The sequence below is a fragment of the Nycticebus coucang genome, chromosome 2, assembly GCF_027406575.1.
Source record: "Nycticebus coucang isolate mNycCou1 chromosome 2, mNycCou1.pri, whole genome shotgun sequence".
NCBI classification, from domain to species: domain Eukaryota; kingdom Metazoa; phylum Chordata; class Mammalia; order Primates; family Lorisidae; genus Nycticebus; species Nycticebus coucang.
In genome coordinates this window covers 104,405,898-104,694,255 of record NC_069781.1, presented here as the reverse complement: position 1 = coordinate 104,694,255, position 288,358 = coordinate 104,405,898, and the positions used below count along the sequence as shown (strand labels likewise).

General features: G+C 38.5%; 4 protein-coding genes, 1 non-coding gene and 3 pseudogenes across 8 annotated transcripts; 5 read left to right on the top strand and 3 right to left on the bottom strand.

Annotated features, from left to right (window-relative positions):
• Positions 1–36,213: 36,213 nt before the first annotated feature.
• LOC128563480 (mitogen-activated protein kinase 6-like) lies at positions 36,214–40,120 on the bottom strand. Its single transcript, XM_053558803.1, is given in 4 exon segments — positions 36,214–37,123; positions 37,126–37,600; positions 37,603–39,015; positions 39,307–40,120. Coding segments are annotated over 4 exon segments (2,166 nt in total). The 5' UTR covers positions 39,454–40,120; the 3' UTR covers positions 36,214–36,992.
• Positions 40,121–163,565: 123,445 nt separating this feature from the next.
• ZNF484 (zinc finger protein 484) lies at positions 163,566–190,361 on the top strand. 2 transcript variants are annotated; one of them, XM_053578075.1, is made up of 5 exons: positions 163,566–163,951; positions 166,856–166,900; positions 175,913–176,039; positions 176,565–176,657; positions 186,713–190,361. In XM_053578075.1, the coding sequence occupies exons 2-5, from the start codon at positions 166,886–166,888 to the stop codon at positions 189,127–189,129; spliced, it is 2,652 nt and encodes an 883-aa protein (XP_053434050.1). In that variant the 5' UTR covers positions 163,566–163,951; positions 166,856–166,885; the 3' UTR covers positions 189,130–190,361. The 2 variants fall into 2 exon arrangements, with proteins under 2 accessions (XP_053434050.1, XP_053434058.1); XM_053578083.1 differs by lacking the exon at positions 175,913–176,039.
• Positions 181,357–185,809, top strand: LOC128576077 (adenylyl cyclase-associated protein 1-like; annotated as a pseudogene). Its single transcript, XR_008377233.1, has one exon. The product of XR_008377233.1 is annotated as an adenylyl cyclase-associated protein 1-like (transcript).
• An 11,007-nt stretch (positions 190,362–201,368) lies between the features above and the next one.
• Positions 201,369–215,415, top strand: LOC128576061 (zinc finger protein 420-like). Its single transcript, XM_053578061.1, has 5 exons — positions 201,369–201,821; positions 207,002–207,060; positions 208,579–208,705; positions 208,971–209,066; positions 209,439–215,415. Exons 2-5 carry the CDS (start codon positions 207,040–207,042, stop codon positions 210,566–210,568), a joined length of 1,374 nt encoding a protein of 457 aa, XP_053434036.1. The 5' UTR covers positions 201,369–201,821; positions 207,002–207,039; the 3' UTR covers positions 210,569–215,415.
• On the top strand, positions 214,115–215,415 carry LOC128598061 (procathepsin L-like; annotated as a pseudogene).
• Positions 215,416–229,283: 13,868 nt separating this feature from the next.
• Positions 229,284–229,416, top strand: LOC128580271 (small nucleolar RNA SNORA72). The gene has a single exon (XR_008378577.1). It is a non-coding gene; the product is annotated as a small nucleolar RNA SNORA72 (small nucleolar RNA).
• Positions 229,417–230,687: 1,271 nt separating this feature from the next.
• On the bottom strand, positions 230,688–287,306 carry MFSD14B (major facilitator superfamily domain containing 14B). Of its 2 annotated transcripts, XM_053578023.1 has the most exons (12): positions 286,837–287,306; positions 271,898–271,993; positions 258,644–258,706; positions 251,570–251,697; positions 250,522–250,636; positions 246,456–246,674; positions 244,350–244,463; positions 239,516–239,587; positions 238,021–238,133; positions 235,921–236,018; positions 233,478–233,620; positions 230,688–232,424 (listed from the first exon to the last, which is right to left on the bottom strand). In XM_053578023.1, the coding sequence occupies exons 1-12, from the start codon at positions 286,942–286,944 to the stop codon at positions 232,173–232,175; spliced, it is 1,521 nt and encodes a 506-aa protein (XP_053433998.1). In that variant the 5' UTR covers positions 286,945–287,306; the 3' UTR covers positions 230,688–232,172. The 2 variants fall into 2 exon arrangements, with proteins under 2 accessions (XP_053433998.1, XP_053434005.1); XM_053578030.1 differs by lacking the exons at positions 271,898–271,993; positions 286,837–287,306 and adding an exon at positions 253,034–253,091.
• On the bottom strand, positions 269,700–270,861 carry LOC128576058 (proteasome subunit alpha type-1-like; annotated as a pseudogene).
• Positions 287,307–288,358: the final 1,052 nt, after the last annotated feature.

The following is a 288,358-nucleotide window of genomic DNA, read 5'->3' as shown; positions in this document are numbered from 1 at the left end:
TTTATGACCATACTTTTCTGATCTCTTAGTTTCCAGGACTGCAGGGGGCTAATTTTTCACACTAGAAATTTCCCACTATCAAGCTACATAGTGTGGATTCAATCCCAAACCTATGCAGCTATTGTCTTGTACTTAGGAATTTTTATAGAAAAAATTTTAATTTTTTTTTCCTTTGACCTACTAGGAAAGTTTTTCATCGTCCTTTTAGCATTGGGATTTTCTAGTCCAGACGCTTACCATGCTTTTCTTAGAGACCCTAGATTTATGTAGGAGGGAGTTAGCCTCTGTTCTTTCCTGTGGGAACATCAGTCTTGTCTCTTAAATTAGGTGCTTGTATTAGGATTTGGGCCTCTAGGTGTTGGGAGATACCCTAAGAAAAATTCCAGTCTCGGCACTCACACCTCTGGATTCAAACTAGTTTGTTCTTCCAGTTCTTCTGAAGAATTTTCTTATTATGACTCAGTCATGCACAAAACCAGAGGCTTTTAAATATTTTATTATGGAAGTTTTAGGAAAGGGTTTTTCTGAATAGTTGCATCTTTTCTTCCAAGTTGCATCTTTTATTTGATTCTCCTATATACTACCCTAAGTATTAATATATTCAAGCCATTTATGCCAGGTAGTGCAAAATTTCACTATCCTAGTCATTTTTATTATTTCATTTTGTTCTATGCCCAGATTATTTTGAAATGTTTCTTTTAGAAATTCAAGGCCTTAAAGGATTCATCCTCAAGGAGCCTACTGTTTCTACTTAGAGAAATGCTCACTTGTTCAATGTTTAATTTTCATATTATTTTCTCATCATTTTAAGAACACCTTATCCTTCCTTCTTGGGTCACCCTCTGTGATATCTATGACCTTATAGAAAATAACGTCAGAGGGGCTACATGGAAGCATGGATACCTGCTTGCTCCCTGGATTTTATTTTCTTAATGATTTCAAAATATTAGTACAGTGCCAGTACCAAATATGTATCGTCAGAATGTGTTCATCACTTACCAATTTTTCTGAGACGTTTTTGTGTCCTAGTTTCTTTGGTACCCTAATGCTTGGGTAAATGTACTCTAAGGAATGGATTTGAAAGTGGTGCAAAACACATGCTGGACTTCTATATCACCTATAGATACATACTTATGGTTCACTTCATTAAAAGATATTCAAGATGGGATATTCTTTTTTTTTTTTTTAAAGTCTTATTATTATTATTTTTTTTTATTGTTGGGGATTCATTGAGGGTACAATAAGCCAGGTCACACTGATTGCAATTGTTAGGTAAAGTCCCTCTTGCAATCATGTCTTGCCCCCATAAAGTATGACACACACCAAGGCCCCACCCACCTCCCTCCTTCCCTCTTTCTGTTTCCTCCCCCATAACCATAATTGTCATTAATTGTCCTCATATCAAAATTGAGTACATAGGATTCATGCTTCTCCATTCTTGTGATGCTTTACTAAGAATAATGTCTTCCACGTCCACCCAGGTTAATACGAAGGATGTAAAGTCTCCATTTTTTTTAATGGCTGAATAGTATTCCATGGTATACATATACCACAGCTTGTTAATCCATTCCTGGGTTGGTGGGCATTTAGGCTCTTTCCACATTTTGGCGATTGTAAACTGAGCTGCAATAAACAGTCTAGTACAAGTGTCCTTATGATAAAAGGATTTCTTTCCTTCTGGGTAGAAGCCCAGTAATGGGATTGCAGGATCAAATGGGAGGTCTAGCTTGAGTGCTTTGAGGTTTCTCCATACTTCCTTCCAGAAAGGTTGTACTAGTTTGCAGTCCCACCAACAGTGTAAAAGTGTTCCCTTCTCTCCACATCCACGCCAGCATCTTAAGTTTTGAGATTTTGTGATGTGGGCCATTCTCACTGGGGTTAGATGATATCTCAGGGTTGTTTTGATTTGCATTTCTCTAATATATAGAGATGATGAACATTTTTTCATGTGTTTGTTAGCCATTCGTCTGTCGTCTTTAGAGAAAGTTCTATTCATGTCTCTTGCCCATTGATATAAGGGATTGTTGGCTTTTTTCATGTGGATTAATTTGAGTTCTCTATAGATCCTAGTTATCAAGCTTTTGTCTGATTGAAAATATGCAAATATCCTTTCCCATTGTGTAGGTTGTCTCTTTGCTTTGGTTATTGTCTCCTTAGCTGTACAGAAGCTTTTCAGTTTAATGAAGTCCCATTTGTTTATTTTTGTGGTTGTTGCAATTGCCATGGCAGTCTTCTTCATGAAGTCTTTCCCCAGGCCAATATCTTCCAGTGTTTCTCCTATGCTTTCTTGGAGGATTTTTATTGTTTCATGCCTTAAGTTTAAGTCCTTTATCCATCTTGAATCAATTTTTTGTGAGTGGGGAAAGGTGTGGGTCCAGTTTCAGTCTTTTACATGTAGACATCCAGTTCTCCCAACACCATTTATTGAATAGGGAGTCTTTCCCCAAAGGTATGTTCTTGTTTGGTTTATCAAAGATTAGGTGGTTGTAAAATGTTAGTTTCATTTCTTGGTTTTCAATTTGATTCCAAGTGTCTATGTCTCTGTTTTTGTGCCAGTACCATGCTGTCTTGAGCACTATGGCTTTGTAGTACAGACTAAAATCTGGTATTCTGATGCCCCCAGCTTTATTTTTGTTACAGAGAACTGCCTTAGCTATATGGGTTTTTTTCCGGTTCCATACAAAATGCAGAATAATTTTTTCCAAATCTTGAAAGTACGATGTTGGTATTTTGATAGGAATGGCATTGAAAAGGTAGATTGCTTTGGGAAGTATAGACATTTTAACAATGTTGATTCTTCCCATCCATGAGCATGGTATGTTCTTCCATTTGTTAATATCCTCTGCTATTTCCTTTCTGAGGATTTCATAGTTTTCTTTATAGAGGTCCTTCACCTCCTTCGTTAGGTATATTCCTAGGTATTTCATTTTCTTTGAGACTATGGTGAAGGGAGTTGTGTCCTTAATTAGCTTCTCATGTTGACTGTTATTGGTGTACACAAAGGCTACTGACTTGTGGACATTGATTTTATATCCTGAAACATTACTGTATTATTTGATGACTTCTAGGAGTCTTGTGGTTGAGTCTTTGGGGTTCTCTAAGTATAAGATCATATCGTCAGCAAAGAGGGAGAGTTTGACCTCCTCTGCTCCCATTTGGATTCCCTTTATTTCCTTGTCTTGCCTGATTGTATTGGCTAGAACTTCCAGCACTATGTTGAATAGTAAAGGTGACAGAGGACAACCTTGTCTGGTTCCAGTTCTAAGAGGAAAAGCTTTCAGTTTTACTCCATTCAGTAGAATATTGGCTGTGGGTTTGTCATAGATAGCTTCAATCAGTTTTAGAAATGTGCCACCTATGCCTATACTCTTCAGTGTTCTAATTAGAAAAGAATGCTGGATTTTATCAAATGCTTTTGTGCATCTATTGAGAGGATCATGTGATCTTCATTTTTGCCTCTGTTAATATGGTGGATAACGTTTATAGACTTGCGTATGTTAAACCAGCCTTGCATCCCTGGGATGAAGCCTACTTGATCATGATGAATGACTTTTTTGATGATAAGCTGTAATCTATTGGCTAGGATTTTGTTGAGAATTTTTCCATCTATATTCATGAGTGAGATTGGTCTGAAATTCTCCTTTTTGTTTGGGTCTTTTCCTGGTTTTGGTATCAGGGTGATGTTTGCTTCATAGAATGTGTTGGGGAAGATTCCTTCTTCCTCAATTTTTTGGAATAATTTCTGCAGTACAGGAATAAGCTCTTCCTTGAAGGTTTGATAGAATTCTGGAGTGAAGCCATCTGGACCAGGGCATTTTTTGGTTGGAAGACTTTTTCTTGTTTCTTTGATCTCAGTGCTTGAAATTGGTCTGTTCAGGAGCTCTATTTCTTCCTGGCTGAGTCTAGGGAGAGGGTGTGATTCCAAATATTGATCCATTTCTTTCACATTGTGAAATTTCTGGGCATAGAGTTTCTGATAGTATTCAGAGATGATCTCTTGTATCTCTGTGGGATCAGTTGCCATTTCCCCTTTATCATTTCTGATTGAAGTTACTAGAGATTTAACTTTTCTATTCCTCGTTAGTCTGGCCAATGGTTTATCTATTTTATTTATTTTTTCAAAAAACCAACTCCTTGTTTCATTAATTTTCTGAATGATTCTTTTGTTTTCAATTTCATTGATCTCTGATTTGATTTTGGATATTTCTTTTCTTCTACTGAGTTTAGGCTTAGATTGTTCTTTTCCCAATTCCATAAGATCTCTTGTGAGATTATTGATGTGCTCTCTTTCTGTTTTTCGAATGTAGGCATCTAAAGCGATGAATTTTCCTCTCAAAACTGCTTTTGCAGTATCCCACAGGTTTTGGTAGCTTGTGTCTTCATTGTTGTTATGCTCAAGGAAGTTAATGATTTCCTGTTTTATTTCTTCCTTCACCCATCTGTTATTCAACAGAAGATTGTTTAGATTCCATGCCTTTGGGTGGGGTCGAGCATTTTTGTTAGAGTTGAGTTCCACCTTTAGTGCCTTATGGTCTGAGAAGATACAAGGTAAAATTTCAATTCTTTTGATTCTGTTGATAATTGTTTTGTGTCCCAGGATATGATCAATTTTGGAGAATGTTCCATGGGGTGATGAGAAGAATGTATATTCTTTATCTTAAGGATGGAGTGTTCTATATGCATCTATCAAGCACAATTGTTCTAGGGTCTCATTTAAGTCTCTTATATCCTTGTTTAATTTCTGTTTAGAGGATCTGTCCAGCTCTGTAAAAGGAGTGTTAAGGTCCCCTGTTATTATGGTATTATCAGATATCATATTGCTCAGACTGAGTAAGGTCTGTTTCAAGAATCTGGGAGCATTTAAATTGGGTGCATAGATATTTAGAATTGAAATGTCTTCTTGTTGTATTTTTCCCTTGACCAATATAAAGTGACCATCTTTGTCTTTTTTGACTTTAGTTGCTTTAAATCCACATGTATCTGAAAATAAGATTGCAACTCCTCTTTTCTTCTGAATTCCATTTGCCTGAAAAATTGTGTTCCAACCCTTTACTCGGAGCCTTAATTTGTCTTTTGAAGCCAGGTGTGTTTCTTGCAGACAGCAAATGGATGGCTTGTGTTTTTTAATCCAGTCAACCAATCTATGTCTCTTCAGTGGGGAATTCAAGCCATTAACATTTATTGAGATAATTGATAAGTGTGGTAGTATTCTATTCGTCTTATTTTGTGAGAGTCCATTGCTTAGTTTTATCTTTTGCATCAGTGTGGAGGTTTGGTTCTGACCTTTGATTTCTGAGTTCTTACTTTGCTGCTGATCCATTGTGGTGGTCAGTGTGCAGAACAGGTTGAAGAATTTCCTGTAGAGCTGGTCTTGTTGTGGCGAATTTTCTCAATGTTTGTATATCCATAAATGATTTGATTTCTCCGTCAGTTTGGAAGCTTAGCTTAGCAGGGTACAGAATTCTGGGCTGGAAATTGTTCTGTTTAAGTAGATTAAAGGTAGATGACCATTGTCTTCTTGCCTGGAAAGTTTCATTAGAGAAGTCTGCAGTCAATCTGATGGATTTGCCCCTGTAGGTCAACTGGCGCTTACTCCTGGCAACTTGCAGAATCTTTTCTTTTGTCTTGACTTTGGACAGGTTCATCATAATGTGTCTTGGAGAAGCTCGGTTAGAGTTGAGGCGACCTGGTGTCCAATTGCCCTCTGAAAGCAGTGTGTCAGAATCTTTGGTGATATTTGGGAAATTTTCTTTTATAATATTCTCTAGTATGGTTTCCATTCCTCTGGGGCATTCTTCTTCCCCTTCTGGGATTCCTATAACTCGTATGTTGGAATGCTTCATAAAGTCCCATAATTCTGACAGTGAACGTTCTGCTTTCTCTCTCTTCTTTTCTGCCTCTTTTACTATCTGGGTTATCTTAAGAACTTTGTCCTCTACCTCTGAAATTCTTTCTTCTGCATGGTCTAACCTGTTGCTGATACTTTCCATTGCATCTTTAAGTTCCCTAATTGACTGTTTCATTTCCTTCAGCTCTGCTATATCCTTTTTATATTCTTCATATTGTTCATCTCTTATTTGATTCTGTTTTTGGATTTCCTTTTGGTTATTTTCCACTTTATTAGCAGTTTCCTTCATTGTTTCCATCATTTCTTTCATTGTTTTCAACATGTGTATTCTAAATTCCCTTTCTGTCATTCCTAACATTTCTGTATAGGTGGAATCCTCTGCAATAGCTACCTCATGGTCCCTTGGTGGGGTTGTTCTGGACTGGTTCTTCATGTTGCCTGGAGTTTTCTGCTAATTGTTCCTCATGGGTTATTTCTTTTATCTGTTTCCTTGCCCTAATTTTCCTTTCACTTCCTCTTGCTCTTTAAGTTCTCGTGCCTGTGGACTAAGGGTTACAGGACCAGAAGGGTGAGAAGGTTTAAGAGCAAAAAAGGGATGAAAGAAAGGAGGACCGAGTGATAAGGAAAAAAAAAGAAAAATAGAGAAAGGAGAGGGGGTGGGTAAAAGGAATATTGAGAAAAAGAAGAGAGGCACAGAAAGAGGGAGACAGAGCAATATAGGTGTACAGGAGGGTACTTTGATACAACCTTAAAAAAAAACCCACCTTCTGGGGGTGCCCAGTTGGGTGGTTCCCTTGAGGTCCGCAGCTCTTTGCTAACCTGGTCAGACACAGTACCCCACCTCCACTAAGTAGACAGGAAAGACAAAAATGCTACAAATCAAACCAAAACAAGCAAACAGAAAACTTTACAGGATAAAATTGGCTGGAAAAACCAAATAATAGCGGTAGAAATACTAACAAAAATGAAGTTCTAATTATTGAAATAGGCAGCAATGGAAATTATAATTAAACTAGAAAAATTGAGAAAGAAAAAGGATCTGTATAGAAAAGGTTGAACTTAAAAAACAAAACAACAATCGATAGCATCAAAATAAACAAAAAAAACAACCAAACCAAAAAAAAAAAAAACAAAACACAACCAAAACCAAAGCAGTTTGTATATGTTATTGAATATTGTCTGGGCAACATGTGGTCTTCTGGGGTATGAGATGTTAATCACAGTTCTGATACGACTGGAGGCTGCTAGTTTCTCAAACCCCAGCAGGTAGACACCCTAAATCTCTCTTCAGCCCACTTAAAAGGCACTTTGAACTTGTTCACATACTGAGCAGAAGCTTTCTCAGGGAAGTGCTTGTCGCTGGAATCACTGCTGAAGTGGCTATCCACTTACCCTGTGTGTCAAAACTGGTCTCCCTCTGCCCCTGAGGGTTAGGGCTGCAAGGCGGCTCAGACCCCGCCCTTAGGCTACTTGGTCGCTGGGTTACCAGCTCCCACCCAATTCCAGCTCTGCGACCCTGAGGGCGGAGCTTGCCGGGGCAGATCGCTCACAATGTCTGCCTGTGACCCAGAGCCAAACACTATTAACTCCGTCTGGCTCAGCGGCTCAGACTGGGGCCCTAGACAAAGGCCAAAGTTCTCCGCACTCACGCTCAGGCTCTCCCCAAGGCAGTTCAGCTGAGTGCCAAGTCCAAAGACACCAAAACAGTTCACAGGTAAGGCCTTTCTGGTTTGCAGTCTCGCTGCTACTGAACTTACAGTTGCGGGCGCGTTTAGATGGATTGAATACACGCGACCACTTGCCGGTTTTCCACTGTTTTAGTCCTCCTCTTGGGGTCCAGAAGTCTCTCGCTGACTCCCTGTATCCTCACAGGGGTGATGATAGGCAGATCCCACCATCCAGAGATGCCTGGAGTCCTATATCCCCAGACTCACGGTGCCCAGATGCAAGGAAGTTGCTACTCGGCTGCCATCTTGCTCCGCCTCAAGATGGGATATTGTTAATACAGATTTTGGAGTGCCATCTCCTTCTAGAGTAATACATTTTTTTTTTGGTATTTTGTGAACTAAACAATTAATTAACCATATACTTCCAAAATAACTACCAATTTTTCTCATTTGCTACATCTTTCAGAATTCATCTTCATTATCTAATCTTTCAACACAAATGCATTAAAAAATGAAACTGAATTGACGATGTTTGCTCAAATGTTATTCTCACCACAGCTTCTTAAATATCACTCAGCTATTTGATTAAAAATGAAGAATTGCAGCTTTTTTTTTTTTTTTTTTTTTTTGCAGTTTTTTGGCCAGGGCTGAACCCACCACCTCCGGCATATGGGGCCGGCACCCTAATCTAATCCTTTGAGCCACAGGTGCCGCCCAAGAATTGCAGCTTTTAAAGTGTGGTTCTCAACCTTCCTAATGCCGACCCTTTAATACAGTTCCTCATGTTGTGGTGACCCCCGACCATAAAATTTTTCATCATGAAGTAGCAAAAAATAATTTTATGATCGAGGGTCACCACAACATGAGGAACTGTATTAAAGGGTCACAACATTAGGAAGGTTGAGAACCACTGTTTTAAAGCCTTTCCAATTTATTTGTGATATTTCTCTATATTAGAAGAGACAGTACTCTTGGAGTTTGATGATGGTTCTGTTGATAGGGTGGTCATACAGTTACACATTAATAGTAAGGTTATTGAATGAGTAAAATTTCTCCCATATTGTACATTCAAAAACTGCAAGTATAGTTGTCTGATAAGGCGCTCCTAACTATAACTGGTGATGCCAATCACAGAAAAGAGAAAATATTGACAATCAGCCTCTTTAAAACATTCTGTGGTTGAACAGTTTGTTGGAAATTTCTGAGTCATAATATAAATTTGAAAAAATAAATGTTAATTTTAATTGATTTTATTCTACTATGGACTAAAAGGAGTTTTACCTGAGCAAAACACTTGCAGGTTTATTTAAAATCTTCCTTAGATAATGTGAAACTCATTTTTGTTTATAATAAGAATGGCACTTCTTAAATAAGCAGAACATAGAGCCGTGTCTCGTTCCCTGGCTGCTTTTAGGAGCATATTTATGTTTTTCCAAAAATTATAATTTATTAATATCTGGCTTTAATTAGATGAGTTGATTACTTTTCATACCCTGTTGGCTCAAAGAAACCTAATTTTATACAAATTACCTGTCCAAGATATCTAATTTATCTAAGGATATCTGCAAACAAGAAAATTTAAAAATGAAAACAACACATGTGCTTAAAATATCAAACAGTTTTATGGACAAAGATGAAAACAAAAAAAATTGTTTTCTATCCTTCTATAAACTTTTTTCCTGGATTTCAGAGATGTGCTCTTTTACTTGAACTCTAACTAGGATACACAGTTAACCTAATTTGTTTTAGCAATTTTAAGTAATATCTATTGACTTATAAATAATACAGAATTTAGCTCATTTCTTTCACTTTATTCTATTCACTATTTGATCTTTAACCTATAATATTAAAGAAGTGTTTTTGTTTGTTTTTCTTTTCTCTAAATAATATACTTATGGTAGTTAATACTCTGCTCCAATAATATATTTTTCATCCAAATTGAACAACATTGATTGGCTCAGTACATTGTGAATATAAGTGTCCAACTTCCTTTTTTTTCAGACAGAGTCTCACTATTTCGCCCTTGGTAGAGTGTTGTGACATCACAGCTCACAGCAACCTCCAGCTCTTGGGCTCAAGAGATTCTCTTGCCTCAGCCTCCCAAGTAACTGGGACTGCAGGCGACCACCACAATGCCTGGCTATTTTTTGTTGTTGTTGCAGTAGTCATTGTAGTTTAGCTGGCCCAGGCTGGATTCGAACCCACCAGCCTGGGTGTATGTGGCTGATGCCATAAACACTGTGCTACAGGCACCAAGCCAACTTCTGGCTATTTTTTGTTGTTGTTGCAGTAGTCATTGTAGTTTAGCTGACCCAGGCTGGATTCGAACCCAAGAGCCTGGGTGTATGTGGCTGATGCCATAAACACTGTGCTACAGGTACCAAGCCAACTTCTTTTTCTTTTTTTTTTTTTATTTTCTTTAATGGTATTTATTTATTTATTTATTGTTAAATCATAGCTGTGTACATTAGTGCAATCAAGGAGTACAATGTGCTAGTTTCATAAACAATATGAAACATTCCCATCAATCTGTTCAATGCAGCCTTCATGGAATTTTCCTAGTTATTGTATGTAGACATTTGTATTCTACCTTCAGTAAGCTTTGCCTGTACCCATTCTAAGATGTACTGTGGGTGTGGCCCCACCCATCACCCTCCTTCCACCCTAAACTACCCCCTTCCTTCCCCTTCTTTGGCCCCTTCCCCACAGTCTTGTGACATAGTTGGGCTATAGCCTTCATGTGAAAGCCACAATTTAGCTTCATAGTAGGGCTGAGTACACAGGATACTTTTTCTTCCATTCCTGAGATACTTTGCTAAGAAGAATATGTTCCAGCTCCATCCATGTAAACATGAAAGAGGTAAAGTCTCCATCTTTCTTTAAGGCTGCATAATACTCCATGGTATACATGTACTACAATTTGCTAGTCCATTTGTGGGTTGATGGGCACTTGGGCTTCTTCCATGACTTAGCAATTATGAATTGGACGGCAATAAACATTCTGGTACAGATTTCTTTGTTATATTGTGATTTTTGGTCTTCTGGGTATAAACCTAGTAAAGGAATTATAGGATCGAATAGCAGGTCTATTTTCAGGTCTCTAAGTATTCTGTGTACAAACATCCTTCAAGAAGGAACGTATTAGTGTGCATTCTCACCAGCAGTGTAGAAGTGTGCCCTTTTCTCCACATCCACGCCAACATCTCTGGTTTTGGGATTTTGTTATGTGGGCTACTCTTACTGGGGTTAGGTGATATCTCAAAGTAGTTTTGATTTGCATTTCTCTGATGATTAAAGATGATGAGCTTTTTTTCCTGTGTTTGTAGATTATGCATCTGTCTTCTTTAGAGAAATTTCTCTTCAAGTCCCTTGCCCACCCTGAGATGGGATCACGTGTTCTTTTCTTGCTGATATGCTTGAGTTCTCTGTGGATTCTGGTTATTAAATCTTTATCGGAGGTATAACCTACAAATATTTACTCCCATTCTGAGGGCTGTCTGCTTGCTTTACTTCCTATGTTCTTGGCTGTGCAGAAGCTTTTTAGTTTGATCAGGTGCCAGTAGGGTATTTTTGATACTGCTTCAATTGCCTGGGGAGTCCTCCTCCTAAAACATTCACCCAGGCCAATTCCTTCAAGAGTTTTCCCTGCACTTTCTTCAACTATTTTTATAGTTTCATGTCTTAAGTTTAAATCTTTTATCCAGTGAGAGTCTATCTTAGTTAATGGTGAAAGGCGTGGGTCCAATTTCAATCTTCTACAGGTTGCCAGCCAGTTCACCCAGCACCATTTGTTAAATAGGGAATCCTTTCCCCACTGAATATTTTTAATTGGCCTGTCAAAAATCAAATAACGTTAAGTAGCTGGATTCATCTCTTGGTTCTCTATTCTGTTCCAGACATCTACTTCTCTGTTTTTGTGCCAATACCATGCTGTTTTAATCACTATCAATTTATAGTACAGTTTCAGGTCTGGTAGCGTGATTCCTCCTGCTGTGTTTTTATTGCTGAGTAATGCTTTGGCTATTCGAGGTTTTTTTTTCTGATTCCATATAAAATGAAGTATTATTTTTTCAAGATCTTTAAAATATGACAATGGAGCTTTAATAGGAATTGCATTAAAATTATATATAGCTTTGGGTAGTATAGACATTTTAACAATGTTGATTCTTCCCAGCCATGAGCATGGTATGTTTTTCCATTTGTTAACATCTTCAGCTATTTCTTTTCTTAAAGTTTCATAGTTCTCTTTGTAGAGATATTTCACGTCCTTTGTTAGGTATACTCCCAAATATTTCATCTTCTTTGTCACTGCTGTGAAAGGAATAGAGTCCTTGACTGTTTTTTGGCTTGGTTATTGTTGGTATATATAAAGGCTACAGATTTATGGGTGTTGATTTTGTAGCCTGAGATATTTGTAGCCTGTATTCCTTGATCATTTCTAAAAGTTTTGTAGTAGAATCCCTAGTGTTTTCCAGATATATGATCATATCATCTGCAAAGAGTGAAAGTTTGATCTCTTATGACCTTTTGTGGATATGCTTGATCACCTTTTCTTCCTGAATTGCAATGGCTAAAACTTCCATTACAATGTTAAAGAGCAATGGAGACAATGGGCAACCTTGCCTTGTTCCTGATCTAAGTGGAAATGATTTCAATTTAACTCCATTCAATACGATATTGGCTGTGGGTTTGCTGTAGATGACCTCTATTAGTTTAGGAAATGTTTCTTCTATATCAATTTCCTTAAGTGTTGTGATCATGAAGGGATGCTGGATATTATCAAAAGCTTTTTCTGCATCAATTGAAACAATCATATGGTCCTTATTATTTAGTTTGTTTATGTGCTGAATTACATTTATAGATTTACATATATTGAATCAGCCTTGAGATCCTGTGATAAATTCCACTTGGTCATGGTGTATATTTTTTTTGATGTGTTGTTGGATTCTGTTTGTTTGGATCTTATTGAGTATTTTTTGCATCAATATTGATTAGTGACATTGGTCTATAATTTTCTTTTCTTGTTGGGTCTTTCCCTGGTTTGGGGATCAAGGTGATGTTTGCTTCGTAGAATGTGTTGGGTAATATTCATTCTTTTCTATATTTGGAAAAGTTTAAATAATATAGGTAGTAGTTCTTCTTTAAAGGTTTGGTAGAATTCTGACGTAAAGCTATCTGGTCTTGGGCTTTTCTTTTTAGGGAGATTTTGTATAGTTGATCTTATTTCAGAACTTGATATAGGCCTGTTCAACATTTCCACTTCATTCTGGCTAAGTCTTGGTAGGTGGTGTACTTCCAGGTACTGGTCAATTTCTTTCAGATTTTCATATTTCTGAGAGTAGAGTTTCTTGTAGCATTCATTAAGGATTTTTTGAATTTCTCAGGCGTCTGTTGTTATTTCATCATTACCATTTCTGATTGATGAAATTAGAAATTTTACTCTTTTTTTTCCTGGTTAGGTTGGCCAAAGGTTTATCTATTTTATTGATCTTTTCCAAAAACCAACTTTTGGATTTATTGATCTGTTGTGTAATTCTTTTGTTTTCAATGTCATTTAAGCTGGGTTTGGTGTTGGAGTGTTCTTCCTTCTCCAGTTGCTTGAGATGTCCCATTAAGTTATTAACTTCCTCTCTTTCCGTTTTCTTGAGGAAGGCTCGCAGTGTTATAAATTTCCCTCTTAGGACTGCCTTTGCAGTATCCCAGAGGTTCTGCTAATTCATGTCTTGATCATTGTTTTGTTCCAAAAATTTTATGATTTCCTTCCTAATCTCATCTATAACCCATCTATCCTTCAGCATGAGGTTGTTTAGCTTCCATATTTTTGTATGGGTATGCAGGTTCCTGTTGTTATTTAGTTCAACTTTATTCCATGATGGTCTGAGAAGATGCAAGGAATAATTTCTATTTTAAAAATTTGCTGAGGTTGGATTTGTTGCCTAGGATGTGGTTGATTTCGGAGTATGTTCTGTGGGCTGATGAGAAGAATGTGTATTCAGTTTTTTGGGGATGAAATGTTCTGTAGATGTCTGTTATGTCCAGATTGAATGGTTAAGTTTAAATCTAAAATTTCTTTGCTTAGCTTCTTTTTGGAGGATCTATCCAGCAATGCTAAAGGGGTGTTAAAATCTCCAACTACCATGGAACTGGAGGAAATCAAGTTGCTCATGTCTATTAGAGTTCCTCTTTAAATTAAGGTGTGTTGTGGTTGGGTGCATAAATATTAATAATTGAAATCTCTGCATATTGAGTATTACCTTTAACAAATATGAAGTGTCCATCCTTATCCTTCCTTATTTTGGTTGGTTTAAAGCCTATTGTGTTTGCTAAAAGGATTACAGTGCCTGTGTTTTTCTGCTTTCCATTTTCCTGGAGTATTGATGACCTTCCCTTCACCTTGAGTCTATATTTGTCTTTTAATGTAAGATGCGATTCTTGTATGCAGCAGGTATCTGGCTTGAGTTTTTGTATCCACTCAGCCAACCTGTGCCTCTTTAGTGGACTATTTAAACCATTCACATTAATTGAGAATATTGATAAGCCTTTAGAGATTCCGGTGGACATTTTTAATCCTTTTGTGACTGTGGAAGTTGGAATTTGTTCAAAATTTTCTGGGTGGGTTTACTTTTGTGGTGAAGGATTACACTGGTCTTTATGGAGGACTGGTCTGAGAATATCCTGGAGAGCTGGTTTAGTTATGGCAAATTTCTTCAACATGTGAATGTCATTAAAGTATTTAATTTCTCCATCATAAATGACACTCAGTTTATCTGGTTACAGGATCCTGGGTTGAAAGTTATTTTGGTTTAGGGGATTAAAAGTCAATGACCATCCTCTTCTAGCTTGAAAGGTTTCAGCAGAGAGATCTGCAGTTATTCTAATATTCTTCCCCTTGTAGGTGATGATTTTCTTTCGTCTGGTTGCTTTCAGAATTTTCTCCTTCATATTAACTTTAGTGAAATTATGATGTGTCTGGGGGATGTCTTATTTGGCTTGAATCATGCTGGTGTTCTGAAACTGTCTGCTATCTGACTTTCAGAATCTCTTGGCATGTCTGGAAAGTTCTCCTTCATAATCTCATGGAGAAGAGACTCTGTGCCTTGTGAAGCCACTTTGTCGCTTTTGGGGATCCCTATAAGACAAATATTGTTTTTTTTTTTTTCAAATTATCCCAGAGCTCTCTGAGAGAGTGATCTGTTTTTGCCCTCCATTTCTCTTCCTCTGTTGATTTCTCCTCATATTGTTTTTCGCCATTGCCTATGGCCATCCTCAGATTTGGGGAGGTGTCTCTCCAAGATTAGACCCCAGTGGGATCACCCTACTATTGCTGGATCTTTGTAGGGAGTGACCCTGTGTAGTTCCTCTGGGGCTGCCCCAGCCAGGGGATTCTGCTTGTGGAAGCAGCTCCAGACTGTGACACACCCGGATCCAGCAACAGGGCGGGAGGTTGTGTGCATGGTTCTGGGAGTGCCTGGAGCCCAGTGACTTTGGCACAGAAAGCCCAAGGCTCCAGCAGTCTCTGGCCAGGGGAAGGGCTCTGCGCAGATGTACGGAGGACTCTGAAGGGCACGTGGGTACCAGAGTTCCTGGCCAGACAAATGGGCTGGTGCGGAGGCAGGGAGGGTACAGGAGGGAGGATGTGGGGTTGCGTGGCTCCCACAGTTCCTGGTCAGGGCATGTGGAGGCCCGGCAGGCATGGGTCGCGGGTTGGGGGTCACAGTGCAGCTCTTATGGAGGTCCAGGTGGCGCCAAGCCCAGAAGTTTGAGGTTGCTATGAGCTGTGACGCCATGGCACTCTACCCAGGCCAACAGCTGGAGGCTCCAGTGTGCCAAAACCGGTCTCACTCTGCCCCTGATTGTTAACGCTGTAAGGCAGCTCAGTCCCTGCCTCTAGGCTGCTTAGTCACTAGGTTACTAGCTCCTGCCTGATCCTTGCTCTGCAACCCTGAGGGTAGAGCTTGCCGGGGCAGTTCTCTCACAATGGCTCCCTGCGGCCCACAGCTGAACACTATTAGCTCCGTTCATTCAGAGGATCAGTCTGGAGCCCAAGACAATGCCCAAAGTTCTCCACACTCCTTCTCAAGCTCTCCCCAAGGCAGTTCAACTGTGTGCCAAGTCCAAAAACACAAAAACAGTTCACGGGTAAGACCTTTCTGGTTTGTAGTCTCACTATTGCTTGTACTTACAGCTGCTGGCGGATTAGGTCGATCAAACACATGCAACCACTTGCCAGTTTTCCACTGTTTTTGTCTTCCTCTTAGGGTCCAGAAGTCCCTTTCTGGCTCCCTGTGTCCTCAAAGGGATAACTATAGGCAGATCCCACCAACCAGAGATGACTGGAGTCTTATCTCCCAAGACTAACCATGTGCAGTTGCAGGGAAGCTGTTACTTGGCTGCCATCTTGCTCCACCCCAACTTCTTTTTCTTTTAATGTTCCCCATGATGGCTTTCAACTCTCACCAAATAATGACTTTGTACTTCTATTGTAAGTTTTGTGTAATTTTCATCCTGCTATGTAATTATGATAAATTCTTTCGTGATTTGTCCACAGTTTGATTTTGATCATGACATATCAAATAAATTGATAACATCATAATGTGGGATTTTTTGTTGTTGTTTTAACCAGAGGTGCAGGTGGTATGATTTGATTTGTATGAAGGTGATGAAATGATATTAGGATACACCTAAGCTTCCAAACGGAATCTAGGTTCTAAGAATCAAGATACATTAATTATTTTTTGTCTCCATTAATTGTTGAAAGCATGTTTTGTCTTTTTTTCCCTATGTGTAATCTATTAAAAAAAAAAAAACACTTCTGAAAATGGGTACAACATATAATAGATGGCAATAAAATATTTTCCTCAAATTTTGTACACTTATTTTTTATTTTCAAGGAATTTTACTTATTTAAGAAGAAACATACTGGGTGGTGCCTGTGGCTCAACAGAGTAAGGCACTGGTCCCATATGCCGGAGGTGGTGGGTTCAAACCCAGCCCCAGCCAAAAAAAAAAAAAAAAAAAAAAAAAGAAAGAAACATACTACCTATTATAGCACAGCACCAATATAATCTAGATCTTATTCTTCTCTTTGCTAAATGACGAATTTGAGATAGACAGTGTGTTGGGTTTACTGCCAGTTACCAACATTGCATCCTTATAATTAGCCATACTGATATCTAATGGCTATTTCCTTCATTAAATTTCTTTTTGATGTTTCTTCCAGAATGAGTGCATGATGGTTAATTATGCTGTTCACTTGCATGTCTCAAGAAGGTATCAATTCCTTTTATACTGCATTAGTATTAAGTTTCAAGTTGCATCACTTCCAGCATCTTTGTTCACTAACCATGAATCACTGAGTCCAGCACACATGCAAGAGGGAACAGAATTAAGGTCCACTTTTTGAAAGGAAAAGACCAAATAATTTGCAGATGTTTTTTAAAGCATCCCTGGTTATATGTTCATGCAAATGATTTTTAAACCATTATAAATTGTTTTGAAGTCCAGTTTAGTAAAGTAAAAAAATCTCAAAGCATAAATCTAAAGCTCAGTGACTTTTTTTTTTCTTTTTGCAGTTTTTGGCTGGGGCAGGGTTTGAACCCACCACCTTTGGTATATAGGGCTGGTGCCCTACTTTTTTGAGGCACAGGTGCAGCCCACTCTGTGACTTTTTACCTAAGTAAACACCTAGATAAGCATCACCTTCCTAGATGGAAACATAGAATGTTTAAGCACCTCAGAAAATGCTGTCATGTCAATCTGTTTGAATTTTCTATGTACAAAATTATCACCTGCAAATGAAGACAACTTAATTATTCCTTTCTAATCTTTATAATTTTTATTTATTTTTCTTGATTACTGAACTATCTCAGACCTCAAAAACAAGGTTGAATAGACTGTGTGTGTGGTCATCCTCATCTTGTTCTCAACTTATGGGGAACATGTTCAGTATTTCATCAGATTTACCTGTGGGGTTTTTTATAGATAATTTTTGTCACATTGAGGAAGCTCTCTTCTACTACTGTTATGGAGCTTTGGCAATAGAAGTCTAAGTGGAATCGCAATTCCTGATTTTGCTACTTGATTGTAGCTTTAAGCATTAGCTAAAGTGTTACCTTTAGTTGTGAGCATTCCTTATCTTATTTTTTTAATTAAAGCATAGCTATGTACATTAATGCAATCATGGGGTACAATGTGATGGTTTTATATAACATTTGAAATATTTTCATCAAACTCGTTAACATAGCCTTCACCACATTTTCTTAGTTATTGTGTTAAGACATTTATATTATACATTTTGTAAATTTAACATATACCCTTGTAACATGCACCGTAGGTGTGGTGCCATTAATTGCCCTCCCTCCACGCATCCTCCCCCCTCCCTCCCCTCCCTCTCCTCTTTCCCCATATTCTTAGGCTATAATTGGGTTATAGCTTTCATATGAAAGGTTTCATAGTAGGGCTGAGTACATTGGATACTTTTTCTTCCATTCTTGAGATACTTTGCTAAGAAGAATATGTTCCAGCTCCATCCATTTAAACATGACAAAGGTAAAGTCTCCATCTTTTTTAAGGCTGCATAGTGTTCCATGGTGTACATATATCCCAATTTATTAATCCATTCATGGGTCGATGGGCACTTGGGCTTCTTCCATGAGTTAGCAATTATGAATTGGGCTGCAATAAACATTCTGGTGCAAATATCTTTGTTATAAAGTGATTTTTGGTCTTCTGAATATATACCTAGCAGAGGAATTGTAGGATCAAATGGCAGATCTATTTTTAGATCCCTAAGTGATCGCCAAACATCTTTCCAAAGGAACGTATTAGTTTTCATTCTCACCAGCAGTGCAGAAATGTTACCTTTTCTCCACATCCATGCCAACATCTCTGGTTTTGGGATTTTGTGATGTGGGCTAATCTTACTGGAGTTAGATGATATCTCAAAATGGTTTTGACTGGCATTTCTCTGATGATTAAGGATGATGAGCATTTTTTCATGTGTCTGTAGGCCGTCTGCCTGTCTTCTTCAGAGAAGTTTTCCTCATCTTATTTACAAAAAAACAAAAGTGTTAGGTCTACACATGGAAAAATATTGTCCAAGCTATCCTCAATTTCCAAATCTGTTCATCTTCAAATGTGTATTTCCTTGTCAGTTCTTTGGAAATTGCAAGGCTTTTTCACTTGAAAGCCAAATTATGCTCAGTGCTTAAGTGTTGGCCAACTATAAACATCTATTTAAACTACTTCATGGGCAAAGAATGGTTCTGTGTTTCCATGGCAGAGAAGGGGAGAGGGGATTTGAGGAGAAACGTAAGGGAGAGGGGGGAGGAAGCCTCAGCAGCAGCAGAGTGGAGAGGGCATTTCTCACAGTCAAAGACTGGTGTAGCCACCACAAAGCCATGTGTGGCTGACATTTGCCATTTGCTCTATGAACCCTGCCATACATGGTGAAGAATTTTTGAATGTCTCAACACCCAGTGCACATGGCTCTAAAAGCAATAAGTTTTAAAATGGGAACATTTGACTAGCACTGACAAAGCATCCTCTAATTCATTATCTCATTTACTGTTGACAGCAGCCCAGGGAGGGTCACATCAAGACTCACAGATAAGGACACAGGTGTGGAGACTGTCACGGTCTCGCCTGAGATCACACAGGTGGGGAGGTCTGTGCCCAGGATGGATCCACCACTTGGAGCATGCAATCTTGTCACCGCACTGTGCGTAGGCAACCACAATCGCCTGACAATGGTGTACATATTCTTTTAATTGCTGTCACAGGTGTGTTCATGCTTAAAGTAAGTTTAGATGTTAGTTTGTGTCACATAAATTGAAGCTTTTAGGTCCCCAGCTGTTTGTAACCGTACGTTTAGCCATGTGGCTGCAGGAACAGTGGGATTGTTTCTTCCTCCTTCTCCTCCCAGTGCTGCATCTTTTTCAGATCTGAAGAATTCTGCTCCAGCCACCCAGGTATGAGGCAGGAGAGAATCTGGAAAAGGAACACATAATTCTGTAATTTGACAGTGAAAATCGTCCATCATTTCATTCACATTTCCCATCACCAAGTGCAAAGCCCTGCCCTGGGCATTTGCAGGGTCATGAATGCACATACTCCAGAGAACAACTCTCAATTTACTAGTGTAGGTGTTGGGACCATTCATGTTTCTCAAATGGTAAAACACACCAGAACACTGGGATATGCACATTTTGCATGTCAGTTTGATTGTCATGGTAGGCAGTGGTCTGCAATGCTGGCAGAGAGGATCCTTATGACACCAGACAAGCCAGGTGTCTCAGGCTCCCTCTAGAGAGAAAGGCCACTTACCACAGGACACTCTGGGGAGCCAGAGGAGAATGGCACTGGGGTGCAGTGGGCCTGGTGAGCCCCTCACCAAGTGAGCTACGGCTTCATAGGTGACTGCAGCGTTCTGCAGAGCTGGTCAGGGAGCAGAGCATGACAAAGGGGCCCTCAGCGCTTATGTAAGAAGCACAGACCTCTGGGGAAGACAGACTCATGTTTTCCCAAGATTTTCCATTTGTACCAGATTAGCTCAATGTCACATGTGAAAGGGTATGTTTCCAAGGGTTGTTAATTCTAGTTTCATTTACCGTGTAAACAAGGACAGAGGCATCAAAGTCAGAACACCATTATTCCTGGGCTCTGACCTTCACCTAGAGCTGAATTCTCTATTGTTATTATTACTACTAAAGTATTGATCTGGTCACCCTATGGACATGAAAGTTCATAGCAAAGTGATTTCCAGAAGAGGAGCTCCGACAGTATGTGACTTGTTTTCTCTGTCCTTGAAGTTCCTTCAGAGAAGAGCCCAGTGACCTGGAGAGTGGGTAGGACTCAGAAGGCTTTCCCAGGGTTCCAGTTGGCCTGAGTTCTTTCGACAACTCCTTCAGAGCTTTATCTGGAAGTGCCCCTACATGGCTTTTCTGACTGTTTACATGTGCTGCAAACCTGCTGGGCATGTGCTTCAGAGTAACTCATTTCTGCACAGGTAGAAGAATAATAGGAATTCCTGGCTGCCCGGGGGAAGATCAAGACAACCCTGGAGAGGACTTGGTCCTCCCTGGAGGTCATCTCAGAAAAAGTTAGGTGTTCTGTTGCTCATTCCCTGACCGATGGGTGATTTTCTGAACAAATTATTTTCTCCATTAAACAAAGTCTACTTGAAATATCACAGGAAATAAGTTTCAGACTTGCTCTCACCAATCACTTCTTTTACTGTTTTCCAGTGAAATTCACATTTTTTACCTGCATCTCATCTAGTCACCATTTGTGACATTCTTCCAAGCCCCGGTTCATCCTTTTTCATGTGCCCCTCTGCTCCTTTGAGATAACACTCTCAGAACTTCTCCGTTCTGCTCTGAGGCCTGTATCTATCCACATGAGGAGAATTACGTGCTGAGAGGTGACGGCATCCCAGTGTAGTTCCAAGGGGCTCACTGTTGTTCGTTCTTTCTGAGGTCCTGTGTAGGACAGGAATACCCGATACCCTCCTGTGATGTTCTCAGCTCTGCTGTCTGAATACACAAGTAGGCACCAGTAATCACTTTATCAAATAATTGGCTCAGAACTTTATTAAAGACAGATGTAAGTATCCTTAAGAACTGAATTTATATATTTTTAATTTATTAGGTGGTTTGTTTTGCCTACTAATTACTAATTTATAGTTAAAGAGAAGAATAAGGTTGGGTAATAAAGAAGAAAGGTAAAATCTGGCATAGAAAACAACCCAATAAACTTTTAAAGGGCATAGGTTATGGCTGAGTGATGCAGAGAGAAGCCACAGTTGATTACTACTTCTCATCTTTTTGTTGTTATTTAATATTTACTGTTTTAGGCTCTTCAGTGAAAGAGATTTTGTTCTGTTCCTCTCCAGCTCTTGCTCATCCATAATTTAATAATGGTTAAGTCAGAAATGTCTTAAATGAGAAAGACTCATTTCTATTTAGGTTTCTAATCACCACACAGAACTCAAGTTTCACATAATTTGAGTTTGCTTTAAGAGTCCACGAACACCCACTGCTCTGTGTGTTCTCTAATCACTAATAATCATGCAGTAAGTGTCAAATGTGCATCTAGCGGTATATGTTCTTATTTCACAGATGTCCTTAACTACTTTATACATAAATCTGAGAAATAGTGATTAAAGTGTTGCAAGCTTTGAAAAATTTATCATTAATTTTAATCTCTTCTGATGAAACTTTATGTGCGGGCCTAACAGAAACAAAGCAGTGTTCCAGTTGGGGCCTCTCTCTGCTGTGGAGAAGGTTCTATTCCAGGCAGGAGGGTGGTACATATTGTCCCTGTCTCAGAAGCAGCCACCAGCTTCCTAGGAATGAGCACTCCACAGCAGGAAACCACATCACTCTCCTGCCTGTCCTGGGGGACCACACCCACTGGTACAAATGACAAAGCAAAGTCCTTTTCGGCTTTAAGTTTTAAAACACTGAATGCTCAAAAAATGGGACCTGCCTTTGGTTTCTCCTTGTACTTTTTCTGAAAAGCTTTAGCAACTGTGAAACTGCTCCGGGGACGGAATGGACAGGATGTTTGAGCTAAAGAATAAACAACATGAGGTGCCTACTCTGTGAGGATTCTCTCTGAGAACGTGTTGTCCCACCCAGATCTAGTTGTCTGTGCCCTTGTAGGTGGTACAAGAAATGCGAGGGTCATGGTAAGAAGTGATCCAGTCTTTATAAATGTTAACTTTGGGAAAATGAGTAAAAGCTGTGTTTTAAAGTCTCCCAGAATGACATTTCATAATGCAATTGGGCTTAAGAAAGAAATGGGGAAAAAAGAACGAATACCGTGCATAGCAACCATGACGTGAAGATCTGAATCAGCTGTGAATCTCTTCAGAAGCTTTCTCTTTTTCCAATTAGAATTGACCAACTGGTCTATGCAGAAAACTCACAGGCTCCATTTTAAGACATAATCAGCAGGCATTGTCCTGGCAAAGCCAGCACTAGGCAACACCTGGTGACTATCTTACAAGGGAGGATGCTCCCAGGACTCAGAATTTATCTCCCAGGTCTCTCTTTCAGGCCATGAGGCTGCTGTGGACACTGGAACTGGGGACTATCAGGGCCTTGCCTCAACATCCCCACCCTCCTGATTGCCTCTGCTTCTGACACTCGGCCTTTCCTTTCACTAAACTTGTGTGTGGGCAGATGACAGGCTGAGTTCTTTCAGTGTCCTTCTTCCACCCTTACAGCTCTGCCCTCTCCTTTACAAACACCTGCCCAAGACTCTCCTTAGGGCTCCTGTCCCCTCTCAGCTCTCCAAGTGTTCCCTGTGCAGTGAAGGGTTAACTCAGCAGGTGTGGGGCATTCAAACCCTCCGCATTAGGAAAAACAACAACAAAACAAAACACAGTGTAGCTCTGGACCACTTCCTAGGACACCTGGTAGATAACCTCTGAGTCCTGGGAACATTGTCCCTTTAAAAGTGGTTGTACATACCCAGGGCCTTGGGCAGCACCAGACAGTTTGTTCTAACAGGTAATTTTACAGTGGAAGACCTGGGCCACTCTCCACTGGTCTGACCTCGGAAGGGGCTGCAGACTGAGTAACTATGGTCTGTTGGTCAGAGGGGAAACCTACATTCTTCCCAGCAGCTGCGCCTGCAGTACTGACTGCCCCGTGCCCCAGTGTGTGCGGTCCCTCTGAGGTGGCAGCCCGGGGACTGCAGGAGCCTCTGTGCTCTGGTTAATACACCAACTCTGGTAATAGACCCTATCTGCCTATAGATCCACAACATACTTAAAATCCTCCAGCACACGTGGTTTTCAAGGATTTCTTGCTATAACTTTGGGTTTATTTACAGAAGAATTTTACCAACACTTAGTCAAATCCTGCTCTCCCGATCCCACTGGGCTTTGGATTAGAATTTTACCTTCTTAATACGTCTTGTCATTTATTCCGGTCTTCTTGGATGGGTGTCTGTAAAGATTTGTAGTTTATGTCAGGAAAGCTGCTGCCTTTTCCTTTTTCTTGTAGCTTTTTAGTTACTATGTTGTGTCAAATGGGATTCTCTACCAGCACATCTTGTTTTTTGCCTGGCTTTGCTGTAACCAGCATCTAGTTATAGACACTTGGTAACATTAAAACCATCACCTGTTTCTATTTTTAGAACTTCTATTTAAGCCATGGGTGTCCAAATTTTTGGCTTCTCTGTACCACATTGGAAGAAGGAGAGTTGTCTTGGGCCACACATTAAATACACAAATACTAACAAAAGCTGAGTCCATGAATAATTTTCATGATATCCACCATCACAGACAGCAGAAATATCCTCACATGATAATCCTAATTACCCAGTGGCCCCATTCAAAGAGTCTTTTAAAATCATCAAGCAGGTCCTACATTTGTGATCAATAAGTAATAATACTTTGGGGGGTTTTAAAATTTTATTTACTATAAAAGTAAAAATAATGTGGGCAACTTAAAATCAGTGTGATACTAGACATTGTTTTTGAGAATCTACTGCACTAATATTTGGTGCGATGGAAGTTGTAATTCTCAGTGAGTTTTCAATGTGTTCATCAGATATTTTGGTTCTAATATTACCCTTAATGTACTTCACTCTTGAAAATATTTGCTCACAAATGTAGGTGCTGCCAAAAGGCAATGATATAAATAAGGCATGATTGTGAATTGAGGGATATTTGTTTCAGGGAAGGGAGGACCTATACAAGTCCAGTAAAGAGACGTGATCAAATTTTTCTATAAGTTAAATGTAAGATTACAGCTCTATACATTCCCTTTGAAAGTTGGTAGGTAACATATTTATATCTACTGAAAATGGAGTCACAAATGCACCAAAACATTGATTATTTTTTCAGAAATCTTGAAATCTGTTTTAAATTCATGTATCAAATTGAAAAGCAAGGCTGCATATTTTTTGCTGTTCACAGGACTGTGTTTGGGCAACATGTGGAAATGCATAAAATTGTTTGCCTTAATTTGAGTTTGCCGTATTTTCAGTTTCATTTGGAACACATTACAGTTTGAAACATTGTATTGATAAATTGCTTTTCACCTTGAAGAGGCAAGTTTAACTCATTTTAAGTGAGTGATTAAATTCACTAAAAATGCTAAATCTGTAATCCATTTTTCATCATCAGGTTCTGGCACAAATTTGGTTTGGAATACCATGAATGACTTAATAACATGTCTCAAATCAGAAAAGCTTTTCAACATTTGGCCTCCATTTAGCCATCCTACTTCCCAACAGTAAATGCTGTCATAGTCAGCATCAATACTTTTAAGGAATTCCTGGAATTGGAGATGATTCAATCCCTTGGCCCTTATGAAATTCATAGTCTTAATGGCAATTTGCATGAAATCATCCACTTTTAAAGCTGTTGTGCATACATTTTCTTGAAGTGCTATGTAATGATACTTCATCAGACATGTGTTTGGACAGCAATTACACTGTCTTATTTTACAAGTCCCTCTCTTTATCTACCATCATGGGGGACCAATAATAACTGTATCAGATATGTTGACAATGGACAAAGAAAATCACTGATCACTGTTTTTACTGTTACTGTTTTATATAAATCTGTTTATTTAGTTGTGTCTTTAAATGGCACTATAGAAACCACTTCTTCAGGGACATTATATTCGTCAACAATACCTCTAATAAAAATGGCAAATTGAACTGTATTTGTAGCATCAGTGCTGTCATTCATCCCCAAATCATAAAATTAAAAATTAGCATCTTTAAGCTCCAAATTTCTTTTGATATATTTTCCAGTTTCTTCAATTTGCCTGGTTATTGTCTGATGAGACAAATTGATTTTAGAAATATCTCCCATTTTCTCAGCATAAATTATATCTGCCTGCTTTCCCTCCATTGCTTAATAAACTCACCATCAGTAAATGGTTTTGATTTTTTTTCTATTAAATAGCTACCACATAACTAGCTTTTACAATGGAATCTGTCTGAACTGTAACTTTTTTTTTTTTTATTTTATTTATTTTTTTTTTTGTAGAGACAGAGTTTCACTTTATCGCCCTCGGTAGAGTGCCGTGGCCTCACACAGCTCACAGCAACCTCCAACTCCTGGGCTTAAGCGATTCTCCTGCCTCAGCCTCCCGAGTAGCTGGGACTACAGGCGCCCGCCACAACGCCCAGCTATTTTTTGATTGCAGTTTAGCCGGGGCCGGGTTTGAACCCGCCACCCTCGGTATATGGGGCCGGCGCCCTACTCACTGAGCCACAGGCGCCGCCCTGAATTGTAACTTTTAACAAATTTTTTTGTTGAGAAGGCAGGCTTTTTTTCAGTTCTGCTATTTTGTCCTTACAACACAATCTTTCACACATCCAGTTTGGCAGCACGTTTTTTCATATGATGCTTTTTCAAATCACAGACTTTGAAAACTTGTACAAATTCCCTACAAATTAAGCAGAGTGCCTTACTATTTGCCTTTAATAAAATCAAATAAGAAGGCTCACTTAACTTCTAAATAACATCAAATGCCTAATATTGCAATGTTAGGTTGAAATACTATTAATAATAGCTGCCTTGCCAAGTCACCATGAGCTCATGTAATGTCTGGGGTGTCAATTTGACTGCACTTGGAAGATAACACTCGGGAAGCTGCATACCACCATAAAACTGAGGCCACACGTGTGTACAAATAGCAAGAGCATATGTATGTTTATTTTGCTTGATGTTGCAGCAAAAAAAGTTATTGCCTACAAAGTTTATGCTCACAAACCGCACAATCAAGTTCCACTAAACCATCACAAAAAGATCACATGATGTTTTAAAGTAAGTTTACGACTTTGTATTGAGCCACATTCATAGCCATTCTGGGCTGCATGTGGCCCGCAGGCCATGAGTTGGACACCCCTGATTTAAGCCATCAATGAGCCAGAAAGTACCATGCCTACTATTTGCTAAGAATCCCCTGCCAGGAGCAACACCCAACATTTAAAACTGAAATTGCCCTAAGGATACACTAAATCAAGGTTTAAAATTCCTGTTATCTCACTCCAAAGCCCCAAAGCTGTTGTTACATATGCACATTCTCCTGGAAAAGTAATCCAGGAATGAAGTGAAACCTGATAGTTTCAGTCTGTCCCAAGCTGTTACATAGTTGCTTTCACCTTTATAGATCCTGTGTTGTTCCCATCCCAAAAATGCAATAACAACAACAACAACAAAATCATAGGATTATCTTGGTCAGCAGGTTTTTCTATTAGTAAGAGATAGTCCAGCCCTGCCAACTTGCAGTCTTTCCCACACAACGAGAGAGAAACAGACAGAAATCAAAGCAGTGATCAGTGGCCACCCTCTTCTTTGTCTATAGCCATGACAGTAATTCATTTTTGATAAGGGTGTCAAGAACATACACTGGGGAAAGAACAATCTCTTCAATAAAGAGTGCAGGGAAAACAGGATATCCTTATGCAGAAGGAATGAAACTAGACCCCTATTTTTGCCTTATACAAAAATCAAATCAAAGTAGATTAAAAACTTAAATCTAAGACCTGAAACTATGAAACCACTAGAAGAAAACATTGGGTAAAAATTTCTTGAGTAAGACCTCAAAAGTATAGGCAACCAAAGCAAACTGGACAAATGAGATCCCATCAAGGTAGCAAGCTTCTGCACAACAAAGTGAAGAGACAATCCACAGAATGGAAGAAAATATTTGAAACTACCCATTGGACAAAAGATTAATAACAAGAATATGTAAGGAGATCGGACAACTGAATAGGAAAAAAGAAATAGACATTTCTCAGACAAAGATATACAAATGACCAACAAATATATGAGAAAATGCTCAACATCACTAATCATCAGAGAAATGCCAACCAAAACTACAATGAGATACCATACATGTACCATACATGTACCAATATGTACATAAATATATACGTGATGAAATATTATTCAACCATAAAAATTAATGAAATCGTGTTATTTGCAACAACATGAATGGCATTAGAGGACATTATTTATAAGCCAGGCACAGAAAGACAAACACCAAAGTCATGAAGACAGTAGAATGATGGTTGCTGAAAGCTGGGAGGAGTTTTGGGGAAGAGGGTATAAGATGGGGCTAGTTAGTGGGTTCAGGAAAGTAGTTAGATGGAAAGAATAAGATCTAAAGTTCACTGGCGTAATAGGGAGACTACAGTTAACCTTTATTGTATATTTGTAGTATATTTTATTTATTGTATATTTTATTGTATATTTTAAAATAACAAAAAGAATAGAATTGGAATGTTCCTAATACAGAGAAATGATAGATTATAGAGGTAAAGGATACCCTGATTGTATATTTATTGTGTATTTTATTGTATATTTTAAAATAACAAAAAGAATAGAATTGGAATGTTCCTAATGCAGAGAAATGACAGATTATAGAGGTAAAGGATACCCTGATTGCCCGATTAGAGCATTACACATCATTTGCCTGTATCAAAACATCATGTGTATCCCAACACAAAGGGCTCCAAAGAAAGGAAAAAATTGTATTAAACTTGTAATACTCAAATCATGTTTGACTTTTGTAATTATAAGAGGTGCTCAACATGACCTATATTCATCCTTTGTTATTGGTATATGTTGAGTATTCAGTTTTAATGCAGTTTGTATGACACTCTCTGTATATGCAACTATTATATATACAAAAAATAAAAAATAAAAACTTAAAAAACAATAAATAAATAAAAATAAAATTCTTGCTGCAGCAATGGAAAAGCGGGGAAAAAAACTGCTTCAGCTTATCTCCACATCATGGCATGGAAAATAAAATCATTTTGGGCCACAGAGAAGTGGGCCAATTCAGGTCCTTCACAATCTTTTCCTCCCAATCTTTTCTTGGGAGGAAAGATTTCAAAATGAGCTTGCTCCTTTTATACTGTGCCAGCCCTATAGGACGTCATTAATGTCCCTTGTTCTCACCACCCCCAGGTAAGCCCCATGCAGACTTAGTCTATAGCCAGAGCCATTTTTATTATTAAGGGGCTGGTTCCAGGCCCAATTAGACAAGTAGATCCTACTCAGCCAGTCTGTGTTCCCCTAAATATGACAAACTGGTGGGACTGATTTTAATTAGTGCACAGAAACCCGCTTTTATTCTTAACATTGTTTCTATAGTGATTTGCTAATGGCAAGTGATCTGATATTTGCCTCCCAGTAATGATTTAAAATTTCCTCGTTACGTGTATTTAAATTTAAATTGTGAAAATATTTTAGAATGCAAATGAATAGTATAGGTGGTACTCAGATATAAAAGTTGTGCACGTAATACAAGAATCAAGTTAATGTGGAGATCATACTGTGTAATCAGTGAGTTCCATAGACTATCAAAGTCAAATATTAATGAAAGGACCCCCAGTTTGTTTATCTCCCCCAGAGAAATAATTTGGGGGACCCAAGCCACAAAAAACTAATTTCAGACTTGTCTATGAAATTTAAATTCGCAGCTTTAATGGTAGATGTTTTGGGACTAGAGTTCATTTTAAAAATTCTCTTTATTAAAAAAATATAATATTTACTATATTCAGGGGAGACAAAATTAGGTATGATCTCAATTCTGTCAAACAAACAAAATCAGTGTGGCAATGTCTAAGGAGGAGTGTAGCCAGGTTGGGGTAACAGCAGTCATTGGTAGACAGTCTTCTATTCCTTAAGTTTCCCTCTATTCTTTCCAATTATCATGTTTCACATTTATTACAGAAAACATCTCAAATGTTATTTACATATTTTTCTTTTCATTTCATAAAATATGAAAGTCTCTTAACACTGTTGACTGGTATATGCACTCGGGAGTTTTTTTTTTTTTTTTTTGTAGAGACAGAGTCTCACTGTACCGCCCTCGGGTAGAGTGCCGTGGCGTCACACAGCTCACAGCAACCTCTTAACTCCTGGGCTTACGCGATTCTCTTGCCTCAGCCTCCCGAGCAGCTGGGACTACAGGCGCCCGCCACAACGCCCGGCTATTTTTTTGTTGCAGTTTGGCCGGGGCCGGGTTTGAACCCGCCACCCTCGGCATATGGGGCTGGCGCCCTACTCACTGAGCCACAGGCGCCGCCCGGGAGTTTTAATAATAACTGTTTTTAGTGACATGTTTCCATCTCTTAGTAGAGACCTTGACAAAAGAAGAAAGTACCATTTCCCACGGACCTGAGACTAGAGAGGGAAAGAGGTCAAGTTGACTCAAAGAGCATGCTAATGTCTGTTCACAACTATCTCCAAGCTCAACACATGGCTTGTCATTTCATTCTCTCAAACGTGTCTTTCACAGAGAATTTTTTTTTTTTATTGTTAAATCATAGCTGTGTACATTAGTGCAATCAAGGGGTATAATTTGCTGGTTTCATATACAATCTGAAATATTCTCATCAAACTGTTCAAAGTAGCCTTCATGGCACCGAGAAGTTTTTAATTTTAATAAAGTCCAACTTCCATATTTTTTTTTAAATTGAGATAAGGTCTCACTTTGTCACCCTCTGTAGCGGTGCCATGGTGTCATAGGTCACAGCAACCTTAAACTCTTGGACTCCAGCGATTCTCTTGCCCTAGCCTTCCTAGTAGCTGGGACTACAGGCACCCACCACAACACCTGGCTATTTTTGTTTGTTTGTTTGTTTGTTTGTTTAGCAGGCTGCGGCCGGGTTCAAACCCACCAGCTCCAGATCATGGGGGCCGGCACCTTAACTACTGAGCTACGGGCATCCAGCCCCAATTTTCCTATTTTTTTCTTGTGTAGTATCAAAAACTCATCACCAAGTCCAAAGTCATTAGATTGTCTCCTGTGTTATCTTACAGAAGTTTTATTCGTTTGCATTTTACATTTAGGGCCATGATCCATTTTGAGTTAATTTTTTTGTGATGAGTATAAGTGTTTTTAAATGTTGGACCAGCCTTGCATACCTGGATTAAATCCCACTTGGTCGTGTTGCATAATTCTTTTCATACACTGCTGGATTCAATTTCCTAATATTTTGTTGAGGATTTTTGCATCTCAGTTCACAGGAAATATTGGTCTATAGTTTTCATTTCTTGCAATGTCTTTATCTGGTTTTGCTGTTAGGGTAGTTCTGGCCTCATAGAATGAGTTAGGAAGTGTTGCTTCTACTTCTGTTTTCTGGAACAGATTTTAGTAGTTGATATTATTTCTTCCACAGTTGTTTGGTATAATTCACCTTTGAATGCATCTGAGTCTGGTATTTTCTGTTTGGAAAGGCTATGAATTATTGATTCAATTTCGTTAGTAGATACGGGCCCATTTAGATTATCTATTTCTTCCACATGAGTTCTGGTAGATGTGTCACTCAAGGATTTGGTCCTTTTCATTCATGTTTTAAAAGGTGTGGACATAGAAATGCTCATAAAACTCCTTTATTGTCCCTGTAATGTCCATTTGATCAGTGATGATGATCCCTCCTCCATTTCTAGTATCATTAATTGGTGTTTCTCTTTTTTCTTAGCCTGGATTAAGGAATTTTAGGGTTATTTTTATGTAAGAACAAGCATGGGTACATTTGTAAAGACGTCTCTCACTTGTTGCAGGCTCCTCAGTCTTCTTGGAGCCTGCGGCTCCATTTTTTGAGAGGAAACTTGAGAAGGACCTCAGCATCTGATTACCTAAGGCATTACATTTCATTTTTCCTCTCAATTATGGTGCTGAGGGAAATTTTTCCACTGAAAGTAATGTCTTAATTTCTGGCAAATTAGCACAGAAGAGAAAATCTTACACTTAGACTACCGAGGGCAATTTGCGGTTTTATGACTTTTGGCAACTAGCAAAGCCACAAACTCTGACCATCCCAGGCTTGAAAGTCTAAAAAAGAAAATCAGGGTGGAAAGAAGGGTGTCGGGTGGGAGGGTAAAAAGGAAGGTGGGAATTCATCTAGCTCACCGCTGAGGAATAAAAGAGATAAAAATTTGAGTTACTCAAGATACCAGGAGTATGGCTTATGCATACACCCTCTCTACAGAATACTGTGAATAGACACAGTAGTTGGGCAGGAAACAAAATGCTATGCAACCCCTAAGATCCTTAAAGAAGTCATCTCTCTCAGCTAGGCACGGTGTCTCACACCTATAGTCCTATCACTCTGGGAGGCTGGGGCAGGAAGGTTGCTTGAGGTCAAGAGTTCAGATCAGCCTGAGCAAGAGCAAGACCACTCCCTACCACAGCTCTACAAACATAGGACAATTAGCTACTAGTTTGAGTAGTCCCTGAATCTCAGGAGGCTGAGGCAGGAGGATTGCTTGAGCCCCGAAGTTTGAGGTTACAGTGAGCAACTGCACTCTAGCCCAGGTGACAGAGCAAAACTCTGTCTCAAAATAAAAAAAAAAAAAAAGTCATGTCTCTTGTCTACTAAATCTTTCTGTGCTACAGATAAAACTCTGCCACATATATCTTTAAGTATCTATTAGTAACATATGGTCTACATATTACTAATATTTACATGGAAATGGTTGTATAAGATTTATGTGAAAATGACCACAATAGTTCATCAATATCATAAGGCTTTTATTGATTTGCCATACTACATTATATGTGGGTCATTACAAAAGTTTTGAGATACACAAAAATCAAGAAACATAAAATCCCAGCTCCCACCCTGAGGGCGGAGCTTGCCAGGGCAGATCACTCACAATGTCTGCCTGTGACCCAGAGCCAAACACCATTAGCTCCGTCCGGCTCAGCGGCTCAGACTGGGGCCCTAGACGAAGGCCAAAGTTCTCCGCACTCCCGCCCAGGCTCTCCCCAAGGCAGTTCAGCTGAGTGCCAAGTCCAAAGACACCAAAACAGTTCACAGGTAAGGCCTTTCTGGTTTGCAGTCTCGCTGCTACTGAACTTACAGTTGCGGGCGGGTTTAGACGGATTGAACACACGCGACCACTTGCCGGTTTCCCACTGTTTTAGTCCTCCTCTTGGGGTCCAGAAGTCTCTCGCTGACTCCCTGTATCCTCTCAGGGGTGATGGTAGGCAGATCCCACCATCCAGAGATGCCTGGAGTCCTATATCCCCAGACTCACGGTGCCCAGATGCAAGGAAGCTGTTACTCGGCTGCCATCTTGCTCCGCCTCTGGGTGGCGGGTGAATCCATTGAATTCTTGAGATAACTTTTGGAATTCTAATTCGATCTTATTTGCTATCCAGATCCTGAATTCAATTTCTGACATCTCAGCTATTTGTTTGTGCATGGGGTCTTGTGCTGTTTCTGCCCCATTGATCCTTGGGGGAGTTGATCTACTCTGACTATTCATATTGCCAGAGTTTTTCTGTTGATTTCACCTCATGATTGTTTTTCACTGTTGCCTCTGGCTGTCCTCAGAGTTGGGGAGGTGTCTTTCCAAGATTAGAACCGAGCGGGATCACTCTATTGTTGCTGGATCTTTGTAGGGAGTGACCCTGTGTAGTTCTTCTGGGGCTGCTGTAGCTAGGGAGTTCTGGTTGTGGGAGCAGCTCCAGTTTGTGACACACCTGGATCCAGCAACAGGGCTGGGGGTGGTGCACACGGTTCTGGAAGTGCCAGGCGCCCAGTGACTTTGGCACAGAAAGCCCAAGGCTCCAGCAGTCTCTGGCCAGGAGAAGAGGTCTGCGCGGAGGCAGGGAGGGCTCCAAAGGGCACTCAGCTACCGGATTCCCTGTCCAGATGAACGGGCAAGTGTGGAAGCTGGGAGGACACAGGAGGGAGGTCGCAGGGTTGCGTGGAGAATGTGGAGGCCCAGTGGGTGCATGTCACCAGTCAGGAGTCACTGCACAGCTCTTATGGAGGTCTGGGTGGCACCAAACCCAGGAGTTTGAGGTTGCTATGAGCTGTGATGTCACGGCACTCTACCCAGGGCAACAGCCCAAGGCTCCAGTGTGCCAAAACCGTCTCACTATGCCCCTAAGGATTAAGGCGTAAGGCAGCTCAGTCCCTGCCTTTAGGCTGCTCAGTCAGTAGGTTACTTTGACCCGTCCAATCCTTGCTCTGAGACCCTGAGGGCGGAGCTTGCCAGGGCAGTTCTTTCACAATGGCTTCCTGCGCTCAGCTCAGTGGCTCAGTCTGGGGCCCCAGACAATGCCCAAAGTTCTCCACACTCCTGCTCAAGCTCTCCCCAAGGCAGTTCAACTGAGTGCCAAGTCCAAGAACAATGATACAGTTTACAGGTAAGGCCTTTCCAGTTTGCAGTCTCACTGCTGCTTGTACTTACGGTTGCCGGGGTGATTAGGTCGATCAAACACACGCAACCACTTGCCAGTTTTCCACTGTTTTTGTCCTCCTCTTGGGGTCCAGAAGTCACTTGCTGGCTCCCTGTATCCTCAAAGGGATGATTATAGGCAGATCCCACCGGCCAGAGATGCCTGGAGTCTTGTCTCCCCGGACTCACTGTTCCCAGTTGCAGGGAAGCTATTACTCAGCCACCATCTTTAATCTCTCTCCCCGACTGGTGTCCTTTTAATAGGGGGAAATTTGGACACAGGTAAAAACACACACACAGAGAAAATGGCTATGTAACTGGAGTGGTGTACTTGTAGGTCAAGGAACATCAAGAACTGCTGGCAAACCCAAATAGGAAGAAGAGGACAGAAAGCATTCTCCCCTGGATCCATCAGAGAGAGCAGGAATCTTCCAACACTTTGATTTCAGATTTCTAGCCTTCATAACTGCGAGACAATACATTTCTGTTGTCTTAAGCAACCCGATTTTTCAGTTTGTTGCAGTAGCATCAGGAAAATAATACAGTCACTGATCTGGGTGCTTATTTGGTATTTACTTGCAGAGGGATTTGTAGACTTAAGAGCCAGCAACATAGTTGGCACGTAGTGCAGTTACTTACAATTAGTCTACTGTGGTAACTGAAATTTGAACCATGTTGTTAGACTACTATTATGTAACTAAACTATGGTGAAACCGATTTATTCATATTGACACTTGATAAAGCCAGTGCTGTTTGTACTTAGTCTCAGTATGTAGAAGGTAGGAATGCCAGACACTATCCCCCTGCCATTCTCCTCCCCCCCAGTTGCAGTCCTCTTCCCCAGCTATTTGCTGTCTCTTCTCATCTTGCCAGTCACTTCCCTACTCAAATGACCAGCAAGGCCATCTTTCACTATCAGAATGAAGCAGCCCCTCCCCACTCTTGACCGCATTTCTTGCTTTAATGTCTTTATGGCATGTTTTACTTACTAAGATCTTTTCTTCTTTCATTATTTTATTCTTTTCTTGATTCAGTTCTTCTGAAAAACGCATATTAAAACTCAAGTGAGAAACCATTTCCCATGCACCAAGTTGCCAAAGTAAAAAAAATTATGACAATAATGTTGAGAATATGGAGTTATCAGAACCTTTAACTTCTATGGGAGCATGAAATGGAACACACTTCATTTTAACCTAGTATAAGTAACACCGTACATAACTGGTGACCCAGTGATTTTAATGCTGAGTTCACATCCTAGAGAAAAACTAACTCTTGTGTCTGTGAGATACATATAGAAAAACAACAGCTGCTTTTAAAAATACCTAAAAGAAAAATAGATAATAAGCCTAATCTAATAAGATAGGATACACACTGTAGCACTGTCCTATGATGGACTGAATTTGAATCTGCAATTCAAGAAATACTGTATGAAATTCCTGGTAAAGAACCTGACCTCAGAGAGACTGGTCAATTCCTTTTGGTCAGTGGCTAAACTAGAACAGAGCCCAGGCTTTCTGATTCTCAGATCTGTACCCTTTCCACTGCATTTTAACATCTCTACCCTAAAATATTTATAGGATCCAGGCAAATATAACATGTTGTACATTATTTAGTGTTTTTGTTGAATGCCAGGTGAGATAATTTTATTTATGAAAATTTTATGACACTATTTATGGAAGCTCAACCGATGGCTAGGTTTGCACTTTGAATCATTTATTCAGTCAGGATGGTAAATTCAGGAGCATCCCCACACGGAACCAGAGTGGCATTTGTCCCAAGTTGTAGAGTATTCTCTGCCATAAATAAGGACATGCTGGTTCTTGTTATTTATATAGGCACCAGTGATCCCATTAGCGCTTAAGTTTTATATTCTTAGAGGAACAATCTAGAAAGTGATCTAGGATATAATGGAAAGATACCAGTAAATTAAGACAGTTCTGCAAGATTTGTAGGATGTCTGCTTTGCTTCTATTCATCATGCATGCAATGTTCTTACTGAAAACAGTTTATGTCTCTCTACTTAGCTGAATGATGAATTCTAGGCCAGGGTCTATTGCTGGCCATGTTTTATTGGGTCTTTTTCTTCAAATAGTATAAACCAAAGATACAGACATAGTCAATAAAATAAGATAGATGAAACAAATTCTAAGAGACTGTGATGCCACATGCTAGACATTTAACCTAATTTTATTCATGCTTGCCTTGGGGTGTGGAATAGATAGTTCAGTAAAAACATACAGTAAAAACAAAAGGTCTTACCATGTACAACTTTTAAACTACAATAATGATGTACCTTAATTACTTCCATGCACACAAGTCTAACAGTTTTTTAAAAATAAACACAATTAAGACTTCTAGGAGCATTTTATAATAAAGTTAATTCCTAATTTTTCTTTGTAGGTAGATCAAGCACCTCCAAAATACAAATTCCTATACACAGTGAGCACTTAAAATGAATACTTACGTAAATTAAATACATGGACAGCCTTAGGATAAGCTGACTTTATATATTCAGCTAGGTAGGCAACAAACCATAGTGCCAAATGGGAAAAGTATATTTGCAAATAAATTTTAAAAACTAAGTTAACTTTTAAATACAGAAAATATACTGATTTGCTAAAATAAATAAGATGCGATGTATTAACACTTCACTATAAAGGATGCATAGCAGAACATTTATAAATGGTGAAGGAATCTTATAAAGAATAGTTTACTACAGTAAACGCTGGCTACATAGAAGTGCATATCGTGAAGCACTGTGGGTGGCATATGCTCTGCCGCATACTCTTGTTACCTTGAGGTAGATAACACATGTGTACCAAATTCGGCTTTCATTTTCAGTTGCTGCTGGTATCATGTGTTTTAAGAAATGTGTACAGTATGAAAAACTTGAAAATACTCATGAATGAAAAATGTTTTAGGAAAAAAATAGATATTTTCATGCCATCATGTACAGTCTCACTGTGTAAATTTCAAGGCAAGATTTGTGTCCCGTAAAACAGATCATTGTTCTATGAGAGAGTGTGTGTTTACTTGTCTTAGTGCGTTTCTTTTGTCTCCTCCTGCATTGCATTATTTTGTTCTATTCTTTATTTTTGTGTGCAAACGACATGCCAGTTAAAATGAAAACTATCTCACATGTAGAAAAAAAGGTCTGGATTTTAAAAACTGAGAACTAATAAAATTCTTACTAAATGACACCATCTGATTCAAGTAAAAAATGACTTTAAACACAAGTAATAAAGACGACACATTTCATGAAGAATACAAAGAGAAATGTCTGCTGAGTGTTTTAGTTCAGATGTTTCAGAATGCTGCTGTATGTTTTATGAGGAATTTGAGGGGACGATTTCATGGCAGAAGGTGTTAATGTGGCCTGTATGGACTTCAGTGGAGACCCAACTGGACTGTGGAACTGTGGGTGCCTATGGATTCAAGCTGCTTGTTAAAGAGGAACTCCCCACTGTTGTTTAGAAATCCTTCCTCATTTCCTCTCTCCCCAAGCTTACCATCTTCTATTGGCTCAGTTTCTAGCATTTTAGTATCTTCTTTCCTGCTAAAAAAGTTGTCCAAGTAACTAGTGTAAGTATTTTCCTTCTCAACTTGTTCATCCTTCCTTACCTCACAACAAAACTGATTTATGAGAAAACAGTTCTCCCCGCCACTCACAAACAGGCTATCCCAAGAAGATTGGTATAAGGCTTCTAACTGAGCTAGATTTGCCATTCCTTTTTCCTGTTTTTCTTGGCTTACAGATTTTGATATCAAACTTTTCAATTCTAGTTGGGACACTGAGCTATTCAAGTCATTTAATTTATCAACAACATCACTAGGTTCGTGTTGTGAACTAAGCTGAATAGTTCCTGCAATAAAGGAATCAAAATCAAATCCCTGATTTTTTTTTCCCTTTCTTTCTCAGCCAGGTGCTGTGATGCTTCCTCCAGAGCTATCTGGGCTTTAACCAATCCATTTCTTTCACATTTTGACTTGCCTTTCTTATCAGATTTTTCTTTACTTTGTTCTGTCCAATTGGAAAGATCTATAATAAGCCTGGGTTCATAGTAATGGTTAACTTCGCTCTCTCTCCAAACTAAGTTATCTAAATATGATGATGACCTCGTTTTGTAGTTACAAGTATGGCTACATTCCAGATCACAATATTTGTTTTCATGATGATCTGGGTACTGCCAGCAAGGCTCAGTAGAGTAATTGGTATTGAAAGCAGAATCCTCTAGATATTTTTCCCGATCTCCATCCAAGTATTTTTGAGGATCAACTTGTACTCCTTCTTCATCAGTGACATCAGACAGAGCTCTTGGGTCAAGCTGAACTTCATCAATGTCAAAGTTGTTATGTATAGGCCAGTCATGCTCTGAAAACTGACAATCATGGTACCTTTCCCAGTTATAAATGTGACTATGCATTTCATCCATAAGCAAAATATCATCAACTTCATCTTCAATATGGAAAGGATGACTGGAAATTGGTTCATCCATTGGAAAAGAATATATGCTTATGTAAGGATGGGAGAGCACTTCTTCTGCTGTCAACCAATCCATGGGGCTAAATGTCAAAATTTGTTCTAGGAAATTCAGTGCTTCTCTACTAATTCCCAGAAGCAGCTGAGTTAAAGGTTTTTGTGGCTCAGTCATGTCATTTCTAATGTAAACTGGAATTACACTGAGAAGCACCTGACGATCTTCCTCATGAACAACAGGTATGGATTCTAAAATCAGCTGCATCTGTTCAAGTTCATGTGCACCTGCAAAAAGGGTTTTACCAGTCAGCATTTCAGCAAAGATGCAGCCTGCAGCCAACATGTCAATGGCTTTAGTATAATTATTAGGAGAAAGTAAAAGATGTGGAGATCTGTACCATTTAGTAACCAATCCTTCAGAAAGATGACCCTTATGGGAATAATGAGGATCCATGATCCATGCAAGTCCAAAGTCACCTATCTTCAGCACCAAGTCTTCAGTATTAATGAAAAGATTAGCTGGTTTGAGATCTCTGTGCAGTACATTTGCAGAGTGAATATACTTGAGCCCCCGTAGCAGCTGATACATGAAGAGCCTGGCATGCTCTTCCAGTAAAGGGCCCTGCTCCAGCACGTTCACCAAGTCTGTCTCCATGTACTCCTGAACAATGTAGACACTGTTCAGTTCGGGAAGAGAGCCCACATCATCTGTTAATTGGCTTCCACTGGGACCAAGAATTTCAAACACTTGCACAATGTTATCATGGGTAAGTCTTCTAATAATTTTGATTTCACGTAGAGTATGTTTGACACTCTGGGGATCAGTTAGGACAATTTTCTTGATGGCTACTCTTTTTTTTTTTGAGACAGAGCCTCAAGCTGTCGCCCTGGGTAGAGTGCTATGGCATCACAGCTCACAGCAACCCCCAACTCCTGGGCTCAAGCGATTCTCCTGCCTCTGCCTCCCAAGTAGCTGGGACTACAGGCACCCGCCACAACGCCCGGCTATTTTTTTAATTTTTTTGTTGCAGCTATCATTGGTTGTTTGGGAGGCCCAGGCTGGATTCGAACCCACCAGCTCAGGTGTATGTGGCTGGCGCCTTAGCCACTTGAGCCACAGGTGCCGAGCCTTGATGGCTACTCTTTTGTCACAGTCATTGTCTGCAGCAGAAAAAACCAAGCCATTGCCTCCACACCCCAATGGTTTTAAGTCCATATACCTAGAGCCCAGATCAAAACCATGAATGTTCATGAGACTTTCAAATTTCTCTGCCATTTTGAAACTCTTACTATTGCCTTTTCCTTTCGAATTGTTGAACTTGTGTAAACAAGGAAGAAAACTGGCATCAAAAGGAAAGATCTTTCAAAAAGGGACAAGAAAAATAATTATGCTTCCACAGCAAGATGATTTCTTGATGTTCATTGCATACGCCAACCAGGCCCGTTGAGTTCCCCTTAGATTTTAAGCTCAAAAAGCTCTAATCATATTGAGAATTAAAAAGATTGCAGTACTCATAGTTCAAGAAAGGGGCAGCAACTCCGCAGACATTTAAAGAAAACACTCAAGAAACTCAAAAGGAATGAAATGACATACTATGCACTCAGATTTACTGTGCTAAACGATTTAACATTTAACAAAAATGTGAATAAATATGCACACAACAGGCTTCTATGAACATTCTCCTCACAGTGCAGATACATTCAGTGTTGGACTGGTCCTGAGCAGCATCATTCTAAGGTGCTGGTAAGCACTATTTCCGTTTTGCTTCTCTTCTTCCTTTGTCACTATATATTTCAACAGGAAGCCCTGGTTAACAGAAGCTGTTGGTTAACAGAAGATGTCTTTTGTTAGTGATCGGGTGGCTCCAGCTCACCACAATCACAATCAAAGCTACCGTCCATCTTACTCAGCTACAACGGGACTTCTCCGACTCATCGAGAGAGTGCGGGGCCCGTGGACAGCCCCCAGTGTCTGCTCAGGTCTTCGGCTGTGCTGGCGGTAGCAGCGACTCCGAGGCTCTTGCTTTGCCGCAGTCGCCGCCATGTAACCCTGACCCGCGAGATAAAATCCAACTTTTTTAAGTATGGTGTGTCACATGCTAAAGGTTTTGGTATGTTCTTGTTTTCTTCCCTGAAGTGTTTAAAAGTAGGAAAATATACTATTAATTAATCATAAATCAAGCGCTCATAAGCCTACAAGAACAAGATAAAATAATTGGTATCATCAACTAAAATTATTACCCAAAATAATGACATCTACTGCAAAGTTAGCATAGTATTAAAAGAGAAAATAAACCTTGCCAGGAATCTCTAAAGCATAGTACCTTGTATGAGAAATAACAGCAGCTGGTCCTCAAAGTCAAACCCAAATAAATAGCAGAACTTCTAGGAGCATTGCTATTGCCCTGCCAATTGCTGGCATTAAACTGAGGGACATTTTATAAAATAACTCAGATGAGGCTCAGGGAAATACATCAGGTAGGTCAGCATTCTTTTCCCTGTTGACCCAAGAAATCTAGGAAGTCTCCAGAGCTTGTGACTATATATCTGAGTCCTTCTTCAAGTACCCAAACTCTTGTTGGGATTACTCTCCTTTGACTGAGACAATCTCTTTAGGATACCTCCAATGGAAATATTAAAGGAAATCCACGTGGCACAAGTAACAACTCCAGACTCAGAAAGTATTGGATGGAATAAAGCTGGATGTTCTATCCACTCAGGTGAACTTTGGGAACACCCAGATGGCCATTTGGTAACTTCTAGAACATTTTACACAAACTGACTCACCACAGAAAGGACAAATGAGGATATATTATGCAAAAAAAATATATGGTTTGGCTGTTTAGATTTTATTCGGACCAAGCAGTTGTCATTTGCTTCATTGGCCACAAACATAACCCTGGAAAGCCCATAAAGGTAGGCAAAGAGGGAGAGTGGCTCTCTCTAGATCTAGTCTTTCAGGAAAATAGGTTGTACTCAAAGCATATGACTGCCCATATGTACTCCCCTTAATCCACACTTCCTAATGGTTAGAGGCTTTCCCTTTTGAAGCACCTTAGCTATATCAGTTGCCAACCTCCCAGGGTGAATCTGCCCCACTTGGGGCTTCTCCTCTACTGTCCATAGGGACAGAGGACCTCATTTCACTGGCAAAATTATTCAGGAAACAAGAAAGGCAGCACAAATTAATACAAAACTCCACCGCCCCTACCAACCTCAGTTGTCACATTCCATAGAAAGAGCCAACAGCATTCTCAAGCCACACCTGCTAAGCAGTATGAAGAAACAAAAATTTACCTTGGCCACAGGTATTACCTACCACCCTATGACTCACATATCCTTGAACCTACCTTAAACCATTACGAAGACTCCTGAGAATGCTCTGCTAACCCTGAGTAGCAGAGGATCCCAATCTAACATAGTCTGACATCCTCAGATTCCATCGGGGATGAATTATATACACACAGTACTATAATCAACAGGTCAAGGCCACCTTTCTCTTCTAACTCTCTAGCAGCTCTTACTCCATTCATGTGTAAGTGATCTGGCATTTTAGAAACACCACCATTAGAAAACCAACCTGAACCCAGAAGGAAGGGACCTTATACTGTTTTACTCTGTGCTAACACTGCTGTTAAATTACCAGAGGGTCAACCTTGGGTCAGTGTCTCTCTGTTTTAAAAATGCCAGACCGATTTAGTTTGGAAAATCACTCCAGAGACCTTAAACTGAACCTCCAAAAATAGACAACAGCTGAAGGCAGTCATCCATCCCAAGAACCACAGAACAAGCAGAAGATGTGATGAAGCAGTTGGCTTCTGCTCAAGACCTCACCTCTTCGAAGAACAAGATCAACCCAGATTCCTCTTCTTTGGCTCTGGCTTTTCATCTTTGCTGTCTGTGAAAGCATTCTCCTACTATTCCTGTATCCCCCACAGTGCCCGCCTCTATCCTCAGGGACTGTTTTTCCTCGCTACAAATATCTCTCATCCCCATACTCAACAACCCCACCATGATTCCCCTGTTTCCTTCTTATCTTATTCTTGCCCATGCTTTCATATCATGATCATAATTCCCTCACTCTCTTAGCCTACCAAGTAGCCAATGAAATAGTTGCTGAGTCTGCGCCCAATGATGCTTTTGATATCACCTTGACAGGAAACATTAGTCATGGATAGCCAGATAGGTCTGCCTTTCAGAAAGATATTGGGTTATGCCTTAAAAGCCCTTGAAACTGGAATTATGATGTGTCCTCTGTAATCTAAAAAAAGTGGTATTTTACTAGAAATCAGTTTAATAAACATTATGACCCTTATGGCACAGTAAATGCTCCATTTCCTCATGATAAGATAAAATCCATTTTCAAGAAACAAGAATTCCTTGTAAGAGTCAGACTCTGTGCTCAGTCGGTAAGGTGCCAGCCCCATATACCGAGGGTGGCGGGTTCAAACCTGGCCCCAGCTGAACTGCAACCAAAAAATAGCCGGGTGTTGTGGCAGGCACCTGTAGTCCCAGCTACTCGGGAGGCTGAGGCAACAGAATCGCTTAAGCCCAGGAGTTGGAGGTTGCTGTGAGCTGTGTGATGCCACGGCACTCTACCGAGGGCCATAAAGTGAGACTCTGTCTCTACAAAAAAAAAAAAAAAAGAGAGATACCATTTCCTTCAATGCCCCTGCAATGGCAATATCACAGGAAATTATTTGATCCAGGATATTTTAGTGGACTGAAATATCAGGCAAAGAAATCACTGGCTAAGTGGTAACAAAATACCCAGTCATGTAGAAGACCGTGCTATGGCCATCTCTTTGGAGTCTACCCTCAGTCAGCTCTTCAAGCCTCTGTTACAACCACTAGCAGCAATAACCAACACTGTTAAGCCCTTAAGGGACATTACTTAGTACATGACAAAGTAGTTCCAGCCCACTGGACTGCCTGCTGTTATGTAGCTTATCCATACATCCTTCATATGAATATGTATAAAAATTTTCCCAAAGTAAAAATTAGAAAAGTGAAGGCTTCTACCAGTCACAGAGCTGCTAGAGTACAAGCGGCCCCAGATAGGTCCTGGAGAGTCGTTGACCGTGGGCAGACTTACAGGGTGCTCTTTTCTTGATATTGTACCCCTCTTTGCCAGGTCAGCAACTCCTATGCTGGCATAAATACCATGAAATTATAAATAGTATTAAGATAAGCACCCTTAGAATTAGATGAATCCATCTCAAACTTAGAATAAGCTCTTGTTTCATAAACACAATAGTCATTTGAGCATCCTGAAATGACTTTACAAAAGAAGCCAGCCTTAGACTACATACTGGCTTTTCTAGAAGGTGTTTGTGCATTGGTGGGTTCCCAGTGTTGTGCATTTATAAATATTAGAAATTTACCATAAGCAGTAGCAGCAGAAGCTCACATTCCTGAGAAGCATCTAACGTTAACAGCATGGCTCACACACCTGTAAGAAGGGTCTGATCCTCTAAAAAGAAAATGATTTCCTTAGCTTGCCAAGTGGTTTAGGAGACTCTTTACAGGACTCAGCTTCTTAATGCTAACCTTATTGGTAATGCCTTTGTCTCTGAAGTGCATCTCCATTCTTATGGGACAATTGTGCTTCCACAAATAAAGCCGATAAACCTCCTGGTTGCTGCATCCACTCCCCACCCCCTGACACCTGAACTGCACAATGGTTGGAAATAAGGGCTGGACTTCCTTGACGCTTTGGGAGTATAAGAACTTTCTATGAGAAAGAAATTCATGTGAACTTCCCTGGAGCACAAAGGATTTGCCTAAAAGCTGTGCTTCAGAGACTTGATCCAACTTTGGCCTGGCTCCCACTTGCACTAGGTAACTAAAGATAACCTCAGGTCCAATGTTGAGTTTTTGCTGAAGAAAATTCAATGCTGCCAAACCAGAAAATGTATCTTGTCCTAACCCACATTTGTAAATCATTTTCAGCAACTCCATACTTCCCTCTTCTGTAATTTTCCTTTTCCACTTAGCCCCCGGTCCATTTTGTTTCCCCTTTTCCACTTTTCCATAGTCTTTTTAAAATTACTTATCTGTTCTCTCTTTAAAAACTTCAGTCATCTTTGTTGTAGTTGTAGTCCAGCTTAGTTTATGCTGCAGTCTCTCTCTCCTACTGCAGTAGTTGGAATAAAATATGGTCTCGATGCCTTCGATAAGCATCTGGCATTGTTTTCTTCCTTTGACAATTCCTAGGGTTGTTTCAAGGGCAATGGAGGCAGAGGCCAAAAGATCAGGACTCCAGACACCCCCAAAATTCAAAAAAGGGAACTCTTGTTTCATCTTCTTAATGAACCAGGGCTTTGCTGAGAGTTCAAATGAGTAAAGGAAGAACAATCACTGGACTCCTGAGATTAGTTACACCTCTGCTCTACTCAATTACACAAACATGTGACGACTCTCAAGATCGTGAACCAGATTGTGTTACAAAGAAAGATTTTGTTTTTTTCCTGGAAATGATTTTGCTTAGAGTTAATGACCTAAGTATTAATCTCAAGGCAAAAGAGTGAATTAAATGATCTCCTGAAGTCTTTTTCATGAATCTTCTTACCAAGCTGTTTTTCTTTCTGCTCTTTAGTGATTTCATTAATTTTGCCTACATATTCCCAGGAAGGGAAGTCAATGATCTCAAAGGCACTAGGCTGGTGTTTTCCCACATGTGTCTCTTTGCCAGTCTTTGCTGGTCATCAATACAGATCAGGTGGGAGAGTTCCAACGGTCTCCACCAACTGGACAGCAGGGGCCCACTGGCAGCTCAATTGTGACTCACTCCAGTGGTCCATGGAGTCAGAAAGGCCTGCCCAGCAAAAGGATTATTCCAGGGGGGCTGGTTCCTCTTTTCCCATTTTGCATCACTGTCACCCCCAGTCACTGGTTACCCAACAGGGCTGCAGCCGGGCTTTCTGTAATACTCAAGTACAAGTACACAGGGATTTGCACCTAAGTCAAAGAGGAGACAATGCCTCCCCAACCAGACCATCTCACTGTACAACCTGTAGATGGGACTAGTTCAGTCCTGATTCCCTCAGGTGATCATTAGAAACTGGGCAATATTCCACCTGTGTCTGTACCCAGCCTGGGGTTACTGTGGAGGAGTGTGGTTCTCTTCCTCAGAGACCATGCCTCTTCCTTGGCCACACTGCCCCTCTGCAACCCCTGCAGGTCATGTCAGGTTCCCTCTGTGTTCCACAGAATTAGGGAGGTGTCTCTCCCAAATTTGACCCCAGTGGGAGGGACTGTGGAGCTGCCACCCCTCTCAGGGGTGGTGCTGCCACTGTCGGGGATGGTGCTACCTGTCTGGGGTACTGCTGTGCACAGGTTGCAGGTGCCAGGTGGGGAGCCAGAGGGTGGAGCTGCCCATCACAGGTGCAGGAGTGGGGCGGAGAATCAGAGGGTGGAGCCTTGGGCCACACGAGTCAGGTGGGGAGCTGGAGGGTGGAGCCACCAACCACTGGCCACAGGGCCTGGGCAGGGAGCTGGAGGGTGGCCAGGGTCTCCGGCTGCTAAGGTCTCAGGACCTGGGCGGGGAACCAGGGAGCTGGTGAGCAGTGCCCCATGGGTAGCAGAAGTGGGAGGGATGGCAGCGGGGGCTGCCATGTTTTCTGGTGGTCGATGGCATGGGTCCCGTGCTATGCTCTTTCCAACATGGAGCAAGTCTGTCTCCCCTTATGAGTCCCCACCTCTATTAAAGTTATAGTTTCAACACAACTGCCCCACAGCTCATGAGATGTTCTGCCTTAGCAAAAATCTGCCAGACACTCCAGATTCTGTCAGGGGGTAGTCTTCCAGACTGCCAGAAGATGGGGTAGGAGTGGATTGGGAGTTCAGGAAGGTAGGAAAGTAGGGAAAATATTAGTTCAACTTGTGGCCCAGGCAAGAGACTGCCTGGGCTTAGTGGTATCTCTCTGTAGAGGGAGGCCCAGCCCTCAGTCATTCCCTCCCTTTTTCCCCTTTGGTGAAACAAAAGTCCTCTGTTTGCTACTCACCTCAAGCCACTCTCATGCGGGGGCAGGGGAAGGATTCTCTTTGGGATGGGTTGCGTACCTGAACTTTGTTTCCTTGGAGTCCCAGATTGCCTCAGCAGGAGTGATGCAAACCTGTCAATCCTCTCTCTCAGCTGAGCTCCAGACCTTCCACCTTATTGGGTTAGTTCTGGCTATTATTTCTCCCTCTGGAACGGAGCCTCTGCTGAAAGCTGGCTTCAGTCGGCCATCTTGCCTATTCCAGTGAATACCAGTTTTTATCTGATATGTGCCTTACAAAGATTTTCTCCAAGTCTGTAGTGTGCCTTTTCATTTGTTTGAGAATGTCTTTTGCAGAGCACAAGTTTTACTTTTAATAAAGTTCAAATTTATCAAATTTTTATTGTATGGATGATAATTTTGGTATTATATAGAAAATCATTGCCATATTCAGAATCATTTAGATTTTCTCTTGTGTTAACTTTTAGAAGTTTTATAGTTTTGCATTTAACATGTAAGTCTAAGATTATTGAATAATTTTGAAGAGGGTGTAATTTCTGTGTATACAGTGTTTTTTCCATTGTAATTTGTTGAAAAACCTGTCTTTTCTCCATTGAATTGGCTTTGTTCCTGACAAAGATCAGTTGACTATATTTGTGTGCATCTATTTCTAGGCTTTCCATTCCCTTGATCTGATTGTCTGTTCTTCACAATACCAAACTATTTCAATTAGCATAATCCTTGAAGTAACTTTTGATGTTAGATAGTATTAATCCTCTAACTTTTGTTTTTCCCCTTTTATATTGTCTTGGCTATTCTGGATTTTTTACCTTTTAACATAAAATTTTGAATCAGTCTGTAAATATCCACATATTATAAGTTGCTGGAATTTTGACTGGGATTCCTTAAAATCCATAGATCAAGTTTTAAAGAACTTAGAGGAGGATCGAGTCTTCCTGTTCATGTGCATGGAATATCTTTCCATTTACTTAGATCTGTTTGGTTTCTTTTATTTCTTTCACTAGAGTTTTATAGTTTTTCCTCATACAATATTACACATACAATATTTTTATACCTAAAAATTTCTCTTTCTTTGATTCTAATGTAAATGGTGTAATTTTTAATTTCAAATTCTAATTGCTCACTGCTGGTATATAAGAAAACAATTGACATTTTATTTTTTATGTTTTTGAGACAGAGTATCACTTTGTCACCCTGGGTAGAGTGCTGTGGCATCATCATAGCTCCAAGGAACCTCAAATTCTTGGCCTCAAGCCATCCTCTTGCCTCATTCTCCCAAATAGCTGGGACTACAAGCACCTGCCACTCTGCCTGACTTTTTTTTTTTTCTTTCTTTTCTTTCTTTCTTTTTTCCTTTCTTTTCTTTTCTCTCTCTCTCTCTCTCTTTTTTTTTTTTTTTTTAGTAGAGGCAGGCTCTTATGTTTACTCAGGTTGGTCTCAAACTCCTAACCTCAAGCAATCCCTCAACCCCAGCTTCCCAGCATGTTGGGATTATGGGTGTGCACCACTGGGCCTGTCTGCAATTGACCTTTGTATATTAACATTATGTCCTACAACCTACTATAAACACTTATTTGTTAGTTGATTTTGGTTGATTTCTTGGGTCTTTCTACGTAGACAATCATGCTATCTGTGAGCAGAAAGTCTTATTTCATTCTTCCAAATTTCAAGAAATAGATGCATATAAATATAGTCAACTGATATTTGACAGGAACAAAGGCAATTTAATGGAGAAAAAGACTTTTCAACAAATGATAAAGGAATAACTGGATATTTACAGTAAAATGTCTTCCAAAATAAGCACAAGTTAAGCAGAAGAAAGAAGATAATAAGAGCAGAAATTAATAATAGAAATTAACACATCTAATGCACGTGTTATTGCATTAGGTAGAACTTCCAATGTGAAAGCTGAAATCTTGCCTTGTTTCCAGATGTTATCTGTAGGTTTTGTGTATATCTACTCATTACCTCTTTGAGGAAGTTCTCCTCTGATACTCAAATTAGTATTCCTAATACTAATGTTATCTGTAGGTTTTGTGTATATGTGCTCATCACCTCTTTGAGGAAGTTCTCCTCTAATACTCAAATTAGTATTCATAATTTGCTGATAGTTTCTGCCACTAATGGATATTGGATTTTGTCAAATGTTTTTCTGCACCTATTGATATAATCATGTTTTGTTTTCTTTATCCCATTGATATGATGAATTGCATCAACTGAATTTCAAATGTTGCAGCAGACTTGCACACTTAAATAAATCTCATTTTATCATGGTATATAATTCCTTTTACATTGTTGGATCCAATTTGCTAACTTTGTTCAGGAGGTTTGCACTTGTCTTAATGAAACATATTATTCTGTAGTTTTTCTTTCTTGTAATGTCTTGGTTTTGGTATTAGGGTAATACTGGCCTCACAAAGTAAGTTGGGTAGTATTCCCGATGCTTCTATTTTCTGGAAATGATTCTAGAGAATTGTTACAATTTTTTCCTTAAGTGTCTTACAGAATTCACCATTGAACCCTGTGAGCTGATACTCTCTGTTTTAGTAGCTTATTAATTATTGACTCAATTTCTTTAATAGATATAGAACAACTCAGATTGTCTTTTTTCCCTTGTGTCAGTTTTGGTTAACTGTGTTTCTCAAGGGATTTCTGCATTTCATTTAGATTATTAAATTTACAAAGTTGTGTATAATATTTCTTTATGATTCTTTTAATGTCCATGGAATCAGTAGAAACAGCCTCGCTTACAATTTTAACATCAGTAATTTGTATTTTCTTTCTCTAATTGTTATTTATCTTTTCAAAAATTCAGCTTTTAATTTTGAATTTTTTCTATTGATTTCCTGTTTTCAATTATATTAACTTTTGATATAGTTTTTATTTTTTCTGCTGCTTATTTTGAGCTTAATTTGTTGTTCTTTCATATATTTCCTAAAGTGAAAACTTGGATTATTAATTTAGATCTTTCTTGTTTTCTAATTTATGTATTTAGTCCTATTAATATAAATTTTGCTATAAGCACTGCTTTTTCTGAATCCCATATATCTTGGGGATGTAAATTAAAACAAAAAGTTGTATTTTTATTTCCATCTAGGTCAAAATATTTAAAAACTTCTCTTGAGACATATTTTATCCATTTGTTATTCAGAAGGGTGTTGTTAAATCTCTAGACATTTTGAAGTTTTCTGACTATTGTTCTGATGTTGAGTTTGTTTAATTTCATTGTGATCAGAGAGCATAATTTGTATGACTTATGTGCTTTTAATTTGTAATGGCCCAGATAATGATCTGTCTCAGTGAAAGGGTCATGTGAACTGGAGAAGCATATGTATTTTGCTGTTATTGGATCAATTGTCCCATAGATGTCAATTAGATCCAGTTGATTGATGTTGCTGTTGGCTTGAATTATACCCTTCCAACTTTTTCATCTGCTTGATCTGTCAATTACTAACAGAGAGAGGTTAAAGTCACCAACTATAGTAGTGAATTCATCTGTTTTTCCTAGAAGTTCTATTAGTTTTTGCCTCACTTATATTGATGCTGGCTTTTTAGGTAAATACACATTAACAATTGTTATGTCTTTTGAAGAATAGATCCTTGTTTCATTAGGTAATGCTTCTCTTTATCCTTGATAGTTGTCCTTATTCTCAAGTGTGTTCTATCAAATTAATACAGCTATGCTTGCTTTCTTTTAATCAGTGTTAGCATGGTATATTTTTTCCATCCCTTTACTTTTGTTTGCTTGTTTGTTTGTTCATTTGTTTTTGAGACCAAGTCTCACTCTGTCACCCTCAGTAGATTGCCATGACATCATAGTCCATAGTGACCCCAAACTCTTTTGTTCGAGCAGTCCTCTTGCCTCAGGCCCTGTGTGACTGGGGCTATAGGCATATGCCATCATGCCCACTTAGTTTTTCTATTTTTCGTAGAGATAGGTTCTTGCTCTTGCTCAGACTGACATCCCTTTAATTTTTATCTTTATGGGTCTTTATATTTGAAGTGAGGTTTGGAGGCCAGGAGCAGTGGCTCATGCCTGTAAACCTAGTACTCCGGGAGGCCAAGGTGGAAAGATCACTTGAGCTCAGGAGTTTAAGATCAGCCTGAGCAAAAGCAAGACCTCAGCTCTACTAAAAATAGAAAAAATTAGTTGACCTTTGTGGCTGGTGCCTGTAGTCCCAATCACTTGGGAGGCTAAGGCAGGCTGATCACTTGAACCCAGAGTTTGAGGTTGCTGTGAGCTAGGCTGGGACCATGGTACTCTAGCCTGGGCAATGAAGTGAGACTATCTCAAAAAAAAAAAAAATAGAGTGGGGTTTTAGTAGGCAATATATAGTAAATCTTGTATTTTGATCCACTATGAGAGTCTCTGTCTTTTAATTAGTGTGTGTAGAGCATTAATGCCTAAGGTGATTATTAATGCAGTTAAATCAATATTCCTTCTTGTGCTGTATTTCTTTTTGTTGGCTTTGTTCTCTGTTCCTATTTTTTGTCTGACACTTTTACTGCCTTTTATGCTTTAATTAAGCACTTTATATAATTCTATTTTCTCTCCTTCCTTAGCATATCAATTATATATTTTAAAACTTTTGAAAAACTATTAGTCTTAGAGTTTGAAATATACAATTACAACTAATCTAAGCCCACTTTCAAGTAACACTACATCACTTCACAGGTAGAAGCAGTGCCTCTTAATAACACAATATTCCTACTTCCTCCCTACTTCCTGTTGCTTCATTTCTATCACCCATTTGTCTTTTACAAATCACACATAAGCATACTTATATAAAAGCATACATAAGCATAAGTAACTGCATGCATAACGTAATACATTGCTGCTATTATTTTGAACAAACTGCCATCTGTTTTATCAATAAATAAAACAGATTTACTCATACTCATTAATTCTCTGATTCTCTTCCTTTCTTTATGTAGATTCAAGCATCTGACCTATATCATTTTCCTTCTCTCTGAAGAATCTCTGTTAACATTTCTTGCAAGGCAGGCCTACCAATAACAAATTTCTTCTATTTTTATTTCTCTGAGAAGATTTATTTCTCATTACTTTTGAAGGATAATTTTAAAGGGCATAGAACTATAAATTGATGGTTTTTCTCTCCACACTTTAAAATATTTCACTTCACTCTTCTTGCCTACATGATTTCTAAGGAGAAGTCAGAAGTAATTCTTTGTTGCTCCTCTATTTCCACTAGGTGTTTTTCTCCTCCTTTTTTTTTTTTTTTTTTTTTGTATTTATCCAGCTTGGTGCTCTGTGAGCTTCCTTGATCTCTGGTTTGGTGTCTGATATAAATTTGTGAAAATTCTCAATTACTATTTCTTCAAAATATTGCTTCCATTTCTTTTTTTCCTGTCATGACCCCTAATGCCCTGTCCCCATCACCACATGAAGGAAATAGGCATGACACGGATTAGAAGTACAAGCTTGCAAGAAGCAGGTTAACCATAAGTACAGGGTAGCCCCAAGCAACCTCCTCAGTAGCTACAGTACATGACTGGATCAGGGGAGTATTAGACAATGACTTCGTGCTTAAGGATTGCCATCTGCTCAGGCTCTCTCTCTGGGACTTCAGAGGATAATTAAGTTTTACGACCTGTGGATGAGTTGCCTGAAGGTCCGCCCCCAAGCTGCAAATCATTTTGCTCAGAGGCCATCCATCTCTCAGCATCCTCTACACTTTCCCCGCTTTTTGAAACACCTAATATGTATATTTACTACTTTTGTATTTCTACAGCAGTTCTTTCATATATTGTCATGGGGATTTTCAGTCTTCGTTCTCTTTGCTTTTCAGTTTTAGAAGTTTCCACTGCTATCTCCACAAGCTCAAAAATTCTTTCTTACGATTCCTGATATTGGCCCATTTCCCCCACATCGCCAAATTTCTGAGCATAGAGTATTTTGTAATAGAGATAATCTCTTGTATCACTGTGGTGTCTATTGTTATTTCCCCCTTTTTTTATTTCTGATTGAGGTTATTACAGATTTTACTTTTCTGTTTCTGGTTAATCTGGCCAATGTTTTCATGATTTTACTTATCTTTTCAAAGAAGCAACTTTTTGTTTCATTGATTTTCTGAATGATTCTTTTGTTTTCAACTTCACTATTTCTGATTTAATTTTGGTTATTTCCTTCATCTGCTAGGTTTGGGATTCAATTGCTTTTCCTTTTTTGTTTCCTGAAGATACCTCATTAGGTTGTGGACATGTTCTCTTTCTGTTTTTCAGATGTAGGTATCTAATGCTATAAATATTCCCTTAGGACTGCATTTGAAGTATCCCACAAGTTTTTGTAGCTTATGGCTTCATTATTTTTATGTTTGAGGAATTTAATAATTTCCTCCTTAACCTAACTGTCATTCAACACTAAGTGGTTTAGTTTCTGTACCTTTGTGTGGGGATGAAAATTTTTGTTGGAGTTGAGTTCTACCTTTATTGCCTTGTGGCCTGAGAAGAAAAGATAAAATTTCAATTCTTTTAATTTTGTTGAGGTTTGATTTTTATCCTAGGATATGATCTATTTTGGAGTATAATCCATGTGCTGATGAGAAGAACATATATTCATTAGCTTTGGGATGGTACATTCTATATATGTCTACTAAGCCCAATTATTCTAGGGTTACATTAGTTTCTTTGTTTAGTTTCTGTTTAGATCTGTCCAGTGGGGTGTTAAAGTTCCTAGATATTATGGTTAATAATACAATATATCATATTGTTTATACAAATTAAGCTCCATTTCATAAATCTGGGAGCATTTAAGTTGGGTGGATATGTATTTAGAATTGAAATAACCTCTTGTTGTATTGTTCCATTAGCCAGTATGAAGTAACTACATTTGTGTTTCATAACTATTGCTTTAAATCCACTTGTATCTGAAGACACTATTGCAACCCCTTCTTTCTTCAGATTTTCATTTGTCGGAAATATTCTTTTCCAACCCTTCAACCTGAGCCTTGTTTTGTCCTTTAAAGTTAGGTGTGCTTCCTGGAGATAGCGTACAGAGGGCTTGTGCTTGTTTATCCAGTCAGCCAGCCTGTGCCTCTTTGGTGGGAATTCAAGACAATTACATTTATTGAGAGAATTGATGAATAGTGGTAGAGTTCTAGTCATCTTATTTGGTGAAAGTCCAATCCGTTGCTCCATTGTGGAAGCTAGGTTTTGTCCTTCAGTTTTTGGGTGTTTACTCTGCTGATGGTCCCTTGTGATGTTCAGTGTAGATAAAAGGTCTGAGTATTTCCTGTAGAACTGGTCTTGTGGCAAATTTCTACAACATTTGCATGTGATTTGATTTCTTCATTGAATTTGAAGCTCAGTTCAGCAGGATATAGAATTTTTGGCCCAAAATTGTTTTGTTTAAGAAAATTAATGGTAGATGACCATTCTCTTCTGGCTTGAAAAGTTTCAGCTGAGAAGTACATTGTCATTCTGATGGATCTGGGGTGGTCAATTGGCACTTACTTTTGGCTGCTTGCAGAATTTGCTCTTTCATTTTGACTTTGAACAGGTTCATTACAATGTGTCTTGGAGATACTCTATTCGTTTTGAGATGACCCATGGTTTGATATCCCTCTGAAGGACTGTGTTGGAATGGTTGGTGATTCTTGGGAAACTTTCATTTATGATATCCTCTAGTAGGGCTTCCATTCCTTTAGGATGTTTTTCTTCCCCTTCAGATTCTTGAAGATTACCTATACTTCATATATTTGAATGCTTCATGAATTCCCATAATTCTTTGAGTGAACGTTATGCATTCTCTTTTCTGTCTCTTTAACTGCCTGGGTTAACTCAAGAGCTTTATCCTCTACCTCTGAGATTCTTTCTTCTCTATGGTATAATCTGTTATTGATACTTTCTACTGCATCTTTAAGTTCCTTGAACTCCTTCAATTCCTTAAACTCTGATATACCCTTTCTAATTTCTTTATGTCTTTCATTCATTATTTGGGTCAGTTGTTTAATTCCTTTTGGTTATTTTCCACTTCCCTACATTTTCCTTCATTGTTTTGCCATTCACATTTTAAATTCCCTTTCTGTCATTTCCATAGTTTCTTTATAGGTGGAATCCTCTGCAGTAGCCACCTAATGTTCCCTTGGGGAATTGATTCATTCTGATTTTTCATGTTACCAGAATTTTTGTTGGTTCCTCCTCATGTATGTTTGCTTCTTGTTCATTTCCTTTCCCTTCTTTTTCCTCTCATTTTTTCATTCTCTTTACGCTACCTTGTCTCTGTATTAAGGTGTTAAAGTGCCCTTTTGGTGGTGGTGGGGTGGCACTTGTGGCTCAAGAAGTAGGGCGCCGGGCCCATAAGCTGAGGGTGGTGGGTTTAAACCCAGCCCCAGCCAAAAAAAAGATGCCCTTTTGGTATAGAGCCAAAAGTAAGAGAAGAGTAAAGAGTGAGAAATGAGGAAAAGGAAGAAAAAGAGAAAAAGTAATGGGGAGTGTAAAGGAAAATTTTTAAAAAAGAAGAGAACAACTGATAGACAAGAGTAATAGTGGTGTTAAAGAGGGTACTTTCACCTACACCTGCAATTTCAAGCCTCTGGGGGGCCAGGATGGGTGGGTCCCTCCAGGTTAGGAACTCCTTACCAGCCTGAGCAAAAGCAAGATCCCCACCTCTGCTGAAACCCAGCAGTATGTTGCGGTGGGAACCTACTGATACTGTACTTCCAAAGGCCAAGGCTAGAATAGGGACTCAAGGCCTCCTCTTGAGTCAGGCCAATGTTGTGGTACCCCAGCCGAGGCCTCAGAATGAGGGTGTCTCCCATAAATAGAATACAGAGTGAAATAGAATAAAAAAGATAAGAAAAAATCATAATAAAAGTATATAAAAAGAATAGAAGATAAAATTATATAAGATGTAAAAAAAGAGAGAGGTATCTTAGTTGTTCTTTGAGAAATTTATGTGGGAAAGATGAGAAAAGTAGAATAATCTCTACATAAACAGAGAGGAAAGGAGATAAATGAAAAGGAAAGGAAGAATAAAAGGGGGGAGAGAAAGCATAATAAAACTGGACCCCTTACTATAGAAGAAAGTAAAAATGAAAAAAATAAAAACACAACAAAACAAAAAGAACAAGGAAAAAGTAGAAAAAAATAAAAGAAGCATAAAAACCATAGCAAAAATTGAGCTTTTACTATTGAGGAAAGTAAAAATTAAAAAATAAAAATACAGTCAGTTCCTATAGCTCAGTGAGTAGGGTGCTGGCCCCGTATACTAAGGGTGGCAGGTTTGAACCTGGCCCAGGCCAAACTGCAACAACAACAAAAAAAAAAAAAAAAAAGTTGGGCATTGTGGTGGGTGCCTGTAGTCCCAGCTACTCAGGAGGCTGAGTCAAGAGAATCACCTAAGCCCAGGAGTTGGAGGTTACTATGAGCTGTGATGCCACAGCACTCTATCAAGGGTGATAAAGTGAGACTTTGTCTCTAAATAAATAAATATACAACAAAAATAGCAAAAACTATGGAAAACAGTTGAAACAAGACAAATACACACACACACACACACACACACACACACACATATACACACACATATATTGCATTACATTGCCTGGGCCCAGTTGGTGTTCTAAGAAGATAGGAAAGCAAAAGAAAACTGGTATATAATATAATACATTGCCTGGACACAAGGTGGTGTTCTGGAGTTAGGAGATGCAAAACATGCCACTGATTCTGCTGTATAAAATGGCGGTGGGAAACCACTATCTAGATGCAGTGGTGACCCTAGTCCCATCTTCCTGACTTATTTGCTCACAATCTTTACAGGATTGGGAGCCTTAAGCTCTTGCAGTCTACTTAGGAGACATGCCTCAGTCTTTCCAGATAGTGTCCCTTGGCCACAACGTGGCTTTCCCAGGGGAGTGGGAGCTGCCCAACTCTCCCCAAGGGTGGCTGCCTGAGCTTAGCAGGCTGCCAGAGCTGGCCATGCCCTAGGACCATGAGGGCTGCTCCTCCTGGGAAGCCTTCCCACATGGTAGAGCCCTGCTAACAGCCAGTTGGTGAGATCTCTAACCCACCTTGTGGCTCAATCCTGGCTGCTGGGTGCTGTTCAAGTTGACTCATTTGCTTAATCTCTCCCAATTTAACTCCAGTGAGGATCCAAGTCCTAACAAACTGCAGTCCAGGTCTTCCCTGTCTCTAGCCCTCTGCCAGAAGGCCAACTGGCCTCTGCTCACCTTCAGGCACTCACCATCTGTGCCAGTTTTCCACTGCTCCTGATCTATTTATTGGCTCCTAGAGTCCCCTGCTATTACTCTTTGCCTCCAAAATGATGTTTCTGAGAAAACACACCAGGCCAAAGTGGCTGGAGTCCTCTCTCCCTGGTCTCACCATGAGTAGTTGCTAAAGAGATGTCTCTTGTTCATCATCTTGTTCCATCTCCCACTTACATTATTTTTAATGGGGAATGGGAAATCTGTTATAATCTTTATTTTTGTTCTTATACATGTGATGTGTCTTTCTTACCACTGCATGCATAATTTAAGATGTCTGTTTATATCTGGTTTTTAGCACTTTGATTCTGATGGTTCTTAGTACTTTATCTTCCCTAGCTTTTTGTTCTTGAAATTTATTAGGCTTCTAGGACCCATGAATTTAAATTATTCAACCCATTTGGAATATTTTCAACCACTATTTTCTATTTTTCCATTTTTTTTTTTTTTGCTCATGTATTACTCCCCTTCCTTCACAAAATTCAGTGACACCTATATTGTTGTCACAAAGCTTCATGATACTCTGTTCATTTAAATTTTTAAAAATTTTCTCTATTTCTCATTTTGCAGTTTCTATTGCTATGTCTTTAAGTTTACTGATCATATCCATCGCAATGTCTAATTTGTCTTTCTATCCATCAGTGTGTTTTTATCTTTTACTATGATAAGAAGTTTGACTTGGGCTTTCTTTTAATATTTCCACATCTTCACTTAAAATTTTGAATATACACAATATAGTTATAATAATTCCTTTAATATTCTTGTCTTCTGATTCTAATATCTATGTCATTATTGAGTCAAATTGACTATTTTCCCCATAGTATATCATGTTTTCTTGCCTTTTGAAAGGTAATTTTTTTACTGGATGTCAGACATTGTAGATTTAACATTTTGGATGCTGGATATTTTGTTTTTTTCCTACAAACATTCTTGAGCTTTGTTCTGTGATGCAATTAAATTACTTATAAACATTGAATCTTTTCTGATAGTCTTTTAAAGCTTTCTTAAGAAGGACCAGAGAAATTCTCAGTCTGGGGATAATTATCTTTCTGTACTGAGGTGAGATCTCTAATGTAAAGTTCTTATGACATGTTCCTTTTTTTTTTTTTTTTTTTTTAGACAGTACGTTACTTGTCACCCTGGGTAGAGTGCCGAGGCATCATAGGTCACAGCAACCTCAAACTCTTGGGCTTAAGTAATCCTTTGCCTCAGCCTCCCTAGCAGCTATAGGACTACAGGTGTGCACCACTACATCTGGCTAGTTTCATTTCATTTTATTTTATTATTTATTTTATTTTATTTTTTATTAATATTAAATCATAGCTGTGTACAGGGAGCACCATACACTGGTTTTATAAACAGTTTGACACATTTTCATCACACTGGTTAACACAGCCTTCCTGGCATTTTCTTAGTTATTGTGTTAAGACAATTATAGTCTACATTTACTAAGTTATACATGTACCCTTGTAAGATGCACCACAGGTGTAATCCCACCAATCACACTCCCTCTGCCCATCCTCCCCCCTCCCTCTCCCCCTTCCCCATATTCTTAGGTTATAACTGCATCATAGCTTTCATATGAAAGCTATACATTAGTTTCATAGTAGGGCTGAGTACATTGGATACTTTTTCTTCCATTCTTGAGATACTTTACTAAGAAGAATATGTTCCAGCTCCATCCATGTAAACGTGAAAGAGGTAAAGTCTCCATCTTTCTTTAAGGCTGCATAGTATTCCATGGTGTACATATACCACAATTTATTAATCCATTCATGGATCGATGGGCATTTGGGCTTTTTCCATGACTTAGCAATTATGAATAGGGCTGCAATAAACATTCTGGTACAAATATCTTTGTTATAATGTGATTTTTGGTCTTCTGGGTATATACCTAGTAGAGGAATTATAGGATTGAATGGCAGATCTATTTTTAGATCTCTAAGTGTTCTCAAAACATCTTTCCAAAAGGAATGTATTAATTTGCATTCCCACCAGCAGTGTAGGAGTGTTCCCTTTTCTCCACATCCACGCCAATTTCTTGGGATTTTGTGATATGAGCTAATCTTACTGGTATCTCAAGGTAGTTTTGACTACCCTATTATTTATTTTAGTAGAGATGGAGCCTCATTCTTATTCAGGCTAGTCTGAATGTAATCCACCCACATTGGATTATAGGCATGGGCCACCACATCCAGCAATGTTTTCCCTTCTAGCTAGTGGAGATAGGCACTATTATATGCTGGCCCTCTGTACTATTCTTCTCATCCTTTTGAGTGGGTTTTTCTTTGGCTTTGATAATTCTCTCACAGACATGTGCTGATCAGTGCTCTACTACTTTACACATTTCCAGTGTTCCTTTTCTGTGTTGCTATCACATCTCTTGTGAACTATACCCCATCTTCATCTCCCAGATGCCTAACACTATTTTTTCCACTCAATAAATCTGGGTTATGCCTGGTTCTACCTGTGCAGTATTATTTCATTTTAAGTGGTAAAAATTGAAATATTTTATCATTTTACCTTCAATTTTTAGATAAAATTCAAGACAAATTACTCACCTCAACTCCTTGCTCTGTAATTCTTGTTCCATTTTCTAAAGAAATCTTTTTGTAATGAGGATCTCATAACTTACATGTGAGTATTCAATGTTCTGTGTTTGGCTTTAAAACTATTGTTAGGGTTTTTTTCTTTTTCAATTAATTACTTCTTAAAAATTACAAGGTTTGGATATAAGCTAGTATAGATTCTGAGTTAAAAAGTACTATTCTCTGGTTATATTTATATAATTAAATGCTGATGATCAGATTTTTAAAATGTTACTTGTACTGCGAAGTTTTCCATTTCTCTTTAGACATTGCTTCCATTGTAATAGTGCTTAAAATAGCACTGTAAATCGAGCACTGTGCTAAGAGCCCAATCCTTATCCATTCACTTAATAGTCACAAGAATCTTTGGAAGTATGTCCCGTTATCATCCCTGCTTAAGATGCTGAGAGAGTAACTTGCCAAGAGCTGCCCAGTTAGTAAACCATGTCCCATGGGGGGACAAAACTTAGCCATTGCAAACCTTACATGTTGAAAAGTAGGATAAAATGGTGATTTTTAAAAAGAAAATAAAACATATCATAACTAACTGATGTATACCTGAAAAAAGGGGAACTGGATTACTTAATAGACCAATAAGACCAGTATTTTGACATTTGATTCAACTAGTGCTTTAATTATAAGAAAACTTTAGGGCTCACTAACAGACTTCTTTTTTAATACTATTGGCTGAATTTTTGTTTAAGGGTAAAATTTGCTGAAGAATATCGAGCTTTCAAATCCATTTTCCATCCTCCTGAGAACATTCCATAGCTCCTCCACATGTTGAGAGATGAGCTTAGTGACAGAAATATCCTGTATAAGCCGGCACCCTATGCATAATTGGCACTTGACAAATTGCCGTCTGTCAGATTTGTTGATAGAAACAAGCAGTTAATAAGAACAAATCATGTGAAACAAAATAAACAGTAGCCACATCATGATTGTGAATCTGCATTAATGGTAACTGTGCTCAGGTGTGTTCCTTAGAGGATTTAAAATTTTACAAATTTACATTGGAAAATCAAAGAAAAAAATGTATTGGCACAAAACCCTTGGAACCACAAAGACTGACCTTTATTCATTATTCATGTGGAAATTATTCTGGCATAACCTCATTCTACAGCATTACAAGAAACTTTATGCACACTAGGAGGACAAAATTCCAACACTTTACCATAGCCCTTCCTGGGAGACACACTATGCCTAAATATTCTTTAGATACATAGAAGGGTCTTGAAAAGATAGCTGGTAACAACAAAGCATTTTGTAGTAATGATCATCAGTCTTTGAAAAAGTTCTTAATAATAATTGGGTTTATTTTAATCAATGATAGTATGAATAATTTATTGAAGTCTATATTATAGGCCGTGGGTACTTTGCATAAATTATTCTCAAATAATCTTCACAAATTGTCTAGGAAAGAGGTATAATTATGTTCATGTAAAAATATGGAATCTGACGTTTAAAGAGAAATTTACCTTTTTCTGTTTTTTCCAGAGTTTATCTCCAGACTGTCTCATTTCTCTGAATCATTTTCCTAAATCTCAAGTGCAACCAAATATTTTATCATGTCAATGTTGTTTTGTTTCTCCCTTTGCCTCTCTCCTTTAACCCCCCCCCCCTTTTACCCAGCAGTACTTTGCTTTAAACTTTGGACCAGAAGATAACATGGTAAGTCGTTCTTCAGAGGTTCTTATTTATTATTCTCAGGAAGTCACCCTACTTGTAATCTTCATTTCTTTCTCTATCACCAGGGTAGGCATGTTCAGTGTAGACTAAACAATCCCACATACCTCACAATCTGTGCCTAGGTTTGCCACAGAAAGAAGTGTACTATTTACACTGCACGTGAACGACTCCCTTCTAACTGTATACTTATTTCTAGCTTCCAGAAGGTGCCTTTACAGTGTTTGCAAAGCACTAATCAGTCTCACCAGCACAATCAATGAATGTGCTGAATGAATGAATCATTCAATCGCACAATCCTCCTCCTTCTGTGACAGGAGTTACCTACCTTGTGGTCAAAATGCTTCCTTAAGTCAGGGGAGGCTCTCCTGCTGGCAGGCACCACAGCTGCTCCTCTAAGACGCACAGAGTTGGTGGGTGGATGGTTTTAATTCCCTGAATCCACCCAAGGCAAAATAGTTTCTGGGTTTTTTGTTTGTTTGTTTGTTTGTTTGTTTTTCCTGAGACAGGGTCTTGCTTGCTCTGTCACCTGCACTAAAGTACAGTGGCATCATCATAGCACACTGCCATCATCCTAGCACACTGCAACCTCAAAACTCTGGGACTCAAGTTATCCTCCCACTTTGCCCTCCTTAAGTGCTAGGATTTCAGGTTTAAGCCACAACATCTCGCCTTTTGCTTCACTATTCTCAGAAATTCAGGCTTGCCATGAGCAAGAAACACAACTGTAGGCAAATCTAAAAATTCTTCTAAACCCACATCTATCAATTCTTGCTCTTTAAATAGGAACAGCATTTCCTTACATCCTTAGGTCAGCTAAGTGGAAAAGCTGTCCCACACATGGATTTCCATTATTTTAAGTTTGAACTATTTATTATAACTTTATTCATGCCTGATGAGAGACACTTTCTCTAGCAACACATTTAAGGATCAGTTTTCACTGTAGACAAAACTATAAAGTGAATAAACTCATCTTTGGCCTTTAACTAACACCTTTCTTTCTGGTCTTCTACCTGTACATCCCACCCCTTCTGGTACTTTCCTCTCTCATTCTCCCTATCCCCAACCCAAATTCAGGTGATATTTCCAATGTTAAAGTTTTTGATCAGGAAAGCATCTGAAATCCATGAGGAATTTATGCTAAATGTTAATACACCTCAGTGGCAGACTAAAATCTGGGTTTGATTTTCTAGTCCCTAAAATCATATTCTTGGCTCTTTCCATGATAAGATTAACCTAGATTTGGGGTGAGGATTATCTTTTTATACGAAGGAAACATTTGAGAGAATGCTTTCGTTGATACATGAGCACTTATAGTATTTTTTACATTATCATTGTTATGTATCTTATGATATAAATGAAAAACATCATAGAATTTATATAGTAACGGTCTCAATAAAAGTTAATCTAATTATTTATAAAATAAATATTGATTATTATCCTCTTCTAATTTTCTAATTCGTTTCTATTAGCCAGGCATAAGAAACTGGAGAGAAAATTTCAACTTGTTTACAATTTACTTGCTTGTTTTATAACCTACTACAGTTTGTAAGAATATAATTTTAAGGGAGGAAGATTAAAGATGGCAGCCGAGTAACAGCTTCCCTGGAACTGGGAACAGTGAGTCTCGGGAGACAAGACTGCAGGCATCTCTGGCCAGTGGGATCTGCCTATAATCATTCCTTCGAGGATACAAGGAGACAGCAAGGGACTTCTGGACCCCAAGAGGAGGACCAAAACAGTGGAAAACTGGCAAGTGGTTGCATTTGTTCCATCCACCTAATCACGCCGCAACCGTAAGTACAAGCAGCACTGAGACTGCAAACCGGAAAGGCCTTACCTGTGAACTGTTTCAGTGTTCTTGGACTTGGCACTCAGTTGAACTGCCTTGGGGAGAGCTTGAGCAGGAGTGCGGAGAACTTTTGGCATTGTCTGGGGCCCCAGACTGAGCCACTGAGCTGAGCGCAGGAAGCCATTGTGAAAGAACTGTCCCGGCAAGCTCCACCCTCAGGGTCTCAGAGCAAGGATTGGGCGGGTCAAAGTAACCTATTGACTGAGCAGCCTAAAGGCAGGGACTGAGCTGCCTTACAGCCTTAATCCTTAGGGGCACAGTGAGACAGTTTTGACACACTGGAGCCTTGGGCTGTTGCCCTGGGTAGAGTGCCGTGATGTCACAGCTCATAGCAACCTGAAACTCCTGGGCTTGGTGCTGCCCAGACCTCCATAAGAGCTGTGCAGTGACCCCTGACCCGTGACCCGCACCCACCGGGCCTTTGCATTCCCTGACAAGGAACTGTGGGAGCCATGCAAACCTGCGTCCTCCCTCCTGTGTCCTCCCAGCTTCCACATTAGCCCGTTCATTAGGACAGGGACTCTGGTAGCTGCATGCCCTTTAGAGCTCTCCCTGCCTCTGCACAGAGCTCATCTCCTGGCCAGAGACTGCTGGAGCCTTGGGTTTTCTGTGCCAAAGTCACTGGGTGCCTGGCACTCCCAGAACCGTGTGCACCACCCCCAGCCCTGTTGCTGGATCCAGGTGTGTCACAAACTGGAGCTGCTCCCACAACCTCCACATTCTCCACGCAACCCTGCGTCCTCCCTCCTGTGTCCTCCCAGCTTCCACACTTGCCCGTTCATCTGGACAGGGAATCCGGTAGCTGAGTGCCCTTTGGAGCCCTCCCTGCCTCCGCGCAGACCTCTTCTCCTGGCCAGAGACTGCTGGAGCCTTGGGCTTTCTGTGCCAAAGTCACTGGGCGCCTGGCACTCCCAGAACCGTGTGCACCACCCCCAGCCCTGTTGCTGGATCCAGGTGTGTCACAAACTGGAGCTGCTCACACAACCAGAACTCCCTAGCTACAGCAGCCCCAGAGGAACTACACAGGGTCACTCCCTACAAAGATCCAGCAACAATAGAGTGATCCCGCTCGGTTCTAATCTTGGAAAGACACCTCCCCAACTCTGAGGACAGCCAGAGGCAACAGTGAAAAACAATCATGAGGTGAAATCAACAGAAAAACTCTGGCAATATGAATAGTCAGAGTAGATCAACTCCCCCAAGGATCAACGGGGCAGAAACAGCACAAGACCCCATGAACAAACAAATAGCTGAGATGTCAGAAATTGAATTCAGGATCTGGATAGCAAATAAGATCGAATTAGAATTCCAAAAGTTATCTCAAGAATTCAATGAATTCAAAGACCAAATGACCAAAGATTTCGACACATTGAGACAAGAAGTTGCATCCCTCAAAGATCTGAGAAACACAGTAGAATCCCTCAGTAACAGAATGGAGCAAGCACAAGAAAGGATTTCTGACATTGAAGACAAAGCTTTCGAATGCTCCCAAACCCTCAAAGAAGAAGAGAAATGGAGAGCAAAAACAGACCACTCTCTCAGAGAGCTCTCGGATAATTTGAAGAAAACCAATATTCATCTTATAGGAATCCCTGAAAGTGATGAAGTGGCTTCACAAGGCACAGAGTCTCTTCTCCATGAGATTATGAAGGAGAACTTTCCAGACATGCCAAGAGATTCCAAAATTCAGATAGCAGAAAGTTTCAGAACCTCCAGCACAACTCAACCCAAATAAGACATCCCCCAGACACATAATAATCAATTTCACTAAAGTTAATATGAAGGAGAAAATTCTGAAAGGTGCCAGATGAAAGAAAACCACTACCTACAAGGGGAAGAATATCAGAATAACTGCAGATCTCTCTGCTGAAACCTTTCAAGCTAGAAGAGGATGGTCATCGACTTTTAATCTACTAAAACAAAATAACTTTCAACCTAGGATACTGTACCCAGCTAAACTGAGCTTCATTTATGACGGAGAAATTAAATACTTCAATGACATTCACATGTTGAAGAAATTTGCCACAACTAAACCAGCTCTCCAGGACATTCTTAGACCTATCCTCCATAAAGACCAGCATAATTCTCCACCACAAAAGTAAACCCACCCAAAAAATTTTTGATCAAATTCCAACTTCGACAGTTGCAAAAGGATTAAAAATGTCCACCGGTCTCTCGAAAGGCTTATCAATACTCTCAATTAATGTGAATGGTTTAAAGAATTGTCCTCTAAAGAGGCATAGGTTGGCGGGCTGGATACAAAAACTCAAGCCAGATATCTGCTGCATCCAAGAATCGCATCTTACATTGAAAGACAGATATAGACTCAAGGCGAAGGGATGGTCATCTATATTCCAGGCAAATGGAAAGCAGAAAAAAGCAGGCATTGCAATCCTGTTCCCAGATGCAATAGGCTTTAAACCAACCAAAATAATTAAGGATTAGGATGGACACTTCATATTTTTTAAAGGTAATACTCAATATGATGAGATCTCAATTATTAATGTTTATGCACCCAACCACAACGCACCTCAATTTATAAGAGAAACTCTAACAGACATGAACAACTTGATTTCCTCCACTTCCATAGTAATTGGAGATTTTAACACCCCTTTAGCAGTCCTGGATAGATGCTCCAAAAAGAAGGTAAGCAAAGAAATTTTAGATTGAAACTCAACCATTCAACATCTGGACTTAACAGACATCTACAGAACATTTCATCCCAAAAAAACTGAATACACATTCTTCTCATCAGCCCACGGAACATACTCCAAAATCGACCACATCCTAGGCCACAAATCTAACCTCAGCAAATTTTAAAAAATAGAAATTATTCCTTGCATCTTCTCAGACCATCATGGAATAGAAGTTGAACTAAATAACAACAGGAAGCTGCATACCCATACAAAATCATGGAGCTAAACAACCTTATGCTAAATGATACATGGGTTATAGACGAGATTAAGAAGGAAATCATCATATCTTTGGAACAAAACAACAATCAAGACACGAATTACAAGAACCTCTGGGATACTGCAAAGGCAGTCCTAAGAGCGAAATTTATAGCACTGCAAGCCTTCCTCAAGAAAACGGAAAGAGAGGATGTCAATAACTTAATGGAATATCTCAAGTAACTGGAGAAAGAAGAACACTTCAACCCCAAACGCAGCAGAAGAAAAGAAATAACCAAAATCAGAGCAGAATTATATGAAATTTAAAACAAAAGAATTATATAACAGATCAATAAAACCAAAAGCTGGTTTTTTGAAAAGATCAATAAAATAGATAAACCTTTGGCCAACCTAACCAGGAAAAAAAGAGTAAAATCTCTAATTTCATCAATCAGAAATGGTAATGATGAAATAACAACAGACCCCTCAGAAATTCAAAAAATCCTTAACAAATACTACAAGAAACTCTACTCTCACAAATATGAAAATCTGAAAGAAATCGACCAATACCTGGAAGCACGCCACCTACCAAGACTTAGCCAGAATGAAGTGGAAATGTTGAACAGGCCTATATCAAGTTCTGAAATAGCATCAACTATACAAAATCTCCCTAAAAAGAAAAGCCCAGGACCAAATGGCTTTACGTCAGAATTCTACCAAACATTTAAAGAAGAACTAGTACCTATACTACCTCTTCCAAATATACAAAAAGAAGGAATATTACCCAGCACATTCTACAAAGCAAACATCACCTTGATCCCCAAACCAGGGAAAGACCCAACAAGAAAAGAAAATTATAGACCAATATCACTAATGAATATAGATGCTAAAATACTCAATAAGATCCTAACAAACAGAATCCAACAATACATCAAAAAAATTATATACCATGACCAAGTCGGATTTATCCCAGGGTCTCAAGGCAGATTCAATATATGTAAATCTATAAATGTCATTCAACACATAAACAAACTTAAAAATAAAGACCATATGATTCTTTCAAATGATGCAGAAAAAGCTTTTGATAATATCCAGCATCCCTTCATGATCAGAACACTTAAGAAAATTGGTATAGAAGGGACATTTCTTAAACTAATAGAGGCCATCTACAGCAAACCCACAGCCAATATCATATTGAATGGTGTTAAATTGAAATCATTTCCACTTAGATCAGAAAAAAGGCAAGGTTGCCCATTGTCTCCATTGCTCTTTAACATTGTCATGGAAGTTTTAGCCATTGCAATTAGGGAAGAAAAGGCAATCAAGGGTATCCACATAGGGTCAGAAGAGATCAAATTTTCACTCTTCACAGATGATATGATCATATCCCTGGAAAACACTAGGGATTCTACTACAAAACTTTTAGAAGTGATCAAGGAATATAGCAATGTCTCAGGCTACCAAATCAACACCCATAAATCTGTAGCCAACAATAAGCAGGCCGAACAAACAGTCAAGGACGCTGTTCCTTTCACAGTAGTGCGAAAGAAGATGAAATATTTGGGAGTATACCTAACAAAGGAAGTGAAAGATCTCTACAAAGAGAACCATGAAACTCTAAGAAAAGAAATAGCTGAAGATGTTAACAGATGGAAAAACATACCATGCTCATGGCTGGGAAGAATCAACATTGTTAAAATGTCCATACTGCCCAAAGCAATATATAATTTTAATGCAATTCCTATTAAAGCTCCATTGTCTTACTTTAAAGATCTTGAAAAAATAATATTTCGTTTTATATGGAATCAGAAAAAACCTTGAATAGCCAAAACATTACTGAGCAATAAAAACAAAGCAGGAGGAATCACACTACCAGACCTGAGACTGTACTATAAATCCATAGTGATCAAAACAGCATGGTACTGGCACAAAAGCAGAGAAGTAGATGTCTGGAACAGAATAGAGAACCAAGAGATGGATCCAGCTACTCACTGTTATTTGATCTTTGACAAGTCAATTAAAAACATTCAGTGGGGAAAAGATTCCCTATTTAATAAATGGTGCTGGGTAAATTGGCTGGCAACCTGTAGAAGATTGAAACTGGACACACACCTTTCACCATTAACTAAGATAGACTCTCACTAGATAAAAGATTTAAACTTAAGACATGAAACTATAAAAATACTAGAGGAGAGTGTAGGGAAAACCCTTGAAGAAATCGGGATGGGTGAGAATTTTATGAGGAGGACCCCCCGGGCAATTGAAGCAGCTTCAAAAATACACTACTGGGACTTGATCAAACTAAAAAGCTTCTGCACAGCCAAGAACACAGTAAGTAAAGCAAGCAAACAGCCCTCAGAATGGGAGAAGATATTTGCAGGTAATGTCTCCGACAAAGGTTTAATAACCAGAATCCACAGAGAACTCAAACACATTAGCAAGAATAGAACAAGGGATCCTATCACAGGCTGGGCAAGGGATTTGAAGAGAAACTTCTCTGAAGAAGACAGGCATGCGGCCTTCAGACATATGAAAAAATGCTCATCATCTTTAATCATCAGAGAAATGCAAATCAAAACTACTTTGAGATATCATCTAACTCCAGTGAGACTAGCCTATATCACAAAATCCCAAGACCAGAGATGTTGGCGCGGATGTGGAGAAAAGGGGACACGTTTGCACTGCTGGTGGGAATGCAAATTAATACATTCCTTTTGGAAAGAGATATGGAGAACACTTAGAGATCTAAAAATAGATCTGCCATTCAATCCTGTAATTCCTCTCCTGGGCATATACCCAGAATACCAAAAATCACATCATAACAAAGATATTTGTACCAGAATGTTTATTGCAGCCCAATTCATAATTGCTAAGTCATGGAAGAAGCCCAGGTGCCCATAGATCCACGAATGGATTAATAAATTGTGGTATATGTACACCATGGAATATTATGCAGCCTTAAAGAAAGATGGAGACTTTACCTCTTTCATGTTTACATGGATGGAGCTGGAACATATTCCTCTTAGTAAAGTATCTCAAGAATGGAAGAGAAAGTACCCAATGTACTCAGCCCTACTATGAGACTAATTTAGGGTTTTCACATGAAAGCTATAACCCAGTTACAACCTAAGAATAGGGGGAAGGGGGAAAGGGAGGGGAGGGAGGGGGGAGGGGGGTAGAGGGAAGGGGATTGGTGGGATTACACCAGCGGTGCATCTTACAAGGGTATATGTGAAACTTGGTAAACGGTCTGTGAAGCTAGTGAATGATGCCCCATGATCATATCAATGTACACAACTATGATTTAATAAAAAAGAAAATAAAAAAAAACAATGTTGATTCTTCAAATCCATGAGCATGGTATGTTCTTCCATTTGTTAATATCCTCTGCTATTTCCTTTCTGAGGATTTCATAATTTTCTTTATAGAGATCCTTCACCTCCTTCCTTAGGTATATTCCTAGGTATTTCATTTTCTTTGAAACTATGGTGAAGGGAATTGTGTCCTTAATTAGCTTCTCATCTTGACTGTTATTGGTGTATACAAAGGCTACTGACTTGTGGACATTGATTTTATATCCTGAAACATTACTGTATTTTTTGATGACTTCTGGGAGTCTTGTGGTTGAGTCTTTGGGGTTCTCTAGGTATAAGATTATGTCGTCAGCAAAGAGGGAGAGTTTGACCTCCTCTGCTCCCATTTGGATTCCCTTTATTTCCTTGTCTTGCCTAATTGTATTGGCTAGAACTTCCAGCACTATGTTGAATAGTAAAGGTGACAGAGGACAACCTTGTCTGGTTCCAGTTCTAAGAGGAAAACCTTTCAGTTTTACTCCATTCAGTAAAATATTAGCTGTGCGTTTGTCATAGATAGCTTCAGTTTTAGAAATGTGCCACCTATGCCTATACTCTTCAGTGTTCTAATTAGAAAAGGATGCTGGGCAGCGCCTGTGGCTCAGTCGGTAAGGCGCCGGCCCCATATACCGAGGGTGGCGGGTTCAAACCCAGCCCCGGCCAAACTGCAACCAAAAAATAGCTGGGCATTGTGGCGGGCGCCTGTAGTCCCAGCTGCTTGGGAGGCTGAGGCAAGAGAATCGCTTAAGCCCAGGAGTTGGAGGTTGCTGTGAGCTGTGTGATGCCACGGCACTCTACCGAGGGCCATAAAGTGAGACTCTGTCTCTACAAAAAAAAAAATAATAATAATAACAACAAAAAAAAGAAAAGGATGCTGGATTTTATCAAATGCTTTTTCTGCATCTATTGAGAGGATCATGTGATCTTTATTTTTGCCTCTATTAATATGGTGGATAATTTATGTTAAACCAGCCTTGGGTATGTTAAACCAGCCTTGCATCCCTGGGATGAAACCTACTTGATCATGATGAATGACTTTTTTGATGATAAGCTGTAATCTATTGGCTAGGATTTTGTTGAGAATTTTTGCATCTATATTCATGAGTGAGATTGGTCTGAAATTCTCCTTTTTGGTTGCATCTTTTCCTGGTTTTGGTATCAGGGTGATGTTTGCTTCATAGAATGTGTTGGGGAGGATTCCTTCTTCCTCAATTTTTTGGAATAATTTATGTAGTACAGGAATAAGCTCTTCCTTGAAGGTTTGATAGAATTCTGGTGTGAAGCCATCTGGACCAGGGCATTTTTTGGTTGGAAAATTTTTTATTGTTTCTTTGATCTCAGTGCTTGAAATTGGTCTGTTCAGGAGCTCTATTTCTTCCTGGCTGAGTCTAGGGAGAGGGTGTGATTCCAAATATTGATCCATTTCCTTCACATTGTCAAATTTCTGGGCATAGAGTTTCTGGTAGTATTCAGAGATACTTTCCTAATTTTCTCTGTAGGATCAGTTGTTATTTCCCCTTTATCATTTCTGATTGAGGTTACTAGAGATTTTACTTTTCTATTTCTCGTTAGTCTGGCCAATGGTTTATCTATTTTATTTATTTTTTCAAAAAACCAACTCCTTGTTTCATTAATTTTCTGAATGATTCTGTTGTTTTCAATTTCATTAATTTCTGATTTAATTTTGGATATTTCTTTTCTTTTACTGAGTTTAGGCTTAGATTGTTCTTCTTTTTCCAATTCCATAAGATGGCTTGTGAGATTGTTGATGTGCTCTCTTTCTGTTATTTGAATGTAGGCATCTAAAGCAATGAATTTTCCTCTCAAAACTGCTTTTGCAGTATCCCACAGGTTTTGGTAGCTTGTGTCTTCATTGTTGTTATGCTCAAGGAAGTTAATGATTTCTTGTTTTATTTCTTCCTTCACCCATCTGTTATTCAACAGAAGATTGTTTAATTTCCATGCCTTTGTGTGGGGTCGAGCATTTTTGTTAGAGCTGAGTTCCACCTTTAGTGCCTTATGGTCTGAGAAGATACAAGGTAAAATTTCAATTCTTTTGATTCTGTTGATATTGGTTTTGTGTCCCAGGATATGATCAATTTTGGAGAATGTTCCATGGGGTGATGAGAAGAATGTATATTCTTTACCTTTGGGATGGAGTGTTCTATATGCGTCCATCGAGCACAGTTGTTCTAGGGTCTCATTTAAATCTCTTATATCTTTGTTTAATTTCCGTTTAAAGGATCTGTCCAGCTCTGTAAGAGGAGTGTTAAGGTCCCCTGTTATTATGGTATTATCAGATATCATATTGCTCAGACTGAGTAAGGTCTGTTTCAAGAATTTGGGAGCATTTAAATTGGGTGCATAAATATTTAGAATTGAAACATCTTCTTGTATTTTTCCCTTGACCAATATAAAGTGACCATCTTTGTCTTTTTTGACTTTAGTTGCTTTAAATCCACATGTATCTGAAAATAAGATTGCAACTCCTCTTTTCTTCTGAATTCCATTTGCCTGAAAAATTGTCTTCCAACCCTTGTCTCAGAGCTTTAATTTGTCTTTTGAAGCCTGGTGTGTTTCTTGCAGACAGCAAATGGATGGTTTGTGTTTTTTAATCCAGTCAGCCAATCTATGTCTCTTCAGTGGGGAATTCAAGCCATTAACATTTATTGAGATGATTGATAAGTGTGGGAGTATTCTATTCGTCTTATTTTGTGAGAGTACATTGGTTAGTTTTATCTTTTGTATCAGCGTGGAGGTTAGGTTCTGTCCTTTAATTTCTGAGTTCTTACTTTGCTGCTGATCCATTGTGGTGGTCAGTGTGCAGAACAGGTTGAAGTATTTCCTGTAGAGCTGGTCTTGTTGTGGTGAATTTCCTCAATGTTTGTATATCCGTAAATGATTTGATTTCCCCGTCAATTTTTAAGCTTAGCTTAGCAGGGTACAGAATTCTGGGCTGGAAATTGTTCTGTTTAAGTAGATTAAAGGCAGATGACCATTTTCTTGTTGCTTGGAAAGTTTCATTGGAGAAGTCTGTGGTCACTCTGATGGATTTGCCCCTGTAGGTCAACTGGTGCTTACTCCCGGCAGCTTGCAGAATCTTTTCTTTTGTCTTGACTTTGGACAGGTTCATCACAATGTGTCTTGGAGAAGTTCGGTTAGAGTTGAGGCGACCTGGGGTCCGATATCCCTCTGAAAGCAGTGTGTCAGAATCTTTGGTGATATTTGGGAAATTTTCTTTTATAATATTCTCTCGTATGGCTTCCATTCCTCTGGGGCATTCTTCTTCCCCTTCTGGGATTCCTATAACTTGTATGATGGAACGCTTCATAAAGTCCCATAATTCTGACAGTGAACATTCTGCTTTCTCTCTCTTCTTTTCTGCCTCTTTTACTATCTGAGTTATCTCAAAAACTTTGTCTTCTACCTCTGAAATTCTTTTTTCTGTATGGTCTAACCTGTTGCTGATACTTTCCATTGCATCTTTAAGTTCCCTAATTGACTGTTTCAGTTCCTTCAGCTCTGCTATATCCTTTTTATATTCTTCATATCATTCATCTCTTATTTGATTCTGTTTTTGGATTTCCTTTTGGTTATTTTCCACTTTATTACCAGTTTCCTTCATTGTTTCCATCATTTCTTTCATTGTATTCATCATGTGTATTCTAAATTCCCTTTCTGTCATTGCTAACATTTCTTTATAGGTGGAATCCTCTGCAGTAGCTACCTCATGGTCCCTTGACGGGGTTGTTCTGGACTGGTTCTTCATGTTGCTTGGAGTTTTCTGCTGATTCTTCCTCATGAGTGATTTCTTTTATCTTTTTCCTTGCCCTAATTTTCCTTTCACTTCCTCTTGCTCTTTAAGTTCTCATGCCTGTGGAAGTTATGGGTGGGTTTAGACCAATTGAACACACGCGACCACTTGCCCATTTTCCACTGTTTTAGTCCTCCTCTTGGGGTCCAGAAGTCTCTCGCTGACTCTCTGTATCCTCTCAGGGGTGATGATAGGCAGATCCCACCAGCCAGAGATGCCTGGAGTCCTATTTCCCTGGACTCATGGTGCCCAGATGCAAGGAAGCTGTTACTTGTCCGCCATCTTGCTCTCTACCTCCCAAATCAGCGATTCTTATCTCACAAGAAAAATGCTGATGCTTATTGGTTTCAGCATACAAAATATTGTGTATATTTGGGATATAATGAACAACTTTGCCCTTTTGAGTACAGCTGTGAACGTGTATTTGTGTATTTGGAATAAAACTCATAGGTATAAATATATTCCTGTGATGTAATAAAATAATACATTCACACTCAATACAACAGTGATTTTACTGTTCAATGGAGTAATTTTTTAAAAAAACAAATTACAGGGCAGCGCCTGTGGCTCAGTGAGTAGGGTGTAGGCCCCATATACCGAGGGTGGCAGGTTCAAACCCAGCCCCAGCCAAACTGCAACAACAACAAAAAATAGCCGGACGTTGTGGTGGGCGCCTGTAGTCCCAGCTGCTAGGGAGGCTGAGGCAAGAGAATCACATAAGCCCAAGAGCTGGAGGTTGCTGTGAGCTGTGTGACACCACGGCACTCTACCGAGGGCAGTAAAGTGAGACTCTGTCTCTACAAAAAAATAAAAATAAAAAAATTACAAATGTCTACCACTGTAGAAAAATTTCTTTGCCTTTCTCCATTAAGCCTAACACTTTGAATGTACAAGTTTATATTTTTGAAAGACTTTTTCTGATCCTCGACAAATCAACCAACAATAAATTGACATTTTGTTGTTTTACTTTAGGTCCAATTTAGATCCATTTTTCCTGTTTCTATCTCACTCAAGGCAACTGATCTGTCGATCAAAATTTTAGATGTATAACTTTCTCCTGCAATGAAAGAGGTGTGAGTTCCATAGTTCTTATGCAAAAGTGGTTTATGTGAACCCAATTAATAATTCGGGAATGACTTCTTAAGATTCTTCTTATATTAGTATTATATTTGAAATCATTTTAATGAGAAAAAAAGCCTTTCAAGGATATTTTCAAAGCTGTTCTTTCCAAAGAGAAGATAAAAAGTACACACAGCTATTATTTCTTTTGAGATATCATGTACAAAACTTTAGTAAATCCTTTCTTAGAATCTCGCAGTGGTAATTTCAGAGAGTTTGTCAATCTTGGCGTGTATGGTGAGTTTGCAAAGTAGAGGAAGACAAGGATCCGTCCTGTTCCCCTCTAACATACAGTAGACTCAGCTGTAGTGAGCGCCACAACTCACCTCACGCCGGAATTGCTCCTTCCGGTTGAAAGCTGGAATGAAATTTAAATTTTAGACTTCTAGGAGAGGCAGGACTAGGGTGCAATGACTAATACACTCATCACTGGAATAAACCTTAAGCAACACTAAGCAATCAAGATAACATATCATGCAATATTTTAAAAATAAAATTCAATACCAAAAAATCCTGTGGAACGAAATGTTAACATTTGAGATAAAGACAGGATTCAACCCTGCGCTTACACAATCTGGCTTCACTCTCCTGTGCTTCTTTCCAGACAGTCAGAATTCCTAGCAAAGTGGAAGTGTGCACGCGCCCGCAGGAGTGTGTATGCTACCGAGTTACTGCAGCTCCATCTTTCTCATTTGAACCGAAAATGATCTTCCCTGGATGCTCCTTCTATATGGGACGAATGGGCCAGAGATAGCGTCTGGCGGTTTTCAACCCGCAGCCAGAGGGTGACTGCGAGGACCGCGGCCGCGGGGCCCCGCCTCCTCCAGGCTGGGGAGAAGGGGCTGCAGGTGCACCAGGGAAAGCCCGCGGGAGGGGAAAGGTGAGGGAGGGTCCTGTCCAGATGGAGAGAGCGGGACAGTGCGCTGGAGGAGAGTCGTAGGGAGGTTCTGCGCGCTCTCCTCCCGGACTCGCTTTTGCCACCTGTCACCTCCAGAGGCGTGTGTCCAGGACACATCGCCAACCTGCTCCCTCAGAACTTGGAGCTGCGGCCGCGCTGCCGGAGCTCCAGGGAAGCTAGAGAGGCGACCCCGAGGTGGCAGTCCTGGGAGACGCTGCGGGGGGCCAGGGCGGGGCGCGAGGGGGTGTCTGCAGCGGGGAGGGGGGTAGAGAACCTGCGGCTTCTCCCTGACCAGCGGGGCTGCCAGTGACTGAGAAAGAGGGGGGGGGAGGGAGAGAGGGAGCGAGAGAGAGAATCACTGAAGCTGGCAGGGGACAGAGTGAGAGCAGGGCCGACGCGGAGCAGCTCCGCTCTGTCTTCTGTGCGCCCGAGGAGAGCGAGCATGGCCTCAGTCTCCGAATCCTTCCTCAAGGTGCTGCTGCTTCTCGCTGGGCAGACCTGGAGCCCAGTAGTAGCAGGAAATCCACGTAAGTACAGCGAATGGTTTAAAACTTGCAGTAGGCTGTCTGGAAAACTTTGTATTTTTATCATTGGTAAAATCTGGAGTGGGAATTGCAGAGCGTGCTCCTGAAAATAAAAACCTCTCAAAAATTATGTACTGAACTGCTAACTGAAAAGCACAATTTTGTTTACAACAGACTTTCTTCTTGTGGGGGAGTGTAAAATATATAATGCCCGTTTTTACTTTATTATCTATGTATTCGACTATGCATGGAGGAAGTGAATGTTTTGTAAAATCTGAAAATAACTTCTTAGTAAGGGATTAGCCTGCAAACGCTGTCATGTATTCCTTTTTTAGGAGTTTAGCATTTTATAAGAATTAAGCCTAACGGAGAAGTAACTGGCAGACATTACATCATACTGCATCAACTTGGATGTTAGCAGTGCACAGTTTGGCTGACCCTGGCAGCTTCAGAGTTGAGGTACTAATTAACTCCATGCACGACAGGGACAGAGCACCTGTAGGCAAATCTAAATTTAAGACCCCCAAATTAACAACCTACCCTAACGACTATGGGACTGACACTTGGACACTCCCCTGACAGGGGCTTCATTTGTAATAGCAGAAAGTTCTTGCTTAAAGACAAAACTTACCAGTCATTTAGGTGATCTTGAAAATTATTTTTCACTGAATGTTAATATTTTACATTATTTAATTTGTCATTGGGGGCTCTGTTTTGATTTTTCTTTATTTGGTAAAAATTTAGGAAGCTTTTCATTCTAGATCAGGCTGTGATACTAATGCAATCATGATATTCCAAATAGTTGAGCAGAACCTAATGCACCCGATTTTATCATACACAAAAAATGTAAACTTTTTTTTTTTTTTTGCTTGGATTAAATCTGGATCAGGGAGAAGTCTCCCTTTCTTAAGTAATTTAATCCAACCATGAAATTAGAATTTTTAAAATATCTTTCTTGCACAAAGAATACTTTTTTTTTCTTCCATTGCTATCTCTCCATGCTCAGGCTTATCCCTCTCTTACCAAAATCTCTTTTGAAATCAATTCAGACAAATGCTAGAGACAATATTCAGAAGTTTAAATTGTTGGAGGATAACCGGGAGTAGCTTTCAGGAGTTTATTAGCCAGTCATTATAAAGTTTGCCATCACTCAGTGTTCTTCTCCTGCAGGATCATGCCAGGACCCTTCACGTGCATTGCATTGACCTCAGTGCAGACACTGCATCAGCATTCAATCCTGTCTCACTTAATCCTGTACTTTGTGTGCCACACCTAAAAATGCGCTACTGACCCTTTCGGTCAGATGCTGTACTAGATGTTCAGATTCAACTTAATCTTCTTTTGTGGGAAAGCTTGTTAATAAAACGTGAATGTTTACATCAAATAAAAAATCCATGGGTCCTGCAATGGAAACTGCTATTCTGCTTAAATAAAATACACTAATTACAGAAAGCACACTAAAGTAATTCAATAATCAATTAGTTCAATACACCACCAAGAAATAAGTCACTAGAGGTCACTCTTACTATTCACTAAACAGGGCATCAAAAAGACTTTCCTTGAGAAAAGCAAAGCCATTCCATAGTGGTGATTACTTCTGATTTGCAGGATTAGTTGTATTGATAGTATTTTGCTTGAGACCAATGGAAGGATTAAGAAGCCAACAGAAGTCAAGCTATTCTCTTTTGTAGTGAACATTCTCTTTGGAAGAGTAGAGGTCATTACAGATGTCTTATGTGGAACACATACAAATGTTCAAAATGAGATTGTCACCAAACTTAGCTTTGTCTAGTCACTGGATGACACTTAGAATTTTTGTGTTTTTTCCCCCCTTAGTTTTGTGTGTGTGTGTGGGAGGTTCAATCTTTTTTGTTAAAGAAGCTTAAATATCTCTATATTCCATATATGTTGTTATTTTTAAATTACCTTTTAGATCAAATAATTCTTACAGATGAAACTATGTAATTAACTTAAGTGAAACCTTCTTCAATACCAATAAGAAAGTCAGTAATGACATCTGAAAGTCTGCTCTTGAGACACCATGACTTGCTCCTATTATTTACATCAGGTTCTCCAGAATCAAATCCATCATCTACCAAAGGCAGACTGTTGATGATAGCATGAAATAGTGGCTTGCATAAAATGAGGTCATGGAAAGAGCTCTCTACACAGTTGATATATTGGTATAGAGTATATATATTTCATTTAAGTGTTAGTTGACCTGACAAATAAATGGGAAAATTGTATGTTAGAAGAATTCTGCTTGAGAGAAAATATTTTCTCAACTTCAAAAGATTTACTCTTTTGTTTGCTTTGACTACTTTGAATTATCCTCATATTCCTCATCCTTCTTAAAATGAAATATCGAGACGAGACTGCATTTTTTTTTTCATTTTATGCCTCACTGCAAATGTAAAAGCAATAAGCAAGTCACTTGTTTTCCCCTCTAAACTATTCAATGGATGTGGGTGTAAAATTTTGTGGACAGACCCTCAGAGTCTTGGATGTTCTTTATGTCGTTTTATCTCTTATTGATTTCTTCACTTACTATCAATGGACAAGAACAAAGACTTTCATACATCTCTGTATGTTACAGTCATCCTTGTGACTACCATTTCTTTCTTAACATCAAGGCATTGGGGAGTGCAGGAAGGGAAGCAGGGAGAATTTGACCTTTGAGTCAGTGTACCCTGAGTTAATCAATATCAGTGCCCTGTAATAAGAGTTTGACTAGTCATAATTTATCTCAGAGTTTTTTTCCTATTCTATTACTTTGTCTCCCTTTCGAAGAGTGAATGAAAGGTCACTTATGGCTCTCATCTGGTCCCTGAAAACAATAGCAAGAAACAGAGAATAATTCAGCTGTGGACACTGATCACAGCGATAAATGATCAAATGACTAGATGGATTTTTCAGAAATGCCAGTAATTAATAAAATGCTGAGTAATAGTCTTTGATGTAACTTTTCAGTGGGTTAATCTATTCATTCCTTACCTAAAAGCACTTCTAATTGTTTCATTTTCCCCTCTAAATGGTTATGTATTTCAAGTTCACCAGCCAAGACAGGGAAAGAAGTATAAACCTACTATAAAGTATGTGGGTTAGTTAGGAAACCCATTTGTGATAAGAAATGTGTCAGAAAAAATATCTCACAGAGTATAGGGATAATTACTTTAGTAGATATTCAATTTATACCTTTTAGTAATACCATTTAAAAAGAGAATCTGCAGAAGAGTAACAGACTCTTAATTTTAGTGTCAAATGGTACTCCAGAAAACATGGAGTTAGGATGTCTTTATTCATTTCCTCCAAAATCTGTATCAGCAAACTTTATGGAGCATAAGTAACCCATAGAAATGATAATCGATTTCAAGAAATTGATTCAATCATGGGAAAATCAAAAGTTTTGTTATCTCTCTTCCTTTCCACTTCTCTTCTTCAGTACTTCAGTCCAAAGCCAGTCATTGGATCCTAGCAGGTCAGCATTTGTGCTGGGTGGTGCAGAAGTGCTGGGGCATGGCACAGTGTTCAGAAGCCTCACAGGTTAAGGAAAGCATCTACAGAGAGGCAAGGGTGGGGACAAGGAGAGACAGGAGAGGGTGCTGATGGTGACCCATTTAGCAAATTGTCAGAGGTTGAGTGGGGTGAGCAGGGAGATATTCCACATTGAAGGAAATTGAGAAAGCATAGCAGCTAAATGCTATTCTGTATTAAATCCTTATGTTACTGAAATGGTTGAAATTTGAACAAGGTTTGAGTATTAAAAGTTGAAATTCCATCCAAGATGATTGTGAAGGTCATATTATGGTTTATGTAATAGAGTATCTTTGTTGTAGAAAATGCATTTTGAAGTATTCTGGGGTGATGTTGCACATTATTATGTTTTTTCCACCTTTTCTATAAATTTGCGATTGTTTTTAAATATATACCAACAGAAAAATTTCAAGTAAATAAACTCAAATTGATTTTTTTAACCTAAGACATATAAATTGACAATAAAAAGATTGAAAAAATAAAATAATTAGTGGGAAATAACAGTACATTTATTTATGACTCTAAATCCAATTAGCCCTAAGTTTCTGAATGACAAAAATATAATTGGCATGGGGATTGTTTGTTCCTCATCCTCATTTTGCAAGTTCACTGGCTGTGACTTCTACATTAGACTTCTTCAAAGTACTTTCTAAAACCTGGATATCTGAATGAATTTTTCAGACTGATTGTAGCTGTTCTTCTAGAATGGGCTTCTCCACTTTTGATGACTTTTCACTGTAAGGTTTATTTTCATTTAGCCTTAGTTCCTCTGTGTTCTAAGAGCATTTGCAAAAGCTTAATTATACATGCATGTAGATCATATATGTACCAAATCTACTGTGTTACTGCATAAAAGTATTTCTTTTCTACTTTACATATAAAGCATAAAATTGTTTGTTTTAAATAACTTTTGTAACCTTATCTAACAAACATTGTAAACTAATTGTTTGTACCCTCATATTAATTTGAAATTTTCAAAATAATGTTTTTTATGAAGGATTTCATATATCTGCTAAATATGATATGATATTACATGAAATAAATATGTGGAATTTATTACTTATTATCATAACCTTAATGGGCCTAAAGTAAGTCCAGTTTCCTAATGCATGGTGTGTATGCTTAGTTTGGTTAAAATTTTATAATTAAACTACCATTCTGGGTAATAAAATAGAAAAATATCAAAAAGTAGGGGTGAAAATGATCCTGTTTCTGTTCCAATTAGTGAAAGGAGGAGATCACAATTTTATTTGCAGATACAAGTGGATTTAAAACAAACAAAGTAAAGAAAGACAAAGATGGGCCCTATATACCAGTAAAGGGTACAATACAAAAAGAAGATATATCAATTCTAAACATATATGCACCCAACTTAAATGCTCCCAGATTTATAAAATGAACCCTAACCAGTAAAAGCTATATTATATCCCATAACAACATCTAGGGACTTTAACATCCCACTGGCAGAACTGGATAGATGTTCTACACAGAAATTAAACAAAGAAACAAGGGTCTTAAACGCAACTCTAGAAGAATTAAGGTTAGTAGACATATACAGAATATACCATCCCAAAGCTAATGAGTATACATTCTTCTTGCCAGTTCAATTTTTGTTGATATCCTATATTAAACCCCTCAAAATTAAAACAATATAACTTATACATTATATCTTTTCAGACTTCCAGGGATTAAAGGTAGAATTCAACTCCAACAAAAACCTTCGTCCCCACATAAATTCGTGAAACCAAACAACCTTATGCTGAATGACATCTGGGTCAAGGAGGAGAAAAAGAAGAAAATCCTTAGATTCCTCAAACATAATGGCTACGAAGCCACAAACTATCAAAACCTATGAGACACTGAAAAATCAAACCTAACAGGAAATTTATCACATTAGTTGCCCACATCTGAAAGAGAAAGAGTACAGATCAACAACCTAATGAAGCATCTCAAGAAAATGGAAAAGAAGAGTAATCAAATTCCCAACCTAGCAGAAGAAAAGAAATAACCAAAACTAAGTCAGAAATAAGTGAAATTGAAAACAAAAAATCATTCAGAAAATTAATAAAACAAAAAGTTGGTTCTTCAAAAAGGTAAACAAAATTCACAAAGCTTTGGCCAAATAGACTAGAAACAGAAAAGTAAGATCTCTAATAACCTCAATCAGAAACAATGCAGGGAAAATAAGAACAGATACCACAGAGACATAAAAGATCATCTCTGCTACAAAAAACTCTAGGCCCAGAAATTTGACAATATGGAGGGAATGAATGATTCCATACCTGGAATCCTACAACCTCTCTAGACTTAACCAGGAAGAAATAGATCTATTGAATCTATTACCAAGAACAATACCAAGCACCCAAATCAAAGAAACAATAAAAAAGCTCTTAACAAAAATAAGTCCTGGTCCAAATGTATTTACACCAGAATTCTATCAAGCTTTCAAAGTTTATACTTATACTGCAAAACCTATTCCAAAAAAAATTGAGAAAGAAGGAACCATCCCCAACAAATTCTATGAAGCAAACATCATTCTGATACCAAAACTAGGAAGGGACTCGGCAAAAAAGGAAAACTACAGACAAATCTCACTAATTAACATTGATGTAAAAATACTCAATAAAATCCCAGCAAATAGATTATAGCTACACATGAAAAAAATACATCATGATCAAATAGGCTTTATCCCAGAAAGGCAAGATTGTTTAACATATGCAAATCCATTAATGTAATTCACCACATAAATAGAAGCAAAAACAAAGTCCATATGTATCTCTCAATGATGTAGAAAAAGCTTTTGACAAAATTCAGCATCCTTTTCTGACAAGAATGCTCAAGAAAATAGGCATAGATGTAAACTGATAGAAGCCATCTATGACAACTCCACAGCCAATATCATACTGAATCACTTAAAATTGAAAGCTTTTCCACTTAGAACTGGAATCAGGCAAAGATGTCCACTATTGCCACTACCATTCAACATAGTTCCAGAAGTTCCAGCCAAAGCAATCAGGCAAAAGAAAGATATTAAGGGCATCCAAATGTGGACAGAGGATATCAAACTCTTGCTCTTTGCCAATGATATGCTTTTATACTTAGAAAATCCCAGACACTCAACCCCAAGACTCCTGAACATGATCAAGAAATACAGTAACGTTGCAAGGTATAAAATCAGTGTTCAAAAATCAGTAGCATTTGTATATGCCAATAACAACTGAGCTAAGAGGCAAATCAAGAACATAATACCCTTTACAGTAGCTTCAAAGAAAATGAAATATGTGAGAACATATCTAACAAAGGATGTGAAGGATCTCTACAGAGATAATTTTGAAACCCTGAGGAAAGAAATAGCAGAAGACATTAACAAATGGAAGAACATACCATACTCATGGCTGGGAAGTATCAACATTATGAAAATGTCTTTACTTACACACAGCAATCTACAGGTTTAATGCAATCCTCATTAAAATGCCAACATCATCGTTTGTAGAATGTGAAAAACAGTTCTTTGTTTTGTATGAAACCACCAAAAAAAGAAAGAAAGAAAGAAAAAGAAAAAGAAGAAGAAGAACCCATAAAGCCAACACAGTTCTTATCAATAAAAGCAAATGTGGAGGCATCACTATACCAGACATCAGGTTACACTATAAGTCCATAATGATCAAAACAGCATGGTATTGACACAAAAATAGAGACATAGATCTATGAAACAGAATAGAAAATCTAGAGATGAAAACAGCCTCTTATTTCCATCTGATCTTTGAAAAACCAAAATCGTTGATGCCCCATGATCATATCAATATACACAGCAATGATTTAATAAAAAATATATACTTTTTAAATGAGAAAAAATAAAAAGAAAAACCAAAATCATACACTGGGGAAAAGAATCCCTAGTCAACAAGTGGTGCTAGAACAGTGGTTCTAAACCTTCCTAATGCCACAACCCTTTAATACAGTTCCTGTGGGTCACGACCCACAGGTTGAGAACCTCTGTGCTAGAAGAAATGGATAAGCACATGTAAAAGACTAAAACTAGGCCTCATCTCTCACCATTGACGAAAATCGACTCATGATGGATAAAAGACTTAAGCTAAGACATGAAGCAATAAAAATCCTTAAAGAAAGTGTGGGAAAAACTCTTGATGACATTGCCCTAGAGAAAGATTTTGTAAAGAAGGCTCCATTGGCAACAAAAATAAATAAATGGGGCTTAAGTAAGCTAAAAAGCTTCTGCATGGCTACGGGCACAACAATTGAAGGAAACAGACAGCCTTCAGAACGAGCAAAGATATTTACATGTTACCAGTATGACAAAGGGGATAACTAGAATCTACAGAGATCTTAAGTTAATCAACAAAAAAGGGGGCAAACAATCCCATTTATCACTGGGCAAGAAATACATACATAGCCTTTTCTGAAGAAGACAGAAGAATGGCCAAAAAACACATGAAAAAATGCTCATCATCCCTAACGATCAGAGAAATGTAAATCAAAACCACCTTCAGATATCATATAACCTCAGGGAGAATAGCCTACATCACAAAGTCCCAAAGCTGCAGATGCTGGTGAGGGTGTGGAGAAAAGGGAACACATTATTGGTGGAAATTCCACTTGACACAGCCTCTTTAAAAAGAATTGTGTAGAATCCTCAGAAAACGTAAAGTAGATCTCCCATTTGATCCCACATTCAGTGTCTACTCAGAAGAAAAATCATTTTATCTTAAGGACATATACACTAGCTCAATATACAATTGCCAAGATGTGGAATCAACCCAATTGCCCATCAACACATGAATGGATTAATAAACTCTGGCATAAATATACCATGGAACACTATTCAGCCATAAGAAAGATGGAGACTTTACATATTTTGTATTAACCTGGATGGAATTGGAGAGCGAGCATTCTTCTTAATAAAGAATCACAAGAATGGAAAAGCAAGTATACAATGTATTCAATACTAATGTGAAACCAGTAGATGAACAAATACACCCTTACGAGAGAAAAATACAATTAAACTCAAGTGGGGGTGGGGAAGCTATGGAGATAGGAGGAGGATTGCTGTGCTCTCACCTAACAGGGACCATGTAAGGGTTTATGGCACACTTCCTGGGTGAGGGGCACAACTACAACTTGGACTTTACAATGCAAACAATATAGCCTAATCGTCAGTGTCTTCCTATTAATTTATAATAAAAAAGAAGTAAACTTCATTGTTGTCTATTTTAAGAAATTACCACACTCTCAACCTTCATCAACCACCACCCTGATCAGTCAGTAGCCATCAACACAGAGGCAAGAGCCTCCACCAGCAAAAAGATTCTGACTTGCTGAAGGGTAGATGATCATCAGCATTTTTTAACAGTAAAGTATTTTCAAATTAAGGTATGCCCATTGTTTTTTAGACATAATACTATTGTACACTTACTAGACTACATAGCTCTTATACACACTGTAAAACCAAAAATTCTGTGTGATTTTTGTTGCTGTATTTGCTTCAGTGCAGTGGTCTGGAACCAATCCCAAAATATCTCTGAGGTGTGCCTACAGAGCATTCCCAAAAGTCTTTGTGCAGTTTAAACTTTACTAAGCCCCAAACTGTAAATGCTAAACATTTACAGTAATATCTGAAGGTTTCACTATAATTCTTTCCTAATTAGAATTATGGATTTTAAATAATTATTTGAATCTTATTTGTGTAATCCCACTGGTTGAAAATGGTATAGAAATATTCAAAATTCACAAAACTAAATAGGTGTAAAAGATATTTAAGCTCTGTCCCTGCATGAATATTAGACAAAAACAGTGTGTGGGAAACCTGGAATTAAGGACAATGAAGATTCTGAGAGTAAACCCAACACACAAACAGCCAAATTTCCAGGGTCAGCTGTAGATTTTCAGCTGTAAAGTGGACGGAGCTCAAGTGAAGATCTCCAATGTATAAAAAGAATCAAGTAATATCTGGTCTCAGGAGGAGTGAATAAATAATTGACCACGATCTGTTTCTGACAGGATGAGAGGGTAGAGTTGTTTGAAGAACCAAGGGTAGAAGAATCAGCTGGGCACAGGGGTGGGAGAGAGACTTATGGTTCAGCTGCCTCCTGTCATTGCCCCCCCCCACCCTCAGGAGCCTTTATGATGAAGTAACCTTGGGTCTGTGATGTAAGCCTAGGCCCAAGATAAGTAGGCCCAAAGGAAAAGCCCAGAGCTCAGTTGCTTTAGTGCAGCAGCGCATGCGATTCAGAAGATGGAGAAGTATCTGTCTCTGAAGAGCCTTATTGAAACAGCCGAATGGCTGAACTCCGGCTCCACACTATGGATGACAGATATCATCTTGGGCATCCTGTGTGGACTGGTTCTCTTCCTCCTATTACTCCCTTGCCTTTGGGGATTTTCATCCCCACCACCTACCAATCAGGAAAGAAACACCAAGAAGGTAAGGAACTCTCTGCCCAGACCCAACAAAGGAGAATTCTCTTTTCCATTATTTCTACTTTTCCAAATTAAATAGCTTCCTGGGATGGGAAATAGCCTCATCCTTCTAGATGCAGGCAGGGCTGGTTGGGGCAGGAGTGGCCAGGGTTTCTATCAGAAGCTCTCAGACCACTTGTGTGGGTGCACAGGAGGTGTCAGGGCAAAATAAAACAGGGACTCAGGGGCCAGGGACCCAGGGGCCAGGGTGGGGTTAGGAGAAAGTTAAGATCTCCCTAGCTCATAAGTCATCAGTTGCCTTCCAGTGGCTGGTGCCTCAGCCCAGACCCTCAATCTTTCTTGTCTTTCAGCGCCAGGTGGAAAAGCGGAGGCCCAAGAGCAGGAAGAACTTCCCTCTGAGAAGTAAGGTTCTACTGCTCCATCTAGAGCCCCCAGTGTATTTGACTTTGCCTTTCCCTGACCGACAAGCCCCACATCTCCCAGGGTATCAGTAGCCTGCTCTGAGAGGGAGACTGGGGAAGGAGACCTGAACCTGGGACGTCTCACCTTCTGCACTGGCAATGAAGCCAAAGGCCAGGAAAGGGTGCTGTCCAGTAGAGGGCAAATGGGGGGTGGCAGTGGGCCCATAACTGTTTGTGGAGGTGGGGCCTGGAGGCTCCACTGTGGACAAGCTGTTTGACTTTGCTAAGTCTGAGTGCTCGTGGAGCCAAGCTCCCCTTTCTCCCATTCTCCCCACAGGACAGGTGTAGGACCAGGAAGAGGGGGTGGGTGGTGATAGATGTGTACTTTATACATTTAATACCCCACGCTCTGCCCTAGAGGGACATCCTGTCAGCAAGAAGTAAGACATACAGGTCCCTCCCTTCCCCATCTTAATACTCTCCTAATTTCCAGCCTGTAGAGATAGCGGGAAAGAATTGGAGGCGACACAAGAGCTGCTTTCAATTCTACAAAGGTAAAGAACCTTCAAACTTCCCCTTCTTGGCTTTCCTTCCTATCAGACCCCAGGGCCACAGAGCCACAGAGCCACAGAGCAGCCTGAAGTAGACCTGGGGGTGGGGGAGATGATTGTGAGGTCACAAGGTTGGGCAGTGGAGGGTCGTGGCCAGTGTGTCCCACTCTTCACCTGGAAGCCCCACCTCTGCCCCTCCCTCCTGGAACCCCACCCCGACCCCTCCCCTGGAACCCCGCTCTCCTTGGCAACTCCGCTCCTTGGGACCGCCCCCAACCTACCCAAGGTTATAACCCCTGCCTATCCTGGGCCTCATCTTACTCCTATCTTCTGCAGCCGACTGGGGCCAGCCCCTGACAAGGCTTCTTTTCTTCGGCTTTTTGGTGAAGACACAGGTCGTCGTGGTAAGGTATGCCAAAGAACACCTTCTAGAGCCACCAAGCCACACCCTACACGTGGGCAAGATCCTGCATCCATCGTGCCCCCATTGGCTTCCCCGGCTCCTGTGACTGAGTGCCCTCCACCTCTGCCCTCCGCCCTGTCACCAGGCCCATTGGCTTCCCCGGCTCCTCTGACCAAGTGCCCTCCACCTCGGGCCTCCATCCTTTCACCAGGCCCATTGGGGTCCTTAGCTCCTCTGACCGAGTACCCTCCACCTCTGAGCTCCACCCTGTCACCTAGCCCATTGGCTTCCCTGACTTCTCTGCCAGAGTGCCCTCCGCCTCAGGCCTCCACCCTGTCGCCAGGCCCATTGGATTACTCGGCTCCTCTGACCGAGCAGCCTCCACCTCTGGCCTCCACCCTATCACCAGGCCTATTGGCTTCTCCACCTCCTCTGCCTGAGCACCCTCCACTGCTGGTCTCAAGCCTGTCACCAGGTCCAGCAACCTCCTCAGGTACCATTAGTCTGCACTCATCGCTGAGTGCCTCCCGACCACCAGAGCCTTTGCTCTCCCTACTTGGCCTTTCACCCAGGCCCTTTGCACTCTCCCTCCCTCCACCACATGCTATTCCTCCTGATGGCTGCCTTCAGCCGCCAAAAGTCTTCTCTGCTCCACCAGTGCTGGAATCCAGTCTGACTCTCTCTCACTGGGACTCAGTCGCACTTCCACTGAGCACGTTCAGACAGAACTCTCCACATAAGCATTTGTCGGCTTCTCCCATCTCAGCCATTACAGGCCTTGGTGGCTCAAATTGTCCCATTTCAACCCTGTCCTGGTGGCAGGCACCTGCCAAAAACTGGGGCCTCTCCACCTTATCCGATGGCAAGTCCCAGCAAGGGCACCTTTCCCACTGCACATCAGAGACCTCACTCTGGAGAGGCTCCACAAATGGGCAGGTGGAGGCTGGTAGCCCCTTTTTACTTAGCTCTGATAACCAGAAGCTCCTGGAAATCCAAGCCACAAATGGAGTCAAGATCAACATTTGGGAGGAAAAAGAAAAAGATGCATCATTTCCAGGACAAACTAGCCCAAAATACCAATTAAAATCTTTGGGGAGTATCTTAAAGTCACAGAATGCTGAGCAGAACACCACCACCTCCCAACCCTTCTGGAGCATGGAAAATAAACTGCAACAGCTGCCAAGTCCTGAGAAACTCTCCTATCCCAGCATCTTGAAGGACCATTTTCAACAGAAATACAGCCAGCTTTTCTGGGGTCTTCCCTCTCGACACAGTGAATCTCTAGTAGCTACTGCCTGGCTCTCTGAGACATCTTCCACTCTGCAGCCTCACTCCTATTTATTCAATGGAATCTCAAACATCTGCCCAGTTTCAATGCAGGATAAAATGTCTCCATTGCTGTCCCACCTGGAGTCCCAATCCCAACCCTTGACTTCATCTCTGTCCCAACTTGAGTCTCTATCTCTGATTCAGACCCAGGCCCATCTCCAGACTTCTTTCCCGCTTTTATCACCTGCTTCCCCACCGCACATTAATGACGGAGTACCTTACCCTTTATCACCAAATAAACCACAGTCTTTCATCCGAACTGAAGTTAAACCCACAGGATGGTCCTCCCCTAAACAACTAGAGAATGGGCAGGTTTTGCCCCTTGAGGATCACAGATCTCCGGAAGTCTTTAGTGTCTACTCTTCCCAGGACAACTTGACATCCACCTCTTCCCAGGACAACTTGACATCCATTCTTCCAGAGAATTTTCCAATCAGCCCTGAGCTGCGGAAGCAAGTGCAGCAACACATTCAAAAGTGGCTCATTCAACAGCAACCAGACCTGGGAAGAACCCAACAGTCTCTGGATGTGCCACTTCAGGAAAAATCACCAGAGACCTGTCAGGAAAAAGGCCTACAAGGACCTTTACGGTCTTCTTTGTCCATGGGCAGAAACAACAAGGATGTCCAAAAGGTGACATTCCATTTTGAGAAGACCCCTGGTACAAATCTGGGGAAAATTCTGGGGAAAGCTCCAAAAGATTTGCCTAGCAGCATTGAATGTTCCCCCATGGAGCCTGTGGGGGCGAACTCTGACAATTCTGAAAGGGACTCAATGACCACCTCGAAGAGTAACTCAGGAAAGTTTTTACTGGAAAATGAATATAAGAATCACTTAGAAAATATTTTGAAAGCACATATGGACATGTCAAGGCAGACCAATCAGGATCCAATTCCTGTGAGTGTGCATCGATCCTGGCAGCCTCCTGCCCATGGTTATTCTGTCTCTGACAACTACCTAGAAAATAAAAATGTTCCTGGCTCAAAAAGATGGGACACCTATATAAACACTTCCCAGGATCTTTCTTTTCTCAGTCCACGTATGCAACAGGATCTTGCAGAACATATTGCAAGGTTTTGGGTGAAGCACAGATGGGGCTTACCTCTCAAGGTCATTAAACCCATAAATATCCTTAAGTTGAAGAAAGCTCAGTCCTTGCCCCTTCCACAGAGTCCGTCTCGCCCTGCAGCCACCCATGAATCAGAGCCCAACTTCTTGGATGAGCCTCAGGCAGTTATGAGGAGGGTGACAACAGAAGAGTCATTCACCATGCCAGCAAGTCGTTTTGTTCACTCTTCACTATATAAGGAAATCCAGAAGGCCTCACAAGGGACCCCACCTAGTCATGACCATGGAGCCTCAGAGTCCCCCTTTCATGGAAAGAAGAGCAGACAGCCTTCTCCACCCGACACATTCAGCCCCATGGGCAGAACCCAGCAGAGCAGAAACTTAGGATCTCCTATGAGGACTGAGGAGACCAGGGCATCTGTGCCACAATATAAAATCATCTTGGGACCCAGTATGTCATCAAGCCTCCACATCAAGAAGGAGAATGAGAATAACTTAGAGGCTCCCAGAAGCAGTAGAAGCCCTGTACTCCCCAGAGTGGCTCTTTCCCAAGACCCAGAAGAGCTCTGCCTTCTGGCAGAGGTAGTTAGTGAGTTTGAGCCCAGAGCGGGTGCTAAGTCAGAGACTCAGCCTAATGTCTGTGGCACCGCAGTCCTCCTTCCAGACCATTACACTAACATACTTCTTGATACGGACAGTTTGACTTCTCAGCAGCCTCAGAGCTACCTCCAGAGTGTGCCTATGGAAGATAAGACAGCTTCCCAGATACTGGGTGAGTTCATGGCAGCCAGGAGGAGGAGCCTGGGGCTGCAGGAGCCCAAGACCCACAAATATTCAAGCAAGAATCAAAGCAAGATGTGTGCACCTGCTTACAAGAATGAGTGCAACAGGAAACTTCATGCAGAAAATCATAAAGAGAAGTTTGGAGAATTGGGAACCTGCCAACATAGCCAGGCCAGGGGAAAAAAGGTTGGCCCTCAGAGTCAACACTATCAGCTCTTGGCAAAGAGACAGGTTCCTCCAGAGAACAACCCCAGAAAAAGCATCAAGAAATTCTTTCAATGGATTATTCATAAAGTAAAAGGCAAGCCAGCATTATGCAGTACCCAGAAGCCAAAACCAAGGAAAACCAAACCATGTGTGGATAGCAACACTACAGAAGCCCATGGGCTCATGTCAGCCATGGGACAGATGCTAGAAGAGAAAATGATGCTACAGCACAAATTTTATGCCTCGAAGACAAACCAGCACAATGAAGCCCCTGTCTGTCCATTTGCCTGCCACTACAGGAAACCCTTATGCCCAGAAAATAGAATGCCAATCCATGCAGTCTGCAATCAACAAGCCATCCCCAAGTGCCGGAGTCATCCCATTGGGGAAAAGGCATTCCCAGACCTACAGACCTTAAAAAATAGCCAATTCCAGAGTGGCCTAAAGCATCCCCAACTCGTGCTCACCAGGAAGGCTTCGTCCCAAGATAGTCCTTACCATCAGGGCTCAAGACCTCCTGTCACCTCCAGCCACTATCGCCACTGCCCAAGGCACTGTCTTCTTCAAGGAGGTGTCTTGTTTGGCCCATGAGAAAATTATTGTCTAATCCTTTCCAGTAGAAAAACATGTCATCAAGAAAAACATCAGTCCATGCAGAGGAAAATTAACTTCTCTCATGTTAATACATCCAACATACATCACATTCTCCGGTGTGTTCTTTTCTCATAATAGGATAACAGCTTCTGTCTCTGCCATGTTTTGTGTGGGCTTTGGCTTCTCAAAGGGACAGGGCATGGAGAGAGTTTGACAGTGGTCCTGCAAGGCTTCCCTTAACCTGAGTTCCTTCATTGGTCCTTGTGCATCCAAAATACTGTTATTGCACTAATCTACACAAACAAACCAAAACTTCTCTGAAAACAAGGTGAAGGGCCCACTCTGAGAGCTAATTCAACCTGCCTTTTCATTGCTTTCTCTCTGCCTCAATTATTCAGCAGTTGTAGGGCTCAGCTTAACAGAGGCGCTGTAAGGCTGAACACTCCCAGGCAGGCTCTAGGAAGTATCAGAACATGAGTGACTCTTGTGTCACAAGATCACAGAAATTTTGGAGGGAAGGGAGATGGGCCCCCCTGCTTTTAAGTATAGCTGAGTTCCCCCATGATCCCTGCCTGAGAGTAGATAATGCCTGTCCCTGGGAAGCCCCTTCTGTCCCTAATAAAAGTTAAGATGGAGACAGGCCTTCTTAGTTTAGCTTTCATGGAAATTACAGAGTCCCCTTCCCACTGCTGCCTCAGTCTTTTCCACACTCAGAACGGTAGTGGCGACCAACCTGGCAGCTCTGTGCACATGTAGGTTGGGATGGCCTGGGAAGGCTGATGAGGTTCATGAATACCGTCTCCCCACACGAGAAAAGGGGTCCTGCTCATGGGCCATCTGCCTTCATCTGTCTCACTGATGTCTCAACTCGCAAGAGAGCACAAGTGAACCTTCTGACAGACTCTTTGGGATGCCAGAAAAGAATTGAAAAGGTTGGAGCCAAAGGAGGACACAAGTGGCATGGGGATGGCATAACTAATGCAGTGAATGGGCAGCTCCTACTACCCCACTGCCATCAACAGGCCTAGAGGGGAAGAGACCTCAGGAATGCAGTGGTCCATCCTGGTTCCCCCCCAAGGAGTCCACCCCACGGTAGATCCTAGATCACAAACCTGGAGAAACTTCTGAGAGGGGTAGACTAGAGGGTACACAAAACAAATTAGGGAAGATGAATTTCTTAGTATCCTTAATAAGCTTGCACACATTCATCTACAAAAGATGCAGTGACAATAGGTAGAAAAGCTAGGACTTTTGAGTTGGGGCCTGACTCAATGTCTGGGGACCTTTAAATAGGCACATGGCCCAGGGCTCCTCCCAGGAGAGTGGTGGGGACTTAGAAGGGCTGGGGGTAACACAGCAAGTCTCACTTGGCTTCCAGGCCTTGCTGGCCCCAGAGGCTGGCAAGGGAAGAGGCAGATGGGATTTGAACACAAGGGCTAGAAGTAACCGGTAGAAATGGGTGGGGAATGCACAGCAGGAGTGGTCCCCTTCTGCTCCCCCTCTGCTTTTAGCATGAGTTTCCTCTTCTCTAGGCCCCATCCACATAGCAAGCAGGAGGTTCTCACAGAGCAGGTGGGAGGAGGAGCCATTTCTCCAGGGAGGGTTTTCCATGCCTTATGCCACAGGCATGACATGCAATAGGTACAGTTCCAGGCACCTCATTCCTGCAGCAGACAGCCCTGTTCCAGAAGGCGCTGCTGCTCAGCATGACAGGGGGAATAGGCCTGCCCCTCACATGTGGGAGCAGACTGCACCTGGGGTGGAGGGCAGAGTGGATCATGGTCTCTAGCACCCAGCTGCTGGTGCTTCAGGTTTCTCTTGGAGCCACGGCCTGGGCCCAGCAGTGATAGCGGAGCCAGAAGGGGCTGGGTCATAGAGTAGAGAGAATCTCTAAGTCCCTCAGGAGAAGGTGGCACATACTAAGACCCTGACCTCTGGGGAGAGGCTGTACCTGCGTTCCCTCAGGTCTGGGATTATAAGAGCTGACATAGACCTCAGTTCCTGCCAGAAGTGCCATCCACAGTCACCACTGATGGACCAGCAAGAAGACAGAAGGACCCAGGCCTTAGCCCTTCTGCTGCTCAGTCTTTCTCAGGTGCAGTAAGGCCAGTGATGGAGAGTCCCACAGAGACCTCACAGATCTCACATTCACCACCACACAGAAACACACTAAACCCCCTCAAAGGCCCCCCAGGAGGATCTCTCAGAGACCTCGAGTTGCCCCATAAAGATCTTAGATACCCAAAGAGCTTTCCACAGAGACCACACACATAAGAGATCTTACAGTCATCAAATAGGGACCTTCTGCAAAGACCATACAAAATAACACACGGAGTCCTCCCTCTGCTTCAACAGAGATATTTCTCAAAGTCCTCCTGCAGAGACCTTGAAGAGAGAATTCACAGGGACCACTCACACGGAGAACTCAGGTTGCTCCATAGCCATTGGCCAGAAATCTCACACAGGTCACTCAGACATCTTACAGAGGGACTTCTCACAGTCCTCATGCAGAGATCCACACAGAGATTGCATGGGGCTTTCACACAGGACCCTACCCTGGACAACACTGCACTAACAGAATCCTATAGAGACTTCCAATAGGGACTTCAGGTGGCCCCAAAGTCCCTTATACAGAAATCTAGCACAGAGATTTCATATAAGGATTCCCCACACTGGCCAGAGTGAGACTTCTTACATAGACCCACACAGAGACTTCCCAAAGATACTTCCTGCAGAGATCTCATATAAAAACCTTGCACAGGGAAAACATGGAGATCTCCCACTGCCCCGTAGAGTCCTCTCAGAGAGACCTCATGTCACCTTAGAGGCCTAACACAGACAACTGTCTCAGAGATTGCATAGAGATGCCCACACAGAACCCATGTAGAAGCCTCAGACTGAGATTCCACAGACCTTACGCAGAATTCTCAACAGAAACTGGGCATAGAGACCTCCCACCTGGAACTCACACAGAGTTCTCACCAGAGACCTGGCACAGAGACTTCACAGACTTCACATCTGTTCTTTAGGAGGCTGAGTAGCCACATGATGACAGGTTCTTCTTTGCAGATGTGAAACCACTTAGCACAGGAGGGAGATCATAATTTGTGTCCCCTCAAGAACACTGAGATGCACAGATATTGTCAGCATGGCACTAAAAGGGATTCTCTGCTGAGGAAATGCTCACACATTGTTTTTTCTTGGATAACTTCATTGCCTCTGAACAAAAGAATTACATTCTACATGCATACACCCACATAATTCTTTCTTCCCCGGGTTTTCATTAGCTTGAACTCTGATTCACAGTTTAGAAAATTACAAATTTTAAACATGAGTAAACTATCACCAGTTCCCAGAGAAAGAAAATATTTTATTTGTGCAGTTTGCTGTCATCCAGCCAAATATCAATGTCATAATTTTTATTTCTTGTGAACAAGACCCTTGAAAATATGAACAGCAAATGATCCCTAAAAATGACATAAACCAGCAAAAAGGACTGTGCAACTAGCACATTCTTTTGTACACAATAGCTTGTGTCAGGTTTTAGTTGTTTATTTTTCACAATCTAATAATTGTGTGAAGATTGTCACAGGTAAAATCCATGGCTATATTCACACCCCTGGCAAAATTATACTTTTTAATATTATGTTATTTTTTAGATGAGGTAATGCCTTTAAATGACATTATTACACGTTTCCAGCATATGACAAAGTCCTAATGTTCAGCTAACATAACTAACAGATGGTTTTTTTAAAATAATTTATTTTTTTAATAATTTTATGGAATGCCTATTTTCTAAAAGGCAGAGATCCATTTTATATTCATTACAGGGCTAAAAAATGATACATTGTTTAAAAGAGTTTTAAAACCTTACAGAATATATTGTATTTATTTTAAACAAATGGTTTAATAAAATTACCAGGGAAAGGACATGTTAACATCTGAATTGAAGAAAGTATATATTTGATCAACATTTATATAATAATGAATAATAAAAGGCCTCACATTATACATCCAACATTTTCCAATGGGTGCACTTGGTGAGCCTACATCTTTCCCATTGATCATGAGCAACTATTGTCCTTACCTTGATAAAATCTAATGAGATCTGTTAAATGTGTATCACTAGATTACCTATTGGGATGAAAGCATCACAGTCCTTTCTCTAAGAAGGGCAGAGCTGACATCAGGCTTTCTCTGACATAACAGCTACATTTTTTGTTGTGTTCACACCATTGGCAATGAATGGCACATCCAGAATCAGATAATCACAGGGCTTCATAATTGTCTCCTCCACATATTTGTGAGGCTGATCAAATTCCTAACTTTTCCTGTAGCATGATCAGTATTTATGATTATGTCCATGGCCACGTGGCTTGTTGCATTTTCCAAACAGGCGCAAGTCGTTTTGGTTACTAAGAGGTTTACTATGGCACATTTCCCTTGGCCTGAACAGCCCATTTCCCTGTGAACAGACATTCCATGCTCTCCACAGCCACATCCCACCACAGTTACGCAAATGTTGTTGACTAAATGCCAGAGGAGGTAAAATAATGGTGTGCTAGGCACAGTAGATGAGGATTTCTTTTAGAAGATGCTGACATCTTTCATAAGACATCAGTGATGCTACACTTTGGTTGTAAGTATTTTTGTGAAAACATATGCTCACACAAAACTTCTATAGCAATGTTTGTGGCAACAACCCTATTATTATACCACACTGGAAACAACCGAAATTTCCATCAACAAGTGATGATACATTTTAGTATATTCATATTAATAGTTCTTTTGAGATATTCTCTAAAAAATTTTGGTAACCCTTTTCTAGAGTACTACTACCTAGTGATAAAAGAAATACTACTGAGCAAACAAAGAGGGTAAAGTGGTAATAAAACATAGATGAATTTTATAAATCACACTGAGTGAAAGAAAGCAAATACCAGTGCATACTGTAAAATTCTATCCATATAAAATTTGAAAACAGGAAAAATGTAGTCACTGAAGGAGAATCACTGATTGCGGGGAGGTGGGGATTGGCCACAAAAGGGCCTGAGGAAAAACTTCTGGGTAATAAAAATATTTATAGCTTGATTGTGATAGTTATACATAATTGTATGTACACCTTTGTCAAAATTCATCTAAATGGGTTGTATACTTACCATAAGTGCCTACACGTAAATTGTATCTCAATAAAGTGGACATTAAAAGATATATAGGTATTATCTAATACATATTACATAAATACATTTTCACATATATTACATATACAACCTGACAGCAGAATAGAATGTATTCTTGGGATTAAACTGCACTTAGCAAACAACCATAAGGCTAAACACTGACATCATTTTTCTTGTTTTGCCTTACTTTCACTTTTTCTACAAGAAGCATTTTGAAGACAGCCCAATCAACACTATTGATTAAATTTATAATAATTTAAAGACACAGAAGACTTTCTCTTTCAAAATAAAAATAAAGTAATTCATCACCTCTTAAAATCTTTTGACTCTTCTGCCATTTTTCACTCTGACCAGTCAGTTGAGTTATGCATTCATTGACATTTTCACAAATCTTTCTTGTGCTTCTGCTAATTCTGTGTTAGGGACATGATATGGCATTGAATCAGACAATCATGGTCCCTACTTTCACAGAGCTCACAATCTGATGTGGGGATAATCAGAATACAGGTACAGGAACACAAATAGAAAAAGATTTTTAATGTCTGATGTATGTGAAGTCAATAGAAAAAGACATTGAAATAGAAAGATGGTAAGGGCCCTCCCTTTGATAAAGAAATCAGATAGCGAGGCACCTGTGGCTCAAAGGAGTAGGGCGCCAGCCCCATATAATGGAGGTCATGGGTTCAAACCCAGCCCCAGTCAAAAACTGCAAAAATAGAATAAAATAAAATAAATAAGAAATCTGATAAAGCTTCTCTATCAACTCCTTTGAGGGCAAGGCTCACTAACACCAATAAAATGTTGACGAGAGAATTTGCATTCAGTGAATTACTTTTTTTTAATTTATTTATTTTTATTGTTAAATCATAGCTGTGTACATTAGTGCAATCAAGGGGTACAATGTGCTGGTTTCATATACAATCTGAAATATTCTCATCAAACTTTTCAACGTAGCCTTCATGGCATTTTCTTAGTCACTGTATGTAGGCATTTGTATTCTGCCTTTAGTAAGTTTCGCCTGTACCCATTCTAAGAAGCACGGTAGGTGTGGCCCCACCTACTACCCTTCCTCCACCCTAACCTCCCCTCCTCCCTTCCCTTTCCTTGGCCCTTTCCCCGTAGTCTTGTGCTATAGTTGGGTTATAGCTTTCATGTGAAAGCTACAAATTAGCTTCATAGTAGGGCTGAGTACATTGGATACTTTTTCTTCCATTCCTGAGATACTTTGCTAAGAAGAATATGTTCCAGCTCCATCCATGTAAACATGAAAGAGGTAAAGTCCCTATCTTTCTTTAAGGCTGCATAATATTCCATGTTATACCTGTACCACAATTTGCTAGTCCATTCGTGGGTCGATGGGCACTTGGGCTTCTTCCATGACTTAGCAATTATGAATTGGGCTGCAATAAAATTCTGGTACAGATGATTTTGTTATATTGTGATTTTTGGTCTTCTGGGTATAAAACTAGTAAAGGAATTATAGGATCTAATGGCAGGTCTATTTTTCGGTCTCTAAGTATTTTCCAAACATCCTTCCAGAAGGAACATGTTAGTGTGCATTCCCACCAGCAGTGTAGAAGTGAGCCCTTTTCTCCACGTCCACGCGAACATCTCTGGTTTTGGGATTTTGTTATGTGGGCTACTCTTACTGGGGTTAGGTGATCTCAAAGTAGTTTTGATTTGCATTTCTCTGATGATTAAGGATGATGAGCTTTTTTTCCTGTGTTTGTAGATCGTGCATCTCTCTTCTTTAGAGAAGTATCTCTTTAAATCCCTTGCCCGCCCTGAGATGGGATCACGTGTTCTTTTCTTGCTAATACGTTTGAGTTCTCTGTGGATTCTGTTTATTAGACCTTTATCGGAGGTATAACCTGCAAATATTTTCTCCCATTCTGAGGGCTGTCTGCTTGCTTTACTTACTATGTTCTTGGTTGTGCAGAAGCTTTTCAGTTTGATCAGGTCCCAGTAGTGCATTTTTGATACTGCTTCAATTGCCTGGGGAGTCCTCCTCATAAAATATTCACCCAGGCCGATTCCTTCAAGAGTTTTCCCTGCCCTTTCTTCAAGTATTTTTATAGTTTCACGTCTTAAGTTTAAATCTTTTATCCAGTGAGAGTCTATCTTAGTTAATGGTGAAAGGTGTGGGTCCAGTTTCAATCTACTACACGTTGCCAGCCAGTTCACCCAGCACCATTTGTTAAATAGGGAATCTTTTCCCCACTGAATGTTTTTAATTGGCTTGTCAAAGATCAAATAATGGTAAGTAGCTGGATTTATCTCTTGGTTCTCTATTCTGTTCCAGACATCTATTTCTCTATTTTTGTGCCAGTACCATGCTGTTTTGATCACTATCGATTCATAGCACATCTCAGGTCTGGTAGTGTGATTCCTCCTGCTTTGCTTTTATTGCTCAGTAATGTTTTGGCTATTTGAGGTTTTTTTCTGATTCCATATAAAATGAAGTATTATCTTTTCAAGATCTTTAAAATATGACATGTGGAGATTTAATAGGAATTGCATTAAAATTATATATTGCTTTGGGTACTATAGACATTTTAACAATGTTGATTATTCCCAGCCATGAGCATGATATGTTTTTCCATTTGTTGACATCTTCAGCTATTTCTTTTCTTAACATTTCATAGTTCTCTTTGTAGAGATCTTTCACGTCTTTTGTTAGGCATACTCCCAAATATTTTATCTTCTTTGGCACTACTGTGAAAGGAATAGAGTCCTTGACTGTTTTTTCAGCTTGGTTATTGTTGGTATATATAAAGGCTACAGATTTATGGGTGTTGATTTTGTAGCCTGAGACATTGCTGTATTCCTTGATCAATTCTAAAAGTTTTGAAGTAGAATCCCTCATGTTTTCCAGATATACAATCATATCATCTGCAAAGAGTGAAAGTTTGATCTCTTCTGACCCTATGTGGATACCCTTGATCGCCTTTTCTTCCCTAATTGCAATGGCTAAAACTTCCATGACAATGTTAAAGAGCAATGGAGACAATGGGCAACCTTGCCTTTTTTCTGATCTAAGTGGAAATGATTTCAATTTAACACCATTCAATATGATATTGGCTGTGGGTTTGCTGTAGATGGCCTCTATTAGTTTAAGAAATGTCCCTTCTATACCAATTTTCTTAAGTGTTCTGATCATGAAGGGATGCTGGATATTATCAAAAGCTTTTTCTGCATCAATTGAAAGAATCAATGGTCCTTATTTTTTAGTTTGTTTATGTGCTGAATTACATGTATAGATTTACGTATATTGAAGCACCCTTGAGACCTGGGATAAATCCGACTTGGTCATGGTATATAATTTTTTTGATGTGTTGTTGGATTCTGTTTGTTAGGATCTTATTAAGCATTTTAGCATCAATATTCATCAGTGATATTGGTCTACAATTTTCTTTTCTTGTTGGGTCTTTCCCTGGTTTGGGGATCAAAGTGGTGTTTGCTTCATAGAATGTGTTGGGTAATATTCCTTCTTTTTCTATATTTTGGAAGAGGTTTAGTAGTATAGGTACTAGTTCTTCTTTAAAGGTTTGGTAGAATATTGACGTAAAGCCATCTGGTCCTGGGCTTTTCTTTTTAGGGAGATTTTGTATAGTTGATGCTATTTCAGAACTTGATATAGGCCTGTTCAACATTTCCACTTCACTCTGGCTAAGTCTTGGTAGGTGTCATACTTCCACATAGTAATCAATTTCTTTCAGATTATCATATTTCTGAGAGTAGAGTTTCTTGTAGTATTCGTTAAGTATTTTTTGAATTTCTGAGGAGTCTGTTGTTATTTCGTCATTACCATTTCTGATTGATGAAATTAGAGATTTTACTCTTTTTTTCCTGGTTAGGTTTGCCAAAGGTTTATCTATTTTATTGACCTTTTAAAAAAACCAACTTTTGGATTTATTGATCTGTTGTATAATTCTTTTGTTTTCAATTTCATTTAGTTCTGCTCTGATTTTGGTTATTTATTTTCTTGTGCTGGGTTTGGGGTTGGAGTGTTCTTCCTTCTCCAGTTGCTTGGGATGTCCCATTAAGTTATTAACTTCCTCTCTTTCCATTTTCTTGAGGAAGGCTTGCAGTGCTATAAATTTCCCTCTTAGGACTGCCTTTGCAGTATCTCAGAAGTTCTGGTAATTCGTGTCTTGATTGTTGTTTTGTTCCAAAAATTTGGTGATTTCCTTCTTAATCTCCTCTATAACCCATCTATCCTTCAGCATAAGGTTGTTTACCTTCCATGTTTTTGTATGGGTATGCAGGTTCCTGTTGATATTGAGTTCAACTTTTATTCCATTATGGTCTGAGAAGATGCAAGGAATAATTCCTTTTCTTTTTTTTAATTTGATGAGGTTAGATTTGTGGCCTAGGATGTGGTCAATTTTTGAGTATGTTCCATGGGCTGATGAGAAGAATATGTATTCAGTTTTGTTGGTACGAAATGTTCTGTAGATGTCTGTTCAGTGCGGATGTTGAATGGTTGGGTTTAAATCTAAAATTTCTTTGCTTAGCTACTTTTTTGGAGGATCTATCCAGCACTGCTAAAGGGGTATTAAAATCTCCAACTACTATGGAACTGGAGGAAATCTAGTTCTCATGTCTGTTAGAGTTTCTCTTATAAATTGAGGGTGCGTTCTGGTTGGGTGCATAAATATTAATAATTGAGATCTCATCATATTGAGTATTACCTTTAACAAATATTAAGTGTCCATCCTTATCCTTCCTTATTTTCTTTTCTTTTTTTTTTTTTTGTAGAGACAGAGTCTCACTTTATGGCCCTCGGTAGAGTGCCGTGGCATCACACAGCTCACAGCAACCTCCAACTCCTGGGCTTAAGCGATTCTCCTGCCTCAGCCTCCCGAGTAGCTGGGACTACAGGCGCCTGCCACAACGCCCAGCTATTTTTTGGTTTGCAGTTCAGCTGGGGCCGGGTTTGAACCCGCCACCCTCGGTATATGGGGCCGGCGCCCTACCGACTGAGCCACAGGCGCCGCCATCCTTCCTTATTTTCATTGGTTTACAGCCGATTGAGTCTGCGTATAGGATTGCAATGACTGCTTTTTTCTACTTTCCATTTGCTTGGAATATAGATGACCTTGACCTCACCTTGAGTCTATATTTGTCTTTTAATGTAAAATGAGATTCTTGTATGTAGCAGATATCTGGCTTGAGTTTTTGTATCCAGTCAGGCAACTTGTGCCTCTTTAGAGGACAATTTAAACCATTCACATTAATTGAGAATATTGATAAGCCTATTGAGACTCCGGTGGACATTTTTAATCCTTTTAAACTGTGGAAGTTGAAATTTGATCAAAATTTTCTGGATGGGTTTACTTTTGTGGTGGAGGATTATGCTGATCTTTATGGAGGATAGGTCTGAGAATATCCTGGAGAGCTGGTTTAGTTATGGGAAATTTCTTCAACATGTGAATCTCATTGAAGTATTTAATTTCTCTGTCATAAATGAAACTCAGTTTATCTGGGTACAGGATCCTGGGTTGAAAGTTATTTTGTTTTAGGAGATTAAAAGTCGATGACCATCCTCTTCTAGCTTGAAAGGTTTCAGCAGAGAGATCTGCAGTTATTCTAATATTCTTCCCACTGTAGATAATGATTTTCTTTCGTCTGGCAGCTTTCAGAATTTTCTCCTTCATATTAACTTTAATGAAATTGATTATGATGTGTCTGGGGGATGTCTTACTTAGGTTTAGTACTGCTGGAGTTCTGAAACTGTCTACTATCTGAATTTCAGAATCTTTTGGCATGTCTCGAAAGTTCTCCTTCATAATCTCATGGAGAAGAGACTTTGTGCCTTGTGAAGCCACTTCATTGCTTTCAGGGATCCCTATAAGATGAATATTAGTTTTCTTCAAATTATCCCAGAGCTCTCTGAGAGAGTGATCTGTTTTTGCACTCCATTTCTCTTCCTCTTTGAGAGTTTGGGAGCATTCAAAAGCTTTGTCTTCAGTGTGAGAAATCCTTTCTTCTGTTTGCTCCATTCTGTTACTGATGGATTCTCTGTGTTTCTCAGATCTTTGAGGGCTACAACTTCTTGTCTCAATGTGTCAAAATCTTTGGTCATTTGGTCTTTGAATTCCTTGAATTCTTGACATATCTTTTGGGTTACTACTTGGAATTCTAATTCGATCTTATTTGCTATCCAGATTCTGAATTCGATTTCCAACATCTCAGCTATTTCTTTGTGATGGGATTTTGTGCTGATTCTGCCTCATTGATTCTTGGGGGAGTTGGTCTACTCTGATTATTCATATTGCCAGAGTTTTTCTGTTGATTTCACCTCATGATTGTTTTTCATCATTGCCTCTGGCGTCCTCAGAGTTGGGGATGTGTCTCTCCAAGATTAGACCCCAGCGGGATCACTCTATTGTTGCTGGATCTTTGTAGGGAGTGACCCTGTGTAGTTCCTCTGGGGCTGCTGTAGCTAGGGAGTTCTGGTTGTGGAAGCAGCTCCAGAGTGTGACACAGCTGGATCCAGCAACAGGGTGGGAGGTGGTGTGCACGGTTCTTGGAGTGCCTGGCACCCAGTGACTTTGGCACAGAGAACCCAAGGCTTCAGCAGTCTCTGGCCAGGAGAAGGGCTGTGCACAGAAGCAGGGAGGGCTCCGGAGGGCACGCAGATACCAGAGTCCCTGGCCAGACGAGCGGGCTGGTGTGGAGGCAGGGAGGGTACATGAGGGAGTATGCAGGGTTGCACGGCTCCTGCAGTTACTGGTCATGGCATGTGGTAGCCTAGTGGGCGTGGGTCGCGGGTCAGCTGTCATAGTAAAGCTCTTATGGAGGTCCAGGTGGCACCAAGCCCAGAAGTTTTAGGTTGCTATGAGCTGTGACGCCATGGCACTCTACCCAGGGCAACAGCCTGAGGCCCAGTGTGCCAAAACAGGTCTCACTCTGCCCCTGAAGGTTAAGGCTATAAGGCAGCTCAGTCCCTGCCTTTAGGCTGCTTAGTTACTAGGTTACTAGCTCCTGCCCGATCCTTGTTCTGTGACCCTGAGAGCGGAGCTTGCCAGGGCAGTTCTATCACAATGGCTCCCTTGGCTCACAGCCGAACACTATTAACTCCATCCAGCTCAGCGGCTCAGTCTGGGGCCCTAGACCCTGCCCAAAGTTCTCCACACTCCTGCTCAAGCTCTCCCCAAGGCAGTTCAACTGAGTGCCAAGTCCAAAAACACCAAAACAGTTCACAGGTAAGGCCTTTCCAGTTTGCAGTCTCACTGCTGCTTGTACTTACGGTTGCTGGTGGGATTAGGTCGATCGAACACACACAACCACTTGCCAGTTTTCCACTGTTTTTGTCCTCCTCCTGGGGTCCAGAAGTCCCTTGCTGACTCCCTGTATCCTCAAAGGGATGTTTATAGGCACATCCCACTAGCCAGAGATGCCTGGAGTCTTATCTCCCCAGACTCACCATGCCCAGTTGCAGGGAAGCTGTTACTCAGCTACCATCTTGCTCCACCTCAATTCAACCAATTCTTAGAAATTATTCTAATTGAAGAGAAAATTGCAAAAGGAAGGAATATTTCCTATTAAATTTTTTGTGTTTTCAATAGGCAAGTGTGCCACTGGGATAATCAGTTAAGGGGGAGAATTTTATACTCTTTACAGTTAGACACAAAGAGGATTTCAGTTTCTTTCCAAATTTCTTCATGGGAATATCTGAGAAAAATAAGAATGTGCTTCTGGAATGTAAGCACTCTCTAGGAACAACAGAACGTTACTTACATCAAATTTTAACCATAGTTTCATGAAAAACTGAGCAAAGGATTGTGGCTATAAATGCAACTGTTTGCCTTTTTATATAAATTCCTAACAATTTATCTGGTTTTGTTTTTTTTTTTTTTGAGACGGAGTCTCACTCAGCCACCCTGGACAGAGTGCTGTGCTATGGTATAGCTCACAACAATATCAATCTCCTGGGTTCTAGTGATGCTATTGCCTCAGTGTCCCCTGTAGTTGTGACTACATGTGCCAGCCACCACACTCGGCTAATTTTTGTCTATTTTTAGTAGAGACGGGATCTCGTTCTTGATCAGGCTTGTCTCGAACCCTTGAGCTCAAGCAATCTACCTTCCTTGGCCTCTCAGGGTGCTAGGATTACAGATGTGAGCCACTGCATCCAGCCAATTTATCATTTTTTAAATAAAGGAAAAATTCTGAAAGTAGTAGTTTTATTTGCCAATTTTTTAAAGCTTCATTTTTACATATAAGGAATATTCACTGGAAGATGTTATTTGTCTGGGGTAAGATAAAAGAGTTTTGGAAGAGACAAGAAAAATAAACTCTCATTCACCATGTAATTTGCATAGGTGTAGTGACTAGACTAATAAGCATAGGGATGCTGTGAAAATACTGGAGCTGGACACAGTAGTGCACACCTGTAGTCCCAGCTAGTCAGGAGGCTGAGGAGGAAGGATTGCCTATGACTGTTCTGCACTCCAGCCTGGGAACCACAGGGAGTCCCTATCTCTACGAAAAAGAAAGATAAACATAAATATAGACCTAAAGTACATAACCATTGATTTAGCTCACAAATTAGCATGTTGAGAAAGAATCCTATTGATAACAGTTTGAAGATTTGTCTCCGCCCAACCTCATGTTGAAATTCATTCCCAGTGGAGGTGGAGCCGAGTGGGAGGTGTCTGATTTATAGAGGCGGATCCTTTATGAACATCAGAATGCCCCACCCCTACACCCATTAGCCAGTGAGTTCTCCCTCTTCTGGTTCAGGCCAGAGCCTGGCACCTCCCACCTCCCCCTTTCTCTTGCTTCTCCTGTCCCTATGTGACATGCCTGCTCCTCTGTACCTTCTGCATTGAGTGGAAGCTCCCCAAAGCCCTCACCAGAAGCAAATTCTGGTGCCATGCTTCTTACACTCTCTGCAGAACAATGAGCCAAATGAACCTCTTTTCTTTATAAATTATCCAGCCTCAGGTATTTTCTTTATAGCAACACAAAATGGACTAAGACACATAACATGCCTAGTAGAACAATCTCAGTGAGCCAGCTTATGCTCTGGTGAATCTGATACATTTTTATGCATAATATTACAGAAGACATTTTAAGATTTTGGGTCATCCAAGTGTGGTCTGTTTAATCAATAATCAACAGTTTGTACTGAAGGCAGCATCTCTCCTGTCTCTGCTTGTCACATTTAAGGAAGATGTGCAAAGAACTCCTGTCGCTGCTTGTCACATTTAAGGAAGATGTGCAAAGAACAAGTTCAGCCAGAGGAACACTTCAATTTTGATGCCAAAATCAATCATTTTTTGTCATAATACCAGACATTACCCCATAATTTCCTCCAGTAGACATGTCATTATTTGACACATTCATTGATCATTAATACATCACTGTAGTCACATATACTTGTCAAAATTCAGCTAAATATCACCAGAAGACTCAGAGAGCCTTGAAAATCTTGCAACTTTTTCTCAAACACTGCCAGCAGAAATAAAAAACATCATTGGCCTGTGGTACTATGGTATTGACATACCAATAAATGAAGGGATGCTGAAATAAAAAGTTCTTCCAGATACCTGCCCACTCTGAGCCCAGAGTTCTTTCATCACTGTGCAAAAACAACTCCCTGCAGCCATTTCCTGAGAGGACTCTACACTGTGGTTTTTCAAACAAAATGAACTCATGTCTCATTCTTCTTCTGAAATTGCATGTGAATAACTGTATGTATCCCAGTCTCCCCATCCCTATCGGGTATGAATGAGTCCTCCTTTGTTCGTATTTGCTGTTACTTCAGGGGACTGTGTGAGGTGGTGGGATTGGAGAGGTTATTGAAGTTAGTCAACTTGCCTGAACAGAAATCCCAGTGTTAATAGAGGTTGCAATCGTAAAACAAAAAGCCCGTCAGTCAGTGGTAGGATGAAAAAGTATCTGGGTAAGGATGAGAGAATCAAATTCTCACTGTGAAATCAGTCTGTATGCATGCAGTTGCTGAGTATTGGCACAACATTTTGATTTGTTTTATAATATTGAGATTTTATTGAATATTGAACCAAATTTTATTGAATTTGAATGTAGTATCTTTAGGACTTATGTACAATTAAGATTTTCTAAAACTGTAAGAATATCTGTATTTGACCTATAAAATGGAGGTCTTGGATTTAATGATTTGACAGTTTCTTTATTTCATTTAAATTTGATGCTTTTTTCTATTTTATTTGATAGAATGGTCTTATTGAGTTACTCATAAGTGTTACAGATATCCCTCTATATATTGGTATAATTTAGACACAGGTAGATTATAGTACATTTGTTCTATATATAATGATGAGTATTTATTAAATTATACATAAAAGATGATAATACAAAGTATTGGGAATACACTCTGCCTACCTGAACTTTATAGTATGTGTGGAAAAACAATATCAGCATACATATTGTAGGCTTTTAACTACTTTTCCATACTCACTTCTTTCACTTAGCAATACTTATTTAAGATTCCTCCATGTCTTTCCATGGCTAATAATTCAATTCTTTTTATTGCTAATTAATAGTCTATAGTATGTATGTAGCACAGTTTGTTTATCCATTTACCCATTGAAAGACATCTTATTTTGTAACCACTGCTGAAATGTTAAAAGGAATAATGGGTTTCTATACTTTTGAATTTTTATAAGTATTTTCACTACTATAATTTTCAAACCTAAGATAAATTTAAGATTACCTTATGCCAATGGAAAGAGTCCATTTAATATTGCTTGCTCGTTAGTTCCTCAATATAGCCAGTGATAACACTAATATTAAAAGTATCATTTATTTTGTGTTTCTGAACTGGATTAAGCTAATAATGTGGACAAGAGTTTTCCAAATCTCGCCCGCTTGAAGTCTTGCCATGGCTCCCATTTGCCAAAAGGATAGAGCCCAAACTCTGTGGCATATGAAGTCATTTAAGATCTGATCCTTACCTACCTCTCCAGCTTCACCTCTCATCCCTCCCCTTCTGGCCCCTCATGCTTCACCCTAACCAAGGCATTTCTTACCTCTAAGCTTTGATTTCTGTCTTCTTTTCTCCTAGAATGCCCGCATCTGTGCTCCACTAATCTCCCTCTGTATGCACCACTTTCTCCAAAGTTCATTCTTTAAAGTCATTTATTCTCTAATTTATTAAAAACTTAACACAGTTGCCATCACTGTGCTAGGTACTAGAAATAATGCAAGGCATAATATATAGGAAATCAGTGATCCACAGAGTTTCCATTCTAGTTAAAAATATTTTAAAAGTACAGACCAGAAATTTTCAGATAATATGTATTCCTAGAAATTGTGATTTAGGATAAGTCTCAGAAGATGAGGAGTCAACTCTTCCATGTAAGGGAAGAGCACTCCAGGTCAACAAGGCAGCAAACATAAAAGTCCTTAAGCAGGAATTGAGAAATTGGAGTGTACATAGCGAGGTTGGTAGGGCAGGGTCATGCAAGGTACTTCTGTGTGGTCCTACCTGCTCTTTTAGCAGAAAGAGTAGTTTATTTATAGATCCCAGTTCTCAGGAAACTTCCTGGGAGAATCCCCCAAAGGTAAGTTATATATACACAATGAAGCTATTCCTCACTGGGCCTGCCCCTAGTGATAGCTCCTTCTCTTGATCATCCACAGAGGTCATTCTGCATACCACACCTGGGCCATACCTTCAAAAGTAGACAAGTTGACTCCAACTGGAAAGTGAGCATCTTCAAATGATGGTCTGCATTTTCTATTTGCACCCCTCAGAGCAAATCCTTGATTCATCCATTCCTCCCTCCACTCACAAAACCAATAGTTTTTGAGCACCTGTTATATACTGGAGATAGAACAATGAATAAGACAGACACAAATCACCTTCTAATGGAGTTTTCATTCTAGGTGGGAAAGAGAAAATCAGCTAAATACACAAACAAGATAATCTCGGATAAGGATAATTGCTATGAAAGATAAAATAGGGAAATACAATAGCTACCAACTGAGTAGGTGAAGTTATAATGAGTATTTTGGATTATAGCAGATGTGTAATCAAAGACAGAAAGGAGAGAGGAAAGCCACTCTTCAGCATATCACCCATGGTTTAAAGGACTCTGAATTGCAAGGAAAAGTCAGACAAGTAGAATGACCTGCACAGTTATACTGGGCTATACTATGTTTTAAAGTGATTATTAAAAAGAATAAAAAGTCATATTATAGATTCATCATAATATATTTTTCACTACACGTGGCATTGTATCACCTTATTATGAGAAATCGTAATTGATGAGTCCATTTGGCATTCCCGTAATTTGACCTCTTTTACTGGGCTCCATGTTTGCTAATAGTCAATAGCAGAATTGTCAAAAGCCAATCTGTTATTCATGTTCAATGAATAATGTTATCACAGGGATCCAGTGTAGCCTCACTATACAAGAACACAATCACTGGGATTCAGCCAGGGTGCTGGAGGGAGGGAGAACAAATATTGTTGCAAAAATTGCCTTACTTGACTCATCACTAAAATCAGGATTCCATTCAGGCTGGTCACGACCTCCCGAGCTCAAGAAATCCACCCACCTTGGTCTCCCAGAGTGCTAGGATTACAGGCATTAGGCCAAGAACTCTTATCTTAATTCTCAACAACTGACGCAATTTCTGCCTTATGACAGCTCTCTTTTAAATATTCATTGAATAAATAAAATGAATGAGTGACAATCTAGTGAATCTAATAGTAATTTGGTGAATATAATTCATTACTTTTTATTAACATCATGCAGAAAATAGTAGGTGGGAAATTCCAAGTTGTTAGCGTTCTTAAGAGAACCAACCAAAAGCTTCTACACAAGATCATAGCAATCTATGTTTATGCTTAGTGTTCACTGACAGAAAACTTGATTTCAAACCTAATCACCATCATAAAATTCTGCAGTTTTTAAAGAAAGTGGAGAAGAAACTCAGACTCAACCAACATTAGAAAATAAATGTTTTCAAAGCAACCCACCCACTGGCTTCCTTTGCTGAAACACACTTCATTAACATGAAAAAGGAAGAAGAAAGGTGGAGAGCAAGGGACCAGTGAGAAACTATAGGGGTGGTAAAGCCAAAAGGATTCTCAGGAGCAGTGGGGGTCTAAGTCCCCTATGGATTGAGGAGTCTGCAAAAATGAGACACTCGGAAATTGGACGCAGATGGCCACTCAGACCTAAAGCCCAGGCTGTGGGAGAGGGGTGCTACAAATACCACAGGACACAGAGCCTGTCATCTTAAATGGGTTTTCTAGTTCTTTATTATTAGAATCAAAAACGTGGGACAGAAATTACATTTTACACCTTCCTCTTCTCTCCCCCCAAAAGTTTGCCCATGTAGCAGGGAGGAGAATCTCAATTTTTCTTAATTAATAGAAATTAATTTATATTTTAGAGCAGTTTGGGGGTTACAGGAAAAATTAGCAGAAAGCACAGGCAGTTCCAATATGCCTACTCCCCCACAAATGATTTCTCCTATTGTCTATCAATATTTCACATAAGCTGGGCTTGGGGGCTCATGCCTATAATCCTAGCACTCTGAGAGACCAATGTGGATGGATTTTTTGAGCTCAGGAGGTTGGCAGCAGCCTGAACAAGAGTGAGACCCTGTCTCTACTAAAAACAGAAAAACTAGCCAGGCATAATGACACATGCCTGTAGTCCCAGTTACTGGAGGACTGAGACAACAGGATTGCTCAAGTCCAAGAGTTGGACACTCTACCCAGGAAGACACAGAGAGACTCTTGCTCAAAAAACTATTTTCTTTACCTAAACATGTTATATTTGTTATTATTAATAAGCCAATTTTGATATAGTATTAACTAAAGCCTGTAGTCTACATTAGGGTTCACTCTTGGTAATGTACAGATTTTGACACAGGCATACTATCTTCTGTCCACCGCTGTCATACAGAATAGCTTCACTGCCCTCCAACTCTCCCAACTTTCACCTGATTCCTCCCCACCTCCCCACCTCCCCACAAGCAACTTGTCACCAATGACCTCTTTACTATCTTCATAGTTTTCCTTTTTGCAGAATGTCAAATATTTGGAAAATCATAATGTATTTAGTCTGAATATAGAAATATGCATTTAAGTTTCCTCCATGCCTTTTTGTGACAGGATCATATGATAGGACCGAGTCTAGTTGTGTAAGTAACTGCCAAATGGTCTTCCAAGTGGCTGTACCATATTTGCATTTTCCCCAGCAATGAATGAGAGTTCCTACTACTCTACTTCCTTTTTCTCTAAAAGTGGTCTGAGAGGGTGTTCAGACAGTGATTATTCTATTATCTGCAAGAAAAGTCTAGACCCTGTAAGAGGTTCAGAGGGCCTGTTTTCCTTCAATACCTGCTTCTATCCCAGTTCCATCTCCATGACACTCTGCCACCCTGCGGACACTGAGTCACAACCACCATACAGTGCTCCCATCTCATACTACTTCCACTTTCCGCCTTTGCCCTTGACTTTCCCTCAGTCTAGAATGTCCCCAACTGCTCAAGTCTCTTATGTTCATTTACTCCAGGCCATATTTGGAAATACATTTTATCCTTGTCTATTCTTGACAGATTCAATAGAAAAACACCTCCCTATTGAAGTCTTAGTGACTGCTATAATTCAACCTCCAAAGCAAAGCCACATACCCCATTCTCTGTGTTCCATGATACCCTACCTGCTTCCACTTCAGCACATTCTACACTCTAATTCTTTGCTTACTATCTGTCTCCTCCAGTTGACATCTTGTCTTATTCATCTCTGCATCAGGCCTCACACCAATAAGGATGGATGAGCACTCAGAGGGACCTCATGGAGAGATCTATGTGCCCTTCAGAAAAGAGATTCGGTGATCTTGTCAAATATTGCTTTGATATTCTTTTAAGATTTAGTTTTTGGTCCTTTTAAACACATTATTTAATAAACAATGAATAGGACATGCTTAACTTTTAAATACCTAGTGAGTATTATTAGGTAAGAAATTATTAAGAGGCTATTTAAGTAATTCATATAGATAGGACAGAGGAATATGGATATAAATGGCCTATGAAATACCATTACATTTATTTTCTAATTCAAAGGATTTTCTGCTTATGTTGCCGGCTTAATCCTTTATTTGGTGCTTAAGCAACTCTAAATGGGAGACATTATTCTAATGGTAGGAAGTATTGGCAGCTTCAAGAAGAGCTAGGACCAAGACTTGGAAAGAACTCAAGGTGCACACCCAGCAAATATAAATAAATCTCTCCCCAGGCCCTCTGGTCTCTTTTCCTGACTTCTCTCTCTATATTGTTTCACCTTGTTCTTTTTTTTTGTTTTTTTCAATAGACTTTATATACCTACTTTTCTAAGCTTTTGGTTGAACATGGAAACACCAGAGATCCCAAATTTAAATACTCTAAGTAAATATGACTTGTAAGGACAGAGCAGTATCTCTCGATTTCAATTCCCAAATTTTAGAGAGGAAATGTGGTTGGGCCAGTTTTAATCAGTTGTTCCCATAATTTAATCTAATCAATTCAGGTGCTGGACATAATACAAACATGGTGGGCAGGGCCACCAAAGTGGAGTTGGTTCTGAGATAAGGACATTATTATAGGAAGGACACACATACCAAAAAGAGAAAAAAACCTACCATAATTACTTAATTCATCTTGCTTTTGGAGGGGAGTTATAGAAAGATTACACTATTTAGAGAAATTTTTCTCTTAGCCCAGCTTTTAGTTGACTGTAGTAAATGATAACACTTGTTATTCGTATCTTCAGAATCTGAAAAGATAAACCGGTCTGTTTACCAAAACTTGTCTTGAACTATCCCTAAGAGGCTGGTAAATACAGCACTCCACACAGGCCTCTGACTTGTACTGACCTCTCTTACATTCATTATCAGCCTTGACATCCATATTCTTAACTCACTGACTTCCTCAAAGTTAAGAACTACATTTAATATTTCCTTTTTTACTTTTTTGTTCTTTTTAACTCAGGAATCCCTGTCAATTTCCTGTCTTGAAGATTTCAGACTTTTGAGATTTAAGAAAAATAAAATTTTAAAACCTAGATAAAACTAAATCATTTAAAATTCAGTGCTAAATTCTCAACCAGCGTTCACTAAAAGATGCATACATGGACTGTGACTTAATTTCATAGTTCTTTCCTTTGAACTGATAAAAGTACATCCATTTTAAAAGAAATAAGAAAGTTTGTACTGCACTGTGAAATGAAGTGGTAAAATACGATTAAAATTAGTATTATTTTAATGGCAGTCCTCTATGGAATATTTCACAATAATTATTGAGCACATTGTTAATTTTTTAATTTAAGAGCTAATAATGAAATAAAAATGATAAGCCAAAAATGTTGTGTTAAAAATAGATATAAAATAGAGATTGGATTTTTGTACTCATAAAGATGACTGGAATAAAGCAATTGTTCTTATAATCATTTTAGTATTATAGCTATGTCACTTATGTTTTCCATAGCATTATTCTGAGATGTCGGAGGACAAAAGCCAGATTTTGTATGCAAAGTGTTACCTATTCATGGATGAAGCAGGAAGGATAAAATTAGATATGGAATTATGAAGTAAGTATACGAAACAAGCATATATGGTAATAATTAGCAGCAGATTTGGCCAATTTATTTATAGAAAATTATTAGAACATAAAGGTCATCACTGATATTAATAATTCATTAAACTGACAAAAACACAATGTTTTTTCATCCTGGAGACTACGTTTAGTAGCCTAATGCTAGAAAAGATGGTATGTAGACTAGACTAGCTATAAAGCTAATGTACTTACTCTGTTTCATTTTTTCATATCTTTAAGTTCAGGAACAGTTTTCAGGAGAAAAAAAATTCATCAGAGTTTAACATTTATTTCTTCTTGTTGTAGATGAAATTTTTATTACAAAAAATTAAATAACAAGTAGAATTTTTCTCTGAAAATTCAGAGAATAGATACGTTCAGTGAACATAGCCTGGACTTTTGTGAATATCAATGACAAACACACAATTCAAACCCACTTTAACTCATATAACAAAATTTCCCAAGGATAGGCCTTACAGACAGTTGCGCCCAGGGCATGAATACTTTGGAACAGAGTCTCAGACTTTTCATCTCTATCTTCCTCTCTGTTCGGTCCATTTTGTTTATTTAATGTAATGATTTATACCTTATGATTAGAAATAAGGAAGCCTGGTGGCCCCTGATTTCTGCAGCAATAATTAGGGAATATTCTCCCATCAGGGATCACCCTGGATATGGGTTTGCCCCCTAGAACTTGAAAACCCTCTCTTTCTCCCCAAACCTTTTTTGTATCTGAGCATTATCAGGAATGGCTCACTTTTTCTAACACAAATTACTGCTCAGTAAAAGGATATAGATATTTAAGAACCTGGTAGGATGGTCAAAAAAGAGTAATTTTCTAGGCAATTGCAGAGATGTCAATCAAGGCCTTATTCTTCCCCCATTCACTCACCAAGAAATTGGGAATAGCCTAGTTAAACGTGTTGGCTCACTCTTTCCTTACATGATAATCAGATCTTTTCAGTGCTATGCAAAAGGCAAGCATCCTAGCAATGTTATTAGTGCTTACACATATTTAATAAAAATGGCACCTTGTAAAATGTTATAAGTAATTGCTTTGAAATCCAACAGACATACCACAGATTATAAACCCACTTTCAAGTTAACACCATGAAGAAAGACATGTTTGAATTCTTGTTTTCTCAAAGTAAAAATTTAGACAGGGGCGGAGCCTGTGGCTCAGGTGGTAAGGCGCCGGCCCCATATACCGAGGGTGGCAGGTTCAAACCCGGCCCCGGCTGAACTGCAACCAAAAAATAGCTGGGCGTTGTGGCAGGCGCCTGTAGTCCCAGCTACTTGGGAGGCTGAGGCAAGAGAATCGCTTAAGCCCAGGAGTTGGAGGTTGCTGTGAGCTGTGTGATGCCATGGCACTCTACCAAGGGCCATAAAGTGAGACTCTGTCTCTACAAAAAAAAAGTAAAAATTTAGACAAATATATTCTAGTGATATCAATATAAGAGGCATTTTCATTTATACATGATAGTACAGTAACATTCACAAGTAGTTTTGACATGTAAGTATCTTTTCTGATATTTGAAGCCCTCAATTGTTTGATAAGCAATCCAATAAGAAACCTAAAATACCTAAATTACCCTCAGTGTAAACATTGAGGCAGCTTGCTACTTTTTGATTAGTTGAATAGCTGAGTAAAAAAAGAAAAGTTAAAAATTAAAATGCTCTTTAATGAAAAAAGAGGTCTTTTCGCTATCAATATAATTACAATGTGTCTTTGATATTAAAATAGCACTGCATTTCCCTCTTAATATACTTTTTACATTCCCTTTCTTTACATATATATCCACATATATGTAGTTTTGAAATTAAAATATTAACCATTAGCAAAAAAGCGATAAATGGCATGATTAGAATTACTGCCTTGATACTTATTTCATAAGTGTTTTGGTCATAACCACTTGCTCTCTAATTTTAACATGGACATTTTGAAAATACACAGTTTCACATATCCCACTTGGAGAGTTCTAGTTTGGTTAAGATACAGTAAATACATTCCACCGTATCTCCTAATGATTAAAACGAAAAATCACGAACAAAATACATAATGTTCCTATCAGAGGACTCTGAAAGTTGAGTAAGTGGACTTGGTGTAGAGCTCAGGACTTGAAGGATGACCTAGAAGCAAGTTTCTCAACTTGGTTTCCTACTTTCCTTCCTCCCTCTCTACTTTCCTTCTTCCTTCCCCCTTTCCCTGCTTCCCTCCATCCTTCCTTTCTTCTCTCCTCCTTCCTTTTCTTCTTTTCTCATTCCTCTCCTCTTCCTCCTTCTCCTGACCTCTTAAGTATTCATGCTTCAGCTCTAAAACCAGAACTGCAAACAAGCACATAGAAAGTTCCAACAGGGGAAGGGGCCAAGGGAGGGAAATGGAGGGGGGAAGTCAGGGTGGAGGGAGGATAATGGGTGGGGTCACACCTATGGTGCATCTTAGAATGGATACAAGCAAAACGTACTAATTGCAGAATACGAATGTCTACATAACAATAACTAAGAAAATGCCACGAAGGCTATGTTGAACAGTTTGATGACAATATTTCAGATTGTATATGAAACCAACACATTGTACCCCTTGGTTGCACAAATGTACACAGCTATGATTTAACGATAAAAAATTAATTAATTAATTAAAAAATAAATAAATAAAAAGAGAAAATTTGAATTAAAAAAAAAAAGAAAGTTCCAACAGAAATTCATTCCATGTTCAGAGTACCAGGCGTGGAGACTCCTACAGTGTAAATTTTTTGACTCTCAAAGACTAGAACCCTTTTAATACCCTAGCACCAGGCAATAAATGTAAGTCCCCTCTCGAGCATGGTGGAGACAGACTCATGACCAGATGCAGTTTGGCTTCTCAAATGCCAGGAATGAAATGCCCCCAAACTTCTCCACCGTTGAAACTGAGGCAGCTGCTGTGTCAAAGCCTTTTTAACTCTTGAGTGGCAGCAAGGAGGCCTCTGTGAGAAAAAGTCCTTTTGACACTCCCTGCAAACCTCCCCCAAGAAGAAGTAATAAAACCCGTGAGGGCAATTGTGGTGGTACCACAGGCTTTTATTTCAACGCACGCCTCTAAGGCTGGCCTAGTTGCAAGCAGTGTATAACATAGAGCTTTCTAGCTAGCACACCAGGAAAAGGTACCTCTGGAAAAAGATTATGGGTGGGAGATCACAGAGAAGAGAAACAGAGAAAGAAATTCTTTGCCTATGCTTATTTCTTGGTGATGCATGTGTGAAACAAAGTTTAAAGTAGAGCAAATGCTTTGAGAACTGAACCAGGTAAACGATCGCCCACGTCTCAAGCTAGCATATGGGAGGCAAATGGGTGGGGTAAACTAGAATATCACTGCAACGCCTTTAAAAACTGAACTAATAGTGGGCATCGTTGCTGAGAAGGTTGTTTTTCAGGGTCCTTTTGTTAAGGGCATTGTTCTTGAAGACATTATTCTTAAGACTATGATTGAAAATAAAGTTTTGCTAAGATAGCTATTGCTAAGGGTGCTGTTGCTATGGCCGTTATTGCTAAGGAAAGGTTTGTTAGGGGTATTGCTGTTAGGAGCAATTTGCAAAGAAAATTTTTGCCAAGATTGTAACTTATTAAGGAAGTTTTAACTAAGGGACTTATTTGTTAAGGTTGTAGCTGAAGAATTGTTGCTAATATCATGATTACATTGGTCACTCTCACAGTTGCTGTGGCCAGTATTGACTAGGGTAAGGCTGCTATGGCCACTGTTGCTGAAGTCATTGTTGCTAAGAATATTATTGATAAGGAAGTTCTTTCCTTTTTTATTAAAGTTAGTGTTGCTAAGGAATTTTTGCTAAGGTGCTGGGATTTTTGGAGTGAGGGGAGTTATTTGTTTTCTTTCTTTTTATTAGTAGGAGGGTATAGTTGCTATGGCCACTATCGCTAAGGGAAAATTTGCTATTGGAAGTACAAGGCTACTGTTGCTCAGAGAACCATTGCTACCAGCACTGTTGCTAAGTGTGTTGTTGCTAAGGTGATTGTTCCTTTGGGTCTCTTATTAAGGGTGTTTTACTTAAAGGCATTGATGTTAAGCATGTTGTTGCAAAGAAAGTTTCTGCTAAGATTCTGTTGCTATGGTCACCATTGCTAAGGAAAATGTCACTGAAGAAAAAGTTTCTAAGGATATTGTTAAGGGCTTTGTTAGCAAGGATATTGTTGCTAATGGAATTGTTGCCAAGGATATTGTGGCTGTGTTTAGTGTTGCCATGATTTTTTTTTCCTTAAGGGTGTTGTTGCTAACAAGTGTTTGCTGCTGGTACTGTTGCTATGGACATGGTCGATATGGCCATTGTTTATAGGCCATATTATATCATGATAGCCACTCTTGCAAAAAGTGAGATTCCTGTGGCCTCTGTTGCTAAAGATATTGGTATTAAGCACATCACTATTAATAGCATTCTTGCAAAGAATGTTGTTGCTAAGCACATTTTGCCATGTTGTTGTTAATGATATTAGTGTAGGGACATTGTTTTTAAAGGTGTTACTGTTAACCATGGACAAACCTCATTGCTGAATATCACTATGGTAACCTTCAAAGTACTCCCCTGGGGCAGCTGTGCACCAGTGCCAAGGCCTAGTCCACTCTTCAAAGTAATTTTGGAACTCTTTTTTCAGAATAGACATCAGAGCTGTCATCATATTACCTTGATGTTCTGAATGTCATCAAAATGTCTTCCTTTCAATATTTTCTTTATCTTTTATTAAAGAAAAAAGTCATTGTGGGCTATATCAGGAGAGTAGGGAGTGTACCAATATAGTTATTTGTTTACTGGCTAAGAACTCCCTCAGACAGTGCTGTGCAAGCTGGTGCATTGTTGTGATGCAAGAGCTGCATCTTTCTGATACCAAGATTTTCAGTTAAGATTTTCTTATTTCTCTATTGATGTTTACTTGGTTTTCTATGCATTTCATAGTCAAATTACAATTTTGACACAATTGGACAAATGTTTGTCCAAATATTTCAACCAGTTCTGCTTGTTATTGGCCTCCCTGACCTCTCTTCATCTGTGACACTTTCTCTACTCTCATAAAAAATGTTTAATCCATTTGTACTCTGCCATTTTCTTCATGGAATTATCCCCATAAACTTGGACTAAAATGTCCTTGATTTTACTTCCACCTTTGCCAAGTGTAACAAGAAATTTAATGTTTGTTTGTCACTCTGATTTAAGCTCCAATATTCCTGAAAAAGCACACAAAAACATGCAACAATAAAAATGAACACCACTCAACAAGACAGTGCCACACATGAACACAAACACAACTGTGAGACAGATACACCAAGGTTATGAAACCTTACCAAGTAGTTTGTACAGTGCTGCCACATAAGCACACAATGGTTAAGTTCACAAACTTAATTGTCATACCTCCTAACTTACCCAGGCTCAAGTATTCCTTTACAACAAAAGAAAATGGTCTAAGATAGGTGTTGAGAAACTTTGGCAATGGCATTTTTTTTTTTTATTGTTGGGGATTCATTGAGGGTACAATAAGCCAGGTTACACTGATTGCAATTGTTAGGTAAAGTCGGCATTTTTTTTTTAAGTCCTTGGAGTCAAGGATGTTTTTGTAAAGGATGTTTTGCTAAGGGTGTTGTTGCTCTGACCAGTGTTTCTAAGGAAATTATTGCTGAAGGTATTTATTTTTTCTTAGAGCATTGTCCCTAAAGACTTTGTTGGTAAGAGTATAGTTACTAATATCATTTTTGCCAAGGGTGTTGTGGCTAAAGACGTTGTTTCCGATGGTCTTTTATTAAGGATGCTATTCTTAAAGGTGTTGATTTATTGCTGTTGCTTAAGATATCTTTCTAAAGGTGTTGTTACTGAGGACATGATGTCTATGGCCAGTATGGCAGAGGCTACTGTTGCTAAAGGCACTGGTGTTAAGGGTATTGCTTCTAAGAAAAATATATTAGATTGAAGTGAATTGTTGTTATGGGTCATTGTTAAAGTCATTGTTCTTAAAGGCCTTGATATTAAGAATGTTAAAAAAAAATAACATTTTTGCCATTGCTACATGTATTGCTGCTAAGGGTCAGTTGCTAAGAAATTTTTTGAAAAACACATGGTTCATCAGAGTGCCATTGCTAATAACAGTGTTTCTCACAGGGATATTGCTTCTAGTGCTATTTCTAAGGACACTGCTGATAAAGAAGCAATGCTAAGGGCCTGGTTGGTAATGGCTTTGTATTAAAAGCAGTTATAATAAGGTTGTTCTTGACAGTGTTGATGCTAAGAGTGTTGCTTCAAAAGATTTTTTTTTTTTCTAAGCTTGGCATTACTCATGACTTTGCTTTATGGACACTGTTTCTGTGGAAATTGATACTAAATGTGTTCTTACTTAGGTCACTGAGGGTATTGTTAGTATTCTTAGTATTGTTGCTAAGAAAGTTGTTGCCAAAGGCACCGTTACTATGAAATTGTTGTCTATGTTATTCTTTCCAAGGAAGCTGTTACTAAGGGTCTTTTTTTTTTTTTTTTTTAAGAACACTTTTATAAGGTTTTTACATTGTGGGTATTATTGCTAAGTGAGTTGTTGCTGAAGGAACTGTTACTAACGGTGCTGTTGCTAGTAATCCTATTGCCATAGGTAGTCTTGGTACAGAAGTTATTAAGGGCTTTTGGGGAAGCAAGGGTAAAGGATATTATTCTTAATGTTAAGGGCACTATTAAGATTATGGTATCTAAGAGCTAGTATTGACAAAGGAATTTTTGCTAAGGATGTTAAAGTCAATAAAAATTGTTACCAGTAGTGCTATTCCTAAGGACATTCATGTTCAAAGCATTGCTGCTAATAAAATCATTGCTAAGTGATCTAATGGCATAGTTTCTAAGTGCATTATTTCTAAGGCTATTATTAAAGACCTTGGTGCCAAGGGCCATTTTAGTTAAGAACATGGTCCCCATAGGTGTTGAGGTTAAATGCATTGTTGTAGTGCTATTATGGTTATTGTCTTTTTCCTAGGTAGATTGTTGCTAAGGGCACTGTTACTATGGATACAACTATTGAGGTCCTTTTGCTCTAAGTATCACTACTAAGGGCAATTGTTTCTAAACCCACTATTATTAAGGGACTGGTTGCTGGGGGCATTGTTAAGGTGGTTGTTTCTAAAAGACATTTTTGCTAAGGGTATTGATGCTAAGGGTATCACTGGCAAGGGTATATTGCTGATGGCACTGTTGCTAAGGGCACTCCATATAACATCTAGAACATGATTATTAAGAACATCATTGCTAAGGTCATGGTTGGTAAGGGTGTCACTCCTCAGGAAGTAATCTTTCTAAGGGCATTATATATAATGTATTGTTGTTAAATGATACTGTTGTTACTAAGTGCATTGTTGCTAAAGCTGTTAATGTTAGAGAATCACTAAGGGTGTTGTTGCTGTTGTTAATGAATTATAGCCAAGGGCACAATTGTTAAAAGCATTGTTACTAAGGAGGTTAATTCTAAGAAACTTATTGTTAAGAATCATTGTTTCTAAGGTTTACCAATGTTAAGTACATTGTTGCTAAAGGCATTGTTGCAGAGGGCATTGTTTTGAGAGATTGTATTGATAATGGCCATTTTTGCTAATGTAATTGTGCTTAAGAGACATTTTGCTAAGGCTGTTGTCGCTAAGACTGCTTATAGACAAGGTTGCTAAGACTCATAGTTGCTAAAGGAATTGTTACTAAGGATATCATTGTTAAGGATGTTGTGTCTAAGAAACAATGTTACTAAAGCATTATATGGGTATTAATACAAAGGACATTGTTGATAAGGTCATTGTTACTAAATAGTTGTTCCTAAGGGAATGGTATATAATACATGTTGTTAAGGGGGTGATGCTAAGAAAGTTCTTAATAAGAGAATTGTTCTTAATGGCATTGTCACTATGATCAATTATTGTTCAGGGTGTTAATGTTAAGGATTTTGTTGCCAAGTGGATAGTTGTGAAGGGAGTTGCTGTTAAGGCATTGTTGTTAAGTTTGTTTTTACTAAAACCATTGTATATAAGGCCATCTTGGCTGAGAGTGTTTGAATTTAAATAGACCATTGCTATGAAATTATCGCTACCCTTATTTTGCCCAGGAGCTTGTTACTAAAGCAGAGTTGCTAAGACCCTTGCTAATAAGGGTCTATGCTGCTAAAGCCATCAATTTCAAGGAGATTGATGCTGCAGGTGTATTACTAGGTTGCTATTGGTAAGTGTGCTGTTACTCCTAGTGTTGTTTCTAAGGTGGCTGTTGATGAGGATCATTCTGGCTAAGCACATGGTTGCCAGTAACCCATGATTGCTAAGGGTCATGTGTTGTTGCTAGGAATGTTATTGCCAAGGGCCATTGTTGCTAAAGAACATGTTTCTAAGGACACTTAGATGAAATAGTTGCTGCTAAGTGCACTACCTGTAAGGGAGTTGTTACCAAAAACTTTCTTGTTATGGCATTATTGCCATGGAAATTGTTTTTAATGTCAATTAATATTAAAGCTTATCACGAAAAATGGACTTGTTATTCAAGGTATCATTCACAGAGTTATGAAGGGAATTGTCACTAAGGGTGTTTGTCCTAAGTAATCTGTTGATAATGAGATGGTTGCAAATGGGATTGATGGCAAGGGTGAATATTGCTAACATGGCACCATTCTTTAACATGAGATCACTAATAGTAAGCATCTTGTTTATAGATGAGTTATTAAGAGCACTGTTGTTAAGAATGAATGTTCTTAAGAACTGCTGTTGCTGGAAGTATTGCTTCTAAGAGCATTGTTGCAATTGGTGCTATTGCTAAACATATTGGTGCCTTAGGTACTATTACTAAGAAAGTCATGCTAAGAGGATTATTGTTAAAGACTATTGCAGTTATGACTGTTGTTTAGGTGTTGTTTAGGCATTGTTGCTAAGGGTATTGCTGTGTAACAATACATTGGGGTCTTTTAATACATTGTTACACAGCAATACCACTAGTAACAATGCCTTAGTAACAATTGTCAACACATTGTCTTTAAGATCTCTTGATAAGACCATTTTGTTAGGGACATCGATTTTGCGTGTAAGTACATTATTGCTCCAGATTATTGTTGCTATGGAAATCATAGTTATGAGTTAAGGCTATTGCCTGTAAAAATCACTATTGCTATGAAAATTGTGAATGAGGACATTTATGTTAAGTACATTGTTACAGAGGAAATTACTGCTACATGTGTCATTGCTATGGTCTTTTGTTGCTAAGAATATTATCACTATGGGCAACCATATTAGAGGCATTGTATCTTGGGACACTGTCATTAAGACTTCTGTCACTAAGAGTAATTGTTGCTAAGAGCATTTTTTCTAAGGATGTTGTGAAGTACATTTTTGCTAGGGCATTACTGTTCAGTGCACTTTTGCTAAAAGGTTAGTTGCTAAAAGTTTTTTTGCTAGAAACATTGTTGAAAGAGCCTTGATACTAAATTGGTCAATCCTTAGAGCATTGTTACTAAGGCACTCGTTTAAAAGGCATTGCCACTGTGAGTACTGTTGCTAAGGTTGCTGCTGTTAAGTCCTTTATTGCTAAGAGTGTTATTACCATGTCCATTGTTAAGGGTGTTATAGCAAAGAGTCATCACTGCTAAATGCATTGCTGTTAATGACTATCACTTAAGAACTTATTCCTAAGGACATTGTTGGAAAAAGGGTTTGGTTTAGAATGTTGTTCCTCAGATACTGTTTGTAAATGTGCTGTTACTAACATTTTTAGTAAGGGCAATTGGTTAGAATGGTATTGATTCTAAGGGGATCGATACTAATGGCACTCTTATTGAGAACTATTGTTATTATGATCGATGTTACTAAGGTCCTTGATGTTAAGAACATGTTACTAAGCCATTCCCTTAAGGGTGTTACTGATAAGGACTTTGTGGTTAAGGGTGTTGTAAGCTAGGGAAATTATTGCTGGGGGTCACTATTGCTAATACCCAAGAGCTACTGTTGCCAAGGACAATGTTGATAATAGCATTGAACTTAAATTGTGGTAAAGATTTTATTCCTAAGAGTATTGTTAGGGACTGTGCTAAGGACATTGTTGTTATGGTAGTTAAATCCAAGAGTTTTAATGTTAAAGGTCTTCATGCTAAGAACATTGTAATTAAGAGAAGTATCACTAAAAGTCATTATTGCTAAGAGTGTTCATGTTAAGTACATATTGCAAGACAGTATTGTAAAGTGTATTATTGCTAAGGTGATTGTTGCTAAAGGCACTGCCACTAAGGGCATTGTTTCTAAGTGAATCCTTGAGAGCTTTGTTGTTAGGGGCCATTGCTGCTAAGAAGAGTGCTTCTAAGGATGTTGACGTTAAATCATTATTAAAGACACCGATAAAGACGTTTTACAGCACTATGAGCACTGACTGTAACTACAGGCACTAAGGATAAGGGTATGGTTGCTAAAAGGTTGCCTTTAATGGCAAATGCCATTAATATGCCTAGATATTAATATCCCTAGATACTAAGGGCATTTGTCATTAAGGGTAACTATCTCTAAGGACACTGTTGCTCAAAGCATTGTTTTGGGGGTCATTGTTGCTAATTGATGTTGTAACAGTAATGTTAAGATCATTATCCCTTATGGGGGCAAGACATGATTGCAAGAGGGACTTTACCTAACAATTGCAATCAGTGTAACCTGGCTTATTGTACCCTCAATGAATCCCCAACAATAAAAAAAAAAAAAAAAAAATCTTATTTTTACATTAAAAAAAAAAAATCACTATCCCTAAGGAAATGAAAGCATTGTTTCTAAGAGCATTGTTGCTAAAGGCCATTGTTGTTAATAGTGTTGTAAATGCATTTTGGCAAAGTCATTGTTCCTGAAGGGATTGTGGCTAAGGACACACCAAGATATCTTCCCTACGGGCATTTTTTGCTAAAGGCGATTTTACTAAGGGCCATTTTAGCGAAGGGTGTGTTTGCTAAGAAAGTTGTTGTCAAGGAAACTATTGCTAACAGTTCTATTCTTAAGAGAATTTTGTTTTAAAGGCTCTGTTGTTAAGGGTATTGATGCAAACTGTATTGTTTCTAAGGACCTTTGTCATTAGAGGCACTATGATAAGCATATTTTTGCTAAAAGTGATTGTTGCATTGTTGGTTATTAAGGTGATTGTTACTAATGATATTGTTGCCATAGGTAGTGTGCTAAAGGGCCATTGTGGCTAACAGTGATGTCTGAACTGGTAATGATGTTAAGGTCATTGTTGCTCAGGAAGCTATTTCTAAGTATGTTGTTCCTGACTGCATTGTTGTCATGGGTGACGTTAGTAAGATAATTGTTGAAGGCTATTGTTGCTGAAAGCCTTATTGCTAGTGATAGGATTTCTAATGTTTCTATTTGCCATAGACACTAATCCTAAGCCTATTGTTGGAAAGAGCACTGCTAATAAGGATGATGTGACTAAGTATATTGTTGCTTAGGGCATTATTACCTAGGATATTATTATAAGTGTGTATTATTGTTAAGGACACCATTTCTGAGGGCACTATTCCTAACGTGGTGTTAGCAAAGGACATTTTTTCTAAAGCCATTGTGGCCAAAGGCATTATCTTTAAAGGTATTTTCTTCAAAGGGCATTGCTCCTAAGGTGGATCTTGCTAAAGGCACTCTTGCTAAAGTCATTGTTTTTTTTTTTCTTTGTTTTTTTTTTATTGTTGGGGATTCATTGAGGGTACAATAAGCCAGGATACACTGATTGCAATTGTTAGGTAAAGTCCCTCTTGCAATCATGTCTTGCCCCCATAAAGTGTGACACACACCAAGGCCCCACCCCCCTCCCTCCAAATATATATATATATATTTTTGTGGTTTTTGGCCAGGGCTAGGTTTGAACCCACCACCTCCTGCATATGGGACCGGCGCCCTACTCCTTGAGCCACAGGTGCCGCTAGTCATTGTTGATAAGACCATTGTTACTAAGGTGGTTGATGCTACAGGTATTGTTACCAAGGCTTTGGTTTTATGGGCCATTGTTGCTAAGGTCCTTGTTTCTAAGAACCAATAATATGGTTGTCAGGGGTACTGGTCTTAGGGGTTTGTTGCTAATAGCAATATTGTGAAGACATTGTTGCAAAGAATATTGCTACAAGTGCCATTGTTTCTAAAGGCACTGATGGTAAGGCAATTTCTGATAAGAGCACTGATACTATGGGCATTGGTTATAGGGCACTATTGCTAAGCAGGTAATGTTTGTGATATTTTTACTCTTACATTATTAAGAGTATTGTTTTAGAGTATTTTTGTTAATGGTGATGTAAGGGTGCAGACTCTAAGGACGTGGTCATAAATGGCATTGTCTCCAAGAGCCATTGTTGCTAAGTTCATTGATATGAAGTATTTTGTTGTTGTGGCATTGTTGTACATGTGTTATTGCTGACAACACTGTTGCTAAGGTCATTGTTGCTAAGTGGTTGATACTAAGGGAAATTTTATTAAGGTGCTACTGGTAAGGGTGCTATTGCTGATGTTTTTACTAATGGTAATGGTCATTTTTATAAGGGCTTTATTGTTAATGGATTTATTTCTAATTTTTTTGTTGCTAAGGGCCATGAATTTTTAAAGGCATTGTTTCTAATGGTGTGTTTGTTAAGGCACACTGTCTAAAAGGCCATGGTTTTAAAAAGCTATGGTTTGGCCATTTTCAAAGGATCATGGAAATTGGTGGAGCTAAATGGACATGGCATTGTTCCCAAGGACATTGTTTCTCTGGGCACTGATGTTAATGACAAGTACATTGCTACAATTGGCATAATTCCCAGTGCCAATATTGCTTCAGGAAACTGCTAAGGCTATGATTGCTTTGAGGTTTGTCAGTAAGGACGACTATTGCTGATAATGTTGCTGCTAAGGGCATTATTGTTAAGGGCTATTGTTGCTAACGATGTTGTTGCTAAGGACACTATTGCTGTGAATGTTGTCTCCTTGGTCATTATTTCTAAGTCCATTTTTGTTAAGGGCCTTATTGCTAAAGACATTTTCTTTCTTTCTTTCTTTTTTTTTTTTATTTGTTTTTAGATGGTCTCACTTTGTGGCTAGAGTGACCTGGTGTCAGTCTAACTTATAGCAACCTCAAATTCCGGGGTTCAAGCGAACCTCCTGCTTTCCAAGTAGTTGGGACTACATGTGCTTGCCACAGTTTTTCTACTTTTAGTAAAGACGGGGTCTTGCTCTTGTTCAGTCTGGACTTGAACTCCTGAGCTCAAGAGATCTTCCCCTCTTTGGCCTCCCAGAGTCTAGGATTACACTTGTGAGCCAGTGTGCCTGGCCTATGACCATTTTTTTAAAGGAGATTTTATTTGGTAAAGTTGTTCATATAAAGCTATCTGTTGCTAAGGCTATTGCTGTTAAGTGAGTTGTTGATAAGGGCCATTGTTGCTAAGGCAATATTACTAAATCTATTGCTGCTGTGAGTATGATTTCAGCCAAGGGTGTTATTGCTAAGAGCACATGTGGCCAACAATGTTGTTACTGAGGGCATTTTTTCCTAATGACACTGTTGCTTTATTCATTGTAGTTAAGAGTCTTTGGACAAGATGGTTAATGCTAATAATGTTTGTCCTAAAATATTATTCCTGGTGGTGGTGGTGTTGTTAAAGAATTTGTGTTAAGGGTCATTGTTAATGAGTCACTGTTGCTACAGGCATTGTTTGTAAATATTGATGCTAATGGCATTTTCTTCAATGTTTTAGCTAAGGACATTCCTGGTAAAGAAATTGTTGCTAAGGCCATTTTTCTAAGGGGGCCTAATTTGGGAATCCAATGTGTCCCACACCTTAAAATTGCTAGTTCCCTGCCCTTGCCCGTTCCCACTCCACATACCACATTCCCATTGTGTGATAAACCTTCTGATATCACAGGTATAGGGTCTTATTAGAACAGATGACCCAATACAGCAAAGTGGGCACCTGTCAAGAACAAGAATGTTCAGCTCAAAGTACCAACTCATTCCAACTTTGGGATAAGTGACAGGTTTAAGGTTAAAGCTGGAGAGCTTTTAAGTTCTGGGGGTTTAAAACGGGCTAAGATCCAACCCTAAATGTTGTAGGCTATGAGTAATTATCCATGACTTACATTTTGAACTTCATTTACTTTTTATTTCCTTTAATGTATTTCAATTTGGGGGGGGGGACTTCAGTGGGAGAGAAGTCATTCATCATTCTTCTCAAATCCTAAATACATCTTTTGAGCTATCAGTGCACAAAACTTGGCATCCAACTCTCGTTCATGGAAGAGATAATTCCACCTATGATGATGATCTTATACCTCAGGATGCTGTATATATTCAAGGCCTTTCCACTTAAAGTATCCACCAGGTTGAGTGAGGACATTGAAAACCAGGTTTTCATATTCATTTAAAAGAAAGAGATACAAGAAAACTCACAAAATATTTGAAGAAGGAAATAAAATATTATGAAACTGTGCAGCAAGGCAGCATGGCACAGGTAAGCACAGAGGAAAAGAACAGAGGCTCCCAAATCACACTTAGAATTCAGTCTTTACGGCTGGTTTCTTACAGAGAGGACACACACATCAGTGAGGAGAGATCAGTGAGGAGAGATTAATTTAGGATTAGCATACTTGGTAATTATGTATTTGCTAAAATAAAGTGATTGTTTAATTTAAAATATTAATAACACATTACTCAACAGAAACTTGAAATTCTGTGAACTGAGAGGTAAATCTGACCAAAAATAAAAAACATTCATAGCTACGACTCATTATTATAAAAAATGTTAGCCTAACTTTGGGAGATGGATACTGTGGTTTCACCATTTTAAAGATTAACTTATTCACAAAAAAGAAAAGAAAAAGGAAATAAATGGAAATTTATACTGTACGTATCAATAAGAAAAAGTAAAAGATGTCTATTCTATCCAAACTGTCGATGCAATTCCGGTCAAAACCTCAATGAGATTTTTTAAGGACCTTCACAAACTGATGTAAAATTGGTATTAAAAAAACAAAACTCCCCCCCAAAAAACACTAGCCACTTCTTCTGCAGTACTAACATGAGGGGACTTCAGTACTGGATGCCAAAATATATGATGGAAAAAGTTAAGACAGCTTTGTATTGGTAAAATAGGGAAAAATAACCAAGTGAACCTGAAGAAGAAAAAAATATATATGAAAGAGATGAGACAGCAGAGCAATTTAGAAAGATGAATACTTTTAAAGTAGCTAAACCAAACAGATATACACATGGAAACGCTATGGATCTGTACTTTATACTTTATAATACGTTCATCCAGTAGGATTGATATGAGGACAATTAATGACAATTAAGGTCATGGGGGGGGAGGAAAAGCAGAGAGAGGGATGGAGGGAGAGGGGCAGGGTCTTGGTGTGTGCCAAACCTTCTGGGGGCAAGACATGATTGCAAGAGGGACTTTACCTAACAAATGCAATCAGTATAACCTGGTTTATTGTACCCTCAATGAATCCCCAACAATAAAAAAAAAAAAGATTTAAATATGAAACACAAATATTTTAGTCACTAATTAAAAAAATAAAAGGATTTCCTCATGAATATTGTCTGAAACAAATCTCTAATAGGAAAGCATAAATTAACTTTCCTACATTGAAAAGAAAAATGTCTTCCTTCAAAAAAAATCCAATGAAGTGAAAATACAAGTTGTGAACTGATGGAAAGTATTTGCAATGTCCAGATACCACATAGAATATCCAGAAAATATAAAGAATTTCAAAATGCCAGGGGCATAATTCATTAATTTCCTTGAATCATTAAGATGATAAAGAAACAAGGAACTGTGTAGGGCTAAATGAAAATTTACTCTATGCTCATGAATACTATAATTCACTATTGTATTTTAATTTTCAAACTGATCCATATATTCCATGCATTTCCTCTCAGAATTCCCAGTGGGTTTTCTGAGTATGTACACAACTAATGCTTACCTTTATACAAAAGTCAAGGGTCCAAGAACAGTTAAAACACAGAAAACCTGTAGAATAAAAATAATAAGATGGAAGGAATTGCTGTACCACCAATCGAGAGTCATAAAATTATTCCTCAAGACAGCTTGGGACAGATGTCATCATGGACAAAATAGCCCAATGGAAAAAAGCAGAAATCCAGTAAGTGACACAGAATTGAGTCCATTAACATTGGATTTATGTCACATGGGGCACTGCACATCGGTTGGGGCACTTGCTCACCCAGATTCCTCCTTTATCAAGCCCTGCTGGAAGTGGAGGGGGTAACAGTTGAGGGCATTCATCTTAAGTGCAGCCCTCTTCCCATAGCTTTGAATAGCCCTCACTAAGGGATGTTTTAGATAAACTAAGAACGTCAAACGGCTGCTGGTCACCTTGTTTTGTCATCTCCCAAATACCAATGTGACTGTTTGGATAGATTATGTCACAGACATGTTGTGATATTTGGTGACAGGTAAATTTTTAATCAATCAACGATGATGAGAGGCAACCACAGAAAGCTTATCAGTCTGTTTCTGTCAAAGGTTCCATTTTTATTAAGTGTTATGTTTATTGAGAGATTTCTTTTCACAGGTACTTTTTAAACTTTTTTATTTTGGAATTATTATAGATTCCCATGAAGTTGCAAAAGATATATAGAAATTTCCTTTGTACTCTTGACCAAATACAGGATTATTGTTGAACATATGTTAAATCCACAAATGCAGCCCTCAATTGGTTATAGACAGAAAAATATACTCAGGTCCTTGGAACTCTCTCTTACAGAGAAGCTAATAATGCTTTCTGACACAATATGCTGAAAATAATTTCAATCATAGTAATTCAATTAACGTTCATAAAACTGCAAAAAATGTATGAGACATGCACACACACATATTTTATGCACACACACAGAAGACTAAAAAATGGCCTATATTTTATTCTTCCAAATTAAGTAGAGAGAATTCAAGAGAAGTAACCCCCATCCAGACAGCAGAAGCCCAGATTGTTGGCATGTTCAAGGCTATGTAAGGAAGTCTGAGAGGATTGCTGTCTGATTTGGAAAGAAAAAAGGCTGACCCTTGCAGTGACAGATCTCAATAATTCAATTATCTATCCTGACAATTTCTTTTCTCCTTATTAACAATGGACCAATGACCATTTGTCACATGTTTCATCCATTTCTAGGATCTTCCTATGTAAAAGCCATTCTGAACCAAATATTTCTTTATAATGAAGGACAAGTTTATCGGGGCCAATGTTTTCCAGCCAGCTTCTAAGGCCAAAACTTTCTTTCTACATGGGACATGTTAAATACAAATAGCAGAAGACTGATAATTCAGAAACACAGCCAAGTTGTCAACAGAGTTTGAGAAGTCAAAGCTTGTTTGCAGACAAAAAGTACTGATTAGAGAGAACATTCTTACAACTTAAAAAAAAAGAAGACCCAACAAAGTCAACGATTTTTTTTTACCTTAGGGCCTAAAGTTTAGGCCTTAAACTAAGATTTCTGAGGAGTTTTGCAATAAATCCATTAGGTTACCTACTTGGTTTTACAGCTTAAAACCATTAGTGGGGAGTGGGGGGAAGGAGGCTATGAAATCTAAACTATCTTTAGATGAGAAGGATTAAGGAAACCTAGTCCTGGAAGAAACATTCATCAGACACAACTGAACTCCCTCTCTCTCCCCACCCTCTCTCCTTCCTCTTCCTCTCTCTCAAGAGGAAGCTCTAATTCAAGAACTGTCTATGAGACTGTGTATGCATTTAGGGAATCCTAAAATGAGAGACAATCCCCCTGATTCCTCAGACACTTAACAGCTCTAAGAGGAATTCTCAGTTTCTCCAATGCCTGCAATGAATCTGTGTGGACTGTCCTAGGAGGAGAAGCAGCTGAGAATATTGTAAGACTGTGGCTTGCTCAGACATCACCTGATATTGTCTTGCTATTCCAGTCAAGGTTAGTGTTCAGGGTCTGCTGACATGATCATTTCTGAGATCAAAAGGCAAAAGAGAGAGAAAGGGCAATGCAATTGCTATTAGCACAGGAATTAAAGAGACATTACTCTAAAGCAAATGATTTTTCATTTTTTACCTCCACTGAGTTCAAACAGATCTTTTGGGCCAGTTTAGTTATCACAGCTGTCATTGCCTTTGTCTAAAGCCCCGGAAAAGAAAGTAACATAGAGTAAATTTACTATATATTGTTAGTCTCTCATTCCTAACAGAAGTAAGGTATAACTCATATAAAATAAACTGGACATATACGTGGTATACAGGGTAATAGTTGACATGTATATAGACACATGAAACCATCACTAAAAATTAAGATTCAAAGAAATATCCATCACCCCCAAAGATTCCTGTCAGCTCTTAGTAATACTTCTTACCCACGCCTGTCCATAGAGCCAGGTGGTCACTGATCTGCTTTCTACCACTACAGACCATCGGTATGTACTCTCCCTTGTCTGCCTGCTTTCACTCACCATAATTATTTTTCAGTTTCATCTTGCTGCAATCTGTATTGTCATCAGGTCATTCATGTTTATTGGCAGGTAGGATCACATATTATAGACATACCATAATTATACATTCGCCACTTACTGGATATTTGGGTTGCTTTCAGCTTTTTGTTATTACAAATAAAGTGGGTTATGAACACTCATGTCCAAGTCTCTATACAAATACAAACTTTCTTTACTCTTGGGTAAATACCTAGGAGTAGAATATTTGGAACGAATAGTGGGTACATACTTATCTTTTGAAAACATTGCTAATTTGTTTTTCAAAGTGGCTATACTGTACCATTTTAAATTACTATTCATGTATGAGAATTCCAGTTTCTGCACCACTTTATCAACACTATCTGTAGAGGACAGCGAGAGCCTGAGGGCCTCTGAGGGAGATAATTTGCAGCTTGGGGGAGGACCCTCGGGCAACTCACCCGCAGGAGTTAGTCACCTAGAGAGAGCCCAAACCCATAGCAATCCCTAAGCACGCCGTCATTATCCAATACTCCCCTCACCGATCTGCACAGTCTCAAATAGCTACTGCGGAGGTTGCTCCGGGCTACCCTGCACTTACGGTTAGCCTGCCTCTCGCAAGCTTGTGCTTCTATCCATGTCACACCTGTTTCCTTCGTGCAGGGACGGGGACAGGGTGCTAGGGGCAGTGACAACTATCTGTGGTTATTCTTTTTAATTCTGGACATTCAAATAGTTGTATGGTGATTTGTCATTGTGCTTTTGAACTGAATTTCGCTAGTGACTAATAATGTTTACGTGAATATTTTTACACACTTTTTTTTTAATTCATCTTTTAGAGACAGAACCTTGCTCTGCAAAACAGAACCAGGCTGCAATACAGTGGTGAAATCATAGCTTACTGCAGCCTTGAACAACTGGGCTCAACCAATTGTCCTGCCTCAGCATTCCAAGCATCTGGGACTTTAGATTTGCCCTGTCTGGCAAATTTTGTTTTATGTTTTCTGAGACAGGGCATTGCTGTGCTGCCCATGCTTGTCTCAAAACCTCAGCCTCAAGTGATCCTCTTCCCTCAGCTTCCTGATTCGCTGGGATTATAGGCGTGCGCCACCATGCCCAGCTATGTGGTATTTATTAGCAATAGCAACTCTATCAGCTTGTTCGTAAATAATAATTAGTAGCTTATTAGTTTCTGGTAGCTTTTTGTAAAAATTCCACAAGATTTTCTATGTCATGTAGTCTTAAAAATAAAAAATAATTTTACTTTTCTGATCCACATGTTGTATCTTTTTCTTTTCTTTTCTCTTTTTTCTTTTCTTTTTCTTTTTTTTTTTTGGCTTTATTGCCTCCATTACAATATTGACTAGAAGTGGTAAGAGTTGATGTTATCATTTTATTTCTGATCTTAGGGGAAGAGCATTCACTTTTTCAATAAAAAATATGACATTATCTGTAGATTTTGTGTAAATTACCTTAATCAAATTGGCAATTTTTCCTGCCTAACACATGTAATACTTTGATGAGGGTTATATATTTTTTCAAAGTATATAGAGATAACATCGCATTTTTTTTAATTTGTTTTTTTAATTTTTGTTGTTGTGGTAGGAACACGTAACATGACATCTACCCTCATAATGGATTTCTCTGTGTATAAATCTTATTAATAATAGGCACAATATTGTACAGATCTCTAAAGTTCATTTATCTTGCATTTCTGAAATTTCATATCTGCTGAGAAGCAGCTTCTCATTTCCCCTTCACATCCATCCTGGAAATCACCTTTCCACTCTTTGAGTCTATGAATTGGACTATTTTAGATAATCTCGTATAATTGAATCATGCAGAATTTGTTTCTGTGTAGCTTACTTAGCATAAAATCTTCATCCTCAAAATTTATTCATGTTCCATGTTGCACAATTTCTTTCTTTTAAAAGGCTGAATAGTATTCCATTGTATGTATATAGTACATTTTCTTTATGAATTCATCTGTCAATGGACATTAATGTTTCCACATCTGAGCTGTTGTGAATAATGCTGCAATGAACATCAGAATGGTAATATCTCTTTAAGATCCTGATTTCAATTCTTTTGCATAAAGACCCAGAAGTGGAACTGTTGGGGGATATAGAGCTTTATCTTTAATTTTTGAAGACCTCCCCACTATTTTTCATGATAATTGCACCATTTTTCATTCTCACCAACAATGTATAAGGATTCCATTTCTTCACACATCACCTCCAATATTTGTTGTCTTTTTAAAGAAAATAATAGTCTTCTTGACAGATATCAGGAGATAGCTTAGTGGTTCTGATTTACATTTTCCTGACAATTACTGACACTGAGTATTTCCTTATATACCTGTTGGGATTTTTTTTTTTTTTGTCTTCTTTGGAGAAATGTCTATTCATGTCTTTTGGTCATTTATATATTTTTTAATTTTTTTATTGTTTGGGGTGCAAACAATAAAAGGTGCAAAGAATTAGGTTACACTGATTGGATTTGTTAAAGTCCCTCTTACAATTGTGTTCCACCCCCAAAAGGTGTGTCATACACCATAATCTGCCATCCCTCTCCTTCCTCCCCTCTCCCTACTCTCTCATTCCCCTACTCCATCTTGAATTGATTTGAGTTTTTCTCTTACAAGGGTATGTATTAGATCATCTACTGGCTTCATATTAGAATTGAGTACATTGGATTCTTGCATCTCCATTCTTGTGGTACTTTACCAAGAAGAACGCGTTCCAACTCTATCCAGGTTAACACAAAAGATGTAAAGTCTCCATCTTTTTAATGGCTGTATAGTATTCCATGAATACATATACCACAGCTTGTTAATCCATTCCTGGGTTGGTGGGCATTTAGGTTGTTCCCACATTTTGGCGATTGTAAATTGAGCTGTGATAAACAGTCTGGTGTAAATGTCTTTATCATAAAATGATTTTTTCTTTCCTCTGGGTAGATGCCTAGTAATGGGATTGCAGGATCAAATGGAAAGTCTAATTTGAATTCTTTGAGGGTTCTCCATACTTCCTTCCAAAAAGGATGTATTAGTAGGATGTATTAGTTTACACCAATGTATCCTTTGGTCATTTTTAAAATTAGGCATGTATATATGTATGTATGCATTTTGATGTTGAGACGAGTTCCTTATATATTTTGGAAAATAACTCCTTGTCTTTTCCCCAGTGTTTTCTTCTAGGTGCACTACAGTCTCAGGTCTTACATTTAAGTTTCTTCATCCATTTTGATTTAACTTTTGGCATAAGATCAAGGTTTAATTCCATTCATTTGCATGTTCTATCCAGTTTTCCAACAGCATTTGTTGAAGAAACTATCCTTTTCTGATTTTACATTCTTGGTGCTCATGCCAAAGATCAGATGACTGTCTGTATGTAGATTTATATCTGGGCAGCTCTGTATTTGATTCCATTGGTCCATATGTCTGTCTTCAATTCCATGAACATACTGTTTTAATTGCCTTAGCTTTGTAATATATTTTGAAATCAAGATTGTTTTAGCTATTCAGGATCCTTTGTGATTCCATATGAATTTTAGAATTGTTTTTTTCTATTTATGTAAAAAAAATCTGCTGGAATTTTGATAGGGCTTAATTGAATTTGTAGACTTTTTGAATAATATAGAGATTTTAAAAATATTAAGTCTTCCAATTCCACAAACACAGGATGTCTTTCCATTTATATTTGTTTTTTACAATTTATTTTATTAATGTTTTATAGTTTATAGTGTGTGAGTCAATATATTTAAATGTCAGACACTGTTTTTCATCTTTACAAGTTTTATTTTGGGGTATCTTCCATGTCTCTCTTTAACATACATAATATTTCCTCTACCTTCTTGAGCATGTTTAACATAGTTACAACAGCATTTTTAAGCCACTCGGAATTAAAGTGATTGTAGGTATAAGTGGATTGTTATCTACCATGTTTGTGTTTTCTGTTCATCCTATTCTTCTTCTGTCTTCTTTTAATTAATCATTTTATATGATCTATTTCATTTATTTTCTTAGATTATTAATTATACTTTTCTTATGGAGTTTTTAATGATTGACCTACAGTTTATTATATAAATTTTGCATTCTGCATTACTTTCAAATGCCACTGTATTATTACTTCATGTGCAGTACAAGTGCATTAAACAGAGTATTCTCATGTCTTCCCTCCTGTCTCTTGTGATATTGCTGTTTTTAATTTCACTTACCCATATTCTATAATCATGTAACACATTGTAATTATTATTATTTTAAGTTACCTTTTACAGGGATTAAGAATAGGAAAAATAATTTTTTTTTTCAGTTTTTGGCTGGGGCTGGGTTTGAACCTGCCACCTCCAGCATATGAGGCCGGCGCCCTACTCCTTTGAGCCATAGGCACTGCCTGGAAAAATAAAAAATTTAATTTTAATATCATTTATTCCTTTATTCTTTCTCCAATATATTGGAATATCTTCAAAATCACTGATTCTTTTCTTGTCTGTGATAAGTGTATTAATAATCTCATCAAAGGCATTCTTTGTTCTGTTACTGTATTTTTTATTTCTAGCATTTTCTTTTTTTACTGTAGAAAAATACATATAACATGAAATTTACCATTTTAACCATTTTTAACTGTCCAACTCTTTGGTACTAAGTATAGTCACCTGATTGTGCAACCATAACAACTATCTATCTCTAATTAATTCACTCTGTACCCATTAAACAGTAACTACCTATAGCACCAGCTCTTTCCCCAGCCCTTGATAACTCCTATACTTTCTCTGTGTGTGAGTTTCACTATTCTAGGAACCTCATGTAAGTAAAATCATACAATAGTTGTCCTTTTATGTCCTTTTATTTCATTTACCATAATGTTTTCAAAGTTTATCCATGTTGTCAGCTGCATTGTCTCCCTAAAATGTATATATTAAAGCCCTAACACTCAGTCCCTCAGAATGTAAATGTATTTGAAGATAGGATGTTCAAAGGTGGTAATAAAGGTGAAATGAGGTCACAGAGATAGGTCTTAGCCACTATGACTAGTGTCCTTATAAGAAGAAGAGATTAAGACACATACATAGGGAAAAGCATGTGAAGACAAGGGTAGAAGACAAGTATCAATAAGGGAAGGAGGCCACAGAAGAAACAACTCAGCTACACATGTGCTTATGGACATCCAGTCCCAGGCTGAGAAAATCTTTCTGCTTTTTAAGCCACCTAATTTGTGATACTTTGTTATGACAGTCCTATCAAGCTAAGGCTTTTTCAGGATGAATAATATTGTATTGAATGTATATACCATCTTTTGTTTATTCATCCATTGATGGGCATTTGAGTGGTTTCCATCTTTTGGCTATTGTGAATAATGCTGCTATGAACATTGGTATACACGTATCTGTTTAAGTCTGTGCTTTCAATCCTTTCAGGTATATATGTAGAGAAGAAATCACTGACTTACATGGTATCCTATGCTTAATTTTTGAGGAATGACTATACTGTTGTTTTACAGAACTGCACCACCAATTTTTCCATTCTCATCAACAGTGCAATGCACCAACAATTTTCCACATCCTTCCACCCTTTTACAGTCTCTGTATGTGTATGCGTATTAGCCATTTTCATAGAGTTTAAATGGTATTTAGTTGTGATTTTAATGTGCATTTCCCTAATAATTAGTGATGCTGAGCATCTTTCTATGCTCTTGTTGGCCATTTGTATATCTTCTTGCAGAAACATATATTCAAATCCTTTATTTTACAATTGGGTTGTTTGGGAGTTTCTTGTTGTCCTTGAGGTGTATGAGTTCTTTATATATTCTGACATTAATCCTAATCATATTCTGATATTCCTTTTATTTTTCCTTGCTTAGAGTTTGCATCACTTTGTGTATATTACCTATCCATTCTTGCATGGATTCTTGCATTCTTTTTTCACTAGAGCCCTTAATGTATTAATCAGTTATTTTACACTTTCTGTTTGTATAATTCTAACCTCTGTGTCATACCTGAGTCTGTTTCTGATAATGTTTTGTCTCTTCAGATTTCTTTTCTTATTTTTTGGCATGCCATGTCCCTGTCACTTTTTGTTGAAAGCTATGTATTATGTAATACAGACTGAGTTAAATAGGCCTCCAATGTGTAGATTTGTAGCTAGGAGTTGAGCTGTGTTTAATATTTGCTCTAGCTACAAGTACCAAAGGCTGAAAATTCCTCTAGTGTTCATATTTTTTCTCTTCTTAACTTTGGGAGTCCCTAGTTACTCCTCCTCAGAGTCTATTTCTTAGAACTCTTTCAGCTGTAATTCACTGTTATTCCACAGGATCCTATTGGTGCAGTGTGGGTAAGTTAGGGTGCTCTCTAATCTTCCAGTTAAATCTCAGTTCTTTGGGGGGGGTTCTTTGTCCCAGGACTGTGAGTTTTACAAGTATTTCTGACCCTTTCACAATGGTATTCAACTTTCCTTTTCCCTATCCCTTATTCCCTTCTCAGGCTAAGAAATTCCCAATCTATTTCAGTGACACCCCAACTTCTGTTTTTATTTTAGTTAATTCAAGAAGGCTGAATTTGGCTGGAGGGTAGAAAATTTCCTTCTCTCAGCCCAAATATGTACAAAATATTTTTTCTGGTAATTATGTCTTTGTTTGAAGAAGTCTCTGTTTTTTCTTTTTCTTTTAATTTAACAAGGATTCCTCTTTTCCTCCCAAACTAGAGCCATGATTATCCTGAGAATCTGTTGCAATTCCTGCAAGTAAAAATAAATGGGTCACCCTAAAACTGGGACCCTCAGAATTCAGAAGTTTCTCCTGCTCAAATTAGTCACACTCAGCCTCCAGTACGTCATCAAAATCTCTATTTAAATGTTTCTACCAACTTGGTTCTTCTTTCCTCTGCTCAGATAAGCAAAATCTTAGATGTATATCTTTGGAAGTGTCTGTCTCCCTAGATTTTGGAGTGACAGTTTGCCCTATAACATCAGTTCTCTGATGGGCTAGAAAAAAAAAGTTTTTTATTTCTATTTCTTCTAGCTTTTCTTTTTATTGTAAGGACAGAAATGACAAATTCTAAACTCTTACATACTGGAGCTGAAACAGGAAGTCTTAAAACAGATTGTAAAATGTTCTTGTCTACTAAGTATATTATTTACTACTTATGAGTCTTTTATAGTGATTGGTTTTTATCATCATTATGGATCACATCTTTGTCCTTCTTCGAATTCTTACTAATTCTTACTGGATATCAGACATTTCACATTTTGGTATTTTAATATTTTCAAGTATTCTTCAGTGAAATAACCAACCACAACTGGTTTAAATTGTCCTTTGAAAAAATAACATTTTAGCAAGCGCCCACCCAGCAAGAGACTCCAGGGGCCGCAACGAGCTTCCCCCAACCAGGATCTCCACTGGCAGCCATGTGGCCTCGCACCCCGCAGGGCCTCCCACACCCTGACCAGGAACTCCGGGAGCCACACAACCCCACATCCTCCCTCCTATACACTCCCTGCCTCCACATTGGCCCGCTTGTCTGGGCAGGGACTCTGGTAGCCATGCGCCCTCCAGAGCCCTCCCTGACTCTTCACAGAGCCCTTCTCCTGGCCAGAGACTGCTGGAGACTTGGGCTCTCTGTGCCAAAGTCACCAGGCACCAGGCACTCCCAGAACCGTGTGCACCATGATCGTATATCTGGAAAACACTAGGGATTCTACTACAAAACTTTTAGAAGTGATCAAGGAATACAGCAATGTCTCAGGCTACAAAATCAACACCCATAAATCTGTAGCATTTATATATACCAGCAACAACCAAGCTGAAAAAACAGTCAAGGACTCTATTCCTTTCACAGTAGTGCCAAAGAAGATGAAATATTTGGGAGTATACCTAACAAAGGACGCGAAAGATCTCTACAAAGAGAACTATGAAACTTTAAGGAAAGGAATAGCTGAGGATGTTAACAAATGGAAAAACATACCATGCTCATGGCTGGGAAGAATCAACATTGTTAAAATGTCTATACTACCCAAAGCAATATATAATTTTAGTGCAATTCCTATTAAAGCTCCATAGTCATATTTTAAAGATCTTGAAAAAATAATACTTAATTTTATATGGAATTAGAAAAAAACTCGAATAGCCAAAACATTACTCAGAAATAAAAACAAAGCAGGAGGAATCACGCTACCAGACTTGAGACTGTACTACAAATCTATAGTGATCAAAACAGCATGGTACTGGCACAAAAACAGAGAAGTAGATGTCTGGAACAGAATAGAGAACCAAGAGATGAATCCAGCTACTTACCATTATTTGATCTTTGATAAGCCAATTAAAAACATTCAGTGGGGAAACGATTCCCTATTTAACAAATGGTGCTGGGTGAACTGGCTGGCGATCTGTAAAAGACTGAAACTGGACCCACACCTTTCAGCATTAACTAAGATAGACTCTCACTGGATAAAAGATTTAAACTTAAGACATGAAACTATAAAAATACTTGAAGAAAGGGCAGGGAAAACTCTTGAAGGAATCAGCCTGGGTGAATATTTTATGAGGAGGACTCCCCAGGCAATTGAAGCAGTATCAAAAATACATTACTGGGACCTGATAAAACTAAAAAGCTTCTTTACAGCTAAGAGCTTAGTAAGTATAGCAAACAGACAGCACTCAGAATGGGAGAAAATATTTGCAGGTTATACCTCCAATAAAGGTTTAATAACCAGAATCCACAGAGAACTCAAACATATTAGCAAGAAAAGAACAAGTGATCCCATCTCAGGGTGGGCAAAAGACTTGAAGAGAAACTTCTCTAAAGAAGATAGATGCACGATCTACAGACACATGAAAAAAAGCTCAGCATCCTTAATCATCTGAGAAATGCAAATCAAAACTACTTTGATATATCACCTAACCCCTGTAAGAGTAGCCCACATAATAAAATCCCAAAACCAGAGATGTTGGCATGGATGTGGAGAAAAGGGCACACTTCCACACTACTGGTGGGAATGCACATTAATACATTCCTTTTGGAAGGATGTTTGGAGAATACTTAGAGATCTAAAAATAGACCTGCCATTTGATCCTATAATTCCTTTACTAGGTATATACCCAGAAGACCAAAAATCACAATATAACAAGGACATCTGTACCAGAATGTTTATTGCAGCCCAATTCATAATTGCTAAGTCATGGAAGAAGCCCAAGTGCCCATCGACCCACGAATGGACTAGCAAATAATGGTACATGTATACCACGGAATATTGTGCAGCCTTAAAGAAAGATAGAGACTTTACCTCTTTCATGTTTACATGGAAAGAACATATTCTGGAACATATTCTTCTTAGCAAAGTATCTCAAGAATGGAAGAAAAAGTATCCAATGTACTCAGCCCTACTATGAAGCTAATTTATACCTTTCATATGAAGGCTGTAACCCAACTATAGCACAAGAATATGGGAAAAGGGCCAGGGAGGAGAAGGGAGGGGGGAGGTTGGGACGGAGGGAGGTAAAGGGTGGGGCCACACCTACGGTGCATCTTAGAATGGGTACAGGCTAAACTTACTAAATGCAGAATACAAATGTCTACATACAATAACTAAGAAAATGCCATGAAGGCTATGTTGAACAGTTTGATGAGAATATTTCAGATTGTATATGAAACCAGCACATTGTACCCCTTGATTGCACTAATGTACACAGCTATGATTTAATAATAATTTAAAGATTAAAAAAAAAAAGAAAAAATAACATTTTAAAGTCTGTGGAAATTATCTTAAGGGTAATTATCTTTACAGACAGTAAAGAAAATTTTCTTCCAAGAAAATCTCAGTAAGAATAGTGTTTCCAGCATGAAAGCCATGACCTACTTCCTCTCCCCAGTACTTGAGCCACTTTCTCCCCCCTGCTCAATGTAACAGGATCTCCACTCTGAACAGGCCTGGCAAAGCAGATGGGAGTTCTCTCTACCTTCAGCTTCCACCCAAAAGATACAATGTCTCCTTTGGAAGGAAGGCCCACCAGAATAATTCAGTCTTACAACTGCTTGGCACAGAGACTAAATTCTAAGTAAGAGCAACCAAAAGGTCAGGAGCTTCCTTCTCCATCACATGCATAGCAGACTGAAAATACTGCAACCCTGACGCCTTTACCTCAGCTGCCTCACAGGAAGAAGTTCCCTACCAGACAGAAAAGCCAAGAAGACTAGAGGTTATTGCCCTCACTCAGCACCTTCCACAAAAAACAGGGGGTATCACTTTGAGAGAAGTGTGCCACTGTCTCCACCCTCAGATCCAGAGCAGGAGCAGTGGTCACAAGGTTTTGTCCCATGGGAGATAGAGGTCCCAAAGCTGTTGCTCTCCCCAAGAGTTCTGACTTTATTTGAAACAGAGTTTGGAGAACTTCAAGCCTTAGGAGACTCTTGAAAATTAAAATGGAAATTTTGTTGTTTAGAAGAGGCTTGTAGTTTCAGGGCAACAAATAGATAAACTATAGGCCAGCTAGATTACAAAATAAAACCTGGAAAAGAGCCAGCTAAGAAAAGCCCGCCTGGGGCCAGAAAAAACTTGAAAGACCGACTTCAAAACCCCTAAAAGAAGACAAATTTAATTCAACTATGGAACAACGGATGCCCCAGGACATTGTCACATAATAAACCAATCAGCTGGAAATTAGTGGAAGCTAACAGTTGGATATAACTAACAGAGGCAGAGAGCTTAACAGAGAAATCAGGAAAAGAGGCGTCCTAAGGGAGTCCTGCTGAAATTACTGTCATCCTAAGGTGACTGTGCACGTGCCCAAAGCTATGCTCTCTGGAAAGTAACATCAAAGGCTTAACACTATTGGGAAATAGACTTCATCAAAATAGTCCAGCCAAGTCACTCACTAATCAAACAACAAAAACTAAGCCCCATGGACAAGAGAATAAGTATCCAGAATAGTTAAAATGTTATTTTAATTATAATTTTTAGAGAAAGATTCTTGCTCTGTTGTCCAGGCTGGAGTATAGTGGTATGATCATAGCTCTCTGTAATCTCAAACTCCTGGGCTCAAGCAATCCTCCTGCCCCAACCTCTTGAGAAGCTAGGACTATAGGTGTTTGCCTAATTTTTTTTTTTTTTAATTCTTCTGTAGCAATAGGGTCTCACTATGTCACCTAGGCTGGTCTCTAACTCCTGCCCTTAAGCCATACTTCTATTTTGGCTTCCCAAAGGGCTAAGATTACGTAAGAGCATGATCCATAGACACTGGGCTATATTATTAAAAATATCCAATCTTCATCAAAAAAATAAAACATGCAAAGAAATAGAAAAAGGTAACCATGCACATGAAAAATAAGGCTTCAGTATGGGACTTAGACTAAAACTTCAAAACCTTTATTATGAACATGTTCAGAGAAGCGAAGGTAGCCATGCTTAAAGAGGTAAAGGAAGATATGACAATGTGTTATGAAAAAGACAATATCAATAAAGAGAAATTATGAAAAGAAATGGAAATTTAGAGTTGAAAATACATTAACTCAAAAAATATTCACTTGAATGACTCAAACAATAGATTTGAACTGGCAGAAGAAAGAGTCAGAAATTTAAAAGATAAATTGACAAAAATTAAGCAATCCAAAAAAAAAGAAATGAACAGAACTTCAGAGGAAGGTGGGACCCCATCAAATGCACCAGGGTGTACATAACTGGAGTACCAGAAGGACAGGAGAGAGTGAGCAAGAAACAGAAAAAAATATTTGAAGAAATATGCCTGGAAACTTATGAAATTTGAGGGAAAAAATATCAATCTACACATCTACAAAGTTCAACAAAAACCAAGATATATACAAAATAATCCACATCAAGACATATCATGGTAAAAATGTTGAAAGCTACATTAAAATTTTTTTTTGAAAGAAGCAAGAGAAAAATGACTTATCATATATATACAAGGCAACTCCAATAAGATTAACAGCTGAATTTTGTAACTGGCTGTTAAGTATTATTTACTCGGGGTATAGTTAAATGAATATTGACAGAACTTGATAGATTTTCCAGGGTTGGCTTCAAGTACCAAATGAATGAAGCCAAAGCATTATCAAAGGACTAGCAAGAAATATATGTTGGATTCAGTTTATTGTCTTTGTTACATTACTTCAAATGAAAGTACTGGCTTGACTGCTCACAGCAGTGAAATACTGTGGACAGAAATGTTGTATTCCAAATTAACCTCAAAGTAATAGTTTGAATAATAAATGAAATGAATAATTAAATTGTTATTTAAAAGATGAGAGGTGACAAAAGATGAAGGGTTGTTCTATAAACCTCCAGTATTATTTTGTAATTTACCATGAGGAGATTAAAGGTGGGTCTTGATTAGATAAATTAGTATACTTTTGTGGTAGTATTGTAGAAGACAGGAAAAGAGTATGAAAAGGAATTTACATACAACTCTTCCTTATTACACAATATTGCCCCCTCCCAATGCTGAAAGTCTCTATAATGGGACCAAAATAAACTTAAAATGCAAGTAAGTGTCTGGTAACATTACAAAACCAGAGAATATGGCTATTACTTTGACAAATGGCAAGAATTCAAAGACACTGATGGGCTGGATGATCCTCTCCCTGCATCCCACCAAGTTGGGACTGCCTATGCTAATGTTGTGTTGCCTAGTGGATGGGAGAGCCATATTTTTCTGTACTTAACCAAGCTAACCCCATATACCTGAGAATGGACCAAAGAGGAAGAAGCCCTGGGTTGTCTCATCTTGCTACCGTCACTATGGCTGAGAGTAACTGACTTCAGTGGGAACATTTTGTTTTAAAATTAATGATAAAGGGGGTAGATTCTTGCTGAGTGGGGTGGAACCAATAAATAGGTGTTACAAAAGAGGAAAATCTAAGGTAATTTTGGTGTTTTAAGAGAAGTTTACAATAAATGAATAATACGCTCTCTTAGCTTTGACTCAGATCCTCCTTAGGGCAATAAACTACCAAAACTTTTTCCACTTTAAAACAAAATATGAAGTCTTTGTAAAATGGCCAACCTAATAAATATACTTTCACTATTGATCTAGGTCCTTCTGATCCATGAACAGATCAGAGCTCAGATAATTACAATGTGGAACAATATTAACGTGGCTGTCTCTTATGGATCTTGTTTCATAGAATATCTCCATGGAGTAGAAATGGCCTAAAAGATTAAATGACAAATTAACTAGGATTCTTAATTGTATACTAATAAAAGTATAAATCTCAATAGGTGTACAGATAGCTGTAGATCAGGGGAAAAAATGTATAAAACATGTGACAGTTTATGCTGGCATTATAGGATGGTTTAAACATACAACCCTTCAGTGGTTACTGCAACTCTTTGAAATCTGTACGTACATTTTCATTGTCTATTGATTATACCATTGAAAGCCAAATGATTCTGTCATTTAAATAAGAGTGATGGTTTGGTTATAAAAGGCTATGAACAAAAATTAGCATGAAGGTATGGGGTGGACCCTTTTGTGAAAGTCCAGCAGACCTGGAATGAGTCTGAGCTAAAGTGTCTGCATATCACTGACCATGAATCAAGAAGTAAAACATACTGATTACTATTGCCTCTCTGTACGAGTCCAAGATGCTTTGGAGCAGGTTGGTTTGAGCAGATTGTCAGCAATGTTTATTGGTGAGAGTGAGATTGATAAATTACTCCTGGTTTCATGGAAGCCTTCAGCATTTTTTCCTGTCGGGCCCAGTTGGCTACTGAGAGTATGTCTGTAGGACTAGCCCAGTGGAAGAAACCCCAACAAAGTATCCATTTAGATGGTTCTGAGGTGTTCTGTGCACATGTCGATTCCTTATCTGACAGTAAAACTCTCTATACAACATTCACAGAGGAAAACTGGAGCTCATGCCTGGGCCTTATCCAGACCACTTGCTGTGAGGCAGCCTTTGGCTATAATGTAAATATTACATACAGGAGAACCTACATAGTTGACCACTTTCCTACATTGATCACCCCCGTAAGTTTACCTAATGTTCATAGACTAGACATGCTCCACATGTACATCTCAGGACAGTAGGCCTAGTTCCTTATGTTGTCACCTCTGTATGTTGATTAGTTTGTTACAGAGGTTCTGCTATACTTACCTTAATGATGTTGCTGTATTGTACACTCTTACCTTAGTAAATTGTAGCTTTTAAAGCATTGTCATTTTGGGTCTTGTGAGCCTTCTTTAGCAATTGACTTGTTTAATTGCCACTGTTAGTATACCATAGTTTTTTTGTAATGTGGCAGTTTTGTAGTTTTAGGCTTTGTAGCCATTTCTTAAGGTGTTACCTGTTTGTCTCTTGAGTTGTCTGCTCATAAGGCATGTATGTATAATCTGGTTTATTCAGTGATCCCTTCTGTTCCTTCATTTTCTTAGCTAAAAGACACACTAGTGTGCTTGCTGGTTTCTGATCTGTTTTTCTTGGGTTCACTTGCACTATGGTCTCCAATAATCTTCTCAAGTTTCCAGAACAGTCCAACTAGAGAGTCTTATTGCTGTCTATATTAACACAGAAATGATTATATTCTCTGTGTTGGGCTACCCTTGAAAGTATATACCTATTTTGAAAACATTGTATTGTTTATTAATAGAAATTTTCTCCATTTGTAATCCAGACAGTACAGTTGTCTTCCACAGATGTGTTGCTTTTTTAAAGGTTTTTATTAAACTTTCATCCACACTGTCGGGCAATGATATACCTTCTATGTGTATAATAACATATATTCCCATGTATTCTAGCTTTACTAAGTCTTTTATGTCTTTATAATGCTTCCTTAGCTTAGCTATTAAGTCAATATCTTAGGGTCACCGTTTTCTCATGTCTTTCATGTATCTCTATTTCATAAGGTCTGCCATCTGCCTGTGCCTATATGATGTCTTCACTTAACTTTCTGCTAACACTCCCATTCCTTTTAAATCTGCTTTTATTAGCACCATACTTTATCAACACTTTTTTAAACCTCTATACATGCATTTGGCATCTTGCTTTTAAGCCTGACTTATTTGTTCTATCATCATGTCTTAATTATCATTATTTTTATCTCTTATTATTTATTTAATCCCCTGGGTTGACTGACTCATAAAATACAAACTTTCTTTCAGTTTTTTCATTACTCCAAGTTCAAGGGTACTGCTCTAGGGATATAGAAGTGTAAAAGAAAAAAAAAAGTACAAAAGAACTGGGTACCACTCTCATGAAAAAAAGTTCAAACAAAATCCTCTGAATAAATCCTGGGGAGTAAAGAATAGAAATGTTTCATTCATACTCCAATAAACATAAAAATTCAAACAATATGGATTGTGAACTGAATCAACTTGAGGCTTTCTAAACTCTGGATGTTATGACTTTCAAACTACATGCATTAATATTGTTGCCAACATTAAAATCAGAATCATAAAAAAATTATAATCTTATTTCATGGGCAATTAGAAAGACTGATCATTTATTTAAAAAGTATTTAACAAGGATCAAGCATAGTGCTTGCTATACAAGTCCCTTTTGCATTGAGAGCTAAAGCAGGGGGATATTTTTCTAGTCGGCTAGTCCAAGTCAAAAGGCAGGGTTAGTGGTAGTGGCAGAAAAGCAAGTTCAGGGACTATTTTTTGGGAGCTCATGAATAAAAAAGGGAGGGATAATGCAGAAGCTGGTGTGAAACTGAGAAGTAACCTTGGTGCTCAGTATCTTCAGGGACTAACATGTAACCTGTTTCTAATGCCAGTTTCTAGCTGCTCCTTACTGGACATCTTCAGAGGTTTTAACCTGGTGGAATAGCTAATTTTGGTGCCTACTAGCCCACGGGGATGGACCTGCTAGGGAAAAATGCACTGCTATTTTCATGTATGTTCAACTTCCAGAAACCCTAACCTAGAATGTTACATTTCCTCCACAGGGACACTGGTTAAATACTGTATTGTTACTAATCTAGTACTATCAACCAGAAATGTAATGGACAAAATATGTTTTTATAAATTTACCCATTATTTGTAACACAATTTCCAGAAAAAAAAAATAATACCAAATAGTCAGCAAATGAGTCTACAAACATTTGTTATTTGGCTAATGCTTATTTAACCTTTCCATTGCATGCACAGCAGGTTTCCCCCTATGAAAAATACTGTTAAATATCAGAATAACTTTACAGTAGAAAAACCTGGCAAACCTCCCTCAACCAGGTGATCAAGGTTAGCATCAATACCTCATGTTGACAGCAAACATATAAGAATGGCATTTACCTCTGTAGTCTTCTACAAAAACTTAAAACACCAGTGCAATTACTTTAAAAAACAAACCAGACAAATCTCAAAGAGGAATAGTTGCTGAAATATTTGAGAAGGACTCCTCAAATTATCAAGGTAATCAAAAACATGGGAGGTCAGAGATCACCACGGAGGTGGCTAAGGAGTCACAACTAAATGCAATATGGGATCCTAGTTGGGACTATAGAGGTGGAACGGGTGTGGTGCCTCTACTCCCCAAAACAGAGAGCACAGCACTTTTGTAACAAAAGACAACCATATAGAAATATGATTGGACAAGAGTTTATCTAACAGTAACAGACTGAGGGGTGCAGGGAAGAACCCAGCAAGGTCTGTGTGTCTAGATTCTTCTTAGCTTCTCCGTGTAGCCTACCCTTCTTCTAGGTCTGGGGGGGGATCCTTTTTAAGTCTTACGACCTATAATCAAACCTAGGTCAGAGAATTTCTTTATGGCCAGTTTTTACACAGAAAGGGAGGGGTAAGAGTAATATTTTTAGTTTTTATGGCTTGCTTCAGGAAAAAACAAAAACAAAACAGTTCTGGTTTCCATAGTCCACCGTGCAGAAGAGGTATTCCACTTTCTGTGGCTAGTCTTGGGAGAGAATGAAGCTAAGAAACAGGAGAGCACAGAATGTTAGAGAAAACATTGTTTCTGAGGCCTTCAGTTAAGAGCAATGTTTTCTGACCTTTTTTTTATCTCATGGCACACTTGAACCTATAGTTAAACTTCCGAGGCACACTTAAATTATGTTGATGAAAAATGAGTAAAAAAAAGAATAGACTTACTATGCTTTGAACTTCTTTTGAAAATAATTTAATTAATGATCTTTAAAACTTTTTGCAGCATACCTACGATCCTCTCATGGCACACCAGTGTGCTGTGGCACACACGTTGAAAATCACTAGTTTAGGGTATCATTTTTTGAGCTCCAATAGGATGATGGAATAGAAAAGGACATTAGGGAAAAACTAGTGCAATCTCAAAAAAAAATTCTTTAGTTAATCATTTATCAATGTTACTTAGTAATGACAAATGTAACACAGTATTAACAGGGAAACTGGGTGAGTAAATAGAAATGATCATTGTAATTTTTCTGTAAATCAATTCTGAATTTTTTTAAATACACAGGGTTAATTACCTTTTCATCTATGCTTTTCTAAACACTGAGCATGAAGAAACAAGATTTTTGACTTTCATTTCCCTTTGGACACTGTGCATAAAATTCAACTTACAGACTAAGAAGGAGAAAACATATTCCCTTAGTTGCTAGCACCTTTCTGCCAGAAGTGACAATCTGGTCTCTGATGTGGTGGGATGATGATACAAATGTTACTCGGTGGTGTGCTTCTTTTTATTCCTGCTATTTGTCTTTGACAGTAATACCACTAAATTAACTGACAACACAGTATCATAGAAATACATGTTCTCCAATTAATGCTAAAGATATACCATCACTTTTCCCTTCACACAACATAAACAAGGGATAGAGATTAGAGGCATTTTTCTCAGGGAGTCAAATGATTTCTTTTCTTTCTTTTTTTTTTTTTTTTTGCAGTTTTTTATCCAGGGCTGGGCTTGAATCCACCACCTCCGGCATATGTGGCCGGCGCCCTACTCCTTTGAGCCACAGGTGCCACCCCAAATGATTTATTTTCTACATGTTCAATCTATCAGATTGAACTTTAACTTTCTACGTGTTCAATCTATCAGACTGAACTTTTATTTTCTACATGTTCAATCTATCGGATTGAACTTGCAGAAAGGGTTGTAAGAAATTTTTAGTGTTCTGGGTTTACAATATAATTTTGTTTACTTTCTTTTCTGTGCTGATCAAACCATGTAGGCTAAAATGATGGCAGAATAAGCAAAGATTTTTTTGGCTCATACTACATTATATTGTTTTACCAAAAGTCTGTTGTTCAGCACCAGTGCTGTGCTTCTGCCATGAAGTAGGACTTTTCACTTCAATTCCAAAACCTGCTCTCTCAGCTTTGCAGAAACACCACTACTTTACAATGCACAGTTCACCCAGGCATCATGATGTTGCAAAAAAAGATCCTAGACAGGATGTACAGGCTATATGCACACAAGAGGGCTGAGATAGAATAGGATAAAATGAAAGCCCCCCAAAAAAACATACGTAAGAATCACCACCCCTGTATCATCCATACATGTGCACCCTCACAAAGAATGCTTAAGTAATCTCAAGGATCTCTAAGGTCCTAGCAAAAGAGGGCAAGACTAATGTTTAGACATAGCAGGCAGAACATAATCTTAACAGCATCAAGTTGAGGGAAGACAAAAGAAGACACACTCAGAAAAGGAAGTGGACATGTCCGTAACAAGTTTGGCTGCTGGCTCCTACTAGAACTCACTAGTACTAATAAATCACCTATTTATACATAGACTCATATAGATGTTCCACATAGCTCAGAGACTATTCACAAACATTTATTGGTATTTTCCACAGAATTCAAGTCATTCTTCCATTTTCAAAACTGCACATTCAACAACGAGGTTTGTCTAAGGCAGTGGTTCTCAACCTGTGGGTTACGACCCACAGGAACTGTATCAAAGAGCCACGGCATTAGGACAGCTGAGAACCACTGGTCTAAGTTATTTTCTCATATACATATTTTCTATAAAACTTTTGCTATTACATACAAGTTTTAGTACATCCGTTCTAGGTGAAGATTTTATCTTCGATTCTGAAATTGACATTTCCTCAGAAAAAAAATTATCTGAAAGTTTGCTTTGTTGAAAAATGTTATTTATTCAAAATATAAAACTTCATTCTGATTATTTGATGCTTAATGTAATTCACTCTGTGGTGAAAGCTTTATGTTTTTCTCTGGACATTTCTCTGATTTTTAATGAAGGCTTCTGATCATTCAGGATGTTGAATTTTCTTCTTCATAAAAAGTCTCTGATGTCTAATGATTAGCTAAATGCTTACAGTTCTTCTAAAATGTATTCATAAGGTTTCATCCCATTCTAAGAGAGAGTTGGCTAAACCTGTAAGAGCTCAACAAAATACAAACCTAATTCTTGCTTTAAAAAAAAAAATCCAACTGGTGAGTATCTGAAAGAATGCTGTTACATGCCATTTTTCAGACTTTAGATTCTCTGACATTGTCCTCTACCATGTTCAACACAAAGGACCCAAGTTTCCTGCAGAAATATCTCCCTTTTATCATGGACCAGGATTAAAAATAATATATATCATTAGCATCACATTCTATTGTCAGCCCCACCTGTACAAACATAAGATTGGGAGTTTTTAACAAATGATCAGCCTAGTGGAAAAGGAAATGGTTAAGAGCAGGGGTCCTCAAACTGCACATGAGGCGGTATGATTGTATTTGTTCCCATTTTATTTTTTTACTTCAAAATAAGGTATGTGCAGTGTGCATAGGAATTTGTTCATATATTTTTTTTAAACTATAGTCCAGCCCTCCAATGGTCTGAGGGACCAGATGTGGGAAAAGTCAAGAGATTGGTTTTCAGGTGCAGTTTGTCCTAGCCAGGACCAGAAGCAGGGTGTCCTGAATTTTTGTTCCAGTATTCTCCAGACATCACACCTGAACTTTCTCCAAGACATCACACCTCAGAGCACATCTGAGAACTCACAGAGGGGAGAAACCCTATGAATGTGATCAGTGTGGTAAAACTTTCTCTGAGAAGTCATATGTTAGTGCACATCAGAGAGTTCACATAAGGGAGAAACCTTATGAATGTAATATATGTGGGAAACCATTTGCTCATAATTCAACACTCAGAGTACATCACAGAATCCACACAGGTGTAAAATCCTATGAATGTAATGAATGTGGGAGAACTTTCTCCCAGAAGTCACACCTTAGTGCACACCAGATAATTCACACCAAGGAGAAACCCTATGAGTGTAATGAATGTGGGAAAAGCTTTTGCGCAGAATTCAACCTTCAGAGTACACATCAGCCTTATGGATAAACGTTTTCCCACATTCTTCACATTCATAGGGTTTCTCCCCCATGTGAATTCTCTGGTGTACTTCTTCAAAATAAGGTATATGCAGTGTGCATAGGAATTTGTTCATATTTTTTTTTAAACTATAGTCCAGTCCTCCAATGGTCTGAGGGACCAGATGTGGGAAAACTTTCTCCAAGACATCACACCTCAGAGCACATCTGAGAACTCGCAGAGGGGAGAAACCCTATGAATATAATCAGTGTGGTAAAATTTTCTCTGAGAAGTCATATGTTAGTGCACATCAGAGTACACCAGAGAATTCACATGGGGGAGAAACCCTATGAATATGAAGAATGTGGGAAAACATTTGTCCATAAGGCAGCTCTTAGAATACATCACTCCAGAATGCATACCAGAAAGAAAGCCCTAACCTGTAATGAATTTGGGAAGCCCTGAAGGAACTGATACCTTATTGTATAATACACGGTGGAGAAACTTATGTCACATAGACTAGCAAATTGTTTCTCTTAACCAGAGGTCCTCGAACTTAACTGTTTCAGTAGGGTCAGACAGCTACCAGCTGAAAACAAGACAGAGACACTCAGCCCCACCACACCAAGCAGGTCCCCAAGTTCTCAGGCCATAGCACTATATGGGTCCTTGGCAAAGCTCCAAGGGAAAAGGTATAGACATTAGTCCCAGCTTTTGGGCAAAGAGCTGGCTAATCACTATTCCTAGCCCTGAAACAAACTTTTCTTTATCCATTCATATAGTCAAATAGTGTAAAATAATCATGGGGTGGAATCAGTGTAAAAACTCTGGTATCAGGAATAACAAGAGTAGATCAACACCTGCCAAGGAAGGATATGGCAGGTACAACTGAAGATCCCATTCATGAACAGATGGTTGAGATGCCAGAAATTGAATTCAGAATTTGGATTGCAAACAAGATGAATAGAATGGAGGAAAAGCTGGAATTAGAAATTCAAGGAGCATTTCAAAGGTTGTCTCAAGAATTCAACAAATTTAATGACAAAATCACCAAAGATTTTGACACATTAAGACAAGAAATTACAGCTCTCAAAGATTTGAAAAATACAGTAGAATCCCTCAGTAACAGAGTGGAGCAAGCAGAAGAAAGGGACCAAAAGCAAGCAGACAAAAGCTTTGAAGACAAAGCTTTTGAACGCTCCCAAACTCTCAAAGAAGAAGAGAAATAGAGAGCAAAAATGGATGATTCTCTCAGAGAGCTCTGGGATAATGTGAAGAAGGCTAATATTTACCTCATAGGAATGCCTGAAAGTGAGGAAGTGGCTTCACAAGGCACAGAGACTCTTCGCCATGAAATTATGAAAGAGAATTTTCCAGATATGCCAAGAGATTCTGAAATTCAGATAGCAGACAGTTTCAGAACCCCAGCATGACTCAACCCGAATAAGACATCCTCCAGGCACATCATAATTAACTTCACAAAAGTTAATATGAAGGAGAAAATTCTGAAAGCAGCCAGATGTAAGAAAACCATAACCTACAAAGGGAAGAATATTAGAATGACTGCAGACCTCTCTGCTGAAAGCTTTCAAGACAGAAGAGGGTGGTCATCGACTTTTAATCTCCTAAAACAAAATAACTTTCAACCCAGGAACCTGTATCCAGCTAAACTGGGTTTAATTTATGATGGAGAAATTAAATACTTTAATGACATTCACATGTTGAAGAAATTTGCCATGACTAAACCAGCTCTTCAGGATATTCTCAGATCTATCCTCCATAATGACCAGCCCAATCCTCTACCACAAAAGTAAACTCACTCAGAAACTTTTGATCAAACTCCAACTTCCAGAGTGGAGAAAGGATTAAAAATATCCACTGGACTTTCAAAAAACTTGAAACCCAAAATTTTACCAGGCTTATCAATATTCTCCATTAATGTGAATGGCTTAAACTGTCCTCGAAAGAGGCACAGGTTGGCTGACTGGATACAAAAACTCAGGCCAGATATCTGCTGCATGCAGGAATCTCATCTTACCTTAAACGATAACTATAGACTCAGGGTGAAAGGATGGTAGTCCATATTTCAGACAAATGGAAATCAGAAAAAAGCAGGCATTGCAATTCTTTTTGCAGATACAATAGGCTTTAAACTAACAAAAGGAAGGATAAGAATGGTCACTTCATATTTATTAAGGGTAACACTCAATATGATGAGATTTCAATTATTAATATTTATGCACCCAATCAGAATGTGCTTCAATTTATAAGAGAAACTCTAACAGACATGAGCAATTTGATTTACCTCCAGCTCCATAATAGTCAGAGATTTTAACACTCCTTTGGCAGTGTTGTATAGATCCTCCAGTAAGAAGCTGAGCAAAGTAATTTTAGATTTAAACCTAACCATCCAACATTTGGATTTAACAGACATCTACAGAACATTTCATCCCAACAAAACTAAATACACATAATTCTCATCAGCCCACAAAACATACTCCAAAATCGATCACATCTTAGGTCACAAGTCTAACCTCAGTAAATTTAAAGGAATAGAAGTTATTCCTTGCATCTTCTTGGGCCACCATGGAATAAAAGTTGAACTCAGTAACAACAGGAATCTGCATACTCATACAAAAACATGGAAGTCAAATAATCTTATGCTGATAACAGCTGAGTCATAGACAAGATTAAGAAGGAAATTACCAAATTTTTGGAACAAAACAACAATGAAGACACGAATTATCAGAACCTCTGGGATACAGCAAAGACAGTCCTGAGAAGGAAATGTATAGCACTATAACCCTCCTAAAGAGAATGGAAAGAGAGGAAGTTAACAAATTAATGGAACATCTCAAGCAACTAGAAAAGAAAAAACATTCCAACCCCAAACCCAGTAGAAAAAAAGAAATAACCAAAATTAGAGCAGAATTAAATGAAATTGAAATCAAAAGTATTATACAATAGATCGATAAATTAAAAAGTGAGTTTTTTGAAAAGGTCAATAAAATAGATAAACCTATGGTAAACCTAACTAGGAAAAAAAAGTAAAATCTCTAATTTCATCAATCGGAAATGACAAAGACTAAATAACAACAGACGCCTCAGAAATTCAAAAAATCCTTAATGAATATTAAAAGAAACTTTATTCTCAGAAATATGAAAATCTGAAGGAAATTGACCAATACTTGGAAACGTCACCTTCCAAGACTTCGCCAGAATCAAGTGGAAATGTTTAACAGGCCTATATCAAGTTCTGAAATAGAATCAACTATACAAAATCTCCATGAAAAGAAAAGCCCAGGACCCAATGGCATCACATCAGAATTCTACCAAACTTTTAAAGAGGAACTAGTACCTATATTACTGAACCTTTTCCAAAATATAGAAAAAGAAGGAATACTACCCTGCACATTCTATGAAGCAAATGTCACTCTGATCCCCAAACCAGGGAAAGACCCAACAAGAAAAGAAAATTATAAACCAATATCACTAATGACTATTGATGCAAAAATATTCAACAAGATCCTAACAAACAGAATCCAGCAACACATCAAAAAAATTATACACCACAACCAAGCGGGTTTTATCCCAGACTCTCAAGGCTGGTTCAATATACGTAAATCTATAAATATAATTCAGCACATAAACAAATTGAGAAACAAAGACCATATGATTCTCTCAATTGAGGCAGAAAAAGCTTTTGATAATATCCAGCATCCCTTCATGATCAGAACACTTAAGAAAATTGGTATAGAAGGGACATTTCTTAAAGTGATAGAGGCCATCTACAGCAAACCCACAGCCAATATCCTATCGAATGGAGTTAAAGTGAAATCATTTCCACTCAGATAAGGAACCAGGCAACGTTGTTCATTGTCTCCACTGCTCTTTAACATTGTAATGGAAATTTTAGTCATTGCAATTAGGGAAGAAAAGGCAATCAAGCGTATCCAGATAGGGTCAGAAGAGATCAAACTTTTGCTCTTCACAGATGATATGATTGTATATCTGGAAAACACCAGTGATTCTACTACAAAACTCTTAGAAGTGATCAAGGAATACAGCAGCATCTCAGGTTACAGAATCAACACCCATAAATCTGTAGCCTTTACATATACCAACAATCATCGTGCTGAAAAAACAGTCAAGAACTCCATCCTATTCACAGTAGTGACAAAGAAGATGAAATATTTTGGAGTTACCTAACAAAGAATGTGAAAGATCTCTATAAAGAGAACTATGAAACTCTAAGAAAAGAAATAGCTGAAGATGTTAACAAATGGAAAAACATACCATGCTCATGGCTGGGAAGAATTAACATTGTTAAAATGTCCATACTACCCAAAGCAATATACAATTTGAATGCAATCCCTATTAATGCTCCACTGTCATACTTTAAAGATCTCGAAAAAATAATACTTCATTTGATATGGAATCAGTAAAACCTCGAATAGCCAAGACATTATTCAGAAATAAAAACAAAACAGTAAGAATCATGCTGCCAGACCTCAGACTATACTATAAATCAATAGTGATCAAAACAGCATGGTACTGGCACAAAAACAGAGAGGTGGATGTATGGAACAGAATAGAGAACCAAGAGATGAACCCAACTACTTACCATTATTTGATCTTTGACAAGCCAATTAAAAACATTCAGTGGGGAAAAGATTCCCTATTTAACAAATGGTGCTGGGTGAACTGGCTGTCGACCTGTACAAGACTGAAACTGGACCCACACCTTTCACCATTAACTAAGATAGACTCTACTGGAATGAAGATTTAAGTTTAAGACATGAAACTATAAAAATACTAGACAAAAGTGCAAGGAAAGCACTTCAAGAAATTGGCCGGGTAGAATACTTTATGAGGAGGACCCCATGGGCAATTGAAGCAACACTAAAAATACATTACTGGGAACTGATCAAACTAAAAAGCTTCTGCACAGCCAAGAACAAAGTAAAGCAAGCAGACAGTCCTCAGAATGGGAGAAGATATTTGCACGTTATGTTTCTGACAAAGGTTTAATAACCAGAATCCACAGAGAACTCAAACATATTAGCAAGAAAAGAAGAAGTGATCTCATCTCAGGGTGGGAAGAGACTTGAAGAGAAACTTCTCTGAAGAAGACAGGCACACAGCCTACAGACATATGAAAAAATGTTCATCATCCTTAATCAAAGTGCAGAGAAATGCAAATCAAAACTACTTTGAGATATCATCTAACTCCAGTAAGATTAGCCCACATCACAAAATCCCCAAACCAGAGATGTTGGCGTGGATGTGGAGAAAAGGGAACACTTCTACATTGCTGGTGGGAATGCAAACTACTATGTTCCTTTTGGAAAGATGTTTGGAGAACACTTGGGGATCTAAAAATAGACCTGCCATTTGATCCTACAATTCCTCTACTAGGTATATATCCAGAAGACCAAAAATCACATTATAACAAAGATATTTGTACCAGAATGTTTATTGCAGCCCAATTCATAATTGCTAAGTCATGGAAGAAGCCCAAGTGCCCATTGACCCATGAATGGATTAATAAATTGTGGTATATGTACACCGTGGAATTTTATGCAGCCTTAAAGAAAGAGGGAGACTTTACTTCTGGTTGCACCATCATTGTTGTTTGGTGGGCCGGGCTAGATTCGAACCCACCAGCTCAGGTGTTTGTGGCTAGTGCTTTAGCCACTTGAGCCACTCGGTACTGAGCCGGAGTCTTTACTTCTTTCATGTTTACACAGATGGAGGTGGAACATATTCAAAGTATCTCAAAAATGGAAGAGAAAGTATCCAATGTACTCAGCTCTACCATGATACCAATTTATAGCTTTCATAAACCAATTATGGCCCAAGAATATGGGGAAAGGGGAGAGAGAGGGGAAAGGAGGAGAGTATGGATGGAGGGAGGTTAATCACTAGGACCACACCTACAGTGCATCTTACAAGGGTACATGCAAAATTTACTAAATGTAGAATATAAATGTCTTAACACAATAACTGAGAAAATGCCAGGAAGGCTATGTTAACCAGTTTGATGAAAATATTTCAAATTGTATACAAAACCAACACATTGTGCCCCACAATTGCATTGATGTACACAGCTATGATTTAATAATAAAAAAAATCCCTAAATGAGTCTAGAGCACTTCTAGGAGGGGGACACAACCCAACTTCATGACGACAGAAGCTCTTGTGCTCAGGATCCTTCCAGACCTTATCCTATGTACCTCTTCATCTGTCCGATCTTCTGTATCCTTTGTCATATCCCTTATAATACACTGGGAACCATAAGTGTTCCCTTGAGTTCTGTGAGCTGTCAAAGCAAGTTATTGAACCCCCAATTTGTAGACAACTCAAACAGAAATATGGGTAACCTGGGGACCAATGCTCATAACTGGCATCTAAATAAAAGGGGGAAGTCCTGTGGGCCTGAGCCCTTACTTTACCTTGAATCTATACCAACTTCAGGTAGTCTGTATCATCACTAAATTGTGACACCCAGTTGACATCCACAGAGTTGGAGAATTTGTGTGGGAAAAAGTCCCCCCAAATTTGGCACCATAAGTACTCTATGTGTGAATGTTTAAAGGAAAACTGTTTTCCTTTGTAACTTCTTTTTAGATGGCTACTTTGTGTAACTAAGGAACACTTCCCCTACCTAGTATAATAAAACTTAGGACATCTAAGTTCACCTTTTGGCCAGTATTAAGTAAGGTGACCAAGCCTACACAGGTTATGAATTTGAAACAGCACAAAATACCTGCGGGGCAAAGAGATTTTCACTTTAATTAATGACATGTAGACCTGGCACTAACAAATTCTCTGTACAACACATGGCACAAGGAGCGCTTACTCAGATAAGGGCTTATGACAAAAGCTCGTGAGTGCCACCCAGTGGTGACCACTGGGATTTGAGACAAGAAAATTTCCAGAAGCAGTGATGCAATGCATGCTCTTTGGCAGACAATTAGTAACTTGCCATTAAGCATTAATTGAAATTGCCCCCAAAGACTGAATGATATAAAGTAATCTTGAAATCTGACACACCCATAATGACTTGGATAATGTCAGAGAAAAACTCCAATAAGAGTTCCGTAATAAAATAGAAATGGTTTATGTAGGATCATGATACTGAGTAAATGCAAAGAGGTACTTGCTCTATTCACATGCAGGTAGTCTCCTTTCCCCTAGGACTAGCTTTGGCACCCCTGAGGATGTGCCATATCTCTGGCCACATGAACAGTACTCTATTAACAGCTCTCAATTGAACATGATAGAGCTCTGTTTACAGATGGCAACTCCAAGATTCAAAGGTCACTACACTCTTACCAATGAATGGGAAAACTGATTGAAAAGGTAAGAACAAATAAGTCCATTGTGAGATAAGTTGCATACTGTGTTCCTTCCTGTGAAGGAAGAAGTGAACAATGACATGAGCCCCTATGTTGGGGTTTTTACTGACTCCTCCATGGTGGTCAATGGCCTGGCCATGTGATCAGGTAGAGAGGCAACGGCAAACTGGGCTATTAAAGGGATACTCCTATGTGACACAGCATTTAAAGGACACGTTAAAATAGGACATGTCAATGCCACCCTGAAGAGTTCCTACAAGGACCAATAGTGTTTGGATCCAGTAGGTAGATATCCTGGTGCACTCACTCAAGGTTGTCACCTCGGCAGAATACCACAATTCCAAAGAAATGCCAATAATTTTCTGGGTGCTAGCAAACGACTCCTGCCCACCTCTCACCAGAACTCGGAAGACCTGTCATTTTCTTAAAATGTCATTACCTACGAGCCACTTGTAACTGGGAAAAACTTCAAATTATTTAAACATGGCAAATAGCATCACTAAACTCATAAGTACTCTGTATTTAAAAAAAAAAAAAACACCTCCACGGGCGATCTCAACACGAAGAGTCTCTACCACTGCTCTTTGACATTTTTCCCTCCAACCCCTCGGCCCACGGACCCCATGCCAACCCCGCCTCCTCCCAGCTTCTAACCCTAGAAATATCACCACAGTCCCCAGAGATTCGCCCGCCGATGACCCTTCTGTTACCCTACGTAGCCCCAGTTCCAGGCCCAGAGACACGTTACTAACCGCACAGTCTCTCTATTAGCAAATAAGATTCTCTAATCTCAGAGGTCTTGTACAAAATACCTAGCTCTTAAAATGAGGTGAACTTCCGGAATCTCTCCGTTACTTCTGGACTGTGGAGCCGCCCAGCCCGGGCTGCACATGCTCAGTGTGGTCCTGAGGCCCGCGCCCGCCATTAACAAACATGGCATCGGCCGGCTGCTCAGACTGAAGGACAAGACGGCGCCTTGCACTTTATAACTCTGCTCGGGGAAGGCCATCGTGGGGAGGTGTTTTTCCGTACTGGCTGGCTCTCCTGAGGAACTCAGAGATTCTCTCCTACGGGAGTGCAGAATAGGGAGAAGGTCGATTTGGGTCCATATTCCGACAGGAGGAAGTTTGGATTGAGAACTGCCAAAAAGTACTGGAATGGAAGACGGCGAAATCGAGTCAAAGCCGCCGGTGGAGGGTGCCTGCGGGAGCCGGTTGTGGGAGGACTTGCCGAGATCAGACAACCGGCTGGCAGGACAGGACTGGGCGATGTGAGGCAGGCGGGGGACCGCGGGCCACAGGGTCGGGGCTCCGGACAGAGGCCAGACGCGGGCTTCACAGCCGTCCCCGCCCACGGTGGATTCACCTGCGGCTCGGCACTCCGTAGGGATGTGGGGGACCAGAGCCCGTCACTCTGACTCTTGGTTTCCTTGCTTGCACGATGGAAACAAGAACAGTGCCCTTTACCTGTGTTATGTGAAAGTCAAAACTGGTCGGGGATACACGCTCAGAGCTGGACCCACTGGAGAGGCCTCAGGGTGGGGGCTGCTCCCTCATCACTGTCCCGTTAAGCTGTAGGGACAAACTCGTGGGACCTAGAGTGACCTGGGGACTAGTCCAGATGGGAAGCCGCGGGTTAACGGGCTCTGTATGCAATATGTCACATGGGCCATTTATCAGATGAGGAAAACTAAGTCTCAGCCTCTCGTGCCTAACATTTAACCCATTTGGAACTCTGTGTTGTATTCGTGAGGCTTGATGGATTTCCAGCCTCATCAAGCTAGGGGGAGGAAGAAAACAATAGCTGAGGGATGTTTATGCGGGAAATACAGCTTATACCAGAAATAGTCTAAAGGAAGTTAAGAAAACAATTCCATTTACAATGGCATCAACAATAATTTAATACATAGGAATAAAATTAGCCAAGGAGACGAAAGACTTTTAAAATAAAAACTGCAAAACATTGCTGAAAGAAATTAAAGACACATAAATAGAAAGAAATCCTGTGTTCATGGATTCAAAGTCTTAATATTACTAAGATGTCAAAACTACCCAAAGCAATCTAAGTTCAGTGCAATCCCTATCAAAATCCTAATGATGTTTTTTGCAGAAATAGAAAAATCCATCCTAAAATTTGCATAAAATCTTAAGGGACTCTAGTAAAAACAATCTGGGAAAAGAAGAATAAAGTTGTACTCCCATGTTCTTGATTTCAAAACTAACTTTAAAAGTATAGCAATCAAAACAGTATGGTACTGGCATAAAGAGAGACATACAACCCAAAGGAATAGACTAGAGAGCCCAGAAATAAAGCCTTGGAAATATGGTCAAATGATTTTCAGCCAGGGAGCTAAGATCGTTTAGTGTATAAAGGTTGAAGTGGGAGGATTGTTTAAGCTCAAGAGTTTGAGCCCAGCCTGGACAATCTAGCAAGACTCTCATTTCCAAAAAATAAGTGATAAAAAGTTAAATTTCATTCATATTTTTACATTCAGATCTTTGATCAATTTTTTCTTTGCATAAAGTGTGAAGTTAGATTTAATTTTATCATTTTGTCTGTGAATATCTAATTGCCGTTGAACCATTTATTATAAAAGACCATCCCTCTACTATTCAGCTGATTTTTGCACCTGAATTGTCAAATATTGGTTGGTTTTAATTAATATTCATATGGATCTATTCCTGGATTCTCAATTCTGTTCCTTTGAACATCTGTTCTTCTGCCAATACTACACTGTCTTGATTTCTGCGGGAATATAAGAAGTGTAAAAATTGGGTACAACAATTCCTCCCAATTTATCTTTCTGCTTCAAACTTACTTTATTGAGCCATGTTAAAGAAAAAAGTATTTATGACACTTGTTAAAGAATGGTAGATTTTATTCAGTGGGACTACTACAATAGATATAGGGACTATTGCAATGAGGTTTTGCAGTAGAGGACAGAGATTGGACTCAGCTTTGAATATAAGGAAAAGTGAAGATTTTATAGCCTCAAAGGAGGAGAGAGGGGTGGTAAGTGGATGGAAAATTACTAAGAGGGAATATTAGGGGTAAGAGATATTTTGGCTAAACCACCATTACAAGATCCTGGCTGAAGGCAGGCTGGAGTCATCAAGACATTACCTGCAGATGGTGGAGGATGAGGAATTCAATTAGTTATCAATGGTGATCAGATATCAGGATAAGGGATTCTGGCTCAATTGACTTAGCAGGTTTCTTGCTAAAATTGGAAAAAACACAGAAGGCCAAAGCCAGGGTTTAGTTGAAAAGAGAATTCAGAAGAGCCTGACTAGAGTTTGGTCAAGAAGAGAATCTTATCAGCTGTCTGGGTCTTCCAGAACTACATAGAATAAGAGTAGTCAGAGTAGATATATTTTCCTGTTCCCAAATTTAGGAAGAAAACATTCAGTCTTTCATCCATTAGTTTAATGTTCCCATAGGGTTTTTAGTTGTTTGTGGTGGTTGTTTGTTTTGAGACAGAGTCTCACGTTGTTGACCTCAGTCCAGTGCTATGGCATCGCAGCTCACAGCAACCTCAAACTCTTGGGCCCAAGCAATTCTCTTGCCTCAGCCTCCGAAGCAGCTGGGACCATGGTTACCATAATTTCTGGCTATTTTTTACAGATGAGGTCTTGCTCTGGCTCAGGCTCCTCTCAAACCTGTGAGCTCAGGTAATCCACCCGCCTCAGCCTCCCAGGGTGTTAGGCGTGAGCCACCATGCCTGGATTTTTTTTTTTTTTTTTAACTTAACCAGGTTAGGAAGTTTCTCTTTGTTCCTAATTCCTGGCAGTTTTTAAAACATATAAATGAGTGTCGAATTTTGTCAAATGCTTTTTCTGCATCAATTAATATGTTTAGCATGTAAAATGGTGGATTACACTGATTTTTGTCATATTGAAAGAGCTCTTCATTCCTGGGGTAACCATCACTTGTTCATAAGTTTGACATTATTCTGAAAACTGTTGAGTTCTTTTTGCTAATATTTTGTTAAGGATTTTTTTCTATCTATTCAGAGAGATACTGGTCTCTAGTCATCTTCTTTGTTTTTCTTGTACTGTCTTTAGTTTTGGTGTTAGAGTATTGCTGGCCTCATAACATGAGTTGGAACGTGTTCCTTTATTCTGAAAGATACTGTGTATATTTGTGTTAAACTTTAAATGTCTGTTAGAATTTTCCAATTAAAACTTCTGGGCCTCAAGACTTCTTTTTCATGTATTTTAAATTATCACTTCAATTATAGGTCTACACCATATTGTAGACCTATAATATTTGAGGAATTGATACATTTTATTGTCACATTGATACATTTTATTGAGGAATTGATACATTTTATTGTCACATTCATGTTTATAGATTTGTTCACAGTATTCTCTTTTTATTCTTTGGATGTCTTCAGGGTCCATAGTGGCATCTCCTGTTTCATTCTTGATACTATGTCTCCCCTATAGGCTTATCACCTTTACTGACTGTTTTATGGAAACAGCTTTTGTTCAATTTTTCTCTATTTTTCTTTTTCAAATTCATTGATTTCTGCTCCTATACTTATTTTTTCTTTCTTTTGAATGCTTTGGGTTTATTTTGCTCTTTCTTTTCTGGTTTATTTAGGTAGGAACTTGGTTATTGATTTGGGATTGCTTTCTTCCTACTGTAAGCCTTTGCTGATACACATTTTCCTTTCACTACTGTTTTAGCCACATCCCACAAATTTTGATGTTTTCATTTTTATTCATTTCAAGGAATTTTTGAAATTTCTTTGAGACTACCTCACTGAATCATAAATTATTTAGCATTGTGTTTTCAAGTGTTTGGAGCTTTTCCTGTTATTTTTCTGTTATTCATTTCTAGTTTGGTTCCATTGTGTTGATAGTACAGCCTTCTGTATGATTTTGTTTTAGATTTGTTGAGATTTGCTTTATAACTCAGGTTATGGCATATCTTGGTAAATGCTCCATGGACATTTAAAATAGGATGTTTATTCTTTTGTTTTGGGATGGAGTGTTCCATTACATAAATATTGATTAGTTCCTGGCAGTGAATAGTGTCGTTGAGTCCACAGAGACACGGGGAAAAGACTGTGGGGTGACAGGCTTTGATTATGTCCTAGGTCAATAAAATACAACATACCACCGCTTGCTTGCTTCCTTCACTTCTCAAACCTCCCAGCCCCACAATCGCTACATCACTTCAATATGACCGCCCACAGGCCAGAGTGTCTGCATGGGCGCCGCCATAGTGACGTCAAGCTTAAGCCACTGAACCGGGAACGGTTTTGGCAGAGCGCCATGTTGACTACTGGCAACCTTCGTCAATGAAGACTGCTGAGCATGCGCACGCCCGGGCGGTGCTGCGCTAAGTCCCTCTGGTCCTGGGAAGCAAAAGGAAGTAGGTCCTGATTTAGTTGTTAAAGACTGTTCACCGCCTGAGGCAAATGACCACTGTAGTGAAAGAGCATGGCGGAGGGACAGGGAGTGCAGGAATGGGAGCATCTATGAGCTGAGTCACGAAGGGTCGTTGATATTCGTGATGAGCTATCGGGTCAGTGATGAGGGCGATCGGTGGATGGAATAATGGGGGTTGGAGTGATCTATGTAGATTTGCAGGCGGAGTGAGGACGGACTGTGGGGTCACTGTCGGGTCTCCCGGGGTAGATATGCGATCGGAATGAGGGCGGACTGTGGAATCTACTGGGGAGGATAATTGTGGAGTCTGAATAAGGAGGGATCTGAGAGGTGAGTGATGTAGATCTTAATTGATTTCCTCTCTCTTCTATGCTTACCAGTCTGTTTACATTTTAGTTTCTGACTCATCATGACATATTTTGTTAGAAATTTAAAAAATATATCTCCATGGGGTCGCATGTAAGTTATTTCCATTTCTGTTCTCTTTCATATCCAGATTAGCATCGCCTTTATTATTCCTATTATTATATTTATATATCATTAATTCTTCCACTTTTAAAAATCAGGCACCTCTACCCAAGCGTAGTGGCGCATACCCGTAGACCCAACCACTGGAGAGACCAAAGCAGAAGTATCCTTTGAGCCCGGGAGTTCAGATCCAGTCTGGGCAACATAGCAATACCCTCCTATCTAAAAAATTAAAAGCAGGCATCACAAAGGTTTATCTGTTTTACTGGGCATTTACAAATATCGGCTCTTAGATTAGTGTATACTCCCTCCTCTTTTTATATTATTATTTTTTTCTTTTTAGGTTCTTTCTTCTTTTTTTCCCTTTTTGATGTAATTTTTTTGTTCTTTCTCCGTTTTCATAAGTGTACAGGATACATTTACAGTTGTAAAGTTTCTCTAACTACATCTTTGTCTACTAAGTGCATAAATTCAATTTGATGTTCCACTTTGATTCTGTATTATTTAAGAGAGTTTCATTCACAAATTATTGTGATACATTTTAATTGGGCTTTAAAAATTTTTTTTATTGTATTGTCAGAAAATGTAGACCATCAAGTCTCAAGTTTTGAAAATTTATCAAGATTTCTTTGAAACCAAGTTTTATGTATATAATCAAAAGAATATATTTTGTATAATGCAAAGTTCTCTTTACCCATATTAAATCTAGCTTGTTTGTACTTTTCAAATTTTCTGTATCTTTCCTGACTTTGGTCTGTTTAATTTGTCATATTCTGGAAAAGGGATACAATAAAAAATCTCTCACTTTAACAATTCACTTTGTATTTCTTTGTGTTTTTTTTTGCTAGTTTTAGTGGGGGGGGCATACATACACCTAAGGGTTAACACATTTTATATCACCTTTTTAATAGGATACTATTATTATATGAGCTTTTTTTTCAATAAAAAAGCACTTTTAACCAAATTCCCCTTTGATATTTACGTTGTCATCCTTACTTCCCTTTAATTGCAGTTGGATGATATGTCTTTGCCTAGAACTTTATTTTATAATTTTATCTTCCTATTATTTGTCTCCTTTGTTTTAGATGACTTATTTGTAAATGATAGATAACTTTTTGTTCTTTGAAAATCCAACCTATAGTCTCTGTTGATAGGAGCATTCTACCTCTTTAGCTTAGCATAGAGGTAAAACAGCTTACCTGATTTAATGCCTACCATTTTATGTTTATTATTGAACTCTTTATTTTTACTTCTTTTCCTTTTTATACTTTCATTGGATTGACTAAATTTCTGTTCATTGTTTCCATTCTACACCTCATATAAATTCTGGGTTGGTTTGTTTGTTTTCCTGAGATAGTTAGGAATGTTTTGTCATAGGATATTATAAATTTTCTATTTTATCACGTCATCACAGTATATTTTTTAATAGTTATATATCTTTTACAGGAATTATTGCCAAATAGGGCCAGCCTCAACGGCTCACACCTGTAATTCTAGCACTCTGGGAGGTGGAGGTGGGTGGATTGCTTGAGCTCAGGAGTTGGAGCCCAGCCCCAGCAACAGCAAGACCCCATCTCTAAATATGCCAGGTGTTTTGTTGAGTTCCTGTAGTCCCAGCTACTTGGGAGGCTGAGGCAGGAGAATCACTTAGCCCAAAAGTTTGAGGCGCCTGTGAGCTGTGACACCACAACACTCTACTGAAGGCAACAACAACAAAAAGATTTTTGCCAAATGATATTTTCCTGTTTACAACTTCTCTTCTGATTCATCTTACATTTATTTGGAATGCTCCTTTGAGTATTCTCCTCAAGTAAAGACAGAGATACTCTGCAAGTGCTTTCATTTCTGAAAATGTCCCTCTGGTCCTAACAGAGGAGTAGTCTTTTAGATTCTATTTCTGTTATCACTTAGCTTTATCACTGCAAATGAGAAGTCTTGATTTTCTTCATTTTTCCTTGTAAATAAACTGTTCTTTTACATGTGCTCTAAATTTAGAGATATTTTTGATTTTTAATTTATCCTTAACATTCAAGAATTTTCCCAGATTTGTTCATTGATTGGGTTCCTATTTGTGCATGTGGAGAATTTGGTGGGAAAAGCTAATAGTACAGGCCTAGTTGTGTCTGTGCTTTCTCAGGTCCAGTGCAGGTACAGATGTGCCTAAGATTGGGACTCTGGGGTTGGCTGATGGAGATGCACGGTAAGTAGTAATACAAGCATGGAAGGGACATGTGATTAACTCTTGAAGAGCTAGGACCATCAGGTGTTGGAGGCTCTGCGATCAGAGCCTAGGGATGAGTGATTTGGGCCCATGAGCAGCACGAAATGGGCATCAGTGATTCTCAGGCCTGAGTAATGGCTTCTGGGTATGGGGTCTGTGCAGCGATTGACACTTGGAGCAGACTGATGAGTGAGCAGGAGGAGTTAGGGGCCAGACTTAGTGATAGCTTGAGGGGCCTCTGAAGTCAGATAGCATAATAATATTATATAACATTACATCATTTGGTTAGTCTATAAAGTATTTAAGCAATCCATAATTATTGGATATCAAAATGTTTCTACCTTTTTTTTGTTATTAGCCATATTGTAGTAAAACTCCCGTATTTAAATCTTTGTGCAGTATGGTATGGGATGCTTTTTTAATGAATATAGTCCTAGAAATATATTTTTGGGTAAGAGGTGCATGGGCACTAAATGATGTATGTATCCACGCGTGACACTACACACTTCCTTCACATCTGTACCTCTACTCATCTGTTTTCTCAGATTTCTGCCACTTTCACAGAAGAGCCAGAAATGACTAAGTCCTTGGTGAGTTTTTATTTGTTCATCAATTTATTTGTTGCTTTCTTTTACGTCTTTTGTGAATTTTAGGAGGTATCTAAATCCATGTGGTAAGATGACAGGCATAGATAAAAAAAAACAACTTAAGATCCAAGAAAATGAAGAAGGAACTATCAACTCCAAGCCAAGTTTGGAATATAAAATATGAGTCATGTGGTCTTACACCAGCGGTTCTCAACCTATGGGTCATGACCCACAGGAATTGTATTAAAGGGCCACAGCATTAGGAAGGTTGAAAACCACTGTCTTATGAACTTTGAACTATAAAACTGTGTCTGAACTTCCTGACATAGCAATAATGGAAATTGGACATGGTTTATATTATTAATAAGTAGTTTATTTCATCTGTGGTAAAGATTTTCTGTTCTTAATGTTTGAGAAAATCTTCATATGGATGGTAAGAGTGCTATCTTCAACAGCAACCATGTTCAGAGTACACTAACAGGTTTTCTGTTGTCATCTTACAGAGCCGTGCTTCTCACACTCTACTTGCATATGAATTCAGATTCTGACTTAGTAGTATAGGATGGGATACAAGAGTTTGCATTTCCCACAAATTCCCACAGAATATCAATGATGCTTGACATTATTTTTTATTTCTTTTAGTTTTAGCCTATTTTGCTTTATTTGTAGTGAACTTCTTGTAGACAGAATATAGTTGGGTCAAGTATGTTTATCCTTTCTGCCAGTACCTATCTTTTAATTGGTGTATTTAGCCAGTTCATTTAAAATAATTATTGATATGTTATAGCTTAAATCTGTCATTTTATTTCTTGTTTTCTATTTTTTCTTCAGACATTTGTTTTTTTTTCTTTTTCTCCCTGTTTTTCTGTAGATTATTTGAACATAATTTGGAATTGTTTTTTGATTTATCTATAATTTTTTCAAGTGTTTGATGGTTCCTCTCAGTATTACATTGCACATACTTACGAAATCTACTGGTATCTATCCATATTTTATTAGTTTGAGTGAAGTATAGAACTCTTACTTTCTTTTAAGGCCCTTTATGCATTAAAGGCAAATAAATATGTCTTTAATATCTTCTGTATATACATTCAGAACCCCATCAAGCAATGGTATAATTTTTGTTCCAATTGTTAACATAGCTTAGAAAACTCAGAAGAAAAAGGAAATCTTTGTATTTACCAATATTTTTACTCTTTCCATCATTCTTTCTCCCTGATGTTCCAGGATTTTATTTATTATCATTTCTGGTTTTTTTCAAGACCTTCCTTTAGCCATTCTTACAGTATAAGTCCATCAATTACAAATTCTCCTAGTTTTTCTTCATCTGAGAATGTCTTGATTTTCCTATCATCCTGAAGAACGTTTCTGCCTGATATAAAATTCTAAGTTGACCGTTTTTGTTTTCTTTTTCTTTTACCATTTCAAAATTTGCTACTTCCTTCTGCCCTCCAGAGTTTCTGATCTTAGTTAAAACTGTGTATTAGGCTCAGTGGCCATTGCTCAGTGGTTAGGGGACCAGCCACATACACCAAGGCTGGCAGGTTGGAACTCAGCCTGGGCCTGCTAAACAACAGTGACAACAACAACAACAAAAATAGCCAGGTATTGTAGTGGGCACCTGTAGTCCCAGCTACTTGGGAGGCTGAGGCAAGAGAATCGCTTAAGCCTAAGAGTTGGAGGTTGCTGTGAGCTGTGAGGCCACTGCACTCTAGTGAGGGTGACATAATGAGACTCTGTCTCAAAAAAAACAAAATAAAATAAACAAAAATAAAACTATGTATTAGTTTTCTATTACAAATTGAGTGGCTTAAAATAACACTTTTTTTTATAGTTCTATAATTCAAAAGCCAAACATGAGTCTCACTGAGCTAAAATCAAGATGTCAACAGGGTTGCATTCCTTACTATAGGCTCTGGGAAAGGATTTGTTTCTATTTTCTATGCCAGGGTGTCCAACTTTTTTTGTTCTCTGCTGCACAAGAGAAGAATAAGAGTTGTTTAGGGCCACACAGTAAATATACAAACACTTATGAAAGTTGATTAGCAAAAAAATGTACATGCATACTTCTCATAATATCTGACACCACAGATAAGCAAAAGAAGTCCTTACAAGATCAGCATGTGGCCCGTGGGTTGCAGGTTGGACACCCCCATTCTATGCCTTTTATAGCTTTTAGTGGCTGCCTACATTTCTTAGCTTGCCCCTTCCTCCATTTTCAGGGCAGTTAACATTGTATCTCTCTGGTCCACTCTTCCAAGGCTCATCTGTTTCTCTGACTCTCTTTTACTGCCTCCTTCTTTAACTTACAAGGATACTTGTGAATATATGGGGCCCCTTCAGATAATTCAGGATAATTAATTTCCCTATTTTAAGGACAGTTATTTATCAACTTCTATTCCATCTAGAACAGCGGTTCTCAGCCTGTAGGTCACAACCCACAGAAACTATATTAAGGGCCATGGCATTAGGAAGGTTGAGAACCACTGATCTAGAACCTGAATTCCTTTTTATCATGTAATCTAACATATACACAATTTCTGGGAATTAGGATGTGAATGTCTTTGGAGAAGCACTGTTCTTTCTATCATATAGTGTAATTCTAATTGTTTTTCTCCTATAGGTAATATGTAGTTTATCTGCTTTCAACATTCTTTCTTCATCGTTAGTTTAAAGAAGTTTGACTATAATTCTTTATTGGTGTGGATTTCTTTGATTTTATCCTATTTGGGATTTGCTCTGCTTTTTGTAAGTGTATGTCTTTTGCCAAATTTCAGGAATTTTCATTCATTATTTCTTTTTCAGCCTCTATTCCTTTCTCCTCTCTATCTGGAAATCCAATGACACAATTGTTAGAACTTCTGTTCCTGTCCCACATGTTCCTGCGTCTCCATTCATTTTTTTTCTCAGTCTATTTTCTGTCCATTCTTTAGATTGGATTATTTCTACTTTATTTTCAGGTTTTCTGCATATTTCTTCTGTTGTCTCCCTTCTTTTGCTTAACCCATCCATTGAGTTTTTATTTATTTATTTTTTTTTGTAGAGACAGAGTCTCACTTTATGGCCCTTGGTAGAGTGCCGTGGCCTCACACAGCTCACAGCAACCTCCAACTCCTGGGCTTAAGCGATTCTCTTGCCTCAGCCTCCCGAGCAGCTGGGACTACAGGCACCCGCCACAACGCCCGGCTATTTTTTGTTGCAGTTTGGCCGGGGCTGGGTTTGAACCCACCACCCTCGGCATATGGGGCCGGCGCCCTACTCGCTGAGCCACAGGCGCCGCCCCATCCATTGAGTTTTTAATATTAATTATTTTACTTTTTAGTTATAAAATTTTTCTTTAGTTCTCCAATATCTCCTACTTGTTTGCTGGGACTTTTTTTTTTCATTTGTTTCAAGTGTGTTTATAATTACTTGTTGAAACATTTTTATGAGTACTTCTTTGAAATCCTTATCAGACAATTCCAGTGCATGTGTCACCTCAGTTTTAATATCACTAGATTGGTTGTTTCCTTATTCATGTTGAGGTTTTCCTGGTTCTTGGTTACACAGATGATTTTTCAGCGTATTATAGTCATTATAACATAATTCCCTGCAGGTGTCCTCTGTGCCATTGTGGGGAAGAGGACCCTACTGTGCTACTGCCAGGTGGAGTAAATTCCTATGTTCCTTACTTGAACTCAATTAATACTCTGTGAGGAGAGGGAAGCCTCATTACTGCTGGGTGGGGTTGGCAGTTCAGGTTCCCCAGGAGACCTCTGGTGATAACCACTTCATCTGGAAAAAGGAGGGGTCCCCTCATTTCTCTTCTCCGTGTTGCCTTCTCTGACTTTACAGGGATAAGTGGGGCTTCATTGTCTCTAAGAGGGATGAAAGTCTTGCATTCTCACATGGCTTCCTTGCAGATGGACATATGGATACTTAAGGGAAAAGTCATATCTTGATGTGCTTGCATTGCTAGTAATAACGATTTCATAAGCTTAAAACCAATATTTGTTTGTTGTAAGTAGGCTAGGAATTGAATTAAGAAAGTGATTGCAGATAATGGGCAAAAAGGAACAGAGACAGGAGAGAAGTGGATCACCCAGCTGTTCTTTAAAAAACTTTCTCTTTGCCTCTTGCCTTTTCATTTTTCCCTCATACTCTTGTCTGCCAACCACTGGGAGGGAACTGGTGGCATAGTTTGGAGCTAGTCCCCAACACATTCTCTGATACTATAATTGAAGAGTGTCTTGTTACTGCTACCCTGTTTCCCCCCCTGTCTTATTTTAAGGTGTGCTCCCAAAGATGCGCTAGGTCTTATTTTCAGGGGACGTCTTATCTTGCCTGTAAGTAGGTCTTATTTTCGGAGGATGTCTTATTTTTGGGAAAACAGGGTAGTTAGGAATGGAAATCTCTCCCCACTTGGTTTTTTCCACACTTTTCTATTGCAGCAATGAGGATACCTCCATAAAACCAGGCAAGAGTAGGAATCTAGGCTACCCACTAAGTCTTTGCTAATAAGACTTAGTTTGTTGTTGTTTAATCTGTGCTGTTTGGCTGGGGTAGGTTTTGTCTAAAAGTTTTTTTGTCTGTCTAGGTTGCCCTTTTCCTCTTCCTTTAGCTAGAGAGAACAACTTTTTGGGGGGATTTATTTGTGCATACTCATTGTTCTGGGTTGAAGGGTTTTCAAGCACTTGGTCAGCGGTGTATGAAGCAAAAAGACTTAGGAAACTCACTATTGCTTAGTTCCTTGGTTTCTGATGTCCCTAGCCAGTTTGCCTGTTTTCCTTTACCTTTCAGAATCTTCTTATGTATGAATAATTAGTCTATAGCTTGTAGATGTGCTTAGCAAGATGATTCAGGACAAGTGCATCTATGCCATCCTTCCAGGAATGGAAGCCACTTCACTGATTTTTTTATAAGGGACTTTATCTATTATATGTTTTTTATTATAATTACCTCATTGTCTTTTATATTTTAACTTTTAAAAATAAACATTTCATTTTAAATGCCATGAAAGTTATATTTGCTCAAATTGAGTCTTCTTAGAATAAAACAGCTGTTCTCTTAACCCTTAGGTTTCAGCTTTTCAAAAGTAAACACTCCGAACTCAGTTTAACTAATTCTTTTGCTATTTACTCTGATATGTCTAAATAACATTTCATTATTAGTACTTGTAGGGAGCCAGCCCCCATACAACCCATGGGTATCCCCAGTGCTCAACGGAGACCCTAGGGAATGAAAAAAATAAAGACAATAGAAATAGAGTAGAATTTATAGAGGGGCCCCAAGAGGCTGATGCCTTTTTTTATTTCAAGGATTCTTTTCCTCATTTCTGAATGATCTTTTTAATACTATCATGGGTACATTATTTTCTCTAATATTTCTAGGATCATATTTTGAGTAGGTAATACATTCATATGATTTAAAAATATGGGGGGAAAGGTATGTAGTGAAGAGTGTCCCTCAGACTTTTCTCTCCCATCAGCACGTCTTCACTAATTTTTTAGTGTGTGCTGAAAGTGTCATTATGTAGACAAAAACAACTAGGAAAAGTATATTCCTTCCACTAAAGATAGTATATTATATGCTTTCCTGATACTTTGTAGTTTTATTTCCATTGATTTTTAATGGATTTCCTTTACTATTGTCAAATATAAAATGCATCATGAAATATGCTCCTGTGAATACGCGTATTTCTTTCAAAAGTTATTTCTCTCCAACTTGAGCAAATGATGTCAGACAATTTTGCAAATTAGCTATGTCAAGTTGTATTCCTAACCATAGTGTTTAGGTATTCTCATTACTTTATATCCTTACCAATGCTTGTTGTTACCAATTTTTGCAGTTTAGCCATTTTGGGGAGTTCGCAAAGATATCCCATTGTGCTTTTGATTCACATTTCCCTGGTAACTAATGTGTTTAAACAGTTTTTCAGAAATTTATTGTCATGTACATTCTTCTTTTGTCAATTGCAGACTCATTCCTTCTTTTTTTAACTGTGTTGTCTGTAGTTTGCATTGTTTTTTAATTTATGTTCTTTCTGTACATTGTGTATATTATCACATCATCATTCACATATGACTTTCTAATACAATGATAACCATAAGTACCAAACAGAAAAAATATAGTTACATTTAGCACAATTTCTGAAATTAAAAGACATTATTACCTTCCTAACATACTTTCTTTCTTTTTATTAAATCATAGCTGTTTACATTAATGCAATCATGGGGCACCATGCACTGTTTCATACTTCTTTTTTATTTTCTTGCTTTCTCTGTGGGTGTGAATGATTTCTACCTATACACAAAAGTCTTGTTATTTATGTTGGTCAGATGTTCGTTATAATTTCTAATTTTTGAGTATTGCTGATTTGTTTTATGTAGGGATGTCATCTCCATTGTGACCAGCTTGTTAATTTTCTTGCTCAAATTTTCCTGTTCACAATAGATATTATTGCTATCTCTAGCAATTAGTATAACTGGCTCAAAATTTCCCTCTGCCTTTGTGGATTTATCAATTTCTGAATATAATTTTTGTCAACTTGTTTTATATATTTTGGGCTATGTTATTCAGAATATGAATTATATCTTCCTGGAGCTTTGGCCTTTTTACTATTATATAACACTGTTTTTTTTTTTTTACTTAAAACTTTTATAGTCTATAATTGCAACCCAGTTTCTGTTTAACTATTTTAATAAAACTATATGACTAAATACAGTACATAATATAATTGTTAAGTTTTGCCTTTCTGTATAACAGAAATCTAAAAATTATGGGCTTAAATATGTAAGGGTTTACTTTTTCAAGCAAAATTAGTTTGAAGGTAGTCAGCTGGTGTCTTAAAGGACTCATACACTATTTTTTCTTTTCTTTTTTTTTTTTTTGAGACAGAGTCTCACTTTTTCATCCTTGGTAGAGTGCCATGGCGTCACAGCTCACAGCAACCTCCAGTTCCTGGTCTTAGGTGATTCTCTTGCCTCAGCCTCCTGAGTAGCTGGGACTACAGGCACCCCCACAACACCCGTCTATTTTTTGTTGCAGTTTGGCCAGGGCCGGGTTTGAACCTGCCCCCTGGGTATATGGGGCCGGCACCCTACTCACTGAGCCATAGGTGCCACCCTACACTATTTTTTCTGTTCTGTGTGTCATTCTCATTTTGTGATTTCCGACTTCAGCTCAATGGTCCAAGAATTATAGTGCATTTTTAATTTCAGATATTGTATTTTTCATTTTTGAATTTCTATTTTATTCTTTATTATAAATCCCAGTTCTCTAATGAAATTCTCCACCTTTTCTTCTAACTCCAATTCTCTGTGTGACTATTCCTATTGAATTATTTTGTTTTCAATTTTGGCTACGTGGTCTTGTTGCTTGGTACACGGAGGATTTTTTTACTCTTTCAAACACTGTGTGCAAAATATTGTAATGGATCTGGATGATGGTAATCTCTCTCCACATAAGATTCCTCTTTCCCTGCATCAGCAAATAGAGTGGACAGTGAACACCTTTATCCAGTCAGGCACAGTGTTAAATCCAGGTTGGGCTGAAGCTCTGGTAAGACTCAGTCTACCTCTGGTTCACCCTGGCTGTTGACAGTTTTCAGCTGAGAGCCCAGTTTGTCCTCTGGAGACCCTTCTCCTGGTAGCTGCTCAGTGTCTGGTAGACCTCCACTTGGTAGATATTTTCTTATCAGATGCTAAAATTTTGCTTTGCACAGCAGGGACTGTTTACACTAAGTTTTTAGTCTTCTGTCCCTATGCCCCTAGAATTCAGCAAATATCCCAAGGGGAAAATGGCCATGTATTTGAGTTCTGTTGGTTTCTATCTCTCCCAAGTGCAGCCCTCAACTAGTTTCAAGCTGGATTTTCACCTTTTGCCCATATTGGTAAATGTTCCCAGTGTCAAAGTGGCCACAACAGTCAGCTTAAATCATAAATAGTGTTCTCTCCTCTCCTAAGTCTCAGCCCCTGCATTTCTTGTTACCTCCGTAGCTTTTCAGGACTTTTTGCATGTGATTTTGGTATTTCTTCTGGCATCTATAGTTACTCTTAAAAGAAGCACTGAATTGCTACAAATTACTGCATCCATCTGGAAATGGCAGTGCCTAAATAAAGCCCTCCTCTTCATACATTTAGGCAGTTTGCCCATGTAAAGTATACATTTCGATGATTTTTAGTACATTTACAAAGTTGTGCAGCCATCATCATCATCAATTTTAGACATTTTCTTCAACATCTTGATGGGTTTGAGGTGCTACCTTATAGTTTGGGTTCACATTTCCCTAGTGACATGTGACATTGAGTGTCATTCTTGTGCATATTGACTGTATATCTATATTCTGAAATGTCTGTTCAAGCCCTTAGCCCCATTTTTTTTTTTTTTAAGACAGAGTCTCATTATGTCGCCCTTGGTAGATTGCCATGGCATCACAGCTCACAGCAACCTCCAGCTCTTGGGCTTAGGCAATTCGCTTGCCTCAGCCTCCCAAGTAGCTGGGACTACAGGCACCCGCCACAATGCCTGGCTATTTTTTTGTTGTGGTTTGGCGGAGGCCAGGTCCGAACTCGCCACCCTCGGTATATAGGGCCAGCACCCTACTCACTGAGGTACAGGCACTGCCCTTTGCCCCATTTTTTAATCAATTGTTGTTGAGTTGTATAAGTTCTTTATAGTATATTGTGTCATATTAAAAATAAGGTCCTGGGCGGCGCCTGTGGCTCGGTCGGTAAGGCGCCGGCCCCATATACCGAGGGTGGTGGGTTCAAACCCGGGCCCCGCCAAACTGCAACCAAAAAATAGCCGGGCGTTGTGGCGGGCGCCTGTAGTCCCAGCTACTGGGGAGGCTGAGGCAAGAGAATCTCTTAAGCCCAGGAGTTTGGAGGTTGCTGTGAGCTGTGTGAGGCCACGGCACTCTACCGAGGGCCATAAAGTGAGACTCTGTCTCTACAAAAAAAAAAAATAAGGTCCTAAAAATCTTATTTTCATCTGCAATCTTGATCCCTCACATTAAATAGGAATTTGTTTTTACAGGGATCAGTGTCATTCAAGGATGTAACTGTAGACTTCAGCAGGGAGGAGTGGCAACAATTGGACCTTGCTCAGAAAAGCCTGTACAGGGATGTGATGCTGGAAAACTATTTCAACTTGATCTCAGTGGGTACGCACAGCTCTGTTGGGTATCTAAGAGTCTATTATAACTAATTGAGCATTTTCTTTCTCATTAATTTCTGAAATCTATGGGTTTTCCGAAACTTCTAAAGACTGCAGGACATCTGCAGTGTGTAATAGTTTTGCCCATATTTTGTTCTTTTTTTTTTTTTTTGAGACAGAGTCTCACTATGTCACCCTCAGTAGAGTGCTGTGGCGTCACAGTCACACAACCTCCAACTCTTGGGCTCAAGCGATTTTCTTGCCTCAGCCTCCCAAGTAGCTGGGACTACAGGCACCCACCACAACACCCAGCTGATTAGCTGGCATTGGTTAGCTGGCTGGGGAAGGTTTGAACCCGCCACCTTCAGTGTATGTGGCTGGTGCCATAACTACTGTGCTATAGGCACTGAGCCTATTCTGTATTTTTAATAATCTCTTTTAGGTGCTGTTAGTATACTTTGCTTACAGTGAACTTTTCTGGAAGACAAATGGAATACTTTATTGTATGCCCTCTATCATTTCCCATTAATAGGATGTCAAGTCCCCAAACCAGAAGTTATCTTCAGCTTGGAGCAAGAAGAGCTATGCGTGGTGGATGATGGGCCCTCTTGTCAGAGCTACTCAGGTGAGCAGGGAACCCAGAGCACACTCAGCAATACAGCTCACCTTCAGGTACACTGGGAGAGGCTGGCAACTTTGACATGCTATTAGTATGACTGTTCTGGTTCATTTCTATACTTATAGAACTGCTTGCATAGAACTGATGTAGCCGCCTTGGATATCTAAATGCTATCCCTGCTTAGGGCCCCTTTCCATACCAGTTCTTTCTTCTTTGTTTGACTTTACTGGTACTATGGATCCTGTCCTACTCTATATCATCTAGAATCCTGCTTTCTTGCTTTTTTTTCTCTTTCCTTAATAAAGAATTTTTATTCCTTTGACCTCCATCAAGGTCTTTAGATCCTTTTCTTAATCATTTAAATACTTACAGACCTGCTTTTTAAAAAATTTACTGTGGGTCACACTATGGCTCCTGCTGGTTACTTCTCATTTTCTCTCTTTTCCCTAGAGATGGGCTTATTTGATAATCTCCCCACACCTCTTCTCTGTTGACTTTGAGGGTACCACTGACATTTTGTATGTGGCTAGTGCAACACAACACTGACTTAAACGTTTCTGTACCTCATGGGCAGGAGATTGAGTTCATAGCCTTAGTTTATAGTCAACATCATCATCTGGGTGTCAAAGGCCCCCTTCTTATTTATTCCTTTTAATTTCTACTCTCCATACTTGTTTTTATTCTTCCCAAAGGCAACTGCTCTAACATATTTGACATGTTTGCCATCTATCCTTGAATTTATGGGTTATTTTTAAAGCCTATATTATTGATATTTTTAATTTTTAGAAATGGTACTATCATATATCCTACTCAATTTCCTACCATTTTTTCCCACAATTTGCTCTGTGTTGGTCTATGTTTTTCTAGTTCATCCATTCGATTACTGCATAGCTCTCTGTAGTGTGCATATATAACTCTTTACTTGTCCAGTTTCAGCTACTACAAACAGTACTGCAATAAATTTCTTTATGAACTGAGAATTTCTTAAGGAAGACTAGTGCTTTATTATTGAGTACTCTAATACTTAACATGATTAAGTGTAACCATATTATCTTCTAGATTGGCTCTGTCATTTGACAATCTCTTGAACATTGCACAATTTGGCTAATCTAATGGATTTTAATTTCTAATTATTGTTTCAACTTCAGTTTCTAATAACAAAATATTTTGACTATCTCACCCTGTAGTCTTCATTGCTAATGTTTGACTGCTGACATCTTCTAAGTCTCGCTCTTCCCTCTTCTGCCCCATACCTGGAAAAACGGGTCAGAAAAGCCCAAGTGTTCCTTCTATTGGCACTGAGGGGAAGTTGAAACCACATGTGGGAATGGTCAGCCCAGCCCCACCCCTCAGTCAACTTTGGCTCGGCACCTGTAGCTCAGTGGTTAGGGTGTCAGCCACATGCAATAGGGCTGGTGGGTTCGAGCACGGCCTGGGCCTGCTAAACAACAATGACAACTTCAACAAAAAGTAGCCAGGCATTGTGGTAGGCACCTGTAGTTCCAGCTACTTGGGAGGCTGAGGCAAGAGAATTGCTTAAGCCTAAGATTTTGAGGTTGCTGTGACCTGTGACACCATGGCACTCTACTGAGGGTGACAAAGTGAGACTCTGTCTCAAAAAAAAAAAAAAAACTCAACCTTTGCTCCCTCAAGCCACATTTGGACTTGCTTGGAGTTCTCCCCCACAGTCATTTCATACCCTCTTACTGTGTGTGTCCTATCATCATTCTTTTTTTTTTTTGCAGTTTTTGGCCAGGACTGGGTTTGAACCCACCACCTCCCGCATATGAGGCCGGTGCCCTACGGCGCCACCCCCTATCATCATTCTTAACATCTGAACCAAGTTTATGGTAGGGTCCATTCCTACTTAGCAGGTGGACTTACAGCTGGGGCAGTGAGCAGGATATCCAGACAACCACCCCCAAGGGTTTTATCTCTTTCTCCTAACTGGCTCTACTGCCTGTTGGAGATTATACACTTTGCCTCTGCCCTATCTGTACCCAACCTATGTAAGAAGTTATAATTGATATTTAGGGACAGATATAATGTATGAAGGCCCTCCTTAAAGTTGCCCTGGGCCATGTGTTTCAGCCTGGACCTATCTGTGTCTCAGATTGAGTTATGTATCTCAGTTCCAGTGTTAGCTGTGATTGGCTTACGGGAACAACCTTTCCTCTCTGACTGTTAGTTATATGTCTCAGGCAGGCATTGGCCCACTGCATATAGCTTTCAGGGGAAAGACTAATAACTTAGGCATATTTGGTATCATCAAGTGGCCGCTTGTATGAAGGAAGACAAGGTATGGTGCAGCTTGCTAAAAGCAGGTGGCTCACCTTTCAAAATTTTGTCATATACTATTGGTTGTGTACTTCTCCTTCTGATCCATTTTCTAAACAATTCATTCTGCTCTTCTACTAATTTTCCTCTTTTAAAAAATACTATTTAGGGCAGCGCCTGTGGCTCAGTGAGTAGGGCACTGGCCCCATATACCGAGGGTGGAGGGTTCAAACCGGCCCTGGCCAAACTGCAACAAAAAAATAGCCAGGCGTTATGGCAGGCGCCTGTAGTCCCAGCTACTTGGGAGGTGGAGGCAAGAGAATCGCCTAAGCCCAGAAGTTGGAGGTTGCTATGAGCTGTGATGCTACGGCACTCTATGAGGGCAATAAAGTGAGACTCTTGTCTCTACAAAACAAAACAAAACAAAAAAATACCATTTAGATGCCTTCCTCCCTCTTCTTTCTTCCCAGTGATATCATCCAAAACCATCAGGTATTTCCTCATGCCTGATTATTCTAACCTTATTTGGATGTGATGATCCTTTTTTTTTGTTTTTTTGGAGACAGAGTCTCAAGCTATCAGTCTGAGTAGAGTGCTGTAGTGTCATAGCTCACGACAACCTCCAATCCTTGGGCTCAAGTGATCCTTTTGCCTCAGTTTTTCTATTTTTAGTAGAAATGCAGTCTTGCTGTGGCTCAGGCTAGTTTCAATCTCATGAGCTCAAGCAATCCACCCACACTGGCCTCCCAGAGTGCTAAGATTACAGGCGTGAGCCACCACACCCGGCCTCCCATTTTTTAAATAGTTATTTTAGATTCCAGTGGTAGATTTCATTACCTAAAACATTGTTCACTATGTTAATCCTGTCATAGCTATATGGAGCAAAATGAAACTTACTACTTATTATCTAACATATGACAAATTCTTCTCTTAATGGGTTTGTAAGCTACAGAAAGTACATCACCTCATCTTTGTAATTCACATTTACCCATGTTTAGTTTCCATAACTATGTCTGCTCCATTTAATATTGTCTTTAATATTTCCCCTGCATCTGACTCTTCAGGGTTTTGTTGTTGTTGTCTTTGAGACAGAATCTCACTCTGTCACCCAGGTTAGTGTTTAGGGTGCTAGGGCATCAACCAAGCTCACAGCAATCTCAAACTCTTGGGTTTAAGTAATTCTCCTGCCTCAGCCTCCCCAATAACCAGGACTACAGGTGCCTGCCACAATGCCTGGCTAATTTTTCTTTTCTTTGTTTTTTTTTTTTTTCAGTAGAGACAGAGTCTCACTTTTGCTCAGGCTGGTCTTGAACTTGTGAGCTCAAGCAATCCACCCACCTCAGCCTTCCAGAGTACTAGGATTACAGGTGTGAGCCACCATGCCTGGCCTACTCTTTGGTTATTTTATGTTCTATCTGCCTATTCAAATAATACACTTATTTACATTCCTTGAATTGGACCTATTACGGCATACATTGCTTTTTCCCTTTTCTAATTCCCCAACTCACAGAAATTCAGAGAAAATGATTAATATATTACCAGCCTGAGAAAGAGTCAGACCCCCATCTCTAAAAAATATAGCCAGGCATTGTGGCGGGCACCTGTAGTCCCAGCTGATTGAGAGGCTGAGGCAAGGGGATCACTTGAGCCCAAGAGTTTGAGATTGCTGTGAACTATAATGCCATGGCACTCTACTGAGGGTAACCAAGTGAGATTCTGTCTGAAAATTTTAAAAAAAAGGGAAATTATTAATACATTTAATTATACATCTGAATATTTTACCTTTACACTTTTTTTTTTAAGATTTAAGTTCTTTTTGGCTCGGCGCCTGTGGCTCAAGTGCCTAAGCCGCCAGTCACATACACCTGAACTGGCAGGTTCGAATCCAGCCTGGGTCTGCCAAACAACAATGACGGCTGCAACCAAAAAATAGCCAGGCGTTGTGGCGGGCGCCTGTAGTCCCAGCTACTTGGGAGGCTAAGGCAGGAGAATCGCTTGGGCCCAGGAGGTGAAGGTTGCTGTGAGCTATGATGCTATGGCACTCTACCCAGGGTGACAGCTTAAGGCTCTGTCTCAAAAAAAAAAAAGATTTAAGTTCTTTTTAAAATTTTAAGTTACAGATACATAATAGTTGTATATATTTACAATTTTTGTGGTACCATCAAGAAATTATTTACTATTTTCTTTTTCAACAGAAACAAGGTCTTGCTCCATTGCCATTGCTCCCATTATAGTGCAGTGGCATCATCATAGCTCAAAGTCTAGTGCTGGCTCAAGTGATCCTTCTGTCTCAGCCTCCCACCTAGCTGGGACTCAAGTACATACCATTACACCTGGCTGATACTTTATTTTTTTGTAGAGATGAGGTTTCGCTGTTTTCTAGACTTGTCTTGAACTCCTGGCTTCAAGCGATCCTCTTGCCTCAGCCTCCCAAAGTGCTGGGATTATAGGCATAAGATACCACACCCAGCCTACCCTTGTACCTTAAAAAATATTTATTTTATAGGCAGAGCAGTTGAGTTTGCTCTATTTCAGAAAGATTTAAAAATTTTTCTTCTAGGAGCAATTCAAAGAGCCAGAGATGAAAATTGGAAACAGAAGATAACCACATGAAATATTTAAAAATTCAAACTTTGTGTATTTTTCATCTATTAACATTCCTGTCTGTATCAATTTAAGTATAAATATGAATAGCTCAGAATATATTTTTGTTTTTAAATTAAAAGAAAAGAGAGCCTACTTAAGACTTGTGGTAAGATTTAAGATTAGCTTTTAAAGTAAAGAACCCTAAATAATACATGAAGAACATTGAATTCTGAATAAAAGCAGAACAGAAAAGGAAGCTTAAATGGGGAAAATGAAAAGACCCATATGTTTGGATTCAGTAATAAAATAGACTTCAGTGGCTAGTGGAATGATAGCTTACATACATATTTTATTGGCCTGAAATATGACTGTTTTATAAATGTACTCATTGAAACAGTGGTGACAGTTGTGACAGCAATCTCAAATGGGAGCAAAATGTTTGCATTAAGTGTTACTGCTAGTAATGTAAATGTTGCCAGATTAGGCAATGAGTTCATAAGCTAAAGAAAGTGAAAAGTTCCAAAAAAGTCAAAATCCATGTTTAAGAATTCAGTATTAGATGCCTTCAGGATTAATGAAGGCCATTAATATATGTGAGTCAAAGTAATATTACAACTAAAGAGCATGTTTGGGGACATGACAAGGCCCTTAAGACAGAATTAAATGGATATGAAGTCAGACCATATCTATATTCAAGAACTCCATTAGAATAAGATGATAGTCCTGTCAAATTTTTACATAAATATTCACTGATAATCTGCTATATCTCATGCACTATTCCAGAATTTGGAATATAAGTGACTATCATTGTGGACAATAAAGGTATATTAAAGTAAAGCCAAGCTACTATAAACTAAAAGACCTCAGTAAATAGTGACTTAAAGAATGTAAACATTGGCCAGGTGCAGTGGCTCACTCCTATAATCCTAGCACTCTGGGAGGCCTGGGCGGGTGAATTGCTTGAGCTCACCAGTTTAAGACCAGCCTAAGCAAGAGTAAGACCCCCGTCTCTAAAAATAGCTGGGCGTTGTGGCGGGTGCTTGTAGTCCCAGCTACTTGGGAGGCTGAGGCAAGAGAATCACTTGAGCCCAAAGAGTTGAGTTTGCTGTGAGCTATGACACCACAGCACTCTACTGAGGGTGACAAAGTGAGACTCTGTCTCAAAAAATTAAAAAAAAAAAGAACATAAACATGGACTGCTCAAATGACTATTCCAAGGTACTGAGTGAGTGGTCCAAGTCTGCCAGGCAACTCTGTTTCCAGTGGCCATTCAGGGACAAATTTTCTGGAAAGTCATTGCACCAACATCTCCTAGGTTAAGAGTTGGCTAATATTTCAGTAAAGGCTGAAAAGTAAATATTTAGACTCTGTGGGCCACACAGTTGCTATCACAACTACTGTTTTTACTGTGGTAGCCCCAAAGGAGCCATAGACAATATATCAATGAATAAGTGTGGCTATGTTCCAATAAAACTTAAGGAACACTGAAATTTTAATTTCATATAATTTTCACATATATTGAAGTATTGTTATTCTTTTGATTTTGGGGGGGGGGGTAGAGGCCTGGATTTCATCTGAGGTTGTAGTTTTTTGACCCTGTCCTATGGCTTTGCTGGCTACATAGAGCTGAGTGCCACTCAGTTGGAAAGTATTGGTGGAAAGAGAAGTGGCCTAATGGGAGACACATCCAGTTCCTTGAGACAATGGTCTTGTCACAACAAATGTGATTTTTATTCCCATTTCATTTATGAGAACTGAGTTTCTTGATCCCACCTAGTGACAAACCTAATGTCCTCACATAACCATGTCCTGGGGTATAAGCTTAATACTGTGAAGGAAGGGCACAGATTTTGTTGGACAACTTTCAGTCTCTGCCTCAGATGATTGATACTTTCTCCTGTTTTGTTTCCTGTTAGTGGCATGTATCTCTGTACCCCACACCAAGAATAAAAAAAAATTAGTCAAAGAAATCCTTTTCTTTGGCCAAGTCAGGATAACTAAGGCTCTAATAGTTTTACTATAAACATAAATAAATGGGTGTTTAGGGCACAGCAGATAATAGGGAAAAGACAGAGAGACAGATGAAAGATAATAAGAATCTAGACTCAGAGTTCTTGCCGGAAGTGGAGAGCGGCTGATCGCAGTCCTGAGGTGGTACATTATGGCTGACATACAAAATCTGGTAGAAAGACTGGAGAGGGCAGTGGGCCGCCTGGAGGCAGTATCCCATACCTCTGACATGCACTGTGGGTATGGAGACAGTTCATCAAAAGGGGCAATTCCATATGTGCAAGCATTTGACTCACTGCTTGCTGGTCCTGTGGGAGAGTACTTGAAGATCAGTAAAGAAATTGGGGGAGACGTGCAGAAACATGCAGAGATGGTCCACACAGGTCTGAAGTTGGAGCGAGCACTCTTGGTTACAGCCTCTCAGTGTCAGCAGCCAGCTTTCTGATTTGTTGGCACCCATCTCAGAGCAGATCCAAGAAGTGATAACTTTTCGGGAGAAGAACCGAGGCAGCAAGTTGTTCAATCACTTGTCAGCTGTCAGTGAAAGTATCCAGGCCCTGGGCTGGGTGGCTATGGCTCCCAAGCCTGGCCTCTATGTGAAAGAAATGAATGATGCTGCCATGTTTTATACAAACCAAGTCCTCAAGGAGTACAAAGATGTGAATAAAAAGCATGTAGACTGGGTCAAAGCTTACTTGAGTATATGGACAGAGCTGCAGGGTTACATTAAAGAGTTCCATACCACTGGACTGTCCTGGAGCAAGATGGGGCCTGTGGCAAAAGAACTGAGTGGATTACCATCTGGCCCCTCTGTTGGATCAGGCCCTCCTCCCCCACCGCCAGGACCACCTCCTCCCCCAGTCCCCACCAGTTCAGGCTCTGATGAATCTACATCCCATTCAGCACTGTTTGCGCAGATTAATCAGGGGAAGACCATCACACATGCATGTATCTGATGACATGAAGGTCGCACAAGAACCCTGCCTTGAAGGCTCAGAGTGGTCCAGTACGCAGTGGCCCCAAGCCATTCTCTGCACCCAAACAAACCAGGCCATCCCCCAAAACAACCACAAAGAAGGAGCCAGCTCTACTTGAACTGGAGGGCAAGAAGTGGAGAGTGGAAAATCAGGAGAATGTTTCCAACCTGGTGATTGATGACACAGAGCTGAAACAGGCAGTTTACATATACAAATGTGTCACCACCACATTGCAAATCAAGGGCAAAATTAATTCCATTACAGTAGATAACTGTAAGAAACTTGGTCTGGTATTTGATGACGTGGTGGGCATTGTGGAGATAATCAATAGTAGGGATGTCAAAGTTCAGGTAATGGGTAAAGTGCCAACCATTTCCATCAACAAAACAGATGGCTGCCATGCTTACTTGAGCAAGAATTCCCTGGATTGTGAGATAGTCAGTGCCAAATCGTCTGAGATGAACGTCCTCATTCCTATGGAAAGCGGTGACTTTAATGAGTTTCCAGTCCCTGAGCAGTTCAAGACCCTATGGAACGGGCAGAAGTTGGTCACCACAGTGACAGAAATTGCTGGTTAAGCGAAGTGCCACTAGGTTCTTTGCCCTCTCCCTTCACACCATGGGATAAATCTGTATCGAGACAGTTCTTTTCTTGATTTCCTCTACCTTTCTGCTCTTAAACTGCTTCTCTACTCTGAGAAGCACAGCTACCTGCCTTCACTGAAATATACCTCAGGCTGAGATTTGAGGTGGGATAGCAAGTCAGTTGGATCTTGTGCAGGAAGGTGCGACCTTTCCATATCAGTTCAGTCACTCAACCAGTCCATTCTTAACAAACTGAGGAGCAGGACTGGTGCCTTTCAGCTTTTGGCTTTGGGGGTGTTATTCTACCAACAGACAGTCCTTTGAGAAAAATAAAACAGTCCTAGGAATTAACAGATCAGAATGTTCACGCTAGTTAATCTTTTTTCTGACAATGAGCATGAGGGTATTAGAAGCTGGTATTGACTCCAGATAGCTCTTCTAACCAAACTAACTTTTCACTGTTGACAAGTGAAGGCAAGGGTAGAACCAGATCAAAAGCTGAGGCTTGGCCATCTGGCATTCCAAGCAAAATTGTTTCCTATAAGCATTCCTTTTATTCTGCGTTCCATCCTGGGTCTGTTTCAACCATGAGATAGAAGGTTCTTTGGTACTAGCTACTGTAGCAGTGCCCTTCATCCAGGGCCATTAAAGGTGTCTTGGACTCTTTCTTTCTCTGGGATCCCTGCCTAGCACCTTCCTATCTTTCCCTAAAGATGTCTTTAAAGGAAAAACAACACATCATTCCAAGATGTCTGGCATTCCTTTGTCTTTACCTGCTAGGTGCCTGTCATCCATCTTCACTGCCTTCTTTTCTCTGTCATGCTCAACAACTTAACAGCTTCTGTCCAGGCACCTGAACCAGAGGACTAAAACCTCCCCTGCAGACTGGTTTTAGGTCTCAGTTTATGTAAGAATCTTACACAGCATTGGTAATATAAATTTCAGCCCCACCCCCACCCCAGACAAACAATTACCAAAATATGCAACTTTTTTTGGTGGGAAGAGAGATAGTCCTGTGATTTATACCCATTTCCTGAGGCCTGTGGAAATAAACCTTTATGTACTTAAAGTTATACAGAAAATAGAATAAAGTTAATACCAAAAAAAAAAGAATCTAGACTCAGAAATACTTCTTTTAGGCCATAGTGTTTTATCACTCTGTTATTCTGACTCCTTACTCATTGTGTATTCTGCTACATTTGCTTGGGTTGGAATCTCTTCTTTCCGCAATTACTAAACATTTGATTTGGTCAACTTGCTAAATTCTTCTACAGCTCAGTTTCCTCATCTATAAAATAAATAGGGACAACAATAATATCAATAGCAAAGGGTTGTGATAAAGTTTATATGAATTAATATAGAAATTAGAATAGTACATCTAAATGCTATTGTTTATAATATGGTAAATGTAATATAAGTATTAATTTTATTAATGTATATTATTATGTTATATATTAATAGATTATTAAACCTTTAAATTTATGTATATTTTATATATTTATTTTTTTATATTTATATACCTCCTCTCCTATTTCTTTATGTTTTCCCTGAATCAACTATATTATCAGTCCTTCTATTTCTTATTAATTGTTTTGTGTGTCAGTTTTATCTTTTTTTTCTTCTTTAGATGGGGATATTCATTTAGAACTTTCACAAGGAATGTCTGAAGAAGTTTCTTTCCAGTCTGAGGGAATTAATCTTTTCACAAGAGAAGACCCATATTCTGTTTTAGAAGAATTGTTGAGAGATGATAAACAGACGAGAAGATATGACGAAAAGCAGAACAAATCTTTAAGTCACATTGCCTTCATCAACAAGGAAACAGTAGCTAATGAGAAGGGCTGTGAATATAAGGGCAAGGGAAAACTAGTTCAGGTCAACACACACCTTGTTCCTTCAAGAAAAATTGATGACTCATTTGTAAAGAGTTTGGAGCCTATTATAAGCTCATATAATTATAATAGGAACAATGCAACAGAAAATGTTGATAAGACTGTCAGACATGATAGTATTTTTACTCATAGGAATTCTCATACAGAAATGAATGGTTGTGAATATCATCAATGTAGGAAACTTCTGAGTCATAAGCAAGGTCTCATTCAACATCAGACAGTTCATACTGAGGATAATCTCTGTTTGTTTTCTGACTGTGTAAAAGCTTTCTCCCAGAAGGCACATCTTTTTGCACAGCAGAATATTTCCATTGAAGAAAAACAGCATGAATGCAGCAAATGTGAGGCAGTCTTCACTCAGAAGTCTCGACTTGCTACACCTCAGAGGGTTTATGAGGGAGAGAAACCCTATATATGCACTGAATATGGGAAGGATTTTCTCCTTAAGTCAAACCATCAGAAAACTCATAATGAAGAGAATTACTATAAATATAATGTGTATGAAAGATCCTTTATCCAGAAGTCAGATCTGTTCAGATGCCTGAGAATTCATACTGGAGAAAAACCCTATGAATACAGTGAATGTCGGGAAAACTTCTCTAAAAATTCAGACCCCAGTATACATAAAATAATTCATACTAGAGAGAAACTCTTTGAATGTACTGAATGTGGAAAAGCCTTCACAAGAAAATCAACACTAAGTATGCATCAAAAAATTCATACTGAAGGGAAACACTTTGAATGTACTGAATGTGGAAAAGCCTTCACAAGAAAATCAACACTAAGTATGCATCAAAAAATTCATACAGGAGAAAAACCCTATGTATGTACTGAATGTGGAAAGGCCTTTATCCGGAAGTCACATTTTATCACACATGAAAGAATTCATACTGGAGAAAAACCCTATGAATGCAGTGACTGTGGGAAATCCTTTATAAAAAAGTCACAACTTCATGTGCATCAGCGAATTCATACAGGAGAGAATCCCTTTATATGTTCAGAATGTGGGAAAGTCTTCACTCATAAGACAAATCTCATTATACACCAGAAAATTCATACTGGAGAAAGACCCTATATGTGTACTGAATGTGGAAAGACCTTTACTGACAGGTCAAATCTCATTAAACACCAAAAAATTCATACTGGAGAGAAACCCTATAAATGCAATGACTGTGAAAAATCATTCATCTGGAAGTCACGGCTCAGGATCCATCAGAAATGTCATACTGGAGAAAGACATTATGAATGCAGTGAATGTGGAAAAGCATTCATTCAGAAATCAACACTAAGTATGCACCAGAGAATTCATAGAGGAGAAAAACCCTATATTTGCACCGAATGTGGGAAGGCCTTCCTCCACAAATCACATTTTATTACACATGAGAGAATTCATACTGGTGAGAAACCCTATGAATGCAATGATTGTGGGAAATCCTTCACTAAGAAGTCACAACTCCACGTACATCAGCAAATTCACACAGGAGAGAAACCCTATAGATGTGCTGAATGTGGAAAGGCTTTCACTGACAGATCAAATCTCTTTACACACCAGAAAATTCACACTGGAGATAAACCCTATAAATGTAGTGACTGTGGAAAAGCCTTCACGCGAAAGTCAGGCCTCCATATACACCAGCAATCCCATACTGGAGAAAGGCATTATGAATGCAGTGAATGTGGAAAAGCCTTTGCAAGAAAATCAACACTAATTATGCATCAGAGAATTCATACAGGAGAGAAGCCCTATATCTGTACTGAATGTGGAAAATCCTTCATCCAGAAGTCACACTTAAATAGACACAGAAGAATTCATACTGGAGAAAAACCCTATAAATGCAGTGACTGTGGGAAGTCTTTTATTAAGAAGTCACAACTCCATGAGCATCATCGAATTCACACAGGAGAGAAACCATATATATGTGTTGAGTGCGGAAAGGCCTTCACCATCAGATCAAATCTTATTAAACACCAGAAAATTCATACGAAACAGAAACCCTATAAATGCAATGACTTTGGGAAGCCCTTAAACTGGAAGCCACTACTCACTAAACATCAGAAATCAGACACTGGGAAAGTAGAGTACCCAGTGCCACAGTTATGGTGTGGGGAAGCAGGAGGTGACCAAGGCCACCTTCTAGCTAGTCAGAACTAAGAGTATCTGGATCACATAGCTGATGTCCAGTTTTATATAGGGGAGATACTTTGATAAAAGTGTTTAAGCAATGTGTAGGAGTCATGCTTGGTTGTTTGACTGATAAGGGGGTTGTTAAGTCCCTGCAAATAATAGTGATTGTGCAAGGAGATGACTTATAGTCTTTTTTGTTTCACTTTTTGGGTAAGCAGCTATATAAATCCAGGGCTATTGAGTTTTTCATGCTCTGAGTAGCAAAACTGTTCAGTATTGACCAAAATAATTTCATATTGAGTAGAGTGGTGAGAAAATTTTACATTGTCTAAGCACCCTAAGGACACTGAAAACGAAGCAAAGGGTGGGAAAATATGATATATGATGAAAAGAAATCAGAAGTTTTTGTGAAATTAACACTAAAGACACAAAGAAAGGACTCAACTTTGGGGGGAGAAGTCACCTTATTTATTGTTTATAGTATTTATTGGTTATCAATAAATCTATTGGTTATATGCTGTTGAAGCAGGTACCTAAAAAGTCTGAAATTGTTCCTAGTTTGTATCCCAATAGTGATTAATAATATAAGTGATAGTACCATAACTACTTGCCACTTTAGCTCTGGCCCTAATATCCTGGAACTTAGCCATGAGGACCCAGATACAAAACACATTTTGGATCCTCAACTTCATCCACAGAAACCTGAACTTTTTTTACTGATTCCTGTTTGAAAAGGAAAAAAATTTAAGAAAACAGGTTTCAAAGCCTAGAATTCTTTCCTTCCAATTTTGTTAGTCTATTCTCTACATATTTGTTACATGCCAGGTTACCATGAGACACAATTATCTTGCATTTTAGTTTGAAGTCTTATATCAGATATTAATAATATGTGCAAACTTCACTTCTTAAAAGCTAATATAAATAAGTACACCATTTCTGGACAAAGTTGAGGGGGGTGCTCACATTCCATTTATTCTCCTCTTGACTTGCATGGTCTTGATGCCATGCATTTGAATTCTATATGTAGTTGACAAAACCAATCATTGTTTCAGAGTCAATATTTATTTAAATTAACCTACATATTACCCTTTTAATTACTTTTTTATTCCCTCCTGTCTTTTATTTCCCTGCAGAATCATTGTTATTCTGACTGAAGAACACCCTTGAGTATTACTTTAAGTTTGCTGGGGACAAATTTTATTTTTGTTCATTGGAAATGTCTGTAATTTGCCTTTATTTTTGAAGGATGTTTTTACTGAATTTAGAATTCTAAGTTACCAGTTATTTTCTATTAGTATTTTGCCTTTATTTTTGAAGGATGTTTTTACTGAATTTAGAATTCTAAGTTATCAGTTATTTTCTATTAGTATTTTGAGGATACATTATGGTTTCTCTTTTATTGTTCTGTTGAAAAGTAAGCTGTCAATATAATTACCTTTGAAGGTAATCTGCTATTTTCTTTTCTCTTGCCTTTTTTATTCCTTAAGCAGTTGCCTAGGTGTGATTCTCTTTCTTTTTATTTTTTAAAGAGACAGAGTCTCACTTTGTTACCCTCACTAGAGTGCTGTGGCATCACAGCTCACAGCAACCTCAAACTCTTGGGCTTAAGCAATTCTCTTGCTTCAGCCTCCCAAGTAGCTGGGACTACTTTGCAGCAGCCTCAAACTCCTGGGTTCAAGTGATTCTTCTGCCCCAGCCTGCCAATAGCTGGGCATTGTGGCGGGCGCCTGTAGTCCCAGCTGCTTGGGAGGCTGAGGCAAGAGAATATATGTGGCTGGCGCCCTGCTCACTGAGCAACAGGCGCAGCCCCTAGGTGTGATTTCCTATGTATTTATCCTGCTTGGGGTTTACAGTGTCTTCATAATCTATGGCTTAGTGGCTGGTGTGTGTATGTTTGTGCACACACAACTTGGAAAATTCCTAGCTATTATCTATACCAATTTTGCATCTGCTTCATTCTCTGTTTCTTTCAGAAATAGCCCTACTACCTAGATCCCCTGGCCTGTTCCTATTTAGTATTGTTTTTCTTGGGTTTTATACAGTGATATCTTCTGAGATACCTCGTGATTTTTAAATCAACTGCCAAATACTACATATTAAAACTGTACAGATAATAAGATGGTCTGGATAATTTCTTCCAGAGAAGATTTGCCTTTGCTTCTAACAGGTGACAGTTCTTGGAACACTAGCAATCACTGATTGCCTTTATCCAATCAATTATTGAGATTGCTTGCAACTGTGCTTTAGTCTCTGTGAAGGTTAGTCTATTTTTTTCACCCTATTCCTAAGGGATACCTTAGGACTTAGGACTTTGGGGTGACCTGAATTCTAGTATTTGTCTCCTTAGTCACATGAATTTACAAAAAATTTTCTACAGCCTCTCTTGCCCAGTATTTACCTTAAGAATTAGCAAACACCTCTTAGTGATAAACAATCACAAATTCCAGAGATTATGACATGTCTCTAATCTTATTTCTGAAATTTCTCACTGTCTTGGTAGTTCTGTGCCTTCAGAAAACTAAATGTGTTTAATATTTTTGTCTACCTATTTTAGTTCTCAAAAGGAGTACACACTAGTATGTATCACCTACACTGCCATTGGCAGAAGTTTTTAATTCATTTAGATAGCTACTTGTATTTAAGGAGTCCAGAGTCTAGAAATGTTTTTTTTTTTTAATTACCAAAATTACTGACTTAAAAATGTAATGTTTCATTTGCAACTTTATCTGTATCTTTTGTTGCTAAAAGTCTTAAAGCATTGCTCTTTTGTTAAGGGCTTTACAAACTTTGATACATAAGAGAAAATTATCTCTGGTGTCATCAAGTCTTATGGTAGCTGCCAAACTTTAACAAAAAGAGTAGATTAACTAAAATCTTCCCAAATGTCTTCTTTATTACTATGGTTTTTCCTTTGGATAATTAATTGAAAATGGGGTTAATGAAGACTGATCTGAGAGCCTTGGGGTTTGAAAAATTAATTTTATAGGAATAATAAACCTTTTCACTCTCAGGTACATTTTCAATAATAGAATTCTATACTCCTAAGCCAAAAAAAAAAAAAGGACAAATGAGCATCTTTTGTCAACATAGTATTCATCTCTAGGAGGAAAAGAAGACTTTCTTTTGAGGATTTCCTTGCATCTCAAGAGGGACTTGGGAATTGACTGAGGAATGAATAATGGCAAATTCTAAGTGGAATGGGAGAGCTAAATCTTAAGTCAATACATATTGGAGGCATGTGAGATATAGACTTTCAAATCTCATTACACATCAGAAAATCAATTTGGAGGGGGAAAAAACTTACAAAAGCAGTGCCATACTATTATTCCCTTAAATATGGGAATAATAATGAGAGAAGGTAGCATGGGTTAGCCACATCCTTTTAAACCAGAATTCCATTACAGTTTATCTGTATTTACAGCAAAACTATTTTTAAACAGTTTTACAGTATAAATTTTGTAATAAAATTACATTTTAAACTAAGTTTCCAAAAGGAAATCACCATGAATTCAGAAAATCTAAGAAAGCATTCACTCAAACATTTAATTATACATCAAATAATTTATAGAGGAGAGTAATTTTTTGTACTGAATGTGGGTAGGATTTTCTTCCAAATCACGCTTTATTGAATATTAGAGGATTCATGATGGAAAGAAACATTTTATGATTATAGTGACTATAGGAAATCTTCCACCAAAAAGCCAATGACCTGAACATCAGCAAATTTACAGATAAGGAAAAAAAATAACAGTTCAAATCTCATTACACATCAGAAAATCAATTTGGAGGAAAAAATAAAACTTCAAAAGCAATGCCTGGAAAACCATTCACTTGTAATTTATTTAAAATTTCTATAGAAGGAGACAACACAGCTGCCCTTAAAATGGGAATAACTTCATGCGGAAATCAGTTTTCAGTTTTCAATATTTATACATGAGTGAAATTATGTATTTCCTGAAAGTGAGAAAGACTGCACAGCAATTAGAACCAATTGTATTACTCATACTATAGAGAAGCCCTATGCTTATTGTACATTATGTATTGTATATGGAAAAATCTTTGTCCATCAGTCACACTTTACTATATATCAAATAATTCAAAAGAGTAGGTATTCTAAGGGTACATCGTGTTCTTAAATGCCATCATATTCATATATTATGGAAACTAAATTTGATATATTGGAAAAAGTCTTCCTATGACAGCACATTCCGTAAGAAATATAATTCATTTTGTTTATTGATACAATTTCAGGCCTATATGTAGAACCAGTGGGGACAAATAGATGAGTCCAATACTTGCCTTTTTTAATGAAAAAAATATATACTTGCACACACATGAAACTGTGTATAAACATGGCTTTTATAATGGGTTTTCTATCTTCTCAATTTTGATCCTTTCACTCCTGTATGCTTTCACTCATAGCACCCATAGCAACTCAAGCCACACCAATAGTCTGTCTGGTAATCAATGCTGATCAACTTTATATTTTTCTCTATACTCACCTCACATACAGACACATGTTATCTGTACACACATATATTAGTGTTTGTGTTTTCACTGTTGTAGAAGTGGGTTTATGTACATATTTTTGCATCTTTTACACTCATCAATAGCTGAAAAGAGTACATGGTGTGGATATACCATAATTTTTTCAAGTTTTACCACTGTTTATTCACATTTTTTGTTGCTAGGAGAAATATCTTTTAACCATCCCCAACAAGTAACATAGGAGAGTAGATTATTGGACAGGTGTAATCATACCCTTAACTACTGAAGATTACTTTTTTGTGTAGATTATTCTTATAGGAGTGGGATTCATGGATCAAATTATAAGTGTTATTTTAATAGATGTTAACAGATTTCATTGTATAATAGTAAGACTATAGTTTTTCATATTTCAAAAATTAGTATATAAATTTACCCCTTTCCCTTTACTAAAAGTAATTGTTACTCTTTAACTTTGAGAAGTTTTATGAGTTCAAAGTGATTACTAACATGAATTTTCATATTCAAATATCTCTAAATGTGTCTTGGCTATTTGAGTTTGCCATTCTGTAAAATGCCTTTATAAATTGTTTAATCATACCTTTTTCTTTTGGGGTTGTCTTTTCAATTTATAACAGCTTTTTATATGTTATAGGTAGTCATTCTTTTCTAAAGAGCATTGACTGCTTGTCTCAACTTTGCATAAGCTTCATATATTGTAAGATGTTTAAAGTGTTCTTCTGCATAAATTGTGTATCTTATGGGAAAATGATTCATTTCTTTTCCTGGACATAGATAGCCACTTTCACAGTGGCAGACATTGTTGGTTTGCTGAACCAATTTGCAATCCTAATACTCCCCTCTCACACTTCCTTCCATACCATCCTTTGAAGACTTCAGGCAGCTGGTACCTGCCTCAGGCCTAGGTAGGGAAACAAAACACTGAGAGGTATGTCCTGGGAAAACCTTTGCTTTCCTAAGAAAAAGAACAGACAGACTTAATGGCTGCCATCAATCCTACCATTCTTCCTGCCTGTGTGGGTTTCCTACAGCAGTGATGACCTTTTTACAGCCATCAGGTAAAAGCCAGAAGAATCACAGAACCTGGGTTCTGACATTTTTGAGTCAATACCAATAGCAATTTAGCATGTAGACTTTAGCAACATGGCAAAAATAAACACGTTTGGCATAAACCATTCTATTTTAGGTTTCTCTTGCTGTAACTGAAAGCATCCCATTGAAATTTATAAAGTAATCCATCCTTTTTCAGTTACAGTAAATACAAAAACTTTTTTAAAAACCCTTAGTAAACTAGATACTGTACACAAACCCAAGTAAGTTAAAGAGACAGCAAAATTATACAAGATTTGTGATGAGTAAAAAGAAACCTAGATACTACATCAGTTAATGGCATCAGAAGAGAATACTACCTACCTTAAAGGGATGATTTCCTAGCAAAACAATTGATCAAAATTGAAGAAGAAATGAAAATTGAAAAAAAAGTCAGGAACTGGGAAAGGAATTATAAACATCATTCCAGGACTACCATTTAAAATTGACCAGGACTACACAAAAATATTTCATAGGACATATAAATAATAAACTGCGAAAGAAAGAAAAAATAAATTGGACTTTTCAAAATTAAAAATTCTTGTCCTTTGAAAGACAGAATGGGAGAAAATATTTGCAATATATTTATGACAAAATACTTATTTCTTAAAACTATAAAGATATAAGATAGCCCCATAAAAAAGGGCAAAGTATTTAAACAGATATAATTCATAAAATATGAAATGGCCAATAGGGATAAGAAACAATTTCAATATCAGCCACTGGAAAAATACAAATTAAAGTCACAATGTTGGTTGGATATGGTGGTTCATATCTATAATAGAACTTTGGGAGGCCAAAGTCTTACATCTTTAGATTTTCAAGAAATAAGTGAAAGGATCATTTCAGACAAGGAGTTCAAGACCAGTCAAGGCAACACAGTAAGACACTATCTCTACAAAAAGTTAAAAATGAATAAAACCACAATGAAATAATTCTACAGATTCATTGAAATGATTAAAACTAGAATGACCAATAGCACAATGGGAGATATTAAGCAATTGGAACTCATACACGGCAAGTAAGGATATAAAATGTAACAAAGACTTTGGAAAATAGTCTTTGGCAAACTTTTAAAAGTTAAACATATAGCTACCATACAACCCATCGTTCCACTTAAGTATTTAACCCAAGAGAAATGAAACTTTAAGTCAAAATATACAAAGGCTTATACATAAATGTTAACAGCATATTTAGACACAATAGCCTCAAACAGAAATAACCTACATGCCCATCATCAGATGAATGGATAACGTGTGTAACAGAAACTACAGTATAACTCAGCAATAAAAAACAATGGACCACCGATAGATGTAACAACGTGGATAAATTTTAAAGTCATTTTGAGTAAAAGACCTCAAGCATAAAATTATTGCATACTGCATAATGTCACTCCTATGAAATTCTAGAAGTGCAAATTAATGCCAAAGTAACAAAAATCAGATAAGCAGGCCAAGTGTGGTGGCTCACACCTGTAATCCTAGCACTCTGGGAGGCCAAGTTGGGTGGGTTGTCAGAGCTCAGGAGTTCGAGCCAGAGCAAGACCTCGTCTCTAGAAAAAATAGCTGGGCATTGTGGGGGGCACCTGTAGTCCCAGCTACTTGGAGGCTGAGGCAAGACAATAGCTTAAGCCCAAGAGTCTGAGGATGCTGTGAGCTGTGATGCCACAGCCTTCTACTTAGTGCAACAAAGTGAGACTCTGTCTCAAAAAAAATGCACTGACATCTTGGATTGTCATAAAATGGATGTAGTTCATAGTGTAGTTCACTATATCTCAATAAAATTGATTTTAAAAAATACAGAATCAGAATAGATGGAACCATATCTCAATTTACTTCAGGTTTAAAGATCACACAAAATGAGACTCTGTCTCAAAAAAAATAAGTTCCTCTGTCGTTGATTTCTAGTTTTATTGCATTGTGGTCTGAGAAGATAATTCAAATCATTTTAATTTTTTAAATTTGCCAAGACTTGCTTTGTGTCCTAACATTTTTTGAAGAACATTCCATATGTTGATAAGAAGAATGTGTATTCTGAAGCTGTTGGATGAAATGTTCTGTAAATGTCTATTAGATCACTTTGGTCTAAAGTTCAGTTTATATCTGATTTTTCTTTAGTAATTTTCTGTGGAGGTGATCTATCTAATGGTATTTGCTTTATATAACTTAGGTGCTTCCATGTTGAGTATAGGTATGTTTAAAATTGTTATATCCTATTGCTAAATGATCCCTTTTATCATTATATAAGGACATTATTTGTCTCTTTTTACAATTTTAAGTTAAAGTCTATTATCTGATATAACTACTTCTGCTCACTTTTGGTTTTCATTTGCCTGGAATATGTTTTTCCATCCCTTTCCATCTTTATGTGTCTTTACAGGACAGGTAAGTTTCCTTTAGGCAGCATATAGTTGGGTCATTTTTTAAAAATTAATCCAGTATATATTTATATATATTTTTTGAGACAGTCTCACTTTTTAAAATTTTTTTATTATTAAATCATATCTGTGTACATTAATCAGTCTAACTTTGTTATCCTCCGTAGAGTGCTGTGATTTCAAAGCTCACATCAACCTCAAACTCCCAGGCTCAAGTGATACTCTTGCTTCAGTCTCCCTGGGGAGAGGACCTGGGGACTACAGGTGCCTGCCACAATGCCTAGCTATTTTTAGAAATGGGATCTCATTCTTGCTTTGGCTGGTCTCAAACTCCTGAGCTCAGGCAAGCCACCCACCTCAGCCTCCCACAGTTCTAGAATTACAGGTGTGAGCCATCATGCCTGGCTTTCAGCCTGTATTTTTAAGTGGAAAGCTTAATCCATTTACATTCAAGATTATTGTTGATTTATGAGGGCTTATTATGTCATTATATTAATTGATTTCTGGTTGATTTTGAGAGAGGATACCTGAGAAGGTTGAGGTCTTGGAGAACAGGCCTTCTCAAGGACACCCCAAAGATACACCTGTAGGTCCTCTCCATGGTGACTCAACTCTTGGGAATTTGTAAAGTTAACTTGGAAATTTCCACTTCTGTGAAATACTGTAGTTCTGTGGGGGCTGGAATAGCATCTCCTACTTGATTCAAACTGGCCAATGAAAAAGGTACCTATGGGTTGGAACTTTTATTTATTTACTTATTTTGCAATTTTTGGCTGGGACTGGGTTTGAACCCGACACCTCCAGCATATGGGGCCAGCGCCCTACTCCTTTGAGCCACAGGCACCGCCCCTGGGTTGGAACTTTTTGACTGGAGATAAAAAGGGAAAGACCACACCAGTCCAGGAGCCGGCCATTTGGAATTCTTCTATGCTGTAAGCTCCTGGCCGGTGAATAAAGCCCTTCCTCATATAAACCAGGTGTTCGGGTGCTCTATCTCTTCGTTGGACTTCATCTTCCTGCAGCAATTTGAATGTGTGTTGATTTGCATATGTTTTATAAATCTTTTGTTCCTTTCTTTGTCCTTATTGTTTATCATTGTGAATTGGTGGTTTTCTATAGTGGTAACATTAGAGTCCTTTCTCTTCCTTATTTGTGTGTTTGTTCTAGTAGTGGATGTTATTCTTTCCAGGTGTTTTCATGATGGTAGACACTATCCTTTTGCATTCACTTGTAGGGCTCCCTTAAGCAATTTTTATAGGACTAGTATAGTGGTAATGAATTCCTGGAGCTTCTGCCTGCCTAGAAAAGATTTTATTTTTCCTTCACTTAAGAAAAATAATTTTTCTAGGCAGAGAATCACTGGCTGCAAGTGTTTTTTTGTGGTTTTTTTTTTTCCTCTTTCATCATTTTTAATATATCATCCAATTATTTCCTGGCCTGTAATTATAGTAAGGTTACAGTATTAACCTTTTAAGGTTAATACACTTATGACAATTGCTTTCCATTATACGTGCTGTGAACAACTGGAACTGGAAACCTAAAATAGAATAGCATTTACATTAGCATAAAAAAAGAAATATTTAGGTATAAATCTAACAAAATATGGACAAAATCTTTATGAGAAGAACTATAAAATTGATGAAAGAAGTCAAAGAAGACTTCTTTGTGCTTCCCCTCCCCCAATCAATCTACTTCTCTGGATAATCTTAACTAAATAAATGGAGAAATACTCCATGTTAATGGGTAAGAAGACTCAATATTGCCAAGATATCAGTTCTCCCTAACTTATCTACAGACTCAGTGCAATGCCAATCAAAATCCCAGAAAGTTATTCTGTAGGTACCAATAAAATATTTCTTAAGTTTACATGGAGAGGCAAAAGATCCAGAATAGCCAACAGAATACTGAAGGGGAAGAATGAGGTCATAAGACTGATGATACTCAACTTCATGATTTACTAGAAAGCTAAAGTAATGACATTGTGATGTTGGCAATAGAATAGACAAATAGATGAGTGGGACAGGATAGACAGCCCAAAAATAAACCCACATTAATGGAGTTAATCTTTCACAGAGGAGCAAAGGGAATACAATGGAGAAAAGAATCTTTTCAACTGTGACAGTTAATTTTGTGTGTAACTTGAGTGGGCCATTGGGGTCCCTGTACACATATTAAAGATTGTTTCTGGGTGTGTCTGCAAGGTTATTTCCATATGAGGCTAGCAGTTGACCTGGTGGGCTTGGAAAAGTAAATTTTCTAACCCCCTGTGGTTGGGCATCCTCTAATCCTTTGAGAACCTGAATAAAGGTTGGTGAAAGGAGGAATCTTGCAACTTTTTCCTTCTCCATAGTTTACGCTTAGACTTCTCATCTTACCTCCTGCCCTCACACTGGAATTTTACATTATTGGCTCCTCTGGTTCTCTGGCCTTCAGACTCACACTAAATTACATCATTGGCTTTCCTGGATTGCTATCTTGCAGACAGCATATTGTGGGACTTCTTGACCTCCATAATCACAGGAGTCAATTCATCAATATCTCTCTCTGCTCCCCCCAACCACCAAGTTGATCTATTTCTCTGGATAACTCAAACTAGTATATCAACATATTCTGCTGGAACATCCATATGCAAAAAGAAAAAATAAATTTAGATACAAACGTTAGGCCTTTCAAAAAATTACTCAAAATGATCACAGACCTAAATGTAAACACAAAACTATAAAACTCATAAAAGATAACATAGGAGAAAATCTACATGGTCTTGGCATATGTATGGTGATGACTTTTTAGATACAACACCAATTGCATGACCAATAAAAAAAATAATTGATAGGATTAACTTAATTAAAATTTAAAATTCTGCTTTGCAAAGGAAACTGTCAAGAGAATGAAAAAACAAGTCACACACTGGAAAAAAAAATCTGCAAGAGACATAAAAGACTTAACCAAAGTATACAAAAAACTCTTAAAATTCAACAATATGAAAATTAATAGCCAGGTTAAAAACTGGAGTAAAGACATTAGTAATCTAAATTTAACTACTAGGAAATATTAATTAAATCCAAATTATCAATGTTATTAAATACAAAGAAATTATCAGGAAGGAACAGTAAAAATTTTTGGCCTCTTGTATAAAGTTAGACCCATCACTGTGATTGTGTTTCTGTTTTCTTTTTTCCAGTCACAGTCAGCTGTATTGTAGGGAGGCAGTGCAGTCAGCAGAGATCTTTAACCAAAATTGTATTTAACCACACTCAGAGAACAGCAATCAAATTAGGGGTAGATACAAGTCAGTACAAACATAGGAGTACATAAGAATATATACTAGTGAATGAGATAATGACTATAACTATGGAATATCAGCTCATATGGAATGAGAAGGAAGACTGAGTAAGGAGCTACGAAAAAGTGGTAGGATCAGTGCACTGGAGATAGAGGGGAGTGGAAAGACTTTCAAAATCTGAAACTAAAGGAAAAAAAAACAGATAAAAATATGTAAAAAGTTAACCCTATAAATGTTAACTCAAAGTCATCAAAAGTATGACTAATGAGTCATGTTTATTTTCTTCTTTTCCATTAAATGCACTTTCTAAGTTTTTAATTGACATATAGTTCCATAGGAAATTAAAATTTTGTTAAATGAAAAGTTTGCCAAAGACATGAAAAAACAAATATTTGAGAGTTTGGGGTTACACTGAGATCCTCGTGCGGGCATGAAATTACCTCTTGCAGTAAACTCTCCCTGGACACGGCAGAGAGTGAATGTAAGGCACAGAAGCTGTGGACAGAGCAGGCTGGTTGAGAATCTTGGCTCAAATTCCCTGATATCTCTGAGCATACGTTTCTTCCTGTGGAATCCAGGTCGTGTAACTTCCTGAGTGTAGGCCTCATTGGCCAAGGCACGCCACCTTCCACACCGACCTTCGCCGCTCCGCATGGCGGGCGTGGCCTACTCCACCGCGCCTGGAAGCAGGTCTGATGCTTTTTTGGCTCAGAACTTGGTTTCCAAAGAAGCTGGTCGCAACCTCAGGCTATCCAGCTCTGGAGAGTGCACGGACCCCCTCAGTGATGCACAGGCTGCAATCAACTTAAAACAGAGCCCGACACGCATTATTACTCCTTCGGGTGGTTGCGCCCTCATTGCCAACATTGCTGCAGCCTCTGACCACAGCGCTGTGGACTACACTTCCCAGAGGCCCCCGCGCCAGGAGCCGCTTCCGCCTCGACCGAGCCTTCCTTGACGCAGATTGGCTGAGGCCGTACGGGATTTGCGCGGACGCTGTAGGTTCCGGAGGAGATGCTCGAACCGTGAGGGCACGGACTGGGAATTTGAGTGCGAGTTCAAGCTAAAGAGGTGGCAGTGGACTGCACATATGTCCCGGACTGGATGTGTTAGTGCTTTGCGGCCGTGTGGTGTAGGTGTGACTCTACGTGAGAAAGCAAAGTACTGAAAGAGGCCGCTTACCTTACAGCTGGGAGCAGGGCCCAGCACCAGGGGCGGGGCCTGATCCTGAGCAGGCGGGGCATGTGCGAAGGGGTCGTAGATGTCTTCGGGGACTTGTGAATGGGACTTAAAAGCGCCATGACATTCGTCTCCATTGTGAATAACTCCAGTCTTTCCATTCTGTGTTTCTGAGGATTGATGTTGGGACGAATCCCTCTGGAATACGGGTTGGAATCTGTATGACACCTGTTTTAAAAGTTCTAAAGTTCTACCTCTAGATAGAATGCCCATGTGTTCTTGAAAGTAAGTGGCTCTTCCAACCCATGGTGTTGTCAGTGTTTTGTTTTTAATATCGCTGTTTTATGGCATGTTAATACTTGTTCAAGCGTATGCATACGGAAAAAAATTGTACATAAACAGCTTGATGAATTTGGGGGGCTATTGGAAGTCACTGCCAACATTCTAATTCTACACCCCTGCCCACTCATTTTACCACCAAAAGTAACCACTATCCTAGTTTCTAAGGCATTAGAGATTTACTTATTTTTAATTTTATCTAAATGGTATTATACTGTATGTACCCTTTTCTGCCTGGCTTCTTTTAGTTGTTCAGTATTGTTTGCGAGATACTATTGTTACATGCTATAGCTCATTCATTCTTACTGTTCTATAGTGTTCTGTTGTGAGACTATAGCACAGTTCCACTGTAATGCACAGTTGAATGGTTTTCAGTTTCAGACCATTACAAAGGCTGCAACTTTGTTCTTGTTGAAAAGGAAAACATAAGTTAGTAAAAGAAAAAGCCTCTATTGTGAACGTTCAGTAAATGTGCATTTCTTTTGGGCTTCTACTTAGTACTGAAATTGCTGGGCTTTAGGGAGTGAAAATGCTCAAAGAAAATACTGCCAGAAGTTTTTTTTAAAGTAATTGCACTAACTTATTCTCCCACCATCAGTGTATGAGAATTGTAGTTCCTTGACATCCTCACTAATACTGGGTACTTTTCATGTTTTCGTGTTAGCCCTTCCTATGTGTGTACGTTTCCCTGATGACTAATAAAGTTGAGTACTTTTTCTTATGGTTTATTGGTCATTTGAATATTCTCTTTGTGACGTGTCTGTTTAAATTTTGGCCTATTTTTCTATTGTCTTTTTGTTGTTGATTTTAGGAGATATAAAACTATATATGTAGATTCTGGAGATGAATCCTTTGCTGGATATATGTGTGGTAGCATCTTTTTACAGTCTGTGGTTGCCTAAGTGACATATTTTGATGCACAGAAGTTCTTAATTTTAATATGGTCAATTTTATTAATTTTTTTTATGGTTAGTGCTTTTTTGTTTGTCCTATTTTAAAAAATAATTGTCACTTCCAAGGCCACGAATATGTTATTTTATGCTTTCTTTTAGAAGTATTTTGCCTTTCATATTTGTATGTGTAGCCATCGGGAACTGATTTCTAGAGCTTGAATTTTTTTTTCCAATATGGATAGCTAATGGACACAGCACCATTTATTAAAAAGATTATCCTTTCTCCGCTGTACTGAAATTACACCTTTGTCATGTATCAGGTAACTATATGTATGAATCTATTCCTGTAGTCTCTATTTGATCTGAAATGATCTTTAACTTTGTTGTCCTTTTAGATTGCTTTGGCTATTCTTGGCTCTTTACATTTCTACATGAATTTTAGCACCAATTTTGCCAATTTCCTAAAACAAATTGCTAGATTTTTAAATTAGGATGATATTGAAACTATAGGGTTTTGCAGAGAATTGCCACTCATAATGGTCTTCTAAGTCTTTTAATTTATGAACATGGTGTTTCTATATCTCCATATCTTTTTTCAGTAATATTCTGCCATTTTAAGTCTGAGGGTCTTTTTACATTGTTGAAAGGGGACATCATTTAAAATTTTCTTTTTCTGTTTGTTCTTGATATATAGAAATCAAGTTGACTCATTTTAAGTTAGCCTGTATCTGGCAACCTTGATGAAATCAGTCAAATCTAGTAGTTTATCTGTAAATTCGTCTAGATTTTTATGTTAACAAGTATGTCCTCTGTGAATAATATTAACTAGTTCTTTTTCCGTACTTATGCCTTTTGGTTTTTGTTCTTGCTCTATTGCACTAACTCAAAACTTGAGTTGAATAGAAATGGTGAGTCTTTTCTTTTTCCGAATCATAAGGGAAATGTTTTTCAGTATTTTAGCATTAATTTTGAGTTTTGAGGCAGCACTTTAAGATATGCCTATCTGGTTTATGGTCACATTCCCTTTGATTTCTGGTTTGCTCAGAATCATTTTAAAATCAGATTAGATGCTGAATTTTGTCAGATGATTTTTCTGCATCAGGGTGATCATATAATTTTCCCTTTTGTTTTGTTAATGAGGTGAATTACATTAATTGGTTTGCATCTGTCAGGGAACTCCTACAGTCTTCAAATTAATCCCACTTGAGTGTGATAGATTATTTTTACATATTAACTGATTTTGATTTGCTGATGTTTTGTTTATGATTTTATAGCTTTATTCATGAGGGGGATTGGTCTGTAGTTTTTCCTTCTTCCTTGTCAGGTTTTTCATCAAGGTTATGCTGACCTCATTAAAAAAGAGTTTGTTTAAGATCAATGACATTTCTTCCTTAAGTTTTTGGAAAATGTCATTGGTGAAATCATCTGGGCCTTGTTTTTCTTTGAGGGAATTTTTTTTCTTTGTGGGAATTTTTAAAGACTGATTTCTTACATAATAGACTATTCATATTCCACTTATGATTATTGAGAAACTTATATGTTTCACCTAAATTTTTATATTTACTGGGTTAAAGTTTATATGATTTTCCTTTTCATGTTTGTAGAATCTATAAGCACATCTTTTAAATTCTTACTATTATTATTATCATCCTTGTTACTCTTTTTTGTTGTTGGTTGGCCTTGTTAGGAATTTATCATTGTTGTTAATATTTACAAAGGAACAATTTTGGATTTTGTTTGTTTTTCTCTATTGTATCTTTGCTTACCATGATCTTTCTTTTAATTTTTTTCATTAGGTTTGTCTTACTATTCCTTTTCTAGCTTCTTGAGATGAGAACTTGAACACTTAATTTTCAGCCTTATTTTTTTCCTATGAGAAAGCTATAAATTGTATTTAAGGCTGCTTTTTTTTAAGGCCGTAGGTTTGTCCCTGTGCACTACTTTTAGGCACATCCCACAAGTTTTGATATGTCATACATCATTATTTTTCAATTCATATATTTTGATTTCAATTTTGACTTCTTCTTTGATTAAAGGTATTTTTTAAGTATACAGTTTAATTTCTAGGCAGTTGGAGATTTTTATAAACGACTTTCAGCTTAGTACCATATGGTCTGTAAATATACTGTGAACAATTTCCTTGTTGAAAGTTGTAGAACCTTTCTTTATAGTCTAGGGATATGGCCAGTTTAGGTAAATATTTCAAGCCACACTGGAAAGAAATGTAAATTCCATCATTTGATTGTAGTGTTCTTTGTATATCAGATCAACATTGCTATTTATGACAGATTCTTAATCTTTGCTGATTTTTTTACTATTACATTTGATATGGAGAATGGTGTGTTAAATCTCTCATTATCTTCGTATTTTGTCTACTTTTTCTTTAATTTATGTCTATTTTTGCATTATACGTTTTAAAGTTATGTTACTGTATACATACAGATTTATAATTTTGTGATTTTCCTGTTGGGAAAATCTTATCTTTATTATTGTGAATATCCAAGATTAACTAGAAAACATTAAATCTATTTTGTGCAACCCTACCTAGATTAATAAAACATGCTTAATCTATTTTGTCTTCTATTACTCTAGTTAAACCTGCTGTTTGGGGTTTGTTTACATGCTGTGACTTTCTCTATCCTTTTATTTTTAATTTTAATTTTTCTCTATGTTCCTATTTAAAGTTTAACTGCTTGTATTTGAATTTTATTTTTAATATGATGTGAAAATTTTAGCCTTTGTTGGCTTACATTAAATATGATTACTTATACAGTCAGGTTTATATCTATTCTATTATGATGTGTTTTTAATGCATCAGCTTTATGTTCTCTTTTGCCTCATTTTGAATCAATTACGTATTTTTATCTTTACCTTTTTTCTTTTATTTTTTTCTATATTTAGGTTTATTTTAGTGTTTATAAATTACAACACATATCCTGACATATTATTGCTTAATGCAAATAATTGCTGTCTATTTTCTCCTCTTGCACCATACCTCCAGTATGCATATTTCTTGGTAATGAATTTTAATTCTACATGTACTTATACATAACAAACTTTTGGCCTACTTAATATTCATTTAAATTTATTCTCATACGTATTTACCCCTGTGCTTTTTTTATTCCCATGCTTCCAGCTAGAATCGTTTTCTTCTACCAGATGAAATCATAAAACGTTCCTTAACGTGTTTTTGTATTAACAGTAAAATACATAAAGCCCTCAGCAGTAATAAATTACAGCAGAGGCTCTCTCCTAGGAAGTTTAGCAATTTCTCTTGTCAAAATTTTAAATGCATAGACCCTGCAATTCTACTTTTGAATATTTGTCATACAAATAACATTTGTGCATATGGGATACAGTATAAAATACATAGCAATAACTTGAGAATAATCTAAATATTCATTGTCAGACAGCTACTTAAATAAAGGATGGATCATTTGTAAGAAGAAATGTTTAACAGTTCAAATAAAAATAAAGTAGCTCTTTATGTACTAATATAAAAAGATCTCTAGGACATACGGTTAATTAAAAGGTACAGCAAAGGAAACATTTTCCAAATATCGTAATGAGGGACTAGGCTATTCTGAATGACTATTTATGTACTAATATAAAAAGATCTCTAGGACATACGGTTATTTAAAAGGTACAGCAAAGGAAACATTTTCCAAATATCGTAATGAGGGACTAGGCTATTCTGAATGACTATTTATGTACTAATATAAAAAGATCTCTAGGACATACGGTTAATTAAAAGGTACAGCAAAGGAAACATTTTCCAAATATCGTAATGAGGGACTAGGCTATTCTGAATGACTATTTATGTACTAATATAAAAAGATCTCTAGGACATACGGTTAATTAAAAGGTACAGCAAAGGAAACATTTTCCAAATATCGTAATGAGGGACTAGGCTATTCTGAATGACCTGTTAGTGAAAACATCTACAAGTTATAGGTCATGTATCAAAACAATCACTGAGTGATTTTAAACAGAGTTAAAAACAAAAGTGTGGAAACATGGATGTTGAAGAAACTTCCTGTAAGAGGTTGGAATTAAGACTTTTGCCACCTGGGTATAATTGTGGCATTTCTGCTGTCAGAGTTCCTTTAGGTTTGGGATGGAGCTGAGAGATGTGTGGTCTGTCAGCTAGGGAGGGAGAAGGCATCATTGTAGCAATCAGTTTGGCAAATCTGAGGATAGCGGGCTCTCCTCTGACTTCTTTTTTCCATCCAGCTCTGCCATCTCAGAATAATCTCCCAGAAGAAGACAGAATGCTAAAAGCTAAAGCTCACGTGAGTTGGAATTGTCCTGTTTTTATTGTTTATCCTGAAATACTAGAGTATCTTTCTATAACCTGCTCCAAGATCTCCTATTGTTGTGAATGCTGGATTACACTTCTCAAGGCCTTCCCTGAGCCCTCCTTTTCTCTCCAGGGACATGTCCTTGAATACCCAGTCAGCAGCAGATTATTAGACACCTCTTAATTAACCTCATTTTAACCAGAAATGAAGATGGGGCTTGTCTCCTCAAAAGAAATATTAAGCCTCCCTTTACAAAACCGTGGCTTAGTAAAATGGATATATAAAGTTTTATGTGAGTAAAACTGCACATGTAAGTCTGCACATAAGAAAGCTTTGATTTCTTCCACTGGATTTTTAAATTAGATGTGATAGGATAACTAGATAATAACTTTTCTCTGTGAAGACCTTGAGAAATCTAGAAAATTTTAGATGTCTAAAAATAAAGGTTACGAATGATTAAAATCAGTTATAACCATAAGATATGCCACTTATCTTGTACATACCAGGCAATAACATTTTTATTAGATTATTTATATTGACAAAGACAGATGCTTATGATCTTATATTCTGATATAACATGAAACTAAGTCACCAGGAAATTATTACATCATGTACAAATTGTACTTCAAACTCAGAAATAATTTAAGACATAATACAAAAAGGGCTCAGCGCCCGTAGTTCAGCGGCTAGGGTGCCAGCTACATACAATGGAGCTGGCAGGTTCGAACCCAGCCTGGGCCTACAAAAACAACAATTACAACTACAACCAAATAATAGCCAGGCATTATAGTGGGTGCCTGTAGTCCCAGCTACTTGGGAGGCTGAGGCAAGAGAATTGCTTAAGCCCAAGAGTTTGAGGTTGCTGTGAGCTATGATGCCACAGCACTCTACCAAGGGCAACATAGTAAAACTCTGTCTCAAAAAAAAAAAAACAAAAACATAACATAAAATGGATTGAGGCCATGCATGGTGGCTCATGCCTGAGGCCACGGCAGGTGGATTGCCTGAACTCAGGAGTTTGAGACAAGCCTGAGCAACAGCAAACAAAAGTCACCAGGTGTTGTGGCAGCTGCCTATAGTCCCAGCTACTTGGGAGGCTGAGGCAAGAAAATCACTTGAACCCAAGAGTTTGAGGTTGCTCTGAGCTATGTTGCTACAGCACTCTACCAAGGACCACAAAGTAAGATTCTATCATACATAAATAAATAAATAAAATGGACGGAACCCATGAGTTTATTTTCTTATTCTTCAAAACTATATGCTTTGTGCTACACAAATTTCATATATTTGGAAAACTCTACTTGATAGTATTTGTTCATTTCCACCCCTTCCATCTGAAGGAGACTTTTTTCTACAGTGACGGGGCTAGAGCTCCCTGCTTAGGACCACACTCATGCCTCTAGCCCTAGCCTATGTCTGTTAACTTTCTGTAACAGCTTTCTCCATCATTCTTACCATCTTGAAAACATGTTTTATTTCACTGGTGATGTATATGTTGATTTTTTTCAGGAGTCAGTGGCATTCAAAGATGTGGCCATAGACTTCTCTCAAGAGGAATGGGACTGCCTGGATGCTACTCAGAGGGAACTGTACAGAGACGTGATGCTGGAGAACTACAGCAACCTTCTCTCAGTCAGTAAGGATATTTACTTGCAGATTCAGTGTTAATATTCACCCTTTGGAAGTTCTACCTTCACCTTTGTGTATTTGGGGATTGTCTGAATTTCTGTTCCTTGCTACTGAGGATTATGGAAATGGCATCTCTGTTGCACACTGCTCTTTAGAAGACCTTCACATTTTCCTCTTGTTACTCCCTTGATTGTCTTTAGTGACCAAAAGCCGGATTTGAATTCTGCCGTGTGGATGGCTTGATCATGTTTCATTTCTTCTCTTACATGCAGGATTTTCCATTGTTAAGCCAGATGTGATCTCCTTATTGGAGCAAGAGAAGCAACTATGGCTGATAACTAGGGACACAACACGAAGACCTTGCCCAGGTGAGTGGGAGCTAGCAGCAGAGGGGAGGTGTGGCAGCCACCTGGTCCCACAACAGCTGTCTGCCTGGCCCCATAGCAGCAGCCTGGCTATTTTTGTTGGGAAGTACCTCTCCAAGGATGAAGGCCTGAAGATGGGGAGGCTTAAGACACAGAAAAAAGTGACTGATTTTTCTCTCTTCCTAGGGAAGTAGATTGTTGTCTTCCTTAATTTTTTTTCTAGTTTTCTCCCTGACACCAGGTCTCAATATTTAAGAATGTTTTCAGCCATTACATCTATTAAGCATTATTTTCACATCAGTTTCTGTCATAGAAGTGCTACATATTATTTTGTCATGGAATATAATATATACACACACATACTTTATTTTTCAGATTTACAGTGCATGTGTGATACCAAGGAGTTATTTCCCAAAAAGAGCATTTTTGAAAAAGAATCATTTCATTGGTGTGTAATAGAAAGATTAAAAAGACATGAGTTTGGTGGATCCTGTTTCAGAAGCCTATCTGAAAGACATCAGAGAACTGAAGAAGAATATTGCAGGCAAAGGAAAATCACCTGTGAAAAAATGCCTAGTTTTAACCTGCACCCACCAGCAACATATATTCATAAGGTTTTTCATAAGATTTCTCAAGATTCTCCTCAGAGAATTCATACTAACAGGAGACCTTATGAATGTAAGGAACATAGGAAGGCTTTTAGTTGTGGATCACGACATCAGAGACTTCATACTGGTGAGAAACCCTATGAATGTACAGAGTGTGGTAAGGCTTTTGGTCATCGTTCACAACTTAATAGGCATCAAAAAATTCATACTGGGGAGAAACCCTACGAATGTAGAGACTGTGGGAAGGCCTTTATTCAGCTGTCACACCTTATTCGACATCTAAGAATACATACTGGTGAGAAGCCTTATGAATGTAAGGATTGTGAGAAGGCCTTTAGTTGTGGCTCAGAACTTACTCAGCATCAAAGAATCCATACTGGTGAAAAACCCTATAAGTGTAAAGACTGTGGAAAAACCTTTAGTCATGGTTCACACCTTGTTCAACATCAGAGAATTCATACTGGAGAAAAGCCTTACGAATGTAAGGAATGTGGAAAGACTTTTAGACATGCCTCACAATTTGCTCGACATCAGAAAATTCATTCTGGTGAGAGACCTTATAAATGTAAGGAATGTGGGAAGGCTTTCATTCAGCTATCACACCTTATTCGACATCTAAGAATTCATACTGGTGAGAAGCCTTATGAATGTAAGGATTGTGAGAAGGCCTTTAGTTGTGGCTCAGAACTGACTAAGCATCAGAGAATTCATAGTGGAGAAAAACCATATAAATGTAAAGAATGTGGGGAGGCCTTTATTCAACATTCACATCTTACTCGACATCAGAGAACTCATGCTAAGGGGAAACGCTATGTATGTAAGGAATGTGGGAAGGCCTTTGTCTGGAGTGCCAGACTCACTCAACATCAGAGAAGTCATATTGGAGGGAAAAAATGAATGTAAGCAAGGTACAAAAGTCTTTCTTGATGGCTCACAACTTTACAGTAGGTAATTCATAACTTAATAATTATAAACAGACTCTAAGTCTTACGATGCTTTGGCTTATGATATTTCAACTTTATTAAGTTGTGAAGGTAACACACATTCAGCAGGCTCCTTGACTTACAATGGATTTATTAGGACATCATCCTAAGTTGAAGGAGTATCTTAGCAAAGTTTTTATTCAGTGTTCACACCTTATTCAACATCAGAAAATACAAGCTTATGTAAAATATTGTGAATGTAAGAAATGTGGGAAGATCATTAGTCTTAGCTCAAAACTTAAACGTAATAGAATTCATTCTGAAGGGGAAAAATGCTGATGAAGGTCAACAGTATGAGACCGTGGCCCAGCGAGGTGGCTCATGTGTGCAATCCTGCTTGAACTCAGGAGTTTTAAGACCAGTCTGAGCAAGAGCAAGACCCCATCTTTATTAAAAATAGAAAAACTAGCTGCGTGTAGTAGTGGGCACCTATAGACCCAGCTACTTGGGATCTGAGGCAAGAAGATTGCTTAAACCCAAGAGTTTGAGGTTGCTGTGAACTGTGATCCCATAGCCCTCTGCCCAGGGCAACAGACTGAGACTATGTCTAAAAACAAACAACAACAACAACAAAAAAGAACCAGTGTGGGACTTGACAGTGTTATGTCTTAACTTAAAAAGTACACAGCATCAGAGATTGTATACAAGTTAGAACAGACAAATTGAGAAAATAGGGGTCACTTTATTTAGCACTCAACTGCTGGCTAGAAATCTTCTCATAAGCTGTGTGGGAAGAACATTATTTATGGATCAGACCTATTCAATATCACATAATTCATAATGGTGAGAAACCAATGAACATGAAGGAATATAAAACAAAACTTTAGGATTCACAAGTTACTTAGTATCAGCAAATTCATAAAGTGGCATGGGGATGCTTTCAGTGTAATGCATACGTTATATAACATTAATGAATTTACTAGAAGACAATCCTGTACATGTGAATCTCATTTGCTTCCTATTTACTCCTTACTCAAGGTTATAATATTTATTGTGGTTAAGTAATACTTGAATGTAGAAATTTTTCCATCACATCTTAAGGCTTGATTAAACTTGAGAGAACTCTTACTAGAAACCTTCTTTTAACTTATGTTACATATCTTGGTTGTACAACTCTCTTATTACTGAAACATTGAGTAGGTAATTTACCTGCCCTCTTTCATTTGTGAGCTTGAATATGAGCACATATTTTAACCCATACATTGATACAATTTTACAATAAGTGTTGAAAATAGTGGCCATGTTTGGTGGTTCATGCCTGTCATCCCAACACTTTGAAGGGCCAAGAGGATCTTTAGGCCAGAAGTTTGAGACCAACCTGAGCTACATAGTAGGATCTCAGTGCTACACAAAATTCAAAATTAGCCAAGCATAGTGGTGCATGCCTATAGTCTTAGCTATTCAGGAGGCTGAGGGAAGAGGATTGCTTGAGCCCTGGTCTTTGAGGTTGTAGTGAACTATAATCATGCCACTGTACCCTAGTCTGGTTGACAGAGAAGAATTCTATGTAAAAAAAAAAAAAAAACTTTGCAAATATTATCCCTTGTATTAATATGAGGCACTGAAAACTAATGGAGAATCCTTTATGTTTAGTTAATATAGGAAAGACTTTTCTCTCTTATTGCATGTTTGAAAACTCTAGAATGTAATGAATATGAGTAGGCCTTTATTCAGATCCTTTTTTTGCTCTTTCAGAGGGATTTGCATTTTCTTCTACCATGCCCTGAAGACATTAACAATGAGTTCATTTTAAGTTAAAATTCATGACTTGTAATTTTTCAGACCTTGGAAATACTGTGTATTCAGTTCCTATATCTGTATGAGGGCCTACCTGTGACCACAAATTCTTCAGGGAGGTAGCTTTCCTCCTCTTAGAACCAAAGTGGTAGCTTAGATTGTTTCTGTCTTACTCTGCAGGATGGATTTTTTTTCTGCTACCCTCTTAGGTTATCCTGCTAAGGATAACCATTTGAGCTTTTTAGTTTGTTTTCATTATCTACCAACTTGCCGTAGTGATTGCCAGTATTTTTCTCCTTCCCCCTAAAGATACGTAGCTATCTTGATAAAAACTAGGATACCAAGGATTAGTAGACAACCCTTGGAGCTGCCAATAGCTGTAGTACACTTTCATGTCATTCCCTCTTTCAAAAGATTCTCCTTAATTTTTACCAATCTATGATATGTTTTAAAGGGCACTCTTTCAGTAAATGCTACATCTGGAAGAATTTTCTACAAGTTTTTTCAGTCTACATAGTTGATCATATTATCAAAAAAGCATGTCTGTATTCTATTTCTGTAGGGTTTTTAAAATAGTGCTTGTCACTATTTGAGGTATATGTGTATGAATTTGTCGTGTTTATTCTGATTAAGAAGGTAACTTCAAAGATGACAATACATTCTCGGTCTTTTAAATTGCTATTTCTACAACTGTAGTAAAGTCCCTGACATATAGTACAATTCTAATTTATCTATAGATAGAGGAAATAATGCAAAAATTCAGGATAAATTAGTGAGGCAAAAGAGGCTTCTCTTCCAGATACATATTCATAGCTAACGTTTGTCACAGCACACTGACAGCAATAATTCTAGTCACCAGGACTGCTTAAGCAGTAGAGGGAATAATCACTTTGTATCCCAAAAAACTTTAGCAGATAAACAATAAAACAAATTAGAAAACATTTCCCTTCATCAAGGCAAGTGAGTTTGCTAAAAATGAAAAAATGAAAAGCAAGACAGATCAAAGATCCCTAGCTTCTAACATCTATTGAGGCATAGTTTCCAAAGGCCAAAGAGTACAAGAAACCAACACTCATTTATTCCTCCATTGGACTCTGTGGCTCAACTGAGTAGTCAGCTGGTCCATGTCCCCTATACCTAGCATATGGTCTGACATTAATAGGTGCTAAATTTAACAATTTAACATGAATGAATAAAATAAGAGCACTCCCAATTTACTATTTCAAGCAAGACCTCACACCCGAACAATATAATTAACTTTTGGCATTAGGGAAATTGCCCCTTTCAGTTCTGCAGTAGTAGCATAGTAAGAAGGTAAATCTTTACAGAATACAATTCTCAGAGCTTGGTGACTGCGAATCAGGTTCTGGAAGATGGTATTCCTATTCTGAATAAGTATCTGAGGGAAAGGCTCTGCAATGAAGATGGAGATGAGGCAAGAAGAAGAGTTAATATTTTTCCTTCCACGACAATGGGAAATTAAGGTAACATGTTTATAAAACATTTAAGCATTTTCAAATAATTAAAAATGAACTTTGGACATGAATAAAATGACTTTTATTCAGTCAGTGAAATGTATTTTCACTGCTGGAAAGGAAAGAGTTTATTTTCTTCTGGGAGACCTAGCCTGGTCAAAAGGCAGCAATCAAAGGACAAGAGGACAGTGTGATGATAATAGTGTAGTTCAGCAATGTCATCATAACCAACAGGTGTCAGCCATAGCATGATTACTGACGACTTAACCTTTTCTGATAAGAATCGTGGACTTCAGCAGCCTGGATCCATGTCTGCAAAGTACGCTTGCACAGCTGCGAGCAGGTTTTTGAAACATGAATCTTTTACTCATCCTGGCTGCCTTTTGTGTGGGAATAACTTCGGCTGCTTCAACATTTGTGGCAGTGTAGATGCACATTGGTATCAGTGGAAGGCAAAATACAGAAGACTGTATGGCAGGAATGAAGGATAGAGGAGAGCAGTGTGGGAAAAGAATATGAAAATGATTGAACTGCACAATCAGGAATACAGCCAAGGGAAATACGGCTTCACAAAGGCAATGAATGCCTTTGGTGAATGACCAATGAAGAATTCAGGCAGGTGATGAATGGCTTTTGAAACCAGAAGCACAAGAAGGGGAAAGTGTCTGGACTGGAGACAGAAAGGCTCTCTTTCTGGATTCTCTTGTGAAGAATCAGGGTCAGTGGTTCTTGTTGGGCTTTTAGTGTAGTGCCCTTGAAGGGAAACTGCAAACTTATCTCACTGAGTGGCCAGAACCTGGTGGACTGCACTCAGCTTCAAGGCAATGAAGACTGCAATGGTGGTGTAACGGACTATACCTTCCAGTATCTTAAGGAGAATGGAGACCTAGACTCTGAGGAATCCCACCTATACAATGCAATGGATGAATCCTGTAAGGTACAGGCCTAAGTATTCTGTTGCTAATGACACTGTCTTCGGGGACATCCCTAAAGAGAAGGCCCTGATGAGGGCCGTAGCAACTGTGGGGCCCATCTCTGTTGCTATTGATGCAGGCCATGAGTCTTTCCAGTTCTATAAAGAAGGCATTTATTTTAAGCCAAACTGCAGTAGTGAAGATGTGGATCATGGTGTTCTGGTGGTTGGCTACAGATTTGAAAAAGCACAGTTAAGTGTTGGCTGGTGAAGATTGGAACATAAGTGGTTACATAAAGGTGGCCGTTAACCAGAGAAACCACCATGTAATCACCACAGCAGCCAGCTATCCCACTGTATGAGCTGACAGACGGTGATGAGGAAACACTTGACGTATGCAGAGGAACTTTATCTTAAAACTGGCCAGCCCCAACTGTATGGAATATACCCTTGAATCATTAAAGATCCGATTGTGAATGTGAATTCCATGACAGTTGTACACTGGTAAAACGTTACCTCTATTTTAATTACTGCTATAATCAGTTTGTATTACTGATTAATTTACTAACCTAGGATTTTTGTTTTTAGGATGATAGAATTTTTTACCTGTTTAAATAAAACAATATAAAAAATAAACCTTTGTGTTATTCTGCTTCAATAATCTCTATGTAATAATTGATGTTTGCATTTTTGTTAGTCTACCTGGAGACTTAGTGAGTTTACTTCAGTATAATTGATTCTTCTCAGTGATGATTTAGCAGTAGAAAGAGGCCTGCCTCTATTTCAAAGATGTTCTGATAGAAGATCAATAGAGGTGAAAATTGTGGTACTAAGTTTCAGATGTTTAACTTGGAAGTTTTTCATTCATAAAATATTGATAGATATTACAGTATGAGCATCATGGCTCAGTATATCATTGTTGATGTATAGAGATAATATCAAAATCTAAAATTTACCTTTCCATATTTTAATAAGAATTTTGATTTCTTTTTTTTTATTATTGTGTTTAATACTCTTTTTTTTTTATTAAATCATAACTGTGTACAATGATATGATTATGGGGCATCATACACTCACTTCATAAACCATTTGACACATTTTTATCACAGTGGTTAACATAGCCTTTCCGGCGTTATCTCAGTTACTGTGCCAAAACATTTACATTCTACATTTATCAAGTTTCGCAAATACCCCTGTAAAATGCACCACAGGTGTGATCCCACCGATTCCCCTCCCTCTACCCACCCCCCCCTTTCCCACTTCCCCCTATTGTTAAGTTGTAGCTGGGTTATAGCTTTCATGTGAGAGTCCCAAATTAGTTTCATAGTAGGGCTGTGTACATTGGGTATTTTTTCTTCCATTCTTGGGATACTTTACTAAGAAGGATATGTTCCAGCTCCATCCATGTAAACATGAAAGAGGTAAAGTCTCCATCTTTCTTTAAGGCTGCATAGTATTCCATGGTATACATATACCACAATTTATTAATCCATTCGTGGATCGATGGGCACTTGGGCTTTTTCCATGACTTAGCTATTATGAATTGGGCTGCAATAAACATTCTGGTACAAATATCCTTGTTATGTTGTGATTTTTGGTCTTCTGGGTATATGCCCAGCAGAGGAATTACAGGATTGAATGGCAGATCTATTTTTAGATCTCTGAGTGTTCTCCATATATCTTTCCAAAAGGAATGTATTAATTTGCATTCCCACCAGCAGTGCAGAAGTGTTCCCTTTTCTCCGCATCCACGCCAACATCTCTGGTCTTGAGATTTTGTGATATAGGCTAGTCTCATTGGAGTTAGATGATATCTCAAAGTAGTTTTGATTTGCATTTCTCTGATGATTAAAGATGATGAGCATTTTTTCATATGTCTGAAGGCCGTGCGCCTGTCTTCTTCAGAGAAGTTTCTCTTCAAATCCCTTGCCCAGCCTGCGATGGGATTCCTTGTTTTTTTCTTGCTGATGCGTTTGAGTTCTCTGTGGATTCTGGTTATTAAACCTTTGTCAGAGATATACCCTGCAAATATCTTCTCCCATTCTGAGGGCTGTCTGCTTGCTCTGCTTACTGTGTTCTTAGCTGTGCAGAAGCTTTTTAGTTTGATCAAGTCCCAGTAGTGTATTTTTGAAGCTGCTTCAATTGCCTGGGGGGTTCTCCTCATGAAATACTCACCCAGACCAATTTCTTCAAGGGTTTTCCCTGCATTCTCCTCTAGTATTTTTATGGTTTCATGTCTTAAGTTTAAATCTTTAATCCAATGAGAGTCTATCTTAGTTAATGGTGAAAGGTGTGGGTCCAATTTCAGTCTTCTGCAGGTTGCCAGCCAGTTCACCCAGCACCATTTGTTAAATACAGAATCTTTTCCCCACTGAATGTTTTTAATTGGCTTGTCAAAAATCAAATAGCGGTAAGTAGCTGGATTCATCTCTTGGTTCTCTATTCTGTTCCAGATATCTACTTCTCTGTTTTTGTGCCAATACCATGCTGTTTTGATCACTATCGATTTGTAGTAAAGTCTGAGGTCTGGTAGTGTGATTCCTCCTGTTTTGTTTTTATTTCTGAGTAATATCTTGGCTATTTGAGGTTTTTTCTGATTCCATATAAAACGAAGTAATGTTTTTTCAAGATCTTTAAAATATGACAGTGGAGCTTTAATAGGGAGTGCGTTGAAATTATATATTGCTTTGGGTAGTATGGACATTTTGATAATGTTGATTCTTCCTAGCCATGAGCATGGTATGTTTTTCCATTTGTTAACATTTTCAGCTATTTCTTTTCTTAGAGTTTCATAGTTCTCTTTATAGAGATCTTTCACGTCTTTTGTTAGGTAAATTCCCAAATATTTCATCTTCTTTGGCTCTACTGTGAATGGGATAGAGTCCTTAACTGCTTTTTCAATTTGACTGTTGTTGGTGTATATAAAGGCTACCGATTTATGAATGTTGATTTTGTAACCTGAGACGCTGCTGTATTCCTTGATCACTTCTAGGAGTTTTGTAGTAGAGTCCCTAGTGTTTTCCAGATACACAATCATATCATCTGCGAAGAGCGAGAGTTTGATCTCTTCTGACCCTATATGGATACCCTTGATCGCCTTTTCTTCCCTAATTGCGGTGGCTAAAACTTCCATTACAATGTTGAAAAGCAATGGAGACAATGGGCAGCCTTGTCTGGTTCCTGATCTGAGTGGAAATGATTCCAATTTAACTCCATTCAATATGATATTGGCTGTGGGTTTGCTGTAGATAGCCTCTATCAGTTTAAGAAAAGTCCCTTCTAGACCAATTTTCTTGAGTGTTCTGATCATGAAGGGATGCTGGATATTATCAAAAGCTTTTTCTGCATCAATTGAGAGAATCATATGGTCTTTGTTTTTTAATTTGTTTATGTGCTGAATTACATTTATAGATTTACGTATATTGAACTAGCCTTGAGACCCTGGGATAAAACCAACTTGGTCATGATGTATAATTTGTTTGATGTGTTGCTGGATTCTGTTTGTTAGGATCTTGTTGAATATTTTTGCATCTATATTCATTAGTGATATTGGTCTATAATTTTCTTTTCTTGTTGGGTCTTTTCCTGGTTTGGGGATCAGGGTGATGTTTGCTTCATAGAACATGTTGGGTAGTCTTCCTTCTTTTTCTACATTTTGGAACAGGTTGAGTAATATAGGTACTAATTCCTCTTTAAAGGTTTGGTAGAATTCTGACGTGAAACCATCTGGTCCCGGGCTTTTCTTTTTAGGGAGGTTTTGTATAGTTGATGCTATTTCTGAACTTGATATGGGTCTGTTCAACATTTCCACTTGATTCTGGTTAAGTCTTGGAAGGTGGTGTGCTTCCAAGTATCGGTCTATTTCCTTCAGATTTTCATATTTCTGAGAATAAAGTTTCTTGTAATATTCATTAAGGATTTTTTGGATTTCTGATGAGTCTGTGGTTATTTCATCTTTGTTGTTTCTGATTGATGATATTAGAGATTTTACTCTTTTTTTCCTGATTAGGTTGGCCAGAGGTTTATCTATTTTATTGACCTTTTCAAAAAACCAGCTTTTTGATTTATTGATCTGTTGTATTATTCTTTTGTTTTCAATTTCATTTAATTCTGCTCTAATTTTGGTTATTTCTTTTCTTCTACTGGGTTTGGGGTTGGAATGTTCTTCCTTTTCCAGTTGCGTGAGATGTCCCATTAAGTTGTTAACTTCCTCTCTTTCCGTTCTCTTGAGGAAGGCTTGCAGTGCTATAAATTTCCCTCTTAGAACTGCCTTTGCAGTGTCCCAGAGGTTCTGATAGTTTGTGTCTTCATTGTCGTTTTGTTCCAAAAAATTGGTGATTTCTTTCTTAATCTCATCTCTGACCCAGCTATCATTCAGCATAAGGTTATTTAACTTCCATGTTTTTGTATGGGTATGCAGATTCCTGTTGTTACTCAATTCAAGTTTTATTCCATGATGGTCCGAGAAGATGCATGGAATAATTTCTATTCCTTTAAATTTACTGAGGTTAGACTTGTGACCTAAAATGTGATCAATTTTGGAGTAAGTTCCGTGGGCTGATGAGAAGTATGTGTATTCAGTTTTGTTGGGATGAAATGTTCTGTAGATGTCTTCTAAATCTAAATATTGGATGGTTAGGTTTAAATCTAAGATTTCTTTGCTCAGCTTCTTTCTGGAGGATCCATCCAACACTGCCAAGGGAGTGTTGAAATCTCCAACGATTATGGAGCTGGAGGAAATCAAGTTACTCATGTCTGTTAGAGTTTCTCTTATAAATTGAGGTGCATTCTGATTGGGTGCATAGATAGTAATAATTGAGATCTCGTCATATTGAGTATTACCCTTAACAAATATGAAGTGACCATTCTTGTCCTTCCTTACTTTTGATGGTTTAAAGCCTACTGTATCTGCAAATAAGATTGCAACACCTGCTTTTTGCTGATTACCATTTGCCTGAAATATGGATGACCATCCTTTCACCCTGAGTCTGTATTTGTCTTTTAAGTTGAGATGTGACTCTTGTATGCAACAAATATCTGGCTTGAGTTTTTGTATCCAGTCAGCTAACCTATGTCTCTTTAGAGGACAGTTTAAGCCATTCACATTGATGGAGAGTATTGATAAGTCTGGTGGAATTTTGGGTATCGAGTTTTTCAAAGGTCCAGTGGACATTTTTAATCCTTTCGCCAGTGTGGAAGTTGGAGTTTGATCCGAAGTTTCTGAGTGAGTTTACTTTTGTGGTATAGGATTGGGTTGGTCATTATGGAGGATAGGTCTGAGAACATCCTGAAGAGCTTGTTTACTTATGGCAAATTTTTTCAACATATGAATGTCATTGAAGTATTTAATTTCTCCATCATAGATGAAACTCAGTTTAGCTGGATACGAGATCCTGGGTTGAAAGTTTTTTTGTTTTAGGAGATTAAAAGTTGACGACCAGCCTCTTCTTGCTTGAAAAGTTTCAGCAGAGAGATCTGCAGTTATTCTAATATTCTTACCTTTGTACGTTATAGTTTTCTTTCGCCGGGCTGCTTTGAGAATCTTCTCTTTCATGTTAACTTTAGTGAAGCTAATTATGATATGTCTGGGAGATGGCTTATTGGGGTTGAATCGTGCTGCGGTTCTGAAGCTGTCTGCTATCTGAATTTCAGATTCTCTAGGCATGTCTGGAAAATTTTCTTTCATAATTTCATGTAGAAGGGCCTCTGTGTCCTTGGCAGCCACTTCATCATTCTCCGAAATTCCTATAACCCTTATGTTGTTTTTTTTTCGAATTATCTGAGAGCTCTCTGAGTGAGTGATCCGTTTTTGCTCTCCATTTCTCTTCCTCTTTGAGAGATTGGGCGCGTTCGAAGACTTTATCTTCAATGTCAGAAATCCTTTCTTCTGCTTGCTCCATTCTGTTACTGAGGGATTCTACTGTATTTTTCATATCTTTGAGGGCTGTAAGTTCTTGTTTCAGTGTGTCTAAGTCTTTGGTGGTTTTGTCTTTAAATTCGTTAAATTCTTGAGACAATTTTTGAATTTCTCCTCGAATTCCTAATTCCATTTTATTAATCTTGTCTGCAAACCAAATTCTGAATTTGACTTCTGACATCTCAGCCAGTTGTTTATGAATGGGATCTTCAATCACATCTGCCGTATCTTTTCTTGGGGGGGTTGATCTATTCTGGTTATTCATGTTACCAGAGTTTTTCCGCTGATTCCGCCCCATGGTTTACTCCCTTTGGTTTTTCCCCTGGGGTTTTATCGAGGGCCCGTACAGTGTTGTGGCCTGAGAAACTGGGGCCCTGTCTGGTGTGGTGGAGCAAAGTGGTTCTGTCTTGTTTTCAGCTGGTTTCTGTTCGATCCTATTGCAACTTCTACTCTGGCTTGAAGTCTCAGCTGTGTGTAAAAATCAGCAATTAAGTCACCCCGCCTGCCCACCTCTGGCCCCAGTTGGAAAAGGAGAATCAAACCTTCCTACAATCGCACACCCAGGGCACCGCTTGAAAAGTCCTCAGTCTATTAGCCCAGTTCAAAAGGTCCGAATCAACTGTCTCAATCGGCACTTGTCTCGGGTGGAAGGGTTCAAGAGGTCTCTGGGAACTGGATCACAGGGGCCTGGTGACTCCTCTGACACAGCTCACCCCAGTGCAGCATGGAGTCAGGAGGAGCCACCCAGCAAACAGAGCAGTCTGGGAAGGTTGACGTCTCCTTCCCCACTTTGCCCCTCCGTCGGACCCAGTCACTGGTATCTCTGCAGATGGCTAACCCAGTTGCCTGCAGTGAACAGACACTCCAGGGGTTTGCACCTGCCTGAATCGCAAGGAAGTCTGCCAGGCCCCCGCAGACTGCCGCTATCTAGCTGGAGGAGATGGGGCCTGACATCTTTGAGTGTTTGATGTAGGTGATGGGAAGGAGGTGTTCACTCAGGCTTAGCCCCGTCCCTGATGGATGCTGCTAACAGAACAGAACAGACAACTTTGTGAGGTTCTGTCTCTGTTCTGTCGTCACCTACAGAAGACGGGCTGTTTTGAGTTGAAACGTCTTTGCTGTTGGAGAATTGCGTCTGAACACCTCTCTGGGTCGGCCCGTCCTGGAAGCTTCCCGGGTTTGTGAGCCGTGTCACCCGGTGGCCTCCTCTGGTTGCCCAGGGAGACAGGGGGTGTGGTCTCAGAATATCCAGAAGTGAGCGTTCTGCCGTTAAAGAAAAAACGGCTGTTGATCTACCTCCAGGGAACTGCTGCTCTGGTGTGGGCACTCAGGCGACCCTTTTCTCCTCTGTCCCGCGCCCCAGAGTCAGCACTGAGTGGCCGCAGTTTGTGCTGGGTCCACACCCCTTAAGAGATCCCCCAAGAATCAGAACTCTTGGGGGATGGGCCCCCAGACCCCGATTGGGAGTGGGGGAGGGAAGCTAGAGTTTCTTTCAGTTTTACGCAATACTACGGTCTGGGGAGGGCTCCTGCACTGCACCGCAGGGAAGTGCCGCCAAGGCTTGATTTCCCCTCAGCAGAGTGCCCTCTCCTCGCTCACGTATCCCAGAGTCAGCGCTGACCTGGCGCAGCTCAGGCACTGTGCACTCCCCTCGAGAAATCACCGAAGGATCCAAACTTCTGGGGGATAGGCCCTCAGACCCCAAGTGAGAGTAGGGGTTCTCAGCTCTCAGCGGGGAGGCCAGAGTCTTATTCAGTCTTGGGCCCCGTATGCCCGGGGAGGGTTGGTGCACTGCACCGCAGGGAAGTGCCGCAAGGCGTGACTCCCCCTCAGCCCGGTGCCCTCTCCTCACTTGCGTGCCTCAGAGTCAATGCTGACCAGTCGCAACTCGGGGACTGTCCACTCCCCTTGAGAAATCACCCAAGGATCCGAAGTCCTGGGGGACAGGCCTCCAGACCTCAGTGGGCAGGAGGGGAGCGCCGGGGATTCAGGGTTGCCGGCAAAGGATTCCCAAAGTTTTATTCAGCCCTATGTCCGGCAGGAGAATGCCACGGCACCCCAGTAGGGGAGGTAGGTCCAGTTTTTAGAAGGTCTCTCCCGTGGAGTGTAGTGGGAGGGCCTTTAATTTCTGCCCGCTTGTTCAATTGTGGGGCTCTTGAGCCGGTCTCATGGGGGAGGGGGACTCCCGTCCGCTTGGTGGTGGATTTTGTACCTTTTGTTTGCGTCCTTGTGATCACAACTTGCCTCAGCAGTGTTGATGTGCGTTCTTCAGCCTTCTCTCTTGGTGAGGCTCAAGTCCACCAGGATACTTACTAAATTCCTGTCCCTTAACTCTCCTTCTGGAAGGGAGCCTTTGTTGAAAGCTGGCTTCAGTCCGCCATCTTGTCTCCCCTCCCAGAATTTTGATTTCTCATCAAAACTTAAGTTGGTGGCCAGGCACAGTGGCTCACACCTGTAATCCTAGCACTTTGGAAAGCTGGCACAGGAGTATTACCTGAGGCCAGGAGTTTGAGAACAACCTAAGTAAGAGTGAGACCCTCCATCTCTACAAAAAAAAAAAAAAAAAAGGAAAAAATTACTTGAACATGGTGTTGCACACCTGTAGTGACAGCTACCTGAGCAGCTGATGCAGGAGGATCACTAGATGCCACTGCCCTCTAGACTGGGTCACAGAGTGAGACTCTGCCTCCAAAAAAAGAAAGTGAAGCTGCTGAATCCTCAGAAATTTGTCAGTAAGAGCAAATAGAATAAAATCATTTGATATTACATATCTCCCACGGAGACTACATATTCATTTTTCATCATTCTCCCACGGAGACTACTATTAATTTCTTTGCCACCTCTTTCTCCACCATTTTTAATGCTTTAATGTAGTCTCATGAAACTCTAATATTTCACAATCTATCCCATCTATGATCCATCTTCACTTTTTGGAACTTACTTGCAAAAAAGACCTTATTTCTCCTTCTAATTCTTTGATCTTCTTCAAAGCTCTATTCCAAGCCACAAATATTGACAAAGGGGCTACTTATTTCAGTCATCCACTGCATGTCCTCCATGTTTTTCTTTAGTTTCAGATCACAGTCGAAAAGATCTCTACCAGACATTTAAAGAGGCAAACTCTGATCACCTTTATCATTTCCCTGCATCTTTCTTCTCTGTTAATTGGAGATAGGCATAGATACTATTTTGTCACATGGCATTTTCTATTTAGCAGATGTCTGTGTAGCACCTACTGTATGTAGAAGTGTACCTTTTGGAACTGAGATTAGGTACAGACAAAAAAATGTCCATGTTATTATATATCTGCCATTTTCTAAAATATTTAAACTCAATGACCTTCTTCCTCTTCTTTTGGATGGGAATAGTGACTGCTATGGGCTGAATTGTGTTTCCCCCAGCATTCATGTGTTGAAGCCCTAATCCCCAATATAACTGGAGACAGGCCCTTTAATGAGACATTTACAGTTAAGTGAAGTAATAGGGTAGGACCCGAATCTAATATGACTGGTGTACTTATAAGAAGAAACACCATGGATGTGCACATGTAGAAAAAAATGGTCGTATGAGTATACAGAAAACAGCCATCTGCAAGCCCATGGGAGAGACCCCAGAAGAAATCAAACCTGCCAAGATCTTCAACTTCCAGTCTCCATAACTGTGAGAAAATAAATTTCCGTTGCATGAGCCACCTGTTCTGTGGCATTTTGTCATGGTAGCCTGAACTAATACAGTGACTTTTTAGGATATCTGTGAAATGTAAAGGAGATAATAAATCAGACATTTTGATTCTTTCAGTAGTCTGATACAGCCATGGCTGTTTGTGCTCAAACAGCTCTAAAGAAGGCCTACCTAAGAGAAAATGATGGGAGAAGGACTCCCAAGTTTATCAAACCTCATTCTGCTTCCTAAGGAATATGAAACATAAGTCTGTTTTTACTTCACAAAGAGATGAGTTAAGAGACCTGTGCATGTGCTTCCAACTGAAAACATCTTTCTATTTGGGGGCCGTAGTTTCAGGCCAAAGCTTCTGTACATACGTATCTGCCCTATGGTTGTAAATAGCAGGAAGGCCTGCTATTCAGATCAGGAGTGTACAACATTGCATATGCTATAAAAGTGTGTTTCCAGAGCTGGCATCATTTACTGAACTGAACATAGTGTCTGTTAATCAAAGACAAACTACCATACACATGCCCAGACCCAAGTGCTTGTTATATATATCGAGGACCTGTAGGTATGTCTTGCATAGCCTTAGGCTGTTATTGGATCACTAAGAACACCTCTTAGAAAGGAGAGGGGTAAGATTAAGCATTTCTTTCCTCATGGCTAGCAACTCAATTTTAGGGATCCCCTTGGCCAAGAGTGGGTCTAAGTCAGTCAGCCCCTGGGGAAGAGACTTGTGATTTTATTTTAGTTCACAGTACTTAGCCTGTTTTATCTGACATTAATATAGCTCTCAGAGTGAGTGACTGCATGGTATAACTTTTTCTACTCTTCTGCTTTCAACCTATTTGCATTTTTGACTCTAAAGTGTGTTTCAAGTGAGCAACAAACATACAGGTGGATAGTTTATTGTCTGAAAATCTTTGTAAATTGAAATTCTTACCAAGATAATGTAGACTGACATAGTTTTATGAAATAATAGATTCCCTTATACATTTTACTCAGTTTCTCCCAACTATAGTATGAGCTCATAACCAGGATATTGACATTGATGTAATCCACGAACCTTGCTCCAATTGCACCAGGTTTCCACTGTAAAAAGAACATTAAAGTCTCAGCTCTCACCCCCTCACCCCCAAATCCTTAACAGAAGAGAAGGTAAATGTCTCAGGTACCTCTGAAGAACTGGCCCAAAAATTAATCCTTAAAGAAATTCCTTGCTAACCTCCCATAACAAGGGCATGCACATTGTATCTAAGTGTGGCACTTAAAACTAAAGCCTACTGGATTCTACACTAATGAAGAATTACAAGTTTATCTTTGCAGGTAACAGACCTGGAGACAGAATCAGACATTATCCCATCTACATAATGATGCTTCCTTCACTCCAGTGAAGCAGAATGCCAGTTTTTTTTAAACCATCCACCTGGTGAAGTGCATCTGGGTTGATTTCAGTTTGGAACTGTGCTAGAGGGGAAGGTGCTATAAAGATTTATTAAAAACTTCTGCATGCAGATGGGCTGCAACTGAAAATGGTGTGATCCCTGAGTTTGGGTAATCCTTAAGGAAATTCCTTAAGGTAAGAGAGTTCTTTCATATGTGGTTGAGTCCTATTTGATCAACGTTCAGGTGCCATTTGGGATTTGATGTGCAGCTCAGAAGGTGGTGGGCGTGCCAGTGATAACTCAGTAACTCGTAATGTGGTGTAACAGACCCAGATCATTTGCAGGAGGCCTTATAAAAGATCAGGGGATTATCTGCTGTAAATCTTTTACAACCTAGAAGGAATGTTTAACAGAACCCAGAAAACACAGCGAGTCCTATTTTTTGTTTAATGAGTATCTATACCCATTGAAGTAGAGAAAGACTAACAAGTCTTATTCTTTACTTAAGGAGTGCTTAAACTTTAAAAAGTAGATACTTAATCAATGTTTAGACCTCCTGGTGGTAGAGAAAGAATGACATGCTGTTACAAATAAAACTAGGGTGAATATTGTGTATTAGGGTTTTTGCAAACATATATTTTCATGTCTCTGGGATAAATGACCTAAGTACAAATTGCTGGGTCATATGGCAATTGCAGGTTACTTTTATAAGAAAGTGCCAAACTGTTTTCCAGAGTAGCTGTAATCTCTGCCTTTTAGAATATTCACTCATTTCACAAAATTGTTGATATAGATATTTGCCATTTGTGATTTTCTATATGCCTTTTTTGTTCCTCTGTTTCTTTACTATCTTCTCTTTTATTAAATAGAGACAGTATATCATTGTAGTTCCTTGGATGACTTCTGAACTTTTTTTGTGAGTTAGTGGCTGTTGTAGGGATTACAGCATGCACCTTATCACAATCTACTTATGTTAACACTTAATTCTGGTATAATATAAAAACTTTAGTTCTATTTATTTCCTCTTCCTTTTTGCTATTATATTCTTATAAGCCAAACTTTATTATTGGTTTATAATTAAAATGTAAATTTGATGATGTCCTTCTCATTAACAGCCTATGGTGGTTTCCAAACTTAGCTGCAAGCTCTTTGACATAGTTTCCATCAAGATGGGCTGTATGACCCCTTTGAAACAAAGTGGGCTTGTAACTGTGTCAAACAATAAAGTGTGGCAGAAATTATGTTATGTGACTTCTATGGTTGGATCATAAAAGGCCATTGGCCCTGTTCCTGGAACAATCTTGCTTAAGTCCTGAGCTATTGTGTAAACTGACTCTAGAAAAGCCATGTGTAGTCACCCTAGTTGACAGTCTCAGATGACATTATTAATTTCCATATACAGAAATAGTTGACCGTTTCCTTGCATTTACCACTTACTGGAGTTGACCTAATTTTCATAAAGTGGACATGCATCACATGTAGGTCTCAGTGTACAGTAGGTCTAATTTCTCACATTGACCAACTCTGTATGTTGACCAGTTTGTTACAGTCCCTTAGGTGGTCAACTTACACAGGTCTACTGTATGTGAAGCAGAATGCTAGAAACATTCCCCAATGTATAAGGGAAACTAACAGTTTAAATCAGAAAGATGAGTCCACCTACCAAAACATTAAGATAGTTCTTCCTGTAAGAGACCACCATTTCTTAGGGAAAATCAAGTTAAATGTCTTGTCTTGAGGCCTTTGAAGACATCAGCTACTGGGTTTGAATCTGTCTCACCCTTGCTCTACTGACCAAGTATCTTTCAGCTTTATTTACTCTAATATAGCACTTCATAAGGCTTTTGTGGAGATAAATGAAATAATGAATAAACAGAAAATGTCAAATGGAAGCTGCTTTTGTAATCATCATCAGCTCATTATATACATCAAATTTAAGCAATCTTGGGTCAGCTTAATGACAACCATTTTAGAAGATAATGCTAGGGAAAGGTCAGGAGCAAGGCACCAAGATAGAGCTCTTTTAAGGTAAGAACGATGTGTTATTCTCTGCCTCTATTTTCTAGAATAATGCCTAATACATACAAAACCCACAATAACTGAAAATCAAGTAACTCATTGAATGAGTACTATGGGCTAGACTGAGTCATCTAGCATTCTAGGTAATTTCTTGGGAGCCTATCCTGATAAAAGCTGAAGAATCTAGTGGAAATTTGTTTGCAAGATTACTGAGGCAGTCTTAGAACTTGTTAGCCTCCATGGAGTATGGTAATGGAAGTCTTTCAGGGGTTGGGAGAAATAAAGGCTAACTTGGAGGTTTCCCCCTACACCAAGGTAGGACATCATCAGGACAATCCTAAGCCTATGTTCTGAATCTTTCGGCAACTAGTATGGTGTGCAGGGATTACACTGAGAACCCATTATTTCCTGTGACAATACAATGGTTGATTAGGAGCCTTAGTCTCCCTTCACTCATCCTCCCTCAGTATGGGAATATTCTAGTTTTTCTTTGAATGGCTGTTGTTAGATTCACTTTTACCCACCAAATTATGAGAGCTTATCAGTGCTACACCAAGAATAAGAATCACAACAGTGTTCATGGAGCTGACCCAGACCCATATCCAATAAGATGAAGTCTATTTATTCACTCATATTTAAGGAAATAGAATCTCAGAACCTAGTTGAGAAAAATTTTTAAGATATTAACAATACTAGTCCATTCAGTCAGAAATCTCAAAAAAAAAAAACCACTTGACAAAATCCAACATTCTTTCATGATAAAAATATTTCAACAAATCAGGAATACAGAACTTCCCTTAACATGATAAAAGTCACCTATGAAAAACCTACAACTAATATAGTCATTGGTGAACAACTGAAAGCTTTCCCCCTAAGGAACAAGACAAGGATGCCTGTTTGTGCCACTGCCATTCAACAGTGTACTGGAAGTTCTAGCCAGAAAATTAGGCAAGAAAAATAAATTAAAAACATCCAAGCTGAAATGGAAGAAGTAAAACTATTTGCAAATGACCTGGTCTAATAAATAGACCATAGAAAGTACTGACGAATACAAACACACACTACTGGAACTAATAAATTCAACAGTTGCAGGATATATAATATCATCAAACAAAAATCAGCTGTATTTCTATACATTAGCAATAATGTATCTAGTTTTTCTTTGAATGGCTGTTGTTGGATTCACTTTTATCCACCAAATTATGAGAGTTTATCAGTGCTAAATATATATATATATTTAGACAGTCTCACCATGCCACTCTGGGTTGAGTGTTGGGGCATCATCATAGTTCACAGCAACCTCAATTGGTGAGCAATTGAGGTCAAGCAATCCTCATGCCTCAACTTCTTGAGTAGTTGGAACTACAGGCATCCACCACAAAGGCTGGCTTTTTTCTATTTTTAGTAAAGACAGATCCACCCACCACTCAGCCAACCTTGTGAATATATTACAACCTACTGAATTTTACACTTTGGAATAGTTAAAAGGGCGAACGTTACTTTTTAAAACTGTAGTATTGCAAATATTCTCGCTGTTTTGATTTTATAATAATCAGCACAGGCTAAACATTCACTATATAAAAACCATGCATGTGTCCCCCAGACCTAGTTCTTTTCCTACGTTTGGTTTTATAAATGTTGGTGATAAATGAGGTCTGATTTATTACATGATCAATTTGTGTAATTGTACAATGGCTGTGAGTCTAGGTTATCTTTAGTCACAAGTCATCATTAAGTGATTTATAAAATTATTGTATTTTTATTTTCTAGAAAAAATAAATAAATAAAAACTGTGGTAAACCAAGCCAAGCGCATTGGCTCACACCTATAATCCTAGCACTCTGGGAGGCTGAGGTGGGTGGATTGCTTGAGCTCACAAGTTCAAGACCAGCCTGAGCAAAAGGGAGACTCTGTCTCTACTAAAAATAGAAAAACTGAGGCAAGAGGATCGCTTGAACCCAAGAATTGGAAGTTGCTGTGAGCTTTGCCACCACAGCACTCTACCCGGCAAAAGCTTGAGACTCTTGTTTCAAAAAAAAAACTGTGGTAAACTTACCATAACCATTTTTAAGGGTATAATTCAGTAGCATTAAGTATATTCACATTATTGTGCAACCTAACCACCATCACCATCCAGAACTTTTCTCATCTTGCAAAGTAAAACCTTTTACCCACTGTCCCCCACCCACTGCTGACCACCACTCTGCTGTATGAATGAGACTATTCTAGGTACCTATATTAGTGGAACTGTACAGTATTTGTCTTTTTGTGACAGTCGTATTTCGCTTGGCATAATGTCTTAAATGATCATCCATTTTATAGCATGTGTCAGAATACTATTTCATTGCATGTATATGTTAAAATATTTTGCTTATTCATTCCTCGTTAGTCAGTATGAACAATGCTACTACTGAACATAGGTATACAAACTATTCTGTCCCTACTCTAACTACGATGATTCAACTTAACAGTTTTTCAACTTTATGATGGTACAAGTGATAAGCACTCAGTAGAAACTGTATTTCAGATTTTGAATTTTGATCTTTTCCTGGGCTATGACATATAATATGCCCTCTTGCAATGCTGGTAGGAGCAGTGAACCCAATCAGCCATGCAATCAGGGTGTGAACAACCAACACTCTACAGTGCCAATACTGAAGGTGCTAAAGCTTTCAATGTATATTAAACACATTTTCAAGTTCAATATTTTCAACTTATAATGGGTTTATGAGGACATAATGCCATTGTAAGTTGCACAGCATATGGAGTTATGTTTTTGAAGGGAGATTTTGAAGATAGTTTATTAAAAATAATTTGAAAACACACAAATCGTTCTGCACTAGCTGAAGGATTAATAATTTAGTTAAATTAAAACCAAAAAGAGCAATGATACTATTTGCTTTAAAAAAACACAAAAGACATAAAAGTATCCATTGCAAATTTATTATCCATTAGGAAGCTTAACCTAAAAACCAACAGCATAGTAAAAAGATATGTTATCTCTGTTCATAGCAGAACAGGTTTCAAAATATATTTTCTTTTAAATGTATTCAGTCAGTACACAATCCTTTATAAAAGTTGTATATATTTTTTTCTGTCAACACCTTCATTACATTTATAAATACAAGATTTACACAGCACCCCATAAAAAAAAATTAAAACCCCTTACAAATATCTACATATATGTCATACCTATAAAACTTTCAAAGGAGTGCTCTGTTAAAGGTAGGCCTTAGTTAATGGTCCATTTACTGATGCAGCAAAATACATATAAATCTGTAAAGTTTTCTTTGTTCATAAAACACCTCCGAAAATTAGCAAGACACTTTTTGTGAAACTGAGCTTCACTAAGCCATAATATTTTAGAAAGGAATTTCATGTGCATATTCCCATGAGATTCTAAAGTCAAATAAACAGTTTGAAATAAAAATTAAAAACAAATGCACACTACAGAGCAGTTAAGGCAGGAGTGTGATGGATGAGAAGCAGGACATAGGAGACGTGGGAAAGAGCAAACAGTGTGAGTCAGAACTTGGATATATAAACTCCACTGGCATTTAGGTACTAACTCTCACCCTTATCTAGGAATTTTCAAATTGTTAAAAAACTTTCTTTTCAAATTGTTAAAAAAACACCCTCCAATTTCTATGTTGCTATCAGAATGCTTTATGTGTTTTCTTCTGTAAAATCATCTTAGAACTGATGAGGACACTAGGTCCAGGAATCTGAGGTGTGATTTCTATATTTTTAAATTCATAAGAAAAGTGTCCTTTATGTAGTAAAGGTGATCATTGATCAGCATTATTAATGTCCAGAGAGATGTATGTATGTTGAATCTCATTTTAGCCAAGAATTGGAAGTAGAGAAAAGGAGAGTAAAACTAGGTTTTCCTTTGACCTTTGAACAAAGACAAACAGATCCCTGATACTGAGTGACTCAAGAGTGACCACTTATCAACCCCCAAGGACTGAGAAAAAATAAATTCAGACAAACAGAAAGGAAAAAAAAAATAAGGAATTCTTTACCTGCAATCTTGCCAGAGATGGCAGTCCTAAAACAATCCTGCACCTTCTGCTGAGAAGGCCATGAAAAGACTGCTGTCACTCTCACTCTGGAGTTATTACAGGAAAGCCATTGTTTTTTACATTTAAGTTTCACATTATTTTCAAGGAAGCATTTCAAATCTTACCTGTGCACACAAAGAAAAAGAATGGAAGAAAACAAACAAACAAACAAAAATGGAGGAGGAAGAACAAGGGTGGAAGGATGGAGGGGAACATTTCTTAAGCTTGGCCCTGAAGGATGCTGCTAGCTTCTCCCCTCCAGCACCAGGATGTCTCCATGTGGTGTGGCTCCCTCCAGGGTTGTCAGAGATGGCATCTGCAGAATCTCCTTTTCTGCTCAGTTTACAGCTCAGTGCACTGATTCCCAGGCTCCTCGAAGGAAGAGAGCTCCCAGATGCTGCTGTCCTGAAGCAGTGGCTCAATGTCCTCATCACTGCCCTGTTCTGGGGTGTTGGTCACGCTGCCACTGCCACTGTTGCTATGTTTTTGAACTCCACTGGCTTTACTGTATTCAGGGATGAATAAGGCAACCAGAAAAGACATAAGAACTATACATGCCCCAAATAAAAATGGTGGGCCTGGGATGACAGCTCCCTGATGAATATAAAAAACAAATAGAGACAAAGAATTTGGTTAGTATTTTTACCTCAACATTAGTCGTGGATGACCATACTACCAAACAGTGAATCATTTTCTCATAAATAAATGCTTCATTAAATGTCAAGGCAAACTCTAACAGAGTTTGGTATTTGGAATATAGCAGAGGGCAACTAATCATTGCTTTTTGTACCACTTCTAAATTGGTTAACCAAACTTATAAGGCTGTGATAGTTGCGCATATACATATATCATCTTGTGACCTCAAATCATGTACTTCTATACATGAACATTAATTCCAGCTTTGTACAGAAATCTATACTAAATACCATTTAGAAGGAAGACAGGAAGAAATTTCAAATAAATAGTAAAAAAACACCTCTACCTTAATTTTAAGCTGGATTTTTAGGTCAGTTCATATTTTATTTAGGCTGGGCTTAGCTACAGAATAGAAAAGCGATTCTGTGGTTGAAAATAGAATCTGAATAAAGTTGATACATTTTTTACATAAGATAGTACATCACTGGCTGGGCATGGTAGTCCATGCCTATATTCCTAGCACTTTGAGAGGCTGAGGCAGGTGGATCACTTGAGCTCAGGAGTTCACAGACCAACTTGGAGCAAGAGCAAGACCCCATCTCTTCTAAAAATAGAAAAAATAAAAATAAAAAATAAACCAGCCAGGAATTGTGGTACACACCTAGTCCCAGCTACTCAGGAGGCTGAGGCCAGAGGATCACTCAAACCCAGGAGTTTGAGGTTGCTGTGAGCTATGACTCCATGGCACTCTTCCCAGGGTGACAGAGTGAGACTCTGTCTTAAAAAAAAAAAAAAGGAAAAAAAAAAAAAAAAAAAAAAAAAAAAAAAAAAAAAAAAAAAAAAGGTAGTAAATCACTAAAATGACCCTTCCCTGATCCTAGGAAGCAATGAACATTGCTGTAAAATAAACAGTAATATACACTTAAGAATGCTTTACAAATTTAAGATCACAAGATTTTGCCATAATCAGACACAACCACTGTTACAAATCTAGACTTATCACCAAATTACCTGTAGGGGAGCATTGTTAGCATTCAATTTGGGGCCCAATTCGGTCAGTTCCACATGGAACATGTAGAATATGAAGCCATAAAGTGCTGGCCCCAGGCCATTGCATAGTCCTCTTATTCCAGTTATGATCCCCTGTGCAACTCCTAAATCAGAACAGAAAGAAGTGAGCCAATCTCAGAAAGCAGCTCAATATTTGGAACTGATGGTACCATCCTACAACCATGACACACTGATTCAGCTATACTGAGTAGAAAACATGCTGAAGAAAGTAGTTCAGGAAAACTGCATCCATCATTCTTTCATTGTACAATTATTTTCTTGCTATGCTCACTTAATGCTATAGGTCTATAAGGTCTTAAGGTCTATAAGGAGGTGAAATGACAATGATGTTTTAAGATTGTGTTGGGGTGAATTCTTCACATCAGCTAGATCTCCCTATAAATGAGAAATATAATGCAAAATTATTCTCCCATTTCAAGAAATTTCCACTTTTCTGCAGGGTGAAATTTCCTTACTCATTTAATGGTACTTTTACAATAAAAGTATGCTTTTCATTTCAGGCAGCCCAGACTACATGAATACAGAGCAATCTCCCCAGGCACATTCCATCCTCACAATTACATTCTGGGCCCATTTCCCTATAGACCTGTTGAAAATCCAAGTAGTGCTGATTTCTTGGTCTCTCTGTAATTCAAAATCACCTGAACTACACATGGAATAAATGTTTCTGTAAGTCAAAAATGGTGCAATAGAACACAGCCTAATATTATGTGTTCTAATAGTTTTGTAAGCTGACATTTAGAAACCTATATATTAATATGTATTAGCACAAAACGGCCAAAAAAATTCGTGCCCCAAATGACAGGACTGTCCATCAGATGCCAAGGTAGTGTTAGTCCTCCATGGATGACTCAAAATCATCTGCACTTCAGACAAGCTACCACCCTAAGGATACAGCCAACTGAGTTACTGTAGACAGTGATAACATACAGAATTTGTCGTCTTCAAGTAATACTATTTAAAAATGGGTACGAGAAGGATGGCTAATTTTTTTTTTTATTAGAGAGATGAGGTTTCGCTATGTTGCCCAGTCTGGTCTCACCTCAAGTGAGTCTCTTGCCTTAGCCTCCCAAAATGCTGGGATTACAGGCCTGACCCACAGTGCCCAGCCTAAGATGGCTAATTTCTGACATGGAAAAATAGATGCAATGAATAAACTACTTTTTCTAATTTATTTTTTTATTAACTTTTAAAAGGGCTCTCAGGCATTGAAAAAATTTTTCCCTCTAAAAATTCTCTACCTCCTTCCTGTAAGGCAAACCTTAGAAAGCAATGGCAAATGATTAAATCTAGCAGTGGGAACCACTTGAAATGATAACAGTTTAAGATCAGCCTGACCAAGAGAGAAACCCAATCTCTACTAAAAACAGAAAAAATCTAGCTGGTCTTGGTAGCACATGCCTATAGTCCCAGCTACTCGGGAGACTAAGGCAAGAGGATCTCTTGAGTCCAAGAATTTGAGGTTGCTGTAAGCTCTGATGGCACATGGCACTCTACCCAGGGTGAGAGTCTTACTCTGTCTCAAGTGAAGAAAGGAATCCCAACACTGGGGAGGCAAAAGCGAATGGATTGCCTGAGCTCACAGGTTCGAGACCAGCCTGAGCCACAGTAAGACCCCATCTCCTACCTACCACTCTGTAGCCAATTATCAACAACTATAGATTTATGTTTTCTTTATTCTCTCAAAGAACCATTTTCTAAATTAAGCTCATGGACTTTAAGTTATCCCAAATGAAAGACATTTGAATGATTAAAGTGATTAAATAAATAAATAACTCATGGCTAACTTGTCTTTCACTGTTTAATAGACGTATGTTAATGTCTTGTAATTCTGATGGTAATGAACAAAACAAGAATCAAAACTGAAAAGGGGATCAGTGCCCGTAGCTCAGTGGGTACGGCGCCAGCCACATACACCCAAGCTGATAGGTTCGAACCCAGCCTGGGCCAGCTAAACAACAACTGCAACAAAAAAATAGCCAGGCGCTGTGGCGGGCGCCTGTAGTCCCAGCTACTTGGAAGGCTGAGGCAAGAGAATCACTTAAGTCTAAGAGTTTGAGGTTGCTGTGAGCTGTGACGCCGTATCACTCCACCGAGGGCAAGAAAGTGAGACTCTGCCTCAAAAAAAAAAAAAAACAACTGAAAACAGATAATTCTATTTCTAATTACAAGTAATCTAAACTGCTAAGTCCAGGTTTTTAAAATATGAGTGCTACATAAAAGCAGGGAAGAAAATAGAATCTTCCTATTTGGGTAGGTATATCCTTGAAAAGGGACCGTATGACTGTCAACTCCTGCTGTAGACACAGAAAGCTCAGAGCTTCTCATGCTTCTAGCAAAGGAGTCTCAGCTAAAGGACAAAACCAGAGGGCAGCAACTTTACCTTGCTGATCTGACTCTGCATTCCGAGAGACAAGAGCACTGACTGCTGGAAATGTGATACTGGACATGGCGGCCACAGACCCTGCTGCCCACATCATCCTACGACAGAACAGGCTGCAGTCAGGAAGCAGGCCAGCCCCAAGGAGCTTATTGTTCAGAATATAATCAATGGCAAAAGTACAAATGCATCCTGTTTTCCCCTACTAAGTTTTATTTATTTTTCTCTCTTTAAAAATGGATTTTTTTTAATCTACAAGGTTACACATCACACTGTTAACACCAATCACCACTTCATGGGCTGAGATGGAGATAGAAGGTCTTTCAAAAATCTTTTCTTCTCTCTGGTTTCTCTATTACCATCATTACGCATAAGCTCAATGATGTTCACAAGGGCATTTCTTTTGTTTCTATAAAACATCTTCCCCACTGACTACCTACTCTTTCTTTGTACACATATTTCTCAATATGTGAACTTTCACACTGCCCTTGAGCTACGCAGTCTGTTACCTCTCAATAGAGCATAGTGTGCCAACTGAAAAAAACAAAGCCTTCTTTCCTTAGACCTTTGTTCCTTTTTCTCAATGAAACAGGCTTAAGTGTGTGCTAGTAAAAGGGAGGCCACAAGCGGGCCTACAATTGAGTTGGTCAGGCTTTCCTTGTGGATAATCCTTAACAGAAAAAGAAAAATCCTTTATGATGACAAGTCTTTCAACACTGTATAAGTTTGAATGAATCAGCCACTGAACCTAAGTTCACAAGACCAAAATAAAGAACAATAATCAACATAATTAATCTGGTAAAAAGTTGCATAGTAAGAGAAGTGGTTCAAATAAAATTTGGAATTTCAAATCTATCTGCTCTCCAAATTAAATACTGACCACTAAAGCTCTTCCGGTTTCTCTAAATTATGTGATCTGTTAATGTGTGCAAAATGAAGACCAGCTCTAAGGTCTAAAATGGAGAAGGCACTCTACATTTGGTGACCAGACACCTAGGAAAACTTGCCACATAACAAAACAGAATTTAGGATTCTTTCTTCTCTTCTTATTCCACAGGACTTATTTTGACCTTCCCTCAAGTTTGTGAGAATCTAACATGCAAGCAGTAATAACTACCTGAAGGATACACATGGTTTTGAAAGAGATTTTCATGTTCATCTACCTCAAATCCTATATTTTATAAAGATTATATTATTACGTCAAGGTCACTTGATTAACAATAGAAATGAGGCCTGCTATATCCAGTCATTTTTCCTGTTTTTTTGATGACTATATGTGATGTCCCTAAAAACTAACTAATGTGTTTTTAAAAAGTAGACACAGATGCGCCTGTGGCTCAAGGAGTAGGGCACCACCAGTCCCATATACTGGAGGTGGCAGGTTCAAACCTGGCTCCAGCCAAAAACTGCAACAAAATAAATAAAAGTAGACACAGAAATTTATTAGGGACCTGGGGAAAGAGTAATACACACTCTCTTTCATGTTTACATGGATGGAGCTGGATCATATTCTTCTTAGTAAAGTATCTCAAGAATGGAAGAAAAAGTATCCAATGTACTCAGTACTATTATGAAACCAATATATAATCACCAACACTTTCATATGAATGATAAAACACAATTATAGCCTAGAAAGAAGGAGAGAAGAGGAAGGCGAGGGGAGGGGAAAGGGGTGGCCGGCTGGAGGGAGGGTAATCTGTGGGTCCTCACCTATTGTTCATATTGCAAGGGTACATGTCAAATATATTAAGAGTAGAGTATAAATGTCTAAACACAACAATTAAATAAGTGAGATGAAGGCTATGTTAACCAGTTTGATCTAAGCATTCCAAATTGTATATAAAATCAGCACATTGTCCCCCATAAATACAGTACTGTACACAATTATGATTTAATGAAAAACACACACACACTCGTTTAAGCAATTCAGTTAAAGCCCACTGACATGAAGAGAATCTTTATAAAAAATCCTAAGTTAGCTAACTTCACCTTTCTCCAAAGTAAAGCCTAAGAGTTTTGCAATGTTAAGTACACCAAACTAGCTCAAGATCCTCTGAGATATACCTGTCTGGCAGTTCATGAGACTCTAAGGGTGACACTTACCAGGCCTGAGATCCAAAACCGTACCAGGCTAATTGGAGCATCTGAAAGCCCAAGCCAAGGAGGACAGTATTCTTATTACCTAATGATCTCATCAAGATGCTAAGAAAGATCGTCTGCAAAGTAAAAAAAGACAACCCTAAGAAACCACCAAGAATATGAATGCAAGCACTGTAAGTGAGGCCTACTCACTGCTGACCAGTGACCTACCACTGTGACTTCTAAGGGCACACTACCTGACCACTACTGATGTATCTCTATATGGTTGGAGTTTCAGGGGCTGAACTGGGCTTAGGGTCTTCAGATTCCTCACCAAGAACCCTATTTACCACATGGTGCTCTAATGGGATGTACAAAAGGTTATCATAGCTATTCATCAGCTACCATGATTGAAAGGGACACTTCTCAGTCTCTCTGGAGAAATGCCAACTACCTATCCGTAAATTGCAAACTACTGCTGAATATTTATAGAATATATAGGATTTGCTGGAGGTTTACAGTTTCATGAAGTAGAAATTGATCTAAGTTTGATTTTTAATAAATAAATACTCTGCTAACTACAAATAGCTGGGACAGTATGAAAGAGAGTTAAAGACAACTTTGGGCTAAATGACCAGGATTTGTAAAACACAAACCAATCTCATGAGGAACTTGAAAGTTTAACATAATTTACATTTGCTAAATACAGTTCAACAAAAACAAAAAAAAACAAAAGGCATCTGCCTTGATGCAGTCCCTATTATTTGGGTGAAGCAGTTCCAAAGCCTTCTTATTTCTCCTTGAGAAAGTTATCACAGAAGGGAGCTCCACTTGGCCTGCAGCCATTTCAGGTAAACCACCTCTGGGGCAGTCCCATATGATGTAGTCAATCTACCTAAGCACAACAGTGAATTAATCTGAAGGACACATGCTTCACCTTTTGTGGTGCTGTATTTATAATGGAAATGCTTTTTACAAGGTAAAATGCTTGCTTTTTGTTGCATATATTCTAGTGCACTGGTTCACATTTCTTGAGTCCTGGGGACAGCAGGGTTTACGGCATTTATTGATTTTCATTGCTGGTTTTCATCTACACTTACTTTTTAACATTTAAATAACACTGAAATATTATCCTGGTTAAGTTAATTTTGCAATATTTAGAGTTAGGTTATAATTATTTATAATTTTGGTTGTTACAAAAGCAAATAAAAGAATTGACCTAGCAGAGGTTACAACAAATACCCTAAAGTATTGAAAGTTACATAAAATTCCTCCTAAATTATAACCTCAACATTTTACTTAAAAAGAAATGGTTCTGAGGACCATATCCACATCAGTTTCCTGGATGTGATATTATACCATAGTTGTATAAGTTGTTACTATGACAGGGGATAAGGAACTGTGAGGTTGTAGTTCAGGGAATAACCTCCTGTACTTTCTTATGCAGCTTCGTGTGAATCTATGGTTATCAAGACAAAAGTGTTTACAGAAGTAAATGTATGGGTAAAATGATACTCACTTGAGCCACAATAGACAGAATTCCTACCATAGCTATGAATGCTGCAATTTTAACTGAGCCAAAACCTATGACCTATAAAAAAAGGAAAAAAACATTTTAGTAAATTAGATTTTCTAAAAAAATTAAACATTACATTCTATTAAAATGATAGGATAGTTAAACAGTTGAAAGTTGATAAAACTATGGCAAATTAAGACAGTGCTGAAAGCTGACCCTTATTTAACCAGTGATTTATGTATATTTTATATAAATAAGTTCTTCTTCTTTTTTTTTCCCTGAGACAAAGTCTTACTTCACTGCCCTGGGTAGAGTGTCATGGCATTATCATAGCTCACAGCAACCTCAAACTCTTAGGCTCAAGGGATCTTCCCACCTCAGCCTCCCCCATAGCTGGGACTACAGGCAACTGCCACAATGCCCAGCTACTTTTTTTTTTTTGTAGAGACAGAGTCTCACTTTATGGCCCTCGGCAGAGAGCCATGGCATCACACAGCTCACAGCAACCTCCAACTCCTGGGCTCAAGCGATTCTCCTGCCTCAGCCTCCCGAGTAGCTGGGACCACAGGCGCCCGCCACAATGCCCAGCCACTTCTTGGTTGCAGTTCAGCCGGGGCGGGGCTCGAACCCGCCACCCTCGGCATATGGGGCCGGTGCCCCACCAACTGAGCCACAGGCACCGCCCCAGCTACTTTTTATATTTTTCGTATTGAAGGGGTTTTGCTTTTGGTCAGGCCAATCTCCATCTCCTGAGCTCAAGCAATCCACCCGCCTGGGCCTCCCAGAGTGCTAGAATTACAGGTGTGAGCCACGCCCCTGGCCCCAGTAATTCTAAGAAATCATTATTAGCAGACAAAATTTAAATTGTGTAATTTTTAGATAATATTTGCTATTACATGCCCACCTATTGCTTCATATTCTCTCTCCATCTGCAACCCACAAATTGACAAATATAATATCAAATAATAGAATTTAAAAGAAAATGATCTGACTTTTTGATGCTGACAATACAGAATTGCTCATTATACAGAAAGCAAACAGCTCTCAATTCTAGATGGCTGCACATTAAAATCATGTGGACAAAGGAAAAGGGAAGAAGAGGAAGAGGAGGGTAGGAAAGAGAGGAGAGGGAAGCAATGAGTTGCTGGAACCTGCTGACCAATTAAATCAGACTCTCTGGGGGTATGGCTAGGTATGTTTTTAAAAACTCCCATAGCAATTCTAATGAGCACTCAATGATGATTTCTAAGCGTATGACCTTAACAGTATTGCTGAAATTCTTAAAACTTTTAAGTTTTAAAAAAGTTTATTTTGGGGGCGGCACCTGTGGCTCAGTGGGTAGGGTGCTGGCCCCATATAACGAGGGTAGTGGGTTCAAACCCAGCCCCAGCCAAACTGCAACAGAAAAATAGCCAGGCCATGTGCCGTTGCCTGTGGTCCCAGCTATTCGGGAGGCTGAAGCAAGAGAATCGCCTAAGTCCAGGAGTTGGAGGTTACTGTTAAGCTGTGTGATGGTACGACACTCTACCAAGGGCGATAAATTGAGACTCTGTCTCTACATAAAAAAAAGTTTATTTTTCCCTATACTGAAATTCTATAAAATTCAAGAAAAGGACCTTACAAATTATTTTATACATTCTTTTTTTTCTTTTGTTTTAGACAAAGTCACCCTCGGTAGAGTGCCATGACATCACAGCTCACAGCAACCTCAAAGTCTTGGGCTTAAGTGATTCTCTTGCTTCAGCTCCCTAAGTAGCTGGGATTACAGACACCCGCCACAACGCCCAGCTATTTTTGTTTTTTGGTTGTAGTTGTCATGGTTCTTTGGCTGGCCTGGGCTGGATTCGAACCTGCCAGCTCTGGTGTATATCGCTGGTGCCCTAGCCACTGAGCTACAGGTGCTGAGCCTATACATTCTTTTCATTTCATAAATGAGTATTCTGCTTCCAGACACACAACTAGTTAATGAAAGAGCTAGGCCTAGAAGAACCTAATCCAGCGCCGCTGACATTAACAATATTTCATTACTATCTAATCGAATGCCATTTTAAAAAGTGGAACCTCACAAAAGATTTGGGGTTCTCAGCCTGTATTTGTAAATACACACACACACATCCCCCCATTTGCAAACACATATATATACACATACATAAAAAACAGCTTTCTTGAGATAAAATTTAAATGCCATACAATTCACCTACTGGAAGTGGTCAAATTAATGGTTTTAGTGTATTCACAGACTTGGGCAACAATCACCACAATCAATATCATATTTTCATCACGCTTCAAAGAAACATGGTACCCATGAAAGAATGCTGCACTTCCAGCCTAACCTATCCACTTCCTATCTCCAAGAATTTACCTATCCTGGAGCATTTCATATAAACTAAGTAATACAGTATGTGGTCCTTTCATGTTTTTGAGGTTGACCCATGTTATACACACATCAGTACTTTACTAATTTTTTACTACTGAATAATAACATTCTATTGTGCGGATATACCACATTCATTAATCTATTCATCAGTTCATGGATAATTGGGTTGTTTCACTTTTTGACCATTATGAATAATGATTTGAGTACAAGTTTCTACGTTAGATGTTTTTTACATTTCTCACGGTCTATACCTAGGAGATTTACTAGTTCATATGGTAACTCTACTGTTGAACATTCTGAGAAATCGCCACGCTCTTTTCCACAGTGGCAGCACCACTTTACATCCTCCCACCATTTATGACAGCTCTGATTTCTCCACATCCTTGTCTTTCTGATTAAAGCCATCCTAAAGTGGTAACTCACTATTGATTTGATTTGCATTTCCTTGATAAATAATGTTACTCATCTTTTCATTGGTCTTTTATATATTTTCCTTTTGTGTGCTTGAAAATTAATCTATTCAAAATTCTCTGTTTTCCCAATTGGATTGTCTTTTTATCATTATCAAATATTATCGTCTTTTATTATAATGAGTTCTATACATATCCTAAATACAAGTTATTTCTCAAATATATGACATTTGAACATCAAATGCAATTTTAACTAAAATTTCCGTGTTAGACACTCTTAAAAGGAAGCACAAATACAAAATAATATAGAACGATTCTGATTTATTGTAACTGGTGATGGTAATGATATGTACAAGTAGGAAAAAACTAAAAGAAAAAATAGTCATAGTTGTTTATTATCTGTGTAAAGAGATGACTTTTTTTTTCCTTTCTTCCTTGGACTTACCCATTTTCCTACACTATTTTCTATATTAAATGCATATTTAATTTACTATACATTAATTATACAAGCATGTATAATTTTGTCCACAAAACAAATACTATCTCACTAAGCTTGCCTCTAAGCATGCATCCACCATAAGCAAACACAGAAATAGAAATGCTTGAAAAAAAGCTTTGTTTATATGCTACCATATAAAATATTAGTTCTCATATTCTCAGGGAACACTATCAGAATGGAGAATATAAAAGTTTCATTTTTAAACTTTTCAAAAACAGAGAAACTCATCTTAGGAAGAGGCCTACTATGAAAGTGGAATAAATCATTAGGAAAAGACCTTCCTTCCAATGAAAAAAACCAGGACAGAATGCAATGGAAAGGCAGCTTAGGTCTGACCAATCAAACAGTCCTGAAGAACAGTTGGAAAAGAGAAGTTTTGGGATTTGTTCTTAAATTGTCTCAAATCAATTACTTATCTTGAGGGACAAAAGAGTTATATAGAATTTTAAACAGAAAAAAAATCAGAGGAGAGTGAAAACATGTAGGTGAATGAATAAACTGTGGTACATCCAAACAACTGCTAAAAAGAAATGTGTTATCAGCTGGGCGCGGTGGCTCACACCTGTAATCCTAGCCCTCTGGGAGGCCAAGGCAGGTGGAGTGCTTGAGCTCGTGAGTTTGAGACCAGCCTGAGCAAAAAACGAGACCCCTCTACTAAAAATAGAAAAACTGAGGCAAGAGGATCACTTGAGCCCAAGAGCTGGAGCTTATGACACCATGGTACTCTACCCAGGGTGACAGCTTAAGACTCTGTCTCAAAAATAAATAAATACATAAATAAATAATTTAAAAAATGAGTTGTCAAGCTATAAAAGACATGAAAGAACCTTAAATGCACATTAACTGAAAGAAGCCAATCTCAAAAGGCTACATAGTGTAAGGAAAGGGCAAAACTATAGAGATAGTAAAGAGATCAGGGTGAGAGAAGGGACGAATAGGCAGAGCAGAAGGGATTTATAGGGCAGTGAAAATATTCACTATGATTACTGTAACAAGAGATATATGTCATCACATCCTTACACCTTTGTCCAAACCCTACACAAGCATGAACCTTAATATAAACTGCAGACTTTGGGTGATACTAATGTGTCCATGCAGGTTCATCAACTGTAACAATACACCACTCAAGTGAAGGATGTTGATCTTGGAGGAGGCTGTTCCTGTACCAGGAAAGGGGATAAGTGGGGGCAGGAAGCATATACATGAGAAGGAAACTTAGTTTACTTACTTACTCATTCTCAATTTTGCTATGAACCTCAAACCGTTCTAAAAAAACAAAAGTCTTTCAAAAAATATTGTGGTTAATTCTGCCTCTGCTAATTCTCTCTAAATAATTCTCAAGAAAAAAATTTATTATGGATAGTAAATATTTAACTATATTTTAAATCATCACTGCATTAATGATGCCCTATTTACTAGTTATATGTCAGTACCTACATTTATAACTAGAAGTTCATGGTTTTTTTTTTCTCTACAGTATTTTCCCGAAATATTTTTAGACAGACCCCAATCTTTGATTTTCCTCATATCCAAAGGCTACTAGGCACTCACCTGCCTGAGATAGAGAAAAAAACTTGAATACTGTCCCGCTTCAGGAAGGTATGAAAGAAATACGGTGATGCAGATTAATAAGACAGTAGAATCTTTTCCAACTTTTTTCAGTGACTGGGGAAAAGTAAAAAGAAAACATATAAAAAAGCCAATAGACACTAATGTCACCAATGTTCTGGAATATTGGAGTCACTATCTTGACCTATTAAGATGAACAACAAAAGTCTAATAGAGGAAATGAACCTTAATATTAAACCACCTGTCTTTGTAGAACTTACAAGTCCCAATTTCAGAGGTATGAATTTCAAATATTATGGCTCTTTAAAAAACCTTTGTTCATCTTTGTTAACAACACTGCTTCATATCCCTAAACAGATCTTGAACTTCCTATGAATAGACCCTGAAAATACATTCCCACAGAATCTTTAAGATAATTGTTTCTCTCTCTTAATTCATAATACAACTTTATTATGACTTTAAAGCCATAGTCAGTACAGGGTTTTCATTATACATAAATTCACTTCACTATTCAAATGTTAATATTCAATTTTCTTGTCAACCTGGTAGACAAATAAGCATACTCCAGCCATGGGATCAGATTGGTAAGAATTTTTTGAATGCTACACCCTTGTTGAAGAATCCTTCTTATATTAAGAAGGAATGAAAAAATGTCTTTTGCAGCAACTTGGATGAAACTGGAGACCATCGGCCAAAGTGAAGTATGTCAGAAATAAAAAAAGCAGACACCACATCTGCCCTCTAGTTATTGGGAGCTAATCGGTGGGTACACATGGGCACAAAGATATATAAAGGTCATTGGAAATCAAGAAGGGAGGGGTAAGAGCTTCACCTATCCGGTAAAATGAACACTATTCAGGTGATGGGCACACTAAAAGCCCTGACTTAAGCATTAAAAGAGATACCCATGTAACAGAAACATTTGTAACTGCTTCATATTTTGAAATAAATTTTTAAAAATCCTTATATACATAGAATTGTTGGCATAGAACCAAAAGGCGCACTGTTACCAAAGTAGTGGAAAAGGCTAGAGCTTGTAGGTCATAACTCTGACATACTTAATAGTATATACAAGCCAATGTCTGTTGAAACATTGCTGCATATCAGACAGTAGACTAGTTAATTTACACACATTAACTATAATTCTCACAACTTCCCTGAAAAGTAAGCCACAGTAGTTGCACTTCAGAGAGGAGCTTCCATGTATAACTCCATCACTGCATGACAAGAAGCTGGGAAGCCTAACAGCTGGCTCCCCAGTCCACTCCTGGCTTCCTTCTCTAAATACTTCTTTTGCTGTCTGACATTGTGGCATAAACAGAACAGGCAGTGTCCTCAGGTCATGTCCTGAGGGGTTATTTTAGATAAGAGTTTCTGAAGAATTCATTTTCTTCTTATACGTATTTTTCCTAAAAGGTAAACTTAGGGAGGGAAAAAAAGCAAAAATCATCATATCTCTGGTTCTTTTTTCCTGCACTTATCTTTTTCAAAAACAATTCCAAACCAAAGATAAAGCAGGAGGAAAGTGAGAGATAAGATACTTTTTTTCTAGTTGTTAGTGTTGACACATACCCACCCATGCCAAAAAATAAAAAATAATAATAATAAATCATAGAAAATCTATTCCCTCAACAAACACAACTTCAAAGTCTCTGGTCAGAGCCCAGGTATATTAACAACTTTGAAAATAACTCTTTCAGTAAGACCAAATGCTTTTACCATTTTGAATCAGAGTCAATGTAAATGGCCACATCAAATAACCACCTTCATTTATTTTGTTAAAAAAGGATGAAAACAACCATGTGAAAGAGAAACTTCCTTCCCAAACTTTCATCAGGAATTAATTGGACATTTTTTCTTTCTTCCCTCATGACATGATTAATTTTAAGAACCAATTATATATATATTTCTTGGTTCACAGACTACCTTTAGTCTCTTACTTGTAATTAATTCTTCTCTCTTTTTTTTTTTAAGGGAATTAGAAATGGATCAACCACTGCTGGGATTCTTGAGGCTACACATACATTCTTTGATTTGCTTGGCTCAGAAAGACATTTACAAAAGTAATACTTTCATGTTTTTACTTACCGCAAAAGGGTCTGCTTGTTTCCAAGAAATCTGAGCTCCCCAGGAAACCGGTCTCATTTTCTCAGGCAGAGATTCTGGAACAGCCACTAAGATGAAGCAGATGTCTAAAAGAGCCACCACTGTGGCCACTAACACAACCAGGCTGTCTCCATAACTTGCAGAAAGGTATGCTCCAATGGCTGGGCTGCTGACCAGACTAGCTGCAAAGGTGGCTGAGACCTACAAGAAAGCACACTCTCACCCAGGGTCCTATAGGTTAACTCCTGTGGAAAAGTGCACACTTGCCTAGGAGCAGACAGGTGCACACCTATAGCCATTTTCCCTGGCTTTAAACAAAACAAAAGGAATATGTTATGGACAACTTTTAAGAATGAAAGAGAATTAAAGTAATTTTAAAAATTTGTTCACCAACTATTAACTAAATGGAGATACCCACCCCCAGCCAAGCTACAAGAGTAAAAAACAATGATCTTTTTAGAAATAAAAGTTGTGAAAACCTTCCTCACAAATAAAACATTCACTCTTTCGTCTTCTTTAATTGGAGAATGGGAATGTGAAGGGTATGAAAAAAAAGATTTCTAGAGCGGTTATGAGAAAAATCTACAAATTAGTCAGGGAACCATTACTTGGTTTCATCTTCTAAAAAACAGTGCATTATTTCACCATTTTATCATTATATCACCATTTTATCAGTGGCCATTTCATTACACTGAAGGAGGTGGGGAATAGCCTATTGAAGGAGACATGGGAGCTTTATTGATAGAGAGCTGTAGATTCCTGTCACCACCTGACCTCTGCCCACTACAAAAACCACAGAGCTGGCTGACTGCAGTTGCAACCTAAAGTCACACTGAGCCTCTTCACTCTGCACTCCTATGAGGATGGAGAATACCCACTTTATTTTACAAAGGCATCTGAATGTTTAGAAGTTTAATGGGCAGTCTTCAAATTATAACCAGACTGAGTGTCAAAAGCATATCTGTAAGTTAGCTATTTAAACTTCAAATGGATTTTTTTAGAAACCACAGAAATCATTACCTGTTATTGTAATTATTAGGATTCCTAGAAAGCTAATGACAGTCTTTTTCATCCATCATCCCCCAAAAGAATATAAAAATATATCTGAAATTAGTATTATACTAAAAATACAAGTAAAAAAAAATTCCTAGACAGATTAAAAAGGGTATAGAGAATTCTTTTTTTTTTTTTTTTTTTTTTGTAGAGACAGAGTCTCACTTTATGGCCCTCAGTAGAGTGCCATGGCATCACACCGCTCACAGCAACCTCCAACTCCTGGGCTTAAGCGATTCTCTTGTCTCAGCCTCCCCAGTAGCTGGGACTACAGGCGCCCGCCACAACGCTCAGCTATTTTTTGCTTGCAGTTCAGCCGGGGCCTGGTTTGAATCCGCCACCCTCGGTATATGGGGCCGGCACCTTACCGACTGAGCCACAGGCGCCGCCCGGGTATAGAGAATTCTAATTTGGGGAATAGGAATTCTTCCACTCAATATTTACTGAATACCTACTAAGAACCAGATAAAGATGATGAAACTCCTGCCCTTTAGGTTTTCCCACTTTATTTGAGAAGATCAAGACAACCACATAACTGCACTGTGAAATAAGTTACAGGAGAATTCCTACACTCTCCTAGGGTGCTACAGGAACATGATGATGGCATCCTCAGGTACTGTGGGAGCATTGCTGCAGCATCCTCAGGTGTAGAGGCATTGTTGTAGTAGCCTCAGGTGCTATGAAAGCACTACTGCAGAATCCTCAGATACTATGGACACAATGCCACAGCATCTTCAGATTTTCAGTAAGGAAGGTACATATTTTATATATTGTTCTTCAGTGGGTCCCAGAATGATCCTTTGAACTTGCCTATAATTAATTGACAATAAATTCTCCTTTACGTGTAAGATAAACTGCAAGCTGCTCCTTTTAATTCTGTCATCTTAATATCTGGCATTTAGGGACAAATGTAAAGGTAGTCCCTGGCCAAGACCCCAGGTCCAGTGACAAATCCAGCAAGCCTTACATGCTGAGTCGCAGACACTGATTGGGAGCACATTTCAGCTAAACACTGCCTCAGCCTAGATGCGCATACTTACTGACTTCTCTCAATGCCCCTATGAGCAGGCATTAATCCTAACTGCCATACTACAAGGAGGAGCTAAGTTAGAGAGGGTAATTCGTCACAGTCACCTCTAGTTAGAACTCCTTCTCTGAAATCTTTTCTTAAAGATTATAAGGAGTGGGATTTAAAAGAAATAGTAAGACTCGGGGGAAATGCGAGGAATAACCTAGGTTTCTGGCATTCAATTCCCCTCCAACCTATTCCTCACAAGGCCAGGCGCAGTGGCTCATACCTATAATCCTAGCACTCTAGGGGACCAAGGTAGGTGGATTGCCTGAGCTCAGGAGTTGGAGACCAGCCTGAGAAAGAGTAAGACCCTGTCTCTATGAAAAATTGAAATTAACTAGCTGAGTGTGGTGGTGTACGCCTGTAGTCCCAGCTACTTGGGAGGTTGAAGCAAGAGGATCACTTAAGACCAAAAGTTTGAGGTTGCTGTGAGCTATAAGACCACGGCACTCTATCCAGGGCAACAGAGTGAGACTGTGTTTCCAAAAACCCAAAAACCAAAACAATCTATTCCCCACAATCCAGCCAGACCATCTTTCACTTTTTACCTTCTTATTGTGAACATTAACAAACACAGAGAAAGCTGGGAGAAGGTCACATGTGTTACAGGTTTAGGCACAAACACATGACCACACTGGAGTACCCACATGCTCTCTTTTCCCCTGAGCCATTTTAAAATAACTTGCAGTGGTAACACTCTGATCCAAAATGCTTCAGCTGTCATCTTCTAACTGGTCTCTCCTTTCCTGCTTAACCACACTATCACTATCATGCCTAGGAAAATTATAAAGTTAGTTTAACATCAAATTGCAAACAAAATTCTCCTATAACTTTTTGAGACCAGGTCTCTGATAGATCAGGTGTACCTGCCCAAATAAACTTGCCCCGCCCAGACAGAGTCAGTTTCATGGCCCACCCAGAAAGGGTCAGACTGATGTCCCTCCCAGGAAATAGGAACGCCATCAATCTTGACTGCCCTAACCCTTTAAATCCCTGTCCACCACAGCCCACGGGTGGATTTCTCCCTGGTCAGGAATCTCACCACACCTGTACTCTAGGTGGAATGAAGGCCACTTTAACTGCATGAATTGGATCTCCATTTTCCTTTCGTCTCGCATCTCGGCATGATTTTATCCTTGGCTCAGGAACCTTTCAGTCTCACTCTGTTGCTGGGGCTACAACGCAGTGGTGTCATTGTAGCTCATTGCAACCTCAAACTCCTGAATTCAAGAGATCCTCCTGCCTCAGACTCTTGAATAGCTGAGACTACAGGCATGGACCACTACACCTGGGTAGTTCTTCTATTTTTTGTAGAGACATAGTCTCACTTTTGCTCAGGCTGTTTTTGAATTATTAGCCTCAGACAATTCTCCCACCTTGGCCTCCCGAAGTGCTAAGATTACAGGTTTGAGCCACCACACACAGCCTCCAATAACATTTGTTATCTATTCAACAACTATGTGTTTGCTGAATGAATGAACATAGCCCTTTTTCCACAGCATATTTCCCAAATGGGTGCCCTACACGACCACCAATGAAGTTATAACGCATTAATATTGCTGAGGTTCCAGCATCTTTCCAATTAGAATGCAGTACACACACTTCTGATCTTAGCACCTGTTGACTATTTAGGTTTCTCAAGAGACTAGATAACAAGAAACAAATCAAACCAATATTTAAAAAATTTTGCAACTTATAATTCACATATTCCTGCCAATCTTCCAATGCTAAAACCAAAGAATAAATCACTAGCAATTTCTATCTTGCCATTATTAACTTTTTGTAAGAGCCTTTTTCTCTTTCACTTACTTTAGATTTTCTCTTATATCAATAAAGATTTACCACTTTAAATCTTATTTTCTGGTAAATTTTTAATAGAATATTATTGTTCTAGTTAAAAAAATATATAGCCTATTATCTTACCCATCCATAAGCAGTACTTCGCTCGTGCTCTTGAGTGACATCAGCTACATAGGCAAATATCACAGAGAACGTGACTGAGAAGACTCCAGACACAGAAATCATCGCAAAATACCACCTATAAAAAGATTAGTTTAATTACCAGGAAAGAAGTGTATGTACACTTTTATAACAAGAAACAAGCAAGCCAAATATATACTGTAAAGATTATAAACCAAGAAATAAACAAATAAACACGTACGTGTGTGAGTATACTGAAAGACAGAAAAATTAAAATTAAGACAAGGAGGAAGAAATAGATACTAATTTTGTAATTGTTTAAAGGGGATTAGTACATGTAGTCTATAAAACAAAAGAGCAGAAGAGGAAAAATATGAAAATATGTCAGTGCCCCAAATAATGAGCTGATAAAAATAACATCTTTGCAAAGTCAACTGAACCACAGTGATGAGCCCACCTCCAGGACTGAATTCCTATAACTGATCATGGCAACAACAGGTACCCTTTTAGGCATCATCTATTTCTTTACCCAAATAGCTTATCCTAGACCTAATTCTGTAATATCTTATATTCCCCAACCCCCACCCCGCTCCTTTTTTTTTTGAGGCAGAGCCTCAAGCTGTCACTCTGGGTAGAGTGCCGTGGCATTACAGCTCACAGCAACCTCTAACTCCTGGGTCAAGCGATTCTCCTGCCTCCATCTCCCAAGTAGCTGGGACTATAGGCGCCTGCCACAATGCCCAGCTATTTTTTGGTTGCAGCCGTCATTGTTGTTTGGTGGGCCTGGGCTGGATTCAAACCCACCAGCTCAGGTATATGTGGCTGACACCTTAGCCTTAGCCGCTTAAGCCACGGGCGCCGAGCCCATATTTCCCCATTTTTAAAATGAACATGATGGCAACCGCCCAAACTGGCTTTCAGTATTACCAAAGAGAGCAAAGGAAAACATAGGTACAACCAACTGCTTTGGTTAGGTGCTCTGCAGATGAAAGTATGATTTAGACATGACTCAAAAACAAACAGTCATGAAGTGAAGGGCCAATCCACTCACCATGGGCTGATCCTCATCAGTGGGATTGGAAAGCAGGTAAAGAAGACAGTGACAAGGAGAAAGGGCTTCCTCCCCCACACATCAGACAGAGCACCTATGAGCGGGGCACTCAGAAAAGAGAGCAGGCCCTGGAGAAGAAAACAGAAGCAATGCTGAGATTTATAATTTGATCTCTCAATTACTTGTAACTCTTATTTTCTAAATGATTTAGCTCTAATTCATTTTTTTGTCCCCAAAATAGAATAAATGGAACACTAAATACAAGCTATTAAAAAAAAAAAAGTCTAATAAAATTTTAAATGTGCTATTAGAAAAAGAAGACAAGGATAAAGGAGCTTGCTTTCTAGAAGAAATCAGAAAAAAGATATAACATGAAATAAATAAATAAATACACATATGCTCCCCCACCCCCATGTTTGCCTTTTAAGACAAAGGTAATGCCACACATATGGGAAGAAGTCAGAGACTTAAATCGTTTTAAGAAATAAATATGGCTTCTGTATTCTGCACAAGGCTCTGCATTAACTGTTGTAATGGGGACACCCAAATGAATATACTTCATATACCCTCTGGGGGCCTCACAGAAATAAAAAGGATGAGTATGCAAATGCTAAATGCTGAAAAAAAAAAAGAAGATTGATTCTCTGCCAATCAAAATAAAGGTTTTCTGCCTGATGAGTTTAGGATGAAGGAGATAATTCAACTCAGTCTTTACTTTTGTGTATTTGAAACAAAAGCAGAGGTGAGGTTAAGGGGCAGTCTGATATATACAGAGGGTGCAAAAAAAAAAAAAGTATATACATTTTAAGGAAGGAAAAACTCTATTAAAATTGTAATACTCAACACATACTGATATTAACAAAAGATGAATACAAGTCACACTAAGCATCTCCTATAATTGTAGAAGTCAAATGTGACTTGAGTATTACAAATTTACTATGGTTTTTTCTTTTCTTAAAATCTGTATACTTTTCTTTAGCCTCCTCTGTATAACACCATGCAGAAGCAAATTCACTACCTGCCCTACTATTTGCCAGTCACCCTGCTGGCTAGCCACTTTCATATCAATCTACGGAAAGAGGGAGTGGACAAGAGTAGAAAAATGTTGATAAATAACGAAACAGGTGATGAGTACATGGGTGCTAAATGTATTAGTCTTTACTTTTGTGTATCTGAATTTCCATCAAGATACATTTTTCAAGCTACTTAGCATGGCATATAAATAAACAGGACACTATAAAATCTGGCCCTGGCACATATCATATTCTCTAGGGCCCAGGCCCTTGCTGTACCTGTGTGCTCGTCCCACACTTGGACTTGGTGTCCCACGCATGGACACAGTAAAAACGGTAGTCATTCTTCCCAAGCCTGGGGGAGAAGCACTTCTTCTTCTCTCTAGTCTCTTAGCTACTTAAGCAGAGTAAATCATACTACTGACGAAGGAACAAAGCAAACTTTCCCCACCTGGTACATATCTCTTCTATTTCAGCACTCCATTACAATTACTTGTTGTCTATCTTCTCTGTTGGATTAGAAATTGAGATTAAGATCAGAGGAATGAAGTTTCTTTTAATCTCTGTACCCTTGGTGCCTATCACAGGGCCAGGCAAATATAGGCTTTCAAGTTTGTTTAGTGACTCGAATAGAATTTTTAAGAGGAAGTCAACTTGTAGAAGTTTCTAAGGTCACACAGATTCTAATTCCTAATCAGCCATCAGTTAACCCAAGACAGCAGACACTATAAAGTGAAGGTAAACTGAAGTAAGGGGCTGTGGATGGGGGCAGTGAGAGGACACAATGGAAAGGAGGCAAGCTGAAAAGTTTTGGGGCTCTTCTGAAGTAACAAATTTATCCATGGGCTAGGAATCAAACCTTGTAGATCCCGAGTCACAGTAGACTTCAAGTACATTTGGTCTGCTCTTGCATCAAAAGAGTAACAATAGATGGAGGATTAAATAATTTTCCTAAACTAAAAGCTAAAAGTCTACAGAATTAGGGCTGAAATTTAGGAAATGTGACAATCAGCTTTATAAATTTTAAAAAGGCAACCTTTCCTATTTGTTCAAAATTCAGTGTTAAATATCTGATTACCTAAGAAGTATAAAACTAGTCAATAAAATAATGTAAAGAAATTTAAGAGAACAAGGCAGTAGAAATAAACACTTCCACAATACCAAAACAGTAACAAAAACTTTATAAGAACAAAGAACCCAGGAAAAGTTTTTGGATAGTTCTGATTTCAGATTTCATACAGTGCTTAAAATAAGGAATGTTAAGCCATTTTTTAAAGCCTTTGTAAAGCCTTTTTAAAAAGGATATGAGAAGCCCAAAATATATTTTATATATTTAAAATAATGTAGTTTACAGAAAAATAGATATTATCTTCTACATTATAATTTAAATGTTATTTATTCTACTCTTTAAATAATGTATCTTAAATTTTCAGTGACCAAAAAAGACTTTAAAAATATCTTCCTGGAGAGCCTACTGTTTTATTAAGATACTAAAATACAATTTACTAAAACACTTGACTCTGTGGAAAATTCATATTTCCTAGATATCAAATACTTTCCTCTGTGCAGAGTTATTTCTTTAACACCCAAACTGGCCCTACATTTCATCAGGCCAGATTATCAGAGCTACAGACTGACCAGAACACTATGTACGTTCACTGATAAAGCAAGTATATTTCACCAGTAAAAAAGCTGCAGAGCAGAATTTGCAAAAACAAAATGTTTACAAATTAAAACCAGACTGACATCAAAGCCCCACTCTTAAATATAGTCAATTCTCATTATTCATAGTAATTACATTCTATAAAGTCACCATGAAGACTGAATTAGTGAATATTAGAACCACTTGCTCCTAAGGATAACAGAATGGGGTCTTAATAGAGCACAAGTGAAATGTTCACATCAGGAAACTGAGATTTTTTTCCCCTACTCTGAGCATACCTGTGAATGACCACAAAATCATATATTGATTTTGAAATTAGAAATAAACTTAAGTGAGTAGATGAATTCATAAATATGGAACCCTCAAAAGGAACGAGGCTCAACTATATTCATATCATGCAACCACAGCCCAACAAGTACCTGGATAAAACATGATGTGGACAGCAAAATTAACCAATACTTAATCATAGTCACCTTGAGTGTAATGAAATAATATGCTTCCTACTAGGTGTTTAAGAAGGTATAATTGGCCAGAAATTCTGACACAGCTTTATAGGGTCTAATTTAACAGAATAGCAATTAAAGCTTATTGTTCAATTAAATACAATTATCCAATAAACTTTCAAAAGTATGCAAAGAATGGAAAATATTTACCTGAAGCAAACGCACATAGATTTTATAATTTATACAGCTATAATGTCTCAAGCATACATTACAACTTTATTTATTTACAGAGAATAAAAAGGATGTTTATTCCTGCTCTTCTCCAAATTAAGAAAGGATTATATATATATATATATATATATACACACACACATACACACATGTACGAAAGCACTCTATACCTACTAATTTCAAAGAACAGCTATGAGGGGACTCTGAATGTATCTTTTTTTTCCCTCTAAGAATTCTTAACATCATCAACAGTCAATAGTTTCTGCGTGTACTTATTATGCTACTACTGTGCTAAGCCCTGCTTCATGATTTAAAAAGCAGGTTGAGACAGATCAGTAGCAATTTCTGGGACTACAGAAACTCTACATTTTGGGTGGCGCCTGTGGCTCAAAGAGTAGGGCGCCGGTCCCATATGCCGGAGGTGGAGGGTTCAAACCTAGCCCCGGCCAAAAACCAAAAAAAAAAAAAAAAAAAGAAACTCTACATTAAAATGTCCCTCGAAAAGCAATCTAGCAGAAGACCAGAGGGTCCATTGTGGCCATCTCCTTGATCAGATTTGACAGGTCTAGACTGGGAAGAAGCAATTCTTGTAAGGGAATCTGTGAGAATCCTCCTGGCCAAGCCTGAGCTGCCTCTCCTAAGCCCCCATGATGTTAAAGCTAAGATGCCTACTGTGGACCAAGAACCTATGAAAAATTAAGAATGCCTGCTTTAGAGCCATCCTCTTCACACTGCTCACTCTGGGCCTAAGTCAATCTTAGATGTCTGCCTCACCATTCTGGGCCTGTTTAGTTTTAGATGATTTGGGGCATTGATAAATATGTCAAACTTTGTATAAAAAACAACATGCTAAAGAAAACTGAAAACTCTTTTTTCATTACCAACCCTGAAGCTTTAGGAGATTTTAATGTAGATAGCAGACAATCAGACTACCTGGTCTTAATCAAGAAAATGGTTATGGTCATGCCACCTGATGATGTTAACCAGGAGTCAAACCATGCTGTCTCGATCCAGTGTTACACTTCTGACAGATTATAGCCAAAAATTCTGTGATGTGCCAGGTTGCTTAAGCTATACTATACGGTTATTTCTTTCTTTCCCTTTTTTTTTTTTTGTAGAGACAGAGTCTCACTTTACCGCCTTCGGTAGAGTGCCATGATGTCACAGGACTCACAGCAACCTCTAGCTCTTGGGCTTCCGCGATTCTCCTGCCTCAGCCTCCCGAGCAGTTGGGACTACAGGCGCAGTTATTTCATCGAAAGTAGTCTGGATGTTGCTATATTTTGTAGATGAGTTTAACATCTACAATAGTTGGCTTTAAGTAGATGGAATTACCCTCAATTCTGTAGGCAAGCCTCATCTAATCAGCTGAAGGTCATAAAGGCAAAATCTAGGCAGTTGAGGTTTCCAGCCTACTGGTCTGCCCAACAAATTTAAGGCTTACCAGCCCCCACGATCATGTAAACTAATTCCTAACAATAAGTATCTTTATAGTAATAGAATATGTACACATACAGTTGATATCCCAATAGCAAATGACCTATAGTACATCATTGAGGAGATCAACTTACACATTGTGAAAACCTAGGTAAAAAGAGAGAAAGAGGGCAGAGAGAATAAAGAAATAATGGCTAAAACGTCCATCTTGGCCTCTCAAAGTGCTGGGATTACAGGCATGAGCCACTAAACCCTGACCAATTTGAACTTTTTAAACCAATTTGATATATGAAAATATTACCTCATCCAATCTGGGCTTTTTAGCTTATGAGTGATGAACTTAGTTTTATACTGACATCTTTTATAATAAGCTGCCAGCTATGTCCTTTTTTGATCTTCTTTGACATTATTCATTTTCTTTTTTTACTTTAACAGCACTTTTATGTCAAGAATAGTATTCCTTCTTCTGTTATATATTTACAAGTAACATTTTTAAATTTCTCTTTTAGTTTTGATGGTCACTTTGACTTACCCAAGTTTAAAATATTGGTATTACCAATTCAATCTGTTCTTTTATAAATTCTTTTTCTAAAAAAAAAAAAAAAACTAAATCCTTCCTCAAATTGATAAGAAAAATGTTTACCGATATTTCATTCTAATAGTTTAGTTTTGTTTTTAACATTTTTCTTTGTAATGTTCATTAATTAGCACATAAATGCACTGTGCTAATAGCTGTACATATACTATTTTATTTAATGCTCATAACTCTATTAGAAAGTTATCTTCCTATTTCAAGAGAAAACGGGAGGTTAAATTATTTGAATAAAGTAACACAGTTAATAAGGTGCGGAGAAGGGATTTAAAGCTAACACAACCAGAGGCCATGTTTATTCTAGTGCGCTCATATGCATGCTATTAGTTACATCTTACTATAGAGTTCCATCTTTATACCCTCACCCCTGAAATAACCAATTATTAAAGTATTTAAGCCCTACAAGTTCAATAATTGAAGTTCAGTAGTTATTGAAGTTCACTATGTACTTATCCAAACCCTTGAACAAAGTGAAATATCCTTTGTCTTATTTTCTAGAATAAAATTGTAGATGACCATAGGTAAAAGCATAGCATGCTGCTTATCTTTAGGGTGTAGACTTAGTTGGTTTTATTTTGCAGAACACATTAAAACAGTGTTATCAGTTTCCCCACAAGACAAAAGATTTGTACAGTAACTTCTTTGAGAATCTCCTGAAAGATTAAACTTAGATTATGTCTTTATCAGTGTTCTTGCCCATTAATTTAGCATTTCCTTACACTACTTATAAATGGATACTCAAGCTTACATCAGATTCTTGAAGATATTCCTCTTCCTCTCATAAGTATTTAAAAGCTTCAGATTCAACCTTTATTTAAATTGTTCTGTTTTGCGTATGTCATAAGTATCCTTAAATCTTTTTGAGGAGGCAAAGAATAAATAATATTCACCACAATTAATTTTGCTTTAAGCTGTTAATCTAACAAATTACTGTGGCTGAATTCACCAAATTACTAGGGCATAATTTTAAGTGTGTTGTCCAGTACAAAGTATAATTATGCACAGACTGACATTACCTAAAGTGGCAAGGACAAATTAGAACATATACCCATACACTATAAAGTAAGAAGGTAACAGTTATATTTTAACCCCCTATTTAAAAGTTTTTCTGATGTACATCATATTAAAATTGAAATGATTTAAGGCTAATTAAATCAACTGGTTGAGTACTCAAGTCATGGCTAGAGCATCAGCCTGGCTAAAAGACTAAATATCCAACTAAATCTTTATGCTTCCTTCTCTCTTATTCTCAAAGTCTGTTTACAAAAAAGACTAACTGTTCTCAAAGTCTGTTTACAAATAGACTAACTATTCTCAAAGTCTGTTTACAAAAAGTTAAAAAAAAGCCAAAATAAATGAAATTTTAAAAAATAAAATAAAAAGAAGACAGTAGCATGGTGATAGGCAGAGCAGATAAAAGTTCACATAATAATTAAATCCGTTAACTGTGGCATACACATTAATAAAAATGAAGGTAGTACACTGTTTTTGCCAATCGACCACTCTATAATGATCTCACTTCATTAAATTGAATTTTATTCTGACTTTGGTAACTCAGCTTTAAGTTTTACATTTCAGTCTCCAGAACAAAAAGTAATTATTTTCTTATGTCCCACCCACCTAAACCTCCAGAGTTAAACTACTAAAGATTCCTGACTTTGGTTCACTAAAAATAAACACAAAAATTGTTCTTACCTTCACACCTTGAATGAGACCATTTATAAGGAATGTGTGTTGAGGAAATGTTTCATGTAAAACCTACAAAAATCAAACAAACATCAAGACACATTTAAATGCAGGTTAAAGAAAAGGTTTCCACCCCTATTAATGGCAGGCTACATTAAAAAAATGAATTCTGCAGTGAAAAATTACAAAATACCAATGAAATACAAAAACTATCTTAAACCCACAAAAAGGAACAAAATGAGTCAAAATCTAAATAGAAGGCAAGAACACAAAAAGGTAAGCCCAGCACTCAAGGCTGCTTTTGCCATAAAACATCTGTAGCAAAAATAAATTATTTATTGGCTACTTTCTTTAACTATCAGCAACTTTAAGTGGATACCTCCGAAGGATTATACAAACTCTGATATAAAACCAGTTTCACGATACTAAGGTAGTCTAAAAACCTCAGGCCTTAAATTTGCATTACAGTGATTCTAAACTGGTAGCACCTCCAGATGCTTAACAGAAAAAATCTAAAATCCCTTCGGAAGAGGCTACATTCTAGGCTTCAAATCAACTATACAAATACATTTTTTTTTTTTTTTTTGCAGTTTTTGGCCAGGGCCGGGTTTGAACCGCCATCTCCGGTATATGGGGCTGGCACCTCCTCCTTTGAGCCACAGGGGCCGCCCCATATACAAATACATTTTTAAAATATAATGGCCAACACACAAGGATAACTATGAGCAAGAAACAAACACTAAACAACAAAACAAAAAAGACACAGAAATACACCCTCTTCAACTTCATATTCTGGAATTACCCAACACAGACTTTAAAATGAATATGCTTACCATGTTCTAAGATATAAAAGACATGTTTGAAACTTCTGAACTAGAAACTGTACAAAAGTACCTAGCATATTTAAAAGAGAACACAAAAAATCCAGAGCAGAAAAAAATATATTAACTTAGGAAGTCACCAGATATGTTTAACAGATTAGACATAGCTAAAGAGAGAACTACTAACCACTAAAGTAGGCTGTCTTAGACAGTTTTGTGCTATCACAGAATACCTGAAGCCAGGTAACTTATAAGGACCTGCAATTTACTGGCTCACAGAGGTTGGAAGTTCAAGTTCAAGTCACCTACATCTGGCAAGGGCCTTCTTACTGTGTCACTGTGTTGTGAAAGGGCAAGAGGGAGTGGGAGGTGGCCAAACTTGCCCTTTTATAAGAGTATTAATTCCAACCATGAAAGCAAAGTCCTCATGGCCTAATCACCACTTAAAGGTCCCATCCCCTAATACCATTACAATGACAATTAAATTTCAATAGGAGTTTTGGAAGAGACATTCAAACCATAGCACAGGCCAAAAGAAACTATCTAGAATGCAGTATGAAGAGACAAAGAGAATATGAAATAGAATAAGAGACACAAAGGACCTAACAAGACAAGTCCAACACGAGTTTAAGAAAATTTGTTCTATAAGGAGAAAAGGGCAAAGATGATACTTTCAGAGCCACTGGCTCAAGCTGTACCAGAACCAATGAAAGACATCAAAGCAGAGATTAAAATAGCCTAACAAATTCTAAGGTATATAAGAAATCCACACTTGCAATCAAATTAATACTGCAGAAAATCAAAGGCAAATTTTTAAAAGCAACCAGAAAAAATACAGACTGCCTTCAAAGGAGCAAAGTTAGACTAATAGCTTAATAGCTACAAGAGAATCAACACACATGCTATCATCAATGTAATGACAAAAACAAAACAAATGCCAACAAACTTTAATTCTATACCCAGCTAAGATGTCTTTCAAGAATAAGACAAATACACATTTCTTTTCCCAGTAAAAGTTCACTAATGTATAAGCTATAACAAAGTCCAGTATAAAAAAGCATACTTCTAGTAAGAAGGAAAATAATCCAGACTAAGGTCAGAGATACAAAATGAAAAAAAGAGCAAAAATAATGGTAAATACAAATAAAAGTGATGCTGCTACAAAACAGAATATGTATCTTGTGTGTTTTATTTTCAATGTTACAGAAGTAAAATACTTTACAATATTAGCATAAATCAGGTAAATAAACTTAAGTGTTCTACATTTTTTTTACTATCATAGGTGTGGGTAAAGATATTGATTAATATTATATAACACTTTGATAAATTTGCATGTTATACAATGCCATGGTAAACACAAAAATGACAAGAATAGAACAGAAAACTTAATTCTAATAGAAGAAAAAAGAAAAAATACTCAAATTTGCAAATTTCTCAATGTGTAATAATAAGCAGTTGTTTAAGGCATTAAATAACAAAATGTTTGCAAATGGAAAGCACAAAGTTTCAAAGAAAACAAAAAAACCACTTAAGCACCTAATGAATCAAAAAAAAAAAAAAAAAATCAAAGGCTCTTAACATATCAGGACAACCTTCACAAAGTACCAGTTTTCAGTAGTCCTTTCCCAAAAGAATGAGCACATCTACTAAGCGACAACTCTTCCTGGCACTACAAAACAATGCTGACAACTCTGTACTCCTCTCACCTAGATGTTCATTGTAATCAGATCTCTATAAGCAGCACAACTACTCAGAAAACGCAGAGGCAGCAGTAGAGCAACAATCCAACTGCCTCTAAGACTGTATTCCACGCTCTACTAGTACCACAGAAACCCTAGAAAAATTATCTCCTTCAGGGAATTAGAAAGTAGATACATCCATAGGATCTCTTAAAATCAATTAAAATAAAAAGAGATCTGACAACCTGGTTGAGCATCAGAACAGCCCAAGGATTTCAACCGTCTGGAAGGAGGTTTTGGAATTTCTGGCAGGGCATTAAATATAGTAAGGCATTCTTTCTTCATTTCAATCTGAATTCTTACCAAACCAAGGAATTACATATACCTATATTGAGAAAACTCCTGAACCACAACAACAAATTCCAAGCAACTGACTGCATCAGAATCTATTTCAAAACTCTTAACTTTGTAACCTAGGAAAGCTGGGGGGGTGGGGGTGGGGGGTAGTAGCCAAAGAAAGGAGGAAGAGGCCAAAACAAAGGAAATGAGGAGAGAAAGAGGAAGGGGGAAAGGGAGGAAGAAAATGGCTAGGGGAATGTATTGTGAGTAGTAATGTAAAATTGTGCCGCCTCTATGGAAAACAGTTTGGCAGTTCCTCAAAAAATTAAAAATGGTGAGTTCTTGGAACAAGATAGCAATATAGAAACCTCAAGCCACTGTCCTTCTGCAAAAACACCTAATTCAACAACTTAACCACAAAAGCAAGCAAAATCAGAAGAACCAAAATTCAGGTGAGCAATCATACTACCTGTCTTTAACATAATGCTAAGAAAAGAAGCCTGAAGGGGATAGAAAAAATAGTCTTGCATTACTTACAGCACCCTTCTCCATGCCCCTATAGTGCCTTGCCAGCACCCTGAGTGGAGAGAGAATCTCTGTGCTCCAGGGAGGGAGAGTGAAGTGATTGTGGGGCTTTGCATTGAACCTCAGGGTCACCCTAGCACAAGGGAACACAGCACAGGGCAGAATTCTGCTGGTGGCCAAGGAGGGAGCATTTTGACCAGCCCAGGCAGAGGGAAATCCTCTTCCCTCTGAACTTGAGTTCCTGCTACCCCTACCACCAGCAGAAAAAGGGGAACCTGGAGGCCTGGACTAAATTCATAAGGCAGTCAGGCCACAAGGGCTGTAGTCCTTGTGTCAGAGTAGAAGACCAGGAGACAAGGCTGAAACCAGATACAGAGTGCTATAGTTGTTAAGTAAAGGACAGTGGGGAAGAAGCTAAATAGGGAGGCTGATAATCAGAGGCTATGTCTGTGACCTTACATGAACTTTGGCTAATTACAATTTACAATACCATTTACATTGTGGTTTTAAAATTTCTCCACCCCTGAAATCACCATGACAGTTCAGAAACAACCATATAACCATACAAAGTATGAAAATGAAAGAGAACCCAATTCTAGAAATTACTGCACAAATTCTTAGTAAAAGCCAACCCCTTAGCCTTGAATATTCCTCTCCTCATTAGTTAGACTTCAAAAGAGCAAAACCACTTCCTCCTGGGCACTTCTCTTTTTAAGCCTGCCCACTCGCTTCTCTTACAAGCATGCTTTTGCTTTCACTCTTTCATAAAAAGTTGTTTGCTTGGCTTACATGGTGCATCCTAAAATTCTTTTCTCCCAACAAGCACCAAAAACCTGGAAAAGCCTTCACTTGGAGGAGGCTAACACTTGGGAGATTACTGTGAGCTCAGACTTGGTGTGCACATGACCCAGTCAGACAACAGCAGCTGAGACCAAGCCAGTGCCTGTTTCATGCTCCCTCCTCCCCCAATAAGGGCAGTATGGCTCAGGAAAGGCAGAACCTTCCAACTAAGGAAAGACGGGGAAGAGCAACTTCCTTTGGGTACCAGTTCAACCACAGTCAAATAAAGTGCCAAGCAGGCTCCTAAGGCCCTTGTGTCCAGATCTTAATTCCTAGGCAGGATTTTTAGATCCACCTGTGCCAGAAAGAAACATGCTGCCTTGAAGGATAAGACTCAATCCTGGCAGAATCCACCACCTGCTGACTAAAGAGCCCTTGGGCTTTGAATAAATATCAGAATTAGCCAGGCAACAGTCATCACACTGGCTTTGAGTGAGACTAGTCTAGCTGAGGTGGTGCTGGTGGCCCTGAAGTGAGGAAAGAAAGTGACAGAATTTGCCTGGTAATCCAGAGAGTTCTCCTGTATCTTACTCAAGCTCACCAAGGTGATACCACCAGGAGTCTACAAGAGTCACAGCATTACTGGCGTGGAGAACCCCCCAACACTAATACAGCGCAATTCCCTTTGAGTATATGAAAAGCCTTTTCGAAAAGAACAGGTTCAAGCAAGCCTAGTAAATACCTAATTCTTCAATGCCCAGACATCAGAAGAAGCATCCAGAAACATTAAGGACATCCGGAAAGACACATCCTCACTTAATAAACTAAATAAGGTACCAGTAAACAACCCCAGTGTGATGGAGATAGGTGATATTTCAGACAATTCGAAATAGCTATTATGAAGAAGCTCAGTGAAGCTCAACTTAAGCCAACACAGAGAAAAAAAATTCAGAAGCCGATCAGAGAAATTCAGAAACCTATCTGGGTGCCAGCCACATACACCGGAGCTGGCGGGTTCGAATCCAGCCTGGGCCTGCCAAACAACAATGACAACTACAACCAAAAAAATAGCCAGGCGTTGTGGCAGGCGCCTGTAGTCCCAGGTACTTGGGAGGCTGAGGCAAGAGAATCACTTAAGCCCAAGAGTTGGAAGTTACTGTGAGCTGTGACACCACAGCACTCTGCCCAGGGTGACAGCTTGAGACTCTGTCTCAAAAAAAAACAGAAACCTATCAGAGAAATTTAACAAAAAAATGAAACAACAAAAAGCAGAAATTCTAGCGCATAAGAAGTCAACTGACAAACTGAGAAATGCATCAAAATCTTTCAACAGCAGACCTGACCAAGCAGAAGAGAGAATTAGTGAGCTTGAAGACAGGGTATTTGAAAATGCAAGAAGAGAAAAAAAGGATAAGGCAGCACACCCACAAGACCTAGAAAATAGCCTCAAAAGGGCAAATCTGAGATTTATTGCTCTTAAAGAGACAAAGCAGAGAGACTGGGGTAGAAAGTAAAGTGCTAAAAAGAAAACCAAATTAAACAGACAGAAGCCCTAAAAAAAGATCTCCACTTAAATAATTAACTATGTTCCATTTAATCTTTTATGTCTATTATACCCTTTCTCTCCAAAAAATCAAGTCTAGGTCAAAGATTAGAACCAGTCCCCCTCAAACCAAGAACCCTACACCATCATCCAGACCACACCCACAACATTAAAGATAAAAAAAAATTGTAACCTAGGTGCATCACAACAGACTAAAAAGCATAAAAAAGAAAAACAGATCCAGCCAATCCCCACAAAGTAACTTTCGAGGTGATCAACATGCCCTACTTCAGCCACATACTAAAAACTGGCTGATCAAGAAACGGCTGAAGCCTGAGAAAATTCCTTGTGAAACTTAAACTTTAAAAAAAGTAAAAATATATATATAATCTGTACACTCATGCCACTAAAATAAGTTCTTTTTATTAACCTATTCCCAAAAATAAAAGACTAATTTAATACAGTATAAGGAAATGTACTTAAATATATTTTTTTCTACTTATTCATTCGCATCCTAGCTTATATTCTTAGATGTCTTTCAGCCATCTTATTCTAGATTACTAATCCACTATCTTCACGGTTAGTTACCAAGTCAGTTCTTAATGTATGAAACTTCTAGGAAAGTTCCAGATGAGGGGAATGCCAGTGAAGGAGCTAAGAAACTTTCACCCCAAAATATGATTCCTTGGTATAAAGATTATTTTGAATTAAAGGCTATTCATAATCAGGGAACTTTGGACAAAGACTTTCCTCTATCTTAAAAGCTACTAGACTCCTTATCACATGCTAATAGACCTGTCATAAGGTTGTTTGAAGAATACCTGTCTCTAAGGTTAATTCACAAATAATCTGTTTTCCCTCCATCTAACCCATCCCCCCTTAGCCACCACTTGCTGCAGGTATACTTTCCAGTCTTTCTTCCCCCATCCCTTCTAAAAGACATCTTTAAAAGCCACTATCATTGAAACTTTGAGAAATCATTCTTGTGATTCCCCCCGGGCATTGCATTTAAAAATAAACCTTTCTCTTATTAATATACTATAACTACGAATTGATCTTTTCAGCAAACCAACCTAAGAGACAAGGGCAAATTTCCCTAAGACTCCCCTTCAAAAGTTTATTCAAGAATAATGACATGGAACCTTCTAAGCCTAGAGAAATATATCAATATTCAGGTACAGGAAGGTCATAGAACACCAAGCAGATTTAACTCAAACAAGGCCCCTACAAGACATTTAATAATCAAGCTCCCAAAGGTCACAGATAAAGAAAAGGTCCTAAGGGAAGCAAGGAAAAAAAAAAGTTACATATAAAGGAGCTCCAATACATTTGGTAGCAGACTTCTTAGAGAAAATCTTACAGGCCAGGAAAGAGTGGCATAAACATATTCAAAGTGCTGAAGGGAAAAACCTTAACCCTAGAACACTGTATCCTGCAAAAATATCCTTCAAATGCGATGGAGAAATAGACTTTCCCAAACAAAAAATGAGTTATTTCATCAACCTCAGACATGCTTTACAAAAAATGCTAAAAGTAGTTCTTCACTCTGAAAGAAAGGGATGTTAATGAACAATTAGAAATCTTCTGAAGGTATACTACTCACTGGTAATGGTAAGAACACAAATATGGAAAACTCTATTGATGTAATTGTGGAAAAACCATAAGCACATCTTGTAAAAGGACTGAAACTGCTTTTACTGTCTTATCATAACCCTTTGGCTCATTTTACTATTAAAACCCCCACCTAGGGGAATATTATAGTATTATTAACTTAACCCTTTTATTTCTCGTGGTTTCGGTGAATAATCACCTTTTCCTACCTTACAGTGGTTTTCAGTGTAATGGAATGTTCCACTGTCAGCAGATGACCTACAGCAGTGGTCTTTTTTTTTTTTTTTTAATGTAAATACCTGCCTTTTTCATAGTCTGGTGCAGGGTGAAGCTTTGTGTTTATGTGTACTGTGCTGCCAGAGCTTTCTGTTTACTTGTGCCTATATAAAACGAGATGCTTCACTTGTTTTGAAGGTACATATAACTAAGTTTCAAATAATGCTTCCATTATGGTAAGTCATTATTCTGGCAAGAATTTTGTTTAAAAAAAAAAAAATCACAAAATTTGGTGTGGTTTCAGATTGTAACCACTGGGGAGTAAGCAGCTGCACTGCCACATATCCTCAAAAAAGGCATCAAGTGTGAATGAACAGCGAGTGTGTAGAGTTTGTTGGATAAAATACAAAGTGATGATCAGTCAGGTGTATCCAAAAGTGACAATGAAGGTGAATCTGAAAATCCAGAAGGACATTTACCTCAAGATTTGGCTGATGAAAGAGATTTAGAAGGAGCTACCATGCACTATGACACACAAATGCCAGCATGTGAAAATAATTAATTTTCATTATTTGGTTTGTATCACTGGTGTACAACGCTGTCTCTGAACTTTAAGAAGTTAGGCCAAATACTCCAGAAGGAATAACATTACCACTAGAGGTTTTTGGGTGCTTATTTCCCTTAGAAGTTACTGGACATTATAGTGGTAAATGCCAACAGCATTATTTTCAAGGAGCTAAATCCAGAGAAGGGCATGAACCTCAAAGACTTTCAATAAACTGTAATTGCAACACTTGTAGGGGCACAACAAGGTTCCCATAAGAACAGAGTATTCGTTAACGCATCTCAACAACTTTAAGCCCCACATTCCTCAAGAGAAATAATTAGACAAAGCTGCACATAAGCTTGTTCAGGGAACATCTAGAAAGTGTGCACTGCACAGTACAGGTAAAATTCCACACCGCACAAAATGGATGTGTCAGACACATGGAACTGGACTCTGTGTAGTGAGAAAGAACAAGAATTGTTTTGCTGGGCGGCGCCTGTGGCTCAAGGAGCAGGGCGCCGGTCCCATATGCCGGAGGTGGCGGGTTCAAACCTAACCCCGGCCAAAAGCCACAAAAAAAAAAAAAAAAAAAAAAGAATTGTTTTGCTGATTGTCACAAAAAGTACCTACGTGTTTTCCCAGGGGTTTCGATGTGGAACCACATGCAAAAATTATGCAAAAATATTTTTATTAAAAAACTCTGTAAATATATTCCTTAACTATACACATTTAAAATAAAAATAAAAACATAGTGTATATAATGCTTTTACTTCTTAGTAATCAAAGGATTAACATAGGCCACATAGAAACACATGAGCATATATTGCACACGCTTAGTATATCTAGCAATGATATCAGGAAAGACTCCATGTGTTTCATTGAGAAGAAATTTAAGGTGCCACAATGGGCAAGCAGGGTGGATTTTAATCACTGGAGAAGTCCTGCATGTCCCAGGAGTGAACACTATGTTTAAGTAACCTCTAATAAGCTCATTTAACTCGCTAAGCAGGACCTGTCCAAGTCATTCTTTCGATTCTCAACACTATCTCAGGTTCAGAGGGTGGTTTTTCTATACCATCCCAAGATTTTCCCATAATAATACCAAAAAGAATTGAAAGTGATTCATGTGGCATTATTTATTTATTTGAGACAGAGTCTCACTCAGTTGTCCTAGGTTTGAGTGCCATAGCATCATAGCTCACAGTAACCTCAAACTCCTGGACTCAAGCAATCCTCTTGTCTCAGCCTCCCAAGTAGCTGGGACTACAAGTGCCTGCCACAATGCCTAGCTAGTTTTTCTGTTTTATAGAGATGGGGTCTTGCTTTGTTCAGGCTGGTCTTAAACTCCTGAGCTCAGGCAGTCCTCCCGTGTTGGCCTCCCAGAATGGTAGGATTACAGGTGACATATAGCATTATTGACAATAACCAGAGACAGAAGCAAGTCTAGGGTCCATTAACTAATGAATAAACAAAATGTGATATATATACACACAATATTATTTGGCCTTAAATAGAAAAAAAAAATTCTGACACATGAATGAACCTTGAGAACCTTATGCTCAGTGAAATAAACCAGTAACAAAAAAGACAAATATATGGTTTTAAGTATACCAGGTAGTTAAAATAGTCAAAATCAGATAGGAGAATGGTTGTTGCCAGGGTCTAGGGGGAGAGGGAAATGGGGAGGTACTGTTTCATGGGTACAAAGTTTCAATTTTATAAGATGAGTTCTGGAGATGAATGTTAGTGACAGTTACACAACATTATGAATCTATTTAATTCCACTGAACTGCACACTTCAGAAATGGTTAAGATGATGAATTTGGTTTGTGTCTTTCACAATTAAAAAAAAAAGTCAGGCCAGGTGAAGTGGCTCACAACTGTAAACCTAACACTTTGGGAGGCCACGGTGGGTGGGGTGGATCACCTGAGCTCATGAGTTCGAGACCAGCCTGAACCAAAGCCAGATCCCATCTCTAAAAATAGCCAGGCGTTGGGGTGGGCACCTATAGTCCCAGGTACTCAGGAGGCTGAGGTAAGGGCATCACTTGAGCCCGAGAGTTTGAGGTTGCTGTGAGCTATGATGCCACAGCACTCTACCAAGGGTGACAAAGTGAGACGTGAGACTCTACCCCACTCCCCCCCACAAAAAAAAGTGGACTGGTTTATCTGTAGTCATACTAAAAACATATCTTGAAGAAACATTCACATGAGTGCCTGCAACATATGCATTTATTCAAAGAAAATAGTTATTAAACATCAACTGTGTCCTAGGCAGCACTAGGCACTAGGGAATCAGAGAAGGTAGGACCTCATGAAACTTAAAATGGGACCACCTATCCTCATTACCTAAAGACTCATTACCCACTGTAGCAAAGTACTTTGAAGGAAAACAGTCCGACAAAAAAGAATAAAAAAGGATTCTAGATGTAGACAATTTTTTAACTCCACTGTTCTACCCAAGTTATAATCTTAATTAAACTGTATTTTAAATGTGTCAGGTGAATTAAAAACTTTAAAAGGTCCATAGCAAGGTCTTATATATATAAGGCTAATTGGCTACAGCTGCCCTCTAAAGGTCTCTATTTTCAAAACCTAATTAAAGAATGAAGATTATCTGTACCCATAGGGATTTTCTAGTAAGGCAAATGATGACTGGGAAGAGTTCACCATCAATGACTTTATTTTTTAAGAGAAAGTATTCTCCCTATGTTGCCCAGGCTGGACTTGAACTCCTGGGCTCCAACGATCCTCCCATCTCAGCCTCCCAAGCAGCTAGGACTACACACACATACCATAGCACCCTGCCCATCAATGATTTTTATTTATTCCTCTTTTTTTTTTGAGACAGAGTCTCACTCTGTTGCCCCAGGATACAATGCTGTAGTCACAGCTCACAGCAACCTCAAGCTCCTAGAATCAAGCAATCCTCTTGCCTCAACCTCCCATGTAGCTATAGGCATTCACCACCAAGCCCAGCTAGTTTTTCTATTTTTTTTTTTTTCAGGAGGTGAAACAATTTTATTTCACAGTTGTCTTTAAAATCACAAAGACACTGTTTCTTTCATATAAAAACATTAGTATGAGACACCTACACTTTCTAGAAAATGATTATATAGATCCTCTCAATGAAAAATGCACCCCATTATAGCGTCAGTGAGGTTGTTTGGAAAAAACTTACACGTGGGACTGATTCCTAACACATACCATTCCACTACCCTCCAAATTTTGGTTCAAAATATAGATTATTGTCATCAGTATGTGTCCTGCATTTTTAGATCTTTGATAATACACATATAGAGTGGTTTATCACTTAATGTTCCATTGGTTCATCAGCTTTTTCTGCAGGTTCATCAGCAGTTGAGCAAGCTGTGCCTTTCTCTGAGGCCTTTCTTCAAGACCTTCCAAGAATGGAGACACATCATCATCATCATAGATCGTAAACTCCAAGTATTTGCCAACAATTCCAATGGAAACATTCTTTGTAGTTAGGTCCTGCTCTGCAGGAAGTGTCTCTCTTAAGGCATGAAGACCATGTTTAACCAGTTCATTTAAATTGCACTCCATAAATTCAGACATATGTCTCTCCAAGTAAGTACGAGCTGATTGAGAACAAGCTCCAATGAACATAGCTCAGCAGTCAAAACAGTTAGCAGATGGACAAGTTTGGAAAATGAGGGCCTATATCATCATAACCAGCAATAAGTAGCCCGACACCATATGGTCTCTGGCCACATCCTTGTGTTGGTATCTGGGTCTTGCTTCCAATTACAGATACAAGAAGAGAGACAGGTAGTGGTCTTTCAAATACAAATCTGGGATCCAAACACTCCCCGGCACATAAAATTATACAACAGTCTAGCATCAGCAGTAAGCCCCACAACTGAGATACCAATATGGTTGTCAATGTGGAGAATTTTTTTCTTATGAGCTGCAAGTTCTGACTGTGCCCTTTTCAACACTACCAATACTGCATGGGTTTTTGACTTCAGATCGACTTGGCAGAACCTTGTTTAACAGCTTCCATGGAATATTCAATTTGATGAATCCTGCCCTGAGGGCTCCAAACTGTAACATCATTGTCATACTGGTTGCAAAACATGGTTCCAGCGCCAGCCTGGCTATAGCCTCCAGCAAAGCCTAGTTTCTCTATTTTTAGTAGAAACAGGATCTCACTCTTGCTCAGGCTGGTCCCTAACTCCTGAGCTCAAGCTATCCACCCACCTCGGCCTCCCAGAGTGCTAGGATTATAGGCATGAGCCCAGCCCATCAGTAGTTTTAAAGAACAATTTAAGATAACTGAAACTTAAGGCCAATTTAAGACTTCTTTGTTAAAAGTAACTGTTAGCTAATTAACTGTTACCTAAAATCTGGCCCCCTATCTTTTCTTTGGCACTTATCTTCCATTTAACCACATCATGTATCAAACATCCAAGTTCTTGCTAGGAGATTCAATACTAAATCTGAAGAAATGACTGTAGATAAGCTATAAAAATGGAAATATAGACATTGTTACATCACTTTTATTGTTGTAACATTACTTTTATTGTTACAAAGTACCCAACAATCTCCTATTTTAGTGAAGTCTTTAAATCAAAGGTCACTGCCATGCCCGTAAAGAAGTTATAAACTTCAACAATGCTCTGCAATTATTTCCTGTAGGGTATCACAAAGATTTTTGTGAATACAGACAGTTCATTAGAATAGCATCCCCAAGACTCAGAGTCAGTGGGAATGCATTGCTACTCAGGAATATTTAATGATGTGCACAGGGTTCACAAACTACAAAGTAGAAACAACCATTCTAAAATCACTATCAAGAACTATTCCCAAAAACATACCTATGAATATATAGATGTGGGGATGTATGCCTAAGAATCTCTTACTCTTAAAAATAAGAACCCAGGCTTGGCGCCTGTAGCTCAGCAGCTAGGGCGCCAGCCACATACACTGGATCTGGGGGGTTCGAATCCAGCCCAGGCCTGCCAAACAACAATGACAACTACAACCAGAAAATAGCCAGGCGTTGTGGTGGGCACAGTCCCAGCTACTTGGGAGGCTAAGGCAAGAGAATCGCGTAAGCCCAAGAGTTTGAGGTTGCTGTGAGCTGTGACGCCACAGTACTCTACCCAGGGCAACAGCTTCATACTGTCTCAAAAAAAAAAAAAAAAAAAAAAAAAAACCCAGTTCAGCAATACTTACAGTCAACATTGGAGTGGTCAACAGGCCCCATGCAAAGAATTCAAGGAAGATGACAATAGCAGCATGGTATACACTTGGTCGGCCAAAGCCTTGTAGCTAAAAAAGAAAGAAAGTTATTATGAAAAACAGCAAAAAGCAAAAGGGGAAGACCCAAGTCAGAAGTCTCCCACATGGGTCCTTTATGGAGGAATACATATTACATTTTGGCCAGGACTTGGTAGGTGGAAAAACATTTTGCATTCATTAACATTTTTTCAAAGTTAATGAATACATTAACAAATGAATGAATGCAGTCCCTCCGCTTAGGACAAGGTTATTAGATTTTAGCAGTCTGTGTCTCAGGGAAGGGATTAGGCTGTGTGCTCTCTATTCAAGGTGGAACTATCCAAAAATGTTTCAGGTTGCTTTGTTCATGACCTTGCTAGAGCCCAGAGGGTGTGGCCTGGAAAGGGCAACCTGTTTGTGCCTAGAGATGGAGGCCTAGTTTCTGAGCTCACCTGGGCCTGGAGAATGGGAGGTCCCTGTCCAGCCCTGGGTGAGGAAATCCTGTATCAACCTCAGCCCTAGCCTGACTCCATCTTATTCTCACTATATGCACTCTCAATACTAGCTAGACAAACCCTGACAAATTTTGTCTTTCCAACCACCTTCATTTCTCCAAGTCTCAAGCTTCCCATTTCTAACCTCTCAGACACATTAATTCCATTGTTTAGGCTATGAGCAAAGTCTCAAGACTTTTTACTTTTTATTTCCTAATGGAGCATGTTGATTTTCTTTATCAAACTTTTAGAATTCTTGAGGTATTTACTGCCACCCTTAAGTGTAATTCACAGGGCTCTATGTAAGAAAAAAAAACCTGCCTGCTTCATTTGATAGGTTTTTCTCTCTTCTTAAATGTCAGAGTTATTTAAGATGAAAAAAAAGTAACAGAAAAATATAAAATATTCACTACCCTAAAATGGTACAGGAAAAAAAAATGCATAAAATAAATTTAGGATCTATCCACAGTATTTACGATAAAATTTCATTCTATCGTATCCCTGATGCCTTCACCTCTCCTAATCACTGAAGGTAGTGAGATTATAGACTTTATATCTGTCCCATTAATGCAAATCACTAGAGCTTTGGGAGAAAATTGCCTGGGTTTTCAAGAGACTGAAGTTTGAGCATGTCCCTTACTAATTTATGTGTTCCTTAGTAATTTATCCTCTCCAAGACTGAAGTTTCTAATTTAGCCACATTATAAGATATGTATGGAGGTCATATGCTCAAAAGCCTTGGGGCAGCACAAATAATAGGGGCTAAGTCAAACTTGAAAACATACTTCATATCTAAAGGTGCCAAACAATCTTCTGTTTCTGTTTTATTTAAAAGACTGTGACTAATCTGCTACTTTTCTGCAATTTATGACTTCCAGGGATAAATTCTAAAATTCTTTTCAATGTAATATCCTTTGATATCCTTTGATTCTGTGACAGTGGTTATTCCAAGATCAGGTGTTTTGCTAGTATCTGGTAGTAAATATAAGTTATATTTACAAAAGGCTTTGTAAAACCCACATTATTCCCATACTTACATGTGCAACTCTTCAAAGGGCAAAAAATACTGAGAGAGGATACCCAGGAAGGGTGAGCTCTAGGAAAACAGAAGTCTTCTCAAGGAAACCCCAAGGATACACCTGCAGGGTCCTGTCCATGGTGACTCAGCTCTTAGGAATTTGTGGACTTAAATTCCTAGGACCTGGAAATTTCCACTTCTGTGAAATCCTGTACTTCTGTTCAGGTTGGAATAGCTTCTCCCACTTGATTCAAACTGACCAGTGAGAAAGGTTAGAACTTTTTGCCTGAAGATAAAAAAGGGAAAGACCAAGCCAGTAGGGGAGTGTGGCCATTTTGAATTCTATGCCCTAAGCTCCACTGGCTGAAATAAAAGCCTCTGTCCTCTTAAATATGTGTTTGGGTGCTCTTTCTCTCCTTTGGGCCTGTCTTCTGCAACAATACAACTGCCTGGTTTGATTAGAATTTAATCAGGAGGAAATAGTCAAATGCAGATTGTAGGAAGTCTAGAAAACTGGCCTGGTGTCCTTAAAAATGTCAATATCGAAAAACAACAGTAAAGGCAAGGAAGTAGTCCAGATTAAAGGAAAAGAGAGTGACAGACTAGATCTTGGATGAAAAGGTAACAACAGGAAAAATATGAAAACTACAAACCAGATAATCATATAGCATTAATGTCAGACTTCTTGGATATTCTTGACGTTTTTTGATGCTGCACTTAGTACCAAATGGCTTGAGAAAAAAATGGTGTATATATACTTTCTAACATCAATTTCACAAAATGTTAACTGATGAATTTAGATCAAAGGAATAAGAGCACCGGTTGTACTGTTTTTTGAAATTTTTTTTAGTTTTGACAACTTTCAAAAAAGAATCAAGTACAAGTGTTATGAAATATACAACTTGCAAATTTCTTAACGTCAAATAATTAAGCAGTTGTTTAAATTCATTAAATAACAAAACATTTGCAAAATGAAATCACAAAGTTTAAGCAAGAAAAAAAAAATTTAAGTACCTAATAACAAAAATCAAAAGGCCCTTCACATGTCAATCAGTACAGCCTTCAAAAAGTGCCAGTTTTCACCAGTCCTTCAACAACATAACAGTGAATGGAAATGGAGGCAATTAATGGAGGCCTCTGCCCGTAACACAGCATTCTGACTGGGACCCTCTACTTTACCCCACTTCTTCCTCAGTCCTTCCAGTACTGGAGTCAGGAACTTCGCCTGCCTCCTCTCTTGCTGTTTTCTCTACCCTGGTTCAATCTTCTCTCTACTTGCCTAGATTACAGAGTAACTTTTTAAAGAGGACATTTGCTTCTTCCACCCTTGCTCCTTTCCCCACTGCATGGTAGCCAGAGTGAACATTTTATCTGTAACTCAGATCCTGTTACTCTTCTGATGCACCCTCCTTACCTACCACTGCATGCAAGCACACAATACATGTCCAAAAAGATCTTATGCCCTATTGTTTCCTAGAAGATTTCCAACAAACCCTACAATTTATTTTTTATTTATTGTCTACCTACTATGGAATATAAATGCCATGAGGGAAAGGATTTCTTATTGTTTTGTTCAATGATCAACACCAAAAGCCCTTTTCTTACCCCACTATAGGTCAGCACTCAGCAATAAAGTTGTAGTGAAGACTAAACTCTGACCCTTTTTCTTTTTTGCAGTTTTTTTGGCCGGGGCCAGGTTTGAACCTGCCACCTCTGGTATATGGGCCAGCGCCCACTCATTGAGCCACAGGCCACCCCTGACCTTTTTTCTTTTGTTCAACTTCCTTTCTAAAAGGCCTAGTGAGTCACACCTACTAACAATAAAATCTCACTAACTGGGTTTTATTAACTGGATATAATGTGGTTTGCTTTCCAACCTGATTCCCATATAGCATCAAATCACAGATAGAAGACTCCCTTATATTAATGCAAAGCATCTTAGCAGACCCTTACATTAACTCAAGCATTCCTTTCTACCCAGTTCTACCCCAGGTCTTCAGACAAAGCTTAACTCTTGCAACCAACTGCCAACTAAAGAATCCCTAAAACCCACCTAAGACTTAGAGATGGTCTGTCTTTTCCAGCAGAAATAATGTATACCATCCATGTACTTATTTATGATTTTGCCTGTAATTCCTATTTCCATGAATGTAATAAAGCCAAAATGCAACCCAACCACATCAGGTAAATTTTCCCAAGACCTCTTAAGGCGTGCTTTCCCTGGCCACAGAAGCACACATTTGGCTCAGAATAAACCTCTTAGAATTATTTTATGGAGTTTGGGTTTTTTTTGTTGACAGACACTAATGTCTTTTCTCTGCTTTCATTCTAAACAGCAAAACCTAGAATATAGAAAAATCTTTGGAACAATGACCCAATTTATTTTCAAATGTGTAAGTAACTTTAGAAATCAATAGATCTTCAATATGAACCATGTAAAGTACAGAACATTGGATTGCAAAAAATGCATACACTACATGTATATTTTGGGTTCTGGCTAGATAGTGGTGGACAAATTCTTAACTCCGAAACCTAATATTGAATTAAGTAGTTTTGCATAGATCCACCTCTAAGGAGAAAAGGCCATGTATGTATGAATATTCTAATCTATACACATTTACGAATAATTTCTTAGTTAACTGGATGAAAATTTTGACAGGTACCTACCCCACACTGAAAAGCAACAGATGCCAAACAGTGGATAAGTATGTCAAGAAGTGGCCTGAGTATTACCCTGGAATCATTCACCTTACTTATCAAACATCATGCACAGAAGAATTGCAAAATCTTAAAAAATCTCACAGTAGGAAGCACAGGAGGGCTAGTCTATCCATTTGGCATTTGCAGTTTCTGTGGTTTGGTGCTCTTTCCCAGGTAATGATGCATTGTTTTATGAAGACTACTGAAATACAGATACATGTGGCTGATTAAATACAAAAACAGATACATACCATAGTGTGTGTTCATATATCATTATGCTATTTTTACATCATGCAAAAACCAATCTACCTTTTTGTTCATTAACTATATATAATTAGATATTGTCAACTAGAAATTATTTAAATTAACAAATGCCCTTGTAAAATGCAAATGCTTTTTTATTCTCATCTCTACATAAATGATTTTAATTGAACTATAATTCATCCCTAGCCAAGAACAATGATACAGCGAGAAATACAGCATAACAGAAGGGCCTTGGTGCATGGAGAACCACATGAAGGCCCCGGGATATGAGAAGATAACAAAAGTCTGCCTTCATTCCAATTATTCCTAAGCTCTTGGTAGCAAATATGCTGATGAAAAAAATGCCATACATTTTTAAATTATGTGAGCTAATTAGAAAAGCTTTATCAGGGGTGGCGCCTGTGGCTCAAGGAGTAGGGTGCCGGTCCCACATGCAGGAGGTGGCAGGTTCAAACATAGCCCCGGCAAAAAAAAATAAAAGAAAAGCTTTATCAAAAATTAACCTATTATTTCCAGTTGAGCCCACACTAGTACAACCTCTCTGGACCAGTCCTACATTTTCCTAGTCCATTTTTGTCCCTTCATAAACAGTATGGAATAACGTGAAATATTTCATTTCTTGACATAATGATTAGAAAGCAAGGGATGAAAAGTATGTGACAATGTCTTTGCATATTCATACTATCATCTCTCCCATGGATTTCTGCAATGGCCTCTTACCCCTGCCTTGACTCCTTTTCCCTCCCCTCTCCCCATCTGAGCTGACACTACATTCTGAGTGAATTTTCTGAAAACACAAATCTTATTCTATCTCTCCTATGGAAGTCTGCAAAAAATAACCTATAATTCCCTCCATCCCTGTATATACCTTTTTATAATACGACTTTCCCGCTAATTTCATCCAAAGGTGGAGTCTATTCCTCTACTTCTCTAGATCTGGGCTGGCTCTAAACCAATAGAATTCAATCACACACTTTACATATCCAAGAAGATCTTATGCCCTATTGTTTTCTAGAGGATTTCCAACAAACCTTACAATTTATTTTTTATTTATTGTCTACCTCCTATGGAATATAAATGCCATGAGAGGGAAGTCAGGGGAAGTGACATCATGGACTTCTTAACCTAGATCACCAAATAGAGAAATCTCTTCTATGCAAAGGAGTATGAGAGCACAAGAGACTCTCCCTAATAAGGCTTCATAGACCAAACAATTAACAACCATCATCAACTGCCAGACCTAGGAGTGAAGCCATCTTAGATCACCCAATTCCAGTGAAGTTTGTAGATAACTGCAAAGGCATGATAAATCCCAAGTGAAAATCAATGAAAAATTCCCACCTGAGTTCCACCCAAAGAACTGTCAGAAATGGTTAAGTCCCACTAAATTTTCGGGTCATTCCTTATATAGTAATTATTTACTGATACAACCCCTCCCTCCTGACAAAGATTATAAACTCTTTTAATACTTTTCATGAGGTCCCATTTGTAGCTCACTAACCTCATCTCTCACCCTACACATAGTAAGTCAATAAAATATGTGTGACCAAAGAATATATTCTTCATACAAACATAACTTTTTACCATTTTATTTTAAAGTGGATGTGTTATAAACCTTTATAGTCAGCAAGGGCAATGAGTACTGCTGAGATCACATTTGAATGCCAGACTAAAAAATATAAACAATTCACACCATCCATCTATGGTGTTAGGAGAGGGTGGGTGCCATCTGACTTTTTTGTGTAACATCCTACAACATGGATGAACCTTGAGAACATTATACTAAGTGAAATAAGACAGTCACAAAAAGACAAATACTTTATATTTCCACTCACATGAGACACCTAGAAACAGAAAGAAGGAGGATGGTGGCTAGGGGCTAGGGAAAAGGGGAAATAAGAAGCTATTGATGGGGGTGACGCCTGTGGCTCAAAGGATAGGGCGCTGGCCCCATATGCTGGAGGTGACAGGTTCAAACCCAGCCCCGGCCAAAAACTGCAAAAGAAAAAAAAAAAAAAAGCTATTGATGGGGGTAATGAAGAGTTGTTTAATGGGTACAGAGTTTCAGTTTTGCAAGATGAAAACATTCTGGAGATTGGTTGCACAACAGTGTAAATATACTTAACACTAGCAACTGTACACAAAAATGGTTAAGATGGTAAATTTTGTTTTATGTGTATTTTACATTTAAAATACATATACAGAGAGGGACAACACACACACACACAAACACACAGGTGGAATATCCAAAGTCATATAAGGGGTCCCCAAAGGGTATCCTTTTCCTTTACGAAAGTGATTCTCAAAAGACACAGAAAAGAAGGAAGTACCTGTGATAAAAGATGATCCATAAGGATTAAGATGTGTTGCTTTTAAACATAAATCCCAAATGTAAAGAGCCCAGAGCAGCTAGCTATAGGTCTATACTGTCTTTGTGCCGCCTGTCACACACAAGATACTCCAGGATACAAAGTACAGGGATTTTGATCTTAAACTTCATAATTTTCCTAGCATATTAGAAGTTAGGTAGTAGGTAAATTAAAGGTCTGATCCCTGGCATTGCATACCACCCACCACTGAAAACAGCAAACACTATCTTTTTTTAATTTGAGAAATGAATACTATATTGCTTGAGAAGGAAAACTTTAGATAAGAGAAAGAAATAAAAGACATCAAAACTGGAAAGAAAAGGATAGATTTTTTTCTATCTTCAGACAACATGATCATATGTGTACAAAACCCTAAAGACTCCACCAAAAACTGTTCAAAATAATAATCAGACTCAGTAAAGTTGCAGGATACAATAACAATATACAAACTTTAGCAGCATTTCTATACTCTAACAAACTATGAGAAAAAAAATCTAGAAAACAATTTAAACATAAATACAAAGAAAATATTAAATCTATGAAAGGTAGTATATATTAAGGGAACATACTTGGATTTAGTATTTTTCTTTTACCTAATATTTTACAAAACAGTGAAGTTAAAGGAATTTCTTTTTTGCTTTCATTTTTATGGAATGTTTGTGTGACACAAATGCACAACACATACTTTTTAAAAAATACTGCTACATTAATATATGAAAGTTGTAAAATTTTAAAGAAACAGCCAGGCACAGGAAGATCATGCCTGTAAGTACAGCTATTTGGGAAGTTGAGATAGAAGGCTCCCTGAGCCCAGGAGTTAAAAACCAGCCTGGGCAACATAGCCAGACCTCATCTCTATGATAAAGGGCAGGGGGAGAGAAAATTTAAAGAAATACATACATTTTATTTTCCCTAAGTAATCACATGGTTAGCAATTTAGAAATATGGCATATATCATGGCATTAGCTTTTATATGGGAAAAAAGCCGGGTGTTGTAGCAGGCGCCTATAGTCCCAGCTTCTAGAGAGGCTGAGGGGACTTTATCTAACAAATGCAATAGTGTAACCTAATTCTTTGTACCCTCAATGAATCCCAAACAATAAAAAAAAATTAAAATTAAATTAAAAATGAGATCATGTGTATTGCATCTTAATTTTTTCAATGACAAAACTTTATTGGTCTTTTTGGTATGTTTCAATCTTCAGGGCAAATGTATGTGTATTAGTATTAGTTTGCATTTTTCTAATTACTAGTGACACTGCATAGTTTTTCATAGGTTTAATAAATTCTATATTCTCTGTCTTGTGATCTGACTCTGCCCTGTATTTTCTAACAATTATCACACTTTTTCTTGTTGATTTGTATGAGCTCTTTATATACAAAGCATATTATAAACTCTTTACTTATCATATATATTAAAGAAAATTTTTCCTCAGCTGTTCTTAAAAAAAAAAGACAGCAAATAAGCTTTTAGAAAGATGTTGAACATCACTAGCCATAAGATAGTGCAAATTAAAAGCACAGTAAAATGCCACTACAGAATTATTAGAAGAGCTAAAATTGATCAAGTGTTGGTAAGAATGGACAAATAGGAATTCTCATACAGTGCTAGTGTGAATGTAAAACTGAACAATTACTTTAGAAAACAGTTTGGCCATTACTTAAAAAAATTAAAGAATACATTTACCATATGACCCAGCCATTCCACTACAAAGTATTTACTTAAAAGAAAGTATATTCTGTACAAAGATTTGTACACAAATATTCACAGCATCTTTATTTATAACAGCCCCTAAACTGGTGATAACACAATGTATAAACAAATTGTGGTACAACCCTATAATGGAATACTACTCAGCAATAAAAAAAGAATAGACTACCAATTTACATACGAACATTGACAAATTTCAAAAACTTAATACTGAGTTTTTGAAGCCAAAGAAAAAGGGGGTCATGCTATACAAATCCATTTATTTAAAAGCAGAAAATGCAAACTAATATATAGTGACAGAGGTAAACAATTGTCTAGAAAGGGACGGGGGTAAAGAGAGAAGTAAACAAATAGACACAAGAAACTTTTAGAGAAGATGGATATGTTCACTATCCTGATTGTGGTAAAGGTTTCATAGATGTACAGATATATCAAAACACAAAAATGTACATACTATATACACATAATACTTGACAACCAAATACAGAACTATTAAAATGTTAGGCAGCTGAATAAAAAGTTGACACAACTTGATACATACTACATTTTTACAGATTTTAAAAATGCTGTTCATTACAGTTGATTACAAAGTAGTAAGGATAGATTTCTCTCTAAATCTCAGTCAAAACAACAACCTAGCTATGCTATAACCTCTTTCGCCATGTAATATCTCAGATTTCACAATCCACTTGTGAAAGTTCTATGAGACAGTGAACTGGAGGGAGGGGTGAGGAGAGAGAGGGAGAAAAAAAATATGCAAGAAAAAGAATGAGAAATTTCAAAAATGGTTCCACAGGGTACTAAAGCATGCTTATATCATAGAGCTAACAAGGACCTAACAGTGAAAAAAATTAATGTAGTCCTGTTATGGTGAAGCAATTGTGTGCACACTTACTATTATTACTGAATATTTTCCTGGATATTCTAGTTCCTGCAATATGAAAATAAGACATAAAGGAATTACCACTTGCAATATTTGTGAATATTTATCCAGAAGATCATAAAAGAGGTAAATTTTTTTTTTTTTTTTTTTTTGCAGTTTTTGGCCAGGGATGGGTTTGAACTCGCCACCTCCAGCATATGGGGCCGGTGCCCCACTCTGTTGAGCCACAGGTGCCACCCCAGAAGTAAATACTTTTTAAAAGATAAGGCACAATTACCAATGTCTGCCATAAAAAAATAGACTAAGGATCTCACAGAAGGTAAAAAGAGTCTGAGAGATTATTCTGAACAACTTTATGCCAATTAATTTGAAATTTTATTTATTTCTTTTTTTCAGACACAGTAGAGTGCCGTGGTGTCACAGCTCACAGCAACCTCAAACTCTAGGGCTTAAGCGAATCTCTTGCCTCAGCCTCCCAAGTAGCTGGGACTACAGGTGCCTGCCACAATGCCTGGCTATTTTTTTGTTGCAATTGTCGTTGTTTAGCTGGCCCAGGCTGGGTTTGAACCTGCCAGCCTTGGTGCGTGTGGTCAGCGCCATAACCAGTGTGCTACAGGCGCCAAGTCTAATTTGAAATTTTAGATAAAATAGACAAATTCCCAGCAAAATATAACTGATTAAAACTGACAGAAAAAAAAAAGACCCAAAAATCAAATAGAAAACCTGAATTGTTTCAGAACTAAATAACAAAACAAAAAAAAGCCAAGAACTATCAAGATTGAGTTTCTCAATCTTACATAAACTCTCCCCAGAGAATAAAAGAAACCAGAACTCCCCATTTGTATTATAAGGCCAATCAAAGCACCATTATATAAAAGTAAGCCAACAAGCTAATCTCATTGATAAGCATAATTACTGGTTTAAGGCTCTAATTGAATGATTTACTTCTTCATTAACAAGTATTTATTGATCACTTCCTAAAGAACTACTTCAAATTCAAAAGTGCACAGCTATAATCTGTCTTAAAAGTCTTTATCTAGTTAAGAAAAAATAGAATGGATGCCCAAATATTCTAAGAAACAAGGTTTACAAAATTCTACCTATACCAGGCCTAAGAACAAGAAGTCATTGTTATGACAAAGGTGGCAGTGCTTTTCTGAGTGTATGCAAGCTGGGAAAGCAGTGAATGCCTTTAATCATGTATCTTTGTGTCATATGCTAGTACCCTCAAGTTATGCATTGATGATGATGAATTAACTGAAGATATAATTCTAAATAGGAAATATAAATGTTGGGCAGCGCCAGTGGCTCAAGGAGTAGGGCGCCGGTCCCATATGCCGGAGGTGGCGGGTTCAAACCCAGCCCCGGCCAAAAACCAAAAAAAAAAAAGGAAATATAAATGTTCCTGTCATAAATGCATGACATATTTGCTCTTATAACTGCAACATATCAAGTGCTCATAAATGCTTTTGTTTTCTCCCCTTATCTGCTATAATTTACTTACAGGGTTTGGCTGTGCCAGTGTCCCAGTACTATTTTATTCTTACTGAAATGATTATATTGATTTCCAACAGTGTTGAAAAACCGAAAAACAATCTTTACAATTTTTCCCCCAATATGTCTCTAAATCCTTTCACGCTTTACAAACAAAACTTACCTAGTCATTTTACCCTTTTTGTAAATAAAAGCTGCCCATCAGTATTATTTACATTTTTGTCTATATAATCACCTGTTCTCAAGATCAACATTAACCTTCATAGAGTCTTCTCTGAAACAGTCTAAGGAAAATGAACGCAACAGACATCAAACGTCTCCAGAGAGACACTGATTCTTTGAGGGCCGACATCAGTACCCTTAACTGATATCCAAATATCAGCTTCCTGGAGTCCATGAACAATCTGAAATGCAAGTCTCTGCAACAAATCCTTAATTATCATCAAATGCCTAAGAATAAATAATTCCATAAGGTCTTTTACTTCAGATGACTGTGAAGTGTATACTGGCAAATCTACATAAAATAATATACAAATATAAAACATCTGAAAGTGTGCATGCGCATTTACAGAGGGCTAGACCAAAGAAAGAACAATAAAACAAGAGCTTATAGATTATACACACCTCTCTACTCTATAACGAAATGATATCAGAGTTGACACTCTTCCATTTTTCAGATCATAACATCTCCTTGCCAGTAGCTTTTTCAACTCTTTGCCAAACAAGGTAGAAAAAAGTTGTCAACTGATTCCCTGGACTTGGGCAGTTTTCTCTGTGACTATTAGTAGCATCTAAAAACCATGAGCGCTGGACGGCACCTGTGGCTCAAAGGAGTAGGGCGCCGGCCCCATAGGCCGGAGGTGGCGGGTTCAAACCCGGCCCCAGCCAAAAACTGCAAAAAAAAAAAAAAAAAGAGTGTCTCTGGAACTAAGCTATAAGGAAATCTCCAACACATAAAAAAGAAATCAAGTCACAGGAGCTATAGGACAAGGCGCCTGGAAGTAATACTAGACAGAAACTGCAAGCAAGAAAAGTGCATAATTTGAGGATACTAGCGTATGACACAAACATACATGATTAAAGGCATTCATTGCTTTCACAGCTTCCATGCACTCAGCAAAGCACTGCCACCTGCCCATGCTAATTATCTCATTAACTACAGCAAACACCCAAGAAAACTTTCTCAGCATTCACTGCAATTTATCAATACTAATTATACACTCTCAGACACAAGGAAAGACTGAGCAGGAATATATTTGGTGCCCAAAATTAGCAGATTATCTCCACCAGAAGAAGTGGGGCTTTCTTTGAGTAAACATCTCTAAAAAGTTCCTGCTCTAAATAAAATTAGTAACTTTAATTTTTAGGTAGGAGTCTAGTTCCTGTCTGGATTAAGAAATAAAAGAGAACAGATAGGTGGCGGGTTTTTATCACAGTAAGAGGATCACCTATAGATTGTGATCATTCAATTATACACGTCAAAAATACTGATAAATAACAATAATAGCTAATACATAAGAAAGACTTATTAGGTGCCAGGCAACAGCAACCCTCACAATTCTATGAGGTAAATGCTCTTTTTTTATTTTAAGACAGAGTCTCACTATGTCACCATCAGGAGAGTGCCGTGGCATCACAGCTCAAGCCACCTCAAACTTTAGGGCTAAAAGCGATTGTCTTGCCTCAGCCTCCCAAGTAGCTGGGACTACAGGCACGCCGCCACAATGCCTGGCTATTTTGTTGTTGGTGGTGGTGGTGTTGTAGTTGCCATTGTTGTTTGGCAGGCCAGGACCCGGCTCGAACCCACCAGCTCCAGTGTATGTGGCTGGCGTCCTAGCCGCTGAGCAACAGATGGGGAGGCAGTAAATACTCTGTTTAATTAGAAGTTGTGCAACTTACCTAAGTTACACAAGTAATAAAGGTGGAAACTGAGATTCCAAACATGCCTGCCTAATGTTAATAATGCTTCAACATGGCAGTTTATTTTTTATTCTGTAAGACACAGGGAGCCAATGAAAAAATTAAGACAGCAGTAATGATCATTATTTACATGTTAGATCATACTAATTAGCAATGTAAAGGGGTGAACAAGAATCTCAAAAGAGATGGTAAAAATCTGGGTCAAAAATGCAGAGGAAATGAACCATAGGAATGCAAAGGTAAAACTTAGTTAGATTTTCTGGTTCTTGTATGTATGGGAAAGGGTGAAGAAAGCTACCTCTCCAATTACTAGCTTGCCACTAGTAATTACTATCCACCAATTCAAGGAAGATTGAAGAGTTGGTGGTTTAGTTTTAAAGGGCAGGAAGAGGACAAGTCTTCCTAATCAAAATCAAAATCAGTGAAACCAATTCTACACAACTTCTTCTCCCTCCTCACTCGCCCCTCCCCCCCCAAAGATACATTTTCCACATTATGGAGATACCTTTAAAATGAAGGATGACCAATGCTTTCTCAAAAATAAGGAGTCATTTGGGCTGTAGGGGTCTTCAACATTAAGGCTCACTTCACAGTTTAAGCACTGAGTGGCAAGGCTGTGTCCATTACCCTGCCCACAGCAGGCACTGTTCCTCTAAGAACCAGGACTAGAAATTAGCTCTGCTGGCTCCATATTACTGCTGCTTCTACTTCACAGACCCTCCTAACTCTACTAATGGGGATTCACATCAATAAATACGCACATATATTCTTTAAAAGACAGCCAAAGGTGTCCAACCTTTTGGCTTTTCTGCACAACATTAAAAAAAGAGTTGTCTTGGGCCACACATTAAATACCACAAATACTAACAAAAGCTGATAAACAGGCTCGGCACCTGTAGCTTAGCGGCTAGGGCGCCAGCCACATACACCGGAACTGTCAGCTCAGCTGTCAACTAATCAACAATGACAACTACAACAAAAAATAGCTGGGCATTATGGTGGACTCCTATAGCCTCAGCTACTTGGGAGGCTGAGGCACGAGAATCGCTTAAGCCCAAGAGTTTGAGGTTGCTGAGAGTTGTGACGCCACTGCACTTTCCTGAGGGTGACATAGTGAGACTCTGTCTCAAAAAAAAAAAAAAAGCAAAAGCTGATAAACAATAAGAAAGGTCCATGCCTAATTTTAGTGACATCTGACATAACAGATAAGCAAAAAAACCCTCACATAATGCACATGCAGCCTGTGGGGACACCCCTGTGTGTAGTCCCATTTATTTTTCGTAAAATTTCTATTTTTCTCTGGAAAAACTTTTGCATGGTGACAGTTTCTATAAACCGTAACATTTTCTATATTCCAGGTCCTAAACAGAGAGAAGCTTAGGCCTTAAAGAAATGACAGAGCCTCTATGCTTAGTATATTCCACCAATCGAAACCAAAGCGTTACTGGCAAGGCCTGTTCTACCAAATCCATGTCAATTAAGTCAGGGTTTCCCTGTGCTGCTGTCAGAAACCATGTCAATCTGAATCTCAAGTAAAACTAGAGAAAGAGATCGGCCTGAACTTGCTACTTAGAGGGTCCTGGGATCAGTAGCTTCCCCTGAAACTGCTTCCCACCGGCGCGACCGCTCCTCTGATGCCCGGAGAATGCGGAAGGAGCAGGAAGGCGCTGCCTAGCCCTCAATGCCAACTTCCCTGCCGACTATTTGGTAGTGTACCACTAAATGGTTCAATGTCTGGTCCCTACCGGCAGCCTGAGTAGGATTGGGCAGAAACTGCGCCACGAAAATTGTGTCAACTGTCACAGGAATGGAGAACTGTGAAATAACTGTATGGCGCCTTTGGAAACAATAACCAAACCACCTAAAGTTCTGTCTGGAGCCACTAGGAAAGCCTGTATTAGTGATGAACTAGGCTCACCCAGAAAAGGACCGGCTTCCCGAGAACCAGTCCTCTCCCCGGCGCAGGGGACTCGCGGGCCCAGAAGCTACCCTACCCAACCTCCCTGGGTCTTCAGGCTGTCCAATCCGCTCCCGCGCTTACCCAACTGCTGCCCAGGGCCTGCGCGCCCGCGCGCTTCTCCGGCATGGCTCCCACCTCGGACTCCAACGCCACCTTCTTCTCCAGCTCCCGTGGCAGCTTCACGCTCATGCCGTGGCCATGCCCGCGCCGGCTCGGGAAGCTCCGGGACGACCGCGACGCCGCAAAGGCGGCGGCGGGGCCCGCGCCTTCATGGGCTCCGCGGCCAGCAGCGGCCTGCGGGTAGGGCGGCGGCGCCAGCGGCGGCGCCGAGGGCTGAGGGGGTAGCTGAAGCTGAAGCCGAGAAGGAGAAGGAAAAAGGCAGTTCCAGAGCCGGCAGCCGCGCAGAAGGGACGGTACCGGTACCGGCTCTCGCGGCTGCTGGCAGAAGCGTCAGTGGCGGGCGGGGTGGTCGAGAGGCCCAGCCGCGCGGAACCCAGCTTCCCAACGGCCGGCGCCGGGCTGCAGGCCCCGCCCCACGCCTCAGCTCCCTACTAGAGCTCGGATCCCCTGCCCTGGTCGCCTCCAGCAACGCCCAGCCACTTCAGGCCCCGCCTCCACCTCGCTCTGCCCCCTTGACTTCCGGACTTGACAGCGCGCCGGAAATAACGTCATCTGTCGGTGCCCCCAGGCTCAATTTTTTTTTAGACCTTAAGAGCCTGCGGTCTGAGCGGATGCAAGTGAGCGGCAAAGGGCAGTTATGCTGGAGTTTTGTAGTGACTGTAACTCTCTAGTCTTGGTCTGATGACATCCCAGCAGATGAAGGATTCTTGATGCCCCCAGCAGTTATAAAGATGGGCACGTCCTGACAGAAAAAGAGCCCCTGGGTCTTGAATTCCCAACGACGGAAGTGGCATATGCTCATTCCGCTCCTTTCCAAAATCCCAAGAAAAAGTGAGGGAGAATTTATCTTAGCAGTGGAATATTGGAGAAGGGCACAGCCTTAGAAGCACACAGGCGCTGGTTCCAGTCAAAAGCTATTTATTCGTTCCAGTAGTATGGATATGACCCTCATCTGTATAATGAGGACAATAACGTACTTTGGATAAGATGACGATGTACAGAAATCTTGGCTCCATGAACGGTATTATTACTAGCTCAAAGGGACCTTGTGAAATACCATGTTCTATTAAGTCCACTTCTGATTTGCATATTGTACTGTTGTCCTTGCAAACAGGCAGTGCACAAGTATCTCAAAGATTGTTTTGTGCTCTGTTATAACGCATCTGCTCAAGCCTTGGACTGATGCATAGAGTTACAGCTCATATTCATTGTTCATACATTGTTTTCCAAAGCACATTGATGTCCAAAGGCCATTCCTGTAAAAACAAATGTGTTCTTGGATTTAAGTAATCTGCCTAGATGAGTAGTTCTCAACCTTCCTAATGCCACAACCCTTTAATACAGTTCCTCATGTTGTGGTGACCCCCAACCATAAAATTATTTTCATTTCTACGAAATGATTTCCTTGCTATGGTTGGGGGTCACCAAAACATGAGGAACTGTATTAAAGGGTCGCAGCATTAGGAAGGTTGAGAACCACTGG

What these genes read in the sequence shown, in the direction of transcription:
- LOC128576061 (XM_053578061.1), top strand. Translation starts at nt 207,040, where the DNA reads ATGCTAAAAGCTAAAGCTCAC. An exon ending in CAGCAACCTTCTCTCAGTCA is followed by an intron (nt 208,706 to 208,970) that starts GTAAGGATATTT and finishes TCTTACATGCAG; the next exon opens with GATTTTCCATTGTTAAGCCA. An exon ending in AACACGAAGACCTTGCCCAG is followed by an intron (nt 209,067 to 209,438) that starts GTGAGTGGGAGC and finishes TTTATTTTTCAG; the next exon opens with ATTTACAGTGCATGTGTGAT.
- MFSD14B (XM_053578023.1), bottom strand. Translation starts at nt 286,944, where the DNA reads ATGAGCGTGAAGCTGCCACGGGAGCTGGAGAAGAAGGTGGCGTTGGAG. An exon ending in AGGCCCTGGGCAGCAGTTGG is followed by an intron (nt 271,994 to 286,836) that starts GTAAGCGCGGGA and finishes TTTCTTTTTTAG; the next exon opens with CTACAAGGCTTTGGCCGACC. An exon ending in TGACCACTCCAATGTTGACT is followed by an intron (nt 258,707 to 271,897) that starts GTAAGTATTGCT and finishes TGATTTTTGTAG; the next exon opens with GTTTTACATGAAACATTTCC.
- ZNF484 (XM_053578075.1), top strand. An exon ending in TTTCAACTTGATCTCAGTGG is followed by an intron (nt 176,040 to 176,564) that starts GTACGCACAGCT and finishes TCCCATTAATAG; the next exon opens with GATGTCAAGTCCCCAAACCA. An exon ending in CTCTTGTCAGAGCTACTCAG is followed by an intron (nt 176,658 to 186,712) that starts GTGAGCAGGGAA and finishes TTTCTTCTTTAG; the next exon opens with ATGGGGATATTCATTTAGAA.